The 283,957-nt window shown below is 51.8% G+C and overlaps 2 protein-coding genes across 5 annotated transcripts; one reads left to right on the top strand and one right to left on the bottom strand.

Annotated features, from left to right (window-relative positions):
* Nucleotides 1–153,917: 153,917 nt before the first annotated feature.
* Nucleotides 153,918–187,958, top strand: PSD2 (pleckstrin and Sec7 domain containing 2). The gene is made up of 14 exons (XM_056502699.1): nucleotides 153,918–154,684; nucleotides 158,197–158,685; nucleotides 159,733–159,927; nucleotides 163,969–164,049; nucleotides 164,462–164,574; nucleotides 165,201–165,259; nucleotides 170,442–170,531; nucleotides 171,603–171,646; nucleotides 174,475–174,665; nucleotides 175,754–175,824; nucleotides 182,294–182,451; nucleotides 183,423–183,567; nucleotides 184,575–184,718; nucleotides 186,250–187,958. Exons 1-14 carry the CDS (start codon nucleotides 153,918–153,920, stop codon nucleotides 186,454–186,456), a joined length of 2,754 nt encoding a protein of 917 aa, XP_056358674.1. The 3' UTR covers nucleotides 186,457–187,958.
* Nucleotides 187,959–193,203: 5,245 nt separating this feature from the next.
* Nucleotides 193,204–274,310, bottom strand: NRG2 (neuregulin 2). 4 transcript variants are annotated; one of them, XM_056502499.1, is made up of 11 exons: nucleotides 274,159–274,310; nucleotides 247,816–247,987; nucleotides 235,909–236,027; nucleotides 232,455–232,520; nucleotides 223,130–223,250; nucleotides 212,821–212,897; nucleotides 200,336–200,438; nucleotides 199,334–199,457; nucleotides 197,960–198,087; nucleotides 195,335–195,559; nucleotides 193,204–193,980 (listed from the first exon to the last, which is right to left on the bottom strand). In XM_056502499.1, exons 1-11 carry the CDS (start codon nucleotides 274,244–274,246, stop codon nucleotides 193,323–193,325), a joined length of 1,881 nt encoding a protein of 626 aa, XP_056358474.1. In that variant the 5' UTR covers nucleotides 274,247–274,310; the 3' UTR covers nucleotides 193,204–193,322. The 4 variants fall into 4 exon arrangements, with proteins under 4 accessions (XP_056358474.1, XP_056358476.1, XP_056358477.1 ...); XM_056502501.1 differs by lacking the exons at nucleotides 247,816–247,987; nucleotides 274,159–274,310 and adding exons at nucleotides 239,932–240,094; nucleotides 241,179–241,296; XM_056502502.1 differs by lacking the exons at nucleotides 247,816–247,987; nucleotides 274,159–274,310 and adding exons at nucleotides 239,932–240,091; nucleotides 241,179–241,296.
* Nucleotides 274,311–283,957: the final 9,647 nt, after the last annotated feature.

Genomic DNA, 283,957 nt, shown 5'->3' with positions numbered 1-283,957 from the left:
GAGGTGGGTGACCTGCACCTGGCTATGGTGACAGAACTGCTCACCTTGTCCCAAAATCTGTCCCAGGTGCCCTCCCCACTCTGCTGGATTCAGGTTTACCCCCTCCCTGCCCATGCTGAGATGCAGAGCCAGCCTCCTGTACATCAAAATATTAATCTGTAGGTTTCAGAGAGCTGAAGGAGCAGAGAGAGCCGCAGCGGGAGCGCTGGGAAGCAGACGGTGCTGCTGCATGGAAATCCATGCCCAAATGCTCCATATCATATCCTACAGCATATGTCTAGAGACAGGCCAACAAATTCAGACCTGAAAATGTGTATAATTGCCAGGCAGGACTTTGAGACTGAGAGAGCTTCAAAGAAAACACAGTTCCTCTGTGTTGAGAGCAGCGTGGGGCTCTCTGGGAGCTCAGTTTAGTGGGACAGACCTTCCCCTTGCACATTACTTCAGTCCTAGCAGAGCCTGAAGGTCAAACCTGGCTCACTCACTTGCACCACTCCAGTTTTTGCTGGTTTGGCACAAAACAGAGCTTGCTGGTCTTAGCACAATACACAATATCACAGAATCATGGAATATCCTGAGCTGGGAGGGACCCATAAGGACTATCGAGTCCATCTCCTGGTCCTGCACAGGACAGCCCATGAATCACACCATGATTCTCATATATTTCCATCTGTTTTTCCATACAGCTCTTTTTGCCTTTTCCTACTCTCTCTGCAGCTTAGTTTTCCCAGTCATTGCCCAGAAACTGCCCTGGAACAGTGGAAAATGCTGTTGCCGTCAGATTTTACCGTGGTCAATGGCACGTGGCCTGGAGCTTAAAGGGAGACCCCCAGTCACAGTGACAGATTCCCTGGAGTGCCAGTGCTCTGCCCTCCCTGGTTCCCAGCATGTCCCCAGGCAGCAGTGCCACCACCCTCTGCTGTCACCCTCTTGTCCCCATGGTGGGCAACACTTTGAGGGCAGCCAAGCCTGCGAGCAGCTTGGGGTGGCATTTGGTGGCCTGAATGGTTTGTCTGGGCTCCAGAAGTGACCTGAATGGTGGTGTGAGCTGCCCAGGGGGTGCCAGGCTGGGTGCTGTCCCTCTGGTAGCACAGGCGCCCTCCCAGGGCTCCTGCCAGCTCTGCTTGCTCCAGCAGCACAGCGATGCCTGGGCATGCCCCAGGCTGGGGGTCACGTCCCCTGTGGGAAGGTCAATCCCAGTGGGAGTAGGAAACCTCATCCCAGCTCCCCTCTGCTCCTCCCACCCCCTTTTCTCTGTGGGATCTCCTCTCACATCCCACCCTGAGCCCTGCTGGCAGTACCACCAGCCACACCCCTGCAGCATCAGCTCCCCAGTCGCAGTTCCCATCCCTCCCTCCCAGCACAGCAGGGAGCGTCGGGGCTCTCCCTTGCTCTCCTTCTCTTTCAGCAGCCAGGTGAAACCCAGTAGTGTTTAGGATCTGTGCTGGCAGAGAAGAGCGAGCAGATGGTGCCCTAAAATCCCCGCGCCCCGAAGAGTGAGCTGGTGATCATTTGTGAAGCTCTTGAGATCTATTTTTTCCCAGACCCTGCTGAGCCTGGCGAGGACTGTAATTGCAGCCTGGACTGGCTGGAGAGGGCAATACCCGCATGGGCTCCTCGCCTTTCAGGCTGTAATTGGGCCCTGGCAATACAAAGCACAAAGCTCCTTTCCTTCCTGTTTGCCGGGCTCCCTCCGTGAAACCTTCCCCTGCCTGTGCTGGAAAATATGTAAATACCAGGGCACGGGAGAATTGCTCCCTCGTGCCTGCGTCACGTCTGAAATACCCATTAAAAATATATGTTCCAAAAAGAGCACCTCTGCACCGAGCACAAACTCTCCTGGCAGTGGGGGGTGTTTGAAAGGAGAGGGAGGGAGCGGATCAAAGGGAGAAGGGACGGCGCGGCTGTCCCAGCTAAATTAGCAGCAGGGATGGGGTTTGGAGGCTCCACAGGATCAATAGGACTATCTGGAAATGCCTGGCAGTCACGCAGGAGGCTGGGATTCGGCAGCGGGGGCTGCAGCGCTGTGCTGCGGCTGTGCCAAGCCTGGGGAGGGATGCGGGGAGCCGGGGAAGGGGGGCGAGAGGAGGGGGAAAGGGGCTCGTGCAGCAATGAGCAGGGTTAATGAAGAGCCTTGAGGACATCCATGTGCCCCAGCACCAGCGGGATGGGGCTCTGGTGGCATCACCTCCCTGCCCCTGTCTGCCCGGTCCTGTCCCAGTTCAGGGTGTGGTGTGACCGCTGGGGAGAGCGGGAGTCCACACACATCCTCCTGCCTCCTCCTCTGCCTCATGGCCTTGGGCCTGGGAAGATAATTACTCATTAATTTTGTTGCAAAATCTCCCCTTCAGAGAGGCAGGGAACAATAATTTGTCCCAGAGACCCCATGTGATGAAGGAGCCAACGTGGCTTTTCTGGGCAGCCTGGCAGGGCTTGGAGGGTCTGGTGATGCCTCTAGTCCTGGTCTGCTCCAGGAACACCCCTAGGGATGAGCCTGGGGCTGGGGGAGCCACAGGGCTCTCAGGCTGGGCACTGGGATCTCTCACAGCTCCAGCCGGTGAGAAAGGGCAACCCACAGAGACATTTTCTTCTTCTTCAAAGGAATTCAGTGTTTGGCTGGAGCGTTCAAAGGAGATTTAAAAAGAGAAGATAAAAAAGAAAGTTAAAAGCTGCCCAGTGAGGGGTGGAAGAGAGAACGTGGGGAGAGATCAGGGGCAGCGCCGGCAGCAAAGCAATGGCAGGACAGCGAGAGAGGATGAGGAGAGCCTTCATCCCGCAGCTGCCTGGCCAGGGCACTGATTCCCATCCTCCAGCATCGACATCCGAGCAGGGTCTGGGCATTCCCAGAGCGGGAGGAGCGGGACTGGAGGCAGCGGGGCTGGGTGACCGCGGTGGGAGCAGGGAGCCGTGCCCGCGGCAGTGGGACCAGCGTGGGAAGGGTGGGATGGAGCAGGGATGCAGAGCAAGACACCGGGAGGGAAAATGTTAATCAACTGCAGTGCCTCCCTGAAAGGAGCCAAATGTAAATGAGATAATTAAGCTATTATTTAAAGCCGGGAGACGGTGGGGACAGGCCCGGGGTGGCCGGACTGCATTTTAATCAGCTGCCTGGCTGGGGCTGGGGAGCCCGTGTTGGTGCCCCTGCCTCTGCATCCCTGCCTCTGCATCCCTGCCTCTGATTCCCTGCCTCTGCATCCCTGCCTTGGCTGCCAGGCTCCTGGGTTATGAACAGCCCCTCTGTGAGCCACTGACAACCCCTGTCCCCACTGCCCAGCCACTGCCATCCCCAGCTGTCCTACCAGGTCAGGGGAAAGGGGTTCAAGTGTGGGGGGATCTAGGATCTACACCTGTGTTACCACTGCTCTGTGGGGTTTTGTTTAGGCGGCAGGAGCCCCTCTGGTGCCTCAGTTTACCTGCTTTCACTGTTTTGGATATTAAAAAGCTTGTAATGAGAATAAGCAGTGCTGGTGAAGATAAATCCACCCAAGGAAAAGCAGAATTTAAATGCCCCAGTGGTGCTGGCCAGACTGGCTTTTGGGAGCCTTTTTTGCTGTCTTGTGGGGAGTTAGCAGCTGACCAGAAGAAGTCCAAGCAATTGGCCTGTGGCTCAGTTTCCCCACCTCTGGAAGTAGTGCTGAGGTTCAGAGATGGTCTCAGCACAGCAGGGAGCTGCAAGGTCACTTGTGAACTGCAGCGAGCCAGCAAATGGGGCAGAACAGAATTTTCTTCCTGCATTTCTTTGTTTTGATCAGGGATGGAAAAGAAAACTATCTCCAAAGCCATCCACGACAAGGAGCATGAATTCATTTTGTTCCATGGCATCGGGACCATCCTTGCTGGTGGTGGAAGATCTGACTCCTGGAAGCAGAGACTTCTGAGCAGCAGGGGGAAAACGGGTGGTTGTTCACTCCTTTTCTCATATATCAGCTGGGATCTGGGTGAAACACGGTTAGTAGGGGCCAGGTTCAAAGGAAACCTGAGAAGATGTCTGTTCATGGAGCATCCTTAAGAAGAGCTCCGTGCTGCAGGGGGAGCGGGTGCTCCCACTTCGCACGGGAGGTGTGAGAGTTCAAAGACACGAGGGAAAAGCCCGTGGAGAGCCCTTAAGGAGAAAGGCAGCACCTCTCTAGCTCAGAAAACCCGGCTCCATGAATGTCTGGAGATCAGGGGAGCAAGCACATGTTACACATGCCAACCCCATTTGTAATCACTTTCCCAGGCACCTGGCACTGGCCCTGATGGAAAGGGGGACCAGGTTAGGCAGATGCCTCCTGCCTGTCTACAGCACAGCCCTTATCTTTCAAGAGGCTTTCTTACTGTATGGTTAAATGGTAAATTAAAAGCCTGATCCAGAGTGGCTTTCAAGTGCCTTGCTCTTATTTAGGTACCTCATTCCTACAATTTCCATTCCTTCACAGAGCCGGACCCTTAAATCCTGAAGACACTTCAGAAAACGCTATCCAGCATCCCATCTTAGCAAAAGATTATTCCAGCTAGTCCATGGACCTCTGAGCATCCTGCCAGTGATGGCAGCTGACCCCTGGGGATGTGTGGGCTGGTCCTGTGCCGTGTCCCTCCTGGGGCTGCCAGTGGTGGTGCTGAGATGCTGTGGAGAGGGTTGGGTTTCCCAAAGCACGCTGCTGGGGAGCACCACACTGACCCACCCGAGCACAAACCCAGCCTCCCACTGCTTTATTTGCCCAAAGCAGCAGGGTTTTTTCCCTTCTCTCCACCCAGGCAGCCAGGCTGCAGCTGCCTCCCCTCTCCTGGGCACGGGCAGGGACTTCAGGTGCTGTTGGACTATAAATTCTTGGCACCAGCAGCACTGCGGTGGTGCTGCAGTTTTATTAGTGCAGTCAGCATGTGCATGGGCAGGTATGGCCTTTGCTGACTGGGGAATGGTTTGCACCCTTGTGTCTCGATTTGCCTCCCCCCAGCTCTCAGGTGAGGGGAGTGCCACCAGCTCTGCCAGGGGGGTGTGCTCACCAAGGGTGTCCAGGGTGTGCAGGGCTCCGGTCGATCACCGAGTGTCTCCAGGGCTCACAGCTCAGTGGCCCTGGGCAAGATCACACTGGCTGAGCTTGGCAGCTGTGCTGGAAGTGCTTTATAGCTCCAAAATAATTTGAGGAATGAAGAAAGCAAATTCCCTGTGATATATTCAACCAATCCCAGTGTGATGAGGAGGAGTTTGGGGTCGCACACGGCACAGGGGTTGCAATGCTTCAGTCTGAACTGGCCATTGGATGATGTGAAAAGAGAATACAGGAGGTAAAATGTGCGGCTCTTGGGGGTTTATTTGCCACAGGAAACAATTTGCATTTCTGTTTCCTTCTGCCTGGTATTCACAGGCAAGACAAAATTAGCCAAACAACCTTTCCCTGAGCTCTGAGATTTACTGCCCTGTGACTCAACTTCCCCAACTGTGATCTAGGGAGAACAATCCTTTCTTTCCAGTCAGCAGTGTGGGAAGCTTTGTGCACCTTCTCCTTCAGGCAAAGCTCTGTCCAGAGCATCCAGATGGGAAGAAACCCTGCACCTGCCTGTCTTTAGTCCCAGTTCCAGGACTGTTTTGCAAACTGCTGGTGAGTGTGTCATAGGACCATGCAGTTGCAGGTGCTGGGGACAGGAGAACATGCTGATGGCACAGCCCCTCTGGAGAGCACAAACCCAGCCTAGTGCCTTCATTCCTTGGGGCCAGCAAGGGTCCAGGCAGTGAACTCATGGATTTGTTAAAGCTGGAAAAGCCCTCTAGGATCATCAAGTCCAACCATTCACCCAGCACTGCCAAGACCACCACCAAACCATGTCCCCAGGTGCTGCATCTATGCATTTTTTGGACATTTTCAGGGATTGGTGACCCCACCATTTCCCAGGTCAGCCTATCCCAGTGCCTGACAACACTCTCAGTGGATGCCAGAGTACGATGGGATGCTGAGGGACATGTTGCAGATCTCAGGGGAAGCTTGGCAGTGCCTTGGTCTCTCTGGCTGTGCAGGAGCAACCTGCATTTCTAGGGGTCCCTGTGCAGATATCTTGGGGTGGCAGAGGTGACTCCTCACCTTATTGTGCCTCTCCTGAAGCTCAGCACCATCCTGGAGAGCTTTTTCACATCATCTCCTCTGGGGTGGAAGTGTGGCTGTGAGGTGGCCAAGGCTGAGTGGGACTTGGTGGCATTGCCAGGCTGGATTCACGCCTGGAGGGGCAAAGCTTGGTGCCACAGCCTGCAGTGCTGGCACAGCTTAACAGGCTCCCAGCAAAGCTACTGGCACGAATGGCCCCTGGTCTGGGCAGTGTGCTGGGGGGCTGGGGGGGCTTTCACAGCCTGCACAGTGATTCCAGGCAAATCCGTCTCAGGATGAGACAAAATTAAATAAAAAACCGACTCAGTGCCCCAAGCACGTGTGAAGTTGTTTTCTCAAGGGTTTGTCCAAACGCCGAAGTTCCCATTCTCCCAGCAGGAAGAGGAGAGAAAAAAAGCCAGGCACAAAAGCCTCAGGAGCAGCCAGTGGCTGGTGTGGGTGGAAGGGGGCCAGCCTGGGCACCCTGCAGTGGCAGTAATTTTCCACACGCCGTGGATTAGGTGAGACTCTCGGTCAGGAGTGAATTCTGGTTTTTTTTCCCCCTTCTTCCCCACCTCCAGAGACCAGTGTTGGATGGGAGCCCGGGAGAGGCGAGATAAAGGTCTTCTCTATCAGACAGCTGTTGAAAGATCTCAAATGAAGAGGCAGGCATCGCTCAGGAGCCATTCAAGGCAGCAAATGTGAAGGGTAAACTGCATAACAGGTACTGTTTGTTGCCTCGAGAGGCCTTTGAAGATACATCCTCTCCCGGCTGGGCAGCTCCCCTGACCCCCATCTGCCTGGGGCTCTCCAAGGCTCGGTGAGCTGCTGCCCTGGCGGGTTGGCTCTGCAGCTGCCTTGCCAGCTAGGGCTGGGAGAGCATAATTTTGCATCCATCAGGAGGTAGGAAAGGCGTAATCATCTGCTGGGGTGACAAAATCTCCAGTTGTCCCTTCACCCGTCCTGCAGTCCTCAGGTAGGGATGGGGTTCCCTCCCCGGGGCGAGGGAACCTCGGACCCTCCCTCCGTCCCTCCTGCAGTCCCCAGGGCTGGTGGCTTTCCCGGGGGATGCACGGCAGAGCCCAGCTCATCACCCAAGCTCACAGGCAGCCAACCTGCCCTGTCCCGTGTCTCAGGCTGGGCACATCCCCGAGCACACCCTCCCGAGCTGCTCCCGCCCCTCCTGCTGTGCCCGGGTCGGGCGTGGGGCTCACACCGTGGTCCTGCCCGTGGTGCTGTTGCCACGCCGCGGTGTGTCACGAATCTAATCAGATCTCACGCTCCAGGGAGCAATTCCCGTCCCCATGGGAAAGCGGGAGACGCCGGTGCCAGCCTCGCACGTGGCTCCCGCCCGCAGCGCAGTGCCCAGCGGGGCTCCGAGGGCACGGCTGGGGCGCTGGGCAAGCGCCTGCCGGGCTGGGCTCTGCCCTCAGCCAGGAGGCACGGCTGGGCCATCCCAGGGTGGCCACAGGGACATGGCTCCCAGGAGGACTTCTTGTCTCCTTCATCTCATCCATGTCAGTGGTACATCCCATCCCATCCCATCCCATCCCATCCCATCCCATCCCATCCCATCCCATCCCATCCCATCCCATCCCATCCCATCCCATCCCATCCCATCCCATCCCATCCCCTCCTGGCCAGTCCCCCTCAGTCACCTGTTTCCTTTCCATCCCAACCCCTTTCCTGTTGGGTGCACATCCCGCTGTGCCAGCCATGCCAGAGGCAGGAGTGGCAGAGCAGAGCCAGGACACCACCCCTTGGCTGTCCCACAGCTCACACCCACTCTCATGCTGGGAATGAAGGCTGCCAGGATCCAATCTCTGCTCTCCTGGGACCTGGGGCAGGACCCAAGGGAACAGCTGGAGCTGTGTCTATGCAGTTTAGGTTGGATGCCAGGAAAAGGTTCTTTCCCCAGAGGATGATGGGGCACTGAACAGGCTCCCCTGGGAATGGTCACAGCTGCCAGAGCTCCAGAAGTCTTTGGACAATGCTTTCAGGCACAGGGTGGGATTGCTGTGTTGTCCTGTGCAGGGACAGGAATTGGACTGAATGATCATTGTGGTCCCTTCCAATTCAGGATATTCCATGTTTCTCTCTGGCATGAATCCCCCTTTTCTCTACAGCTCCTGTCCCATATGTTTGCCTCCTCCTTGGGTCATTTTGTGTGTACCCACCTCAAGTCATGGACAGATGTCCAGCAGAGGCTGATTTACCTCAAGTGAAGTGGCCAGGGTCTGATTGTGAACTGCTTGGAGTGCAGTCCCAGCCCTGGAGAAGTTGGGGATTGTGCCCTTGTAGGTGCTGGGCTACCTTTTTGCAGTAACTGAGGGAAATGATCCAGACCTGCCCTTGACTCAGCCATTTTATAGCATCTCCTGAGCTCAGTGAAGCTGGCACTAAACCTCGGTTGCTCTGATCATGACAAATAGGAGCTGGAGAGCCAAATTCAGTGCAGAGTCACTGCCTGCCTGTGGAGCTGCTGCTTTTCCTGGTTTTGGATGTTGATTTGGTGTGTGGCTGGTGGCTCTGCCACCCACACTGGCCAGGATGGTGCTCTGTGAAACCAGAGGTGCCTTGGGATGCTGGTAGGACTGGTCCTGCCCATGTCTTCACTCACCTCTGTGAAAGGAGCCAGCCTGGGGGATGCTGAGGATGTGTATGGGACTCCCCTCGTGTTAACTGATGACAGAGCTTGAGCTTTTCACTGATTGTGTTTCCTGGGCAGGAAGATACAGTGGGGTGGGTAATTGTGTGTGGAGGTCACAGAGTTGCTGTCCTGCTTTTGGTGGGTGGGCATGGGTGCCCAAGTCTCTGTGAGGGCACTGGTGGCCCAGGACATGCAGCTTCTGGCCTCCTCAGCTATGCCCGCCCCTGCAGGAGCTCAGCTGGCTTTGTGGCCGAGTGCAAGGCAGGGCACACTGCGTGGGGCTGGGAGCCACTGAAGAATGGCCCAGGTAGGTGTTTTCCAGCCCCTGGGCTGAAGGAACCATACCCGAGGGCATGGAGCTCTTCAGGCATCAGCATGAGGTCTGTAGGCCTTCTGGAAAGACAGAAAAGCTGGGATGTCTGCCTGGGGGGTGCTGGCAATTCTGGGATGGTGTGAGCCCTGTTCCTGCTGCATCAGCACAGCTGCATCCCCAAAGAGCCACCCTCGAGGGGGATATGAGAGCCCCGAGCCCCGCGGGGCTGCAGCGCACCCGGCACGGCGGTGCGGGCGGTGGGGTGGGGCGGGGGGAGGGAGCGGTGGGATGGAGGGGCGGGATGGAGGGGGGGGATGGAGGGGTGGGATGGAGGGGTGGGATGGAGGGGTGGGATGGAGCGGGGGGATGGAGGGGTAGGATGGAGCGGTGGGATGGAGGGGGGGGATGGAGCGGTGGGATGGAGGGGTGGGATGGAGCGGTGGGATGGAGGGGTGGGATGGAGGGGTGGGATGGAGGGGGGGGATGGAGGGGGGGGATGGAGGGGGGGGATGGAGGGGGGGGATGGAGGGGGGGGATGGAGGGGTGGGATGGAGGGGGGGGATGGAGGGGTGGGATGGAGCGGTGGGATGGAGGGGGGGGATGGAGGGGTGGGATGGAGCGGTGGGATGGGGCGGTGGGATGGAGCGGGGGGATGCGGCGGGGGGAGCAGCCATCCGCTCCCCGCTCCCTCTGTGCCTCGCTCTACTTGCCGCGCTCCCCAAGCTCCCTTCCCTTCCCCTCCGCTGCCTTTTATGCAGCTCGCCCAAGGCTCCAGGGCCTGGGGATCTTTCCAGGCTTCCCCAGCTGGGGTTTGGCAGCTCTAATTTTAGGCACTTCGCAGTTTTGCTTTCTCGCTGCTCGGTTGAGGAAAAGCGCTTGTGCAGGGAGGCGAGCCTGGCCCTTCCCCACCACTGCTGGCTTTTTCTTTGTCTCTCTTTCCGGCTTGCTCCCGCCTGGTGCCGGCTGCTCCGAGATGAGATGCCGGTGGACATTAATAAACCCCTTTTAAAAGCTGGAGCTCTTGCAGGGGTGCAGAGTGGGGATCCACGTTGAGTCAGGGCCCCTCCAGACCGGCTGCTGCCTGCAGTGATGGTCTCCAGACCGTGGTGTGACACCCCATTCCCCACAAAATCACTGGGAAAGGCTCTGGTCCAGGCTGGGAGGCTGCGGGCTCGGAGGAGAGCCCAGCCAAGGACATCAGACCGGCTACGGTCACCCAGCACCTTTCAGTCCTAATGAATCTCTGGGAAGGAGCTAAAGAATGCTTTGATGCAGGAAACCCCAAAACTAAACATGGATTAAAAACAAAAAAAAAAAAAAAAGTGATCAGATCAATCCATGCACAGAAAACCCAGCAAGAGCTAATCCAGCCCTCAGGTCCCTGTTGGCAGCCTGTTAGAGCTGCTGCAGGATGTGACCCTGGACCTGGTCAGCCTGGGGCTGAGGCAGGACAGCTGGTGAGTTCTAATTCCAAATCCAAGCTAAGGACAGCCCTGTGGGACACGGGATTTTACCCAAAGTCCTTGTTATGCAATTTAGGCACAAAAGTGGAACAAACCCCTCCTCACATCCTCAGGGATAGTATCTTCTGGGGAAGACAAGGAGAATTTTTTCCAAAGGAAGCAAAAATCAGGTGAGGAGGTGGGGGCAGCTGGGAGAGCAGGATGGCTTAGTGGGATGGATCCTTCCCACGCAGGGGACGCACTTGGATTTTGTCCATTGTACCCAATGAGCTTTCGTCCTCGGAAGGGGAATGACTGGGGCTGGAGCTGTCTAACTGGATTGTGAGCTGCCTACTCCTGAAAGGGCTCTGCATCCTATTATCCATAAACCTGTTCATGGCACATGGCTAATTCAGGCAATTTCCGACACGCTCATGCTGCCGACATTAGAACAACCCTTCGGCCTCAGCCGGGCCGGAGCCCCGTGCCATGGGCAGCGATTTGCAAATCCGGCTCCGGCCGGGGCTGCAGGACCGCGGAGGGCTCGGGGTGCCTGCGTGCCCCTCCTGCTTTCGGAGGTGGGCTGGCAGGGTCCCCAGGGCAGCACTGCCCCGCAGGTGATAGGAAGCTTAGCTCCCCCCCGGCACGCTGGCACCCCTCTTGTCACAGGTCTGCAGGACCCCAATCCAGCGTTATCGGAGGCCGCAGCGCCGGCGAGGGGCCGAGCTGGCTGCTCTGCGCTCCCATCGCTCACTGGAGCTGTGGGTGGACGCGGCTCTGGCTCCGCTCCGCTGCCAGACGATTTCTGGGCACGGCCGCAGCCGGACGCGGCAGGGAGTGCGGGCCGTGCCGGGGGTGCCGCGGGGGGCACCGTGCCGGCAGCTGCGGGCCGGGACCCTTCCCGCTGTGCCCTCCCCGCTGTGCCCTCCCCGCTGTGCCCTCCCTCCGTGCCGTCCCCACGGTGCCGTGCCTCGGCCGCCCGCTGCCACCGCCGTCCTCCCCCTCGCCGCCGGCTGTGAGCGCGGTGCGTCATCCGCCGCTCCGCTAATTCGGGGGCAACTATTTTGCGCCTGCCGCGGATCACGCCACGCAGCGCCGGGGCCCCCGCGCTCCCCGGCCCAGCTGCCCCCCTCCCACCTGGCCCGCTTCCCCCTGCTCCCGTATCCAGGGAGAGGGATCAGCGGCGGGCGGGGGCAGTGGGGCTCTGACGCAGGGCTCGCCCCGCCGCTAATCGCGGCTCCAGCCCCCCTCGCCCCGCCGGCACGGCCGCGCTGACCCCGCGCACGCAGGGTCAGGGACCCGCGGCTGATTCGGGGCTGAGCGCGGCTGTCACGCTCCCTCGGCAGACGCGGTGCAGCTGCCGCTCGCCGGGAGCCGCGGGGGCTGCTCGGGGGAGAAGCTGCTCCGCAGACACCCCGAAGCCGGCGGGCTCCTGGGGGGATGGCAGCCCGGCACAGCACGGGGTTTGTCCCGGGGGAAAGGGGGTGAAGGGCTGTGCTCCAGGGTCCCCTGTCCGTGTCCCACGCTAGGGCTGGGAGCATCTGTGGGGATGAAGCACGCACCCGGCAGGATTGACAGGGATGGCCGTGCTCAGATGAGCTGCGTGCGAGCTGGGAGGGGCGAGCCGGGCGCGCACCCGCGCCGGCTCCACGGCGGATCTGTGCATGCCCAGGCTGGATGCGCGGAGGGGTCCCGTGCCCTTTGGAGAAGGTGCCTGTGTGGGAGTTCGCCTCGGGGTGAGCTGTTCAAGCGGAGCTTTTCCTCCTCGAAACCCCCACGCTCTGCGCTCCCGACACGGCTGGCGAGCTGTCGGTGCCGGCAGGGCTGGCGCAAGGGCAGTGGCGGTGGGGGCATTGTCCCCAGGTGGACGCAGAGCTGCGTGTCCCCGGGCTTTGCGTGCGAGGCTGTGCTGGGCGCTGCAGCTCAGGGACACACACACTGAGCTGCAGCGAATCCCACCAGCACGCCTGTAAGCTGGGCTTGGTTTTCATAAACCTTCCTGAGCTCAGACTGGATCTGGAGTCGTCCTGCATGGATGGACATGGAAAAGCCAGCTCGTGTGGACAGGCACGCTTTGTGAGGTTATGTATCCCCAGCCTTCCTTCCAGCTGGGGGCAGGATCAGAGGAGACAGAAAGGAAGGAGCAGGCTTGGAGGCATTCCTATTCCTGGTGGGATCTCAAGAAATATCCCTAAAGCATGCACAGTCCCTGAGGATACAGGTGGGAGGATGCACATCCCCTTCCTCCAACACACTGGGGATGCAGCACCTTCTCCACGGTGTAAAATGGAGCAGGATGTGGAGGGAAGAAGGGCTTTGAACAGTCAATTTCCATCGCTGAGAGCTGACAAGTTTAAAACAGCTAATGTGCCCCGCAAGATGAGGCCTTGGGAGATTTACAGCTCTCCTCGGCTGACTGCTCCCATACGGTGTGTATGTCAGCCAGGGAGCCTTTCAAAGAACCAAGATAAAGCTGCAGCAGGGCCGCATTGCCCACCAAATGGATGGCAGAGAGAGAGGAGAGGAAGGAGAGAGGTTGCTCTGCATGTTTTTTTTCCCATCAGGCAGGTGCTGAGCTCATGTCCCCTTCTGCACCCACCACCATGAAGTTACTCCAGGTCAAGGTCGTGGCAGACCTCTTGGAGCAAACTTTGCCTAAACTGGTGCAGGAGGAGGTTTGTAAAATTCAGTAGGACCCATCAGGAGCCCATTGGGGTGGGTGTCAGCAGATGTGGAGGTCTCTCAGGGATCATTGTATGGTGTCCATGGACTGAGGAAGCCCTGGGGATGGGTAAGACCAGCCTGAGCCCTCTGTTGTGGGCTGGAGGCTGGTGCTGGGCTAGGATGGTGGGGAGCAGCCTCCGGGGTGGGTCAAGTGAGAATGCTGGGTTTTAGCAGGACCTCAGCTGGGGTCAGCATCCCTTGGAGAGCTCACACAACATTCAGGAGCTGTTGCAAAATCCCTGAGTGCTGCTGCCTGTCAGCTTTCTGTGCCACATCAAAGCCCAGCTGGGATGCTGGGTGCTCCCCAGGGCAGTTGGGTCCTCACTCTGACCTCTCTATCCCTCTGACTCCTGTGCTGCAGCCAGCAGCACTGTGTGCATGAGCAGACTCATGACCAGCATTGAGTTTGGTGGGGTGTCAGCTGGCCAGGGCTGTGGCCAGGGGACCTTGGGCACGTGGGGTGTCATGGGACCTGCTGCCCATCCCCGGCATACTTGTGGTGTCGGCAGCGTGGGAGCCGTGTCCCTCTGCCTGCTCTGCCTGGCTGAGACACAGCACAGGATGTCAGGAGGCAATTCACCTTCCTCCAGGTCACCAGGAGCACCAGGCTGGAGGCATCATGTTCTGAGAGCACCTCTGCCTCACACAGAGGCACAGCACTGCCTGGGATGGAGGTGCTGCTGGCAGGGGATGGCAGTGATCCCCATGTCCCAGACTGGGCAGGCTGCTGCTCTGGGACCCCCACATCTGCTGGACTAACAGTGCTTACACCAGCCCCTCTGTTCTCTACAGCCCAGCCTGGGCCTTCGTGTGTGGAGCAAAGCTGCAGCCACCTCAGCAGGCTGCTACTGTGCCTGAGGATGGTGAAGCTCAAGACAGAGGTCCTCAATCCACTAAACCCAGACCAAACCATCCAGGCAGACCTTTTTTTGCCTCCATTTGCTGCTCTGTCAGCCAGAAGGTCAGTCCTGCTGAGGGGACTGGGAATGGGGGAGCTGGCACACGATGCTTCCTGCAGACACCTCTGGGTACCTACCTGCAGGTACCCAGGATTGCTGCTGGGGCTGGAGGTTTGGGTAAGGAGACCTTCCCACAGCCTGAGGGTGATTTTCCTGTGTTCCCAGCTCCTCAAAAGCAGAGCTCACTTCCCTGCCTTGGCTGGATGGTGGACAAAGATCCAGTGTGACCTGGCCCTGTTTGGGCTGGAAAATGCCCTCCAGGCTGGTTTGGGGCTCAGTGGCAGCAGCAGGGGCTGCCAGCTGTGATACTCAGGTGCTGGAGTGGCAGAGCAGCTGTGGGAGATGCCAGCTGGGCTGGGGGTCAGCCTCCTCATCCCACTGAGGGGAAACAAGGGCAGAAGTGTCTCTTGCAGGGTGTTCAGCAATGGGGCATTAGGAGGTGCTCTCCATCATTTCTGCCTGTCCTGCTGCCCAGCTTTGCTACCCCAGAGGCCAGGTGACCCCCAGCTCCTCTGGAATAGGATTTTTCCATCTCAGCACCTAACTGATGCTGCTCCTGGCAGTGGTGCTGGGGTGTGAGGGCTGGTGGAAGCACCCTGCACCCTCAGTGCTGTGGTACTGCCTGGCCTGGATACACCAGAGAGAAGCAGCCCCACCCTGGCATCAGCACCTGGCACGTCTCTGGCTCCTGCAGTTCCTGATGCGGAGGAGTGGGATGAGGTGCATCCACTGGGGAGGACAAAGCTATCAGATCCCCTCGGAGCAGCAGCCCCAGTGGTGGACCCTGAAGAACACCCAGGCCAGTTGCCAATCCTGACACTGGGGAGAGGAAATATCCTCCCTGCTGTGCTATGTTTGAGTGCACCCCCTGCCCTCCTGGGAGCAGAGAGCCCTCTGCCCACCTGGGGGAAGAAGTAGCTGCTCTCTGGTCCGGGCTGACAGCCGTGCTGGAGGCTGGCAGCAGACCCAGTGCTGGGGATGGGGATGGCTCAGGGACACACATCCACTCCTGCCTGGCCCAGGGAGTGGCCCCACGGCTCCGCTCAGCGCCCTGCCGGGTTCCAGTGGCTGCCTGCTCTGCTGGTGAGGTGCCCAGCCCAGCTCCGGGGGCGGAGGGAGAAGCCTCCCCTTATCTCGTTCCCTTTGTGCAAACACACGAGCCCGCCTGGAGCCGCCGCGCGGTGCCGCCAGCCGGGAAGCCGCAAAGGCGGGGAGGTTGCCCAGCTTCTGTCTCCTTCCCAGCAGGTGTGGCTGGCCCTGCCAGGCAGATGGCTCCGCGCCTGGCAGCGACGGGCGCCGGCGCCAGGAGCAGCTGCCTCCATCCGCGCCGGGCCAGGAGCGGGGATGTGAGCAGCGCCGGGAGCTCCGGCAGCAAACCAGGCACTGACCTCCCCTGGCAGCATCAGGCTGGGCCGGCGCCTCTGGGCTCTGCACCCATGTGGGGTGTGCTGCCAGCTCCTGCCAGCTCCTGCCAGCTCCTGCATCCCGTGGGGACACAGGGAGAGGGGTTGGCAGGGATCAGCAGTGCCCTGGAAGGGATAGGTGCCTCTTGGGCACAGCCCCAAAGCCCAGGGCTGATGCAGGAACCTCCAGGACACCTTTGCTCCAGTGAGATCTGCCAGTCAGAGAGCTGCACCCCGGAGCAGCTGAGGCTTGGAGCTGAAGAACCCCAGGGTGGCCCCTGCTCTGAGCCATCAGCCCCCATCCCAGTTTTGCTCCTTGCTGCCTGGGCTAATGATCTGCTGGGCAATCAACAGACCAGTTGGAAACCCTGTTAGAGCCTGGCCAGGCACTACCTTGTTATTTCTATCCAGCCAAGTGGGGGAAGCAGCCCTTTTTCATCCACTGACAGTCACTGTGCTGTTGTGCAGCTCCTGGCACAGCAGGACAGGCTGAACCAACCCTCAAAAATCAGGACGGAGACAAGAGAATGCCACTCCCAGCCTCCAGGCTGCTCTCCACTGCAGAAGGGGAGCAGCCCATGGCTTTTTTCACGATGGCAGCAATAAGGGGACTGCAGAGGCTCTGGTGCTGTGCTGGCCAGCCGTGCCCATGAGGGATCAGCACAGCCGCCTCACGCTGCACAGCGCAGTCTCATTTTCTGTGCAGTTATTAATTCCTCTGTTTGCCTGGCTCTGAGTGGAGGCAGAGAGCAAAAGCAAATGAAACCCACCAGGACTGATGGCCCAGGAGCTCAGTGCAGGTCCTGAGCCTGGCATTAAGGGCTGGGAGGAGTTGTTCCTGGGATCTGGCTTCCCAAGGGGCAGAGGAGAGATGGAGGGGGGATGGTCCATGGGAGCAAAGCCTCTGGGCAGGCTGCTCCCATCATCCAGGCTCCTCCATCCTCATCCTGCAGCCGGCACTGGAAGTGGAAGTTTTGAACTCATGCACAGAGCTGTTTGCTTGGTATTTCCTGCCCCCGAGAACAGGAAGCAGCAGTGAAGCCCAGGAGGGAGCTGCTCTTGGGAGAATTCCAGCCTGACACTTTTTGATCCCTGCCTAGGGGAAAGGGAGAAAGCTCCACACTCTTTCCCTCACCCCTGTGCCCAGTGCTGGGAGATGATGTGTCCAGGTTGGATGTGGATTGCACAGAAACATGGCAGCTGGAATAATTTTCCATTTCCCTCTCCCTTGTACCACTCTGACCTGGACCTTGTTTGCTCATGCTCTAGGACAGCACAGAGATGCTGGAAATGTCTGCAGTGTCCACCCAGCTGTCCCACGGCTGTGCTGCTCTCCAGGGACTGTCCTCTTGGCCCCATTAGCTGCAGGTCCACTCTTATCTCCCCTCCCCTGCCAGATCTGGAGCAGCATCTCATCACCCTCACAAAACCCTTCCTGTTTCTGAGGACTGGGTCTGTGCTGGGAACCACCAGCCCTGCTCAGAGGCTCCCTCAGCCCATCAGGGCTTGAGTGCAAAGCCTGAGGCTGTCCCCTGCCCTGTATCACCTGGATCAGTGAGGCCCCTGCCCCAGGGCTGCTGGTCGTGGCCAGGGGAAGGGCATGTGGGGCTGGTGCCTGGTGACAGGCAGGAGTTGCTCCCATCAGGACTGCAGCGTCTGTTGCTGGCAGATCATGGCAGCAGTCTCCGAGGAACGTGAACAGCACATTATTAACAATCTTTTAAAGAGCTGCCAGTGTGTCCCAGGTCCCTGTTTATTTCTGCATATGGCCTGTCCCCTGCTGAATGCAGCATTCATGGGAGGTGTCATCTCAGCCTAAGGGGGTCTATTACTTACCCCAATCAAACTCCTGCAGTAGGTGATTCCTCCTCTGGCCAAGGACAAAATCCCACAGAAGGAGGGAATTTAACCTCCCTTTAAATCATCCCTGCCTTTGTTTTCTTCCTCCTGTGGGATGCATTTTTGCAGAGTGGATGCTGGATCAAGGGTGTCCAAGCTGGAACACATTGGTCTCTGGATCTGCTCCCAAATCACGATCTGCATGGATGCTGAGGCTGCTTCTGTGGCACCGCCCTGGCCGTGCCCTGCCATGGAGAAATCTGGGGATGCACTGGCTGAGAGGACATGGCTGGGGAGCAGGGACATGCCCAGAGAGAGGTGGCATTCAGGGCTGGCACAGAGAGGGCAGGTGAAGCTAGAGAAGCCTAGGGAAGAGGAGACTGAGGTCAGATCTCCCCAGGGGCTGCAGCTCCTCCTGAGGGCAGCTCTGATCTCTGCTCCCTGGGACCAGGGACAGGACCTGAGGGAATGGCTGGAGCTGTGCCAGGGGGATTTATTCTGGATATCAGGGAAAGGTTCTTACCCCAGAGGGTGGTCAGGTACTGCCCAGGCTCCCCAGGGAATGGTCCCAGCCCCAGGGCTACCAGAGCTCCAGGAGTGTTTGAGGCGGGATTGTTGGGGTGTCTGTGCAGCACCAGGAGTTCAGCTTGATGATCCTGATGGGTTCCTTGCAGCTCAGGATATTCCATGGTTCTAAGCTTCCATCCTCAGCTTAGCACAGGCCCACCCCAGAGGCTGTGCCCACCTGCAAGGGCACTCCAGACCCTGCCTGAAGGGTGTTGAGCTCACTGTGCAGACAGCAGTGATTCCATTCTGTGGTCACAGAGGCACCAGCTTTGGCACATACCAAGAGCTCAGGGTCTCCTTTCTCACTTTGCAATATCAACACCAGCCATGGGACAAAACAGCACAGAGCAGCTTTTCTCAGCAAGGGGAGGTTGCAGGGGTGTGTTTGGCCAGATCCTCCAAGACTGGGCTGTGTGGGTGTGTGATGTGTCTCAGAGGTGCTGGAGTCCCCAGCCCAGGGGTGCTGCTGACAGGACACAGGTTGTTTCTCTGGGCACACATGAACCAGCTGCTCTTTGGGGCTGCTCAGCTGCCAGGTGCTGCCCTGTGTCTGAACACAGCCAGGTGACATGTGACAGACCAGGCTGGGACAACCTGGGACACCTCTTTGGAGGATGCCTGCGTGGATTTTCACAGGATTCTGAATCCTTCTGCTCCTGCTGCTCCTCCAGGGTCTCTGCCTAGGAGTTTTCCTGACAGATCAACACTGAAGCAACAAGGAGTCCCTGACTGCTCTGGGCAGCATCATGCAGTGCCTGGCACAGACCCACAGCAGTGTCAGTGGAGGCAGCAGCACACTCTAGCCCTGATCAATCCATGGGAAGGGGGGCGGGTGGGTCAGGATTATTTATTATTATTATTATTATTATTATTATTATTATTATTATTATTGATTTTTTTTGGAAGTCGCAGATTCTCGGCACCTGCACCGGACAAGACCTGGGAGAGTGTGAACAGTGTCAGGTGCTGGGGTCACTGCTGGGGGTGTGAGCAGAGGGTTGTGGGCAGTGTGAACAGAGGGTTGGGGCAGTTTGAGCAGAGGGTTGGGGCAGTGTGAACAGAGGGTTGGGCAGTGTGAGCAGAGCGTTGGGGCAGTGTGAGCAGAGCGTTGGGGCAGTGTGAACAGAGGGGTTGGGGCAGTGTGAACAGTGTCAGGTGCTGGGGTCACTGCTGGGGGTGTGAGCAGAGGGTTTGGGCAGTGTGAACAGAGGGTTGGGGCAGTGTGAACAGAGGGTTTGGGCAGTGTGAGCAGAGGGTTGGGGCAGTGTGAGCAGAGGGTTTGGGGCAGTGTGAACAGAGGGTTGGGGCAGTGTGAGCAGAGGGTTGGGGCAGTGTGAACAGAGGGTTGGGGCAGTGTGAGCAGAGGGTTGGGGCAGTGCCAGCCCCCCAGGAGCGGGCAGGGGGCGCGGAGCCGCCGGGACCAGCAGCGCAGCCTTTCTGGCCATGCGCGCTTTTCCAGGAGCAGTCGCCTGGGCAACTGTGAGCGCCGAGCCAGACGAGCCATCAGGACAGGAGCCATTGTGCTCCTGCAGGGAATGGTTCCCAGCCCTTTCCCCGGGTCAGGGGGCTCCCTGGGTCGCCCCATTTTGCCAGCCCAGAGGTGGGCAGCTCATTTCCTTGCTCGGGGCTCCCTGAGTGTTCCAAATCACCCCTCCAGGGTGGAATGACGGGTGAGGGAGACCACAACCCTCCAACAAGGAAAAGCTGTCAAACGCCATATGAACTGGGAGTCAGGGTGGCAGCCCAAACCAGCACCAAGCACGGGGGATAAACCCAATCACCAAACCCTCACTCCTGACCCTACACAGAGAGCGGGCCAGGTTTCCCTCTGTGCTTCTTCTTGTAGTAGCCATGGGTGTGTGGGTACATGTAGGTGTGCATGTGCATGTCCAGAGCAGTGAAGGCTCCCCATCTCACTGCATTTCTGCCTCCTTGTCTCTGTTTTGCTGCTGTTGCTGCCTGCCTGACACCTGCGTGCCCTGGACGAGCTGCTGCCTTGCTAATGAGCTGCAGCATCTCGCTCAGGGTCGGGCTCACCGTCGGAGCACAGGGACTCTCCGGGCTCGTGTGTTTAGCTCAGCCCCACCATTTCAATCCCTGCCAGGAGAAATGGAAGAATCTGGTGCAGCCAGGCCTGGAAAAAACAGCAAGGACAGTCTCTGGTTAACCCTTCCCGTGCTGCTCCTCTCTCCTGCCTTCCCACGCACAGGGACCCCTCAGGCTTCACACCCCTCCTTCCCACACCCCGGTCCATCCGCGCTTCCCTACCTCTGGGGAAAAAGCAGCTTTTCTCGTGAGATTGCCCAGAATAAGCAAGGAGTGAGTATTCCCACGGCACTTGAATGCGTTCCCCCTTTGATGGTGGGAGGGCAAAGGGCAGAGATCTGGGAAAAGAAAAGAAAATAATTTAAAACAAAACAAAACAAAAAAAAAGAAAGGGAGCAAGAAGAGGAAAAAGAAATTAAAGCAATTCAAGCAGGAGCTTTCCTCAACCTCTATAAAATACAGTTCACGTTTCCTGCGAGCCTGGGGCGCAGATCACATTCGACGTGAGGTGCTTTCCCCAGCCCCGGTGTAAATTCCGGAGCCTCGCATCTGCATGGCGTGATGGGAAAAAGCTTAAGAGGGGCCCGGGGAGCTGCAGAGGAGGCGGCTGAGCCTATCTGGCTACCGCAGGGGCTGTGGATGCACAGACATTCCAAGGCTATTTGTGAAGGTGAAATGGTCTGTAAAGATTCCAGGACACCATGTGGCAGGATGGTTAGCAGGGCTTCTCCTCCGGTGTTTGCACAGCGCTGCCGGGCTGGAGGGAGGCTGTGTGCGCAGAATGCCTCGCGGTGATTAGAGCATCTGCAAATTTCAGCTTAATACGCGGCATAATGAGACACGGAATATTATTAGCCTGCAGCCATCCCCCCGCCCCAGCGGCGATCTGCAGCCCGGGCTGGTTTCACCTTCCCGGCTCATCTCGGGATGCTCGCCCCGAGCCCTCGGGCGTCTCCCTGGCCACCCGGGACCGGCAGGCACGGAGGGTTTGCACTTTGCCTTATGCAAAATGAGGCTGTGCCGTCCTCCCCGCTGGCTGTGCACGCCAGCCCCGGCTCCACGGGCTTCTTGTGCATGACCCCGAGCCACAGCCAGCACAGGGCTGCTCGTGGGGAGCAGCTTCAGCTCCCGTCCCAAAGCTTGGTTCACCTCCCCAGGCCGAGAGAGCCGATCTGGTGTGTGCCACCCACCGGGAAAAGAGGTGCTGGGAGGGCTCAGGCAGTGCCAGGCTGCACAGGGAGCTGTGGCAGCGCTGGGAACCACGAGCATGGTCTTGTTCAACAGGGAGTGACACACTCATGGGGTGACCCTTGGCGAGAAGGGGCGTGTGGGGATGCTGGGCCTGCTGGCAGTGGGTGTGCACACAGATCCATGCCAGCTCTGGGCTCTCCCCTCCATCCCACTGCCTGGCAGGACCCTGTAACCCCAGCTCACACAGATCCATGCCAGCTCTGGGCTCTCCCCTCCATCCCACTGCCTGGCAGGACCCTGTAACCCCAGCTCACACAGATCCATGCCAGCTCTGGGCTCTCCCCTCCATCCCACTGCCTGGCAGGACCCTGTAACCCCAGCTCACACAGATCCATGCCAGCTCTGGGCTCTCCCCTCCATCCCACTGCCTGGCAGGACCCTGTAACCCCAGCTCACACAGATCCATGCCAGCTCTGAGCTCTCCCCTCCATCCCACTGCCTGGCAGGACCCTGTAACCCCAGCTCACACAGTCCTGCTGCACTGCCTAATGGCTCTTGTTTTCTGGCAGCCACTGTGAGATGGACAGAGCTGCTGGGCAGTGGCAGAAGGCTGACATGGTGGGATTGGTGGGGTCCTGTGCTTGGTGAAAGCTCGGGGAAATCCCTAGTGTGAGTCTGCATTCAGACAGGAGCAGCCCAGTGACTGCCCAGGGTCTGGGGGCAGCACCAGCCTGGGGTGGTGGTGAGAAGAGTGGGGCTGTGGGGGGTGTGTGGGGAGCACAGGGTGGGCAATCCCTGTGCCTGGTGAGTGCATGCATGTGTGTGTGTGTGTTCACAGGCTGTGTGACAGTGATTGTGCCCACAGCAGGGACAGTGCATGGACCTGTGCAGGCTGCAGGCAGGTGTGACAGGATATCTGTGGGGTGTGTGTGTGTGTTCACAGGCTGTGTGACAGTAATTGTGCCCACGGCAGGGACAGTGCATGGACCTGTGCAGGCTGCAGGCAGGTGTGACAGGATATCTGTGGGGTCTCTGTGTGTGCTGAGGCTTGTACCACATGCAGACAGACACCAGGTCCAGCCCCTGCTCCATGGACTTGCTGGCACCAGGGACACGTGTGAGGGACAGGAGGTCACCTCCCTAGAGCTGCTTCCTTTTTCCTGTAAGTGACAGCACAGGACAGCACTGGCTCTGCCACCCTGGGGCTTCCTCCACCCTGCAGCCTCTCCCTCCACCTGTGCTGACCCTCAGGGCTGCATGACCTTGTCGCTGCCACTGAGTGGAACCTTCCCCAGTTTTGCCTGGGCTGTTTTTCAGTGACACCAGCTCCCCTGCCTGCTTCAAAGCTGGCATTTGCTGCCATAGGTATGACAGTGACGTCTATAGCTGGGGCCTTCCCCCTCTCTGAGATGCTTGGAGCTGCTTGAATCCCTGTCCCTCATGCTCAGCTCTTACCCTACTGTGGGTAGATTTTCATGAAGCAAAGTCCAGGGAAGGCATCACCACAGCAAAGCTGTTTTGGACATTGTTAAACTAACACTAACTGCCACCATGGTTAATCTGTACCAAGGTCGAATTCACAAATCGGCAGCTTCGGTTCCAGACTGAAATTAGATCATCAATTAATTAAATCATCACTTTGATACAGAAAGAAAACTGGAGAGGACCCAGTCTTCATAAATCCTGTGGAAGCCTCTGAGAAAGTGGCTCTGTATTTTATTTGGAAGAATTTGAATGAAGAAATTCAGATCCATAGTGTGATAGTGAGAACAACTTATCACCCACTGCCTAAGCCATAACCCCTGAGCTGAGCTGGGCACTGCTGTGCCCATTGTGCCCCCAGCAGATGTTACAGCTCAGCATTAACCTCTGCTTCAATAACCAGGGGTTTGAGGCTTCCCATATACCAGGATTGACTGATGACTATTTCAAGTTTCTTAGGACTTTGAAACCCAAACCCCACTTTAATTTTATGAGTAATTTTATGGGACAATCTTCAGGGCTGTGAAAGCTGGAAACTTCTCCTTCAGGTGCCTTGACCTTATGGCTGCTCATCTACCCATGCAGGAGCCCCTCTCCACTTTCATCTGATCACCCTTGAATTCAGAGCTGTAAAAAGGATTGGCTCTTTCCCAGCTAATAAAAATAGGAAAAAAAGGGAGAGGCAAAGCCAAAGATAAAGGTGCTGTGAGCCCTCCCCTCCTGCAGTCTTTGGAAAGTCCAAAGCAGGTGACAGGTGACTGAATCAGCAAGCAGATGGTGAAGTCCTCCAGGCATAGAGCTGCTCACTGCTGGCTGTCCAGGGCACAGAGCCTGCTCACTCCCAGGTGGGATGGCATGCAGAGCTTGCAGGGTGCTCCTGAGTCAGGGGCAGCTTAATAGGGTTTTCATCACTATGGGCTACGTGTGGGCTAAAGCAAGACCAGGCTCCCGGCCTGAGTAACCCCTGAATTCCCCAGCTCTAGCTGTGCTGGGATCCTGGGGTCTCCTCCCATGCAATTAAGAGTGTGAGTCCATGTGTTTCTCCATGCACCTACAAGCAAAGGATGCTGAACTGGGAGAAAATGCAGATATGCTGAAAATGGAAGCAAGGCAAGTCTTGGCTCCAGCCACAAGGGAGGTTTAATCTGTTTAATCTGTTTTTCATCTTCTAGAACTGATGTTCACACATGAGGGTGACTCAATTCGGTGCCAGGTGCAGCACTACAGAGTGGGGGCTTGTCCCCCTCTGGCAGTCATCAGGACCTGGCACAGACACTTCTGGGTCTTGCTTGCTCCCAGATAATCAGTTCCAGCATCATTTCCCCATCTCTGGCATCTCTGAGCAGACATGGACTGCATTCCTCAGTCTTTGCTCATCCTTTTCAGTTGACTCCAGCATTACATCCACTGACAAGTCACATCCAGCTTCTCCTCCACCTGCCCAAGAAGGAACCTAAAAATGCAAACACTCCACCCCAAATCTGCTCTCACAGAGGGGCCTGGCAACGTCTCTGACAACAACCAGCAACGTGTCATTTGTTTTTATTACTCTAGGAGGGCAAGCTGCTGTGCGTGACCAAGGAAACCGAGAGCGGGCTGCCCTTGTGAACCTGCCGAGTGCCTGATGGAGATGGGGAGGAGAAGAGAGCTGGGGGAGTAGGAAAAGCATTGCTTCTCTGCTGCTTGTTGGCTGAGGCAAGATTGATTGGCTGTACTGGTGATAGCATAGCAGGTGTCAAGGTAGGCACGGGATCGTGGTGAGCGCTAGAAAACCACCAGCTGTGGGGATGAACCTGATGTGAGGGAAGAAACATGGGGTGGGTGCAGGCTTTGTGTGGAGCTGGGGAGTGTGTGGCTCCCTGTGGCAGGGAAGGGAGAGGAGATGAGTCTGGCATGGAGCAGAGGTGTGTGATGGCACTGGCTGGTCTTGATAGAGCAGGGCTGGCCTCATTCTGCCTCCCTTTGATGTCTCCAGCATTTACAGCCAGTGCTAGAGAAAAAAGGACACTTCTAGGATGCAATTCACCTCCCCAAATCAGCCAAGAGGCGTGTCCAGAGGTTACTTCACAGGTGGAGGCTCTCTCCCTTGCCAGCTGAAGCCCTGCCCAGAAGAGAAGATGCTCCCAAGCAAAGGACAGGCCTAGGAAAGAGCCTGAAGAACAGGGGGTGGCTGGGGGGCACATTGGGGATGGTGATGGGAAATGGGAAAACACAGTAGTGGCTCAAGGCCTGAGCAAGTGGCTGAGGGTGGCCCACTAGCATGGTGCCATGCACACTCTGGAGGGATGGCAGAGGAAGAATCAAGGTAAGGGGCTGTGAAGAGAAGAGCTGGAGGTGTTTTATGGTAACATAAAGCTGGTTTGGTTACCAACAGTTCAGTTTTGCATGATGGTGATGGCTCCAGTGCTATTTCCCACTGACAGATATTCAAACCAGAGACATTTCCACAAAGAACATGGAAATTATTTTTTGGATAATTCTTTTCTTTAGAAAGCCTCAAAAATCTGCCTGGCAATTCACCCAAATTTGATGCTTTCAGCCTTCAATTTCCCAAAACTGAGGGAGAAAACGTTAAGTTTGAGGGGGAAGGTTAATGCAGCAGCATTTCCCTGCCGCTGACCTCCACCGCCTGAATTTCACCACATCCGAGACCGAGCGCACAGCAGGGCAGCGGCGCAGGAAGGAGCTGGGGTGTTAAGGAGGCCAAGGGCGCCTGGCTGGTGGAGGCCGGTCTGGGGGCTCCCTGCCGGGGCGAGCAGTGGCCGGGGACCCGCACGGCACAGCCGGTCCGGTCCCTCCGCCTGCCTGCGCGCTGCTGGCCCCGCAGCCTCCTCTGGCAACGCCTTGCGCAGGCTATTTTTATGCTGTGTGAAAAAGCGAGTCCTCCTGCGAGCGGAGGGAATGCGGCGTGGAGAGGGAAAGTGAATTAGTGAAGGTCACGGGCGGAATGTGGCTGTGCGCGCTGCTGGGGCAGAGCGCGGGGAGCTGGGGATGGAGGGCGGGCTGGGACACGCTGGGCTGGCTGCGGAATGGCTGTGGAGCAGCTCCACCGTCCACCTCTGCCTTCCCGGGAACATCCCGGCTCCGTGGCCCGGCCAGGAGCTGGCTGAGCGCTCCTGCGCTGCTCGGGGGTGCTGGTGGAGCATCACCCGCTCCACGGGCTGGAACCGGGCTTTACGTGCGGCATAAAAAGTAATGATCGCGCTCTCCCGCTAAATCACACGCAGCCAGGCTAGACGTGGAAGCCGCCCTGGTCCGCAGCGGCGAAAGGTTCGTACAAGAGGGAGCACAAATATCTATTTTTTCCTGCTGGAATCACGAGGGGAGCAGTGCCCAGCAGCACGGACCCGGGACATGGCCAAAAACCACAGCCATTTCTGCGGCATCCCTCTCGCCACGCTTTCCCCGCTCCCTCTAAAGCCGTGGTTTTCCTGAGAGCAGCAGGGAAAGGTGAACGCAGATGATGCCCTGCCTGCACATCCCTGCCGGCAAATGGGAATTCGGGATCTGGACCACGCTTGGGCTTTCCTCCCTCGGTTCAGCCAAGCGCAAAGTTGGCCGTGGCGCTCCTCCCCTTGGCGCGGGGCTCGGAGCGGGGATGGGAGCCCGGGAAGGGAGCGCGGCTCTCCCGCTCCGTCCCGCAGCGCGCCGCGGCAGGTACCGCGGGGAGCCGCAGCCTGCGCTCCCGCGGGACGCTGCAGGCACAGCTCCCATCACTTTCCCATCTCGGAGCAGATTTATGAGCCTCCCAAAAGCTCTCCTGCAGCCCTCCAGGAAGGCTGGGGCTGGGGGCTGGCGGGGGGGGGCTGTTTGCAGGGAATTGTGAATCTACTTTCTTACACGGCTGCGTACCACTGTGCAACGGTAATCCCCTGAGCAGGGTGAAACGGAGGCCTAGCTACCATGACCTCCTCTGTAGGTTTCCATGGATACCATGTACTATAAATAAAAAAAGGAATTTCAAACCAGTTTTCAATCCTGCTTAGTGGGAATAGGAAACCTCTTTTGAATTTAGTTTCCTATCTCACCTTACGGGGGTTATTTTGCAGCCTATTTGAAACAAATAATTACCCCTTCAGTCAGGAAATTACCACCAATCTTACCTATTTACTTCCAAACACTCGGCTAATTAGCACATTGGGGAGAGCCGCCTATTTGCACGCTGGAGATGGGAGGCTTAGTGTCTTTATTTTGGTGGTGCTGGGAGAAAGGACGCGGGGCCAAGGGTCAGCGAGGGGCGTCAGAGCCCTCCGAAAAAAAAATAATAAAGAGCGCAGGAGAGCTGTAAAACTCGAAACGCCGAGATGCCGTGTGAATTAGCGTGCGAGAAGCCCCGGCAAAAAAAGGGAATATTACATCTGCATCCTTTTGCAATGAATCAGAGTCATGCTGCAGATTTTGTCTGGCATACTGGGTCTCTGGAGGATAGAAAATAATTTGGTCGCAGCAGTGGGAGGTGTGTGTGCGTGGAGAAGGGAGTTGCTTTCCAACAGCCTGCTGTGGTGAGAACATGCCTGACACTTCATTCCTTTCCAGTTAATGCAGCGAGGCCGGGAGGAAACTTAACCCTCTAATTGCTAAAGTGTACGGGAGACTTGGGAAAGTCCTTGGGAAGCAAATGGGGCTCCCGAGGTTGGTGTCCCCTGGCCCGGCACTGCTGGCAGACAGCTGAGGGATTTGCCCAAATGGCCGGCGGTGGGGGCAGGGGAAATGCTAATTCGAAACAGGCGCTGGCGAGCGGGGCCGGAGGACAGAGGGGTTGTGTTTGTCAGACCTCTGGGCTGGCAGTGGGCCGGCCCTGTCCAGCCCGTCACAATGCTGGGTCTGAGCCAGCTGGACACGTGGTGCCTGCGGAGGGGTCTCACGGTCTGGAGTTCCCAAATGGTTCTGCTGCCCGAGCTCAGCGCCGTCGCTCCATGATCCCAGCCCTGAAAAACCCCATTTCCATTTTTTTCCATCACTACACCCGTGTTATGTCCCCTCAGCTCCCTACGTGGCTCCAGCTGCTGTGGCCACCCAGCAGAGCCCTCACGGCGTGGTCCTGGCAGGGTGACCCCCCACTCCCACAGGACGAGGGAGGGAGGATGCTGCAGGATCCGTGGGCACAGGGGGGGCAGTGCCATCTGCTGCAGCCCCGGCCATCCGAGGCTGCTGGGGCTCTGCCCCTCGCTGCTGTCCCTCAGTGGGCTCTGGGGCTGTTCCCAGCAGGCACAGCTCCCTGTGTGAACCAGCTACCAGCAGGGCCATGTGTCCCAAGGTGATCACCCTTGGTCACAAAGCGCTGGGACCGAGAGAGCATAAGCTCTCCACAGCTGGAAAGGAGGAGGAAGAGCAGGAGGAGGGATGCACAAAGCACCTGGGGCTCAGCCAGAGCCTCGTGTGCAATAGGGGTAAGTTCTACTCAAAGCTTGTCCATAATGTTTAATAGCACAGGATGATCACGGGCATCTGACTCAGAGCCTGTTCACTGCTGCCCTCCTAAAGCCTCTTATTAGCATTTCCAGGACATTGATGTTGTGCTCGGATATACGGGAAGGCACTCCTAAGTTACACAGCAGCAATAGATCAACGTTAGAGAAGGGCCCATTTAAGCTTCATATCAGACGCTGTGTTTTTCTGGAGTCAGGTGTCTCGTTCCCATTGAAATTCAACAGGAGTTGGAGTCTGCTCCCAGGGCTTCTCTGAAAGTCCCAGACTTAATTAGTATTTATCTTAATTAGGGGGATGTTACCTGCTCTGGGAACCTCATGCTATCTGCTGTATTCATCCCCACAGCATCCTGGGAAAGGGCTCCCAGCCCTTTTTGCAGTAGGGGACTGAGACACACGGTGCTGCTGCTGCCAGCCTGCCGCTCAGCAGGGAGCAGAAAACATCTTCTGGGGGGCTGAGAGGGTCACAGCACTGCCCCCCTCCCTTTCTGGGTCGTGTTCTCTCGGGAGATCAGGTGAGAACACGCAGGAGACCAGAGGGAGGTCGCTCGATGGGGTGCAGCAGGGGGATGCTGAGCCCCCTTCGCCTGCCTGGCCTCGGGGAGTGTTTTCAGGGTGACCTGGGTGGACACAGAGGTGGCCCGGCCCTGGCAGTGCTCTGGAGCACTGCTGCTCGTTCACCATCTTCAGGCCAGGCCACAAATCGCAGGGTGGAGGATGGGAGGGTGGGGAAAGGAGAAAATCAGTGCTTTTTTTTTTTTTTTTTTTTTTTTTTTTTTAAAAAAAAACCCGAAGTTACCGGCTTGGGAAGAGCATAGAAACCTGATCTGGTCCGAGCCATAAACAGCCAAGAAGGACAAGCCATGGGGCTCTCTTGGCAAGTAGAATCTCACCCACACCCTCCTGCAGAGGCGGGGAGAGGCAAACGAGTCCAAACAGCTCCGAGGTCCTCTTGGCATGGACTCCAAGGGCAGAGGAGCTGAAATCTGAGCCCCTGCTGCTCCGCGGTGCCGGGAAGGATGGGGTTCCCCACCGCGGTGTCCTGTCCTCCCCTCCTGCCTGGCATGAGGGATGGGGTTAGGATTCCCAGCTGGGCTGGCAGCTTCAGGGAGGGGGTTTGGAACAGGGACAAGCCAGCTGTCCCCTGGCAGAGCCATCAAACACAGTGACCTCCCCCGTGGTGCTGCAGTGGGTGGGATGTGAGCCCCGGGGGCTGGCACTGCCATGCAATGGGGACCTCCAGGGATGTCCTGGGGATGCTCAGGGGATGCAGATGCAGCATGACCCAGGGATTAGGGCAGAGGAAGAAAGAGAGGATGAACATCTCCCTCCTCCCACTGGGAAAGCTGCCTCCAGGCAGAGCTGTGAGCCTGGGCAGGCTGTGCTGGCAGATATCTCCAGAGGATCAGATTTGCCCACAGGGCTTTGGGCCAAGGGCTTTGTGGAGGAGATGGTGAAAGGCAGCAGGAAGCTCAAGGCTGGCCCACAGAGCATGCTGGGCATGGCACAGGCAGTGCTGATGTCTGGACAGAGGCAGGAGGACAGGGACTCCAGAGAAGGGCAGGGGTGGGATGAGCCACCTGCAAACATCCACCAACAGCGGCAGCAGGTCTGGTGGGAGCAGGGACAGCAGGAGCCTGAGAGCTGCCACATCTGCCACCAGAGCCAGGTGGGTCAGCCTGTAGCTGACCTTAGGGACATTTTTGGTGGTCTGGTGACTGGTGACTCTACCCATGGGTCAGGGAAGATGTCTGAGCTGGGCCTGACTGCTGTGGTGCTGAGCATTCAGCTGCTCATCAGGAGCTCAGGAAAAGGACAGGAGGGGACATCTGTTGCCCCACTGGACCTGTGGCCAGGTCTTTCTCCTGCTCTCCTCCATAAACTGCATATCCTGGAGAGCAGGAATGGTTTTCCACATTTTCTTGTGAACCATAGGGCTGGAGTTTGAGAAGGGGTTGGGGTGGAAAGGTCTTTTCAAGGAACCAAATTTGGCTTCATGATGAAGAGAAAGGAGGAATTAGTCACTGGGGGTGAATAGTCCCAAAATGCAAAATATTGCAGAAATTCCTTCATTGACCAATTGGTTCAAGATTTTGAATGGTCCTATCTCCACTCTTTTTTTTCACTCACCCTGGGAGAAAAATGGCAAAAGTTTCATAAGGAAAGGGAAACTCTCAGGAACTAAGGGTTGGTGTTGAATGGCCTGATGAAAATTCCTGGAAATGTTAACATAGCAGACCTGCAATTAGGAGCCATATCCTCACAATAAACATGGAAAGCTGGGTAAAGAGCATTCCTTCCAGGTCCTGGGGATACTGAATTTAATACAACCATTAAACAACCTCTTTTATTCAGCCAGGAGAGATGTGGTGGCTGGAAAGATGGACGACTCCAGCGTTTCATTCTGCTTCATGCAGAGCTACCATTACCTGGCTCGATATTTTATGGAAAGCTCGCCGGGCTGAGCCTGGAGGCTTCGAAATCATCGACAATGTGCTAATGTAAAGTTGCCTGAGCTTATGGAAGATTTTGAAGGCCTGGATTCCATGTGTTGAGACTGGCACCATATCAGAGGAACAGCTGAGTATATGGAGCAGGGAAGCTACGTGTAAGTTATCCAGCAAGGAGAGAATCTGCCTGGGGCTGCAATCCTGGGTGCTGTGATGGGGAGGGGAGGCAGCGGTCCCGGCTGGTCCTTCCTTACCATGCAGACAGGCTGGGGCTTTGCTCCACACAAGAGCAAGATTATCCTCTTGGTGGACACTGTCCTGGGCAGCTTTGTCCTGTTTATCCTCAGGCCAGGCAGCGGTGCAGAGCTGGGGCTGTGTGGAGGCTGGCATGGGATGTGAAGCAGGATTGTGTGTCTTCCCTCTGCTGTGGGACGGAGCTCTGGCTGCAGGTGCCAGCCTGCAGAAGTGAGACCATAGGGCAAGGGACAGGATATTTGGAAAATCTACTTTAAGCTTGGCAAGCATTTATCTCTCAAGGTCATCTCCTCTCTAGTGTGGCCAGCAGAGAGAAGCTCCTGCCTGGAGGAGCTGCCTGCCCTGCTCAGAGGGAAAGGCACCAGGCCAATGCCTTCAGCCACCACCTGGAAACCCCTTGGAGTGCTAAAAGGAGTTACCAGTTCCCAAACTGCTCTGACAAAGATCCCAGGAGCACCCAGGTGTGCAGCGAGGTCCTGCCCCACCACAAGAGATTTCATTCAACCGCGTGGAGCAGAAATAATTGTCCCCCAGCTGCACAGGCTCACTGCCTGCCCCATTGCAGGAGGCACTAAAGCAGGAGCAGCCAGGGCAGAGCCCAGAACAGCTGGATGGATCTTGGTGCTGTCTGGAAGGGTTGGAACAATCCAGGCTTCTGTCACGGGTGGTGCTGGATTACCAGGACAGGCAAGGAGCTCACCAGGATGGGCAAGGTGCTCACCATTTCTGAAGCCACAAATGAAGCAGTGGTGACTGGAGGATGCCTGGGAAGGGAGAAGTGGGTCTGCATGCAGGGGAAAAGCTTTTGTGACAATGAGTTGTGAACTCCTGCAAACACCACAAGCCCACCTGAACTGGTTTTCCTGGGAACTCTGTAAGATTCCACAGCATCCTGGCACCATGACCAGCACGAGGCTGCTGCTGAGGACAGGCTGAAGCCTTTGTCTTTCCTGGGTGAGTGAACAAGCTGAAGACTTTAGCTACAGCCACCAGCATCCTTCCTTCTGGACCAGGTCACCCCTGGCCACCAAGCCAGGCTGCTCCTTCCCCAGAGCAGTCTGAGCAGTGAATTTTCACACTGGCCCAACCCAAGCGGGCTAAAAGAGCTGCCTCACTCATCTGAGCTCTTTGGGAAGGCTCTTGGGCTGGGGCTTTTGCTGTCCTTAGAAGGGGCCACCAGGATGTGTGAGTGGAAGTGAGAAATGAGATTTCCTGGGAATAATCCTCCTACATGAAACTCAGTGGCATCTGTGAAAAGGCTCGTGTGCACCGAGGCGCGATCCACGTGAGGGAGATCGGGGGATGTCTGGAGTGACACCGTGTCCCATTAATTTGCTCAAATCTTGTGAGGGTCAGGTTGAGTGGGGTGATCAGAGAGAGGCACGGTGGGCCTGGATCACAGAGCTGAGCTCAGCACAGCACAGGGCAGATGGTGTCACACACAGAGGCAGAGCCCATCCTGAGCCCCTCCCTGCACTGGGAGCTCCTGAATTGGCTGCCACTCCCAGGAATGGGGATGTTTTGTGACAACCCAATGAGGACCTGTGCTCGAGGGCCCAGCAGTGACCAGAAAGGTGAATAAAAATGAGAGGGAGAGTTTGCAGAGAAGGATGTCAGAGCCTCCCAGAGGCGTTAGGCAGGCGGGATGTCACCGTGACCTCGCCTGGAGCGCTGTGGGCAGGGCTGCACATCCCACCTCGCAAATGACAGTCACAGGCACGGATCTGGAGGAGGGCTGGGAAAATAGCTCCAAGACTGGCACACCCTGGGGCTTTTACATGCACAAGCTTGGGCCCATTTGGCTTACAAAACTCCAGAAGTCCTAATTCCAGCTGGTAGTTTCTGGAGTGGCTGGAGCCAAAGGCTTGCTCCAGGGTTTGGGGAAGTCAGCTGGACTTTGTGTGAATGTTCTGACCTGCAGTGACATGGGCTGGTTAAAACCTGACAAGAGAAGCTCTGAAGTAGGAAACTCCTGCCTACATCAGACCAGGAAGGTGTTTCTGCCCCGTGCTGTGGGTCAGCATTGTGCTGTCTGTGTTTCCTCAGGCATTTGTTAACAAGCCACTGCTAAATAGTGCTAATCCTCCTGCTGCAAAAGCCCAGGTCTGAGTGTTTGCTGCAGCAGGATAATGTCCCCACTAAAGAGTGTGTTTGGAGCCCATGCAATGGCTCACTTAAATCCACGTGAGACTCGGGGGGTCTTGGCAAAGGAGCAACCTAAATCAAATTAGGAGGACAAGGGGACGTTCCCACGGGCCACTGCCTCGGAGTGAGCCCACAGGACTTGAAACAATGATGTTTCCTTTGCCATGGAACAGTAGAAACAGGTAATCCAGATTAGTTGCTAAGTGCCTCCAGGAGGTAGGATTAGTAAAAGGAAGGGTCTGCAGCACTCAGCTGGCAGAATCTCATCAGCTGAAGGGTATGGCCATAACTCTGCCTTTGCAAGTGTCTGGCTGGTCTTAGAGGGTGAATCATGGGAATGACCACGAGAAGCTCCCCAAGAAGCAATGCTCATGTGTGCAGGAGATGTCTGTGAGTCTGTGCCACCTTGGCTCTCACTCCAAACACCGTGATTAAAGCAGTGAGCTTACTAATTTTGGTGTTGTTTTGGCATAAAGCATTTGCTGCATCAGTAGATATTTGAATTCACACAGACAACACAAGTAATAAAATGTTATTTCGTATGTCAGGTTTGTTTTCTCCTCAGAGAACTGGTCAAAAATGGAAATTTCTGTTTGAAGACATTTGAATTCCCAGTTATTTGGGTTCTACATAAGTCAGAAATTCTGATGAGCTTTCAGAGGCAAAGTTTCTGTCCTTCATGGGAATATTGGTTCTGCACAACAAGAGTGTTCAGCAGCTCAGGGTACCTGTTTTGAGTCCATCCTTGGTTTAAATTGATATCTGACCGTACCTCGTTTCTTTTCTCTCCCTTGGGCTTCTTTGCTGTCTGCTCATCTGGAGAGTTCATTGAGACTGGGTGATGCCAGACCCAAAGAAGCACCAGCTAACCCCTAATCCTGGGTGAATGTGGCATCCCACTGTGGAAAACACCCCCTGGACATGGGAGCACTGTTAGGGACAAGACCTGTGCTCTTTTCTCCAAAAACACAAATCTCTGCAACATTGATCTGCTTGTACTGGAATCATTGTTGCTTTTGAAGTAGCTCTAGTGGAGGCAACATTTGTGCCTCCAGAGCCTCCAAAAACTAGAGGAGACAGCAAAAAAAAAAAAAAAATCAATGGGGTCTGGTGGAGGAGGTTTCTGAGCTGCCTTTCCCAGTGCTCCTGGCTGTTGATAGGAGTGTTTGGGGTGCCACATACCCTGGTGAGGTGTGAGCACTTTGCCTTGAAGGTGGTGAGAAACACCTGCAATACAGGGCTTGGGGAGCAGAAATAGAGACCACAAGGTGTGAGGGTCAGTTTTCCCTCACAGGAAGGAGGTGATGAGTCTGATTCCTTTAGGCAGAATAACCAAAAGGAGTGGGATCACTGTAGGTCAGCAGTGCTTGGATGGGAGCTGTGTGTTTTGGGGAACTGAGCAAATGGGGGAACCTCAGAATCAGGTGTCTTTGTTTGAAGATGCAGGTGTTGGAGCAACACACCCACCCAGGGCTGCACAGAGACCAACCCCCTGTCCTAATGTCCCTCCTTGTTGGCATCGAGTGGCCAGGGACTGCAAAGTGCTAGTCCAGCCCTTCCCAGAGGGATGAGCTGCTGCAGGATCCTCCCTGATCCATCCCTTCCCTGCTCCTTCCCTCCAGGCACAGCAGTGGTGAAGCCCACAGAGGCTGATGGAGAGCCAGAGCACGTGCAAACCTGCTCTGTGTCCTTCCCAGCCAGTGTGATTTGGACTGGGACCCAAGCCCAGCCATCATCTCTGCCTGGGATAAAGGGAGTTTGTTTCTGCCTGAGCTCATTGCAGTATCTCCTGCTGGCAGACTTTCCAATTAGGGAGCCGAGTGGGAGTCAGGAGAGACCCCAGGGTGGATTTCACACTCACTCTGTATTTATATGTAAACCTGGATGCAGGGCTGAGCTGCTGAGAGTGGGAGCAGGAGCACTGAGGGCGAGAGGCCAGCCTGGAGAACAGAGGTCTTTGCAGCTCTCATTTGCAGTGTGTGGGGGACAGAGCTGAGAAGGAGGCAAAGTCTGGCTTGTCTCTCCCACTGCTTCAGCTCATGGGTCCTTCCCAGACCCTGCTTGTGCCTCCCAGAATGGCACTTGAGCATCCTTGAATGACAGAGGTGGCAAATTCTCCCCTGGTGACAGATTTGAGCACCCCCAGGTGCTCCAGTGGAGCACACACAGCATGGAGGTGCATGGCCTGGCTCAGGTGGGTTATGGGGACTGGCCCTGCATGCTTCCACTCTTGTCTTTGGCATTCCAGTGCCCCAGAGCTGAGCTCCATGTGTCTCTGCTGTACCCTGACATGGATGGTGCTTCTGGCCCCACAGAGGGGCCAGCAGGAGCTGACCAGCAAGGGAAAGGTGGGCAGAGGAGGATGGCACAGCTGGAGGCACAGGCATGGGGCAGGGAGCAGTGGATGCTCCAGGCAAGGCTGGATCACCTTTCCTCCCAGCCTTCCCCACTCTCTCCTCCCTTCTGTTTCCATTGGGTGGGACCCTTTCAAACTGCCAAAACACACTGGCCTTCCTCTCTGTTAAAAAAAAAAAAAAATATATATATATATATATATATATATATATATTTAATGAAGGCAAACAGATGTGAAATTAAAACCTGGAGGGAGCAATTCTTCCCTGGCCAAAAAGGATCAAAGCGTTGCCCCTGTGGGCAGTACCCACCATTCAGGGGGGTGAGTGCCCCCAAAAAGGCAGTTCCACACTGAACTGTTCTGGTCACCAGGGCCTCTTTGCCAGGCTGTTTTCCAGGTGCTGCTGCTGTGCTTTAAGATGTGATTATGGCTGCACAAACAGTTCCACTGGCTCAGCTGCTCCCTCCCCTCCTTCCCTTTGTCTGGGAAAAGCGACGTCTCTCCAGCTGGTTTTTGCTGGATGACAACTCCTGGAGATCAAAACGCAGCCTTGGTGGGTTGGTCACTGTAATGATAAGATTTTGGTCAGCTGGCTGGGTGCTGAGTTAAGCTGGGTGCTTTGTTAAGCTTGGTTTTAGCTGGTTTGCTAAGCAAAGCACCTCTTGGGTGGGAACAAGGACATGCAGGCTCAGCACCTGGTTTCCAGCTCCTTGTTTTGCATCAGGGGAGTGTTTGCTACCTGGCCATGCTGTTCCTCACTGGAATAGGGGTAAAAGGATTTCTTAGCTTGGCAGGTGTGCTGGAAAGATAAATTCAGCAATATTTGGAGGGTATCACAAGACTCCAGCTTTACTGCGAGCCACAGCATTTCTCATCCACACCACTGAACTGCAGCTCTCATGAACAGGCAGAGCAGGAAGAGACACCTGGGGGGTGGCTGAGGAATCCAGGAAAAGATGAGCAGCATGGGGAATGTGAGCAGGGATTGCTCATTGTCCCTCCCAGCTGAGAAGCAGGGGCATGAGGCAAAGGCAGTGAGTTGAAGCAGATGGATGGAAGTAATTTTTCAAGGAACGTGCTGTGGAACTCCTTAATAAAGGGCATCAAAGCATTAGTGTGGATGCAAGATCATGGAAAAGGAGCCCATGGAAAAGCAGGCACTCTGCAGACAGCATCTGGATCAGGAAGACCAGAGAGAGACTGGGAAAGTGCTGTGGGAAGCACTGTGTGTTTGCCTTCATCTTATATCCCAGGGAAGGATGTGTAGGAGAGATCCTTCCCCTCCAGGGCAGGACAGGCCTTTGGCAGTGCCAGCATCCTGGTGCAAGGCAAACTGCAGAGCCTGAGGTGCTGCACCACTGAGAAAGAAGTGGAATCCCACGTGTCACTGTCATCCTGGGTCCTGCAGGGTGACACCCACACCAGGAAGGGCTGTTGTGTTACTGAGTGGGCAGGTCTGGAATGCAAAGCTGTGGTCAGCTCTCTGCCTTCATTTTGAGCTCTTGCAGGTCAAGAGAACACAGAACAGTTTAGGTTGGAATTCCAACCTCCTGCCATGGGCAGGGACACCTTCCACTATCCCAGATTGCTCCAACCCCATCCAACCTGGCCTTGGACACTGCCAGGGATCCAGGGGCTGCCACAGCTGGGTAAGAGAGATCAAGGGAGGGCCAGGAACAGCTACTCTGATGGATCCCTGCCATGCTCAGGTGAAGTGGGGCAGCTTTGGGGATGGACAGCACCTCAGTGAGGTTGCAAAATGAGGTAAATAAATGTGATGGTCAGAATAGGATTCACATGTATTTGGGTGCAGACCTGTCCCTTAAATCTTTGTCTCTACCTAAAATGGCCTCAAAACAATGTGGATCTATAAACCCATTGCTGATTTTCAGAGCCAAATCAAAGTCCCAGAGAGTCAGCAGGCATCCAGCAACCAAGCTGAGCCAGAAGGCACCTTTGGAGCCAAAACCCCAGGGCCCAAAAGGAGATGTTGCCATCTCCTGCAGGCTGAAGTGGCCCCCAGCTGGGCCATTGCATCCCCTCCAAGGGCCAGCAGAGCCAGCAGGCAGCCAGCCCCTGCAGCACTCACCCTGCACTACTGAAGGGCCTGGTGCAATTAGGGAGGCTCTGGAGAGCAGCCAGCAGGGACTGCAGGTGTTGGTGCCTCCCCAGGCACGGGCACTGCGAACAGCTGGGCTCCACCTTCCTGGCTTGCAGCTCTCAAGGGCACTCCCAAAAATAGGCTGCTGCAATCACCTTGGCCAGAGACCCTGCTGACACAAATCACCCTGGCAGAGCAGTGGGAGGAAGAACACGCTGTGATTTGCACAGGGGTGAGAACAGAGCCAACAGAAGGGTGATGGTCGTGACAACTTGCCTCTCCACAGACGTCTGGAGGGGTAGTTCTGGATCAGAGCATCATGGGTGTGGTCATCCTAACCCCACCAGTCTGTCTTATTCCCTCCTTTCCAGCTTTCCCCCACCACTCCTGGCCCTCCTGGATCCTGTTCTGCTGCCCTGTCTCACCCCAACCAAACCTGTTTTGTCGTACAGCCCCTGGCAGGAGCAGGGACCTGCCAGCAGCAGGTGCTGAATGCTGCTTTCCCACTGTAATTAGCAGGCTGAGCTCCTCTCCTCGGCTCTCTCATCTCTGTTTTCATTGCTCTCTGCAGCTCACGGGAAATGTGATAGGCAGTATCCAGGGTCTTGTGTCAGCAGCAGGCATTGCTAAGCTGAGCACCTTAGCAACAGGGACAGGATGAGGTGGGAACACTGCTGGCAGAGGTACAGGAGACACCTCTGGATACCTCACTGAAGGGACACCCCTGTTCCAGCTGCTGCAGAAGTTTCCAAGAGCGTTAATGACTCTCTGGAAGAAAAGGAAGGGTGTTCAGGATGCTCTTGCAAGAAGCAGCGGCTGTATCTGTGGCAGGCATTTCCCAGGGACCAGCGTGGTGGGGCTGGCTCAGGTGAGCCTGCCTCCTCCACAGCCACTAAAGCTGTCCCACAAGACTCTGCATCACTGTTTTTCTGCAGCAGGCACAGCCTGACTCATCTTTGGGAGGCATCCTCCAAAATGTCACTGTGAACAAACCTGCTTGGTTTCTGTCACTACCTGCCGAGGACTGAGCTGAGGGAGGAGATGCAGGCTGCAGGGAAGGCTTCCAGGCTAGCTCCCATCCCCACTGCTCTCCCAGGATGTCCCTAAATGCCTCCAGGGAGCTGGCTGCCTTCCCCAGTGTTGCTCTGCTGCTTCCCTGCCTGTGCCCTAAGGCTCTCTTGTGTCTGGAAGGGGAATTCTTTAGTTGTGACCAAAATCCGCTTGATCTGACCATGCCTGGGGGACTGGTGAGGATGGAAGACACCTTTCTTTGTGCTTCAAGTGGGGGATTTTGAAGCCCTGGACCTTCCAAATACAGAGGCAGAAGATAAGACATATAATCAAAAAGGGCTTTGTTCTCTCAAGAGCTCAAAACTGCCGCCACTGTCCCATTCACACAGGTCCCACAGCTGCCCTTAGGGGCTGTGACTCAGAAGCCAGAAGATCTCTAGTGGCCCAGAAGCCAACAGGACACTTGGCAGATGGCTGTTGGAGTGGGGTCTTCTCCCATCTTCTCTCGGAGATATCCCTACAAGGACACTCTTTCTCTGGTCCATCATCACATCTCTGAGCTCACTGTTACTCAGTAAATACCTTCAAAACTCAGGATGCCATCCACGGGTCAAACACTTTGGATTTTGTTTGAAAACAAGTCAGGAGAGCTCTTTTCACAGCTAGAGCCTGTGGTAAATGCAATAAATGTTCAGTATAATGTGAGCACCACAAAAGCCAGGACAGAGGCACCCCCAACCCCTCTCAGGACTGTTTGGAAGAGATGTGCTGACACACTGTGCTTCCAAAGGATAGCACAGGGTCACTGGACAGAACACTCTGGGACTGGAGGCAGTAGCAATGACACCAGAGAGAGTCACTCTGTCCCTGAGAAGAGGGAGAAAGACAGGCTGGGTCCAGATGAGGATAGGGAGGGCGCTGCAGGAGCACTGGACACGAATCCCAGAGCAGGAGGGGCAGGACCCCCAGGAGGCTCAGCAGGACCCCAGAGAAGCCAATGGCCCACCTGGCACTGTGTTGGGTGGACAGAGACATTTTGTGCTGAAGGCTTTGCCTTTCTCAGCCTCTCCTTAGGACATCACTTCTACCCCCAAGCCAGGCCCCTCGTGACAAAGTTGTGTCCCCCAACCCAGCTGGGGAGGGGGTGGCTGTGCACACCCGTGTGACACAGAAGGAAGGCTGGTCACGGCATGGCTGGAGAGCTGGGTGAGCCTGCTCCAAACAATTCCCAGTACAAAGACCTGAGCTGTGCTCAGAGCCCAGGCTGGAAGCCAGTCAGACCCACCTGGGCCACGGGCAGGTCCCAGGCTGGGCTGGAGAGGGAGAGCTGTGGGAGGAGAGGCAGGAATGGGCTGGGGGGTGTGGAGACCCTGGCTGGAGCATCTTTCACATTGCTGTGCTCTGCTGTATCTCAGTGCAGGCTCTGCCTTCATGCTCTGGGCACGTCCAGGGAGCAAAGTCCCTCAGATCCCCAGGGAGGCCTCAGGAATTTTGCACACATTAGCCCAGCTGGGGACTGAGTCCCTGCATGCCTGGGTCTTCACAGCAACCCAGAAACGGTGCCTTGTGTGCAATGCTCCCTCCCAAGCACTCAGCCCTCCTCTGCTGAGATTCACCGTGGGGAGGAGGAATTTGCTGGGTGTGAGGAAGTGACTTGAGCTGTGGCACAAAAACTCTCTGGGTGGGTGTCATGAGCACACGCTGGGGAGTATCCCGTGGGCCTGAGCTCAGAGCTGCATATGCTGCTCCTGTGCCAGCACCAAACACGGCACCTGGCATCTGCTCAGCTCAGACCCCACTGCTACAGACGGGCGGTAGGTGGAAAGTCCAAGCCCACAGCACAGCCATAAAGGTCGTGTTTTATTCTGGCTGATCTCCTTCGCTTGCCTCATCTCCTGGAGGAAAATGAAGTGATAAACAGCCAGCAGCACAGTTTTGTTAAAAACAAACCAGGGCAAACAAACAAGGCATAATTCTCTCTCCGGTTGGAGTGGAGAGTTCTGCTGAGCAGAGAGCAGAACAGACGAGGACAGACGTCACTCCAAGTCCTGCATGGCCAACAGACAGTGGCCAGCTCCTTGCTGGGACAGCATGGCTGGGCTCAGGGTCTTGCTTCCTGGCCAGTGTCCTGGGGAACATAAACAATTTTTCTACCTCTGCAGGATTCACAGTCCTGCATTCCTGCATTTTCCAGGCTCCTATTGAGTGGTTCCCAATCCCAGGTTTTGCTGAGCCTGACTGTGGTCTGTGCCCAGAGCAAGGGGCTCTCCTCAGGTGAAGAAATCTCAAGGACAAAAAGAAGGATTTGGGGACAATTTGCCTGAGCCCTTGCACAGAGCAGAGCAGGCAGGGAAGTAGAGAAGGGAAGCCTGGCAAAGGCAGGGATGGCTGCAGCATTCAGGGCCTTGGAGAAAAGGAAAACAGGACAGGGGAGAGCAGAGAAAGGGTCCTGGGAGGTGAAGATGTGCAGAGTGATCACACACACTTGATAATGTGCAGAGAGGAGGGGAAAGGACAGTGGTGGGCTGGGAGGTGCTGGAGGGCTCTGGGAGCCAGTCACTCCTCCTGTTGTAATTCCTACCTTCCTCCCCCAAGTTTCAGGATCTCCGAGTCTTTTACAGGGCTTTACGATCCCAGAACCTGGCAAACCGAGGCACCGAGAAGTTAAGTGAGGCCACCAGAGAAGATGAGAAGGGATTGTGTTACTCTTTTTTCCCCCTGAAACAAAGCAGAGCTGTCAGTTGACACTTCCCTCGCTGCCCCAGCTCCAGAGGGTTGCTGGGGCTGCTTCCAGCAGACCAGAGACGTCACGGAGGAGACGCGAGCCGTGGGGTGAGGCGTGGGATTCCTGCAGGGCAGGGTCCTGTGCAAAGCAGTGCCTGGAGCCCATGTCCTCCCACCAGAGCAGGGAGAGGCTGTTCTGCTGCCTGTGCCTCCTGCCAAGCTTGGGGCTGGGAAGTTTTGAGCCCTGGCAGCCTGGAGGTGTCCTGGGAACCTGGGTTTGGAGGCTGCCTGCGAGGAGAAGGGTTAGGAAACCGGGCTGGCTGCCACCAAAAGTCTGCCCAGCTTTTGGCAATAGTCTGCCTGAACGATAGAGCTCCCTGAAACATTTCAGCTTTGACAAATGTGTGGTTTTTTGTTTTGTGTGTGTGTGTGTGTGTTGTTTTTGTTTTAAAATGAAAAACCCAACTCTGGCGCATTGAAAACTTGCCTGACTGGTGGGAGGATGGTTCAGCCAGTCCGTAGGGGAGCGGGGCAGCAGGGCCTTCTCCTGCACACAGGATGCCTATTGTTCTCTGGGCAGAGCAAGAGGATGGCTGGCATTATCCACAGGAGTGGACAGGACCCCCTGTCTCATCACCTGCATGGGCAGACCCCTACCCTGTGTCTGTTTCAGCTGGGTCTGGCCAACCTCCACACCTCCAGACTGAAGGAGGGCTTCCCAACGCCTGGAGCAGACCCAGACAGGCAGGGAAAGGCTAAATCTGCCTGCTTGACCCATCAGCTGGCACTGCAGCACCAGTAAGATGTTGCTGTCCTTTACCCATCCTTGGGGGAATGGCAGTAAACTGACAGAGGACAGGGTTAGGCGAGATCTTGGGAAGATATCCTTCTCTGTGAGGCTGGTTATGCTGTGGCACAGGTTGCCCAGAGGAGCTGTGGCTGCCCCATCCCTGGAAATGCTCAGGTTGGACGAGATTTGGAGCAACATGAGCTTTAAGGCTGCCTTCCCACCCAAACCATTCTGTGATTCTTTGATTCCCACTTCCCTCTCTCTGCTGTGACACGGAGGGGCTGAGCCCCCTTTGCTGGGGATCCCATATGGTCTGCAACGGCTCTGGGCACCAAACCGAGCGTGGCGAGAGGGGTGAGGGGACCTGCCAAGCTGGCCACGTCTGGGTACAAATCCCACTGAGCTCCAGCCCCACAGCCCCCACTGCTGTCACCTTGGCTCCCCCAGCCCCTGTGCTGTCCTCCGCTGCTTCTCATCTGCTTGTTATTCATGGCAGGGGGCAAGGAGCCTCCCCCCGCCCCCCATTCACTGCAAGGACCATCCCCATAGCCCCAGAAGGTTGAATTTAATGCTGGGGGATTTGCAAGTCAAGAATTCCTGCGCCCACACAATGCGCAGCTGGGCTTTGAAAAGGCGTCAGGATTAAAATGCAACCGCAAACTTGACAAACCGGCGCAAGGGCCGCAGACAATGGGCTCGGCTCGCTGTTATCATTCACGGCGTGTGAAGGACCAGCTCGGCGGGTTACAAGTCATGCGCTGGAGATGCTGCTGGCCCGGACACCAGCAGGGAGGGCTCCTTTGTGCGGCTCTGGCAGCGGGGAGCGCCCCAAAGGCGGGCTGAGGCTGAGACCCTCCGCCACCGCCCCGGGGCTCTGAGCTCCCGATTCACCCGCCCCGGGGGCTCCGGGCTCACCGGGCTGCAAATTAAGGAGCTTTTCTTTGATTCTGTCCTGAAACCGTAACTGGGTTTCTGCAGGAAAAATGGAGCACGCGGAGATGCGGGGGACTGGGGCAAACAGGGATGCCAGGACGGGCACAGGGTTTCAGATGATGACGGATTAGATACAGGTCAACCGTGTAATGGTGAGGGACAATGCCACCTGGGGCTGGAATAATTAACACTGCGGAGCCAAGCCGGCAAAACAAGCGGCTGGATGTCCCCGTGGGCAGCAGCGAGACACCTTCCCAGCCCCCGGGGCAGCCCCGGCTGCTGCTGGTCCTGGGGCACACAGGGCAAGGGAAGCTCTGGCAAAGACAGACCTGGGCCTGGGCAGAGCCCTGGGAAGGAAGGAGCCACCCAGGAGGTGATGTGACAAGCATGGGAGCCCTGTGTGACTGTCATGGCTAGGATCAATTATTTTAATGAGCCCGTGGACAAAGGTCAGGGAGGAATGTAATGTGTAACGTCGGGCGGGTCCTCACGCTGGGTACGTGCTGGCTACTGCCAAGGCATTCCCATTCCCAGGCAGCAGCCATCCAAACCACTCTGCCTGGGGGTCTGGAGGACATGGGACTGAGTCTTCACGTGTCCACCATTCCATAAAATCCATACAATTGGATCAGGTGGTCAGCCTTTTCCCAGCTGCTTTCCCAGCATCTTCCCACGTGCATTTTCCGCACAGGAGCGTGCACAGCTTCCCTCTCTGTACCTTGGAACTTGGGGAGCAGCAGAGGCTGGGATTAGCAGGGAAGAGGATTTTCCTCCCTCCTTGGGCAAAGATGGGTGTGGGGTAACCCCTTCCCCCTCTTGGAGCCCAGAAGCCTGGGAGTTTTGAGTTTTCTGTGCTTTCTGGCACTGACCCCAGGAGAACACTGATTTTGATTGAGGCCTTGGAGAAGGCTTCCAAATTTGAGTGATGGAGTTGGGATTACTGGTGTGGAGTTAGAATAGAAGTGTGTAATTTCACATGGTTAAGCGTTTTTAATTTGGGGTTTTTAGAATATAGTAGTAGGTATGGGACAAGATGGACGTTCTTGGGCATTGTCTCTTTCTGTCTTCTTCCTTCTTCATGATTTCAGGTAGTAATTTTTGGTTGGATAGTTAGTGCTGCACTGCTGGTCACAGGAGTTTGGTTATTGGGTCAAAGCTATAAATAATACAGGTGTTAGTTCTTTATTAGACTGTTTAGCTTTAAAAGACCTTGTCACTAGCTAGATTCAGCTCCATTTTGCTCACTTTGAGCTGGTAGCTGGAAGTGTTGTTGAACTCTCTGTACTTTAGATAAGATTTAATAAACAATCACATCCAAACACAAGAAATGCGTCTCCTTCATGTTTTTAATCCTGACTCTGAGTGAAGACAGAAGAAAATGAAGACAAGTGGTGGTGCAGTTACCCCATTTACACCCCCCTTCCAACAGATACAACCATAGGTAAGCAAACTCCATCCTGGAAAGCTGGAACTGTGCATGAGCTACACCAGCCTCTCAAGGAGCACAGTCCTTGTGGTGGGCCAGGTCTGAAGGGACCAAAAAATCCCGGGGCAGTCCTCAACACCAAATGGCACCATGCCATTTAGGCTCCTCAGGAGGGTTTGGTTTGGTTTCTCTTCTTTACACAAAAAACTTGGTCCTTCACTCAAAATGGGATCTTTCAAAAATTATGCAGACCTGACACTGTTGGAACTTAAGGGAGTTTGTTGGAATCTGTAAAAATATTATTGGGTGGAGGATTGACATTTTTCCTATACTGAAGAGGAGTTTCACAGCATTTTTGAGGCTAGTTTAGATAGCTGTGCTGAAGAGCAGAACACATCTGGTTTTCAAGCTAGCACAGCTATTTCAGAGTCACAGGGAGACTGAGGCTTTTACCTGACTTTGCCCAAATCTTACATGTCAGGACATGAGCTTTAGCAAAGGGGCCCTGGCCTGACAGGGAAATCAGAGCTGTGGTGTGGAATCTGTCTTAGCACAGTTCTCTGTGTCACACACACAGAGCTTTTCAATCACCTAGAGAAAAAGCTCATAAGCATATTCTTGTCCCTACCCCCTGGGGCAGCACCAGCAGCTTTTCCCTGGTGGTCACTCTGTGCCCAGCTCTGAACTGCAGTTTGAAAAATTACATTAATGACCAAAAGCCTTTGCTGCCTGCAGTGGTGCCCTGCAAAAGGGTTTCTTGTCAATCTTGCAGCCTCCTCTCTGTCCCATGGAAGTGCTGGTGTCTGACATGGTGTCCACCCTGCAGGCCAGGGGTGCTGGTGCCCACTGGTGATGGCCACAACAGAGGCATGCTCATCCAGCATGGTGGGCAGAGGCTGCTCTGGAATGGGAGAATGCTGAGGCAGAAGGGCAGTAGCTCATGGGGCTGAAAGAGGAAATGATGCCAGGATTCTGGGGAGCTGCTGGGGCAGACTGGACCTGCCTGGAGAGTCCCCACATCCCACAGCAGGCTGGGCACCCACCCAGGCTCTCTCTGGGGCTGCATTTTAAAATTAAAATAACAACAGAGCAGCAAGAACTGTAACTAAAGGAGACTCCTGGCCCTTGTAATGGTAACAGTGTCTGGCCCCCAGGAATCAGGTCCTAAGATGCTGCTTCTGTGTGGAAACTGCTGCATCTGCTTCATCCCCCGAGCTCACATGGCCAAGAGGCACCCACACAGCTCTTCCCAAGGGACAAATGCCACCAGGCCACCTTCCTGCTGCCCGGCCCCAGCATGCCTGTGCACTGCAGAGCTGCCAGCTTGCCTTGCCTTGGGGTGGGAGGCGTGCCCTGCAGGGAATTTGGGTGGGTGCCCTATGGCCCTGGGGAGGGGCTGTGTGCAGGGCAGCCTGCTGGGCAGGCGTGTTCGGGATCCCGCATGCCCGGCAGGCAGATGCCTGGCTGGAGCTATATTTGGAAGGTGCCATTTGTTTCCCTCCCCGGATGCTGCAGCAAGCTGTCCCCAGAGCTGGCCCTGACGCTTGGTGTGCAGCTCCTGAGCACCAGCACCCCCTCCCCGGCCCCACACCGCACTCTGCTCCTTTTTTCCCCCCTGCTTTTCTTTCCTGCGGGCTGTGAAAAGGTGCAGTCTGCCTGTGACCGTTTCTCCTCCCTCCCTTCCCCCTTCCTGCTGGTCAAAACCGCCATCCTGGAACAGCCCGGCGGATTAGTGAAGGGATACCTTTGAAACCGATGCCAGGAAAGCTCCGTGGATCAGTTAACAGCAGAGTATAAAAAGCCGTGCCTGTGTCCCCCACGCTCCCCCCATCTCTCTTCCTCCGTGTCACTGGCCCTGGCTGCTGGCTCGCCCCTGGCTGGGGGCCTGCGATCCCAAACGTGCTCTCCAGGCTGGCTTGCCTCATTAATTAAAGAAGGCAGATTTTTAGCTTCTCTTTCCCTCCCTCCCTCTCTCTCTTCCTTTTTTTTTTTTTCCTTGGGCTCCTGCTGGGGAAAGTGGAGCCAGTCTTGTGGGGGCAGGAGGAGGACGAGGACGGGCGCCAGGGATTAGAGTGGTTGATGTGCTCTGCTCCCGGGGCTGGGACACCCGGAGCCTGCTTGGTGCCAGCCCAGGGGACACGAGGAGAGGCCACTCAGCTCCCACACCCAAATTCTGGCATTTACGGCAGCATTTGCATCTCCCCAGGAGCATTCCCTCATGGTTGGCTTCCACGGGCATCCTGCCTGTCCTCAGCACCCCCTCACTGACTCCTGGTCCTGCAGGACCGTGGCACAGCAGGGACTGTGGGCGCACCATGCATGGGGCTGGTGCAGAGAGCAGCATGTGGGTGTGCAGGGAGTGTGGTGCAGCTGTGCAGGGAGTGTGATAGAGCCATGCAGTGCATGTGGGGCAGCTGTGCAGGGAGTGCCATACAGCTGTGCAGTGAGAGTGACAGAGCTGTGCATAGGTGTGCAGTGAGTGTGGTACACCTCTGCAGTGGGTGGTGGGTGTGTACAGATGTTCACTGAGTGTGCCACAGCTGTGCAGGATGTGTGTACAGCCATGCAGGGTATGTGCACAACCATGCAGTGAGTGTGGCACAGCCATGCAGGGCGTGCAGCACAGCTCTGCAGTGGGTGATGGGTGTGTACAGCCATGCAGTGAGTGTGGCACAGCCATGCAGGGCGTGCAGCACAGCTCTGCAGTGGGTGATGGGTGTGTACAGCCATGCAGTGAGTGTGGCACAGCCATGCAGGGCGTGCAGCACAGCTCTGCAGTGGGTGATGGGTCTGTACAGATATTCTTTGAGTGTGGCACAGCTGTGCAGGATGTGTGCACAGCCTGCAGGGTGTGTACAGCCATGCAGTGAGTGTGGCACAGCCATGCAGGGCGTGCAGCACAGCTCTGCAGTGGGTGATGGGTGTGTACAGCCATGCAGTGAGTGTGGCACAGCCATGCAGGGCATGCAGCACAGCTCTGCAGTGGGTGATGGGTGTGTACAGCCATGCAGTGAGTGTGGCACAGCCATGCAGGGCATGCAGCACAGCTCTGCAGTGGGTGTTGGGTGTGTACAGCCATGCAGTGAGCGTGGCACAGCCATGCAGGGCATGCAGCACAGCTCTGCAGTGGGTGATGGGTGTGTACAGCCATGCAGTGAGTGTGGCACAGCCATGCAGGGCATGCAGCACAGCTCTGCAGTGGGTGATGGGTGTGTACAGCTATGTAGTGTGAATCCACACGTGGTGCAGTGTGTGCTCCTGCCCCAGGGATGGCTCACTCCACCAGAGCACTGTTACAATTCACTCCACCTGTGCCTGTGTTGGGGTAGCACAGCTCAGAGCCCATCCCCAGCACAGGCACAACCCTCCACATGAGCTCAGGCTGGGAGGCAGCCACCCCAGAACGCGGTGCACGAGGGCAGGAGAGCAAAGCAGGGACAACAGGAGCCCCAGGAGGGACCTGAGGGCTGTGCTGTGCTGGGAGCTGGCCCCTGACTCTTCCTGGCTGTGTTGTTCCTCCCCGAGGAGAAGGCCTAGCTGGTTCTTCTGGCTGAGTCATCCCCAGGTCTATCAGCCGGGCTGCAAAATTAAATTCAAAGCTCGTCTTTTTAACACGAAGATCACTTACATCCAGCTGCACGAGCCGCGGCCCCTTTAGGATTTAATAATAAAATGAATGCCCATGACCTGGCTGTTTGCTCACGCCTGGATCTTCCTTGATGGATGAACAGAAATTGCTCCCTGGCTCGGGTCACCCGCAGTAAAAATCGCCAGTCGATTGCTGGGCCCTCCCTGGGCTGCTCTGCGCTCCGGGCTCGCTGCCTGCGCTGGGTCCCGCCTCGGAACGGATAATCAATAACAATCAGGCTCGGCGCTGTGACGGCACCTTTGATCCGGGGATCTCGGAGCACTTTGCAGCAGATAATGAACGGAGCCCCTGCGTGAGGCAGGCAGGAGAGGCTGTGCTTTATGGGGGGAGCAGAGCCAAGGATGGGCTGACCCTGCTGCTCCGTCCTGCTCCCATCCCGCATGCGGACGCTCGACCGCTGGAACGTGAGAGAGCTGCTCCAGAAGGGGATGGTGCAAACCTCTGAGTGGCTCATTCCCCGGCAGCTTGTGGGTCTGCTTCCTTCGTGAGACAGCCTGGATTGCCCTGTTGACAAAGATATTTTTGGAAAAGTCGTGCTGGTTGAAGGCTCAGTGTAGCAGGGAACGCAGCAGCCCTGGGTGAGGTGTGTTCCACCAGGGATGAGTGATCTCAGGGCTCCTCCACCCCCAAACTGGGGCTCCCCCACCCCCAAACTGGGGCTCCCCGTGATGGGCTGCAGCACCTCTGTGGCACTGTGGTCCAGAGCTGGGGCTGAGGCTGGGGAGGAGTGTCACTGCCAAGCTACAACCATCCCCAGAGTGGGAAAAGATGCTGGCAACAAGAAGCAGAGCTGTGAGGTTCTGTGTCCAGCCATCCTGGAGAGCACTGTCACAGCTTTGCTTTCAGGGGTGGTTTGATGGTCCGAGCCCAGTGATGCCAGCCCTGCTGCTGCACACCAGCCACCTCTGGGTCCCCTCCGTGGGCCCACACTGCCCCCAGGATGGCAGCAGGGACCCCCTCACAGCGAGGAGCGCAGGGCTGGTGGCACAGACCTTGGCTGGGGCAGTGAGCCCTGCCTGAGCCAGTGCTGTGTCCCCCACGGGGGGACAGCCCTGGGGATGCCACCCCCATGTCTCCAGCCTGCACCCCTCAGCCAGGGTGACGTTCTGCTGTTGGAAGGGCTGTGTCCCCAATAGCTGGGCAGTGGGGACAGAGAGCATCCAGCTCTGGGGATGCCACCCTTCTACCTCAGCCTGCACCCCTCGGCCAAGATCGCATCCTGCCCTTGGAAAAGCGGGTCCCGCCGTGGCCAGCCAGGGGAGGGGCAGCTTTGGGGTTGTCACCCCAGTGTCCCCAGCCCGCACCCCACCAGGACAGGCTGCTCTGCCGGTGTCGCAGCGCCACCCCTTGCCTCCCGGGGAAAGTGCCCGCTGGCTTCATCTGCACTCTCCAGCAATTAAACCACTAATATATTAATTGTTTCTAATCTGCGCATCTCCAAGGTCACCTGCAAGACCTGGAAAGGGAAACAAACCTCCCCAGGCCATCCCTGTCACACACACCCAAGGGATGAGACTGCAGCGCAGGGGCTGCGCTATGGACCCCCAGACCCCAGACCCCAAATCCTCCCTGGGAGCGTGGCCATGGGGAGCAGCCCGCGGGATGGAGCGGGATGCTGGCTGGGGGATGCTGGCTGGGGGATGCTGTGCTCGCCTCCAGCGGGAAGCACACCCGTGTCGGGCTGAAAATCCAGTCAGGGCTGTCCGTGTGTCCGTCCAGCCGCTGCTCCGACCGCCCGCCTCCGCCTCTGCCTTTGTCTCCGGCGCTCAGCCGCGCTTCCAGTCTTCAAAGTGTTAAAACTTTTCAGTGTGTGCTGCAGATCCCTTGCCTGCAGCCTCCTGCCCTGAGTCAAATTAATCATGTACTGGGAAACACAGCAGGCATGTACTAGCCCTGGGCATGGTGTATCACGTACTTTCTGGAATCTGTCACATGGGGAGCTTTCTGTTTTAGGCTCAATTGATCCTTTCTCGGTTTGATACTGTGTTTAATTGTGAGATGGGGCTGTGTGTTTTTGCTTCAGCCGAACTTAAAGGGCCGCTCTTCCCAGCCTTGTTTTCAGATGTCCGCAAGAACAGACCGCCGCTGTCTCCTCACCCAAACAAAAAGTCTTTCTCTCCCCACACACAATATCCCCTCTGTATTGTCCACAACAAAGAGCAGGGCTAAATTAATTTTAGGTCCGGCTCTTTTAATGTAGGGCTGGGAGGGGAGGTGCTTTTATTGCTGCAGCTGACGGCTCAGACAGGAGAGGCGAGAGGTGGCCGGGCCAGCGGGCACTCCCCGGGCCGTGGGGATGGGGAGGGGGATGTCCCTGCCCAGGAACCCCCCGAGCCCCCTCAGCAGCAGTGCCCCGTGCAAGGTGAGGTGAGCTGCAGCACAGCACAGCCATGAGGATCACTGCAGCATCACCCCAGGTGGGTGAGAGCCTTCCTGGGCTCTCCCTGCACCCCCAAGGAAGGCTTTCCACCCTCCCTGCACTGGGAAGAGAGGCCCAAGGAGGCTGGGTGGGAGAGAAGGTCCCTGCACTCCAAAAGTGACGTCCCCTGGAGACTGGCATCTCCCTCTGGCTGGCCAGATAGCCATAGCAGGGCGATTTCTCATTCTGTCTCCACACAAAAGATTCCAAGAGACAAATAAAAAAAAACCAGAGCATCCCTTTGAAACTGGTTAAAAAGGGAGAAAAATACAGTTTTTTCCATGTGCTTTTCCTTCTGAAGAAGGTTTAGCTGGAGCAGGCACTGTGAGCTGCCGTGCACAGCAGGGTGGGATGGAGCTGTGTGTGCTGGGGCAGGGTCTCCTCAGGGTCCTCTCCCTGCCCTGGTGGGGACAGTCCTCTGGTGTGGCAGTGCCACCCACCTGCACCAATGGTTTGTGTGGCTCAGCTGCCACAGGGCCATGGCAGGAGGAGGGAAGGGCTGTGCAGCCACCAGGTTATATCTCCAGGGTGTGGGATGGGCAGAAAGGTGGGAAGGGGATCTGGGAAATGGTCAAAATTGAGACAAGGAGAGCTGAGGAGAGCAGGGTTTGGGGAGAGGAGGTGTCTGGTCAGGGAGGTGGGGATGCCGAGGGGAACAGAGGATGGGGACAAGGGACACTGCTTGGGAGAGTCCGGCTTTGGGAAGGGCTAGGGCAGCACAGGGATGTGGGAGGGATGACAGGAGAGGAAAGCAGAGGGGGGGACAAGGGATATTGGTTGGGAGAGTCCGGCTTTGGGAAGGGCTAGGGCAGCACAGGGATGTGGGAGGGATGACAGGAGAGGAAAGCAGAGGGGGGGACAAGGGATATTGGTTGGGAGAGTCAGGCTTTGGGAAGGGCTAGGGCAGCACAGGGGTGTGGGAGGGATGACAGGAGAGGGGAGGGAGGCTTGAGCTGGTGTGGTTTTCCACAAACTTTGGCAGAGATGTAAGATTGAAAGGGGAGCAAAGGTGTTGCAGACAGCTCAACTCTGGGTCCTCCTTGTTCTCTTCTTCTTCCCCTTCCCAAGCGGGTCCATAGGGCAGGTCCCTGCCTGGAGTGAGGGCAGGCCCTGGCCAGGTCACCGTGGCAAGCAGGGGCCATGAGCTGCTCTCTGCCCCCAGTTTCTCGGTGGCTGGGCAGAAACTTGCTGTTGGGTTTATAAATATTCAGCGCCAGCAAAGCCCATTAATGTTGCATTAGGGCTGTGAATCGGAAAGCCCCAAAGCCAGGCAGCTCCTGCTGCAGCTGCAGCACATCCTGGTCCTGCCCATCCCTCTCCAGCCTGGACAGCACATGGCTGCAGCCACGTGAAGGGCATGGCCTCAGCCCCCTCCCTGCAGCACACCTGGCACAGGTGGCATGGACTGCTACAGGTGGAAGAAAGCGAGGGTGAGGTGTGGAGCTCTCAGTCCCCAAATCTGCCACTCCAGGAAATGCAGGGAATGGAGCTGAGGGCTGGGTGGGTTTTTTTGAGTGGGATGTGCTGCGAGCCAGGCATGGGCCCCTGGGGTAGGAGATCTCCAGATCTGGCCAGCTCTTTGGGAGAACAATGGGAAGCCCCTTGGCTGCCGAGTCAAGCTGAGTCGGTGTGCGGGCTGCTCCCTCCACCCGGCGCTGAATTGCATCTCCAGGAATAGGCAGGAACACGCGTATTAAAACAGAAGCTGGAGAAAGGAGTTACATCTGTGCAAAGCAGCGATCCAAGTGTTACTATCGGGACCAAATTTTCTCACTTCCAGGAGAGCAGCTCTGAATGTGACAGTCTGCAGACTTGGGCATCAGTTCAGCCAGCTTCCTCATCTCAGCGGATCTGCAGATCCGCCCAGCAGCCGTGTCCCCTCCGCTCCAGCAGCGTGCCAGTGAGCCCGAGGGCACGGCAGGAGCAGGAGGGGTGGGAGAGGGGGAAAGCTTTGGGGTGCCAGTGTGGAGGGCACAAGGTGGAGAGACGGGCTGGGGAGGCCGGGCAGAGGTCAGGGAATCACTGCCAGAGGTTCATCCTGGAGGTTCAGCAGTGCCACTTGTAGTTTGTGCCACTGTGACGTGCTTGGGGCTGGCTCCCCAAAGCCAGGGGTGAGCTGGAAGGAGCTCGGTGTGCTCAGACCAGCCAGCGACAAAGCCACTGCTCGCTCCTGGTGACACCCCCCTGCCTCTGTCCCTGCTGCTGCTCTGCCTCTTCCCCACACTGTCCCTGCTGCTCCCTCCTGAGCCTGGCAGAGCCACAGGGGAGCACACCACACCCCTGCAGAGAGCCCCAGGTCCGGATATACATGCAAAGGATGTCAAGGTCTGGAGGAGAGGGGGGAGGGCTGAGTCCGTCTGGGCTGGAGCAAGGTTCAGTGGCTCTTCAGGATGCCTGCAGCCTCCCTCCCCGAGGGCTGGGCAGTGCAGGAAGCTGTCTTTGAGCTCCTGGAGAAGAAAAGGACTGAGACAAGAAACTACTCGAATTAATTTCTGTAGCTCACCTGAAATACTGACTTGAGAATAGCAAAAAATAAAAAAGGATGAGAAAAGGGGAGGTACATTTCATCAGAGATAAGAAATCCATTTTATGTCAACAAACGTTAGAGACAATGACAAGAAGTCACCTGTCCTGTATAGTTTAGATAGAGAACCACGATGAGATAGGGAAAGGTCATTTAGAAAAGCAGAGAGAATAGAGGCTTTGCCTTTTGAGAAATAAATTCTGGGAGGAGTATGTTTCCCCAGATTTAGAGACAGACAGGGAAAAACTGAGGATCTGAGGACTGGAGCATCTGTGGGTAGGCAGTGGGATCTTGGTGCTTCATAGCCAAGCAGGTAACTTTTTGTGGATGGAAATGGACTGCCAATCTTTAGGTAAAACTTTGAGAACAGAAAAATTGCAAGAAACTTCAGAGGAAGAAGAGAACCCAAAGCTGCCGTTTCCCCAGCTGAGCTGGGGTGGCACTTTGGGGTAAGTCACGCTGCAATCTGCCTTGTTGACTGCTACCCCAGCCAGAAAAAAAGGGTTTAAAACATCCCAAGGTCCATCCCTGCTGATTGTGAATAATTAAATTTTGTGTCTGAATATAATGACACTGCTATGTTCTGTTACACCCTGAGCTTTGGTGCCACTGCTGCTAAATTGCCTCAGCTTTTACCAAAGGGTGCTTCACCTTCTTCCTGCAACTCCTGGTCAAAATCAGGGATGGAGGATGCACATCAGCACAGTGGGTGCAACTGCCTTGAGCTGAGAACCCAGAGCTCACAGCATCACAGGAGAGTTTGATTCCACAGCAGTGGATCTGGAGCACTGCTGAGCACCAGCAGAACCTGGGCAGTGCCTGGGCCAGCCTGAGGCCTGCCACTGGCAGGGACACTCCCTGCTTTCCTGTCTTCTGAAACTGGCATGTTATGTATCAGAAATGGCTTTTTGATTAAAGAGGTGGAGGGGAGAGGAGAATCACATTTTGGAAGTTATTCCATAGAATCATAGAAGTATTTAGGCTGGGAAAGACTTCAGCAGTGCCCAGCACAGGGGGATAATCACTGCCCTGGTCCTGCTGGACACACTGTTTCTGGTACAGGCCAGCTGCCCTTGGCTTTTTTGGCCACTCAGAGGAGCTCACCTGGTGTCAGAGTGCCACTGGTGACATGGCAAGTCCTTCACTGTGGGACCCAGCATCAGCAGCAGCCAAATCTGGGCTGGGAGGCTCCTGCCTGGCCTGTACAGCAGATGGCATCCAGGAATTTGGGGTCTGCATTTGTGGTGGGGAAGATTTTCTTCAAGGGGACACAGCCTCAAGGTTCACCAGGGGAGGTTCAGGTTGGACATCAGGGAGAATTTCTTCACTGGAAGGGTGGCCAGGCATTGGAAGGGGCTGCCCAGGACGGTGGGGGAGTTCCCATCCCTGGAGGTGTTCAGGGAATGACTGGATGTGGCACTCAGTGCCCTGGGCTGGCTGACAGGATGCTGATCACTCAAAGGTTGGGCTTGATGATCTTGACCTTCTTCTTGGAAGTGATTTCTTGAGTACTTCCAGGAATGGTGACTCCACCAGCTCTCTGGGCAGCCTGTTCCAATGCCTGACCACCCTTCCAGTGTGGAAATCCTTCCTGATGTCCAGCCTGAACCTCCCCTGGTGAACCTTGAGGCTGTGTCCCCTTGAAGAAAATCTTCCCCACCACAAATGCAGACCCCAAATTTCTGGATACCATTCTTCCTCATGTCCCACCTGACCCTCTGCTAGTGCAGCTCGAGGCTGTTTCCTCTCATCCTGTCCCTGTTCCCTGGCAGCAGAGCCCGACCCTCCCTGGCTGTTCCCTCCTGTCAGGGAGTTGTGGAGAGAGAGAAGGTCCCCCCTGAGCCTCCTTTTCTCCAGGCTGAGCCCCTTTCCCAGCTCCCTCAGCTGCTCCTTGTGCTCCAGACCCTTCCCCAGCTCTGTTCCCTTCCATGGACACTCTCCAGCCTCTCAGTGACTTTCTGGAAGTGAGGAGACAAGAGGAGAGGAGTGAGGAGACAGCAGAACCCAAGGGAGAGGTTTCCAGAGGCTGAAGGAACCACCTCCAAACCCCAAGAAATCCCCTTGGGAATTACCCAGGGAACCCAGGGAATAAGCTGATCATCTGCGGGGGCAGGGAAGGAATGTGTCACCATCTGCCTCTTGTCTCTCTGCTGTGGGGAGTAATAAGCAAGTGAGGAAGGGAGGATTCAGCAGTGTTATTAGGTGGAGAACAGCATTATTCCCCCTGTCTGCACCGTATAAATGAGTGTGTATTTTTCATAATGGGGGAATACATGCAGGGAGAGAGAAAAAATGTTTTAAAAAAGAAAGAAGGAAAGGGGGGAGGGGGGAAATGAATCGATATAACAGAAGCATTAGGGCACTCAGGGGAGTGTTTTACTGGGGCCATTAATATACTTCTCAGGTGGTAAAAGCCACTTAGCCTTTAAAAATGATAATGAAATGTTAACTACCCAAAGCATTATTGCTGAGTCACGGAGAGCCAGGCAGCCCTTCAGCTCCCATCAGATGGAGGGGTGCTGGCAGGGCTCTCACCAGCCCTGGGGAGCAATGATCCAGCACATCCCGCCTCCCTGGCACAGGGGAGCCCAGCTCCAGGCAGTCCTGCTCTGCTGGCACCCCTGCCAGCGTGCCCCAGCTCCTCACCCAGCTGGCACTGGATCATCCACCCAGCCCCAGGTGATCCTGCAGCGCACAGGGGGACTCAGCCCTGGGAGGGCAGAGAGGAGTGAGAGGATCAGACCCCAATGCTGCAGCCACGCTGCTCCCCAGCCAAAGGGAGCAGCATTTACAGAGATCTCATGCACAAGGATGATTTGGAGTGGAAAGCTGCAGGTGCCATGGTGTCCTCTGGCTGCAGAGGATCCCATGCTGGGGAAGCTCAGGATCATGAGTGCCATGAGTGTGCAAGGGCATGAGATTCCCTCTTGGCTCTCAGGAGATGGCACAGAGCCACAGTGGAGGCCTCATGGGGTTTTAGTCTACAAACTCTTGGTGACTGCAGGTACCTGGCTGCTAACACCCTAAACCACTTTGACCTGCATGAGATCCTGGAGACCTCTTGATGCTGATGGAGACCCCCATGTTGATGAGCTTTGGAGGCACTGGGCATCCCCAAATTACTGACCAGCTCTGAAAACCACAGGGGTCAAATTCTGGCTGTGTTTTTTAAAATGAGAGAAGCAAAAGTTCATCTTGTAAGGGGGGGAGAAATTCTCATTGCTCATATTTTATGTATCTCTGACTCTTATTTGATTGCAAAGGGCCCAAACAGCCCCTCATGGTGTCACATGAGGAAATTCAACAGGCTGGCATGGTCCAGCGAGCTGCAGTGTGAGATGAAGGTCTTCTCCTAGGACGATTCAGTGCCCAAGCAGAAAATTAATTTGCTTCCATCCATCTGTATATGACCCAAAACCTTCCCTAGTCGTGGAGATTATGAAGTTTTTTCACGAATGTGGATTGAAAGTCAGAGGTAGCTGTGAAGGATGCTGGAGGAGGGCTGAGTCTCTGGGGGGACAGGAGCAGCTTGGCTCCTGGAGGCACACCATCATTCTCATCCACTGCACCCGCTTCAGGCACTACTGGAGACCTATTTCCCAGGAATTGTGTTACTTGGGTGAGTTTTCACCTCTATTAGGGAGGAAATGGCAATATCTAAAGCAACCAAACACCTCTCCTCCCCCTTTTAGCCCCACACAGACGTCACTGCATTTGCAGCAGTGGGATGTATTTGGGAATGCTGGCTGTGGCACAGATCCTGGTCGCTGCAGTGTACAGGGCAGAGCTAAGGATATTATAAAAGCATGGCTGGGACTCCTGCGCGGCACTGAGCAGGCTGTGAGTGTCCCCAGCCATCCTGGCTGGTCCGAGGCTGCATTTCCCCAGTAGCTTGTGGGGGAGGCTCCTGTTCACCAGCAGCTCCCTGGGAATGCAGCCCCAAGGTCAGTCTGCCCTGCACATGACGCCAGTCCTCTCGGAGCCCAGGGAAGCTGCAGCTCCGTACCTGGGAGGGGGAGATGGAGGAATACGAACACTGCCCTCCTCCCTGCCCTGCCTCACCTCCGCGCTCCATCCTCTCCAGGGATAAATCAGCAGGAGCGGCTCTGCTCTCTGCTGGGACCCACCCTGGCACAGCCTGGCTGTGCACGATGGAGGCAGGGTCGCCCCAAGGAGCCTCCAGCCCGGCGAGCCGGAGCTGGACAATCCCGTGCCCCTGCCCTAACCAAAGAGAACCGGGTTTGCTTTGTGCTCTGCAGCCAGCCTGCAGGTGCAGCATCAGGAGAGGGCATCTGAAGGGCATCTCCTTCCAGCGTGCCACTCTCGGAATTAAAGGACACCGAGGGCTTTGGCGTCTGCTGAGAGAAGCGCTTCTCAGCGAGCGGTCACGCCGTGCCTGGAGCCGTCGGGGAGCGCTAAATGGGTCACGCTGCTCTGCAGAGCCTGGCCACGGGCTGTGGCCGGAGCAGCCCCGCTGCTCGCCAGCCCCATGCCCAGGACAGCCCCCGAGCAGCCCCGGCCCCACGGCACCCGAAACCCGCTTTGGAGAGCAGCGCAGCCGCCTTGCGCGGGAGCGCTTTATCCCCAGCGCCCGCTGTGAGCAAAATTGCCTGGGATCAGGTGGTGCGAGCCAATTTTTCTCGCAGCAGGGGCTGCAGGTAAAGCACCTCGGTGCAGAGGAGCTTGTGCTGCTCTGAACTTTTCTGTTGCCCGCCTGAACTCGGGGAAGAGGAGAAGGGATATTGTGTGCACTCAAGCAGAAGCAGAGAAGATGCCAAGAGAGGAGAGAAGCAGATGGAAAAGGCAGAGAAAGCTCAAGATGAGGAGAGAGCAGGAAGGAAGGAGCAGAGGAAGGATAAAGCAAGAGGGAGGTGAGAAAAGAGCTGGAGCTGGGATGCCACAAAGCAGTGGCCAAGGCAGCAAGAGAGCTGCATCTTCTCTTTCTTGTCCTACAAACCAGACACAGACGTGGCAGCAGCTAATCTTCCTGGCTCGTGAACAAAAGGATTCTTTTCATGCCAGTAATCCAAGAGCTGCCATGCCACGGCTCTCCCAGCTCATCTGCTGTGAATGCACTTCTGTGGCGTCCAACTGAACGGGTTAGCAAAATAAAGACAGATGGCAATGGATTAGCTCTAACACTTCTTCTGTATCACAATGCAATCACTGCAGTCTTCTCCACTGCCTCCTCCCAGGACAGTTTGCTTGTGCTGCAGCTGTGCAGCCACCCCCAGTCACACACAAGTGTCCCAGCTCCAGAGCCACAACCCCTCAAGCAGGAAAGGTTTGCCATGGTTGTTGTCTTTGTTCCTTGGTAAACCCATCCTAGGGAGAGGCTGTGGTCAGAGCGAAGGGCCAAGGCAGCCACTTCTCCACTGGAATGGGATTTCTTCAGGGCAGGCTCTGAGGCACGTGGTAGTGAAGGAGATGCATTGATGAGCAGCAGTTTAACATCTAGACCTATCATCCCTGAGAGTGGGGCATGTGGTCCATTAAATGATAAGGCAAATACATCAAGAAACAGAAATGGGGGTTGAGGCCACCTTCTCACAAGTCAACAAGAAGACTTCTTGTCTTCTTCATTTAGTCCACTTTGCCCAAGTCAGCCTGGCTGCAGATGTAGAGCTTACAGTGAGCCCAGGCCCAGGTGATGTGACAGGAACGTGCATTTCTGCTGGACACAAAGTGTGCTGGGCACAGCCTGGCTTTGTTAAAACTGGGACATTTTTCCAATGGTTTTCCAGCCAGAAGCTATGTGGGAATTCCAGCATCAAATCTCATAAAGAACTGATCTTTACAACTTTGTTGGTAACTATCCTTTCCAACTGCACGAGTTGTTTGGGCTGAGCTGTCTCCTGCAGCAAGGGAAACTTCACTCTAACATCTCAGTGGAGCCTGTCTAAGCTCAGTTTTACAGGGTTTGGCATCTCTGGTGGTACTGGTAGCTTCAGGGATACCCAGGTTCCTCAGGGTGCACATGTTTCTGTGCTGATCTCATTCAGTCAGTTCAGGGGATGTCTTCACCTCTGACCCTGTGATTTGGGAAACCATCCCTTCTGAATATTCATCCAAAATCACCACATGAACCAGCTGTCCTGTTTCATCAAGAAGATGCATTTTCTCATGAAACTGAATATTTCTTAGAAGTCCTGCCAGGTACAATTCAACCCATTTTTCTGTCACTGGTCACCTAGAGATCATATAAAAAAAATTACCAAGAAACTTGAAACTCTTGCTTCCTGAAAAACACCAAGACTTGGTTAATGCTCTTGACAAGACAATATCTTGTCTCTGCACTGTCTTTGGAATTGTCCAAATTATTTACAACCTATAAGAAAGATAAGGCTCCAAGCAGCCTGATTTAGTCTTTAAATTAGCCCTGCTTTGAGCTGGAGAATGGAACAGATGACTGCTGAAGGTCCTTTTTCAACTCCCTGTGTGTAAGTGGGAGATCCCACTGGGATGCTCTAACCTTGCAGCCGAGTCCCACAGCTCAGAGCTGACCCTGCCTGATGCATGTTCTGAGTGCCCAGCCCTACCTGCCAGCCTGCTTAACCAATCTATGCTCCTGAGTGCCCAGGGATGTCCTTATGGATGTCCTTTGCTATTTTCTGTGGGTGTTTGGTCAGTAGTATTCCTGATAAGCTTAGTTATGCCTAAAAATATCAAGTTTGTTCCAGGATGCACTGGAATCATGTATTGGGTTCAGTTCTAGGCCCTTCACTGCAAAGCACACATGGAAGTGCTTGATCCTGTCCAGGGCAGGGAATGGACATGGGAAAGGCTCTGGAGCACAAGTCTGATGAGGAGGAGCTGAGGAAACTGGGGGGTTCAGATCCCAGAGCAGAGATGGAATGAGGAGTGAGGGAGCACCTCTGCCACCCATCACACCACTGGCCACAGGAAAACCCTGAGTGAGCAGCAAGCTGTGAGCCATGGGTGATATGAGGTGAAAGCTTTGGGAAAGGTAGGTGACCCCTGAAATGAGCTCTGGCAAAACCCTGGTGCTCTCTGCACTCAGCTGTGTCCATCCAAGATGAGAGGGAATGAGGCTGGCAGGAGCTTGGCCCGTGCTGGAGCTGCACATTGCTGGCAGGCTGAGCAGTTCTGCAGGAGTGGCTGCTTGAAGCTGGGCTGCCTGCAGTCCCCTGCACCCCTCCCCTGCAGGAAAGGCACTGGGAGAGCAGAGGCCAAGGTGTGGTCCAGGCAGAGAATGAGCATCACTGCAGCACCAGGGACCAGCCCACCTTGCCAGGCAGGGACAGTGCAGGCTGAGATCTTCACTGCGCTCCTGCTGATACTGGTATTTTTATCTCAAGGAGCCAGAAATCAGAATTACACATCCCAGAGCCCAGCCCAGAAGGGACAAACACTTCCATCACCATGACAGCATCAGAAGCTTGCCCTGAGCAGGGCCAGGACACCCACTGCAGACACTGGGGAAGCAAAACATCAAACAACCTTCCACAGCCTGAACTTCTTCAACACAGAGCAAGGCATGTTTCCCCTCAGAAAATGTAAGATTCATTCCTTTCCCACTGGCATTCTGAGCTCTGCCAAAGCCAGACTGAGCGGGCAGCCTGGATTTTGACACTTCCTGTCTTCAGGGCGCTTGAGGTTTTTTGCAGCCTCCTCTTTGTGTTTGCTTTTCTTTGTGCAAGGTGGAATTGGCCAGGCAGCCAAGCAGCAGGCACTGACAGCCTGCCAGGGCAGCCTGGGCTGCTCCAGGATGCTGACAACAGACAAGCCATTATCACCCCTCCCATGCCTAGGAAAGGTCTTGCCAGGGGTGATTGCAATCACAGCCCTCAGCACAGCTTTCCCTGCAAAGCACACACGGGTTTAGGGATGTGGTTTGACTCTGTGGCAACCAGCAACTGCTCCTTTTGCCACCTGACCTGCTCACAGGCTGCTTCCAGCTGCTCTGTCCCACCTTTCTGCTTCCCACAGCATTTCCTCTCCCCAGAACGATGCCCTTCCTTTCTGTGCTGCACTTCTGCCACTCTGGCCAAGGGTTCCTGGTGACCCAGCCAGGAAGGGCTGGCACTTTGGACAGTTGTGTCCTCCCAGGGAGCAGCTGCCAGTTTGCTTGGTTAGCAGAACAGCTCCCTTCCTCACAACCCTAAACAAAAGTCAGTTGCTGCTGTCCATGCTGCAGGTGGTTTTTTCAGCCCCTGCCCTGCCAAAGCCTCCCTGGAGACCCACACCTGGATCCTGCAGGTGGAACTCGAGCCTCCAGCACACAGCTCTGCTCCTGCTAATGGCCACAGTCAGTTTGTAATCAGCTTGGGAGCAGGTGGGGAAAGGGGAAAAAAAGGGCATTGATGTGGACAGAAATCTTGGAAGGTTCATCCACAGCAAAACCACAGAGCTGCAGCCAGCACAGGATCATCTCCTCCATAAACCTCCTCAGGCAGTGCTGCAATTTGCATCTGGATGCATTTCATTCCCTATCAATGTTCATTAGCAGCTGCCCAGCACTAAGCTGCCTGCTTGGGAATAATTAGTCCCTTCCTCTGAAGGTCATGGCAGTGCTAACATCATAACTTCCCTTCCTTTGAACGTGCAGACAGTTGGATGCTGCGAGCATCCTTCAAAGTGCTCCTGTGAGAGGTACCCAGAACACACAGGCAGTGGGGCAGCACAGCCAGCTGGGTGCTGCTGGGGTTTATTCTTACAGCAAATATCAAAGTTGCATGACAACTCTGCTGCTTGAGCTGGAGACAGAGGGGGAGGAATGGAATAAACCTGAGAGGAAGTGTTCTGTCTGAGATTTTGCTTCTATTGTAAGCTCAGGGCTCTTCATTCAGTCATTCACAGACAGAGCAGCGGCTCCAGGACAGGGTTTTTAGGTGGCTGGGTCACCATAACTCTTCCCTGCCCTCGAGCCTGTGGGCTTGAGCACTGAAAAGTAATTTTCAGTGACTCATGCATCAGTGTTAGCCAGCCAAGGGAGCCCCGGGGGCTGCGTCAGCTTTGAAGAGACTCTTCAGAGAACAGCCTGTGCAAGTGTGGCCATGGGAGCTGCTGCTTCACAGCACAGTGGCCTCTGCTGGGGTTTGTGGCCAGCTTGGGGAGGCTGCTCTCAGCCTCCCACGGGACAGGAATGCTCCACTTCCAGCTGTGGATCCAGCACTTTCCAGCCTTGGGCACAGAACCCCAGAGCTCAGCTGTCCCAGTCTGGTGGCAGTGCCTGTGGTCAGGGGGCAAAGGGGAGCTGGCAGGGTGTGTGGCAGCTCCTCTGAGGCCTGGCCACACTGCACAGCTCAGGACAGCTTCCACCTCTCGTGCCTGGGGAGCTTCTGGTCCCAGGCCACAGCAGACACCTGAAGGATGTGAACTTTGCCACCTCTGCAGGTGGCTCTGGCTGCCCTTGAGAATTCCTGTGCTGCAATGTCTCCTTGCTGGCTTGTGGCCACCACTCCTGGCTCCTCCAGCCCTGCCTGCTGTGGGTATTCCCTGTGTCCCAGAGGGCATCAGGTGTGCAGTGCAGGATGAGAGACTCTGGCTGATAAGGGCTTTAGCAAAGTCACTTTGGGCAGATCTCTGACTTCATCAGGGCACTCTGCTTTGTTCTCCATGAATTTCAAGCAAATTATCTTTAGGTCGTGGTACAAGGTGCATTAGTCCTCCTTCAGCCCAGGGTGCTGTTTCCATGGCCAAACCCAGCCCGATTTCATCAAGAAGAATTCCCAGCACAGACAAAAGCCAATATCCAGCTCTGAGGTCCAAGCACAGGAAAGAGCTGGGATTGTTCAGTCTGGAGAAGAAAAGCTTTGGGGTGACCTCATTGTGGCTTCTAGTTCCCAAAGCCAGCCTGCAAGAAAGATGGAAACACCATTTACAAGGGCCTGGAATGACTGGACAAGGAGAGATGGCTTCCCACTGAGAGACAGTGGGTTTAGAATAAATATTAGGAATAAATTCTTTCTGTGAAGGTGATGAGGCCCTGGCACAGGCTGCCCAGAGAGGTTGTGGATGCCCCATCCCCTGGAAGTGTCCAAGCCAGGTTGGACAGAGCTTGGAGAAACCTGGGATAGTGGAAGGTCATGGCAGAGGGTTGGAACAAGATGATCTTTAAGGTCCCTTCCCACCCAAACCATTCTATGGTGGTATGAATACGGCCTTTGTGTAAATATGACACAGCAAGTCTTTGTTACACTGGAGTAACCTGCTTTTTAAAACTTTAAATAAGGGAATAAAGTGTAACCTGGAGCCATTTCAAGCTCCCAGGCACACAGATAGCTGTTTTACTTGATTGAATCCATGCAGAGACAGTTTCTTACTGAATAGACAAGAGGTACTCTATCTATTAAAACCTTGCATGAAGGTGAAGCATGTTTTGGTGTCCCTGCAGAAGGCTGAATGCTCTGTTGAGACAGGGGCTGGCTGTATTTTGTGTTTTATGCAGCACCTAGGAAGGCTGGAGTATAAAATCCAACAGCTGCTCTCCCTGGTGTGGGATTGGCACAGCATCGTGTATCAGTGCAGCTGTGGGTCACTGTGGGATGGCTTGATGATGAGAGACTTGCATAGGAAATGAGAGAAAATAATCAGGCATTGAGTGCTGGCTGCTCCTTCCAGCCCTGCTCTGACCCCAGGTCAGTGCTGGCAGCTGAAGCACTGCTTGGGAGCTCGGGTCCAGCACCAGCTCTGGGGCTGCCCTGGCCTTCTGCACTGGTCTCTGTTTGCTTTATTCAGGTGGTGTGATGGGTACCAAATTAACAGGACACCACAGTCCACAGGATGCTCTGGGCTGGGCAGCTCCTCCCTGTCCAACTGCAGTTCCCTTTTCTGTGTGTGGGGTCAGGTCTCCAGTACTGCATCCTGTGTTCTCCTGTGGAATATCACCATCTCCCATGTCTCTGCTGGACTCTTTTGAACTGATCACTGACTAAAACTCCCATGTTGGTGGGGTGCTGGCAGATTCTCTGCACCCAGCTGCTCTGGCCCCCAAGAAAGGCACTGAGGTGCTGGAGTGAGTCCAGAGAAGGGCAGCAGAGCTGGTGAAGGGTCTAGCTGGACATTTCTTGTTCTTCATGCCCAGAGGTAGCTGTGCAGATCCTCCTGTGCTGCTCCTCACTCCCCAACCCTCCTGCATGTCCCAGCCTTTCCCTTCTTGCAGCTTCCCAGCTCAGGCATTCAGCATCACAGCTCCAGGATGGGTTGGAGAATTGTAGGGAAGTGCTGAGGCTGCTGAGCTGGCAGGATTTTTCATCAATCCATGAATAGCTTTTAAAGAAAAGCTATTTCATGTGGTTCCCCACATAAGAACCAGTGGAATAGTACAGAACATCATCCAACCCAATCCAGTCCATCTCAATTCCGTGTGCCACTGAGCCCCACTGAGAAAAACCCCTGAGCTTCTCACAAACCTTATCCCAACCAGCATTCCATATTCACTCATTTCTTCTATTCCCCCTTTCTTCTGAGGACTTGCTTTTTCCCTGTAGGGTTGTTTTTGTGTGTCTGGGTCTTTGTTGTAATTTCAACCAGCTCCTGGTTCTCAGGACAAACTCTCTAAATGCAAGGTGAGGCTCTCAGACCTGTGCTCTGTTCTGCATACACTTAAATAGGCCCAAAATTTTATTGCCAACTCATTCAACTCATTTTGCTTTTTCCCAGTCCCTACCATCCTGACCTCAGTGTCTCTTGGGTCCTTGCTATCCCCATGTCCTTCCTTCTCATGAAAACACAGTGGAGCAACAAATTCCTTCCTACATATTTAAACACCACTTGTCCATGACCAACTCATGGCAGCATTGACTTAGAAAGATTTATTTAAATTCACTGAAGGGTGAAGGCAGTGCCCACCAATCTGATAGCAGAGTTTGATTTTCATGGATGTGGGATCTGTGATTTAATAGGTTTTCCAGGCACCATGGTACAGCAGTTCTCCTTCAAATGCAACAGGACTGGGGAACTGACCTCATCTCCCTGCCTCTGAATGCTTCCCTCAGTTCCTGGGCTAGAAATACAGAGCCTGAATATTTCACCATTATTGGAAGATAGTTTAATCCTCTTTGTAACTTGGCACAGCAGATTAGAGTTTCTTCTATATTAAATTAGAGGCTTCTCTAAAGCATCCTAAAAAGAGCTCATTTCATTAGCATGCTGTTGATTTATTATTTATAATGACTGTTTACAAAACAGCCTGTGAAGATGACGAGGCTCCAGTCAGGTGACTGCAAATTTCTACAGGCACATCCAGCCCTCCAGAGCAACCTGCATGCCTGGGCTCTGCAAAAAAATAGCTGCTGATTAGAAGTGATTTGCAAGAAGAGTTTAACATGCTAATCCAGCCCTGGATGGAGGAATGTTGTTGTGATGAAGCTCATTGGGACCTTAACTGGGGGTTTTAGTGGTGTTTGCCATGGGCTGTCCACCTTTGCTTCTTTCTCAGGAGCATGGAATCCCAGAATGAGTTGGGTTGGAAGGATCTTAAAGCTCCTTCAATTCCACCCCCTGCCATAGGCAGGGATGCTTTCCACTATCCCAGGCTGCTCCAAGCCCCATCCAACCTGGCCTTGGACACTTCCAGGGATGGGGCAGCCACAGCTTCTCTGGGCACCCTGTGCCAGGGCCTCACCACATTCACAGGGAAGAATTTCTTCCTAATGACCTTGGTGAGGCAAGAGTTGGTGCAGTCCCATATTGCCCCTTCCTGGTCTCTTCCTCTGAGCACCATCCACTCAGTCCAGTCCACAAATGAAGCTGTGCCACCAGATCCTGTCCATCCCAGAGGCTTGTGAGATTTTAGCATCCTCAGCCTAAACTGCAGTTTTTGAGTCCTCTGGGGCTTGAAAGGAGCCTGGGGCAGTATTGTCCTTTCCCTCCCCTCCTGTGCTGGAGGGTCTCTGCAAGCCCAGTTTTCAGCAATTTGCATATATTGAGCTGATTAGCAAAATCCTGATGAGTGCTGGGCTTGATTCTCGTGGTTTGGGTGGTTCCTTTACCCTGCACAGAGCAGGAGGGGAGAGGAGAGTGCTGCACAGCATGGAGCATCCCTTCCTTCAGCATCAGTCACAGAGCCACCGCCCAGAGCAGTGGTTCCTGAGCCTGCAGGTACTGGGGAAATGGCCAGGGATGTGAGGCTGTGCTGAGGCCAGCAAGGGGAGGAGATGGATTGCTCTGCTGCCAGAGCTCTGCTGCAGTGATGCAGCCTGCGGGCTCCAGGCAGCAATGCCAACTTCAGCTGTTTGGCTGATGGTGCAGGTGCTTTTCTCTAAATGAATCAGGCTGGGCTGGGCTGCTTTTTTGGGAATCACCTTCTCTTCTCTTTGTTCTGCACCTCTGGAAACTTCTGTTTCAGAGAGTCACTCAAAAAGTCACACCCAGATAGCATCCCTTGGTCTTCAGGAGGAAAACACCTTTCCCAATCCTACACACAAAGGCAGAAATGTGACAGAGAGAAGACAGATCTCTGCTGAAGGCTGGGCTTTCAACACTCATCCTGCTGGCAGAAGGACCCAGCCCCTCCAGGAGGAGTGTGCAATCTCTGCAGGGCTCATGAAGCCACATCCTCTGCTGAGTGGAGGTAAAACAAGAAGTTGTGGCTGCTGCTAAATCACAAATCTTCCATGCAGGCTGGAGAAAATGCCTCCAAATAAGTATGGTTGGCTGCTGATTTTGTCAGGCTTATTTTTTTTCTTTTTATTCCTTTATTTTTTTTCTTCTTTTAGAGAAAAATGCATGGGATCAACACTGCTTTAGCACAGTATTCTCTACATCATTTTTCCTCCAGAGGATAAAGGAAATCTTCAGAGTGCATCTAGGTCACAGCACAAGAAGGACCAGCAGGAGTAGGGGCAGAGGAGGCCATGGAGATGTTCCCAGGGCTAGAGTCCTGCTCTGGAGTCAGGCTGGGAGAGCTGGGGGTGTGCACCTCGAGAGAAGGCTCCAAGGAGACCTTAGAGCCCCTCCAGTGCTCTGTGGATCAGAGGGCTCACTACCCCTGCCACCTGCACCTCTTTGTCCTGTGCACCCTTGGGGCAGCTTGTCAAATGACTCCATGCAGCTGGAGAAAGTTCCATCTCATTTAATCAACCTGCCTGCTGAAATCCCAGGTGGCTCCTGAAAAAGTGGCTGATTCCAGTCCTTTTTCCTGAAGTGTAATGTCTGAATTCAGCTTATTGGATGGATCTGCTCTGCTCCATCTTGGACCTCAAGTCCCTGTCTCTGTGCTGGGCTAGAAGACAATTTTGCTGCCTTCACACACACCTCCAGAACTGGCTGAAATTCTGGGATCACCACATCCTTGCTTTGCTCTCTTCTGAAATGAGGGTCTTAGCATGTTCAGAGGCATGTAACTGAGACATAAAGCACTTGGGTGGGAAATCAAGGGCAGCACTTTCCACACAGGTACCTATGGCTCTGTGAGCTTGAGACAGAACAGGCACTCAGGGCTTTTTGTGTCAGATGGATTCACGTTCCCAAGCCAACAACCCCTCTCCAACAGCGAGAGGCTTCATTTGATTTTCACACGGCCCTGGGGAAGGCACTGGGCTCTCCCACTGCTGCCTTTCAGATGTGCTGGGTCACCCTTGGGTCAGTTCTCCCACAGCCACTGTCTCTCGCTGTGACACGGCACCAGGGACACCACCTGCCACGGCAGTGCTGGCACTTCCCACCCTGGGTAGAGGCATCAGCAGCTGGGGATGCACAGCCCAGGAGTTTTGCCTCCTCTTTTTGAGTCACAAATTGTTTGTGAGCAGGTCCAGGCCTCATCCTTTCAAAGTGTTTCCTCCATCCTCCTGTCCATCCCCTCGTATTTCCACATCTGCTGAGTCCCTTGTTTTCTGGTCCCTGTGTGGGTTGTAGGGTAAAGCACCACCACTCAAACACCCTGTATCTGCATCTGATAAATTCTCAGGAGGTCACATCTGCTCTGGACTGACAGGAACACAGAAGATTTGACTCTTAAGTATCAACCTTGTCACTTCTGAGTTACTCAGGAACATTAACTGTCTCATCAACACATGGGTGATGCAGCCCTGCTCTTCCCAAAGATGCTCCCCCTTAGAAGAGTTGGAAGGTTTTTACAGGAGAAAAATCCCAAACTGCACAGACACACAATAAGTTCTTTTGTGACTCTTTATACATTGTTGATGCTAGTGTTGTTTTCCAAACCTGAAGGATGAGTGGTGCATCAGAGCGGCAGGAGATGACCATGCTGAATGGTAATAACCAGATTAAGAGATTCAGTAGCAGACTCTCACCTGTGCTGTTTATAATACAGATTAACGATTTAATCCACCTGCATCTCCAGATTCAACTCTTTTCCCCTTGTCTTGCATTCCCTGATGCCCTCCCCCACCCCCTCCAGTCCCCTGCTGCTCTGTGCCCTCCTCCTGGGGCAGTGACTCTGCCCCATCCCAGGGCTGGTTCTGCTCAGTTACTCCCTGGAAGTGTCCCCAGTGAGGGCAGTGAGCTGCTGCTGCTGCCTGGCCAATGAGCCCTGTGGCTGCTCAGTCTCCAGAGCCACTGGAATGGCCACAGTGCCGGGGATGATTAATCAGGAAATGGTAAAGAAAATGCTTATAATGAAACACTTGGATTCTGACTTTACTGGGGGGTGCAAATTCTCAAACAAGGTCATGGAAAAGAAATCCATTGAGGAATTGAGGATGACTAAATACAAGGACTTTAACTCTGGGTCAGGAAGTCTCTAAAGCACAACCTATTACAGACTGGAAGGATGCCATGGGGAAGTGTTTGACCATGGTCACACTGTCCTGTGCAGTGATCAGTGCTGGGGACAGGTGCTGAGCCTTTGGGTCACTGTGTCACACCACAGCCATGGCATCATTTACCAAATTGTGATGGTGGAGATGGAGAGTGGCCCTTGCCATGTGCCAAGAGACAGGGAGTAAAACACCAGGCTTGGTGTGTATGTCACCCACCCTCCTTTCTACTCACACTGGCCATGTCCTGGGGGAGCTACAGCTGTGCCCTTGGGGAAGCATCTCCAAGCCTGGACTCTCCTTCCTGCTCAACCACAGTGCAAAAGCAGGGCCCAGCACAGGGTGCAAACTCCTCTGTCTTCTGTGGAGAGTCTTGTCCAGTATTTAAAATTCCTCTGCCAGCTTGGTGTGGGACCAAGCAGGGCACCCTGAGTGCCAGGCTCGACTTGTAAACACAAAGTGGAGTGAGGCTGGCCTCAGGTCACAGGGGTGTGGGGGGTCCTGCTCTCTGCACTGACAGCACAGGCTTCACATCCTCTTCTCTCTGGAATTTTTCACTTTCTCATTTTTTTTGCCTTTGTTACTGAATCCACATAGATTATAGGAGTGTGAATGTATGTTTGTTAAAACCCCCAAATACATCCCTGAGATGCAAAGACTGTTTTCAGATCATGGGTTTTAAAGGGGCATGTGCCATGAAGGGCTGAGGGTGGTGAATACAGCACATTCCAGCCACTGGCTGAGAGGAATAAGCAGCATTGCTGATAAGCTCATTTGATAAAGCCTTTGCTGGGCACTGCAGATGCAGGCTAAGTCCAGCCTTTAATATCTGTCCTAACCCCACAGGCAGAGCTCTCAGGCAGGGCTGCCAGGAAATATTGCAACCCTGTCCACCTCTCCTGCAGCTTCCAGTGAGTCCTGACAAGTCCTGTGTGGTCTCACATGTCACAGCTGTCCCAAGGGAAGGCAAGTTGGCACCAAGGCTCACACACAGGCAGCACAGACCCTTTGTGCAGCTCTGTGGGGTTGTGGTGTCCTGTATGGCTGAAGCAATGATTAAATCCCACATAATGGTTCCAGCTGGTCACTTGACCATAGAAGATCTTTTCTGTTGGAAGCTGCTGATGTTGCCCCAAGAGATTCAGTGTTGGGGCTGGGTTATAACAGCCTGCATGTGCATGAGCTTGTCCCATCATGGGAAATAATGAATGGGAAGGAGCTGTTCAAGGAAAGGAAAATAGAGTGTATGTGTGGCCTCATCTGTGTGCTAGAAAAAGCACAGGATTGCTCTGTCCCCTGGTCCTCACACCAGAGAGGACTGGTTGAAGCACACTGGGTGCTGCTGACTGCCAGGCTGCTCTAACCCAGCTCCCAGCTGATGCCTCACCAGCTCTCATGGCACCCTGTCAGCTGAGGAATTGGGAGGGGAGGAGCTGGGCTCAGGGTGTTTTCAGGACATGCAAGACATGTGCCACTTGAAATGCGGCTCATCTCCCTTCTGAGCCTCAGCAGAGATGAGTTTAAGTCTGGGATCTGCACGGGGCTGGATCCCAGAGCCCGTGATTTGAAACCCATGGCTCACAGCTCATTTTATGTGCTGCACTGGAGGGAGAGGTGTTGGTAAGGTCATACACCCTGAGGGTCACCCCTGGGTTTATGGACATGGCCTCAAACCCGGGGAAGGAGTTCCTAGTGACTTCTCCATTTAACACCAGTTTCCCAGTCTACCCTAAGGCTGGGTTGAAAGATCCTGAAGGAAAAAAAAATTGCTTTTGAGCTCTGCACGGCTTGAATTCAGCAGGAATACTTGAGCCTCTGGTGTTGCACATGGACAGCAGGCTGTGTCTGAAGGAGCACAGGGGCATTCCCAGCCTTTCCATCGTGGTCCCTGCATGATCAGCACTTTCCTCCACACTGACCTGGAGGTGGCAGAACCTCGGGGCTCCTAAACGTGCTGCTGATCCAGAAGACATTAAACCGTTATCTCTGTGTCTCACTCCATCAACATTTTTTTCAGTCTGTATTAAAAATCCTACTATGGTTTTTTAGCACAAAAGGGGAAAGAAGAGAACCTTCTATGTTCAGGACATTTGGGACATCACTAGAATTTCATCCATCTGTGATTGGCCCTCAGACCGTCATACTCAATTTATTTCTCAGCCAAAGTTTTTCAGCCATCTGCTCAAGTGGAACAGCTTCCAGCATTTATTCCCAATAGTGCTCCTCTGAGGGAGCACATGGATTTTCTCCAGTACGACAGCATCACTATTTTCCAAAAAAACCCTCAGCCCAACCCCGCAGTGACTGGCGGGGAGCCCTCCCTGCTCTGCACCCCGACCTTGAATTTTAAGCAATTGATCAAGAAAACACAGAACAGTTTCTGTTCCACTCAGGACCACCGTGACTGATGTTTTTTCAAGGGCTCCTCTGCAGAGATGTTAATGAGGTCGCCTTGGATACTCGGCTAAAACGGTGTTGCTTCAGCTTCTTTTATGTCAGCAATCAACAACACCACCAAAAAACACACAACACCCCATCAGCAGGTCTGCTTGAGCAGGGGTGGGGGACTCCTGGCAGGTGACTGGAGCAGATAGCGATTCACAGTCCACCTGCTGCCAGCAGCTCAGTGCTGAGCCTCTCTGATTGTCTACTGGAGCATCAACACAATGATCTCCATAATGATTATCTCCTTAAATTGAAAAAAAAAAAAAAAAATAGAAACGCTTGATTTTTCCAGCTATCCTATTGAAAGTGCCCCAGGAAAGGACTTCAAATTGGGAGTAATCAGAGGTTCAGGGACAGTCAGGGAAATAAAAGCAGTTTTTCTGTGAGCAGAGGAGAGGCTGTGTGTTCTTAGGGAATTGTTTGCTGGGCTGAGACCCACTTACATTAGTCCTGCTTAATGACTTACCATCCATCAGCTGGGCTGTGAGAGTGGGCCATGTCCAGGTTTAAAAAGCAGAGGGAAAACCACCTGGGGCAGGAGCACCAGGCAGGTGCAGCCAATGTTTTGATGATCTACATAACACAGCACTCACCATGACTTCAAACAAGTTGCTTGGCTTCTCTGAACCTCAGTCTCCTGCCTGGTGAGCAAGGATAAATTCAGTGCCACATCTCACAGGTTTCAGTGCACTTCTAAAGGAAAATGGGAGCCACTGATGGAAAGGTATGAGCAAGTTCAAAGGAGTAGCTTTGGCAAACAACCTTTATGTATGAAGTGAGATCAGACTGATTCCTCAATTAGCAGTTAGATTAATTACTCTAGAAATGTTTATTATTGCTTTATTATACATTTACTACTCCACCAATCCAGTTTATAGGAATATGGGGGAGCTCTTTCTCTAACCTCACCAGCAGTGCCCAAACATGATAATAGAGAGCATCCTCCAACCCTCAAGTAAATTGGCATCATGGTGTGAGCACCTCTTTCCTTTGAGGAACTGCAGGTGTGCCTGGCACTCTGTCTGGGGTCTCAAAGCTCAGATTTAGACCACAGAACAACCCAGGCTGACTCTGCACCCCCAGGAGTTCTGCCTTTTCTATTCCTTCCTTCAGGGAGCTGCAGAAAGCAGTTTGATCCTCCTCCTACTCTCCTCCAGGATGAGCAAACACAGCTGGTTTTGCCTCTCCTCGTACCTCAACCATCCACCGGTGGCCTCTGCTGGACCTGCTCCAATCTGTCAATGCTGGTTTTGTTCTAGGAAGCCCCAAACTGGACCCAGCATTTCCAAACCAATCTCAGAAGGGCCAGACAAAGGGGATTCTGCCTCCCTTGATGTGCTGCCTTCCTCCTTGCTGACACAGCTGAGGGTGCAGCTCACCTCTGCTGAGACACAGCAGTGACCCCTGTCCAATCCCTGGCTCCTCAGCAATCCCATCTCCCTTTCCACAAAGCTGCTTCCTCCCAAGCTGCTTCCCAGCCCAGCTGTGCCCTGGCCTGTCCTGTTCCCTTGTGAGGTTATTCCATCAGGACTGTGCACTTGTCTGCCCATTTCTCCACTCCCTCTGAACAGCAGCTGCAGCCTCTTGGGTGTCAAGTGCTTCCCTGCCCACTGCTTCCTTTGGTGCCATCTGAAAACTTCCTGAGGGTGTGCCAATTATCCAGGCCATCAGTACCAGTCCCTCCAGGATCTCAGCAGCAATGAGCTGCCAGGTGGGCCCTGTACTGCTGAGCATCACTGTGAGTGAACCAGCCCAACCTATCCTCCAGATTCCTTCTTTCTTGTTTATTGGGCCCATATCTCCCCAGCCTGGATCTAGGGAGAGTAAGCATTGAAAGCTTTACTACAGGAAAACCACTCAATATTTCCCTTATTTTCCCCCAGTGTCCTCACAGCCAGTTTTCTTGCCTTTCTAGGTGGTTGGGTCCATCAGGTGTGATGTGACCTTTATTTTGCTGGGTCCAAACCAACCCATCCCTGATAGACATTCTCCTACCCAGGTCAACAGCTTCACTGCTGCACCTACTACTTCTGTAAAAGAGTCACAGAATCACAGAACTACAAAATTTTTCAGGTTGGAAAAGACCTCTGAGATTGCTGAGTCAAACCTGTGGCTGAAAACCATTTTGTCAGCTAGAGCAGTGTGCAATCCTTTCTTGAACACTCCCAGGGACAGTGACAACCCAATGTTGACAACCCTTTCTCTGAGAAATTGCTCCTGATGCCCAGCTTAACCTCCCTGGCACATTTCATCTGCAGGTTGTGTTGATCCTGCAGTAGGCATGGTCTGTGCATACAATCAGAGCTGCTCCTTCTTCCAGAGACTCTAGAGATCCTTGTCCAAACAGAGAGCATGGTAGGAAGACAAAGAAATGTAAGACCACCAGGGACCATTAGTTTGAAGTTAGATGTTGTGGTGGTTTAGTTAAACTGCACTTAGAAGAGTTGTGTGGGCAGTCCTACTCACAATAGGAAAAAAAAAAAAAAAAGCTGAGTTTCTTTTCTTTTCTTTTATTGTGGACATGAAGTAAACCAGGATGAGTGGAGGCTACTTGAATTCTGAACAGGAATGTCCACATAGACAGTTTAATGAAGTTTAGCTAATCCAATTTGCAAAGGTTAATTCAGATTCATTTTCCTGATTGTCTCTGTGTAGATAAGGCCAAGGTCACTTCCCCAAGGTGACTGGCTGAGCCAGGCACAGGATCCACACTTCCCCCATTACTTCCCCAGGCTGGTGTGTCCTATCCATGGACCTTATCCATACTCCCTGTACAGAAGAACACATTTCCTCCAGCAGCATCACTGATCCTTGCTGATCAAGATCACTGTAACCCTTTTCCTGGGTGAAGTGGAACAGGCCCCACTGCTCCTGGGGCCACAGCTCACACTGCAGCTTGGAGGTGAGCTACAGCACACATACAGGAATTGATGATGCTCAAATCCCTTCCAGGAATCCAGAGCAGCCCTAGGATCTTGCTGGCAGAGGTGGGCACTTCCAAGCACTCCAGCTGGCTGACAATGCAAATCTCCTAAATCATTCTCATGCTGTTTTTTCTGACTCTTCTGGGCTCTCATGTAGGTAACTACAGTTATGCAGAATCTCCCAGCCAAAGGAATAGAGACAGTTTAGGAAATGAACCTCCCCTTTGCAACCCTGCCAGGTGCAGCCTGTGATGGGACCTGATGTGCAGGGACATCTGTGCCACAGTTCTTGCAGCAGGGCTCTCACCTCTGCTTCTCAGCATCTGGTGCTGGCCCCTGCAATGCCCCAGTTGCTCATTAGGGTTGGAGACCCAAAGATATTTTAGAGTATTTGAAAAGATATAGACAACCTAACCAAAACTGAGGAGCTGCCTTAGCCATAACTGAAAACTTTCCCAAAGGAGTTACAACCCTGGAACAAGGAGCTTACATCTCCTGGTACATGATGAATGGGTGCAGGAGCTATTCTGAACAGCAGGCAATAGTGAATGGTTACATTTCCTTGGCCAAGATGAGGAAGCTTTAAGTAACTAATTAAAAAAAAATCAATAGAAAGTCTTTTCCCACGATCTTTTGCCATGAGTCCTTGGCAATAATTTCAGTACTCTCTTCAAAGAATTGAGGTCTCTTTTCTGGGCCATTTTCTACCATGGCAAAGGAGTTTACAAAGAGAAGTTGCTTGAGCCCAGTAGCTGGCTGTTAGCTTGCTGTTCTGTTTTAGGGAGGATTTGCAGTCCCCAGGTCCTTGTGATCAGGGTCTCTGCTTGGCTTGTCCTGTAACCATGACATGTGTCCACATCTCTGGCCTGTTGCCATAATTAGAAGATGCATTTCCTCTGGACTTCCTCAAGTGATCATTTCTGACATTTCCATACGTGGCTGTCCAGTTCTCATCCTCTTCCCCACCACTGCCTCTCTCTTAGACCTGAAATGCCCTGAGCTGTCCAGAGCTTGGTCCCTGCTGCAAGGACTTAAGTTGGGAAGTGAAGAACAAGACAAGGAGCAGAGGGGACAGAGAGCTGGGAGTGTGCAGGAAGCAAGGATAAGTTTTCTGCCTTAGTGGTGAGAAGGGCTTTCCATCTTGCACTGTCAGTCTAGCCTTTCCCTCCACAGTCATGGCACAGCTGGGACATCACCCAGCTGGACACAATCTTTACTTCCCACATCTGCAAAGCAGTTCCAAGAGGTCTGTCAAAAAGTGCTGAAGGTGTGATGGCCTCTCTGTCCAGGAGATCTGCCCACACCCTGCTACTGCATCTAATTCACTGAAGAGTTTGCCTCCTTTCAGCAGAATTTTAATTACTCTCAGTCAAGTGGGAATGTTCCTTCTTCTTGGTCTGGTTCAGCCACTCCAAGTTAAGGCAAAGCCCAGATCTACCCTACAGTTACTAAGAAGGGACCTGGCTGCTGCCTCTCCCCTTCCATCTGATCTGCTGCTGCATTTTGCTGCTCTCCTCCTCTTCAGGAAGAAACTTAGTGGAGGCAGCAGGACAGCAGAGCAGGTCTGCTGTGGGGTCTGTGTTGCATGTGTCACTAGGTGGGAGAGGCAGCATCCACAGCCAGCTCCCAGCATCCCTGTCTCATCCCAGCCTGATAACTTGGTAACAATTCTGAAACAGACTCTGAGCTCATACCCCAATATCTGCAGGGAAATCCTCACCACTGTTCTTCTCTCTGGCCCAAGAAACATTAAAGGCAACCTCCAACTCTTCTTCTCCCTCCCTCCCAGCAGTATATTCCTTTTAGTGTGTAGCCAGAACAAAAACCACAGAAAAAAGGGATTATACTACTTCCTACTATTTTTATTATTTCTACTACTCTTCTTTCGAAAAGCTTTTTGAGACAAAACAGACAACTGGAAATCAGATCCTCAAGGAGGTGAACTTGCCTTCACTGTGGAAAGATGGCTTTGAGCCACATCAGACCATTTCTGCTTGGTGAAGAGAGAGCCAGTCATTGCCCTAAGAGAATCACATATGATTTGTAGCATCATATTCTGGTCTAAGTTTCTCATGTTACCCCAATACAAAGCAGGATTTAATTTTTTCTTGTAGCCTTAAAAGGCTGTTACAAGGCAGTGGGGCTCTTCTGCAGCTGCAGAGCATCTGAAGAGCATGTACAGAAGAGTTCATATAGAAAATAAGTGTATTTTTTTACTTAATACAGGCTAAGGAGCATCACTAAAGACAACCCTTCATTAGTGTCTGAACTGCTGGTCCTTTCTGTTTTGAACTGAAGCATCAGATAATATTTAGGTTCCTAAAAGATTTTTTTTTTTTATGATGGGAGGTCTTATGGGTCTATTGGGTCAATCAGTTTTATTATGACTAATAGAAGATCCTATTTCCTGAGTATAGACTCAAAACCCAGGATGCAGTTTAGGAACCAGTGCTTCCCAGAACCTGTCCTGTGTGTTCAGTCTCTTCCCCATCACTGTAACCCTCAGCTCCTTCCCATGGCCATGAGACTGCCTCCTTTGCAGGTTTGTCTTGGTCACTTGCATTGACAGTTTTCCCTGACACAGTGTGATAGTCCTTGTGTTGCTGCTGAGCTCCCTGGGTGGGTTCCTCACAGTGCTGTCAGTCCTGCATGGAGGGCTCTGATGTCTTCTGTTGCTGCACAAAGGTGCTCCCTCCATTGATCTGGGACGGGCCAGGGAGGGTTTTAAACTGAAGCCTAGAAATAAATAATATGTTCTATGATAAAAATATCCTCTTCCAGGAGATTCCCATGCAATAGGGAATATCAATTCTTTGACTCCCATTGGGACAGCAACAATGTTCAAAGGATAGTGAGGAGTGAGCATCACTTCCCATTGCCCAAGGGAATGAAGTTGAATGAGCAGCCTGAAGCTCTGGGGTCTATTCTAGACCAAATGTGGCCTTTAAGAGGGCCGGGATTTTTCAAGAGCACTCATCACTGCTCCAGTTCTTGTGTGAATGGAACTTCCTCTGATCATAACCAAGGAACCACCCTGTGTGCTTCTGATTGCCACCTTTAAAATGGATCAGACTCTTCTGATTTGCCTCACAGGCCTGTGCTGCTCAGCCACAATATCAATCAGCCCCTCTGGAAAGCCCAGGTAGGAACTGCAGCTGTGCCTGACCTGAGCAGCTGGCAGGAGATCTCCAGAGGCTGAGTTCCAGTGCTTTGGAGATGCTGGAGCCAAGGGCAGCCACTTCCCAGCACACAGTTAAACTGTTAGGGCCAAGGAGTGGGGGTTTCTCCCACCCAAAGGAGGCCCTAGGGCCCACAGGTTCTGGGGGTGATTTTTTCTTCTGTAGGAACAGGAATGTCTGGGATGTCACCTGGGATCTCCTGTACCAGGGAGCTCTCTGGTTTCAGGGACTGGACACCCTCTCAGGGAAACTCCGGGCTCCCCAAGCTGAGGTTGTCCCAGTTTTCAGTTATCTTGCCAGTGCCAGACCTGTAAGAGGCTCACACTCCCAGGACACCTGAAACAGGTCTCTGGACTTATCTGGTGGCTTGAGGGAGGCGAGGCTGGGCTCAGTTCTACAGGAGAATTTAGATTTTTCCAGTTGCTCGCTGCTGTTCTCCCCTAGCAAATGGCTTGGGTCTGCTTGCTGCAGAACATTTGTGTGCTCTGTTCACTTGCTGCAGAACATTTTTGAGCTCTGTTCACTTGCTGCAGAACATTTGTGTGCTCTGTTCTCTTGCTGCATTGTCCTGCCCCAGAGCTGTGGGAGACCAAGTTCTCCCAGCGCCAGCTGCAGCCCTCAGTCCATGCACGCACCGCTCCCTGCCAGATTGCACTCAGAGCACAAAGGAGAAGAAAGAAACTGGCTCCTTGGCTGGTGTTTGTGTGGTTCACAAAGCCTCTTTTGCAGGGTTTCTGATCCCAGTTGGCCAGGGCTGCTGGGCTGTCCCAGCACTGCTCTGCTGCAGAGCCTGGGGAGAGAGGGGCAGAGGGAGGGCGAGCAGGGTCTGTCCCTGGGAGGAGGCTGGCACAGGATGGGGACACTGGCACCTCAGCACCCTCCCCAGGGAGTTCCTGTGCTGGAATCTGGCTGTCCAGCCAGGAATACATCTTTGCTGCCCTGGAAAGCCCTGTGAGGCACTAGGGGGAGGGAGATGTGCTGTGCTCTGTACCTGCCATGGGTGTAAAAGCTGAAGGAGACTCCCCTTCAAGTGTTGAAGTGGGCCAGACTGTACCCCTGTCCCCCACAGCCCCCTGTGCCCCCTGGGCATGGCCACAGCCACCCCTGCAGATGCCAGCACGCCTGGCAGCTCTCCAGAGGAGGGGCACAGCCGGGTCATGGGAATGATGGTTGTGCCTGTGTCTTTATTCCTCAGTTCTGCTTTTGGTCACCAGTGATGCAAAAGATGGTTTTCCATCATTTTTTGGGGTGCTGCTGCTGCACAGTGGTTTGCTTTGGGCTGCCACAGGTCATGGCTCATCCTCTGCCTGGTCCTTGTCTGGGGGTGAGGCTGTGAGCTCCTGGACGTGGGGACAGCCCTGGAGAGGGGCAGTGCTGTCACACCACGCTCATCCAGGGCACTGTGCTTGTATAAATGATCAGGATCACCTAGATCCTGGTGGGCTTTGAATTTTGACCTTGTTTGCTGTGGGGAGGGGACTGCTGGACTTTGTAGCGTAGATATCTCCTCAGAAGTGAATGTTGTTGGTCCCTGAGGGAAGAACAAAGGAAAATGCTTCTGATTCGAGGGGGAAAGGCCAGTGCTATTTATTTTACAGCTCTGAGGAGGTAAACAGGGCGGCAGAGTCCAGGACAATTAAAATATTGACTGAGCAAGGATGACATCTCAGAGATGGGTCTTTTTCTTTTAATTTTAAAGCCTGCAGACAGGGAGACAAGCTGCCATCATGTGAGATTTTAGAAATACAGCTGAGGAGAGGCCTCCCACATGGTGGCTCCAGTAGAAACCAAGGCAGGGCTGCCCAGTTTGGTCTCATGGCTGCTGAGGATGGTTGGCTTCCCTGCCAGAGGCTTGTGCTGTGCCCCCAAGCAGGCTGCTCAAGCAGAAATGCACAGCCTGCTCCTCTCTTCTGAGGACATAGCCCAGGCACCACTGGGTACCCAGGGAAGACACAGGCTCTGAAGGGAGGGGGACTGACCCCACGGACAGCTTGCTGAATCCCATCTCTGTCCTCCTTTGGGTTAAATACTGCTGTTGTTGTGCTCTGCAGCCACTGAATCACCGGGGGACGTGCTGTGGGGTTCAGCGTCAGGCTGTGCTCCTGAAGGGAGCCCATGAGGCAGGGGATGTGAGAGTGGAGGGCACGGCAGCGAGGTGGGGACAGCAGGAATGCAGATTTTGGGGCTCCGTGTCCCTCCGCTGCGAGGAACGCGGGGCACAGAGCCTGCCAGGCTGCGGGGACAGGAGCAGGAGGGGCTTGGGGACGATGATTCCCGCTGCTGGAGAGATCCCAGCGCCGAGCCCGAGAGCCCGAGCGGAGACGCAGACCCCGCGGGCTGTGTGCAGAGCCGGGAGGAGATCCCGGGGAGGGATGCTGCGGAGGGAGAGCCGCTCGGGCACCGCGCTGCCAGGGCCAAGCTGCGGGCAGGCAGCTGTCTGCGGGCGGCTGCAGCACTGCAGCATCCATTAACCTTTGGGGAGCCGTGCCGGCGCCGCTCCGGCGCTGGGGCTGCGCCTGCCGCTGCAGCCAGGCTGCAAACCCGGGCGGGACAGCCACCCGAGCGGGGACAGCCACCCGAGAGGGGACAGCCACCCGAGCCGGGACAGCCACCCGAGCGGGACAGCCACCCGAGCGGGGACAGCCACCCGAGCGGGACAGCCACCCGAGCCGGGACAGCCACCCGAGCGGGGACAGCCACCCGAGAGGGGACAGCCACCCGAGCCGGGACAGCCGCCCGGGCGGGACAGCCACCCGAGCCGGGACAGCCACCCGAGCGGGGACAGCCACCCGAGCCGGGACAGCCACCCGGGCCGGGACAGCCACCCGAGCGGGGACAGCCACCCGAGCCGGGACAGCCACCCGAGCCGGGACAGTCACCCGGGCGGGACAGCCACCCGAGCCGGGACAGCCGCCCGAGCCGGGACAGCCGCCCGAGCCGGGACAGCCGCCCGAGCCGAGCGCCTCCGCCTCGCTCGCCAGCCCCGCCAGGGGCTTTCACCTCCTCGCCTTGTGCTTACGAGCGTGGCTCTCTCCTCCTCGCCGTGGCAGGGCGGAATGGTAATGCAGCCGCCCTCCGCAGTCGATTTCCTGGGGCCAGGCCCCCGACCCCGCAGGGAGAGCGGGACCCCCGCCCTGCAGCCCTGCCCGACCCCTGCCCAGCTCCGTGGGGCAGTGCCAGAACAGTCATTCTGGCCAGCGGGAGGGGCCCAGGGGAGCTGAGCCCCTGCTGGCTCTGCGGCACAGATGCTCCCGCATCCTCCCAGCGCTGCTGAGAGCGGGACCTCGGCCCCCAGGCAGCGTGAGCTCATCCCACCAGCGCTGAGCTTTGTGTGCTCCTCAGGCATCTCTGGGAGCCCACACTGGGCGGCTAGTGGGCAAAATGAGAGGGGAAGAAATAGAAAATAACAGCGAGGTTTCAGAAGGAGCAGCAGTACCAGGGAGGTGTCCTACAGGGAGGAGTCTGGCCAGGCTCGTCCATAAATCATGTGTGCTCCTGCTCTTCTGGGCCACTGAGCTCTGCTCTTCAGCGAGCAACACGCTCCTTGGTCAGAGCCCTCTGAGGCAGTCAGGCATCCAATTCCTGGAAACGTGGGCTAAAAGCATGCACTTCATCCCAGCCTGATGTGGTGACTCTGCTGTCAGTACTTGGGGCACAAGGGCACAGCCAGGGGTAGCCCAGGCCCCTCTGGCACATGCTGCTGTCACTTTGGAAGCTGTGACAGGGATGTGCCATGCTTCCCCAGCCAAGTGAGATGCAGCAGGAGCCTTTCTCTTTCACCCTGAAAAAGATGGGCTCCTTCATGACCAGGGAATCAGGAGTTTGGGGCAGTGTGGCAGGATCCCCTGGATCTCTGGGCAGCCTGTCTGTGAGCTCAGCTCAGCGTTGCCAGCACTCTGTTTCCCTGTTCCCCTGCATGCAGCTTTCCCTCCACGCTCCAAGGGAGCCATTTCCGTGCTGCGGGGGAGCTGCAGGCAGTGGAGCCAGGAGGCAGCAGCAGCCCCTGGCTCCCTTCATGTGGCCAGCCTGGAGACACCCTGGCAGCTCCTGCCTGCACCCAGCTCCTGCCTGCACCCAGCCCCTGCCTGCACCCAACCCCTGCCTGCACCCACCCCCTGCCTGCACCCACCCCCTGCCTGCACCCACCCCCTGCCTGCACCCAGCCCCTGCCTGCACCCAGCTCCTGCCTGCACCCAGCCCCTGCCTGCACCCAGCCCCTGCCTGCACCCAGCCCCTGCCTGCACCCAGCTCCTGCCTGCACCCAGCCCCTGCCTGCACCCAGCTCCTGCCTGCACCCAGCCCCTGCCTGCACCCAGCCCCTGCCTGCACCCAGCTCCTGCCTGCACCCAGCCCCTGCCTGCACCCAGCTCCCACCTGCACCCAGCCCCTGCCTGCACCCAGCTCCTGCCTGCACCCAACCCCTGCCTGCACCCAGCCCCTGCCTGCACCCAGCCCCTGCTTGCACCCAGCTCCTGCCTGCAGCCCTGCAGGGAATATCTGCTTCCCAAGGCTCCTGGTGCTCGTATCACAGTGGGTGTCTGCCTTCAAGGAGGCACCTCTCAGACCTAGAGCTACCCTGAAACCTCACTTTACCAACCAGCAAAAACACTACAGGGGGAATTTCACCTTTAACTTTCAGATTTGTTGTCTTTAGGGAAAACCTACTGGTTTCCACCAAGTTTCAGGTCCAGTTGAAGGTGGGAGGTGAAGGACAAGAACAGGAAGATGCAGAAGTAGTGTAGTCTCAAACACAGCAAGAGAGCAGCTTGGTTGTCTTCTTCTGCTCTCTTCCTGTAAGGCATCTCATGGGGCTGTGCTTGGCCACGTTGGGTGTTTCTCTCTAGCTCCTGTTTTCATTTAATGCCAGGCAGTGATGCCTAGATCTTGTTGTGCTTGTTCCTCTCTGTCTGTGTTCTAAGCAATGGATAAAACCTCCTTGTCCAAAACCAGCCTGAGCATCTACCATTACTGCAGGGAAGTGCAATGCTTTTCCTGCATAGTGAAAAGTGCTGAAATCGCCCAAAATGTCTTTCTCCATCCTGGTGTTTCAGAGTGCTCTGGCAGCATTGTGGGTGTCTGGTCACATGGGGTCTGGCACAGCCATGGACAGAGCCTGTGTGCTGACTGATTTAAGCTCCTTTAGGATGATGTAGTATGAGATCATCATTATATCATACTGCTGTCACACAGGTTGGGCTTAATCTGAGCAGAAGCTGAATTCCCAGAGAGCAGTATATCTTTTAAAGTTAGGCTTAGCTAAATGCTTGTCATTGCAGGTTTATTAAGGCTGAATACAAGCAGTAATTGCTTCAGTTCCTCGTGAACTCACACAACTTTTTGTGTGTGGCTTTGCCTTTCAGCTTCTGCTTTTTAATCTGTATTCCACAGCTACACAGCAGCAGGTCCCCTCAGCCTCCCCTCTGGCATAACTAGATATTTGCAGTTTATCCCAGAAATTCACACATTCCATGGCTCTGGAAGTTTGCAGATGGTTCTTGTGCTGGACACTATGGTTGCATTTAGAAATATTTTGCCACAATGGACTGAGAGTTGAAAAGTCACCTTTAAAATCTGGAACTGCTTCTGAAAGCTCTGGAAAGTGATGTTTTAAGAACCTCCTCTTCTTAATCTGTGGTGTGTTGCAGATCTTCCACTTCTCTTCCCAGTTCTGACTGTCTAATGCTTGTATTTCAGAGATGCTCATGAGCACACAGACACAGGCAGGACTGCTTGGTGAGCATAAATTCAACTGCAGGAGCAGGTGAATGCTCCTGTCCGTGAAAAACAGAGCTGGCCCCACCCACAGGGATCACTGTGGTGTTACAGGAAAAATCTGAGAGGTGCATTTTTAGTCTTTGAAGGATTTCCATCGATGGCTCATTAGGTTTATCGAGGCAGCAGTGAATTGTCAAACATACTCTGCATGCCTACCCTGTTTTGCAAAGAACAAAACCATGGAACAACAAGTTAATGCACAGCCCAGTGGCTTTTTCATGACCAGTGGACATCAGTTTGGCCCTTTCCCTACCTAGATAGAGAGTCATAACTTTCTAGTTTTAAACTGAAGTGTCAAGAAGTGCCACTGCTACTCTGGGTCCAGATGCTGTCACAGCAGATGTCCTGGGCCTGGAGCTGTCACTTCTGTACTAAATGTCCCAGTGTCAGCTTTGCCACGTTACAGGGCACAATCCTTGAGATGTTGTGGTGACATGACACACTTTGACTGGTTTTAGCTATGACTCTGCTTTGCTTGGCTCTTTAAAGTTCTCCCTTACAACTTGCCAGCTATGGAAAGAGCTCTTTTTACTCTTGTTTTGACAGTGGAATTGATGCCAGTTTTGGGGAAACACTATAAATATCCCTGAGTCTGTGATCTCTGGTGTTAGTATTTCCTGGCAGAGCTTTCAAGAGTATTTGATTGATAAGCACTCAGCACAATGGTGAGTCCTGACACATCTTTAAGTGTTCACAGATGTGGCAGATAACCTTGTCCCATCATCTTTGGATGCCAGGTTGAGGGCTGGACATAGTTTATTGACTGCCACAACTCCATCAAGGTCCACTGTGACCAGTGAGTCACAGCTCAGCCAAGTGCTCATTTCCAAAACACTTTAAAAGTGTTCACAGCTTCATCTATTTATTATTTTTAAGATGGGCTGGAGGATGACAATGTTCTGGCTTCCTATAGTCACTTTCTAGATTCTTACAGATAATTAGGGAGCATAAAGCTGTTTGTTTTTATAGGCAACGTTACTTGGGTCTGGTGCAAGTGATCTTTTGGGATATCTGATGTGAAATGGCTTCTTAGGAAATTGTCCAGTTTGTCAGTTTACTCCATTTCATGAGCTTTTTAGTCACAAAATCACCATCATGTTTCTGCCTAATGCCTTCAATTATCATTACATTTTCTTCTGCTGTGGTGAGTGACCTGCAGACCCATGGATGTTCCTCAGGAACGTTAATGAAACCACTTCTCTGACAAACTTCTGCATTACCCCAGCTCCCTGGTGCTGAGTTGGTGGATTTCCCCCTCATGGAGCCTGTCTTCAGACAGAGCAGGATCTGCCCTTGGTGTCTGTATCTGAAACTTGATCAGAAATGCTCAGTCACCAACAGTCCCCTCCCCGTACTCTTCAGTGTGCTCCAGAGCATTGTAATGGCTTAAGATGATGAATACTATGCAGACAACACACCCAGCTGTCCAAGCAGACAGTCAGCAGAGAAATGAAGATATGCCTGCCTAAGTAAAAGTTTGATTAATTGCATTAATTAGGCCCTAAGGTATGGTTCATAAAATAAGAGTACAACTGGTGTATTGGATTGGGGAATTGACTATGTGACAGGGAACAAACAGTGGCACGAACGGAAGCTCGTCTCTGTCTGGAATGGCATGATAAATTATCAATTAAATAATGGAGAGTGACAAAGCTGCAGTCTGGGAGAGGAGACCTCCAGTCATGGCTGTGGCCAGCCCAGGTGGGTGACTCAGCCACCTCTGTCAGTCTGCAGTGCTTCCATAACCAGTTTGTTCTGCCATAGTCCCACCAGCACAGCACTGGGCTTGTGGCCCTGTCAGCACTGCAGGACACTGGAGCCTCATGGGGTGAGTGTGGGCTCAGCAGCCATGGGGCCACTGGGCTCCTGCAGGGACAGCCCCAGAGCATTCACCAGCTGCTGATCTCCTGCCATGGCAGCAGGACCACCTTCTGCTGGCCAGCGTGGTGAAGAGCTATTAATTCATCCCAAATGCACTGCTTTTGACCTTCCCATGTCACACATTCTCAGTGTGTCCCATCCTTTGGCATCACCATATTTGCTCACCAGGGTCCTGCCCCAGTGGGAGAGCCATGGGTCAGCTCGAGCACGAGGTCCAGTAAAATTTCTCCTCATGGATGCTGGGACTTTGTGTCAGGCTTTTGTGTGGCCACAGCTGGCCACAGATCCTCTTCTGTCCTTGCTGCTCTGAATGATGGACTCCTCGCTGCTCTTCACTCCTGCTGAGCTGCAAACCTGTGGGGATTAGCCTGCTGCACACAGTGTGTGTCCTCACCTGCACAGGCAGAGGTGAGTGCATGGTCTGTCTGTCTGTGTCTGTGTCTGTGTCTGTGTCTGTGTCTGTGTCTGTGTCTGTCTGTGTCTGTGTCTGTGTCTGTGTCTGTCTGTGTCTGTGTCTGTGCCTGTGTCTGTGCCTGTGTCTGTGTCTGTGTCTGTGTCTGTGTCTGTGTGTCTGTGTCTGTCTGTGTCTGTCTGTGCCTGTGTCTGTGTCTGTGTCTGTGTCTGTGTCTGTGTCTGTGTGTCTGTGTCTGTGTGTCTGTGTCTGTGTGTCTGTCTGTGTCTGTGTCTGTGCCTGTGTCTGTGCCTGTGTCTGTGTCTGTGCCTGTGTCTGTGTCTGTGTCTGTGTCTGTGTCTGTGTCTGTGTCTGTGTCTGTGTGTCTGTGTCTGTGTGTCTGTGTCTGTCTGTGTCTGTCTGTGTCTGTGCCTGTGCCTGTGCCTGTGCCTGTGCCTGTCTGTGCCTGTGTCTGTGTCTGTCTGTGTCTGTGTCTGTGTCTGTGCCTGTGTCTGTGTCTGTGCCTGTGTCTGTGTCTGTGTCTGTGTCTGTGTCTGTGTCTGTGTCTGTGTCTGTGTCTGTGTGTGCCTGTGCCTGTGTGTGTGTCTGTGTCTGTGTGTGTCTGTGTCTGTGTCTGTGCCTGTGTCTGTGTCTGTGTCTGTGTCTGTGTCTGTGTCTGTGTCTGTGTGTGTCTGTGTCTGTGTCTGTCTGTCTGTGTCTGTGTCTGTCTGTCTGTGTCTGTGTCTGTCTGTGCCTGTGTCTGTGTCTGTGTCTGTGTCTGTGTGTGTCTGTGTCTGTCTGTGTCTGTGTCTGTGCCTGTGTCTGTGTCTGTGTCTGTGTCTGTGTCTGTGTCTGTGTCTGTCTGTGTCTGTCTGTGCCTGTGTCTGTGTCTGTGTCTGTGTCTGTGTCTGTGTCTGTGTCTGTGTCTGTGTCTGTGTCTGTCTGTGTCTGTGTCTGTGTCTGTCTGTGTCTGTCTGTGCCTGTGTCTGTGTCTGTGTCTGTGTCTGTGTCTGTGTCTGTGTCTGTGTCTGTCTGTCTGTGTCTGTGTCTGTGTCTGTGTCTGTGTCTGTGTCTGTGCCTGTGTCTGTGTCTGTGTCTGTGTCTGTGTCTGTGTCTGTGTCTGTGTCTGTGTCTGTGTCTGTCTGTCTGTGTCTGTGTCTGTGTCTGTGTCTGTGGTGTGCTCCAGCACGTGCCTTTCCCATTTCCCTCCCAGTGATCAAAGAGCTGCTGGTGCTCAGGGTTGGACTGGCTGCTGCTCTGCTGCTGTCTGAGGCAGTGCTGCTGTGGGAGTGCTGCAGGCACAGCTGGGCAGGAGCAGCCTCTCCAGATTCCTGGTTACCCCTTGTTATTGATGACTCTGCAATTCCACGAAGCCAGTAGCAGGCTGGGACAGGTGTGCCACCCCTGCCCCAGGAAGCTGATGGGAGATGCTGCCTTCCCAGTGGCACCCCTTCAGTTTCTTCTGGGAGAAGATTCCTTCAGGATCATTTCCACCAGCTCTCACTTTGCACAGCATTTTCTCTCATTCTGCATTGTTTTCCTTTCCAGTATTTGTTCCATTATTGCTTTTAGTGTCACACAAAGGCCATGGCTGACATCTAGGCTGGATCTGACAAACAACAACACCTCTACAAAACGAGTGAGCAGGTCTGTCACCAGTGCAATTGGCATGTATGGTATGGGGAACCCCAGGGGAACTTCAGCACTGACAGTGAGAACTCAGGGGATGCTGTGGGCTGAATGATCCCCTCTCTTCCCCTGGGAATGGTCCCTGCAAGCAGAGGAGGGACTAAAGGCAGTGTGGGAGTGGAAACCCAGCAGGGGAACGATCAGAGTTCCACCCTGATGAATGGCTGAGTCAGGGAGATGTGCCTGGTCATTAGTTGTGTTGTGTCCATAGTGGGTGTCCAGACAATGTGAGATGATGTTTGAACATTTCTCTTGTCACATGGCCCTGGCAGGGTGGGATGCTGAGGAAGTGACAGCTCTCTGGTGCTTGGTGTCTTGTTCATTCTCAAACCATCACTGGGAACATTCCTCTCACCTCCTGTCTATCAGATGTATCTGCCATCCATCCTGTGCATTCACCCTGACCCTAGTTGTCAAACAGAAACCAGGGTACTTCAAAGATGGTTGAAATCCACACAGCCTGGTTTGTCTCTCTTCCTTCCCTCTCTCTTCCACAAGCCCAAGTGCCCGTGTTTCCTTGCCCTGGATGGAGCAAGGACAGTATCTTGGGGCAGAGCAAGCACATGCCTTAGTGTTTACTAGTGCATGCTGGGGAAGGACAGATTCCTCCCAAAACTAAAGAAAGAAATAATTCCTGGTCCATTAGTGCTTTTGGCTGCTATGCTGTAATGAGTGAAGCTCAGACCCAGGAGGAAAGCTAGAGAGGGACAAGAACTGCAGCTGTGGGATGTTCATTCAAAGGCACATCTCTGTGCTGAGGTACACACACCTCTATCAGGTGTTTTAATGACTGAGCAGCACTGGGGACCTCAGAGAGTTTTTGCTTCCCTGTTCTTTCTTTACCCTTTCTAAATGACTTTTGGAGTTACAAGTCGTGGATTACTCACCACCTTCTCTTCAGCTTCCTCTGAGTCCTTTGTGTGCCTTTCTCCCCAGCTAAGCAGGGCTATGTTATTCCTGGACAACTGTCTCCTGTCAGTGATGGTGACACAATCAGTGCTGTGTCTCTGCCTGTCTCTGACAGGATTTCAGTGGGCTGCTCTCTGTCCCCTGACAGGTTTGTGCAGCAGTGTCCCTATCCCTTTCAATATCAGTACATTTCTGGCATGTGAATTTAGAGATGGGTGGCTGCTCCATTAATTTCTCCCCTCATCTAGGTTTGCTTGTAATAGGTGTAGCACAGGTTGTAGTTGGGATAGTGCTCTCACAGGATAGATGGTGTTTCCATTTTGCTTTGAAGAACACCGAGTTCTTCACCTCTCATTCTGCAATTGTAAAGCCACAGTATCTGTGGGAGAGGCCATAGACACTTTGGGGAGATTGTTGTCCTTGTCTCATCAGATTCTTGCAGAACAGGGCACATCATCTCACCCCAATTTTCAGAGGTGATGCTCAGTGAGCTTGTAGTTGAGCTGAAGCCTGATTTTCCAGAAGATGCCCAGCCTGGAAATTTCAGATGAGTCTATTTCCAACCGCAGAACATCTGGTAGAGCATCCCTCTATTCAGAAAATGAGCTAAGCTTTGAGCTTGCTCTTGGAAGCATGGAAATCTACTGGCAACGGGCATGCTACAGCAAGCAAACCTATGGCTGATTCATCTGTCTCTCTGCTCCTGCCTTGGCTGCCCCTGGCGAGGCAACTGGATGGGAATCTGATTGGTGTCATCATGCAAAGTGGTTGAGGTTTAACAAAAAGCTGCATTTGGCTGCAGCCAGTGCATGTTCCCTTTCTCTGCCCCCTGACCCGTGGCCCTGCTGTTCCTGTGGTCCCACAGGGAGGCCAAGGTCCCAATGCCCTGGGACATCCCCAGAGACCTGAGGTGGTGCTGGTACCACTGCCCTGCAGAGCCTCCTGTCAGCTGAAGCCCTTTGGGGTGGCTCTTCTGATTGTCACAGGGAGCTGCAGGACCAGCAGCTGCCTCAGCTCTCCCTGCCACCAGGGTCTGTGCAGGCTGCTGGGAGCTCTGTGGTGATTGCAAACTGCTGGGTGTTGTGCTGGTTGTCTTGCACATCTTTTTCTTTGCCTCATTTGTTTGCATCTCTCAAACATGACTTGACGGCAGTCAGGGAGCCTCCTTCACCCTCCTCAAACCCCTCTGGGGACAACTGAAAGTTTTACAGTGTCCAAAGGTGGGATATGAGGATGGTGAAGGGCCCAGAGGAGCAGCTGAGGGCACTTGGCCTGTCCAAGCTGGACCAGAAGAGAATGAGAATGAGAATGGGGAATCTTACGATTTCCCCAGGGGCTGCAGCTCCTCCTGAGGGGCAGCTCTGATCTCTGCTCCCTGGGACCAGGGACAGGACCTGAGGGAGCTCCTGTCCTGGGGCTGTGTCAGGGGGGTTTAGGTTGGGCATTTGGAAAAGTTTTTTCCCCAGAGGGTGCTGGGCACTGAACAGGCTCCCCAGGGAATGGTCACAGCCCCAGGGCTGCCAGAGCTCCAGGAGTGCTTGGACAGAGCTCTCAGGCACAGGGTGGGATGGTTGGGATGCTCTGTGTAGGGACAGAAGTTGGACTGGATGGTCCCTGTGGGTCATTCCAGCTCAGGATATTCCATGATTTGATGGTAACTGCATAGTTACCCTTAACCAAGAAGTCCCCCCATCTACCCTTGTGCTGAGCTCCCAAAGCATCCCCAGTGCCTCCACAGAGCTGGTGGCAGGCGTGGGCTCTGGGGTCTGGCAGACAAAGCACATCTCCCAGGCTTATCAATACCTCACTGCTGATACCAGCCCCAGAGGGAGTTCCTGTGTCAGGGCACTTTTTGGGTGGCAGAACATATGAAGAAACCCCATGATCAAAAGCAGCAATCCCCACTCATCCCCTTGCCTCATCCATGGCAGCTGGCAAATTTGTTGTGAAATTCTATCCATTGTCCTGTTTATTCCAGATGAAAATCTCTTCTCCAGGGACTCTTTCCCCAGGACAAATTCTTCATTTGTGTAAGTACTTCAGAAGGGCAGACTCTGAAGCAGGTCTGAAACTAAACCCCTCTCTCTCATCAAGGCTGAGGAGTCCAGCTAAAGCAGCTACAGCACCCCTGCTTTACTTTCCAGGAGAAAAAGAGATCCTTCCCATGGCAGGGAGACAGCTCTGCCAATGTTTCCTTCTCATACCTAGCACTGGCAGTAATTTCAGCTGTGGCAAGATTCATCAAAGTTAATCATCTGACCCTCATCTACATGAGATAATTTTTCAGCGAGCAGGATTTGCCAGTAGCCTCAGCTGGCATCACGCAGACCAACATGAACAAATCACATCCTGTTCCAGGTCTGGCTTTCCAAATCCCAAGCAGGGAAAGAGAGCAGCGGGCGTCAGATCCTGAGGAAGACCTAGATTCAATTCAGCTCTTGGTGTTGGGCCATACGGCTGCCTCAGGTAGCTCTTCAGCGAAAATCTGACAGTCCCCAAAACTTCACGAACACTTCTGGCCCTGAGCGGCTGGCATCTTGCACAACCTTCTGATCTGACAAGTTTGCCAACATCCTGAATGGTGAACATCTCATGGGGTAGGCGGTTCTTGGGAGGCTTCCATGCATCTTCTGTCGTCTCTGAAAACCTGTCTGAAAGAAATCGGTCTCCTTCTGGCTTTGCGTTCAGCCCGGCACCAAACCTATGGAGGCAGGTTCAATTGGAAAGGTCCCATCTCTGCAGGGGTTGGAGCCAACCTTCTGATTTGATGTGAACAGTATGTACGAATGCCACTGAATGACATGTTTCCATGATAAAGAGTGTGGTGATGAAATTCTCCTGCGTGCCAAGGATGGAAACAAAAAAGTCAGTGGGCAGCTGCAACACATCACAAGAGCTAGAAAACAAAATCCTTTCTGATTCCCAGAGCAGTTCTTGAGGTGCTTGGAAACCTCAGATTCCTGTGCCCTGCAAGAGACGTGCTCATCCCCTGAACACATAAAGCACTGTCACTGTATTAAAGCTAAACAAATAGTCCACAGAGAATAGGGAGATATTGTTTGAGTGACAAAGGCTGATAAATCATTCTCTGGACGTTTTCCTCTTTACTTGGCTTCTTCCTGTTGATCCATAGGAAATTGGTGGCACTTTGCATGTGAAAATCCATAACCCAGAAGTCCATGCATTGATGACTTTGAGCAAGCTGAGTTCTCAGGTAGAACACACCACTTGCTTTTGGTTTTCATCAGCATTGTTCAGTGGGGAGGAGGGTAAAGAAGGCCCAGGGTGATTTTTGATGTGGGGACAACAGAGCTGATCCGTGTCCTCATGTCAAAGCAGCCCCCAGGCCCCTCTTGGAGAAATGCACACCATGCATGTGTCACCCGTCCCCAGTGCCACAGCTCAATAGTTCTCAGGCTCCTGGGAACTGAGGGAGGATGGATAAACACATGGTATTGATGCAAATGATTCCTTCATGGACAGCTGGAACGTGGTGGGCACCTGAGGCTCAAGAGTCCAGCAGAGACCTGAGGAGCTCAGCCTGTCTGCCCCACCTCAGATTCCACCCTGAGCTCCCCTTCCCTAAAAGAGGGCTGGCAGCTCTTGCGGTGGTCTTGGCACATCAGTCTGATTTTCAGCCTGAAGGCTGCATGTTTTAGGCTGTTGTGGTGGGTTGACCCTGGCCAGCAGCTGAGCACCCAGAGAGCTGCTCATTTGCTTCCTGCCCACAGCAGGATGGGGAAGAGACTCAGAAGAGCAAAAGTGAGAAAACTCATGGGTCGACGTAAAGAAACAAAGCTGTGTGCCTGCTGAGGGAAATAAGGAATTCATTCACTCCTTCCCCTCAGCAGGCACATGTCCAGCTGCTTCCTGCATTTCAGAGCTTCAGTACACATGATGGATACTTGGAGAGACAAACATCATAACCACGAACAGCCCTTCATCCTCCTTTCCCTGAGCTTTTATTGCTGCCATCATATGGTCTGGAATATCCCTCTGGTCAGTTGGGATCAGCTGTCCTGGCTCTGTATCTTCCCAATCTTATGCCTGGGGGTGGAATGGGGAACAGAGAAATCCTCAGCACAATGCAAGCACTGCTCAGCACTAACCAGAACACCAGTGTGTTATCAACACTGTTTTAGTCACCAATCCAAAACAAGGCACCATACGGGCTGCTGGGAGGAAAATGAGCTTCATCCCAGCCAGACCCAGTACACCCACAAAGCTGCAGCCCACAAAGCCTCCCTGTGCCTGGGGCAGCACTTTGTGTCTGCCATTGGTGGGAACTTCTCAGGGCTCTAAAATGGCACATACAGAAATAGGGCCAGCAGGATCATCTTCCCCTAAAAATCTTTTGATCCAAAGGAAGAGGCAGCCCGAGGGTGGAGGGAAGAGCAAGGGGCCTAGAGAGTGCTCCCTTCAGTGTAGGATTGGTAACAGGAGACCTTTGCTTCACTCAGATATCCTGAAGAAGGGCTGAGTCATTTACCTTTCTTGTGCCTCATTTTCCCAGTGCCCAGGGCAGAACTGGCAGCACTTGTGTCCCAGGGATTGGTGGTGTTGCAGGGGCATCAGGGAGGCTGATGGGCTGTGTAAAATCACTCTGCTGCACAGAGATTTTGCCACCCTTTCTCTGACCTTGTTTATCTCCGAGCTGTCTCTTGCACAAGATGTAACCTCCACCTGGATACGACCCATTTGGTTCAAGACTCATGGAAGTTTCCCTGCAGATCTGTGCCACAAGATGTGATCTGAACCTGCACAACATATGGCTGAGATCTCCTTATTTCATATAAAATGGGACTTAGCTTCGTAATCCTGAACTAAACAGAAAGAGATGCAAGCAGAGCCAGAAGGGAGCATCACTGCCACTCTCCTGCCAGTTTTCTGGGTCGGCACTGCCTCACACACATCTCTGCACAAGCCTTCAGCACTCAGCCGCTCTCACCCCCAAAACTCATTTCCAAGCATCCAGATGGGGCCTGAGTCAGGTTTCAGCTGAACCACTCCCAGGTGGTGCAGCAGGTAGCCCTGGGCAGGCATTGCCTTGCTCTGTGCTGGGTGACACTGCCATTCAGGTCTGTGCCAAGCAGGGTCCCTTCTTGGCCTGGGGGTCCTGAAAGAGCTCTGCAGTGGGTCACCAGTGGCACTACTGACCTTGTGCTGCAGAGGTGGGCTACAAGCCCCACTGTGTCCATCCACCAGTCTGGAATACAGAGCTGGATCATGGACTCTCCCATAAGGGTTTCTCAGTGTGGGGAACAGGCATGTGCCCAGGCAGGCAGGAGGGACTTTGCTGTCCTGTCCTCTGCCTGGCTGTGCCTCTTCCTGAGCCTCAGCCTTTCTGAGTTTGACCCCTGTTTTCATATTCTTTTTTCCTCTTCCTTGGCCGTAGTTATGCAATTTTTTCCCCTCCCAAGTTTAATTGCAGTGAGTAGCTCAGGAATCAGCTGTTTTTTGGTTGTTTGCTGTGTTTCCGTGCCTTCCTTTGTACCTGGATGCTTAGGATCATTTCTGTAAGCAGAAGTCAGCAGCCCTCCTCTCTGTCCCCCTTAACCCCTGGGATGTCCCCTCCTGGTTCTCCAAGGCCATAGGAGATGTCTCCCAAGCCCCTGCCTTCCTCTTGCCACTCTCCTGCCACTCAGAGCTGTGAACTCTCACAGCTGCTCTCACCCAAGGTGCCTCCCACTTCCAGTTTGCAAGGATCCTACATCAAATCCATGCAGCCTGAAGCTAACAGATGTTTTGCCATCCCATCAGCTCACTAAGAACTTGAGATTCTGATTTTTTTCCATTGCTTGTACCACTCATACCAAAGGTTCTCTGGGATAAAAGCTGACTTCACTGAACACCTGCTCAGCCCTTTGCTGCCCTGTGAGTCCTTCTGTAAAGGTCTAGTCATGCCATTTTCCTGCAGATGCTGTCTTAAGATGCAGAGTTGAAAATCAGTAACCCCAACAATCCTAGACATCATGAATTTGTCTGATTACAGGACTCCTGAGTCCTTCTCTAGGGCTCTTGGAGATGCTTCCCACTGAGAATGGGCTACCTGGCCACGCTTCCCCACAGTTTACTGCAGAGCTAGAGTTCCTCCTTATACCTTACCTCAGGCAGCTGGAAGGAACAGTCACGCTCACAAAGAACCACTGTTATTTTCCCAGAGGGGAGCCTGAGTTCTGTGCTGAGACCAATCCATGGTGATTATCCCTTACTGGCCATATAAGAGAGAGTAAAGCACAGAGAGAGTCTTTTGTGGCTACATGGCTGCACAAAGGCTGTGTGCAGCTCCAGGGCTGGAAAACCTTCCTCTTTCTCTAAAACCTCAAGAGTGGGACCTGCTGGGGAGCACACCCTGCCTTTGTGACCCACGTGCATCAGTTATCCAGGCAGGGCTGGTCCTTCCCAGGGTGTCCCAGCCCACATCCTCACTGCATGGATTTCTAGTCCTTGCTTCCCACCCCTGCCACCATTCCCCCATTTCCAGGATGGAAAGGATGGGTGTAGATGGGAAAAGAGCCAGTCTCTTTGCTGTGCCCACTGGAGCAGGCTGCTCCACAGCCTGTGCCAGGCTCTGCACGTGTGTTAGGGGTAGGATGCACTTTTTGACGATTCTGCAGAAAATGCATCCTGCTAGCTCCCTCCTCTGTAGCCAGCCCAGCTCTGCAGAGCTGTGACTCATGCCAGGCAGCACGATTTTATTCCTGTCATTACCACATCAGCTCAGGCTGCTGCACAGGGGAGCTGGTGGGCTGAGTAAGGAGGTGCCATTTTTACACGGTCGCTCTCCAGAAAAGCTGGACTTTTCTCACAGTATTTTTTTACAGTGTCTCAGCAAATAAAACTCTGAGCACAGAGGGTCAGGACATGCTGCATATCAATGAGGGGGATGTACAGCAGTCACTGTATTCTCTTATCTCCTGCTATCCCCTATGGAAAGCTGCACCTCAGCCCTGACATGTCTTGCTGAAGAGATCTCCAGAAAGACACACAAGTCAGCAGGGAGCAGGAGGAGTCCTTGAAGTGTCAGCAGAGGAAGTGGGACAGCACAAAGGGACTGTAGGATGGAAGGTGGATTTGGGAAGCTGTGCACGGCCGCCAGCCTTTGATGAGACACAACCAAAGCTCCCAAGGAAGCTGGGAGAAGTAAGGATCCACCACCTGCTTGTCCAAATCAGCAGAAAACAGCATGGCAAAAGAGAGATCCCACCCTGGTCTTACCTAACAGATGGGGCACCTTGTCTGCCCTGACAATGTGGATCTCCCTCCTGAGCTTATGAAACTACAAGTTTCTTGACTAAGTGATGACACTTAGTGACAACAGCTTTTTGTCAGAGTGATCTGATCTCCTTGGTAAGGAAGGGGGATCTCTCCTCAGAGACCAGTTTGTCCCAGCAGAAGGAACTGGACAGCTCCTTCTCTGGCTGTAAACAGAGCTCAGAATCCAAGCTGTGGGTGAGGTGAGGAGTCTGGGGTGTGAGAAGCCAGCTGGGGTAACTCCTGGTTCTGTGGAGCATGGGGCACACCAGTCCCCCTTTGCCCCATGCCATGTCTGTCCCTGACCCAGCTGTTTGGCCTCACTTCACTCAGAAGGGAAGGGGAAAAGAGTATCTGCTGAGCAAATCCAGTCTCTTACAGCTTCTCAAAGGGCCTCACCCATGCCCTTTGTTTCCACATCAAGTCTGGTGTGAGTTGAGGACCAGCCCATTTCTTGGGCCCAGTGTGAGAGGTTCTCACACACTTTCAAGCTGACTGAGAACAAGCCTAAATCAGTCACCCTGTGATCTATGTACATAACTTCTATATTTTGCACAAAGTCTCTAATGGGGCTGAAATCCAAGAGAGGACCAAGGCAAGGAGACAATAAAGGAAAAGGATGCACCAAAGCTGAACAAAAGGGAAACCAATGGCTCCTCCATCCACATCCATCAAAGACTCAAGGAAAGGTTGATGGGGAGTGACCTCTGAAGATTTCTAGTCCAATCTGCTCAGTGCTGGCCAGTGCTACACCAGATCAGCTGTGGCTTGTCCTAACTGCTTCTTGAGAGCCCCACTTCCCTGGTGACCTGTCCAGGGAAGAAACACCCACATGGATAAAAAATTTTTTAACCAGAATTTCTCATGCCCAACTTGTGGCCATGGTTCTTTTTTTTAAACTTTTCACTGACTGATCAGCTTCTCACCTCCATCACACAAGGATGGGAAGGAAGGTGTTGCTAAAGGTGTCACTCTGAGTGTGTCCCCATCAGAGAAGGGCTTCAGTGAGGTCCTTAGGAAGCTCTCAGAAAAAAGCCTGCACTGACAGCCTCACCCCTCGGGCAGCTGGGAGCTATGTCCTGACTGAAGAATTGGAAATGCACAAATGCTGAGTGGGAGAGGCTCCATCAGGCAGTGTGAGCAGATTGTTCCTGGCAGGACCTGGCCGTGTGGCACTGCCACTTGAGCCCTGTCCAGTCTGCCTCTATCTGGGAAGAAATTGTCAAAACCAAGTGAAGTCAGGAGGTTCTATGCTTGTGGATAGAGTTAATTAGTTTTTTTTTTTTAAACTGAGAGATTAAGATACCCCACTGCCTGGGGCTGGAGATGGCAGAAGTCCTTCCTTCATAACATTCAGTCCTCTCTTCAGAACTTTCTTCCACTCTCCAGGGCCAGGTGTGCATGTAAAGAAGTGACTCCAGACATATGCCCTCTGCCCTCTGATGTGCTGATGTGCACAACACATCAGCATTCCCCATCCTGCTGGGCCCCCTTGCCCATGGCAAGAGCTGGCAAGAAGCTGCTTTGTGCAGGATATTTTAAGCCAGGGGAAGGTGGTTATTTGGAGCTGGGGAGACTGAGGAAATGCAAACACTTCCTCACCTATTGGCAGGAACAAGATCATCTCTTTCCAGAGGCACTGAGTTGAACTGGAGGTATCTGAGTAATTAGAGAATGATGAATCACAGAATGGTTTGTGCTGGGACCTTAAAGATCATCCCACTCCACCCCTGCCATGGGCAGGAACACCTTCCACTAGCCCAGGTTGCTCCAAGCCCTGTCCAACCTTGCCTTGGACACTGCCAGGGATCCAAGGACAGCCACAATTTCTCTGGATGAGCTTTGCCAGGGCCTCACCACCCTCGCTGGGAAAAATTTCTTCCTAATATCTAATTTAAGCCTACTCTCAGTTTGAAGCAGTTCCTCTTTGTCCGAACAATAATGGTCACAAGGAGTCCAGTAGCTTCTTTAAATCAGCTTTCCTGAGTTGAAAAATGAATGCAATAATTGCCTGTGAACTCATCCAAGGTCTCCCTGGAAATTACAAGCCCCCTGATTTTTTTGTTTGCTAACATATTGTCTATTTTTACTGAAACCTTCTCCAAAACTGTTCAAAATTTGTCATCGACCAAAAGTATTCTGTTTAAATACAGTTTCTGAAAAAAGTGAATGCTCATAATTCTGCAGAATATGGCAAATGTCAAATTGAATTAATGCCAACTCCACTTATTTATTAAAAAGGGACAATCTTTTCATTTAAGTAAGTTCCTATCAAATATTTTGGCCAGCCTCCCTAACTGTGGCTTTAATTGTGATCCACTTATCCCTCTGGAGCCCATCAAACAAACAGAGGTGAGGACATGGAACAGAAATTGCTTGGGAGTGAAATCAAGGGCAGACGAGGAATTCCCTACCCCCATGACAGAAACCCACCCATTGCCAAGGAAAGCTCATTGCTCAGACTTCAAACACTACAGCTTGTGCTTAATTTGGATACCACGGCTCTCCTGCTAGGATGAAAAAGTGCCAGTCTTACTCCAGGCAGAAAAAAATTGGGGGCTCAGCAGAGCTGCCAGGCCCCATCTTTGCACAGGAGCAATGCCATGGTCTAGAGCAGAGGCAGCCAGCTTGGGTGGATGATGTGAGCTGGATTTGGGTGGGAGGAGGCCTTTCTTTGCACACTGGGCACTCACTCTGGCTTTCTTTCACCTTAAACAGGAAGTTTTCAGTCTAGAGCACAGCCCTGCGAGGTCTCAGCAGTGGTGGATGGGATAACAAGAGGTGATGGCTGCAGGTGGAATCTTCAGGCTGGATATTAGAAAAACATCCAACCCAAAGACTGGTGGGTAATGCAGCCCCAAGTTGGGTCACAGAGGTGTAGGAATATCAAGACTTGACCAAACAAAGCCACATCTGATTGCCAGCAGTCCTGCTCCAAGCAGCAGGATGGACCAGAGACCTCCCAAGAGATGGATTCTCTTTCCATGTTTTATTTCATGTCCCAGTCTGGCAGGCTGTTGTTGTTTGGATACTGCTGGGAGCCAAGAAAGCAGCCCTTTCTCAGGCTGCTCAAGGACAAGAAGTTATAGCAATGATTAAACACCTGCTGGACACATGCTGTTTTGCAGAAAGCATGTTTTCAAAGAGGTGTTGCCTTCTTGGACCAATGAGCCTTTTCTATTTTGTATTGCACCAACTATCCTACATATAAGTGTTTCTCTAAATAAAGCTCTCTTTTACTTCTCCATTACATGAGGCACTATGTTGCATTATCCTTTCTCCACTCCCATGGCCAAAATGCAGCAGACTGTGCCATTATCTGTTCCACAAAGCTCAGGTAGCATCCTCTGCAAAGAGCTCCTGTGGGCAGGCAGACCTTGCTGAAAACACAGAGCCATCTCTGTGCAATGACTTTTTGGGGGAGGTGAGCACATACAGGTGCAGGCAGCCTAAATGTTGGAAGCACTTCAGCCTACAGCCTCTGTCCTCATAAAGCTCTGGAGAAATACAAATATCTTTCTTCCCAGGTCAGCTGATGTTGACACAGCTGGATGGGCTTTTGATGAACCTTCTTGAGCTCAGGGCAGCTCAGGGCCAAGGAGTGAAGGTGGACCCCTCTTGGACCTCATCCCACACCCTTCTGAGGCCTCAGCCCTTCTCAAAACTCAGTCTTGACCTCTCTGGGACTCAGCTCCCACCCAGGCTCCCAGACTGGCTGGTTTGATTGTGCTCTATGTTCAAACAAGGACAAATGAGGCAGAATTCAGAGAAGAGCAACAGGAATGATTATGGGGGTGGAGGTAATGGCTGAGGAGGAAAGATTTTGAAATTTAAAGATGGATAGCCAGGCTACAAGCCTACATACAGAGACATTATCATCAGTCATTAAGCAACACAACACTTCAGAGCCAGGGCAGGCTCATGATTCAAGACAGCCCAGTCTCCAAAGTGCTGTAGCCCAGAGGAGCAGTGCAAGGCCAGGTGGAAGGAGCCTGCTCAGGCTTGTGAGCACGAGCATTTATTTTTATTTTCTTCTCTCATTGCAACATCTCACAGTATGAAGTGAAATTCTGTTTGGCACTGGGCAGTATCACAGGGACACCAGGGAAAAAGAATCTCCTAGCATAAGGGCTTGATGATCTTGGAGGTCTTTTCCAACCTTAGTGACTCTATAACTCTATAATTCTCTGATTCTGTGATTCTATGATTCTATGATTCTGGGATTCTGTGATTCTATGATTCTATGATTCTGTGATTCTGTGATTCTATGACTCTATGATTCTATAACTCTATGATTCTGTGACTCTATGATCCTATGACTCTGTGACTCTATGATTCTGTGGTTCTATGGTTCTTTGATTCCATGCTTGGGGAGAGCAATGAAGAAGTTGGAATTTTCCTGGCATGCCCCTGACTGGCCAGAGGAAGTGCCAGAGCCCCACTGCTCAGGATACTGAAGTGAGACTGGACAGAGCATCGGGCAGTAGCCAGTGGTGAATGGCCAGTGGCCAGCAGATGGACAGAGCAGTCAGAGCAAGGCTTTCCCAGCACAGATGGGCAGGAGAGGGCCAGCTTTGCCTCTGGGGTAACCCCCAGCCTCCCTGCGAGAGGTGGCCGAGCCCTCCCCACACCTTCACCCAGGGCAGAGCCGGGCTTTGATCACAAAACACTCCCACAAAGTTTGCAAACCACAAATACCAGGCAGGAGAGGGGAGGGAGCGAGGGAGGGGAGAAAGGGGAGCAATTAAAGTGCAGCTGGTGCAGGGCTGGGAGAAGGGAGGCGCCGATGAGCACCCGGAGTGGCGCTCTGTTAGCACAATGAGAGCTGAACCGAGGGCTGGAGGCAGGGCCCAGCAAACCAAACCGTGCAATGAGCCAGTGGGACCAGCAGCCAACAATGACAGCAGAGCCCACGGGCTGGGGACACGTGGCTGGCACAGAGAGGAGGAGGCCAGAGAGAAGCACAGATGAGCTCCACCGAGGGAATCACAGGCCTGCTGTTCCTGAGGCAGAGCAAGCAGCGAGCGAGCTCCTGCCACACATGGCACTGACAGCAGGGGCTGCACGGTCCTCCCTGTCCCTCCAGGAGCCAGGCTGCTCCCAGCCTCAGCATTCCATCCTCCCTGCTGCCTTCCCCAGGGACAGCTGCCTCAGTCACACCCTGCTGGGGAGAGCTCAGGGCTCTGCTCTTCCAAAGCCAGAGCTCCTCTCTCTTCTGGCATCCAAGCCCTTCCCATCACAAGGGAGGGAGGTAATCCTCTCCTCACCCATCATGGTTTGTGGGCTTGGTCACCCAGACCAACAGCTTGTGGCTTGCAGGTTGGCTTTGTGTGGTGGGGCTTGTGTGAAAACCTGAGAAGGGAAGGAAAGGTCCCCTCTGCTGAGGCCACCTGCCCCTTGCCCTGCTGGACATGGGGTTGTGGGTTAGCACAGCCACTGTCACCATGAGCCTGGTGACAATACTCCTGCTGAGAGATGATTTCGTAGCCAAGGACACAGAGCAGAAGCTCTCGTGTCACATCCACAACGTGCCAGTGTAGGACGTGTGAGCACATTAGAAATGGATAGTAAGTGCTTGAGATTCATATCAAACATCTGGGACAGCAGATTTGTGTGCCTGGCCAGGAGCATTTTGAGTTTGAACACCTCAGCCTACCTCCATGTACAGGTTTGCTAAGCAGAAGTTGAGCATCTCCACACTAACAAAATCTCTAGGAGCAGTAAAGCTGCCTTGAACAACTCAGGCCTTTTAAAGAAGGAAAAACCCCATAAATCCACCTGAACATTCCCTTTTGACTCCTGGCATCTCTTCCATTTTTTTGTGGCCTCCCTTGTGAAAGACAATAAAAGAAAAAAAGTGGGTAGGGTGGTGTATTTTTGAGACCCTTCTTGCTGCTCCCAATGCACAGCCCAATTTAGAGGAGTGTTGCTTCATCTCCCCAGCTCCTCACAGTTCACCTGTAGAGCAAGACAGGCTCTGCAGTGCTGTAACAACCCATTAGACAGCCAGTCAATCACACAGTGATCACTGTAATGCTGCACACACCAGCAGGTGCCTCCCCACCAGAGCTGGCACAGCAGGGCACCTGCCAGTCCCCCAGTGTCTGCCAGGGGATCAAAGGATGTTAAAGGGGTAAAAATAAAGCTCTCCAGCTGATCTCCTCTCCAGCTGCCTCTTGCTGCTGGTACAGATGCAGAGTCCTGAGGATGCCATGGCCGTGTCAGAGAGGGCCCCTCCAGCTGGGGCTCGGCTCTCTGGGCTCTCCTCTCATCAGCTCACCAGCACCCACTCCCCAGGAAGCCAAAATCAGACTGCAGGGTGTGCTGGAAGGAGGAATCTCTGTCCCTGCCCCTGCCCTTGGCCTTCTTAAGCCCTGTGATGCCTGATGCTGAGATCTGGTCCAGGAGCCTGGCTACACAGGACAAGCTGCTCTTCAGTGCTGTCCTGCTGCTCTCTCCTCTTCCATTTTGTTGTGTCCTGTCCTTACTGTGTGATGGATACAGGGAGCAACTCCAGAGTTACCTCTTGGTTCCAGAGAAGATGCACTCTGTGGCCAACCCCTCACAATCTAGGTGAGGACAGCTTTAGAAACTGCATCAGGAGATGTTTTTATTTCTTCTTCAGCCTGAAGCCCTCGAAAAGTGTCGCCCACAGGCTTAAGCTCTTCTCAGCAAGACACAAACTAACTAAAATATATCAAAGCAAGATTCTCATATACGCCCCCAAACCTTCCAAATATCCAAAGCCTTGCATTAAAGCTTAACCAGCAATCTCTTGATGCCCCAAAACAGAACATTTTTCTGGAAGAGAAACCTTGGGTTTCTTCAAATTACTGGACATGGAGCAGGAGTGAGTTGATAAGAGCCTCTGGACTATGCCACTCAAAATGATCTAATTGCTTCTTCTGGCCCTAAAAGTCATTTATCAAAACCACACCAACTCTGTACTGGACCAGCAAAGTCTCTGCTATAGATTTGGCAGCAAGATGCCCAGATCTACAGTGGCCATTGACACCATTGACACCACTGTGATGGATCTGCAGAAGAAAGCTTGGCTGAAGGAGGGACACGTGTATAACAAGGAATAAGGTACACACATAAACATGTGCAGACTCCAGTAAGCAATAAATCAGTTGAGAGCCCCTTCGTGTTTAGAGAAAACCAAGCTATGTTCTAGTCAATCAATCTGTTGCTGAAAATATTATTAATGCCTGGCACATAGATTTATGATGAAGGTTAGATGGATGCAAAAGAAACGTTTGTTAGTGGGAATTTTTGATGACTGTGCTGAAATATCATTCATTTGTGAACAGAAATCTAAATGCAATCATCATGGTTATTTATCAAGGAACAGAGTCATCTTCATCTCTTAGTTTCCACCTTAAAATTCAGGATATCTGCAGGATTGTCCTGTCTTTCTTTTTGTCTTAAATGCACACAAGTTAAAAATGGGCACCTGTAAACAGCATCGTGGAAGGAGCTGCACCATCATCACATCATTCCCAACACACAGGAGATGCTGGGCCTTGGTGGGTGCTCAGAACCTAATGGCACAAAGCCACCATGTGGGATGGCGATGTCTTCTGAATGCAGGGATGGACACATGAGGAGGGAAAAAGTCCCTTCTGTAGACTTGGGTAAGCACAGGGGTTATGAAGCTCAAAGGAATTATAACAGAATATCTAGAGAGGGCCAACAGAGAGAATAGCTTGTATCAGTATGAACATGTCTGGCACTGCTCGTGGGTTTCTGGATGGGTGCTGAACCAACAAAAGTGGTGTAAGTCCCAACTCCTTCTCATCCCAGCCCTGCTGACCATGTTTCCACCATGCCATCACCAGTTCCTGCCTTCCCCAAGAAGGTTCCTGAGCTGCTGGTCAAACCTGGTGTGGTCATTCCCCCTCAGCCAGCTGGGAGGTCCATGGTGATTCTTCCAGAATCAAGCTTTGACACTGTGGGATCTTCACCAGAAGTGCACAGGAGACTGCCAGATGGGACACTGGCTCCAGCCTTCCCTGGACATGCCTAAACACAGGCTTGGATGGAACCCTCAAGAGATGAGTTCCTGTGTCCTCAGCAGGAGGAGCAGGGGCACAACCCTTCACCACCCCCAGAAGAGCAGCTCAGGGACCAGTGCTCAAGCTGAGCTCTGCCCCTCCAGCTCTCTCAGCTCCCTCACTTCCCTTTACTGCTGTTTTTGTTTTCCCTCCACAGCTCGTTTTCTCGGTCATCCATGTCTCTGTGCATCATCTATCACGCCTATGTGTCCGGAGGAAAGAAAGATCCCCTCCAACCCAGCAGCCCTGTAACGGATGGACCTTCCCGATTCGCAGCGAGCTGACAGCTTGTGAGAACAACAGCTTGAATTACTGAAAGAACTTTTCCCACTGAGTTAATCTGCAATGGATGTAGGTGACCTTCTAAAGGCATCTATTAATCAAAAAACCAGTGCCCATTCACTGTGCTAGGCTGAGCCCTTTGGGGGAGGGGGAGATACTAATTTCCCTCTGAGATAAATCATAATTTGACAATAATCATCTGCCCTAATCACTCCGATTCTTCCCTTTAATTATTTGTACACACGGCTCTTCCTGCCTGAGAAACACAAAGGACAATATTAAACGTGGAAATGCTGAAGGCTCCAGCCATAGCCTTAAATCCCTGTGTGGAGCAGGGCACCAAAAGAGCTGAGCTGACAGGGTGCACCCTCCTTCCGAGGGCAGGGAGCAGCCTTTAGCACTGCTTCCATCGAGGAGAGGGCTGCTGGAGGGGACAGCAGAGAGCAGAGGGGTCTGGAGCTGTCCCAGCATCCTGGGTGACACCTCAGTGCTGCACCCACTGGTCCCCCACACAGCAGCCGTGCACTGCTCCCCCGGGAGGGCTGTGATAACAGGGAGGCTGTGGCGAGCACAGGGTTAATGCCACATCAGTGCCCCTCGGATGCTGGGAGGAAGGGCTGCGAGCTGGGAGCCAGCAGACCGTGGGAGGGAGGAAGGAGGGAGGAAGGAAGGGAGGGAGGGGTGGTTTGGGTGGCCTTGTGCTCTGCTGATGCATTGCCTTGGCTGGGGCTGGCAGGGGGTCTGTGCCCAGGGTGGGACCCCCACCCAGCTCTGCGAGGGTGGCTCTGGCAGACCAGCAGCCCCCTGCCCAGGGAAGCTCTCAGGTGGTGCCAGAGCGAGTGCAATGCCTGGGGGCTCCACTTGTTGGCATCCCCTGCCCCCTGGCCATGGAGCTGGGGGTGTGGAGCTGGATCCTCCAGCAGCTGGTACATTTCCTCAGCCACCTTGGAGCCCTGCATCCCCAGGGCATGCTCCAGGCAGCGCAATGCTGTGTCCTTGGGCACCCGTGAAAGCAGAGGGGACATTGATGGGGATCAGGTGACCATTTTGTAAAAATCTGCACCTGTGAGATAAGAATGTAAACGGCAGTTGTTGTGAGGATTTGCCTGTGCCTGAAGTGGGCAGGCAGGGGGGTGTCCCCATGGCAGCGGGTGTACAGTGGTCCTCTGCACGTGACTGACTGAAAACTGCCCAGCAAAACTCATTTTCAGTAGACTCGTGGGATGAGGCAAACAGTGCCTGCTGTCCCTGGGAAAATGGGACTCCTCCTTGTTCTCCTCGGAAAGAAATCCTCTAAAACTGGAAACAACCAGGAAATGCTGAACAGCAGCTCCTGGGAAGTGAGATTTCTCACTGCACCCATCTCCTCTCCCACTGGCCTGTGCCCATACATCTCCCTCTGTTCAGGCACAGGCTGGGGCGCTGCTCCTCAATTCCAGCCCCATGGGACCATGGAGCCCAGTGCCTGTAGCCAGGATGGGGTCCCAAGTGCAGCAGCATCACTTCAGAAACACACCAGCCACATGTCATCCTCTGCTTTGTAGAGTTTGGGACCAGGAGTTTTTAGGATTTAAACACCCCAAAAAACCAAGCAAAATAGAAGACAGCCTCTGCAAGCTTCCCCAGTGCTACTGGGATGGTTTCTAGCAATTCCCGGAGCCCAGGGCGCTGTGCTGTCTCACAAGCGATACCACGGACCTACAGCACCATTTGCTGGTCTGGCTTAGCATCTGCACAGCAGAGCCGGCGCTGAGCTGGCTGCGCTCCCCCGGCAGAGCGGAGCAGGGCGGAGCAGGGCGGAGCAGGGCGGAGCAGGGCGGAGCGGTCCCTGCTCTGCCCCGGGGGCTGCGGCCGTGCCGACGCACCGTTCCCTGCCGGGGGACAGGCGGTGATGGGTGGGGACACCCCAGAGAAGGAGCCAAGCCAGCCCCTGTGTGCCCCGTGGCCAGCAGAGCAGTGTCCCATCCCGCCCATCCCGCTGGTGTGAGCAGTGGGAGATGAAGCTCAGCTGTGGGTCTGGGCAGCCCTGTCCTCCCTGACCTGCTCCAGCCCCATCCTCCTCTGTGCTTTGTCCCTTGGGCACCAAAGCCCACCCTGTGGGAAAGGTCTGCTCCAGTTTCACCACTGCTGGGGGCACTGGTGCCCTCTCTCGGGACCCCAGAGCTGCCCCAGGGCCCCTGTGCAGACCCTGTGCCCCACTGCAAGCCCAGCTGAGGCCAGCTCTGCATCCTGCCCCACCAGCAGCTCTGACCTGCCAGGCTTGGCACAGCTCAGCTCATGATCCTCCCTCGGATGGGAGGGACAGAGTGACCTTGAGCAACTCTGGAAGTAACCACATTAACATTGAGCTGGGGAGGAGCAGGCTGCTTCCCGAAAGTCTAATCCATGGGACTCCCTGCCATGAGAGACTGGTGGTGCTGAGAGCCAAGGATACAGAATTAAAGATTTAATACAACTGCCGAGAACTGACTGCATCCCTGAGGAAACTGGCACAGTGCTACTCCGTGCCTGGTGCCTTTATCTCTTGGCTCTTGTCCCAGGACACCCTTTGGGCTGTCCAGCACTGACCAGTGAGCACTGAAGCTTGGATTACAGTGCTTAGGGATGTGATTTGGGGGTGGACCTGGTAGTGCTGGGTTAAAGGTTGGCCCAATGGTACTAGAAGGGTATTCCAGCCCCAGATTCTGTGCTTATCTCCAGGCCAGTGAGGCATCACTGAGCATGAGCTTTCTGTGCCCACTCTGCAGTGCTGTGGTGCTTCCTGAGCCATGGGGGACAGCTCAAAACCACACATTCCTCTGGAGAAGCTCTGGTGGCAGACCCTAAGAGTTTGGGACACTATGAGTGACACTTCACCTGTTTATGACCAAGTCCTGCCATGGGCATGAGAGATGGATGGCTCCTCATGGGGGAGAGAGAGCTCTAAAGTGCACAAGGTCCAAGCCAGAAACTACTGGAAGAAATCTGCCCCCATGTAATCAAAGGATGGTTTGGGTTCAAAGAGACCTTAAAGCTCATCTCACTCCAACCCCCTGCCCTGGGTAAGGCTACCACCCACTAGACCAGGTTGCTCAGAACTCTGTCCAACCTGGCCTTGGACACAAAGCCACCTTAGGTCCCTCCTGACCCCAAAACCTGTAGAGGCAGAGCTGGAGTTACCAGTGCCCATCCAGACATTGCATGAGCAGCAGGAGCTCATCACGTGCTCCATCTTTGCAAAGAAACCCACCCCACCATCCTAGCTCAGCCTCTCCTCCCTGTGGGATGTGCCACTAGTGAGATCATATGGAATGCCCAGCAAGCAGAGAGATGACCCTGCAGTCTCACAGAATCCACCATGCCCCTGTCACCCCTGGATCTGTTTGCCCACTACTCTGGGGCCTCAGTGGAGAGCCTGGGGAGAAATGGAAAGAGCCTTTGCCCCATGGTCCAAAGATGCAAGAAACCAAACAAAATGCAAGAGGTCAGCAAACACAATGCAGCAATTAGCACAGGCAGTGGGGAGGAGAGAGTGAGACAACACAATTTATGGAGCTCAGGAGAGGGAATTCTCTATGGGCACCAATCATGCACTATAAATACCTTCAAGGTAATGACAGCAATGGAGTGAATTATTCACCATCCCTGATGATGGGAGGGCAGGAGGCAGTGACCTGGATCTGAGGAAGGGAAGTCTGGGTGGGAGGAAGCCTGGGCAGCAGGAGCAGCCTGGTGTGGGATGTGCTCCCAGGGCAGCCCTGCTTTCTGTGCACAGTCCATCTAACATGTCCTTGGCTGAGCCCATGGCAATCCCAGTGCTAGAGGGACCAAGGGCAGCTCATGTGGGAGCTCCCAGCCTGCCTGGCACAGAGGGAGTCAGTGAAGTTTCCTGCATGTCATGGCTCTGGCCCATACACAGATTCTGCTGAGTTCCCAGAGCTGTGGCTGAGCAGACAAACATCTTCTTTGCTTGGGAGAGCCATCCACATCCACACAGGTCAGTTTGGCATTTGTGACAGCCTACAACCTGGGCAGATTACTAGGAAGCAGAGAGAAGATCTATGGCTTTGACTTGGAAAGAACAACAAGGGAAAATTGCCTCCAGCAAGATCTCAGCATCACAGACTGGCTGAGGGAACTCTGAAGGTCACCTGGCCCAGCCCCCAGCTCAAGCAGGACCACCCAGAGCCAGTTGCCCAGTCCCATGTCTAAACAGCTTTAAAATACCTCTGAGGATGGAGACTCCACAACTCCCTGAGCAACCTGTGCCAGTGCTTGGTCACTCTCAAAGGAAAAAATGTTTCCTGATGTTCAGAGGGATCTCCCTGTGTTTTCATTTGTGCCCATCACCTCTTGTTCTGTCACTGGACACCAGTGAGAAGAGCCTGGCCTCATCTTCTCTGCTCCCTCTCTTTAGGTTTTTATACACATGGATGACATCTCTCTTGAGCCTAAAAATGGAGATTTCATGTGCACAGATCAGAAACCTCCTGCCTGCTGCTGGAGTTGTTTGTCTGCACTCTACATGTGAGTGCCAGTGCTAAAGAGAAATAACCACACTGAGGATATGGGGAGGCCAGAAAGGTGCTGTGCTTCCACTGATTTTCTTGGAAAGGCTGTGGTTCAGCCCTGCCCCTGCTCCCCATTGCTTCAGAGCTACCCAGTGGGAGCTCTAACAGCTTTCCCAATCCCTGCTCTTTGTTCTCTCTGCTGCTGGATCACAGCCACCACAGGAGGAAGACAGAGGAGAGGTGGGAATAGCTCTGCTGTCCCCTCTGCTGTCCTGGTGACCTGTGGAGGCAGCAGTGCCTCCTGCATGCTCTGGCAGCCTGGAAATGTGAAATGATCAGTTATGGAGGAGGTTTGTTGCATCTGCTGGAGACCCAGGCTGATTTCTGGAGCTTTTTCTATCTCTCTGCAGATGGGTCTGTCCTTATCTGCATCTCCCCTGGGGAACACTCCAAGTGCTTTATCAGAGCACCAGGCCTGGAAAACAGCTTAGTGCCTCCCAGAAGTGTTTTGGAGGTCAGAGTGGCACTAGGGTACCCATCATCAGCCACTCACCAACCTTTCTCCTGGCAGGGGCAGATGCTGGAAATCCAGGGAGATGAGTAAGACAGCTTGGGTGGTTCCTGCAACCTCTCCAGGAAAAAGAAAGCAGTGCTCTGATGCCATGCTCAACAGGCAGAGTCACATCACGAGCCAGGACCCTGGGTGTGCTGTCTGAACTGTGTCAGACTCTGTGTTTCTCATCCATCACAGCCATGTGGAGAAGGTAGCATGGGCTGAAATGGCTTCTGGAGCAAAGAGTCTAAAGGACATTTGCTGGCTCTAAAATCCACAGAAACCACAGGAGATCCTGCTCCCTCTTAGCTGGACACTTGGCCACAGGCAGGGTGGTCAGCCCCAATGTTGGGGGAGAACAGAGAAAGAAAAATCCACACTGGAGGAACATCACAGCTTTGGCAGCCCTGTGCCAGCTGCCTGGTTTGTGTCTCCCATAGAGAAGGATTGCTAAATTCAGTTTCTGGACACTGCAGTGGCACAGAGCTGCATGACAAGAGCAGGAAAACAATGATCCCTTAGACCCAGTTCTGTCTGGCACTGGCAGAGACACAGGATCTGTCCCAGGCACCGATTCCATGTGCAGAGGACAAGGACATGGGTCTGCTCCAGCGTGGGACATGCAGCTTCATAACCCAGAGAAAAAGAAAGAGGAAGAGCAAAGAAAACTGCCTCCTAAATGTGAAATAAGTGGAGGCTGGCTCCAGACCCTCCAGACAAAGCTATAAATCTGCCCAGCCCTGCTGCGAAAGCATGAGACACCCTGCACCAGCCACACGGCGTCACAGCGTCCTTGATCTCTGTTTTCTCGGTCCCTCCCTTTCATCCCCGGCACCCCCGGGCACGTCCCGGCTCCTCCGGGTGACTCCGGCTCTCCCGTCCCGCTGCTGGTTCATGGCAGGCTCAGGTTCCTCGCCCGCCGCAGTCCCGGCTGAAGGACACGGCTGGCGGCAGGACAGGGCGGGGTAAGGGGCAGCAGGACAGGGAGCAGGATAGGGCAGCAGGATAAGGGGAGCAGCAGGATAAGGGGAGCAGCAGGACAAGGGGAGCAGCAGGATAAGGGGAGCAGCAGGATAAGGGGGCAGCAGGATAGGGGAGCAGCAGGACAGGGGGGCAGCAGGATAGGGGAGCAGCAGGACAGGGGAGCAGCAGGATAAGGGGGCAGCAGGACAGGGGAGCAGCAGGACAGGGAGCAGCAGGACAGGGGGAGCAGCAGGATAAGGGGAGCAGCAGGATAAGGGGAGCAGCAGGACAGGGGAGCAGCAGGATAAGGGGGCAGCAGGACAGGGGAGCAGCAGGACAGGGAGCAGGACAGGGGAGCAGGATAAGGGGAGCAGCAGGATAAGGGGAGCAGCAGGACAGGGAGCAGGACAGGGGGCAGCAGGACAGGGGGCAGCAGGACAAGGGGGCAGCAGGGAAGGCAGCCCGAGGATGCTGTGGGGCCGTGCAGTGACAGCCCCCATCACGGGTTCGAGCCATGGTGGCCCATGGCTGTGCTGGCTGTGCCCCCAGGCTGCCTGTGGGTCACAGGACAGCTCCTGACCCTCCTCTGTTTGCTGGGTGGAATTTTCCTGGTAGGCTGAGATGAAAGGAGGAATTCTCCGGCAATCACAGGAAGCCACACCGAGCAATGTTGCCAAAGCCCAGCAGGCACCGAGACATCCCAGTGCCACGGGCTAGCCCAGCTCCCTGAAGGCTGCTCTGTCTAGAAGCCACAGACGGCCTCTCCCACATGAGAGCGACTAGACAGCCTCAAAGGCCACCCAAACCACATCCAGCTCTCGCCTGTCCCTGTCTGACCACGGCCTGGGCATCCTCTGGAAGTGAGGAACAAAGCACAGAGGGCACAAAGCCATCGCCCTGCTCTCCCCCAGCTTGGCTCTGTGCAGCACAGGCAGGATCAGCACAGAAGCCATAAGTCTGTGCCACATTTGTCTCCTTTCTGTCCCTGGCCTTGAGCAGGGGGAAGAGAAATGTGTTCAGGCTGCAGCTAATGCCAGAGCCTAAGAAAAGGATCAATTCAGGCCCAGACGATTTGCAATGCAAAGGGAGCAGTCCCCTCTTGGTTTACTCCTCCCATGACCAAGCACATGCACAGCCCCTCTTTCCCACATCCCTGCCCTGGGGCAGAGCAGCTCCATCCCAGTGCAGGCAGGATCCCGAGCCCATCCACTCCCCCAGCTGGATTAAATCCCTGGCACTGGCACCCAGTTCATGCTCTGGCAGCAGAGAATCAGGAGAGGTGAGGATGAGGAGGGCACCCAGCACCTTGGCAGTGCTGCCTGTACACAGCTCAGCTCGCCCCGTCTCCAAAGGCTTCTCTCCCAAGCGTGCCTGACTAATTAGTAAACGGAGCCTAAACCTTTTGGTCTCCATCGATCTTATCTTTAAACCCTGCAGACAACAATTCCTCAATCGATACCTCATTTAATTGCTGCCACCAGGCTGACAGCTGGGCTCCTGGCTGCGCAAGCCTGCCTGTCACATGGCAGCCTGCCAGTGCCACCTTCTAATCCCAAACTGATTTATCCCCTTCCAGAGCCCCTGCTCTCCCTGCCCCCTCCCTTCTGGCCCTACTCCTGCCCCTCCTTCCCTGTGCAGGGGTGGAAAAAGCGAGATTGGCTGCATCATCCCACCCCTGTGATGGCTCCCCCCGAGCATGGTTGTGACCAAACTCACGTCGGTGAACATCTGAGCACATTGCTGAGACCTAATTAGCCCATTCCCAGGGGGACACCTGGATGTCACCTGTGGAGTGTCCCAGCCGGCCCACACTGGGGACAGGCAGACAGGCAGCTCCTGCCCTGCACATCCCAGTCCCAGACCTGCTCTCTGTGCATCCACAGCGAGGACCCAGCACGTGCTGGGCATGACCTGCTGCTCCTGGCCAGCCCCAGGAGCTGGATGTTTATGGATGTTCTTGGTCTCCTGAAGAGCAGGCTGTGCTATTTTGGGAGAAGCTGCCTTTGGAGTCAGGCACTGATTTCCCAGCTCAGCACTCTCTGCTCAGGGCTGGGGGAGGCATGGCAAGGGGATCAGGCTCCTCTGATGGAGCAATGGCCATGGGTGCTCTGTGTTTGCTCTGGCTCAGGTTTTAATGTTCATTTCATCATCCGGTTTTTTGTTGTAGTTTAATGATAATCATAGGTGACACACACATTTCTATCAGTGGCAGCATTAGGAAATAATTGCTGTAACCTGATCTTAGATCAGTTATATGTTTGCCATCTGCAGGCCTTGATGGTGTCTCTTGGTGGGGATGCTGATTGCCCCATCCTTGTAGCCTCAGGAAACATCAGTGTGTTATTTTGGAAGGAAATAGCACTTATAAATGAATACATCACCAGCAAAACCACCAAAATGAAACCTCAAGATTGGGATTGTGCCCCCCAGCACAAACCCTGAGCCTGTGGACTGTCCAGCAAGGGGCTGGGTGCCCTCTTCCACCAGTGACACTTGGAGTGTCACCTGTCCTTGCAGCTTTGAGTTGCTTTACTCTATGGTGACCCAGAGTTGGCCTTCTCCCAGCAAGAGGAGGTTCAGCTATGTAAAATAAATCACCACCTCTACTGTTGGCCTTTGCTGGAATCCTGATTTTGAGCCCAGTAGGAGGGACAAGGCTTTCACTGTGCAGGTGTTGAGGGGAGCCTTGAGCATCAGCCTGGGCCTGGGGGAACCCACACCTCACCAGTGCCCAGCAGGAATGTGGAAATCCTCTCCAAGGTACCATTTAAGGCCTTCACAGATCAGCCACGAGGAACCAATGCATGAGGAAAGGCAGGGGAAGCTGCCAGCAGCTTCTGGGAGCAAGCACAGCTCTGGGGAACGTGGATGCACTGTGGGAGCACCAGGCTGGCTCAGAGGAGCCCTGGCTGCTGCAGGGCACTGGTGTCTCCTCCAGCAAAGACAGGAGGATGTACCACAGCTCACACAGCTCCTCTTCCAGCGTGCTCTTGTCCTGCAACAGCTACAGCAAGGCAGGATGTGACCCTGGGCAGAAGCCAAAATCTGCTCCTGGTGCAGATGCTGAGGGTGGAGGACAGAGCAGAGGTCAGGCTGAATGTAAAGGTACCTGAATCCCAGGTTTCTGGGCCAGAAACCAATTCCAGAGCCTTTCAGCTCGGACAGAACCCAGCCCATATATCCATGGTCTTACCACAGGGCTCAAACAGCTTCTGAGCAAGGCTGGGCCATACCAGGGTGCTCCCTTGGCAGACAGTCTGTCCTGCTCTCATCTCCCAGGCCACAGCTTCTTCCCAGCCAGGGAGGGAGGGGAATGCTCAGCTGCTGCAGCAGTGAAGGTCAGGGAAGCTTGGAGAGAGAGGAGAGGATTCCTGCACTATCAGCAACAAGGAGCTGTTTCCACCAACAGCTTGGGCTGCAGGACCAAGAGCCAGACTCAACAATCCTTGTGCAGGGCCAGGAGCTGAGCTGGGTGACCCCTGTGGGTCCCTTCCAGCCCAGGACATTCCATGGTTCTGTGACTCTCATCTCTGCTGCTCTTCCACAGCCCGTTCCACTCAGGGCTGCTCTCTGCTGCTCCTGCCAGCTGCCCTGTGAGCCAGGCTGAGCAAAGGGGCCCAGGTGGGCAGTCCTGGTGGGAGAGGAGAGCTCCCTGTGCCAGCCAGGGCCCGGGATGTGGGAATGCCAGCCCTGCAGCCGTCCTTCAGGGTGTGTGACACATGGCACTGGAGCTCTGCCCTTGGCCCCGAGCGTGCCCCAGATGGTTTGATGCCAGGGTGTTTGCACACAGCTCTGCCATTTAATGGGGAGAGAAGGCAGAGCTGATCCCAGCTGAAGCCACACACCAAAATGCTGACAGACTGTTTGTCGAGACACAAACATTGGCAAATGGCCCCGCTTGCCATGCACTGAGAGTCGTGCAGGGAGGGAGGCACCGAGAGCAGGGATGGCTCTGGCAGGGACTGGGAGCCCTCAAAGTGCAGCTCAGAGTGTACAACTCAGAGAAGAGAGAAGCCACTTTCTGGGGAGATTGAAGGTTCAACAGACTATGGGAGGATTCCTGTGTTTTGGTGACAGACAGAGGTGCATCCCTCCACCAGCCACCAGCAGAGTCCTGCCCAGCTCCAGGCTGAAACCAGCCCAGACTGTGGCACCCACAGTCCCCAACCAGTAGCATCACCAAGGGATGTAAAGTGGGGATGTAAATGCCTGGGAGAGCCTGGTGAGCTGCCTGCTTGGAGCAGCCATCTCCTAATTTGCTTGGGCAGTGCAGCCCAGGACTTTAAACTTGATGTTTGCACCTGCATGAGGTGCTCAGCCAGAGAATGCCAAAGGTTGCAGAGCAGCATGGACAGTCTGTCTTGTTTTGTGCTTCCTTCTGCTCTCTCCTGGGCCTCCTTCGTGCTGCCAGCATCACAATATGTGATGTTTTTAAAATCTTAAATCACATGATAGGAAGGCTGGTCACCTAAAAAGCAAAGAAAGGTTTTAGCTTGTGTGAGTTATTGTGAAAAACATTAAAAGGACTTACAGAGAGGTGAAGAAATGCCTATTGTGGTACTGAGGAGCAGCTACTCTGCAAAATCACAGCATGTGTCAGGCAGGGACACTCCAGTGCCCCAGTCCAGGCTCTGGGACAGTTTTCCCTTAACTTGCACCAGGGAAATATCCCTAAATCTGTCTCCTATATCAGATCTGATAATTTTTCTCCCTGGCTTTCAGACCCCTCATGAATTCCTTGCCATATCAAAAGAGAGGAGACAAAAGGGTCCAAGTGAGTTTCTCAGCCCGATGTGAATGCCCCAGGCAGGGCAGCCCTGCACTGCCCGTGTCCCAGACACCCATCCTTGTCCTCAGAGTCCCCCTGCCCTCCCCTCTGCCTCCCCTCTTGCACATGTCAGCTGCTACCCAAGAGCCTCCATCTCACCTCAGGCTGCCCTCCCTGACCCCAAACCCTGCAGAGACTCTCTCCAGATTATCATCATCCTGCTGATGCCGAGCTCTTCCTCCTCCTGGCCGTGACCCTGTTGTCCCCGCTGCAGAGGTGTCCCGAGAGCTGCGGGGTTTCTCTCTCGGTGCCCTTTGTGCGGTGTCCCAGCTCAGCTGCCCTCGGCGCAGCATCCCGCGGGATCCCGTCTCTTGGCAACGCGGGAGATGCCGAGCGCGCGTCTGGCCCGTCGGTGCGGGGCTTCGTGCGCAGGGCAGGGAGGGATGCTGCCCGCAGGGAATGCAGCTCCCTGCACGCACTCCTGCTCTCCGCTGAGCCTGGGAAGGGGCTGAGCTTCAGGGTGCTGAGCACTGGGGTCAGCTCAGCCCGGTACCCCAGCCCTGCTCTCCAGCCCATCACGGAGCTTCCCAGAGCCACTCCCCGCACCAGCCACCTGCAAAACTGCCACCACCCTCCTGTCTGCTGCCACCCCTGTGGGGTTAGGGACCCTCCGGTGCTGTAGGCACCGACTTTGTCAGGTTATCTTCTTAAAATGAACAATGCAGCTAATAGTTGCTAAAAGGTTATTTATTGCAGAGGCACAGCAGTCTCAAAAGGCAAGCAGAAAAGCGATGGCAAAAAGCCTTGGCAAAAAGCACCAACTCTCCCCAATACATACTCTTATATAGAATCTTCCCAACAAGCTAAGACACAAACTCAGACCACCACTCCTTAACCTGCTAGAATTCTAGTTCTTCACACACCAGGTTATGTATAGACTATGCATACAACCTATCTTGTTCTATCTGAGAAATGTAAGCAATATTCTTACTGTAGCTCTATTATTTTACTTTTAAACACTGTCTACAACTGTGTTCCTGGAGCCTTCACTGAAAACATCAGTATGTTTTTCAGTCTTTACTAGAACTCACACTTCTGCTTTGGTATTTAAACTTTTTAGTTACTAAAAGCATTAGAGCTCATACTAAAACTTACTGACTTACTTACTTATCCTAAAACTTAAACTTACACCTCTACCTTATGTGTGAGCTGCTTAATATAATTCAATCCATTCACAGGCTTTAATTCAATCCCTGCATTCTGATTTCTCCCTTGAGAATTCAGAGACCCCCGACTCACTGACTCCAACATGCCACCACTCCCCCACCACCAGCAAGACCCTTGGAAGGCGCTCAGAGCTCAAACAGCCCCAAAACAGCCCCAAAACTGCCCCAAAACAGCCCCAAACAGCCCCAGAACAGCCCCCAAACTGCCCCAAACAGCCCCAGAGGAGCGGGCGGGCTGGAGGCGCATTCCCCGCTCGCGCCGCCAGGGGGCAGCAGGGGCCCGGCCGCGCTCTCTGCCGCCGCCCCGTGGCCGCTGCGGGCGCTGCAGGCGCGCCGGGCCGGGGCCGCTGTCCCGGGTTATTCCCGCGGCGTTCCGGAGCATTCCCAGGGCATTCCCGGATTATTCCCGCGGCATTCCCGGAGCATTCCCGGGGTATTCGCGGGGCCGCTTCCCCATGGCCGGGCGCGGGTCCCGCCCGGGCGGGTCCGCGGAGCAGGAGGCGCGCACGGCCGGGAGCAGCGCGGTGAGTGCGCGTCCCCCTCCCGCCGGGTGCAGCATCTCAGCCCCGGGGCAGCGCTGGGGCCGGGAGGGCGGCTCAGCTCCCGGGCTCCGTGTCGGGGGGATGGAGGTGCTGCCCCGGCGGAGATACCCGGGCTGTGCTGTCCCTCATGCCGGAGGGATGGGGATGCGCCCGAGGTTGTGTTATTCCCCGTGCTGGAGGGATTGAGGTGCCTCCAAAATTGTGTTATCCTCATGCCAGAGGCATAGGGGTACCCCGGGGTTGTGTAATGGCATGGAGGTACCCCCGAAATTGTGTTATCCTGCTGCCGGAGGGATGGGGCTACCCTCGGACTGTGCTATTCCACTGCCGGAGGGATGGGGGGACCCCGAAATTGTGTTATCCTGCTACCGGAGGGATGGGGGTGCTCCTGGGCTGTGTCACCCCGTACAGGAGGGATGGGGGTGCTCCTGGGGCTGTGTCAGTGCAGGAGGGATGGGGGTGCTCCTGGGGCTGTGTCACTCCGTACAGGAGGGATGGGGGTGCTCCTGGGGCTGTGTCACCCCGTGTAGGAGGGATGGGGTGCTCCTGGGGCTGTGTCACTCCGTACAGGAGGGGTGGGGTGCTCCTGGGCTGTGTCACTCCGTGCTGGGAGGATGGGGTGCTCCTGGGCTGTGTCACCCCATGCAGGAGGGATGGGGGTGCTCCTGGGGCTGTGTCACCCCGTGCTGGGAGGATGGGGTGCTCCTGGGCTGTGTCACCCCGTACAGGAGGGATGGGGGTGCTCCTGGGGCTGTGTCACCCCGTGCAGGAGGGATGGGGGTGCTCCTGGGCTGTGTCACTCCGTACAGGAGGGATGGGGGTGCTCCTGGGCTGTGTCACTCCGTACAGGAGGGATGGGGGTGCTCCTGGGGCTGTGTCACCCCGTACAGGAGGGATGGGGGTGCTCCTGGGGCTGTGTCACTCCGTACAGGAGGGATGGGGGTGCTCCTGGGGCTGTGCCATCCCCTGGATCAGCAGCAGGGTGCAGGACAGGCTGCTCAGGATGCTCTATGCCCACCCCTCTGCACACCCAGCAGTGCCTGAGGCTGCAGTGATCACCTCTGGGAACAGCATCCTTTTACAAGTGCTGCTGGGAGAAGTGACAGGAGCTGAGCTGGAAGGTGGCTGTTCTTCCCTGGGAGCTTCCAGGATGCACTACTGTGGGATTAAACTTGTCCTCGAGAGGTCTCATGCTATCTCAAAGCTGCAATTCTTCTCAGGCTGTTCAGGGAACGACTGGGTGCAGGGGTTTTGGAGGATTTGAGGCCTGACAGAGAGTTTGCTGCAAGGATTTTTCTGCACTCAGGTTCCTGGTCAGCTGCTTCCTTCCCCTTTCAGCCAGGGCTGTGTAAGACATGAGGAGCAGCATCCCTGTCATGGCCATTCCTGTGCTCAGATATGTGTTTGCTGTAGCTCCCTGGTGTAAAAGGATGCCTGAGAAGCAGGAACAGAAAGTTGTGATGTGGACAACCCCACTGAAGCTGACTTGCAGGACATCTTGGTCTGATGGACAGCAGTGCCCTGGGAAGGAGTGAGGCCTTTCTAGGCAAGGAAGGTTAGCAGAATGCTGGCAGATTTGCAGGGATGGGATGCTGTGTCTGAGGGATGGGCAGCTCCTGCTGTGAGGGGCAGTTTTTTGGTGCTGGGATGTCTTCAGCCTCAAATCCCCCTGGGTAGCTTTGGTCAGAGTGGAGCTCATCTGCTCCCACCTTTGCAGATATGCCTTGGGGGAGATAGAGGGCAGGCTGTGAATTGGAATGTTTGATAAATGAGGTTGCTTTTCTGAAATGTCTTTTTTAATTAAATGCAAATGTTGGTCACATCAGAATTAAGTTCTTCTCTGTGGGTTTGAGGTGGTTCCTCAGTCGAAATGTCTTTGGATGGGATGAAAGACAACCTGAGTTTAAAATTCATTGTCCCAGAGTGAGGACTTTTGCTTCTTTCTTCCTGGCAGCAGCGTGGCAGGACAATGATCACTGGATTGAGTGAGAGGGAGGTGGTGGTTCTGGGTCACTCCCTGGGCTGTGAGGGGGTGAGTGGCTGTGAGCAGCCAGGTTGTGTCCCTACAGAGAGCTCAGAGCCAGCTGTGCCTGCTCCTGCTGCTGGCAAACTGAATGTCACTGCTGGGAGCCCAAAGGCCCCATCCTGTCCCATCCCTGGCCCCACAGATGGCACCCTGGGCTGGAGGCTCTGCTCTCTTCTGTGTTTGTCCCTTCTGTCACCCCTGGGCTTCCTCCAGCCCCATCATCCTGTCCCACACTGGGGAAGGGCTCTGACATCTGCTCCAGCACAGGGCAAGGCAAACCATCCTCCTGCTCTGCTGCTGCCTGCACCTGCTCTGCCTGGTCCCTCCTTCTGCCCCCAAAGCCTTTTCTCCTCTGAAAGCCACTGTAACAGCCCTAGCAAAGGCTAAAGGAGCCTTTCTTCACCTCTCAGCTTTGTTCCAGGCTGGAGAGCAGACTCAGAGTGACGGGCTGAGCTCCTGAACTCAGTGCAGGGCAGGCTAAAGATCATTGTGGGTGACAGATTAAAAGGGATCTGACCTGGGGACACTGGCAAAATGATCTCTCTGGCTTTTCTCAGGGTGGGCTCAGCCATCAGCTTAGTCCAGAAACACTCACCTCACCTGAGGGGATGCCCTGGGTCACCCCTCACCTCAAGGCTGCCTCATATTGGTTTTGGCAAGTCTGAGTTTACCCCACCTGGCAGGGAGACCTTCCTCTAGAGGGGCTTAAAGCTTTCTGGAAAGGGACCTGGATGGTTTCCTGCTGCCTCCTTTGAGAGCAGGAGCAAGGAACAGGGCTCTGAATGGTGTCCTGAGACCTGATGCCCTGAGCTTCCGTTCCAGCACAGGGTCCTAAGCCAAGAAAACTGCCTGTCCTGCCAAGGCTGGGCAGGAAACTGGGCCTGGAGCAGTGATGTGCTGTTAACTCCTCTCTGCAAGGAGCACTGAGGCTCCTTGGATGAGCTGCTATCTGCAGAATTCACTTTATTGTTTCCTTCCAAAAGATTCATCCTGCCTGGCTTAGCTGCAGCCTGTGGAGCTCGTGAAGGTGCTAAAACAAGCTCAGTGATGAACCTTAATCTCCTCTTGCCCATGTCCTTTCTGAGCTGTGCCCTGCTAGGGAGCTGCCAGCCTGGCTGGGGGAAGGAGCTGGGGATCAAGGAGTCCAGCAGAGGTAGGTGGGCTGGAGCCAGGGAGGGATGGCTTTGGAGCAGCAAATGGGCTTGGGCATGCCAGCAGACTGGCACATGGGGAATCTCCTTCTGGCTTGTTTTTTTGGTGATCATTTCTTGCAAAATGTGTTTAGTAAATCAGGTGGAAGGGATCAGCTGTTAGTTTGGGCTGCTGGGGTGGGATGCTGCCCTGGGTGGGACAGGTAGGCTGAGGGGCAGCAGCAAGTCCAGAAGTCATCTCAGAGAGACTGAGAGCTGCCCTGCTTTGGCTGGGGACTGCAGCCCAGCTGTTTGCCTGAGCACACACATCTGCACTCGGGTGTCTCCACCAGGTGAGATGTGCGTGGACAAGCTGCCTGCTCTGCATTTGCTGCTCCTGCTGCAGTGACCAGATGTCCTACTCTTCAGAGATGTTGTCCTACTTTCAAGTAGGTTATTCTATTTTTGCCTGGCCCTGTCCTTTCTGTGACTTTGCCTTCCTCCGTGTCCCGTGCCCGGCTTTCCCCTGGCTCAGGCAGAAGTTCTGCAGGCTGTGGTCCCAGCAGCACAAGCAATTTCTCTTTGTGTGTTTCCTGGGGACCTTGCACGGCCCCCAGCCCTGCATGAGCTCAGGGACCCAGGGAAGATCAGGTGCTCATCCCTGAGGGTCAGATGCTGAAGGTGCTCAGGGGAAAGGGTCAGGCTTCCAGCCTGGCAGTCATGTGAAGGGGTTTGTTCTTGTTTGTACATCTCCTCTTCAAGCACCAGCACTCCCAGGATCTGGAAGGGAGGTTTGAGCAGAGAAGGAAAGGGCTGAGCTCGTTCTCAGGTTGAGAGTGAGGTGGGAAATGGGAATAGAGCCTTGTCCTGTAACTGCAAAGGTGGGCACTGCCAGCTCACAAGCCTTTCTTGGAAAACCCTCCCAGTCCCTGCCAGCCCTGATCTCTGACTCTGGCTCTTCCCAACCTCTTCTTCACTTATCCTTTGACCTCAGTCTGAAAGCTGCAGCTTCTTGTTCAAGCCAGCCATGGCATGCTGAGGTCAGCACCTCAGAGGCTCTCAGGGCCCCCAGGTGTCCTGGCATGGCTGTGAGGCCGTGGAGAAGGGCAGGGGAGCTGGGGTGCCCCGTTGGACTGTGCTGCAGAGGGCTGGGAGCTGAAGGTTGATGATCTTAGGACCAGTGCTGCAGTTTATTTATGGCCTGCTTAGCAATCTCAGGCAGACAGTGTGGGTTAAGGCATCTCCTGTCCTGGATTGACAGTACAGATCCAATTAGCCATGAAAGCCTCTAATTATTTGTCCTGAATTGCTCTGGTGGTAACCAAGGCTGTGCTATCTTCCCCTTTTGTCTGTGTCCCAGCTGGAAATGCCCCAGTGTCCCTGCATCTAGAGCAGCAAGTGTGATGTGCAAGCAGAGTCAGCACAATCTAATCAAGGCAGACAGGCCCTGGAGTTAATGAGGGGATGGACCTGCTTGGTTTACTTTGGAGAGTTCTCTAAGCCCTGTCCTGGGAGACAAAGGGCTGAGGCTGCACAGATAAGGCTCACAAGATGAACTGCTGCAGGAGAGGGGCTGCAGCCCCAGGGAGGGAATTGGGCTTGACAGCAGAGTCCCTTGTGTCTCAAAGGAAGCACCTCCCCTGAGAGGAAAGGCTGAGGGAATTGGGATTGCTCAGCCTGTTCAGCATGACCTTGTGGCCTTTTGGCCACCTGCTAGAGGAGAGCTGGAAAGGGACCTTGGACAAGGGCCTGGGGTGACAGGACAAGGAGGAATGGCTTCCCACTGACAGAGTAGGCTTAAATTAGGTATTAGGAAGAAATTCTTCCCTGTGAGGGTGGGGAGGCCCTGGCACAGGGTGCCCAGAGCAGCTGTGGCTGCCTCATCCCTGGAAGGGTCCAAGGCCAGGTTGGACGGGGCTTGGAGTGACCTGGGATAGTGGAAGGTGTCCCTGCCATGGAATGGGGTAGAACAAGATGATCTTTGAGGTCCCTTCCAACCCAAACCCTGCAGTGATTCCTCGACTGAGGCTGGCAGCTGGGAGCAGCAGCTGCAGGGAGCACAGACAGCTGGGGTTACACAGGCAGGACCCAAGCACTCCTCTTTTCCAGACATCACAGCTGGGCATTCTCAACTGCAAAACTGTTTTAAGGGGAACAAAGCTTTGCAGACAACTTATTGCATCCTTCTGCTTCTTCTGGGTTCTTCTTGTGCAGAAAAGGGGCCTGGGCTCTTTGCAGGAGAAAATGTGTCATTAATGTTCTCAGTAACCTTAGCTCTGAGCAGACATGACAGCAAATAGCTCTCAGACAAGACAAGACAAGCCTTGGCTTGAAAGCAAAATTTTGCACAAATAATATTCAGGTCCTGTATGAGGGGCCAGCTGAGTGCTTCACCATTGTTTCCAGGTCACAGGGTCCCCCAAAAATGGGTTTTACATCACTGTCTTGAGGTGCTGCCTGAAGGCAAGCCATGGCTTTGCTCACCAAGTGCACATTTTCTTTGTGTTGGATGGATGAGCAGCAGCCCTGCTGGTGCCATGGCTCTGCCCTGTGCAGAGAGGAGGATCAGCAAGGATCAGCCCCACCTGGGAGAAGCTGGGAGCTGTTCCCAGGCACCCTGGTGCAAAACAGGCTGCTGGATCCCAAAGGTGTCCCTGTGACCTCCGTCCAAGGCACCTTCAGACAGGACCAGCCCTGCCAGGGCCACTGCTAGCCCTGGGAGTGAGCTGGCACATCTCCCAAGCCTCTTGGTGTCCTTCCCATGCAGCCCAGAGCCTGCCAGGCTCAGCCAGAGAGCTCCCCCATCCAAATGGGGACGAGGGGGGCGGGCTGTGAGTGCACAAAAACTGCTTCTCTCCTGCCCACTTGGAAAGGGGAGCTGTGGAATTTTAAGCAGCAAAGACAAAACTCTGCTGAAGAGACCTCTTCTGTGCCTGCTGAAATCTCTGATGGCAGTGCTGGGGGGTCCAGGGACATGCCAGGCCTGCCCTTATTAATGGCTCTGTTGTTGTCTGCTCCAGTTTGTTGCTCTCTGCTCTGGGAGACCGTGTGCTGAAGCAGCAACTATTTTCCCTGGAGCAGCTTCCATGGGAGCTGTGCCCATGGTGGGGCTGTGCCCATTGTGGGGCTGTCCCCATGGTAGGGGCTGTCCCCATGGTGGGGCTGTCCCCATTGTAGGAGCTGTCCCTACTGTGGGATCTGTACCCATTGTAGGGGCTGTGCCCATGGTGGGGCTGTGCCCATTGTGGGATCTGTACCCATTGTGGGGCTGTCCCCATGCTGGAGCTGTCCCCATTGTGGGGCTGTCCAAATTGTAGGGGCTGTCCCCATGGTGGGGCTGTCCCCATGGTGGGTCTGTCCCCATTGTGGGATCTGTACCCATTGTGGGGCTGTCCCCATTGTAGGGGCTGTCCCCATGCTGGGGCTGTCCAAATTGTAGGGGCTGTCCCCATGGTGGGTCTGTCCCCTTTGTAGGGGCTGTCCCCATGGTAGGGTCTGTCCCCATTGTAGGGGCTGTCCCCATGCTGGGTCTGTCCCCATTGTAGGGGCTGTCCCCATGGTGGGGCTGTCCCCATTGTGGGATCTGTACCCATTGTGGGGCTGTCCCCATGGTGGAGCTGTCCCCATGCTGGGGCTGTCACTCTGCATGGCCAGGCTGCACAACATCAGCTCTCAGACCTGGCCAGAGTGTTCTGGGAATCTCCTTTATGGCCATAAAATCTGAACTGGCAGGTGGAGGACAGGCAGGTGAGAGGAGACACAGGATCTTTGGGACCTGGGACTTTTCCCTTCTGGATTTTAAGGGTGTTCAGCCTTGCAGCTCAGTAGTCCAAGTAAGTGCACCAGCTTCTCCCACCTTGGTCTCTGCTCTCTCCAGCAGCACCAGTTTGGTGGCTGGGGACACAGTGACAGCCTGACTGGTGTTTTCATGCATCACTTTGACCATCCAGCTGTGCAGCTGCTCTGCCCTGCACACCTCCTGTTTCCCACCCTGAGCTCAGAGCATCGGGTCTCTTACCTGCATTTTTCTCCTTGAACCACTTAGTTTTAAAATAGAGCAATTATCATCCTTCAGCAAGGAGCTTACCTTCTCCAATCTAGGGCAGTTTGGCAGAGCAGCAGCCTGCACAGCTCTCCCTGGGAGCATGGCTGTGTTCCCTGTGTCTCCCAGGGCTGGAGCCTCTCTGCTCTGGAGCCAGGAAAGAGCTGGGGGTGCTCAGCTGGAGAAGGGAAGGATATAGGGAGAGCTCAGAGCCCCTTCCAGGGACTAAAGGGGCTCCAGGAGAGCTGGAGAGGGACTGGGGACAAGGGATGGTGGGATGAAACAATGGAGGAAAGGCTTCCCACTGCCAGAATTAGGGTTAGATGGGGTGTTGGGGAGAAATTCTTCCCTGTGAGGGTGGTGGAGCCCTGGTACAGGGTGCCCAGAGAAGCTGAGGCTGCCCCATCCCTGGAAGTGTCCAAGGCCAGGTTGGATGGGGCTTGGGGCAACCTGGGATAGTGGAAGGTGTCCCTGCCCACAGCAGGGGTTGAACTTGCTGATTTTTAAGGTTCCTTCCAACACAAACCTGTCTGTAATTCTATGATTCCTGTCTGTGACTTGGGATGGTGGTTGGATCATTGCTTTGGGGTCTGAGGCATTACTGGGCTGAGCAGTTTGAGCCCTTGGTGCCAATCTTTTCTCTGTAACCACTCATGCTCCAGAGGGATGCAGGCTTGGCTCCCTGGGACATCCTGCCAGGGTTCACAGCCCTCCCCCCATCACCAGGGTCTGAGGGGTCTCTGGATGGGGAAATCTGCTCCTGAATCTGTGTGATAAGAAAATACAGACTTTTACTTACATATCTATCAACAAGTGCCAGATCTGCTCATGCCTGAAGATGGGACCAGCTCTTTTGCAGGTCACTGCCAGCAGAGGCTTCTCCAGCCTGCTCCTAAAATGCCTGTCTGTGACCTTTGTCAGTTTTACAGGATGGAGTGTTGGCTGTGATTCAGAGTATGTAATTGTTTCTGGGTTTAAGTGCTCAAAAGATAGCAAGGGTAGCAAAGGTAGCCTTTGCAGAAGCTTGTTGCAGTGAAGGGTTCAGCAGTGGAGCAGATTCTGCCAAGCTCAGCTCTCTGTGGTTAGAAGGGTTTACATCCTCACATGTGTAGATCACCTAATCTCCCCTGTCTTGGGATCCCTCTGCTGTCTCACAAGTCTACACCCAGCTGTTGTTCAATTAAAAAATAAACAGACAGGTATTCACAGGGAGAATTCAGCTGTTTTGTTCTTTATGTGTCCTTGATGCTCTCCTGGCATCTTATCTGGGGACAACAGCTCTAAGCCTTGAATTTGCATTTGTTTTTGTCTTAATAGGGAACAAAGCCGTGGAACAGTGAATGTGCCATGCACAGTGACCATGGTGTTAGAGGGGAATGGTGCCTTGGCTCCCCTCTGGGCTCAGGTTCAGGGGATGTGGCTGCAGCTCATGTTCAGCTCCATGTCATGGGTGACTGCTGAGGGCATTTGGCTGCTTCAGCCTGGAGCAGAGCAGGCTGAGGGGACACCTCAAGGCAGTCTGCAGCTTCCTCATGAGGGGAAGCACAGGGACAGCACCAGTGGCAGTGACAGCACCCAGGGAATGGCTGGAGCTGCACTGGGATGGTTAGGGTGGATATCAGGAAAAGGTTCTTCCTCCAGAGAGTGCTGGGCACCAAACAGGCTCCCCAGGGAATGGTCACAGCCCCAGGGCTGCCAGAGCTCCAGGGGTGTTTGGACAATGCTCCCAGGCACAGGGTTGGATTGTTGGGGTGTCTGTGCAGGGCTAGGGGTTGAAATGGGTGATCCTTGTGGGTCCCTTCCAATTCAGCACATTCCATAGCCCACATTGTGCTGTGAAGTATGGACAGGAGGGGCAGGAGAACCTGGGGAAGATCTGTGCAGAGCACCCAAGGTCATGAGGAAAGGCAGCATGAGCTACTGATGATTTCCAGTGTAGCAGAGGAGAGCCAGCTGACCAGAAGCTAAAGGTGGGAGTAAACCCTTTGTACCAGAGAGTGTTTGTCCATGGGCAGAGCACATGATCTGTCCTTTGGCTGAGCTTTGTGTCCTTCCAGTGAAGCTGGAGCTACAACTCACACCTAGAAGCTGGGACCTACAGATGTGAGCTCTCAGTACATCTGTCAGGGCTTGACAAATGCAGAGATGCCAAACAGGGGAGCAGGCTGGAGCTGTCTCCATATTCCCTGAGTCAGCAGAGCTCCTCCATCTGCTGGCTTTAGCTAAGAGACAGGGAAGAAGAAAGTTAAAAGGCTGATTTTCAAAGGCTGGAGGAGTTGAATCTCCTCGATTAGGGCACTGTAAAACACTGTGATCATCAAGCCCACCCTAAGCATTTGGCTTGGGCCAAGCCCAGGATCTCTTCTGAATGGGACCTGAGGCTGCTGGGTACATGAAGACCAAGCTCCATGGACACCCTCCCAGTGGATCAGCTGGGACAGAGTTCAGAGATGGCTGAAGGAGGGTTTCCTCCAGGGACAGACAAACCAGGACAGGACTTGTTTCCTTTGAACTTTTCCTGCAGGAGTGCCAAACTTTTACCCCAGATCACGGATCCCCCAAACACCCTCAGGGTCCCATCCCTAGCTGTGCACCCTAAACTACTCCATCCCTACAGAGCAAATGCAGTGGAGCAGACCCAGCCATGGCTCTGCCAATGCCTGGAGTCACATCAGTGTCACTTTTCCTTGGCATCTCCCACTCACAGCACCTCTGGCCACGGCAGTGCTCGTGGCCTGAGCTCCACTGCACTCCTACAGCAACACTGAGCAGTTCTCATCCTGGAAATTGGGACTTGCAGGGATGAAGTGAGTTGATGAAGGAAGTCAGAGCCGTGGGGAGGGGGAGAAAAAGAACCCAGGAAAGCTGTTAATCTGCCATTTTAATTTGCTGCATTGTACCCTGAGAACATCATCGTTGCTGAGCTGCCACCCAGGTGTTCATCCAATGGGAACTGCTGGAGATTTGCAAGTAGAAGAGCTTTAAACAAGAGACAGCACGGATTAAGCCTGACACCCCATCAGATTGGCCTTCTCTGGGTCCCTGATCTTCCAAGAGGCACCTTTCCCACTTTGCATATAATGTGAACTATTGTATAAATATTTAGTCTCTCTGTTGGGAGCATTAATTATAAATGGAGACACAGCTTTTGAAAGCTGCCTGTAGGTCTGGGCACCCAATTTCCATTAATTTTAATGAGAACCAGACATCCAAATCCCACTCTGTGGCTTTGAGCATCTCAGGCAGGAAGCTTCATGCGACACCCCCTCCTCCACTCTCCCCACTCTGCAATTTCAGAGTGAGATTTGCAAATACCTTACAAACCCTGCAGATGCCTGAGCTGCCCTTGTGCCATGCCATTGTTGTCTGCTGAGGATGGCTGGGTGGTAGCTTCAGAAGTGTTTCTAGTAAGTTCATTTAATCCATCCTGTTAGTTCTTTTCCTTTGCACCCCCCTCAGCACTTTGAAACAGCAATGCCTGAATGAGCCCCCAGCCTGCGTGGCTTTTTGACAGAGAAGCTTTGATGCTTGCAAATGACAGCTGTGCAGAGCAGGTTTGAAATGAATGATTGAATTATCTGACTGATTAAAAATGTGCTGTGGCTTGGAAGATCTGACAGCAAGTATTCACTTAGGCAGCTCACATGAAAGGGAGCACACATGCACGGAGGGTGTGTGTTTGTGTGTGCATTGGGAAAAACAGCCCGTGAGATGGGACAGACACACAGAGCAGCAGCTTCTTAAGCTCAGCGTCCTTTCCAAAGCTCCAAATCTGCTGTGAGATGCTCAGCAATGCTAAAACTCAGCGTGGTTGTGGAGATAATGATTATTTAGACAGACGTCAGCAGTGGTTTAGGAAATGGAAATTGAGCTAAAAAGTAGTGCAGGCTGGGGAACTATTTAACTGCATCTCAGTCCCTCCCAGCCTGGGGCTGGGGAGGGATAAACTCTGCTGAGACAGGGTCCCATCCTCTGTGCTGCAGGCACTTGCCAGGGTGAGGAGCAGCCCCAGGGGCTCCAGCTCCTTGGGAACAAATCCCGTGATCCAGAGCTGGAAACACTTGAGCCCTGCTGAGATCAGCTGTAAATGGCTGGAAGGATGGAGAAAGGAAGCTTGGTTATGGCTGTGCTCCTGATGCCATCGGTGATGGCAACAGCACATGTGCCTATGCAGCCTTTCCAGACCAACCTCATCTTCCCTCCCTGTCCCCACGTAGTAAATTCTCCCTTCCTGGTGCCTCAGAGAAACTCAGCTCAGCCAGAACAGAAGAAAAATATCTGGAAGTGAAATGAATGACAATAATTTTTTAAAAAGTGTTTTATTTCTCAAATGAAACATATTTTGTTGACTCAACAAGTTCACAGGTTCCTGCTGGAGTTCCATACCAGGAAAAAAAACTAATGTCATAGAAGTTGCAGTTGTGGCTCTTTATTGTGAATGGTCTTCTGATAGTTTGCTGAAATTGATTTTTTCCTAAATTGTCAGACTGCTTTTCATCTCCCTACTCACAGAAGATCACTCTCTCTCTCCCTGACCCCCAGCTCAAAAGAGGTGAAACACTGGGCTGTAACTAATTGCTTTATCTGAAATAGTTTTGGTTTGTTCTCTCAGCCCAAGCACTGAGTAATTTGCTCTTTGCCCCTTCCAGTGCCATTAGAGCTGCTGGGTGTCTGTAGCAGCCTCAGCCTCCCCTCCTGCTCCTGTCCCAGTTCCAGTGGTCGTTTGCACCCTGCTAAATGCTGCAATAGTCCTCGGGGCACACAGAGCTAATGGTAACTCATGGCATCTGTGTCATCTCTCCATCAACATCCCAAAATGTCCCTCGTATTGAACCCATTCTGGCAGCTCGGGAGCACTCAGAGCAGAGAAGGTGCTGGGATTAAAACCTCCTCATTGCTAATTGTCCCCCTGCAGCCCAGGTGTGGGAGCCTCAGGGCCCCTGTGTTTCTGTCCCACATTTCTCCCAGCCAGGACCTGCCTGCTGAGCTTAAATTAAACATCAGATCACTTGAATTCCCTTTTCCATCAACTGAAAATGACTGTTTATCGACTTTTAATTTTTTTTTTTATTTTATGGACAAGCTGTTGACACTCCATCCCTGGAAGTGTTCAAGGCCAGGTTGGACAGGGCTCTGAGCAACCTGGTCTAGTGGAAGGTGTCCCTGCCCATGGCAGGGAGTGCAACAAGAAAAGCTTTAAGATCCCCACCAAAAAGTATTGCAGTGAATTTGGTGTGATTCTGGATCAGGCCTCAGTTGGACAGATAAAGGTGAATTGATTACTGAACTCAGAATTAATGGTTGCTTAAATGCCCTAATTGCATTTGTTCTGAGCAGAATGTGATCCTAAATTGATAATATGCATGCAAGGCACTTGAAAGTGGTCAATTTTCCTGAGTTGGGAACAATTACAAATGAGAAATGATTGGAGGAAAAAATGAGAAAAAATAATATGTGTTCTAAATGAGGGTTGCTTAAGAAAACTTTGATAGATGCTGTCTCCTCCACAGCATGCACACAGTTCTGCAGTCATTGAAGATATTCTTAGCTAAGAATCTATCATTGCTAAGGAAGACAAAATCAAAAATAATAACAGTAATAAAAACCCCAACAGGAAAAGAAGAGATTTGGTAACAAAAGCAATGAATTAATTGTTACACAATGCAGAGACCTGGAAAGCTAATCTGGAAGAGCATTCAATGAAAATTTTGTTTGGTGGCATTAAGGACTATTAGGGAGTGTGCATGTGTGTGTGTTTATATGCATGTGTGTCAGGAAGAAAATAAATGCTGCATGTTGGTTGTAGATGAAGCTGGTAAAGACTCTGCTCTGATACTGCCAAGAAAAAAAAAAAAAAAAAAAAAAAAAAGGTGTCCAGTCAAAGATTCACAGCTCTAGAGAAAAGCAGCCTGATGGGTCTCTGTCCTACTGAGGGGGTGGAAAGATGCTCCAGCAGTAACCAGGCGGCACATTCAATGGCAACTGGTAAATTGAAATGTTTGTACATGTCTAGGACTGGAAAAACTACATTGAATGATTTCATGTGTGCCAGTACCTGGGTGTTGGGCAAGGGTGTACCCAGAGGAGCTGTGGCTGCCCCTGGATTCCTGCAGTGTCCAAGGCCAGGCTGGACACTTGGAGCAACCTGGGATAGGGGAAGATGTCCCTGCCCAAGGCAGGAGTGGTATCTGGATGGGCTTCAAGGTCCTTTCCAAGCCAGGCCATCTTATGATTCTATGAAGTTAGTCCAACAAAATAGGGTGGCATTTGTTTAAATGAGATGATGGATGGCAGAGAGGGGAGACTCCCAGCACTGGGGTATAATAAAAGATGGAAGAGATGCAGCAGACCCCCAGTCAGAACACCAGGCTCCCTGTGGGACCTCCAAGGACCTGCTCACTCACAGCAGCTGCTGAGGATACAGTTTTCATACTCTGAGTGTTACTGAAATTAGGACAAGTCAGGAGCTGTGAGTGGTCATGTCTGCTTGGGGAGCTGATTTTGTGTCAGGAATGGTCTCTCAGGAAGACAGGTGCAAATTCATACACCCTGTGGGCAGAGCAAAGATGGTGTTTTGGGGGACAGTGGCTCATTTGAAAGTTCCCATGAAGGAAGATGGAGGGTGAGCAGAGTGCTCATCCAGCACCATCAATCTTACCTTCTGCCAAAACCTGAAATGCCAGGAATGATGACCCCCATATTCCAGGCTGGGATTTCCCAGGCAGAAATGCCTGCACTGGGAAGGGAATCAAAAACCTCCATGGCACAAGGAGATTTCTTTAGTGTGAGTGAGGGAGGTGACTAATTCCTGCACAGGGGATTAGTGCAATGTTCTCTGGGGACTTCCAGAGGGCTCTGCTGGCTGTGCTGGCCAGGCTGGGACTCAACTCTGACTCCTGCCCCAGCAGCCAGAAAGTTATTGAGGAGCTCAGAGAACAAACTGGGGTGTAGAAAACCAGACCCCTATGGAGCCAATTTTCACTTGAATGTACATCCAGGAGGAGGTTACAAGGGAAACTGGTCACAGCCTGGGGAAAAGAAAAACTCCCAGGGGACATTCTTGAAGTCACTGGGCTTTTCTGTGTAGGAAGAGCCAATGGTGGCAGGGTGAGCCCAGACCCAGTGTTCAGGTGCAGGTGCTGGGATTGGAGTTGTTTCACCTGTTTCTTTGTCTCAGGGTGAGGTGGTTGGTGTAGCTCTCTGCCTTCTGCCTTCATCTGGATGCAGAAAATTCCAGGTGGATGCAGAAATTCCAGGTGTGGACTTTCTGACCACACCTTACCTGCAAGGACAGACATCACCCAGGACAAAGAACTGATCTTAAATGTAAGAGAAATGCAGACAAAGGCTCTCAAGGACTGGCCCTTATTCTTCAGAGGAGCTGTTATCCCCCTCCACATCCCCTGTCCACACCTCCTGCATGCAGCAGGGCTCTCACACAGATTTCTCCTAATTATGGCTTCTATCAAAGTGGCTTGTACTGAAAGTTAATGATTTCCAGCTGGGAAATCCAAGGGATTTCCTGAGAAAAGCAGCTGTGTGAGGGCATGGAAGCATGCTCATTCCTGGGTACAAAAGAACACTAGCCATGGTTTCATAACAAAACTGAGAAGGCTGAGCAGCACCCAGGAGTGTCCTTGTGTGCCACACCAAGCACCAAGAGCAGGGCATGGCTGCAAAACTCTTTGTGATGGGGATTCAGCACCTCGAGTAAAGTCATGAAGCTGCAGTTAAGGCACATTTTAAATGACAAGGGAAGTCAATAAACTCTGTGGAGCTGTAGGGTAAGTGGTCCTGTCTTCAGGTATGGTGGATCCCATGGGGCTACAGGAACATGAGCCCTCTCAGGACCACATGCTCCCATCGTTTTTCCAGGTGTCCCTCTCTGCTCTCAGCCTATCTGGAGCATTCCCGTGGTCTGGTGCAGGTGTTTGCAGTGTTAGCTTGTGGTGCCTGCAGTTCCCTGCTGCCTGGCAGGCTCACAGAGGGCTGCTCTGACTTGCCTGGGGGCTTGAGGTGTGGCTCCTCTGATGCTGGTGTAGAGGGAAGGTCCTTGCCTCAGGATCTGCCTCTTCCTCAAAGAGCTCATGTCACAGGTGCCAAAAAATCCAGACAGTTCAGCAGCACACACAGAATCTCTGGAGTTTAGGAGTTTTCTTAACTGGAAGAAAATATTATGACATATTAGAGGCACCTGACAGAGATGTACCAGGAGAAATCCCTGTACCCTGTTGCTGTGAGGAATGCCCAATCAACGACAGGGACAGGCTCACTCCCCTGCTGAAGGAGGAGAGGAGGTTTCTCCCTGGATCCAGCTGTTGATAAGCTCATTCCCAGGAGCAGAATGACTGATAACACAGTTATTTGGAACCCACTAGTGGATATATTCTTAGAAACTAGAACCTCGTTTTCTCATGCTGCAAAATGTCATTTGCTAGGACTGGCTGCACAGAAATTGGATTTTGTTCCTTGCATTCAGAACTGAACAGCACAACAGACTGATAAATATCGATTGTGCTTTTATATTTTAATTTATTTTTTGTTAAAGCACCCTAACCTGTTAATTGTTTGATTGCAAATACATTAGAGTAGATCAGAAAGAGCAGCAGGACAGACTTCTATGATGGTGTTAATCGAGCCTCTTTGGTGAAGGGATCCTGTGGGAGGCTAAAAGCCCCACACCTGGATTTGCCCATCTTGGCTGTGGCCACAAGATCCATTTTTGTGTCTCTCCAGCACAGTAACCTTCATTCACACTTGCATTTGTTGGAAAAGTCCTGAGTTAGCTGCAGGGTGGCTCATTACATGGCTCATTACTGATGCTATCCCTGGCAAACAACCCCGTGTGCTGTGCTGGGATATCCCTGCTGGAAGCATCTCTGGCTGAGTTCTGCTGAGCTGCTCCAGGACATGATCTCACCTGATGGCTGTGCTGCAGTGTTGGGATGTATGGCTGTACATTGTAATGCTGTTTTTAATTTGGGATGTTGGGGATTTGTCTGCTCATTCAGCGATGTGTGTCCCCTGGAGCAAGTTTTCCAACAGACAGAGGTCTAGGGAGAGGTTTTCTCTGTGGAATCAGGGGCAGACACCAAACCCTTCCTCCTCACCCAGAGGTTTGATGGGCCTTGGAGCAACCTGGTCTAGTGGAAGGTGGCCCTGCCCATGGCCTGGGCTGGAATAAGGTGGATTTCAGGTGCCTTCCAACCCTTCTGTGATTGTGTGACCCCACATCCCTGCACAGCAGTCAGGGTGCAATCCTGGCTCCTGTGTGTCACCCAGACATGGGTGATGCCAGCGCAGGGATGTGCCAGCTCTAGGTGATCCTTGTAGCTGGCACTATCCCAGCTGGCCCAGGCTAAGGGACCACTGACCTGTGCTGCAGCTGGGCAGCTTGGCCAGAGAGCACCAGCACCCCTCACCTGTGCACCCACAGAAACCCTCTCTGTGTTACAGCCACCAAAAGGCCAAGGGACAGTGTTTGCCCTAAGCCACTGCTCTGCTGGTCTGGTCAGAGGGCCCTAAAGCAGGACAAGCCTTGTGTCCCTGTGTCTCCTCCCCACACTGCATCCCAGCCCTGCTGGTGAGCCAGGCTCCTGGGTGAGCCATTGCCTCTGCATGAAGAGCTGCAGGATGGAGATGTGTCAGTGGGTGAACAGGCACCAGGTCCAGCCCACGGTGCTGGGGGAGGCTCTGGAGCCAGCTTGGCAGGCACATGGGCACTGCTGGAGCCTGGGATGGGATGGGATGGGATGGGATGGGATGGGATGGGATGGGATGGGATGGGATGGGATGGGATGGGATGGGATGGGATGGGATGGAGCTGCAGCAGGTGGGAGTGTCCAGAGGCACGGAGCAGCCCAACCTGCAGTGCTGGGGGCTGCACCAAGGTGGGTCCTGGAGGCATCTCCAGTGCCGCACGTCTGCGTTTGGAAGAGCATCCCTCGTTACAGACACTGAGAGCATTTGGCAGGATTTCAACCCGAACTTGGAGGCAGTGTCAGCTGGCGGGGAGGCGATTTGCTGGCAGGAGGCAGAGCGATCCCCCAGCGCTCTGCAGGTGCCCGCGGGGGACCAGCCCAGCGCCCCGGGACATCCCTGGCAGCTCCCGCGGTCTGCTCCTGCCGGGGCTGCCCAGCCGGAGCTCCATCCATCTTCCCCGGTCCATTCAGCCTGCCGCCTGCCTCCTCCCCCTCCGTGTCCCTCCCACCCGGCGGATCCCCGGCAGTCTCTTGACACCTCGGGGGAAGGCTGGGAGGTGCGACCATCGCCAGCGAGCGAGGCAGGCAGAAGGGAGAAGAAGCCAATAACAGGGAGGTCCAGGAAGGTGGTGGAGGGGGAGGGACGGGGCCACTCCTCCATCGGTGGGACTGCAGATTATTTTGCATGGATTGTTGAAGAGAAAAGGGAGCTGCATTTGTGAAGGGACCAAAAAATAAACAGCTCATTGCTCGGGTAAGTGCCAATGCGAGCTCCCCGGCTCTCATTGTCATGCTGTACATGGATCCCCGCTCCTATTTAGCTTAGTTAAACTGGGTTTGATTCTTATTAGGATTATTTGATGCATCAGCTGTGTGCTCAGCTGCTGGAGGCTGAGCCTCCCCGGTACGTGTGTGTGTCTGTGTGTGTGCATGCGTGCATGTGGGGAGATGCCCATTCTCTGGATGTACATTGACACGTTTCTCCAGCTCTCAGTGCGGTGTCTCGTTGGCAGTGTTACCCCAAAGCGTGCCTTACACACACACACCAATGGTGCTTGCTGCTCCTGCCTTTAAAATCCACTCACACGCGCAATTATTGAAGCTGAAAATTAAAGGGGGGGTGGGGGAGGGTGGGCTCTTAAATCACAGTCCTCAGTGGTGGGGGGCTACTTCTCTTTATCCTTAGCCTGTCATGTTCAGTATTATGTTTTATAGCAAAGCTACATTTAAAGATCAATTCGGCAGTGGTTATTGCATCCAAATTACATGGTTGTCATGGAGATGGTACAGAGAAGCTGAAGTGATATGACTGCATCTGGACTGGAGTGGGGCTTCTCTGCCGAGTGAGATCCTGCCTTGCCTCCTGTGTCTTTTTGTCTCTGCTGGGTTACAATTCCTTTCAATCTTGAATGAAGCGGTGCCATATGAGAGGATTTAGAGGTCGAGCTGCTGGGAAGGGTGTGTGTTACCCCCACTCAGCACTGGGTTATTATCATAATTGTTCTATTAACGTCTGCATCCCCCTGAATTTCTTCCACAAGTCTGGGAAGGAGGAAGGCGTGAGAAGGACAGATAGTTTTCTGCACACAGCTAGAGCTGGGAGTACTTTCTGAAAGGATACCTGCCATGCCCACACCTCCCTGCTGGCTCCCACACCTTGGGGGACAAAAGGGAAAGGATGCTCTGTTTTAGCCATGTTTATCTTCCATTTTGCTGCCTCAACTTTGAGGATTCAAGGAGCCCATCACCTGCTCGTTACAGGGGAATGGCTTTTTAAATTTGTATTTTTATTATTATATTTGTTGGCTTTGCAACTGGTAATATGGATGTGTTGGCAGTTGGGAAAGAAAATCCATAATTTATGAGAATGAAATTTTGCTGCCTAAGGCTAGCTAGCATACAAAGAGTGTATCTGTGGGAAGGGCATGTTATATGTTACAGATGTGTATTTCTCTAGTGGCTGGGAGTAAATCACACTATTGTGCTCATCTTCATTATTTTGGGTGTTAGGCTGGCTTTAGTCAATATTTAATCTAAGCTCATTGTATGCTCACACAATAAACGTGCAATTTGGAGCCTAACTTTACATCTCTTTGGGAATGCATGTGGCATTGTCTCCATAAATGCAATTTCACCCTTTTCTGTGAGACCAAGCCTATTGTGGGCATGTAAATATAGTAAAAGGCACTGGTGGAAGCAGGCCCATCAGAATGGCAGTGTTTCTCTAATTGTATCACTAAACATAAGACAGAATTAATTACTAGGATAAACAGAGCTTTGTAGCTCTTGGATCAGGATAATATTTGCACAGAGTTCCAGGCCTGCATTATAGTAGTTGGCATTATGGCTTAAATTCCCCCCATGCTAGTAGATAATGTTTTTAGCCAGGAGTGGAACATATTATCATTAGATATTTTTGCATTAAAAATATGTTAAATCCCCATATCCTTGTCAAATTGTCCATTGCAACTGTTCCAAAGTCTGTGATTCAACTAGGATTTTCCTTAATGTGATTTTTCCCTTACAAGTCCAAGCAAACAATGGATAAAGTCTGAAAGTGGGCGGCCAAGTCCAGAGGGGAAGTCGAGAGATGGCTGATTCACAAAATGGATGGTGCTCATTTTGTGCCTCTTTTCCCCCTAAAAGTTAGGCACAAGTGGAGTTGGAGTGGGCAGCTTTCCCTGGAGATCCCCTTGGGTGTGTGAGGCTGGAAGCCAAGTAGTTCTGCATTAATACTGAGTTCCCTCCTGTTCCAGCACCTTGTCACTCTTCAACCCACCCTAGGACATGGCTGGATTATTCTCTGGGGAAACTGAGGCTTGGTGTGGCTAAGTGCTTTGCCAAGGTGGCAGTGGCAGTGTTGGGCACACAGAAGCTCTGCCAGGAAGAAGCTCTGTGTGGGCACCAGGGCTGCTCAGTGTCCTGCTGGCACTGGGGAGGAGCTGATGGGAAGCAGAAACTCCAGTTCATGGAGGCCAGGAGGATGGGGTGAGGCTGTGTTTGCTGAGGCCACTCATGAGAGCTCCACAGAGGGTGGCAAGAGGGAGTCAAGCAGTTTCAGCCAGTTCCTCAGGTGCCCAAGATGAGGACTTGCTTAGGTGACCTCGGGGTGTCCTCCTTGCGTGGCCCAGCATGTGGCTCTTCACCTCACATGAAGCACTCACAGCTGTCTTGGCTGTCTGCTCTCCCCACTGGTGCTGCTCAGCCCTTACCTCTCTCCTGAAACACTCTGAATTGCTCTTCTGGACTTCAGCCCACAGAACCATCACTTCTCTGCTCTCCATCCCATCACCAACACCTTTTTGTCCTCTTCCTCCATGGGTTTTCCTACCAATGAAGTTCCCTCCATCCAGCAGTGCCACAAGCTTCCATGCCATGGGTTTGTGTGTTCTGGGTATCTCAGGCCACCATGTCAAAGCAACTGAAGTGAAAAGTCTCCTTGGAAATCTGGAGTTGCCCCATGAGGTGTCTGTGGTTCTGCACAAAGCTGGAGCTGGTTCTTGTTGCCAGAAGGAAATGGAATTCCCTGTTCAATGCACACACAGGCACCTGTGTGAGGCCCTGCTGACTGGCACAGGTTGGTAGGGGTGCCAGAAGGACGTTCCCTGGGCTGGGAGGGTGCTGTGGCCACTGACAGCGAAGTGCTGGCCATGGGCAGAGCAATTCCTGCTGAGGGAAAAGCTTCCTTGGAATGTGAGCATTCCCTGGAGTGGGTGATCCCCTGGTGGAAGTGGCCACAGCCCTTGTGGGTGCTGCTTGCCCTGCTACCTGCCAGTCTCTGCTGTGGACACACCTCTTTGCCAGATGTGCTGGAGGTGAAAACATCCTCCTCATCCTTTTGGCAGGAAAATGCCTTTCCCAGGGATGTGGTGGGACAGAATCCATGGGAGGCTCAGTGCATCCAGGCTCTCGGTGGCTGGATGGAGCATAGGAGTGGTACAGGGCTAATTCTGCACAGGAGGCTCTGGTGCTTCCCTGTGGGGCTGACAGTGTGAGAGGGACAGGGTCAGTTCTGGCTCCCTCCCTGCCTGCTGTGACCCTGGGGAGGGGGCTGGGCAGGCTGGGCTCACAGGGGAGAGGCACCTCTGCAACCTGGACAGTACCCACCTCTCCCTCCTCCTCACTGCTGTCCCTTTGTGCTCCTGCAGGAGCTCCAGGAGGGGCTGAGATGCTCAGGAAGGCCCTTCCCTGCAGTCCACAGCCCTGGGCAGCAGCTAGCTCTGCTCAGCTCCCAGGTGGGGACACTGGTGATGCCTTTGGAGCAAACACTTCCCATCACTGTGTCAGACCCAGTGCTCCCTCACCTGCACCAGGCAGGGCCAGACAGAGCAAGGAGCTGCAGGCAGCCTCAGCAGGGATTCTGCACTGAGCCCCAGCCCCTCCTTGTGCTCTCCATGCTTTTTTTGGGCTCTGGGCACACAGTTTGTCACCTGCCTCTTCACCACCACTGCTTTACATTTCCTCCACTCTTCCCTCTGCCTCCTTCTCATCACCTCACATACTCCCCTTGTGGTTTCTGAGCTCTTTGGTTTTGAAGGGCCTGGCTGTGGCTGTAGGAGAGGCAGGGCTGGCAGGTGGCTCAGATCTGCTGTTGGGTTATTTGAAGGAGCTGTCCCCATGTCCTGGCCAGGAGCTGTGCTCACGTCACACAGGGTCCCAAAAGAGGAGACCCCAGCTGAAGGGATCTTCCCAGCATCTGAGGGGTGCCATGGCAGATGGTCAGGGTCACCTCTGTGGTGCCACCAGCCTTGCCTCATTTTCTGCTGTGTCCTCCTCTTCTCTGAAGCATCCTGGGTGGCTGCCAGCAAAGGTGGTGCTGGTGGGATGCCCTGGCATTGGTGGCTGCTGTGACTCTCCTCACCAGGGGCAGGGAAGGGACAGTGCTTCCTTCCAGGCAGGATGAGCCCAGGATTCATCCCAGGATTTTCTGCCCTCCTCTACAACATGGGACATGGTCTGGTTCCAAGGACAATCTCCCAAAGCCCCAGTCTGGCAGGATCTTTGTGCACTGGTTTTGTCTCTCCAGCCCTGACACCTCCACACTGCAGAGGCTCTGGGAGCTTCCCATGTGCTGGGATTGTGGCAGGACCATGCTGGGGACAGGGCTGCTCTGTCACCTTCTGCATGGAGTGTTTTCTGGGCTGGATTTGGTGTCTGTGTGGTCACTGCCCATCCTTGTCTCTGCTCCAGGAGATGCAGCTGAGCTCCCCGTGTCCCTCTGGCCTTTCTGTACCTCTGGGATGGAGAACTGAGCTCCCCTCAAAAGACAAAACCTAGGAGAGCAAATCCCAAGGATGTCCCCTTTCTGGGGGTTAGAGCATTGCCTCTGGGCTCTCCTGATCCACATCAAGCAGGAAGACTGACATCAGACCCCAGTGACTGATACTCTTACACTTCACCAACCTTCCTGAAAAGCCCGGGGAAAATGATGTGAGCTCAGCCTCCCCTCTGGCTTCTCCTCCCCCATGTGCAGTTGTCTCTCTATTATTTTCTTGATATAGAAAAACAAATTTGACCCAAATATCTTTTTCTTTTAAATCTTTAAAAAATTGTAAGATAGTAGGGAAATGCTGTGATACCAAACTAAATTTTTTTTTGCAAAGTCAAGGCATAAATCTCAGTTCTTGCAACTTTTTTTTTTTTAATCCAGCTCTTCAGTGGTTTCAGCACAAGTGCATCACAACTCTAGGTAGGGCTTAGCTGACCTATAATTGCAATTTTCAGCAAGTGAACAATTTTTCCAAAAAATTTCACACAGTTCTGGGCAAAAGCCTCATAGAGGTGGAGAGGGAGCTCCCTGTGGTACCTTCCAGCCTTCCTCCAGCTGATCCAGAGCTGGGTGATCTGAGGCCAGCTCAGGGAAACATCCAGGTGCTGCCATACACAGAGCAGGACAGGCTGGCTGCACCCCAATCCACAGCAGGGCCTGGGCACACTCACAGAGATCTCTGCCCACTCTGTGCACCAGGAGGAGAGGATGGCCCTGGTCTAGTGGAAGGTGGCAGGGGTTTGGAATGAGGTGGTCTTTAAGGTCCTTTCCAACCAAACCATTTGGGAATGCTGTGGCACCTTCTCCAGTTCACCCTCAGCCCCTCCCTGTTGCATGTCCTCACTGCAGGTCCTGGAAGTTCAAGGAGTGTGTGGACAACACTCCCAGGCTGGGGTTCTGTCCAGTCCCACAGGGTGAGATTGCTGGGCTGGCCTGTGCAGGGCCAGGAGTTGGACTGGCTGGTCCTTGTGAGTCCCTTCCAAATCAGGTATTCCATGGGAGACAGACTTGGCTGAGTCCTGCCCTCAGTGTGGCACGAGGCACTGCTCCCACAGCTGAGCTCACCTCGTGGGGGCTGAGCCCCTTCCCAGGCTCTGCAGCTGTGCTCCTCAAACAGCCACTGGCGCCCAGACTGTGGGAGTGGGTGGAGGTGGACAGGTTCCCTGGAGCTTTGGCACCTCCCAGGAACAGAAGCAAGGCTGTGGATGCAGCCTGCCCAAGCAGGACACAGGCAGGGGGAACAGGAGGAGTTTCTGGCCAGAAGGGGATACACGATGCAGGGGGATTCTGCTAAATTAAAAATATATATTTGTCTTTACTGGTACAACAGAAGCTAGGGGAGCAGGCAAGAGGAAAGTGAGAAAGCTTTATTTAATTAGATTATAAGGCCCCAAAGGCTTCAGACTCATAAAAAAAATGAATTGATTTTTGTAATTGAGGATGGGGTTTGTGCCAAGTGCTGCCTTAATGAGTATTTAGGTTTTGCCTCCTAAGTTAGCAGCACCAGGCAAGGGCAGCTATTCAAGCCACTCCTCACCAGAGTCCTGAGCTTGGGCACAGGAGCTGCCTGCCTGCAGCTGGGAGTGCTAACCTGCCTTTCCTGGAAACGATACCAAGTGTCCTTTCAAGGCAGTTTATCCAGGTCTCTTGGTATTCTCTCAACATAAAAACCCTCCCTATTCCCCAGAACCCACAGGCAGCTTTCTCCATGCATGGATGTGGAAACTGAGGCAGCAGATAATCAGAGTTGTTTTTCCTTGCAGCAGAGGGAATTAATTTGCTGCAGCAGCTGAGGCAGTTTCCCTTGGTGGGACAGGCGTGTGGCACTGGGGCCACCTGTGCCACCCTGCCTGGGAGGTGCCTCTCCTGCAGCTGAGCCTTAGAGCTCAGCTCCTGAGCAGGGTGCATGCACAGCTGGGACCTGCCCTGCAGGAGCCACAGGACACCAGGGAGGGCATTATCCCTCATCCCAGCCCACAAGACTGTCTGGAAAGAGCCAGAGATTTTTGTCCCAGACTTTTGGACCTACCTCCTTCCACCCCTACAGGCTTCCTCCAGTCTTTTCATTTTTGCATGCAAGAATGGGGAGAGTTCAGTGTGCAGAGGTGGATTCAGGATTTCCTATGTGCCCCTGCTGTGAGAGCTGGGATAAGTCCAAGAGGAGGTGATTCCAAGGTGCCTGGTGGGAATGTTGGTGCAGAGCTGCCTGGGGCCCAGGAGCAGAGTAACCAGCCCAGGTGAAAGGCAGGAGGTTTGCATGTGCAGCATCACAGCAAGATCACAGCTTGATAGCAACACCTGAAGTGCAGATGTGTTACTATTACTGCCATCAGAGCAGGGGAGCAGAGCTACAAAACTCCAGCAGCTCCTGGTGGATGTAGGGAGTGGTCCTGTAGCAGAAGCCTGTGCTCTATGAGCTGGATGTTTTCTGAAAGCAGAAAAGCAGGAAATCCACTGCTCTCCAGATGACAGCAAGCTGCCAGCAGTGCACCTCGGGGGTCCTGGGACACTGTCCCTTTGATTTTGCACAGAGATTCCCAGGGTCAGGCTCAGGGCTCAGTTTGCACACTTGTCCCCTGCAGCAAGCCCAGCTGCCCCTGCTCATGTGCCACTGTGTCATTGGGTCACTGGCTGAGCCAGGCTGAGCAGTGCTCAGCCCCTCAACCTCTTTCATCTTCACAGAACACTTATTTCTGGCAGGCCCCTCTGGCCTCTCTGTGCTTCGGTAAAGCCTCAGTCCAGCATGGAATTCATCCCTTCACAAAGACATTGTCTGATGCACAAATGTAATGATGTCTAAGGAGCAGGAGAAGAGCCCTGGGAACACCTAAAAACTCTGCTGAGAGGCAGACTGCAGGCTGGTGTAGCAGCTCTGCTCTACCCTTGCCACAAAATCTAGTCAGGGCATCTCAGAGGTCAGGAGAGCCTTTTGGTCCCAGAGCAGGTGTGGTTAAAACACTGGTGCAATTACATCATCCTGATGTGCTTTTTGCTCTTTTTGTAATTCCCCTGAGGAGAAGCAGCATCCTTGTCCCTGTAAAGCAGCTTTACATCAATTTAGGAGTTCCTGTTAAGAGTCCCTCCTCGGGGAAATCCTTCTCCTCTCACCGTGGTTATCCAGCACATCCATTAAGGGCAGACCCAGCCTCTGCACAGGAACTGCAAAATGGCTCCACCAGGGTTTCACTTGCACTTTCTGGACAACTTGCTCTGTTTTCAAAACATTTCAGGCTGCTCAGAGGCATTCATGCTGAGGGAGGCCAGATCTGGCCATGTCACAGTGAGAGGTGGAAGCGTTTGCAGCCCAAACATGCTCAGCAGGGCTGGGCAGGAGCCCTGTGTTTTTCATGTGGGTGTTTGCAGCAGAAGCATCAGAGCTGGGGCTGCTGTCCCAGGCTGGGAGGCAGAGAGCAGCAGAGTGAATTCCTCTGCTTTAGCACAAACTTCTAATGCACATCAGACACAGCATTTCTGCTGGCTCTGACCCCTGGGGCTGAGCTCAGCTGGAGATGTCTACATTTGGGTGAGCTGAGTCTCACTCAAAGTGCTTTTCCATGTATTCAAGCCAGTTCTGGTATATCCAAGTTCTGAGCAGCAGCTCCTGTGCTGTGTTAATGATAACTCAGCAATCCTAACAGAGCAGCAAAATCCTGCTTCTCCTTTAGTGGTTCCATCCTGGTCTGTAAGTTCTGAGAATAAACATGCAATTATATTTTCTGCCATTTCTACACCCTGCTGACTGCACATCCATCACAGGTGTGATGGACCCACCAAAAATGTAGGTGTGCTCCAGACCACTTTTCCTGGAGTGAAGGATGCTGGAGAAAGGAGAGAGTGGTCATGCTGCCTGCAAACCAGATACCCTTTCCAGAGAACAGAATGAGTGTGACTCCTCCAGCATGGAAAAATGATGAACTGTTGGTGCCTCCTTGGTTTTCTACAGCTTCTGAAAACATGCAGTTTTCAGAATGAAACCTGTTTGCCTTTGAAAGATTTACATAGCCCTTCTTTTACAGGAATGTTTTCAAAAGGAAAAGTGGGAATTTTGGGCTATACCACATGAAAAATGACCTGCTGAAATGAGGTAATGAGCAGAGTATTCACTAGGAAAAGGGCTGATGTTCACATCCTACAGCATTGTCCTGTCTGTTCCCCTGTAGTGGCTTCCTCTCTCCACTTTGCCTCTCAGATATCTTGATTTGGTCCTGGTGATGTATTAAAGTCCCTTCATGTTAGATCTCATGTTCTCAGGCCATTCCTTGCAGGTCCTCTGGGCAGCTTTATGCCCAAATGGAGCTGCTGACTTCAGTGGAATTGCCACATTTCGTGCCCTAACACCCTCTGATTTCAGGCAGGGAAGTTTCAGCCCCGTTGGCTGTCAGCAAATCTCATCTGAGTCTGTGTTTTCAATCCAAATAAGTGCATCTCAGTGTGATTTGGGTGAGGGAAGCTGTTCTTCCTTCCCTTCACTGAGATGAAAATAGAAAGTCCCCACTGGTGTGACAGCTCCCCAGCTGTCCCTCTCACAGATGGATGACTTGCCTTAGGTCCAAAGTGGACACTGGTTGATCCTGTGTTCTGCTTTGCTTGCTGAAATCAGTCAGAGCAATTAGTCCTGTCTGGACTCTCCAACAGCCTTTTCTGGACTCAAACATCTTCATGGTGCCTTGTGCCATATTGTGCTGGAGCTGCAGGGCTGATATGGTGACACTCAGGAGCATCCAGGACTCTTGAAGCAAGTTGCAACAGTGGTGGGAGTTTTGCATCACTTCATTGTGGCTTGTCTTAGTTTTTTTGTTGTTGTTGTTGTTGGTTTTTTTTTGGTTTTTTTTTAGTTTTTTTTTTTTTAGAGTTAGGATTAAAAAATACACAAAGGAAATGGATTTTTTCATGTTTGGGCTTGGTTGTTTATTAAATTTTATTAAAAAGTACAGAATATTCAGCAGCACTTTTAGTTACTTGTCAGAAGCAAGTAAAATGGAGGAAGATTTAGTTGTAACAAGGTCTCTTAAATAGTTCAATAGAGAATTAACACTTATTTTTTTTAAACTAATAATTAACTTTTCGTGACCCTTAGTGTGGCACTAATTGACTAACAAGAAACTACTACTGGAAATTCATGAAGAAGAAGGAAGATGAGCATTGAAAGAGACACTACTTAAAATTTTCCATTTTGTCCCATACCTATTACTATACTGTAAAAACTTCAAATATAAAAGTTTTTACCCTGTCAAAGCACACACTTTTATTTAGCTACACACCTGTGATTTTAACTTCATCACTCAAATTTAGAAAGCTCAAACTCCCAGGTTGCTGGGATCTAACAGCAGGTGTTCATCTCGAGTCTGGAGGATGTGGGGACCATCATGATGTGCCCAGAGCTGTGCTGGCAGGCAGAAATTGTGCTGAAGTGATGGGCAGGGAGAGCCCTTTGGAGAGCAGGGCTGAGTCTCTGCTGGGCAAAACAAGAACCATTCCTCTGTGCCAAGGGAGCCTGGCCACCCTCCTCACAGGGACTGAGGTTATTCCTTTTTGCCTGGAGATAGTCCAGGGTGGAAATGCAGGCCTTTGAGATGTCTGTAGATGTATATAATGACATCCACAAGGCTTGCTCTTCTCTTTCTCAAAGGAGGATCCCCTCCTTCATCCTCCAGCTTCCTGTCTCATCACAGTGATGCCAGCAGGTTGTTCCTGGTAGTTCCCTGGGGATGAGGAGTGCTGTGTGCAGAGAATGGGAGATTTCACACTCTCACTCAAGAGTGGGGGGTTATCTGGTGTTGGAAGTTGCTGCACATCAGCTTTGGACACCATCAGCTGGCTCCAAACCATCTTTCTCTGATGTCAGCACCCACAAAAGTCTGTTTGCTGTCGTCCCCCTCTCCTGACAGGTTTGGGAGATGCTCAGGAAGGCTTTGCTCCCTGCCCTCTGGGTCACACTGAGCTCCCAAGGAGCCCAAGGCCATCTCTGCTCCATCTGGGCATCGTTCTGGGCTCACAGTGCTGCAGGTCCCCACATCCCTTGGGCTGGAGGCATCTGTCTGCACACATGGGCCACCAGCTTCTGTGCTCAGGGGATCTCCATGCACGTCTGATGTACCCTGGACCTCATCTCCGAGGTTTATGGGTGTGTTGGAGTGTGGAGGGGGTTTTCCTCCCTTCCAAAACTCCCTTTCATTCTGCAGCACTGGTCTCCATCCCTCTGGATGTTTCTCCCAGGGGACAAGCAGGATGGGCTCTCCTGCTGCCTCCTGGAATCCTGCAGCGAGGCGTTGCATGGGTTTAGTGTAGACAGACAGCATGGCAGGAATTTCCTTTTCTGGGGTCTGAGTCAGCTGCCAGCCTTGTTTTATTATTTTGGGTGCTGGGAGAATGTGGGGAAGGAGGATCAAGCAAAGGGAGGGAAAGAGAGGGGAAGAAGCTGTTTCCATTTATGGGTTATGAGAAGCAGTTGCAATGCTTGTGGATTTTTATGGAAGGTAACCCTGGCTGTGGGGAAAGCTGGGTTTTAATGAATGCAATTACGATGCTGCACAGAACTGAGTGGAAAGGCCCCATAAACAGCCTGGTTTTATATAAAAAGAGCCCCAACCCTATAAACAATCAGACTATAAAATCCCCCTCCAGAGAAGGCGAGCACCAGAGCAGTGAGCCACAGGTGAGGATGGAGCCAGCTCTGAGATGAGCCTAAAACCCCTGAAAACTCCTGTCTTGACTTGGACTCAACCCAACATGGACTGATTACAAGCCATTTGTACTGCACTAAGGCAAGGCTGGGAATCACCTGTTGCCCAGATCAGGCTCTCAAGCTCTTCTCTGAGCTCTGGGTGCTGCCTGAAGGTGAGGTGCCAGGGCACCTTTTCTCCACCTCTTCTGCCATGCCAGCAAAGAGCTGGCTGGGATCCTTTGGTGTCCCTGTGATCCCTTTACAGCTGCAGGCTTGAGATCTGCACCTTGGGCTCCTGCAGCAAGCATGGACCTTGGCCAGACCCACTTAGTGGGAGCACCATGTTGTAGAGGCAGGAACATCCTCTGGGAGCTGCCCTGCTCCTCCTTGCCCCAGGCTGCAGTAAAAACCTGCCCTCCTTTGCTGTTCCATCTCTGGATGCCCCTGGTTCTGTCTGAGCCACAGGAGGATTCCTGTGAATTGCAGTGGGTTTCTGCAGGAGTAACCACAGGGAGCCCTGCAGGGTCTCCAGGGGGGTCAGGATTTGCTTCTGCAGGAGGGAGGACTGAGGATCAGAGAGCCACTGACTGCAGCAGGATCTTGGTCCTCCCACAGTCAGGCTGAGATGGGGTTTGGAAGGAGCCTGTTCCAGGAAGATTACAGACCTGACACGCTGTCTGGAGCACAAGGACATTCAGATCCATGTTCATCCCCATCCTGCACCTTCTGCCTCAAGCCTCAACTCACACTTCTCCTGGCAGACCCAAAGGGTCATTGTCCCTGTGCTGTGGCCCATTTTTTGTGGAGGTTAAGTGACTCCTACCATGTCACCAAGATGTAAAGTGAGGGTGCAGTCACAGAGCCACAGAAACACAGAACCACAGAGCTACAGAAACACAGAACCACAGAGCCACAGAACCACAGAAACACAGAGCCGTCAGTACGAGGAAAGAAAACATGCAAAAAATACTGAACATATTCTTTTATTTTTTCCCTGTTTTAATAACTGCAAAAGAGTGCAAACAGCAAAGCTGTCAAGGATTTTAAGACTCAGTTTTATTGTTTTCTATAGGCAAAAAACTGCTGTTGTTTCCCCAGGATGAAGTGTGGCAGGAGTCATTTGGATCTCAATGTGTCCTGATTGCTCTGGGGACTCTAATAAAAATTCAAAATAAGGAGCTGTAAGGTTTGGTTTCAAGAAGAAAAAGTATGTTCCATGCACAGTGATTTCTGATTACCCAAAGGCTCTTTTTTTAGCATGTAGCTGGTTTATTTTAGTCTCTGGATATGTTTTATCCACAGCCTCTTTTCCACACTGGAAGTGAAGGATGTAGGACCTGCAGTTTGCACTGGCAGAGATGGATGGGAACCACTGGGACAGCATATTGCCCATGAGCAATGGCCATCAGTACTCCAGGAGCTCTGCAAAGTGTAATTCTGGCATCAGTGAGTGGCTGAGGGCTCAGCCCAGCCCTGCCCTCACAGCCTGAATGCTGCAGGTGACTTGAACTTGGTGTCATCAGGGAGGGGCTCCTGCACAGAGCAGGGGGTGTTGCACAGAGCAGTTTGGTGCTGCATCAATCTTGGGTGTGCCCACATCTTGAGTTCACTGTGCACTGCTGCCTTCCCTGTGTTCAGACTGTAACAGAGCAATAGAAGTAAATGAATTAGAGAAAATCCAGAAAAAGGTAGCCAAAGGGGGTGGAGAAGCTGTCTTCTGAGAACAGGCTAAGAAGGAAGGGTCTACAACCTGGAGAGGAGAGGCTGAGAATTGTATGATTGAGGTCTTCAAAATCATATTAAAAAGAAGTCCATGGGAGAAATAAATGGGGATTTTCACAATGGTAGAAAGAGAATGGTAGAAAGTTTTTATTTCGGCCATGTTGAAAGGGCAGAGGTCAAAGCAGAGACATAAGAAGGAAGAAATGTGCTTCAAAAAGAAGAGCCATGGCTGTGATCTCTCCATGTCTCTACAGGATTGTCTCCTCAAAGAGCCCTGACTATGCCCATGTGCAGGGTAATGTGTGACACCTGCCTTTTATAAATTCACTGGTAAGTCAGGGCATAAAAGCACTTCCATCCCTGTCCTGCTGCCTGCTGGGGATGGGATCTACAGCCTGCACATCAAATGGATGGGATCTACAGACTGGGCTTCAAATGGATGGGATCAAATGGATGGGATCAGAGGGATGGGATCTACAGCCTGCACATCAAATGGATGGGATCTACAGACTGGGCTTCAAATGGATGGGATCAAATGGATGGGATCACAGGGATGGGATCTACAGCCTGCACATCAAATGGATGGGATCTACAGACTGGGCTTCAAATGGATGGGATCAAATGGATGGGATCACAGGGATGGGATCTACAGCCTGCACATCAAATGGATGGGATCAAATGGATGGGATCTACAGCCTGGCATCAAAGGGATGGGATCTACAGCCTGACATCAAAGGGATGGGATCACAAGGATGGGACCTACAGCCTTCACATCAAATGGATGGGATCTACAGCCTGACATCAAATGGATGGGATCACAGGGATGGGATCTACAGCCTGCACAGCAGATGGCTGATGAGCACGTTCCAGTCCTGCTCACAGGGGACAGGAACTCGGAGCACATCCCAGCAAAGGATGTCATTTATCAGCATTTTAGCCCAAGAAGTTCAACATCTCTTGCAACCCAAACCATTCCATGATTCTGTCTTCACTAAGCCAGAGGGAATGGGATGCAGAGCAGTAAGGAAAAGCAAGGCTGCTGCAGGAAGCAGCCCAGCTCAGCATGAACTTGAGGAAAAGCTCATGCTTGACTAAGCAGCAGGATTCTTCTGCAAACCTTCCTGTGTCCCAGCAGCCAAGTGGTTACACAAAACTGAAGTGGGAGCCTTTCCAGTTCCTAACGCAGGGAAGAAAATTAAAAATAAATCATTTCCCACCAGCCATTCAGCTTCAACAAAAGCTGGGACACTTCCAGAGCCAGTCCCTGAAAGAGCTGCTGTGTGGTTTCCAACCTCTCACAAAATCAGGGCAAACTTTGCTGCATCCCTGCCCAGCCTCTTGGGGACCAGTGCTTCCCTGCAGTGGGTCCCAGCCTGGCTTCTCTGGCCCCCCTGCACATCCAGCATCATCCCAAAGCAGGTGATGGGGTATTTCTGCCCTCCTTCCCTCCCAGCCAGCCCTGCCTGTCTCCTCCTGGTCCAGGGGCTGTGCAGGACCCAGGGCAGAGCAGGGCTGGAGTGAGTGTCTGTCCTGAATTGCTATCCTGTGGCACTGGAAACTCACAGTGAGGAGCTGGTGCTGCTGGAATTCTGATAAATGAAGGTAACAGCTGTTGGCTTGCTGTGTCTGGCCTGCAAACCAGGGCAGCATGAGATGGCCTCAGGGATGGGGCCCTCAGCCCCTTCAGCCTCTGTCCCATCTCTCCCACCAGCCCCAGCTCTGGGAAGGAGATGGAAAGGCCATGGTTAGCCATGGATCATGGATGCCTTGGCTTCCCTTAGCCTCTCCTACAGCAATAATGTGCTCTTTCTACCATGAATCCTTGTTCTTCTACTTATGTGGGCCCTACAGAGCTGGTCTGCTCCAAATCCTGGAGCTCCTGTTTACCAAGTATCTACAGCCCAGCAGGGCCACATTATCTGCTCCTGTGACCAGTCCTGGCTGGGATGTGTGCCAGGTCATCCCCTTTTCTTGCCAGACCCTTTTTTGAATGCTCACCCCAGTTAAGTTTGCAGGAGGCTGGGAGCACTGGACAGGCAAGGGGTGCCCACCCTATTCCCAGGACCTAGGGAAGAGCAGTCATTGGGAGGGTGCCTGAGCCTGCAGAAGGGGCAAGACCTGTGAAAATCCACTGATGGAACCCACACACCACTTTTCAGCCCTTACCTGCCTCAGAGAGCACTTTGCAAAGCAGGAAAGGAAGGAAATGAGGAGGGACTTGGCAATGTCAGGCTGCAGTCCGAGGCAGCCAGGCTGTACAGCTTTGGGACAGTCAGGGCAGCCCCAGAGGGACCTCTGCACACCCCAATGTCCTTGTCCCAGTGCTGCAGTGTGTCCCCTCCCCACAGCCTGGCTGAAGCTGTGGCAGCTTCAGAGGCTGAGCTGCACTTTGGTGCTTTCCAGAGCAAACAGAACAGTGTTGAGAGTCTGGGTTTGGCCTTTTTCCAGAGCTGGTGACCTTTCAGCTGTCTGCTGGAGGCAGATGGGGACAGTTGCAAACAGCTGTTCCACCATTCTTTGTCTTCAGGTTTTCCAAGCTGTAGCATCACAGTCTGTCTGCTCCTCCTTTGCTCATCTCCCCTCCTCACAGAGCTGGGGAGGCAGCAGGTGATGGTGGGCTGTGGGGTGGGAGAGACCCTCTGCAGCTGCTGTGGGATGAGCTGGGAGTGTGGCAGAGCTGGCTGCATGACTCCAGTACAAGGCATCACCTTCATGGCAGCCTGTCACAATCCAATCCTGCCGTTCCTCTGGAGATTCTGGGAAGCCTCAGCCACTCATAACCCGTGTCTGCTTCTAGTGACTGTCACTGCAAGCAAAAATGAAGTAGTTGGTGACTTGTTGGGAGTTAGTCGTGGGTTGCTACACCCTCAGCTTGTCTGCAGACCTTGGGTGCACACCCAAGCAGGTGTGTGCAATGGAGAGGGATCCAATGGGAGACTTGTAAATGGGGTAACTGTACTACCTAATCAGTGACTTGTTTTAATTTTTTTTTGTCTTTACTTAGAGTTAGGATTAAAAACATGAAGGAGGTGAATTTTTTGTGTTCGGACTTGGTTGTTTATTAAATTTTATCTAAAGTACAGAGAGTTCAGCAACACTTCTGGCTACCAGCTCAAAGTGAGCAAAATGGAGCTGCATCTAGCTAGTGACAAGGTCTCTTAAAGCTAAACAGTCTAATAAAGAACTAACACTTATATTATTTATCCTTTTGACTCAATAACCAAACATCTGTGACCAGCACTGCAGCACAAACTATCCAACCAGAAACTACTGCCTGAAACTAGGAAGAAGAAGAAAGAAGAACTTCCAAGAACATCCATCTTGTCTCATGCCTACTACTATATTCTAAAAACCCCAAATTTAAAACCCTTCACCATATGAAATGACACACTCCTATTCTAACTCCACACCAGTGATCCCAACTCCATCACTCAAATTTGGAATCTTTCTCCAAGGCCTCAATCAAAAGCAGTGTTCTCCAGGGGTCAGGGCCAGAAAGCACAGAAAGCTCAAAATTCACAAGCTTCTGGGTTGCAGCAGAGACACACAAACCTCAAGGGTCAGGAGGCTGCAAGAGGCCTGGATTTCTCCTCCTGGCTGTGCTCAGCTCCCAGTTTTGCTGCACTGGAAGCTGATGGTCTTCCCAGCTCAGCCACAGTCTGTGCACACATCCTGCCTGGGCTTCCCTGCTGCCTCTTCTCCAGCAGAACACAGGCCAAGCAGGAACATGACTAAGGCTTTAACTATTGATTCCTCAGCACTCCTTCCAGACCACAGACATTCCACTGAGACTTCACAGAGGGTGAAATAGTAGTATAATGCTTAACAACTGTAGTAGTTTATATGTAATGAAAAATGGTTTGTTTTTGTTTTTGTTTTTTTAATATAAATAATGTAAGTTACTTAAAATTAGGAGGGATGGCTGGGACACCACACTTATTAAGGTTTGCCAACATTTCTTACTCAGGCTCATCTCCTAACTGCTTTTTATTTCCTGTCTTCTAGTTGCATACAGCTGTGCCAAGCTTGAACTATTGGACTGGAGTTCAGCTTGGGTGGTTCCTACTGGAGTTTTTGGATGGATGGCAGGGAGGTGGAGAACTTCAGCTCAAAGCCTTTTGGCTGTTTTTAAAAAAAACACTCAAAACCTTCACATTATTCATCTCATATTAAGAAAAAGGCCAGCAAAGTTTTGCTGGAAAGATTTCTCCAAAGATTTGGGCAGTGGCCTCAGTGTTGCATATTTTACATGTCTGTGTTATACCTTTACTTTGAGAAAGTCAAAATTTGGCCCATATTGGGTTTTTGGGATCACAGTGTGGTTATGCTCAGGAGAGTGTTGGTAGTTTTGCAAGTAAATTCCTGGAGGATGCTGCATTGGCTTGGCCCTGCTGCCAGTGCATGGGAACACCAAGTGCCTGGGACTGATTTTCTCTCCTGGATTTGGTGGCAAAGAGATTTACAGCTTTCCCCTCTTAATTTGGGATGGCAGATGAACAGGCTAGAGGAGATTTGGCCCACCTGTGTGAACCTGAGGACTGTCCCAGGGGCTTGTTCTGGGAGGGCTCAGCTCCTGCAGGTGGGATTCTGGGCTACAGGAGGCTGATGTGCTGGTGACCCAGGAAGTCTAGGCCAGCCTTTCTCTTGTCAGGCTAGTGGAGAATGAAGCTGAAGGCCTGCAAGGGCAAGCCCAAGAGAGGATATAAGCAGATCCTTCTGCAAGGACTTGACACAGACGTCTGCTGCCAGGCTGCTCCACGGGCTCTTTCCAGCCACTGGAAAGCAGGTGGCACATCTGGGGCCTGATCCACCCATCACCTCTAGCAGCACACAGGCAGGGGTGTCCTGTCTTTTTGTCTCTGTCAGCTCTGTGCAAGTCTGGCCTGTGAGCTCAGGCAGCTCTCTGTAGGACAACCATCTGTGGTGACCTGACATGTTCCCCAGCCTGGGGTCACCTCAGGGGGAAGCATCACTGTCCATCCCTGCGTTGTGCAAAACACTCTGCAAGAGAAATGTTGCTACATCAATCACTTTGATAGCTCAGATTTGCTTGCACTTAGCTCAAAGACCTTTAATGTTGTTTGTGTTTGTTGTTGGGACTGAGGAGGGGTTGTTGGAGGGATCAGTCCACAGCTCAGGTATCTCACTCTATGGATCTGACGGGTGAAACTGGACATTCTGTGGGCTCACATCAACAAGTTTCTCCTGAAAGCTGCAACCACAGAGTCCCTTTGCTCCACTTTAGCTGGTTGAGGGGGGCTTTGTAAGGAAGCCCTGTGTAATACTCCTGCACTGCCATGTCGGAAAGCCCCAGAGAACCAGAGCACGCTGAAGAAAAAGCACTGGCAGTGCCTGCCAAGGAGTCATGGGATGGGTCTGGGAAACAGGCAATGGAGAGCTGCAGCAGGGTGGTAGGAAACCATCAGGACTGTCCTGTCTGGCGTGGGTGTCATTTCTCTGCTCCCTTGTTGCAGGCAGGGGCCGAGCAGGGACCGGCTGCGCTAGGGGCGGCGATGCCGCGCGCGCTGTGACTGCCAGGGATGCTCACGGACACGCGTGGAGAGGAGGTAAAAACTGCCAGCCCTGCCTCCAGCAGGGACCTGCCCCACCCCAGCATGTGGCATGTGCAGCCCTCAAGGAGTGCCTCACCCCTTGCACTGAGCTCCCCAGCCCATCCAGCTGTGGGGAGCAGGGGCTGAGGTCCAGGATTGCAGGGCTGTGGGACAGGAGCAAAGTCAGGCAGGAATTGGGTTCCCCTTGAGATCTGTCCTGCTCAGCAGCAGCTCAGCATGTACCTATGTGGATCTGCCCTTACCCAGGCCACAGAGGGGTGTTTGGATCAAATCCCTCCCCTCCCCTACTCAGGTGCAGAGGAAGCTGCTGACACCTCCACAGGGTGAGAGGTGCTCTGTAAGAGCAGAGGCAGCTGCAGTTCTGCACCCCTAGTTAACAAGGGCTGGTAGAGCCCTGACCTGGCCAAGCAATTAGTGATTTTACTGCTAATGAAAGCTTCAGCTCAGCAAGTGAGAGCAAGTGAGTGTTGCTGAACCTGGGCACCCTCCTGGCTGCTCAAAGGTGATGAGAGGGAAACTGAGGCAGGGAATTTGAATGATCGGCTTCAGATGTGAGTTAGGAACTGAGTTAGGGGGAGAACCCCACAGTCCTGTCTGCCTGTTGGCACTGATTAGCCAGGCTTCCTGTGCAGGAGAATCACAATCACATCACCAAATGGTTTGGGTTGGAAGGGACATCAGCGATTATCCTCCAACCCCCTGCCATGAGCAGGGACACCTTCCACTATCCCAGGTTGCTCCAAGCCCGGTCCAACCTAGCCTTGGACACTTCCAGTGATAGAGAAGACACAATTTCTCTGGGCAAGCTGTGCCAGGGCCTCACCACCCTCACAGGGAAGAATTTCTTCCCAAGTCAGTGTGAAGCCATTTGCCCTTGTCCTGTCACTTAATCAAAGTCCCTCTCCAGCGCTCTTGGAGTTCCTTTAGGTTCTGGAAGGGGATCTAAAGTCTCCCTGGAGATTTCTCTTCTCCAGGCTGAACAGCTCTATGAAGACAGATATTATTTTAAAAATATCTGTGAAGACATATTGCTTAAAACCCAAATCAGCATTTACAATGGCTCAGCCTGGGTGCCATGCAGAATACTCCTGCTTCCAGAAGAGATCATTTCTGGTGGCAAATGACTGCAGCTGTGGGGGGTTATGATGGAGTAAAGCTTGCATAGCACTGATGGTGCTTGTAAGACCTTGCAGACTTTGCGCCAATGGGTCTATTTGCCAATAAAGTGCCTTTTTGTCAAAAAACTTGTTATATCAGTGCACAACAATGTCCTTCCCTTGCCCTACAGAGACAGCATCCCAGGGAATATTCAATCAGGACACTTTTGCCAGAGTTTTAGCTGGCAGGCTGTGACACCCTTCAGCAGTACTTGTGTGTTGGGAAAGGAGAAGTGGTGCTCTGGCAGGCGAGATGCTCTTCAGAAATGCTAAGTCAGCAGGGAGAATCACACAGGTTGGCACAACACAGCTGATTAGAATGGTTAGAAAACAATAAATCACGCTTATTGCCTGTTTCACCTATTTCTCCTATTTCTGGAAGGCAGGGAATAGCATCCCAGCAAGTCTGGGAAATGCAGCCATGCCTCGTTCCTGTCCCCAGCCCCGGGCACTAACAGCATGTGTGGGAGACGTCCCCTGCTCTGAGGTTCTCTGGGGTTCAGGCAGCAGCAGGAAAGGTGGGTGCCTATGCCCCGGTGGCTCAGCACCACAACCAAACACCAGAATAGTCCTGAGGATGGGAGGTGGGGTGGGGGCTTCAACCTGCCTTTCTGCCAGCCCTTCCCGATGTGTTTTCTTTTCCCTTTTTTCCTTTCTTTTCCCTTGTAGGTAGCCCCGAGGCTGAGCTGAGCGCGGGGAGAGATCCCGTGAGCGCTGGGGGACAAGCAGCGGACCATGAGCGACCCCAGCCCCTCTCCCCACGAGTGCGAGCCGCACTCCCCGGGCTCGCCGGCGTCCCCGCCGGCCCGCAGCGATGGGGACGAGCAGGCTGCGGAGCCCGGCAGCGGCAGAGCCAGCCCCCGGCACGGTGGGGACGAGCAGGCTGCGGAGCCTGGCGGCGGCAGAGCCAGCCCCCGGCACGGTGGGGACGAGCAGGCTGCGGAGCCCGGCAGCGGCAGAGCCAGCCCCCGGCACGATGCTCAGCCCTCCCGGCCGCAGGGGGAGCGCGGGGAGCGGCGCGACCAACATCTGGCAGCGGTGACAGAGCCGGGCGGGAGGCTCGGCCAGCAGGGACAGGGGACAGGCGCTGCCGGCCAGAGCGGCCGTGCGGACGGGGCCGTGCTGGCCAACGGGGTGGGCACTGCGCTGGACACTGAGCTGGACACTGCGCTGGACACTGCCTTGGACACTGAGCCGGATACTGCGCTAGGCACTGCGCTGAGCACTGAGCTGGACACTGAGCCGGACACTGCCTTGGACACTGCGCTGGGCACTGAGCTGGACACTGCGCCGGACACTGCCTTGGACACTGCGCTGGGCACTCTGCTGGACACTGAGCTGAGCACTGAGCTGGACGCCGCCGGCCCCGGCAGCCCCGATCTGGGGGACAGGGGCTCCCCCCGGCTGGAGGCAGCGAGCGGGGCGCTCAGCAGGCAGCGCTGGCACAGCGTGCTGGGCTCCTCGGAAGCTCTGAGCGCCGACGAGGCAGAGGAGCAGTTCGGGTGAGTGAGGTCGGCTCGGTCCTGCTCTGTGCGTGTTGTTTTGGAGGCTGCTCGGTTCGAGTTACTCGGCTCCGTGTGTAACTCGTCAGTTTAAGGAGCTGCAGCTGTTCTCATGGCTGACTGTGGCTTTCCGCTCCTGTTTCTCTTTGGGCTTCTCGCACATTTTTTCCCTGTTTGTAACGTTTTGCTCTGTTTTCTCTCTGGGCTTCTCACACAGCTTTTTCCTGTTACAAGAGCAGAAAGCTGTGTCTGCTCACAGAGTCACTAAAGTGAAGGGGACATTTGGGGATCTCGAGAGGAGCTGGGCGTGCTCACTTTGGGGGTGTCCCACTTGGAAATTACCTGAAGTCAACTTAGGGCAAGTACAACAGCCTGGGGATGCTGGAGAGCCAAGCTTGCCTAGGAGGCTGGTGTGCCCTGGAAGCCTCTGGCAGCATGGCTAGCACTGGCAGTCCCTGGGCTAGCAGGTGGCAGCTGTGTATCTGAAAGTGGGCACGGTGCTGAGATGCTCTCCACTGCACCTGCGGCAGGTGTTACCAGTGCCTGGGTGACAGGGACAGCAGTGTGAGACAAAAGGTACAAGAGTCACCCAATTCTCAAGTGCCTGAGACAAACCTGCCTGTGTGCAATGTCCCTCAGTCCCTGAGTCCTCTCTTCTGGTGGCCTTGATCACAGGAGAACTCTCCAGGCTGGGGAAAACACACTGATGTGGTGTCCACAGCTGATTTTATGCCTCTGCAGATTTCTAGACCTCAAAGGGATTCTGCAGGCTGGGGGCTTAGGGGGAGTGACAGGTCACTGGGATGAGGAGGGGTTCTTCCCATGTCATTCCTGCAGGAGGGATATGGATGCTTCCCTTTGCCACCAGAAATCAGCCAGGGCTCTGTGTTGTAGCCACCTGGGGTTGATGCCTGCTGTGAATTTTACAGTCCTCCCTGTGCACCTTCCCCATGGCAGGAGAGATGCTGCAAGCAGGAGGGGCCGAAGAAGAGCAGCAGGGGTTGTCCCAGAGGAGTGTGGCCTTCTGAAGAGGAGCTGTGAAGGGACAGGGTGGCCAAGGTGGCCTGGGGATCACCTCCTAGCCCTGGCCCCATGCAGGCTCCATGCTGAGCTGCACGTTCCGAGCACTGTCTGGAGCGTGGGCAGCAGAGGTGGGAGCCACACAGGGCTGACAGCAGGCATCCCTCCTGCTTTCATTCTCTGCTGTTGAACAGGCTTCTCTGTAAAAAGCTGGTGGTTTGTTTCACTCAAGAGCCCCAGCAAGCAGCAGCAGCACTGCTTCAAAAAGCACAACTGAAGGTGTGCAGAGGAGTGTCCAGGGCAGGCTGCTGCTGTCCAGAGGGCTCGGGGAGCCTGTCCCCAGGCAGGTCCCACGAGCCCCTGGGCTGTGCAGTCAGGTCTTGGATAGCTGCAAGTCTCTCAGGTTTCAGGGGAATCATATTTGCCTGGTAGGTGGCTCCCTGGCAGAGGCTGCGAGTTCAAGAGGAAACTAAGGGTGGTCAGAGAATGCTGCAGCAGTCACTGGAAGTGCAATTATTTTAAGGTACCAGGGCATGAATTGGTAGAAGTGGCAGGCTGAGGATTTGGAGATGATGCAACCTGACCGAGGTCTGCCTGCAGAGTCCGTGATCTCGTGCTCTAAACATATTCACTTGGATAGCAAATGAGTCTTTTGGGAGGCTGAATGCACAGGGGACAAGTCACACGCTATATTCAAAGCAGAAGGGTAGCTGGAAAACTTCTGGGACACAGCTGAAGTCTGGGTAAGCACTTAGTGCCTGCAGATCACTGTGTTGGAGCTCATCAGTGCTGTGATCACCTGTCTTTAGGGTAAATGGCAGGAACCTATGGCTGGGCCAAGCACAGCGTGGAGCTGCTCTGCCCTGGCCACATGGACTGTCCTGCTCTCCTGGGTCAGTGTGGGTCAGGAAGAACTGACAGATGGACCAAGGCACCAGAAAGTTGCTGTCATCCTGCATCACCTCTGAGTTTCCCCATTTTTTTCTTTACTCCCCTTTGTGGAATTGCTGTAGTGGCCCATTCTGGGTATAGGAGAACCTGGTCCAGTGTTTTACTAATGAGCAGTCAACTATTTGTTCCTCATGACAAATCATTTGTCATCACTTGCACGTTGCTGCTTGCATGATGCATTTTCTCCCTGAATTTTAAAGTACTTTACAAGAAGGTGTTGAGTCTTGCTCTTCCCACTGGAATGGAGAATTAAAGGGGAAAGTCATCCAAGGTCATCACTCCATGGCAGAGCTGGAGAAAGAACCCATGCTTGTCCTCCTGAAGGTAGGTTAGTGCATCTGTATGGCAACTGGCTGGTAAAAAAAAATCAGGGAAATAGAGCCAAAGTTTGGCTGTTTGTGTTGCAGTTTGCATTAACTGAATCCCCTTTTAAACCTTTCTGGTTTGTCCCATGGCATCTATTGTTTGCCAAAACCCCATTTTCCTTTCATTGTGGCTGTGTTGCCTGGAGTCTTTCACCTTCTCAGAAAACCCCAGCATTGGCCCTGCTGGTCTCAGGGAGGTCACAGCTCTGCAGTCCAGCTGAGAGATCCACAGGGAATGGTACTCTCTACTTTCAGGCCCATGAACTCATGGAAAAAGAACAAAAATTTTAACAGAGAAATCCCCACCTTTTACTTGCAGACACACTCAGCACCTGCAGTTTTGGGACTGCGGCTTTTGCCCACACATTTCCTCCCATGGCAACAAATAGCTGTCAAAAAATTCACATTCCATCAAATAAAACTTTGCAGAAAAACTTTGCAGAAAGACTGCAGTGCAGAGGCAAGAAAGTCCTGGTTCCCATCATGTCCTTCTCTGGCAGGGTCCGCCCTCCACCAGCACAGCAAACTTGTGATGGCAAATTGAACATGAGTCAGCAGTGCCCTGGAAGCTGGGAGGGACAACCATGTCCTGGGAGGCATCAAAAGAGATTTTCCCACTCTGCTCTGGGCTGGGGTGGCCTCACCTCGAGCCCTGGGGCAGATCTGGGCACCACAATATGAGAGAGATCTAAAGCTGTGAGGGAGTGTCCAAAGGAGGGACATGGGGATGGTGAAGGGCCAGCAGGGAACAAGCAGAGGGCTGGAACATACAAGGTTTGTGATGTGAGCAGCTAATAGAAATGATTCTGTAAAAGAGCACAGCTGTATTCCTTGGGATTATGGCAATGTGGGACCTGCTGAGTAATAACCAGGAGGTTATTCTGGCACTGGATCCAGTAGCAGTGTCATATGCAAAAATCTCCAGTTCAGAGATCTGGCTTTTTACTGGGACATGACCAAATTAATGCTGGCTGGGCCTCTGGGATTGCTCATCACAAAACTCTTTTTTCAGCTCTAGAATCATGTAACAAAATTGAGAATCAAGCAGATTATACCACAGAAAGATCCCAAGGGCCGTTATCACAGCAGCCATTTCTTCTCTTCCCTCCCAGCTCCAAGTGGAACAGGGCAAGAACTCCCTTGACAGTATTTTCTACATTTCTCCTTTCTGTCCAGGTTTGCTTCTGGAGATGCCAAGCTGAGCTGCAGCGATGATGACAGGGAGCATTTCCAATTCAAAGACATCAGGGATGGCTTCAGCTCGACCTTCGAGAAGATTGTTGAGTCTGACCTTATGAAGGGCACCTACTACAGCAGCCTGGACTCCTTGGACGTGCTGTCCCTCACAGACGAGACAGACAGCTGTGTCAGCTTTGAGGCACCCCTCACCCCCCTGATCCAGCAGAGGGCCAAGGAGAGCCCCGAGCTCCTGGAGCAGAAGCTGGCAGCCCAGCAGAGAGAAGCCCTTCACCACATGGCTGCTGATAAACCAGAGCTGGCAGCAGCCAAGCCTGCGGAGGGGGATTTTGGGAGCCCTCTCAGACACTCAATTACCAGCAGCAGGTCAGAGAATGTGCTGAGCCGGCTGTCCTTGAAGAGCATCCCAAATGGGTTCCACGTGGAGGGCTCAGAGGAAGATGCCACCAAGATCATTAACTCCATCAGGTAAGGCAGGGAGTTTTTTGGGCAGTGGCTCCTTTCCTTATGAGATCCCAGCCCAGGAGCAAGGCTCAGAGGACATGATTGAGTTGGAACTGCTCTTTCACCCCTTGTGCTTCCTCTCATGTGCTCTTGTGGCAGACAGGTCAAACACCAGCAGGAAAACTTTCACCTGCACCTGCAAAGCCCTTGGCAGGTTGGGGAGGGTCAGGTGCCCTCCCAAATGCCTCTGAGGTGCAGGGAAACCTCAGGGTTTCACTTAGGAGAGGGTACCCCTACTGAAGCCTCCCCAAAGGTTCTTCTGCAGGCAACGAGGAGATCAGCAGAGACTTCATCCTCTGGAGCAGCTCAGACTCAAACCATCACCCCTGAGAGGCAGCAGCTCAACCACTCATCCACAGGGCACTTCCCTGCATGAGGGAGCCAGGTGATGAGCAGCCAGGTCAGGGGAGAGCTGGAGCAAGGTCGAGGTTGCATGTCCAGCTGTCAGGCAGCAGTGAGTCACACTGCTCGAAATGTAGGAATTGGTGCTGAAAGTCGCCTTGGGCAGGACAATAAAGGGCTGTATCCACACCTATGTGGTGCCAGCAGGGCTGCTCAGAGCATTGTCTGTGGGCACAGCTGGCCACGGGGCCAGCAGGTCACCAGTAAAAGCTGGTCTGGTGCCAGTCCCATTGACAAAAGCAGTTTCTCATCCTGAAATAACCTGAACTGAAAAGTATAGCATCTATCCCTAAGATTTCCAGGATGTCCATGGCTTGGAAAGAGCTTGGGATGCCCGGTGGGGAGAGAGGAAGTTTAAAAGGTGTTGAGGCTGCTTCCTTCGATAGATCCTCATTTCTCAGGGGGAAGCCGCCCTCCCTCCGACCTCTTCTACCCATTTGGAATGACACTGCACTGCTTAATTTGAGCTGCAATGAAGGAGGGTTGGCTCAGCGTCCAGTTCACAGCCATACTGGTTTATTCAGTGAGTTTTTTCTTGTGAGAAATGCAGAGGTGGCGTGTCAGCGAGCCGAGCGGCGGCTCCCTGAGCGTGCCCTGTGTCCCCCACAGCGAGGCCAGCCTGAAGGACACGCTGTCGGACTCGGACTCGGACATGGGCAGCACGGAGCAGCTGGACCAGGGCAGCACGGACACGCTGGCCAACGGCTGCAGGGCGGACAGCGAGGCTGCCAAGAGGCTGGCCAAGCGCCTCTACAACCTCGAGGGCTTCAAGCGCTGCGACGTGGCCCGGCAGCTCGGGAAAAAGTACGTGGGAGCAGGGCTGGAGACACCCTGGGGGCTCTGGGAGGGCAGCAGGAGGCAGGAAGGGCCAAGCCTGTGCTGCGTGGAGTCAGGGATGCTGGAGATGCTCCCAGTTCAAGCTGGAAGCCCAGTGCCCTTAAAATATGAATGCTACAAGCTGCCTGTAGTATTTATTGGGTGTAAATGTGGTATCTGCACCACTTAATGAGTGGCTTGGCTTAACTTCCTTCTGTCTTCAGAGTCAGGATTGAAAACATGAAGGAAACAAAATTTTCTCATGTTTGGGCTTGGTTGTTTATTAAATCTTAACTAAAGTACAGAGAGTTCAGCAACACTTCTGGCTAAAAAAGTGAGCAAAATGGAGCTGAATCTAGCTAGTTACAAGGTCTTTTAAAGCTAATCAGTCCAATAGAGAAATAAAATCTAAATTATTTATACTTTTGACCCAATAACCAAACTCCTGTTACCCACAGTGCAGCACTATCTATCCAACCAAAAACTACTACCTGAAATCATGAAGAAGAAGGAAGAAGACAGAAACAAACAACAAAAATCCTCCATCTTGTCCCACAGCCATTACTATATTATAAACCCCCCAAATTTAAAACCCTTTACCATGTGAAATGACACACTTCTATTTAACCACACACCCTTGATTCCAACTCCATCACTCAAATTTAGAATCCTTCTCCAAGGCCTCAGGTCAAAAGCAGTATTCTCATGAGGGCAGTGCCAGAAAGCACAGAAACTCAAAAATCCCAGGGTTCCAACAATTGGGCAGTAAGTGTCACAAGCTGCTGCCCACCAGATCCATGAGCCTTTGGAAGAGCCCAGCAAGACTAAAGCAATTCCCAGGCTGAAGGGTTTGGGCTCCCTGCTGCTCCCCAGCTTTCTCATATCTGCACCCCAAAATGTTCTTGCTGCAGAGCCTCCCAGCCCAGGCTGTACGAGGGTAGGAAGGGTTTGCTGGAGAGCCAGCGACACACAGGGGAGTCCAGGCTCTCCAGCTGGCAGATTTGCCTGGGTAAGGCAGAAGGGAAATCAAAAAATACTCAAAAGTGGGAGAGTTACAGAGATTTCTAAAAGACAGAGTAACAGAAACAAGTGTAGCAGTGACAGATTATTTTAGGATGCCAGTGGGTGTGAAGGCACCAATCCCCATCATCCTTCCCCTGGATCAGATATAACCTGTGTTGCTGGGATTTCTTTTTTTTTATTTATTTTTTGGTCCTTGGAATGTCTCCCCCCTGCCCAGACCAGCAGAACACCCCTGTCCCTCAGCAAACACCCACACTTTCAGGACCAAGGCTTGCCTGTGATTCCCAGCTGAGTGCTGGGACAGAAGGAGCCCAGGAATTGTCTCCTAGAGAGGCTCTTTGCATCACCTGGCAACATCCTCACTCTCCTCCTTTGCTGAGGTTCTTGTAGCAGGTGCACTGCTGGTTGCTCCTGCCTCAGGTGTGTAACATCCTTCTTTCTTTCAGATTTGCCATGGCAGCTCACTGAGGGGGGAGTTTCAAGCACTGGCTTTTCCCCTAATTTGTCCTAAACCAGGACACTGAGTCTGTCCCTTTGCTATTTCTTGCAGTCCTCATGCCTTGGGAGGCTGTTTGGTGACCCACATCTGGGAATCCACCCAGCCTTTGAAATTAAAGCTTTGTTTTGATCATCTGGGTTTTGATATCTGAACCATTTCCTGGCATGAGACGTAAATAGAGCTGCAGACTCTTGGGTCATGCAAGTGGATTGGCAGAGCAGAAGAGCAAATAGGGTGAAGATAGGTATTTATGGGTATTAATATAGGTATTAAGTCAGTCTTGCTTGCTTAAAACAGTGTAAGACCAACCTATAGTGCTGGGAGCAGACTAAATTTAAGTGATGCTTTCAGGCCAGCTTTATGTAGGAGGGCTGTACAAAAAGTGAAATCTCACTTTACCACTTCTTTTTTCCTTTGTGATAATTGGCAATTTTCTAAAAAAAAAAGGAAAAAAAAAAAAAAAAAGGAAAGTAAACCAAAGCCAAAACTATTCATCATTTTCAAACAGGCAGAAAAGGTTTGACAGACAAGGAAATGCAGATTGGATATCTCCCCCAAAGTTTGTTTCCATCTGCCTCAATTCTGTGAAATTAACCTAAACCCCAGAAATTACCATTTTCCCACTGAAAGGCAGATATTCTCCATGGAATTTTCTTGTTCCAGCACAGATCTGTGGCCCTCTCAGCTCCACCAGTGCCCACAGTCACATCCTGTGCTGGGTGCAGGTTGAGCTGTCCCAGGCTGTGAAGGTGGCAGTGCCAGGCACTTCCCTGTAGGGTTTCCCAGAATTGTGCCCACCAAACCCCTGAGGCAGCAGCCCAGGGCAGTTCCAGCATGGCACAAGGCCTGTTTTATCCCTGTCTTGGTTTGAAAGACAGATGTCTGCTAAGAAAAGCAGGAGCCTCTCTTGAAATGGACAATGTAAACCCCCTCCCTCCAAATTATTATGATTTTGAAATTGAGGGCTCTCAGGCAAAGATATGGAAACAGGAATAACAGTTCTTTACTAGGAAAAATTAAAATAGAGATATGGTATTACAAAGAACAAACCCAAAACACTAACAGAGTCAGAATCCAACCTGACACCCTTTTGCTGTCCCAAATCTCAGTTTTTATCTGGGTAGGAAAGGCTTGGCTCCTGCCCCTGGCTGGAGCATCTCCCAGTGGGATGATGTAATTTTATCAGTCATACAGTGGGGTTCAATGGCCATTAACAGAAGATGTCTCCCAGGAGGGAGGATGGGTTGTGGAAAATATAAAGATCCCTGCCCCACCTGTTTTTAACAGATGGTGATAGAATACACACTCTTGGTCACATCCTGCGTTGCAACCCAAGACAATCCCCCTGAGATGAGATTTTGCTCACACAAGTTTCTTATGGATCTGAAGTGGCCCAGGTGATGCAAAAAGGAGCTCTGCTCTGCAGGGCAGTGGGATTTAGGCTGTAAAACAACAAATCTTTCCAGGCCCAGGCACATGGGAATGGACTGGGAGCAAAGCCCGGGCTCCTGTGTCCCCTGGGGTGGCTTGTGACTCAGCAGGTCAGTCAGAACTCTTGGTGCCTGCACCCTCCCCAGGCAGGCAGAGGGAGGGAGCATCAAACTGGGGTGTAAGGGGAGAGGAGGTCTGCAGAGGCTGAAAGGGCAGCAGCCAGAGGATGCCAAGCATGTCCCCACAGGAAATGCCTTGCAGGGCCACCAGCCAGAGCGTGGCAGGAATGTCCCCACGGGAAATGCCTTGCTGTCCTTGTAGGAATGTCTCTGTCATCATGGTGGAAGTGTCACCCATTCCTGCAGGAAGGGCTGGCACTGGCACAGAGACAGAGGAGGATAATTCCTGAGTGAGGAAACCAAAGCAAACAGAAAAGCCTGTCTTAGGCAAGACCCTGTCCACTGTTGTTATCCCATGACCTGGGGTGTGTTAACTGGCTCTGGAGCTCAGGGAGAAGAGTCCCATCTAGGAGTCCCTGGAGACACAGGAGTTTATTGTTTGCAGGGGTCTGTCTGCCCTCTGCTGCCTTGTGACACTTGGCAGAGCCAGCAGCCCCTGCTGCAGCTCGCTGAGCTCTCCTGCTCATCTCAGCAGCCACAGGAGCAAGGGGCTGTGGTGAGAGGGTGGGATGGGAGCCTGTGTGGCTGGAGCAGGAATATTTCAGTGGGAGGAGGGGGCACATCCAGCAGTGGGAGGGCAGCAGGTGCTGGAGGAGCACATGATATCCCTGTGCCTCCCCCTGGCTGGTTTGGGAGGGGGCTCTGCCTGGCTGGCAGCACAGCACAGGGGGGCAGCAGGGCCCTGTCTCATTCTCAGGGGGCTGGGGCTGGCTGTGGGTGCAGCAGGGAGGTTTTCCAGCAGCATTCCCAGCCAGGAGCAAGGCTCCCTGTGTCTGAGATCATGTCTGCAGTCTCCTGCTGGGATTGGGCTGGCCAAGAGGCAGCATCCTGCTGTCCCTCTTGTGGGCAGTGTCTTCTTCTCTGACCTAGGGCTGACCACTCCCTCTTTAATTACAGTAACGAATTTAGCAAGCTGGTAGCAGAGGAGTATCTCAGCTTCTTTGACTTCACTGGCCTGACCCTTGACAAAGCACTCAGGTGAGCTCTGGGTGGAGAGACTGGTGGGATTTTGGGGTTTCTTCCATGTGACAGCAGCAGGGACTGGGGTGAGATCCAGGCTGTCACTCAGTCCTTGGTGTCATATTTGGTGCAAGGTGCTGCCCCCAAAAGTGGCCTTCAACAGGAGGCCCAGAGCCTGCTTCCCAGGGTGGAGAGCAACTCTCCCAGCAATCCCATCCCATACAGAATCAGAGCAAGTGGGAGCAATTTTTTTCCTTGGGATGGGGACCCATCCTGGTGCCTGAGGTGATCAGATCCCAGCTGGCAGCACATCTCCCTGCACAGCTCCATGGGGCTGGGGGGAGGATAAATGACCCCTTCCCCTGTCCCACCTTAGCCAGGACACTGGCTAAGCAGCAGGATGTCTCTGAGCAGCCCTCTCTGTGTGCAGGACGTTCTTGAAAGCGTTCCCTCTGATGGGAGAGACGCAGGAGCGGGAGCGGGTGCTGATCCACTTCTCCCGGCGCTACTGCCAGTGCAACCCCGAGGAGAGCACCTCTGAAGGTACTGCCTCCATCCTCTGCCTCCTGGCACTCCACAGCCACCTGTCACACAGCTGGAGTGCAGAACCAGCCCCCACAGCCAGGTGGATGCAGCTGCAGATTCTGCCTGTGCCAGGATCCAGCCCTGGTCGTTATCCCTGCCCTGGGAGGGTGCTGGGTGCTGACAGACACCCCAAAAACAGCCAGAGCACGCCCAGCTCACAGCACTGGGATGCCAGCACATCCTGGCACATGCACTGGGCCTTGAAGGACCTCACAAAAGAGAGAGCACCAGGGAGGAGGCAGGGACTGGAATATTATTTTCACAAGCAGCTGCTTTGGGTTTAGAAATGGGAAGTTTGGTCTTTTAAAGGAAAATTGCTTTTCCAACACCAATTTTATGGTGGTTGTTTTAGGAAAAAGTAAAGTCTGAGGGAAAAGAGGAGTATTTGGGGGGTTTTTTTGTGTTGTTTGTTTTGGCTTTTTGTTAAGTCCTACACAGCTGAAGGGAGCAGATACTCTTTAAGGTCCTCAGACACAGCAGCCAGCCTTGGTTTTCCAATAGCTGGGCTGCCAAGACAGCCAACCCCAGAAATGCATAAGAAGGGGAGTAATCAGCCACAGCTGTGTGCCTGTTGTGTGTTGCAGATGGGATCCACACACTCACCTGTGCCCTGATGCTGCTGAACACAGACCTCCATGGCCATGTAAGTAGCCCGTGGAGGAGCATCCACCCTTTATTCCTTCCCAGGGCAGAGCTCTGTTCCCTGACTCTGACTCTGCTGCTGGACAATTGAGATGGGTTGGCAGAGAGTTCTCTGACCTGCTCCAGGTGGAATTTTGGGTGCCAGGCCCACACCTGAGTGTCACTGCACTCAGTTATCCTGGCAGGGACAGGCAGTGCTGCCTCCTCTCCTGCCCAGCTCAGCCCTGACCCAGCAGCTCTCTGTGAGTCCCTGTGGGGCTGCTCCTTCTTGCTCTCCAAAAACTGCTGCAAGGGGCCAGTGGGTTTGCACAGGTCTAGATTGGATCTTTCCTTCCCAAAACATGAAGTGAGTTCCAGCTGTTCCTTCTCCCCAAGGTTCTGGCTTCTGGCTGCCTGTTACACCCACTGGGGAGTTTCACAGCAGAGAGGTCTCTGCACAAAGAGCAGAGTGAGCAGTGCCCAAAAGAGTGGTTGGAAAATGGCAGAAGCTGTGAGAAGATCTCTCACCACCTTTGAGAGGCTCCCAGTAACCTGTCTCTGCACACAGTGGGGTACTGGTGGGATCAGTCTCACAGAGCACGCATCCTCCAGCCAAAATTGTTGGAGCCAAGGAATTATTTCCATCAAATCATTTCCTGCAACAGCAAAAGCAGCATTGTGGTAAAAGGCAAACTATGTGACTTCAATCCAAAATAATCTTATTTTGTCTAGTTTTTTAAGTTTAAGAAAAAAAATCCAAAATATGCCTCTGGGAAGACACATATAATTGAAGAGATGAAAAAACCAACCTAAACCTCAAAAACCTTACCATTTCTATTCTTCATTGACAAGCTGGCTCAGAGGCCTGGTAAGGAGAAATGTTCTCATGATATCTAGGCACAGAAAAAATAGCTTTCTTTTGACCAGGTGTGCAAATGCCTGAGCTTTTCTTTGAAAAATTTTCTCTTTACTTTTTCTGCATGTGTAACATTAATTTCTCCTTCTCCTTTTCCTCCTTTTTTTTTTTTTTTTTTTTTAATTTCCTTCTGCTCCTGGAACCTCTCTTTCTGCTCTTTAACCCTTTACCAGGTGGTAAGTGCAGTCCTTCTAGTGTTTTGCTTTAAAGCACTGGCATTTGACTTGTTTTGATTGTGTTAAAAACAGTAAGGAATTTTGTTTGTCTGGAATCCTAAGTGACTGTGCAGTGTTCTTCCCCTTAGTGAGCCATTAGCAGCTGATACCATCAGATGAAATTCTCCTGGTGTAAGGAGCCTCCATGAACTGTGGTGTCCCTGGGAATGTGTGACTCCATCCCCACCCCTCCCTGTTGGAGATGCTGCCGTGATATCCCACGCCACTTTTGGTTTTATTTTCCTTGTTGATGTTGTGTGTGTTGCAGTGTTTCACTGTGCATTGCTGGAGTGGGAAGCCCCTCGGTGAGGAAAGGGGGTGGATGTGTGTCTGGGGAGGGGCAGCTCCTCACAGCTCCTCTGGCAGGGTCTGGGCACCATCCCAGCCAAGACCTTGGAACAGGGGACTTGCACCTGGCCTTAGCACTGCTGATTTTCTACTCAGGTGCACTCAGACCCCATTTCCAAACCACACAGAAAACTTCAAAATGAGACATTCCCTATTCATGGAAGCACCTGGAGCTGGTGTTAAAAGCCAGTGGTCATTAAAAAACATTTCAAGTATTTCAAGTTTTCCAAGACTGATGCCTTGGAGTGGCTCCCTAGAACAGAGGCCAGACAAGGTTAAGAGAATAAAAGCAGATATTCATTGAAGGCCCTCAATAGGTACAGCTTGGGCAGTCAAAAGCCTCTAAGGGGATGCACCCAAGGTGGTCACGAGTTTTTCACACAATTAAAAGTTTGGTTCATTTGCATATCAGGGGTTAATTCTCCAATTACAGTTTCAGGTAATGAAGTCATTTACTCCAAGTTTGCTCTCCCCCAGTTCACTGTTGTTTACATCTCTCAGGGCCTGGGACAGTGAGGTGTCCTTGAGTTTCAGGCCTAGAGAGGAATTGTTTTGTGTGAATGAAGTGGGAGAACAGGAGTTGACAGGCTGTGGAGTTTTAGAGCTATACACTAAAGCAGTACAGGGTCTGAAAAGTACAAAAGCTAAATCCTAAGGCACCAAGACTATACATGTAGGATAATTCAAGCTGTTGCAGCTTTCTGCCTTGCTCTGCTGGTGCTGTTTGAGCTCCAGGAGATCTTATGGCAAAGCAAGCACTGCCCTGCTCTGTGTCTGCCCTGGGAGACAAAGCTTAGGGTTCTGTCCTTTCCACTGTCACTGTTAGCCCTCCTGGCCATGGGAGGATGGTGACAGATCTACACCTTTGCCTCACCAGCACTCAGGAGTGCATTCTGGTCCTTTAGGAAAAGCCACCTTCTGGAGTAATAATGGGATTTAAAAAAAAAAAAAGAGCAGAGCACTAAACAAAGCTTGAAATGGGAGCCTGGGCAGGTCCTAATTCCATTTGTCCATCGCTGTTAATCTTATAAATGCTGTGTTACCTGGAACAGAGACTAGACAGAGCAAAAGGAATAAAATAGGAATTTATTGAAAGGATTCATCTTGGGCAGTGCAAGAGCCTGGATGGGGCTACACCCAAATCAAATCCAAGATGGATCCTGGCCATGAGTTTTACACTTTTATAAGTTTTGGTTCATCTACATCTTGTGGTCAATTATCCAACCACAGCCCCAGGCTATGAAGTCTCAGCCCCCTTTCCCTCGCTGTTGTTTCTGCTTTTTGGGTGCCAGCTGTCCTTGATTCTCTAGCTAGAAAGGAATTGTTTTGTCCAACTACCCTGTGAACTTACTAACACCAAAATGAAGTTTCAGAGTTGCACACCAAGCAGCAGAGATTCTGAACAATGTAAAAGCTAAACCCCAAGGCATCACTGTGACAGTCCTTAAGCTGAGCTCAGGCTCAGCCAGCAGCAGTGCTGTTTAGCAGCACGAGGAGGGCTGGGGAGCTCTGAGGTGAGCAGCCCCTGGCATCACCTGCAGAGTGACACCAGTCTGCCCACAGCAGCTCTGGGTGGCCCAGGGCTCCCTGCTACCCAGAATTTGCAGGCTGGTTCCTTGCAAGGGTGTGATTTTGTTCCTGCAGCCTAGAACACATCCACAGATCAATTACTCAGCAATTAGCTGCTTTTCCACGGTGTGGCTGCTGCCCCAGGTGAGCTCAGAGATCTGAGAGGGAAAGAGAGATCACACAGCAAGAGGGAAGGCGTCCCTTGGGATGAATATGAGCCCCAGACACAAACATGATAAACCCAGAAAGGGCCTGTGAGACTGGTGATTTGTGTTATCTCACTGTATCCACTGCTTCCAAAAGTGCCTTGGCCTCTGCATTCAGTGCTGAATCACTCTTTGGGCACAGTGCTGTGTGCTCTGCATCCCTGGCTCAGGGCAGGGCTGGGAACAAGCACCAATTCCGTGCCTGCAGGTCTCAGGCAGCCCCTGCCTCACCTCCAGACTCCCTTCTGCAGGCTCCTTGCCCTCCTTCCTTTCTCACCCACGCTCTCTTGTGCTGCTGGATTTTTCCTTTCTCTTTTGTGTCTGAAATTTGCTGGCCAGCAGGCACACAGATCTCTCCCTGCTGACATCCCTGCATGTCTGCTCGTTCCCTGAGCCCTTCTGCAGCCCCTGTGCCCCCCGAGCCCTGGCTGGAGCTCTGGCTAATGGGGCTCCCCGGGAGAAAGCCACGAGGGCTGAGCTGTGTTGTGCCACTCCGGGTCCCCAGGCTCTGCAGATTTGTAACAGTGCTTTACTCCTCTTTCTCTTGATCTCTCAAGGGAGCCAGCTCATCTGGAGCTGGCACCAGCAGGAGGCATAATTAAGAGTATCAGACAGAGCTGCTCAAAGGCTGCGCTGGCTCCCTGTGCAGAGAGAGTGTTTGCACACACAGAAGGCAGGGGGTGCAGGGGGGCATGGTGAGCTAATCCCAAAGCCTTGCTTCTTCCTGATGCTTTCATCTGAGGAGAAACCTCCAGGTCATCTGCAGTGCACATTTGTGGGCAGAGGTTTCTGCTGTCATCTCTTTCAGGAGGTTATTTCCTTGCACAGAGGACACATCTCTCCCTGCAGGGTATCTCCTGCATCATCTGCTGCAGCTTCATCCCCTGCCAGCCCCACTGAAGCCCTTGCTCTTCCTCTCTGAGCCCTGGGCAGGGCTCTGACTGCTGTTCTGGGCCATCCTCCCACATCCTCCTGGGTGTCACCCTGCCCATGCCTTGATGTGGAGCCCAGCAAGGTCAGGGTGCTGTTGGCACCCTCAGGACACTAGTGGCAGCTCATGCTGTCCTCACTGGCTCCACTGCCCCCTCCAAGCGATGCCACCTGGGTCTGCCCCACACACTGAGCGTGTGAAGGACACAGCATGGCACTGGAGACACCCATCTTCCCTCTGTGACATCCAACTCCTTTTTCTGAATGCTGTAATTGCCACTGACTCCTCCACACCTCTGCTCCATCCCTTGGGAGAGGTGGGGTCGCAGGGGGGGCTGGGGAAGAGGCTGCCTGCCCTGACCCTTGCAGGGTGAGGAAGAGGAGGGTGGAAGGTTTGGGAAGACAGATGCACTGATGATGAAGCCATGATATCAGGGATGCCAGGTGTCCTGGAAGCATCAGTACCAAATATTGTTGGCATTAGCTGGTGCTGAGTGTGTTCCAGGCTGTGAGATTCTCCCAGTGTACATGTGTTGCCCTCTCCACAGTAGCAGTAGCTGGACCATTTCTTTTTGTAATGGCAATCAAACATAACAGCTTCCATCAAGGACCAACACTTCCCTGCCCAATGCTGGCTGTTCCAGGTGCTGGCACTGCAAGCTCACACAATTTCACTCACAGCAGGCTTGGAGCCCCATCCAAACATTGTCATTTCACCAGGCAGAGTGTTTCTCTTGAGTTTTGAGACACAGAGCCTGTACCCAGGACCACTCCAGCAGGAGCTGGAGAGGTTATTTTCAGGTGTCTTATTTCCACCATTAAAAAAGAGGTAATTTGAAACACTTGAATGCTGGCACAAGCAAATAAAGCAGAGAGCCCAACAGCAAATCAGATCAGAAGCCTTTTGAGCTCTTGGGACAAGCCCAGGCTTCAGCATTACATATAAAATTGTTCTTTGAAAGACACTGATTAAAGTCAAAACTCTCCACAAGTTTAATGAGCTGCTTCTTTGCCTTACAGAACATTGGCAAAAAGATGTCGTGCCAACAATTCATAGCGAACCTGGACGGGCTGAACGATGGGAAGGACTTTGCAAAGGATTTGCTGAAGGTAATGTGACATAAATAGACAGTGGGATACTGTCAGTATTATTGCAGTGCCACCTAGTCCTGGTGGGACACTCTGAGCCCTTTAATCAGAATTTTCCAGTTGTTTCAGGAGAAGAATTGTAACCCCCATGAGTGAGCCAAAATAAGTCTGTTCCCTGGTGGTGTTTTATCCAGATTTGTAGCATATCTGCCCTCAGAGCTTACCAGGAGCCATTTTCCCCCAGCAGCTCAGATAATGCCCAAAGCAAGGTATTCCCCACCCAAAACATGACCATCCAGCACCAGAACTTTTCTCTGCCTCCACTACCACATGATGAAATGGAAAGTTCCAACACAACCAGTGCAGTACCATGGGATATAGTTAAACATCCCAAAGGGAGTATTTTCCTCACATAGTGTAGCAGCACCACTGCTCTCTGCACCTGCAGCAGGCCCAGCAGCCTGACCTGAATTTCACTGTGTGGAACGAGAGGTGCCACATCAGGGGTGTCACATCATGTTTGGGGTGACATCCCTGTCTCCCAGCAGACCTCACCCTCTCCTGCCCCTCTGTATGGTCAGGAGCACCTCCACTTTCTGCTCTGCTAGCCCATTCCTGCTTCTTTTCCAGTGCCCCAGGGAAGCCACTGGAATTTTGCACAGAGGGAACTGGAAAAGCTGATTCCGAGGTCATTCATCCCTCCCCTGCTGCTCGGTTCAAGCCTCCCCTGTCATTTCACCTAGTTAAGACATTGAAGGTGTCATGGCATAATGGTCTTCTACCATTGTGTGTAGGCCAGGACTCACTCAGAGCGAGGTACAGCACCCAGAATGAGTCAAAACCATCATACTCAGGCTCCTGAGCAGGGCTGGCTGCCAGAGCCCTCTGCTGCTGCTGTGTCCTGTCCAGTACCCAGCCTGGCACACAGAAAGAAGGTCCAGCAGGACAGCAGCCATCCTGCTCACCAGGAAATGCTTCTCCAGGACAGTTCAGCAGGGGCAGCACCTCCAAGAGCACAGACAGGGTGTGCAGGAGGTGTCTCCACAAGCAGACAGGACTTCCATGAGAGCTAATTCCATGTTCTTTTTTCAGACTCTGTACAACTCCATCAAGAATGAGAAGCTAGAGTGGGCCATGTAAGTATATGCTAAGCATTAAAGGGATAGTGTGTCTTTCCAAGTAGCTGACAGGTCCTAAGTCATGTTTTCAATCCCAGAACATTTCCTGCCAAGCCCTTAAGTGCTGAAGTCCCTCTGCAGACAGATGGAGTTTATTTATGGCTTAGATACAAAGGCAGTTGGGAAGGTTGGTGGCAGTCTGTGGATCCATGACCTAAAGGAAGGGAATGCCCTCTTTGTTTACTATTACACTTAGAAAATGCTGGTTCCTCTCCAGGTGCTTCAGAAGTCTTTGCACAAGCTAAGGTCTGTGTTTATTTTGATCACTGAGGCTTTCCATGTCTCCCACGTGTTTTTTTCTGGAAATAGTGTCAGAGAATCACCTAAGAAGGAAGAGACCTTGTGGTATCTCTAGTTCAGTTTCCTCCTCAAAGTATGGTCAACACTGAATTCAGACCAGGATGCTCAGGGCTTTGTTCAGTTTGATCCTGAAACCTCCAAGGACGGGGAGCCCACAGCCCCTCTGGATCCACAAACCAGTGTTTTATTATTATGAGAGTGGCATTTTCTCTTGTCTCTGTTGTTTTGACTTCTGCCCACTCTCTCCTGTCCTTGTGCTATGCACCACAGTGAAGAGCCCAGCTTTGTCCTCTCATAACCCCTCAGATCAAGCTGCCATGAGGTCCCCCACCTCTTCTGTAGATTGAACAAGTCCACTTCTCTCAGCTGTTTCTTACATTGCAAGCACAGCATCCCCCAGGTTTCCTGGCCTCAGCTGAAGTCTCTCATCTTGCTGATGCCCTTCCTGTGCTGGGGGCACTGTGTGCTGTATCACAACATGATGCAGGGAGTGCAGAGCAGACGATCACTTCTCTTCTCCTCCTCACTGTGCCGCTGTTACACAGCCCAGGATGCTGCTGCCCTCTGCCCCTGCCAGGACTCACTGCCTGAGTGTATGCAGTACACACTGCCTGAGTGTGTGCTGATCCTGACAGACCTGAGGTCTTAAGATGACACAGAGGATCCTCTCCTCTCCTCTCCTCTCCTCTCCTCTCCTCTCCTCTCCTCTCCTCTCCTCTCCTCTCCTCTCCTCTCCTCTCCTCTCCTCTCCTCTCCTCTCCTCTCCTCTCCTCTCCTCTCCTCTCCTCTCCTCTCCTCTCCTCTCCTCTCCTCTCCTCTCCTCTCCTCTCCTCTCCTCTCCTCTCCTCTCCTCTCCTCTCCTCTCCTCTCCTCTCCTCTCCTCTCCTCTCCTCTCCTCTCCTCTCCTCTCCTCTCCTCTCCTCGGGTACAGATGCTCTCTGACACGGGCACTCCCTGGCACAGGGTACCTGGTTTTCTTTCATGGACCTGGCATTGAGTCAGAACCTTGCACAGCCAAGATCCTCTTCTCTGTGCTTGGCTCTGCCCTGTGTCCTTGTCCACCCCAGGGAAGGAGATGCCCTTGCCCACAGATCCCACCAGACAGGCAGGTGTGCAGCCAACAGCACGGAGCTCAGAGGGGTGCAGCCCAAACACCACTAACCCCCCACCCAGGAACAGACCCTGGGCTCTGCCTCAGCCCCAGGGCTCCTGGGGTGCTGAGGGCTAAGAAATCATCCTTCTCTACCAAGAGGTGGCTGATGCTTTGGCCATCTGCTTGCTGCAGGTGAGGAATTGTGTTTTACTGCTCACATCCCAGCCAGGGGGTTCACTGAGGGGCAGTCCTCAGCTGAGGTTTGGTCCCAACCTGAGGTGACCACTCATCCCATTTAGACACTGACATGTATCAGACAGGGCAGAAAAGCCCAGTTTGCTCTTTCTCCTTCATGTCCCAGGGACCCTGGGAACCATCACTTCCCATACAAGTTCTACTTCCTTTGTGCCAGAGTAGGTTCATCTCCCAAATGTCTGCAGGTCTTCTGTTCCTCAGAGATGCAGAGGACATTCCTAAAGGTATTTCACTGCCTAGGAGACCCCAGGCATTTCTCAGCAGCTGAGAAATGCTGGTAATACCTTGGTCTTCAGCAAAAATCCTCCTTAAGCTCTGGCTTTAGGGCACAGAATTGGAGACCTTTCCTGTGAAATATTTCTAGTTCTCAGCAACTAATAGTTGCTAAAAGATTATTTACTGCAGAAGCACATCAGTCTCAAAAGGCACAGTCACAGACATCAAAGTCCATGCTAAGGTTTGGTATAAAGTCCCAAACAGAAGTAGAAGCTGCTCTTGTCAAAGGTCCCAGGAAGCTGATGTTGCTGCAGCAGCTCATATCTTCTTCTTGGGTGTTGACTGATGATGGTGAGCAAAAGCAAAAAGAAAAGCAATGACAGGAAAAGCCTTGGCAAAAAGCACCAACTCTCCCCAATACATACTCTTATATAGAATCTTCCCAACAAGCTAAGACACAAACTCAGACCACCACTCCTTAACCTGCTAGAATTCTAGTTCTTCACACACCAGGTTATGTATAGACTATGCATACAACCTATCTTGTTCTATCTGAGAAATGTAAGCAATATTCTTACTGTAGCTCTATTATTTTACTTTTAAACACTGTCTACAGCTGTGTTCCTGGAGCCTTCACTGAAAACATCAATATGTTTTTCAGTCTTTACTAGAACTCACACTTCTGCTTTGGTATTTAAACTTTTTAGTTACTAAAAGCATTAGAGCTCATACTAAAACTTACTGACTTACTTACTTATCCTAAAACTTACACTTGCACCTCTACCTTATGTGTGAGCTGCTTAATATAATTCAATCCATTCACAGGCTTTAATTCAATCCCTGCACTCTGATTTCTCCCTAAAGAATTCAGAGACCCCTGACTCACTGACTCCATCATCTCCTCTCTGATTTCGTTTCCCAGTGACGAGGACGAGTTGAGGAAGTCGCTCTCGGAGCTGGTAGATGACAAATTCGGAGCCAGTGGGAAGAAGGTGACGAGGATTGTTGACAGCAGCAACCCGTTCCTGGACATCCCGCAGGCGCTGAACGCCGTCACCTACAAGCACGGCGTGCTGACGCGCAAAACCCACGCGGACATGGATGGCAAGAGAAGTACGGGACGGGGACAGGACAGGGACAGAGGGGCCCCAGGCAGCCCCAGAGCCTCGCCCTGGCTCTCCTGGTGGAGGCATTTCCTCACCACATCCCAGGCAGCACAGCACAGATCCCCAGAAGTGCTGGGACAGAAAAGGAGGGTGTTCTGAGGCATTTGTAGATATGAGTGTTTTCAGGAAGCCTCAGTCTTCTCACTGCCAAGGAATCTAACACAGACAGACCTGGTCTTCCATCCTGTTCATGGGTATAATCCCAAATCCCAGTCTCTGAGCAGTGGGGGAAGGCTGGTTCCTCAGCAGTTGTCCACTCCAGCCCTGACCTGGGGGACAGTCTGGCCTGCCAAGCCTTGTTCCTGTCCATATCCTGCCATGTGCTGGCTGGGCAACAGAACACCCCATAGCCTGCTGCCAGCATATGGCATCACAGGAAAGGTAAAGGTATTTGGGAACTGTTAATGAGCAGAGATTAATTAAACCTTGAGTAATTCCTTTTGCTAATTGATATGATTGGCCCAGTCACTGCTGATTAAAAAGTCTTGAGCAGAGATTGCCACCAAAGGCCTCCCTTGCTTCCAGCACCTTCCTAAAAGTCTGTGCTTGGAGGATCAGCTGTCTGGTGGTGATGTGGATGGCTCCCCTCACCTCCACCCCTCTCCAGCTCCTGCCAAGCTCTCTGTCCCCAAGCCCATCGAGGTGGAAATGCTCCCTCCTCAGGGGAGCAGAAACTGCCTTAACTGCTCAATTCCAAGCAGAGGAACTCAAGGAATGTCTCTGCCCTCCAAGCATTAGGTCCAAGGAACACCAGCCTGAGTTTGGAGGAGCAGAGATATCCTGCAGGTGCTCACTGTGCCCCTGTACCAGCTCATGTCTGGCTCTGACCTGCTTGTATTCCTGCTGGGAGGCTGCAGAGCCACTGTCCCTCCAGCACCTGTGCTGCTCACAAACCACTGGTGAGCAATAGCCTGGAGGTGTGGGAGCTCTGGGCACCAGTGAGTGCCTGTGCTGGGCCAGGAGAAGGGCTGGGTTTGCCTGGAAGGTCAAGCAGCACTGGCAGACATGTACAATTTAATATTATTTGTTTTTTAGCTCCCAGAGGAAGAAGAGGTTGGAAGAAATTTTATGCTGTGCTGAAAGGGACCGTCCTTTATTTACAAAAGGTAAATGGGGAACTCTCCCCTTTGCTGTCTCCTGCTGTCCCCAGATCTGTCACACACCCAGGCATGGACATGGACAGAGCTCCTCCAGAGACCAGAGCTGGAGGATGCTCTCACCTTTGGTGGTGGTGTTCATGTCAAGGGCACTATTCACAGCCCCAAAGGGAACCCCAAAGGAAAAAGCATGAAAGAGGAAACACAGATTTCTGCAGAAGGATCCCAGCAAGTAGGAGCTCTTGAGAGGATGAATGAACAGATGATATGGAATGGGTGAAATAGGATGTTGGTGAGAAATTAAATAGGAAGGGGAAGAGGTGGAGCATCTGACCAGTCTTATCCTGCCTATAGTTTTATTTGCTGGCATAGATCTGATTATGCACAACTTTATTGAGTCTGGTGTAGAAAGCCAGCTGTTGTAATCTTTTTGGGTTTCACTAAAGCTTTTGATACTGTCTCTCTCAGAATCCTTCTGGACAGAATGTCCAGCACACAGCTGATAAACACATCATGTGCTGGGTGAGCACTTGGCTTGGGCTGGGCACAAAGGGTGGCAGTGACTGGGGTGACATCAGACTGGTGACCTGTCACTGGTGGGGCTCCACAGGGCTCCATCCTCTGCCCTGTGCTCTTCAACATCTTCATAAAAGGCTTGGCCACAGGACTCAGGGGAATACTGAGTAAGTCTGCAGACAACACTAAACTGAGAGGAGCTGCTGAGTCCCTCAAAGGCAGAGGCCCTGCAGAGAGACCCTGACAAATGAGAGGCCCAGGCAGTCATCAACTGTATGAAGTTTAACAATGACAGTGCTGGATTCTGCACCTGGGATGGGCAATCCTGGATGCTCAGACAGGGAGGAATGAGAGCTGGAGAGCAGCTGTGGAAGAGGACCTGGGAGTCCTGGTGGATGGCCAGTTGAATGAGAGTCAGCAGTGCCCTGGCAGCCAGGAGGGACATCTGTGCCCTGGGGACATCAGGCCCAGCATTTGGATAAGGCTCTCAGGCACAGGGATTGTTGGGTGTCCTGTGCAGGGCCAGGGGTTGGAGTTGATGGTCTTTGTGGGTCCCTTCCAGCCAGAAGATTCTGTGATTCCGTGGTTCTCTGCTGAAAATTTATATTCTTCAGGACCTTGACGACCTGGGTCCTTCCGTGGGCTGTCAAGTGACACTTTGTGCCTCTCTTCCTTTCTGTTCATTGTGTGGCCACCTCCAGTCAACACAAGTGTAATTCCCAGCTCCTCCTGGGACACAAAGTCGCTGTGGAGCAGCTTCCCTGAATGCTCCAGCATTCAGCTCTCTGGCTCTTGGATGCTTGGAAGATTGGCTGGAAAGTCTTTTCTGAGGGAAAATCCGAGGAGACTGGATAGGGGCTCACTTGAGTGTCAGAGTGAGCCAGGATGCAAATGTCTGTTCATCACCAGCATAACCCACTGAACTAGGTCTGAACTACCTGAGCAGCACATTCTGTGCATAACCCATTGAACTCACCTTGCTGGAGCAGCACCCCCCGTGGGTAGATGCTCCTGAGCATTGTCTCCACAGCAATGAGAGCAAACAAACATTGGATTATATAAGAGAGGCAGAAAGATCCTCGGGGCAGCAGGGAGCTGTGACTCAGAGCTCCAGCACACCCCCATGGCTCTCGTGTTTCGCCAGGGCCTGTGGCACGTGTCAAAAGCCAGCAGAAATCTGGCAGCACTGGATCCCACCTCCAGTGTGGGCTGCTCTTAGCCCAGAGGTGTTTTTACAGCTGTGCCACTCTCCTGCAGCTTAGGGAAACTGCAGCACACAGGGGAGCCCACATCTCCTCCAGCCCTCTTAGTGTGGTGTTCTTCAAGCCAGCAGTGCTCTTCTCACTCCTCAGTCCTTGTCTCACCACAGATGTTCACATGGAGTCCACCAGAGTCCTCATGCTGACCCATACATGAGGATTTAACTTGTACAGAGTTACTGTCAACATTCAGTGTACCATCAACTTTTTGTGTGGGGAGAAAAAAAGAAAAGATTTTTCAACTATCACAGAACCATTTGGATCTAAATGAATTTTCCACCAAGGACTTCTCTTGGGATGAGTCTGGTGAGAGGGTATATATTGAGGATGGAATTTTCTTCCCTGGCAGCAGCAGGAGTCATGAAGCCAACACTGAGTGTCATTGCTCTGAGGCAGAGGGCTGGGGGTTCTTTGCTGTGCAAGGCTTGCAGCAGTTACCACTCATTAACAAAGTCCATTGTGTTTGTCTGAGGTGTTTAGGATTTGAAAAGACAGCAAGGATGAGGCTGATGTGGCAGTGAGGAGATCAATGCTCTTATCTCAATGACCTTGAGGATCAAATGGTTCAGAGACTGAGGGCTTTCTTTGTGGACAAGGACTGAAGGAGCAAAACACCCAAGATGTGGCTGCATTATGAGTGTCTGATAAATAAGAGCCATGACTGATGTGTAATTAGCAGGAGAGACCAGAGCTGCCAAGGGTGCCCCAAGGAACTAGCGTTTGGAACAACAACAAAAATAAACCGAAGGAATGTTTGGGCAAAGGATTTGGGGAAAGAGGGGTTTCTTACTGGTGAGTGCTGCCAGGCTGTTACAGTCCTCTCCAGGGAATTCCTTGGGCTTGGCTGCAGACAGTGTCTATCAGGCTTGCAGAGACAGGACAGGAGGATGAGAACAAAGTCCTTGCCCTGTCATCTGCAAACATTCCCAGCACCACAACAGAGAGTGGATAAACATCCACCTGCCCTGTGCATCCTTGGTGTCATTTCTTGCCTGTGGGGTGGTTTGCAGAACAAAGGAATTGCACAATACAGGAAGGAAGTGGTGTGCCAGCCTCCCAAGCTCTCAGCACAGGACAACTGCAGATAAACATAAGGTAGAACCTTGGCTGAGCATAAATCACTGGGGAAAGGTTTTCTGATGGAAGACACAGGAGAAAGTACCTGCTTCTGAACCACCTGCTGTCATGGAGCACAGGTTCAGCCTGGCCACTTTTCTGCTCAGACCAAATTGAGGATCTAGGCTTTCGTAATAAATTCACAGAAGTTGAACAGGGAACTGCATTTGGTTTTGAGGAGCAAGCTGAGTACAAATAAGACTGAGAGGTAGAGGGAAGTTGGGAGGAAGGAGGGGCTGGGCAGAAAGGAGGCATGGCCAGACACTGGGAGAGGTGGACATAACACAGGCAGAAGGGTGGGTGGACAGGCAGAAGTCAGTCTGACAGAAGCAGTTCAGGCAGCAACCATAAACCTGCTGGAGAGGAGATGTCACATGTCATTGACTCGCTGGTGTTAATTGCTGCATCAGCATGTTCCAGCACAGTCTGCTAAAGCAATTGCTTGATCCCCTAAAGGGATGCACCAGTCTGGAGGAAGAAATGCAGGCTTGGGAGCAGGGCATGCCTCTCCTGTGCACTAATCTGCTCTGGGCACTGACTCACTCCATGGCCTTTGGCAACTTACTTCACCTCTGTGAAATGGGGATAATAACCCTTAATCACCACACATAGAGGGGGTTAAGAAAAATGATGGAGAGCTATAAAGCAGGAGGTGCTTTTTACAGAAATGCTGGAAAGGGTGCAGGTCTCCCCACAGGTTGTGTCCCCAGCCAGGAGGGGGTTGCCAGCACAGCCCTGAGCCACAGGTGCTGTCCCATGCAGGCAGACCCTTGCCAAGAGCTCTGGGGAGAGCCAAGAGCTCACCTGGACTGAAAAGGGCACAGGGGTTCATTTATTAAATGGTGTGTTTAGGATGGTAGATGTGACGTGAGGAAAAGACAGAAGAGGAAAAGCCACTCTCAAGCCAGAGCAGGAGGAATATCTGTTGGTGCATGTCCATTTTCCCAGCACTGCCCAGGGCTGGCTCTGAGGCATGAGGAGAGGGCAGCAGAACTGGGCTCACCCCACCCAGGTGCCCTACAAAGGCAGGCATGAGAGCTAGATACCTTTTCTTGGCAAAACAAGCTTTGAGACTGGTGGTGGGTCTGCTCACAGGGGTAGGCAGCAGGGGACAGTGACCCAAAGGCACCAGGATCTCCCAAACCTGCCTCTGTGAGCAGCTGGCATTGGGATGAGCCTCCTGGAGGAGCCATCCCAAGCAGGAGCCTCCAGCACTCACTCCTGAGAAGGCAGAGCTAGAGAGAACCTGCTTCCTTCAACCTCACATTGATTTACTGGGGCTAGCATTAGAAAAAGAAGATTGGATTTTTTACAGCAACACTGATGCCTGAGAGCCTGAAATCCATGGAAGCAATACTTGATGATTCCATTCATGCTGAGGATCTGCATTAGTCAAAGCACTCAGCAGCTGTGGCAGTTTCCTTTTGTCACACACCACTAAGCTGGGCTATTTTGCACTGTATTTTCAGAAAGCTTATTTTGAAATAAGAGGTCATGGGCAGCACAGTCAGATTTATTCAAATCCAGAGAGCTTCAGCCTCGGAAAAATATCCCAGATTGAACTCTCCACAATACATAAGGCTAAAGCAGCAATATCTTCCTCAAGGAAATATTTCTCTTCCAGTGGGGTAACACATTAGGTCTTCACAAGGCAAAGCATTTGTTTTTCTTTGCACAAAAGGCTGATGGCCCATCCCTCTGGCTACTGAAATCACCACAATGGTGAAGCCATCTGTGCTGCCCACCTGAGTGTCTCCCCGAACACAAGATGACTGCAGCACCCAGCCCTCCTCTGCTGGGCTTTTCTTTGGGATTCACCATCCCCAGGAACCTGTGCCAGACATTTGTGGGTGGTCCCATGGATTTTTTTTTTTTTTTGTATCAGGCCAAGTTTCATATGATGATGAGCACAGTATGGTAACCAGTCTCCTGAAGGGGATGACTGCTTCAAAAAATGAGAGAAGAAAGACTTTAGAAGCTCATTTCCCATCAGCAGCAAGAGTTGGGTGAGCCACATCCATGGGCTGGGGAGTGCTGGTCCTTAGTGCTCTGAAGAGCAGCAGAGGGGAAACCTTTCTGAGCCTGCACCAGGGAACAGCCTCTCTGACCATCCCAGAAGCTGCAGCACAGCTTTCCCCTGAGCAGCTGCATTTGTACCACTGGGACATGGGAAACAGCAAACAATCTTTGTGCAAATCTGCAGAACAGTTCTGGCCTGGAAGCTAAGGAAGGCTTGGGATGTATTGGCCATCATCACCAGACAGGTGCCCTGGTGCTGACAGCCAAGGGCAGTCAAGGAAAGTAAAATATAGAGCACATTAATCCTGTAGCACTGTAATCACCAGGGCAAGGCAGGGCCTTCTGGGGACACCCTGTCCCGGCATGACTCCCAACATAGCTGGGGTGGTGGTTTGCTTTAGCCAGGGTCAGGTTCTCTCCACCAGGTTCTTTTTTCACCTGTCCATGCATCCATCTGTCCATCCTTGCCATCCCACCATCCGACTGGTTGAACTGCCAAGGGTGCAGAGTGGGAGGCAGGATATTGTGTTAAGTCACTGGGAAAGCAAAAGGGTAAACACAGAACTGACTGATCTTTTTTTCCTGAAAAGTGCTGTGCCAAGATCATCATTTCAGAATCCCATGTTCAGTATTTTCTACCATATTATAAAATAGAAACACACACAGTTACTGCTACATTCCCTCCTTGTGTGAAGTTGTCTTTCAGTGGAGAAAGTAAAGCAGGAATACAGGGAATGCTGCTGCAACCTGCAAGTGCCAGAATTCCTGAGGAGACCATGCCAGAGGAGCAGGTGTACTACAGGGAGACCAAACCTGGTTCAGAGGGGCCACACTCAGACTGGAAACTGCCCACCAGGCCCACACCTGTCCAGGGATGCACTGCTTACAGGGATGCTGCTGTTCCAGGGCTACCTTCCTCCACACAGAGCTCTAGGGATAGGACAAGGAGCAATGGGGTTAAACTGAAAGAGGGGAAATTCAGGTAGATATAAGGAAAAAATTCTTCCCTGTGAGGGTGGCACAGGTTGCTCAGAGGAGCTGTGGCTGCCCCATCCCTAGAAGTGCCCAAGGCCAGGCTGGAGCAACCTGGGCTAGTGGAAGGTGTCCCTGCCCATGGCAGGGGTTGGAATGAGATGAGCTCTGAGGTCCTTTCCAGCCCAAACCATTCCATGAGTGTGTGAGGCTGCAGCACCAGGGCAGGTGCTCGTTGATATCCTCTGTTGATTGGGAGTTGCATCCTGGTTTGAGCTCTGCACTGTGGGGAAAGCAATGCAGAAACCTGGCCCTGCCTTGTGCCTCCCCACAAAGCCTCAGGCATGTGCTATGTTAGAAATAACTATTGATAATTATGTTTAAAACTTTCATCTCCTTCTTTACATCTTCCAGTGAACTTAATGATGGAAGCAGTTGCCAGATGTTAATTATTATCATTATCAGCTCCTAGCATTTACTGTACAAAGCAATGCTTTTCCTGGTCTCGGCACTCTGTGATTATAGAAAGGCAGGTTCATTAAAGCAGCCCACAAATGTTAGTGTTGTCATTATCCAATTAACGTTCCTCTCCACAGGATGAATATAAACCTGACAAAGACCTCTCTGAAGTGGATCTGAAGAACGCCATCCGTGTGCACCACGCCTTAGCCACAAAAGCCTCAGACTACAGCAAGAAGTCCAACGTGCTCAAGCTGAAGACAGCTGACTGGAGAGTCTTCCTCTTCCAGGCCCCGTGAGTGCAGCCCTCCCTGCAGAGCCTGGATGGGCACCTGACCTGCAGCCACTGCCAGGCTCCCTCTGCCCTGGCCAGATCACTGGGGGCACACCTGGGGGCAGGAAGGGGCTGAGGGTCATTTCTGCAGGGCTGTGCAAAGGATTTGGTCACAGGGCAGAGTTTCTTGGTAGCTTTGTGACTTGAGGTCCTTCCCAGCTGTCAGCAAGCTAAGCAGGATGGGCTGGGATGTGCAGGGCTGAGTGAAAGGGCTCCTCTTGCTGACTTCTATTGGTGTATTCTGGAAGGGAGGACATCTCTGTGCTGCAGGTGATGATTCCCCATGTCAGCTTTTGATGGGGAAACTGTCTAAACCTCCTTAAAGCAGTCTCCCCAGCCAGTGTTTTATCTTAGTCCCTTGCTGAGGAATGGTATAGTGTTAATAAGTGTCAAGTGTGATGAAGTCATCTTCTGTCTCGCCTTCTGCTGAGAGATATGATGTTGTTTGTGGGTTGGGCTGGGGTGCTAAGGTCAAGCTAAAGCCCAACACCTGAATTTGTGCAGCAAACACCTACTTGAAGGCTTGGGGGAGCAGTGTCTGGACAGATTTGATGAAGGACCCTGGGCAGTGTGTCATAAATGACATAAATGACATAAATGACATAAATGATGTCCTGCTGTGTGGAACCTCTGCTGTGTGGCTCTCACTCTCCTAAGAGCAGCACATCCTGGGCCTCTCCACAGCTCCTGAGGAATACAGCCAGAGCTGATGAGGAAGGCAGGAGTGCCCAGACAGCAGCCCTGAAATCATCAGGGCACTGTAGAGGAGCCAGTCAGTGTTTACCTCTGTTCACAGCCTGGCAAATAAGTGGCATCAGAGCAAGGCCACCAATGGCCTGAGCATGGTGGCTCTAGAGCTGTTGTCAGCTGTTCTGATCCTGATTCAGGAGCATTTACAGACTGCCTTTCTCTTCTCTCCTCCTCCTTAACAGAAGTAAGGAAGAAATGCTCTCCTGGATCCTGAGGATCAACCTTGTTGCTGCCATTTTCTCTGCTCCAGCCTTCCCAGCTGCAATCTGCTCCATGAAGAAGTTCTGCCGCCCGCTCCTGCCTTCATCCATGACCAAGCTGTGCCAGGTAAAGTGTAGAGAAAGGGTGGTGGAGGGGTGTCCAGTGCTCTGCAAGCCCTTCAGCTCAGGGTGAGCCCATCTGCAGTCCCCCTGTCCCTGCCTGATGGACACACTCAGGTGCTCAGTGCAGGAACAGGGGACTGGAGTGGGCAGATGTGGAAAATCCTGGCATCTGCCCAGTGCTTCTTTTGCCATGGCTATAAACAGCCCTGTGCACATACCTGCCTGTTGGTTCTGCCTTGTTTATTGCTCTTTGCCCATCACATCCCAGCACCTTCCTGCTGTCAGGGTGGAAACAGCAGAACAGCTCCAGAGTTGATGCCACAGAGCCCAGCAGCCCAGGTTTGGTTTATATCATGGCACCCTCATGTTTTTGGAGCTCAAAAACCACAGACAAAAGGGATGGCTGAGTTCCATTCAGTAGGGAAGGGAAACAAGGGAGCACAGTGCACCGGGCTCTGCTACCCAAGAGCTGCTGCCATCCAAAGAGCAGCTTTTGTTTCCCTGTCCAGGGAAGGCCAAACATGCCTTTGCACTTCCAAAAAATAGGGACACTCTGCCACTGCCCCCCAGCAAAGGGGAGGACAGCCTGAAAGGTCAAGGCAGGGACACAGCTCCTGTCTGCTGAGACAGATGTGGTCACTTTTGTCAGAGCCCAGATGGGGAGGGTGCTTCTATCTCCAAAAAGGGCAGAGTGAGCAGCTCTTGGGACAGTGCTGCTTCTGCCTGGCTGGTACAGGATGCATGTTACAGGAGCATTTTGTGCTTATGATGCCAGAGATGCCTCAGTGCCAAAGCAATCCTCTCTTGGCACTGGAGATACCTGAGTTTTGCTCCTACTCCAGTACCTGTGTTTGAGCTGCTCCTTATCAGATGCATTTACAAGTGCACCCCACACCTCTGGCTCCAGCACAGCAGCTGAGAGCTGGCAGAGGAGTTCCCCCAGCCACAGGCAGGAGGAGCACTTGGGTGCTGCACTCCACCTTTTAATACCTGACACGCTTCTCTCGGCAGGAGGAACAGCTGAGGTCTCATGAAAATAAAATGAAGCAGATTGCAGACGAATTAGCAGAGCATAAATTACATCCTGTAGAGAAGAGCCTCAAGTCAAAAGAGGCTGAGGAATACAGACTCAAAGAACATTACCTAATATTTGAGGTAAAGGAGCTTTCATCTTTTCTGTGATAAATGGTACCGTGGCTGATTGAGGAGAACAGAACTCCAGAGTGGGTGCTGGAGTCTGGGAGAGAGTGAAAGGGGAGAGAAGGACAAGGGCTCCCAAGCTGGATGAGTGTCTTGGGCAGCAACAAGCCTCAGTGTTTTGCACTGAAGCTGGAAAAAAAAAAAAATGAGCCATTTCTTTCCCTCTGTGATTTCTAACCAGAGGAGGGGAAAAATGACAAGAGAAAGAAAGTCTTCCTTTACTGTGCCAAATTTTGACATTTCCTCAGGTCCCAAGTAAGAGAGTGGTTCAGTTCTCAGTGTGACTCAGTCTTTTTCAGCACCATTATTAAAAAGCAAAGGGAATCCCTGGGACAACTAATCCTGTTTTGCTGCAACTGTTTTTGTAAATAAATCCAAACCCAGTGTTAGAGCTGATTAAGACCCTTTGAGGATGCATGTAAATAACTCTCTGTAAAGTCTCAGAAGCATTTAATTGTGGGAGAAATGGACATTTTGTTCCAGTGAGAGTTGAGTAGAAGGTTCCTGCCACATGGGTGTCAGCGGGAAGGGACTGCTGGAGGCCTCTAGTCTTGCTTCCAGCAGGAACTTGGATTATTCCCAGTCTTAGCCCAGACTGAGTGTACCATTTAGTGCCCCAAAAATCACTAAGGATGGAAATATCCCACCTCCCTCATGCCAGGGCTGCACCGTCCTTTTGTGTAACACCCAGCCTGATTCTCCAAAGCCACAGCTCCCAGCTGCTGGTTCCCTTGTCTTTGTACCAACCTTTCTTGCTGCTGCCTCCCTTTCTCCAGCATCTGGTTTTGGATGCCTGCAGAGAAGTTTCTGTCTGAGCTTTTCTCTGGACTGCCTTTTCAGTCTTCAAGGAGAAGCTGGCACTTCCAAGGCATAATTCATCTCATCTGTCTTATGAGATGTGCTCCAGAAATGCTTGTTTCTTTGTGCTGACAAAGAAGCCAGCACAGGCTGCCTGTGAGATGTTAAGAGAAAGGATGAGTATTACACAAGTCCTCAAAAAGATCCCATCTAGCATTGGAACAAAGGATGCAGGCAGAGAGGATGCCTCCCTTTATGCTATGCTCTGTGAGGAGCATTGGGGGCACAACTTAGCAGCAATAACTGAACCACTGGATGGAAACAATGACAAGCAGAGGTATTTTAACCAACTGAGGTGAGCTCCTAAATCAGGAAGCAGCAGGTCTGTTGGTCTCATTTTGCCCCCAGTATCCTCCTTATACAATCACAGTGTCAGCCAAGACCTGTGAAAGCAACTGGAGTGTCCTACACACACACACTCACACACACCTTTCTCCTCAGGGCTTCCAACAGTCAGCCTTTGCACAGAGCAGGCATTGTGCTGGGGTTCAGTCTGTGGGGAGGGATTAGGGGGATGCTGATGGTATAGGATGGGTTTTCTGCAGCAGCTGATGGAGTTGTTCCTGTGTGCTGCACACACCACGGCCTGTCCCTGTTCCCAGGCTCTCCTTTCCCTCTTTCCCTGCAGAAGAGCCGCTATGAAACCTACATCAACCTGCTGTGCATGAAGATAAAAGTGGGGACAGATGACCTGGAGAGGATTGAGACCAGCTTCTTCAAGGTGGAGGCCGAGGACATCGCTCTGCGGAAGACGCATTCCAGCCCTTCCTTGAGCCAAGGGCACCTGTCCATCAGCTGCAAGGCAGAAAAGGACATTTTAGAGCAGAACACTTAACAAGGAACACGTGCACAGGGGGATGAACCAGTGATTCTCTGCGCTCCTGGACTTAGATTGATGAGCACAATTTTACTTAGGAAATTATATGAGCAAAACTGTAGACGTATGACGTGGGGATTGCTCTAGTGAAAGAAATCAAAGAAGCTTTAGTTGACACTCTCTGACAATACTCTGGCATTTCAGCATCATCTCTTCTTCATTCCCAACTGCACCAGTGGCTTTTCCTTCCCTCCTGCTGCAGCCTGCACAACAAAGGGATATGCTGGATCTCCAAGGGCTGGGTTTCTCTGTCCTCCCCCAGCCCTGTCTCTCCTCCTTCCCTCCCCGGAGTCCCCAGCGGTTCATGGTCACAGTGCCTGGCAGAGCAGGAAACTGAGCTGAGACCACGTGTGTGGCACCAGCAGCGCTGCCAGAGAAGGGCACAGGCTGGCAGGGGCACGTTCCTGCCCAGGAGGGGCACAGTGTGACAGGACAGGTCGTGAGCTGGTCAGCGGCCGGGCGAGAGGCATCTCAGCACGGCAACGTGGGAGCGTCACCTGCCCACAGCAGGACAGGCCTGAAGGGCCCTCTGTCTCCTCATCCTTTTTATATATATATATATACACATATGAATATATATAAATAGATATATATATATAAGGAAACTTTAACGTGGGTTTTTAACCTCAGTGTGCAAGTGAAGGCAAGCTGCCTGAGGAAGACACCAGGGACGTGGAGGGTCTGACCAGCCCACCAGGATGTTCTGAAAAAATGGAGTAGCTGTATATCTTTTTTCTTTTTTCTTTTCCTCCTTTTTTTACTCGAATGGAAATCCCACCTGGCTTTGCTGTGGAACATCGCTCTCCCATTCCTGCTTATTCAGACAAACTGCCCAAGTGGCTGCTGGTTTGGCAAGCATGGGATCCACACCCTGGGTTTGAGGCACAGCTGGAGCTGTGTGCAAGCTCCAGCAGAACCTTTGTGTGCAGGAGTGATCCCACCTGCCCGTCCCTGCTGTATTCCTCCATCCTGTGATGCACATGCTGTACTCTTTTAAGTGGGAACTGTGTTTCTGTTCCTTTTTTGCTGTCTGTGGTCCAATGATTTACTGTTGTGCTGAAGTGATTCCTCTGCATTTCAATGCCACGACTGTCCTCCCACACTTTATTTATTTCACTGTTTTGTTAGATTCTTTATCTCAGATTGCTTTTCTTTCCCCTAGGTGTGTTCACAGTAATCAAGTTCCAGTTTTGAAGGATCTTGTAGCTGCTAATTACAGTCATTTATTGTTTATATTTTGCAGCACTTTTTAAACAAACAAAATAAGATTTATTTGGACCTTCAATGTTTGAGAGCCTATGGACTACTGTTTTCCATGATGGTTCATGACACTAAAAACCTCTTCCCAACTTTATCTCCTCTTCTTTTATCTCTGTTCCTTTGTACAGTTTGATAGTTTATTTGAAATGATGCACTAAGAATCATGTAAAAAAAGAATAACAATAAAACCGAACCTGTTGGTAAAGAGAATTGGTTTGAAGCATCGTTCCACCATGTGCTGGATTGATCCTGGATTTCACAGCACCAGAAGGCCAGGCTGAAGCAGAAAAGCCAGGATCCTATGGACAGACAACACCAAAAACATCAATCCCTTTCAATAAGCAGGTACCAGCCCACCCATCCTCTTGGGTGGTTCTGGAGCAGGTGTGGATAGATGGGCTGCTTTGGGAACACAATCAAGTAACTCTTCTGGTGCATCCCAGATGTGTCTGTCCACGTTCAGCCTGGAGATTCACGGGAGCAGAAAGGTACCAAGCCCTGCATTAGTGACTGGAGATGCTCTCACAGCAGTTCCCAGAGGAGTCTGTGCCTGTTTCTCCAAAGCATCATCGCTTTCGTGGCAGGTGTTGTACAGACATTCCTTGCACCAACCAAGATGTCACATGAAGTGTCTGGTGCTGAGACTCTCACAGTGGAAGTCCAGGGGAAAGCTGGGCCTTGTCTCCAAAATCTCAGGTAATATTTTGCACCTCAGTCTTCCATTTCTGAACATCCCTTCCAGTAGGCAGTGGCATCTCCAGTGTTTGAGCTGGCACCAAGAGCATCTCAGCCTCCTGGTTGAAGGTGCCAGTCTGCCATCCTCAGCTGGGAATAACTTGCAGAGGAAAGCAAGATCTTGCAAAGTCTCCTCTGGGCAGCAGGAGAGAGAGTCAGAACTGTGAGACCGAATGCCCAATGGATGTGGGAAGAAGTGGCAGCTGATATCAGACAACATTTGGCAAGACAGCTCAGAGCATTAAACTTGCTCTTTCTGAGTACCTGCAGTTTGCCTCGTGCACAAGTCCTGATCTAGGTGCACAAGTCCTGATCTAGGTGCACAGCCATGTGAAAATACCTACATGAGGGCAGAGCCAAAATGCCTTGTTTGACCAGTCCACAGCCTCAGCTTGTGACTTAGAAGAAAATGGTTTTTTTCATCCCTTTTCTCCCTCCCTGGAGGTCAAGGACTCAGCCACCCACCACTGAGACAGAAGAGCAGCACCTCAGAGGAGTTAGGCAGCCCCATCCTTTTCTCCCCCTAGAGTTGCTCAGAGGCACTTTCTGCACATCCCCAGCCCCTCCTGCAGGCACATGACTGCTTCAGGTCTCACACAGCCTCACCTGACAGTGCTGGTTCTGTCTGACCTCCCTGCCAGGCCACTTGTCCTGGACACAACCACATTCATTTTAGAGGGGCTTCTTTGTGGGGGAGACTTTGTGACCCCAAAGCCAGGATCCAGCACTCCTTTGCAGCTTGTGTCACCAATCTGTGCTAGCAGAGTAACTCCTTCCCCTCTGGGAAGGGCATTAAAGGCACCAAACGTGCAGAGTAGAGCTGTCAGGAGGCTGTGGTGGCTCCCCCACCTGTGAAAATTGCTGTAAAATATTTACGGCAAAACCCTAGGAGCACACACGGCTGGAAATGAGGAGTCTAAAAATAAACCAGCCAGGGAAAAAAGAGAGATACAGGCTTCCTTCAGAGGCAATTGGAAAGAAAATTGAAGTAGCGTAACTGCCTCTAAATATAGAACACAATTATGGGAATCAAGGGCCTCAAAAAAATCATCACAAAGTATCCTGAGGCTGCCATGGCTCAGAGCTAGTGGTGTCTCAGCAGATGCAGAACATCACAGAGCCCTGCAAAGCATGGAGCAGGGAAATATCCCCTTGTGCAGGGCAAACCCACAGCTCCTCTCCAAGAGACCCAGAGAGATTCCTGATGGGGATCAGCTGCACTGAGCACAGCCTGAGGTGTGGCCACATGGTTGTTCTGCATGCCAGGGGGATCCCAGAGCTTCTTGTAATGCAGGTGCTGCTGTGCCAGCCCTGGGGGGACTTCTCCATGAGTGGAGCTCACAGATCCCCAAGAGAGTCAGGCAGGGTGATGGGGATGCTTTGGGAAGCCAAAGGCACCTGATCTCTCTCTTCCATGTGTCTGCTTTCCCCAAGGATCAGCCTTGGTGAAGGGAGTCAGGTGTCCTCTGCCCATTCCTGTCCATCTCACCTTGCTCTGGGAGCCACTGGAGGAGCTGAGATGGATCAAAGGCCATGGGGACCTGGGGCATATCCCAAGAGTAACAGGAGAGAGGAGACCTACACTTCACCCTGCAAGATTTGGGGCTGCACAGAGTGGGGCACGATGTGTCCAAAGGCAAATGTCACCCAAATCAGGACTTGACCCTACCTTTACCCCAGGTCTACTTGTCTAACACCTCCTTTGCACATTGGGCCCTGTGGCAGGAGGGCAGGATCCTTCAGCATTTAACCTTCTGGGAAATCAATGTTGGGATGTCTTCATCCAGGGGGTGGAGTGCTGAGCCCTCTGGTCTGTCTGGAGGACATGCAATGAATGTTTGGGGTGGCCTGTGACCCAGCTGGGTCAGCTCCAGGGCCATGGGCATCCTGGGGGGGTTGGAGCAGAAGAAGCCCAGGCTGTGGGTGTGCTCAGCCTGGCCTCCAGCACAGGCAGCATTGTGAGGGCTGGGGAGTTCTCTCACAGCCCTGGGCATTCATAGAATCATAGAATGATTTGGGTTGGAAGGGACATTAAAAATAATCTAGTTCCAACCAGCTCAGTTAGTTCCAACCTATCCATTTCACTAGGGCTGACTCACTGTAAAATATCCCTCTCCTTAAAGTGAGTTCAGCTGGGACTTTTGGATACCTGTTCATGTCACTGAGCAGGAGCAGGGGAGTGAGTTCTGAGCTGGATGGAGCTGTGGGTGCCACCTCAGGGGCTGTGCTCCTGTGACCACACCACACTGTCAGTGAGCCCTGCCTGGGGATGGCCAGAGACAGATTTCCTGTGGGGGAGCTGAATGAGGGACCTGTTTTGTGGGTGGGTCAGTGCTGCCTGGCAGTGCTGGCAGGGCTGGACCTAACACATCTCCACTCTCCAGAAGTGCCTGAAATAGGTACCTGGTCATAGCACATGCTAAACACCCTGACCTCCCTTGACACAACTGGAAATGTCTGTGGTTCAAGTGAAGGGAAATCTCCTGATCTGCAGTTGGAGGAGGAATGGAATCCCCCAGAGATGTGTGGGTAGCATTCACTCACCTCAGTGAGCCTCCACTCCTGAGCCCTGCAGGGAAATGTCCATGCCAGGTAGAAAAACACCTACCTATGGGTCTTTATGGGCATAAAGATATTTACTGAACCAGAGCATCTCTCGTATGAGGGAAGGATGAGGGAGCTGGAACTGTCCAGCCTGGAGAGGAGAAGGCTCAGGGGGGCCTTATCCATGTGTATAAATACCCAGTGGATGGAGTGAAAAAGAGGGAGCAGGACTTTTCTCAGCAGTGTTCAGGACACTAGGCAATGGGCCTAAAATAGTAAATGAGGCAAAGGGCCCAAATTAAAAATTAGTAAATCCAGTCAATACAAGAAGACAAATTTTTGGTTTGAGAGGGACCAAACACTGGCAGATGTTACCAAAAGAAGTTGTGGTACTACCATCCCTGAAGATACTCAAACCCTGACTGGGCATAGGCCTGGGCAGCTGACTCTGGGTGAGCTGGTGGAGCAGGAAATGTGGAAGAAGTCTTTTTTATCCTCAACTAGTTTGTGATTCTGTGTATGGTGCCTGTCACAGCTCCCCATTTGCCCCAAAAAGGGCCTGAGATTAATGCAGCCCACAGATTGTTATTTCTTATTTTATTTATAATATAAAAAATGTTCAAGTGTTAAACAGTCAAGAGTTCTGACATTCAGACAATCCAGAGCAAACTTTGACAATCATCTTATGACAAATTAGCAGAGTTTTCTATCTGACCCCATCATGGGTGAGGAATAGAGGGTTTAGTTACTTTATTGCTAAAAGTTAAATGAAATAATACACTGTCAATTGTTGTATTATCTTCTCAGTCACAGCTTCACCATGCATCCAATCTACAGTATCTGAAATGCAAAGGACATGCAGAAGTAAAAATATAAAAAGAAAAAAGTCAGGCTACAATGTAAACAGGTTTGCTGCAGAGAACTGAGGAGAGGGGGCACTTCCACGGGGGATGCTCTGCCGCCTGGACACGCAGGACTGTCTCTTTGCGCCACAGAGCCGATGGCCAGAGCTGCTCCGAGCTTGGGGACGCGACGTCCGTCATCGATGGCAGGACGTGACGGTGACAACTGTCTTTACAAGGCGTGGCACGGCCGTACGGGAGAATCCGCTGGCTGGGCTGGCCCTGCCCGCCCCAGGCAGGGCTGCGAGCGCCGCCAAAGCGCTCGGGGTGCGGCTGGCCCTGGGGACAGCCCGTCCGGGGTGACACCCTGGGGGTGTCCCGAGCACCCCGGCCGGGGGTGTCACGCAGGACACCGCAGCTCCAGCAGCCCCACAGCCCGTGGCCAGCGCCACACGGCCGGGGGTGGCCCTGCGGCCCCGGGCACCGCGGCCGAGCGGAGCGCAGCACCCGGGCTCCAGGTACGTGACAGCTGTGACCCGCCCTGGTGACAGCGGTGTCGCCTGGCTTCACTACAAACCTGTGCCACCCCCACTCCAGACCCACCGGTGAGATGGCCAAAGGTTGAGAGCTATATTGTAAGGGCTGCTGCTGCTGCTGCGTGATTTCATTTTCTCTTCCTACCTGTGTGGCAAAAGAAACGTTATTTCTGCATTTCAGCACAGTGCTGTTGGGTTTCTTTTCCTCCCGATTTAAGCGAAAATACAAGTAGTTTACAGGGCAAGACAGATCCTCGTTAGACATGATAATGGAAATGCTCCCACTCATGTCCTTAATGTGTGTTTAAACAATACTTTAAAGAATAAGATCATTAATAGCAGGGTACGGGACAAAGTGGCAAGGCTGATTTCTTCCAACAGAAGAGCGCCCTTGTGACAGGTTTTCTCCCAAACAAAAATCTATGACTTTAAAAATGCTACTGAAACAGAATCCTCGGCATGAATCCCAGCACTAGCATACAGCAAAAGGCACCACGATAGTTTTGTTTTCTATTTTTAAGTAGTCAAAAATTGGCCCACTTTTTTTTTAACTTTATTGTTTGTTTCCTTTTCTTCTTCTTTTTTTTTTTTTTAACTTTTTTTTTTTTTTTTCTCGGAAGCTGTAAATCAAGACATTACATATAAATAGAGATTCCCTATAAAAAAGTCATTGTCGTTAGCTATTATAAGACAACTTCGCTAAAATGAAAATAAAACATTTTTATTCGTTATATTTTTTTTTTTGTTTGGTTTTTTTTTCCCCCCTCTTTTATATAAAATAAAAATATTTATTTTTTTTTTCCGGTTTTGTTTTTTTTTTTTTTTTTTCTTCCGTTTCGTTTCGCTCCGCGTGGTTTTGCCCGCCTCGCCTCGGCCTCCTCCGTGCGGGTGGCGGCGCGGGGGGCGCCTAGAGAGGGTCGGGGTCCGCTTTGGGCGCCGCGTGCCCCAGGCTGCCGCGGCCGCCCTCGCCGTGCGCGCCGTGCCCGCGGCACGAGTAGTGAGTCCGGCCGTCGCCCGGCCGGTGCGGCGGCGGCGACTCGCCGTGCGCCGCCTCATTGTTCTGAGTGCTAAGGAACGGGGTGCTCTCGGCCACCAGCTCCTCGTCAGACTCGCTGTAAGAGGCGCTGCTCAAGGAGAAGGAGTCCCGGACGGCTCTGGCTCTGTGAGGGATGTGCCCGTTCAGTTTGGATTTTTTCCACCGCCTGTTGCTGCTGGCTGTTTTCTTTGGCTGCTCTAGCGCTGTGACGTACTCCTGCGTCGTCTCGTACTCGTCGTCCTCTGTGATGCGGAAGGGGCTGGAGGGCAGGCTCCCCATGCTGTCGTTTAGGTAGGTCTTCCTTTGGTAGTAGCTGTCGTACCTCTGCGTGTCCTGGAAGGGGAGCTGGTAGCGCCGCAGGAGGGGCTGCTGCTCCTCCACGCGGAAGCTGATGGGGGCCGCCGGCGGCAGGGACACGGCGTGCGCCGAGTTCGGGGAGGTGATCTCGAAGGTGGGCACCTGCGTGGTCATCGAGTAGTGGAAGTCAACGGGCGACAGGCGTGCTGGTGTGGTCAGGGCCGACACGTACCTGGAAAAGAACAGCTCTGTTTGGACACCGAGCGACCCCGAAAAACACCAGCTTTGCTGAACACCCAACCCAGGGACCCGTGAGGCCTCCAGTGAACCTGCTCGTGGGGGATCTCCTGAGGAATCAGGTGGAGGGACCTTTCCCTGCTGTGCCAAGGAGGATGAGCTGCTGGCTTCAATGGGCAGCACGTGCTGAGCATCCCCTAAACTGCTTCTCCCAAGGAACTTGGTGCACAATTCCTGCTCTGCATTGCTGCAAGCCCTGCAGCATCTCCCAGCAGGCTGAGTCACGGCTTCACTGCCTCTCATCTGCCTGACAGCTGCTTTCTGTTCCCTCTGGAGCTGCCAGGCTTGTCTCTGAGGAAGGTTCCTGGGATTCCCTCTCCCTGCTCAGGCCGCAGATAGGGAAACCCTGGGCATTGCTTTCTCTGATTTAGTGCAAATTTTGTGTCTCAAAAAACCATCTACCACTTTCATCTACTCTAGTGACAACATCAGGTCTGGTCTAGCCCCTTTCCAAACAGCCCTTCCTTCAGCACCACCTCTTTCTAAGGAGCAGATCTTATTTACTCTTGGTATTTTCAGTGGTGTCTCCATGCAATCCCATTTGCCCAGACTCTGTCACTCGTCCAGGGCCTTTTTACCCTTGTGTTTTGTGATGTATGAGATCTCTATAGGAGCTGGGTCAGTCTGCCTGAATGGACCAGGGACAGGAAAGAGAGCAGGAGATGCTGCTCTGTCCCATGGACAAGTACCACTGCCTTGAAGGGTAACAGCCCAAGAAGGGCCATGTGGTCACCAAGAGTCACTCATGGCTACCTGTAAATGGCTGGATCAAGGGTGGAGATGTGCCTCTGCTCCATGAGGAGCCAGACTGGGAAGAGGACAACTGCTGGTGTCTCAGCTCTGCAGCTGTGTTCCTTGAAGGCAGGTCCTACCGAGTCCTGTCCCTGTGCCCACATGCAGCACCCTCTCACCTGGCCATCCAGGACTGTGCTGAGCACAGACACCTTTCCCCCAAAGGTCACACCCTGAAGGTCACACGCTGCTTGGCAGCCACCAAGGTGCCCAAGGTGTTCTCCCAACCAGTTTTCTCCACCCCTTGCTGACTGCAGCCAGGCACATTCTGCTCCTGTCATCCCTGTGCCCCAAACCCACATTGCCACCAGGGTGCAGAGCTGGCTGCTGCCCTGACCAGAGTGGCCTCCTGGGGGAATTGGCATCCTCTGGCAGCACCAGGACTGCAGTTTCCCCAGTTCCACCACGGCACCGCCGCTCCAGGGCTGGCAAAGGCAAACACTTTTGGGCTTGGCACAGAGGCGTGGCTTGTGGCGGCACCGAGAGCAGGGTCTGACCTCTCGCTGTGGGGCGAGTCCCGCAGGGAATCCACGGAGTCGCGGTACTGCGTGGTGGGCCTGCGCTGCTCCTCGATGCAGAAGGTGGCCCCGCGCCGAGCCCGCGCCTCCACGCACGCGGGGCTGTTGCACTTGCTGGTTCCCACCGAGGACAGCATGATCCCAGACTGCGAGTCTGAAGTCAGGCTCTCTGTTCGCTCCAGGCTCCAGGTGTGGCTTTCGTGTCTGTGGAGCAAAGCCCGTGTGGGCAGTGAGCAAGGAATCCCCACCCAGCTCTTCCCCAAGGACACAGGCACGGCCCATGCTGGGCTCTGCACCTCTGCTCTGGTGTCCCCCTCCTCTCTCTCCCTCATTAAGATACATCAGGGATGTTCAGATTCCCAATTCTTTGATTTGCCTTTCTTTGGCTCCTTCTTGGAGATGCCATTAGAGGACAAAGAAAGCAAACCAGTGCAATAGCAGGTGTTTATCCCACCACGGAATAAATGGCTGGGAGCAGGATGGGACAGCCTCTGGAGGGAGGCCAGGGCAATTCTGCTTTGTGCTTGCAAAGTGTTCTGGGTGTGGAACAACACATTGGCTATGCCAAGGCAAGTCAGCCAAGTTCCTTCAAATGTGTCACCTGCGCTGCCAAGTGACAGCCCCTTTGGAATCGCTACCAGAGAGGAGCCAGGAGAAGCCACTCAAAATTAGCAGAGTGAAGTCTACCAAAGATTTTGGCAGCAAAACCCTTTCAGGGTGCTAGACAAAGACCATGTGCTGAGCAGCTGGAGCCCCACCAGCCCCAGTCTCGGTGCAAGGAGGACATCCCACAAGGACTCACCAGGGATGCACAGGGCCACCTGCACACTGGGGCCCCACCAGTGCCACAGCCACCACACTGACCCCCACCATTGCAGAAATCCATGAGAGCAACCCTCTGAACTCCCAGACTGCACCAGATGGAGCTGTGTGGGTGGAGGATTTTGGGTGGGAGTTTACAGAGGAGAGCAGCCCTCATTAAGATTTCCAAGAACTTGTTAATTATTGATGGCTCCAGGCACATGCTCATTTATAACTTCAAACAGCGTCCTCATTAGAGGCGCTGATGGAGTAAAATGGAGCCTGATTATGCCAGTAGTTTGCCTCTGGCATGACTTCAAGAAGCACCTGCTTACTGCACTTGACTCAGAGAAATGAGGTGGCAGGTAGCCAGGACCAGAGGCTACCTAAGGTAGGTTCCTCCCTACAGCTGCCATGAGCTAATGCTGCCCTCCAGACACATCTTTGTGTCTTCAGAAGGTGCCCAGGGTTGGCCCAGACCTTTGAAGAGAGCATGGAAGGCCAGGAAGGTGCAGCTCTGCAGGCACAGGAGCCACTGTGCACCTGGCTCAAGCTTGCACACACCTAGCCAGAGCTGGGCTGAAGAGTATGAATGCAAAAAAACCTGGGAAATGTATCCTCTAGCTCATGAGGAGTGGGATTTCCCTAGAAAAAGGAGTCATTCCCAGCCCAACAAGTCATTCCTGGCTCCCTCTCTACTTGCTGGAGGTATAGCCAGAGGAATCTGGGGAGGAATTCACCTGAAAATCCAATTTCAACATCTGAAGTTGATCTTGTCCATTGTAACTCAGAGTACTTGCTCAACCCTGAGGAATGCCTGGACACTAAGGAAACCTGCCTGGAGCCATCTGTGAACTTCAGCTGAAAACCAGCTGCATTCCTGGATGAATGGAGACAGCCCATCAGGCTAATGAAGGACATGAGGAAGTCAGGTACCAAAGATAAGTGATTTCCAAGGAAAACCCCTGTCACTGGAAGAAGCACAAGAGCTGTCTAAGAGGAGGAACTGGAACTCAAAACTTTCTTTAGAGCATTTGAAAGACTTTTCTGGACATCATAAAAATAGGGAGGTCCATGTGCAATTTAAATGTTCTCGAAAACCTTGAGAAGATTCAGTTTCCAAGCCATGGTGTTCTTCCCCCAATGGTTATTTTGAAATGGGAACAGAAAGTGTGTCTCATCCTTTGTCACAAAGCATTATTGGTACTTTCCTGCTAGACCAAGTTTCCCAGAAAGCTTTAGAATGACTTCCAGTGAAAGAGGAGCCACCACCTGAGGCTGAGGTTGATAAATTTCACAGGAACATTTTCCTTCTGATCAAAACCTGTGAGTGACTTCCGAGTCAGACCTTGACTCTGAGGAACCAGTCAAAACATTTGGGGATATTTTGTGTACCTTGTCTCCCACAAGGCAAATACATTCTAAATATGAAACACACAACGTGTGTGTGCTTAATGAATTATTTCAGATGTCCACTGTGGCTGCAAACAAAACCTTTCCTACACACATCCTCCCATCTGGGTCTGTGTACAGCATGGAAGCACAGGTTCATTTCCTCTTGTTTTCCAGCTGTGTCAGTGCTGCAGGATCCTGCTGGCACCTCCCTGCAGGTCAAGAACACACTTTTCCACACCTCTCACTAGCCAGCTGTGCCTGCAAAGTCCTGCAGTGTAGGCATGGCCCGTATGCCAGAGCCAAACATCAAGTGACAGCAGAAAGGGAGGTGAAAGGAAAATCCTAGAATCTCACAGCATCCTACAGCAAATAGCAGGAGAAAGGTCCAGAGAAAATGGTATACATCACCTCTGGCTGGATGTTGGAGTGGCTGTGGAGCAGTGGTGAGATGGGGAGCAGGAGTGACTTCCCGAAAAGGTTGTCTCTGTTTCCCTTCGGATCACGTGCTCGGTGGCAGAAACATTCTTAGAAATATACTGCAAGATAGGAAGAACCACACAGATCAGCCACCAGTCTGTGAATGCTGCCAAAGAAAAAATTAGCCTGATTATTTCTGGTGAAATCAGGTGAGGACTGAGTGAGCCCAGAAGCTCCCCACCCCATGGGAAGGGACAGGGAGGGTGGAGGCTTTTCTCTGCCCCTTCACAGGGATTGCAGAAGAGTTTGGAGAGCCAAGGGATTCCCCAGAGGACAGTGGTACCATATGTAGCTGCTGAGCAGAGACACATCTCTGCCCACAGCTGGTTACACCTGACCAAGTACCAGCAAAAAGAGAAATCTGTCAGAGATGTGGGTCCTACAGAAACACCAGATGTGATCCAAATATTCATGCTGAGATATTTCTTTCATCTGACAACCAGCCCTGCTTCTCATAGGGGCACTAAGTTCCCTGAGAGAATCAGTACTATCGGGCTGGGGGCTGTGCTTCTTAGAATTCCCTTTCCCCCTTCCTTCATGGCTGGGATCCAGCCTAGTTAAATTTTAATATCCTAAGGTTGACCCAACAGAGCTTTCAGCTGATTTACTGGACTCATTTCTAACAGTATTTTTTTTGGCTCTGCCTCCCTCTCCCTTTTTCTGACTCTTTTCAAGGCCTTGGTCCACAAAGGCACTTAAGCCCTTTGATGGCCCTATTGAGTTCATGGGGTTTGATGGGAATCTTGTGCCACTGAAGTCATGAGAGTGGCAGAACTTCCCTCTGGATACTGTCCTAAAGACACTTAGATTGTTCTCATTGGTGTGTCAGTGACATCCCACCAGGACTTGCCACCTGGCCCAGGAGAGAAGCCCAGGCATGGGCAGGTGGGCTGATGGACAGCTGAGCACATCACCATGACGTGCTTCACCACGGTGGCTCCGGCCATTGCTGCTCTGATCCCATCTGTCATCCTGCAAAGTGGGACTTGACAGCATAGATAATAAACAGGAAACATTGGGAACATCTCTCCTAGTGGAAATCAGGGTCACACTTGATTAATCAAAACAAATTTACTATCTCAAATGCCTGAATCTCATCCTGCACTTCAAAGTAAAATCACATTTCCCTTCAGATGTTGGTTTTGGAGATGTTTCCATGCAGAATCTTTCTTTTTGCTCAAGTTTGTTTGTGCTTTACTCCTCACGCACAAGCACACAGGTGTGTAAGGATACACATCCACGTCAAACCCCTGGCAGAAAACAGCCCCTCAGCAGCATGCAGGGAGATGAGGCAAAGGCTCTTACATCAGCCATCTGGATTTCCTCAGGATCCAAACGTGGATGGCTTGGCCCGTTCGCAAGGCTCCGGTTCTGATGAGCAGGACACATGTTCTGCCGCAAGTGGTTGTGCATCTGTTTTCTTTGTTTCCTTTAGAACAGAAAAAATCTGTTAGGAACACTTCTGTCTGCCCCCAGAGATTAAAGAGAAGGCAAGTCTTGGACATGTGAATGTTCCAGTGGTGTTTGCAGAAAGTTGCAAACAACACAAAATGAGGCATTAGACACTTAACGCCTCCTACTGCTTTTCCAAACAAAAGGTCAACTTTTCTCCTCATGGACAATTTGGGAAACTGGGTCCAGGGTCCCCTTTCCTAGACAAGGCCCATCACAATGTAGCAGAGCCAGCTGGCAGTGGAGGAGAAAAGTGGGGAGAAGAAAAAGGGGAAGGGAGTCCTGACTTGGCCGTGGTGACAAAGCCCTTGACCTGTCCTGCATGAAGGACCAAGGGGCAAAGCCATGGTGGGACATGTGCTCCACAAGACCCACTGAGTCTCAGAGGCACCCTCCACTGAGGTGCAGGCTGAGTAGGGAGAAAAGTGCTGTCCAGGCAGGGAAGGTTGACCATAAAAGAGGTTCCCAAGTCTCCTGTTCCATTAGGATTGCTCTGAAAGTGCCTGCAATGTGCATAGCTGAGCCCACAGCTCCTGCACAACAGCCCAGTGTGCTTCTGCTGGCAAAGCTGAGCTGCTGCCTTGGGGGCCAGCTTTTCCCTGTAACACAGCATCACCTGGCTGGGCAAAATGATGCTGTTCCAGGGGACGAGCAAATGGTGCCAGGAAAACATTCTATTCAGACACAGACTGGTATACAGCTTCACTGGCCTCCTGCAGGAGATCTTCCTGGGAGTACTACAGCACATCATCTCCCAAAAACAGCATTTGGGTGAAAAGCATGGAAGTGTGGAACGTGAACACTGCCACTCCCTAACCTGTGGCCAGTTGTTGCCTGTCAGCCCCCCATACTCACTTGGTTTTACAGTAAGCTACCACACAGACGATGCCCACCACGAGCAAGGCAACACAGATTCCCGTGATGGTTAAAACCCTCTTCTGGTAGAGCTCCTCTGCTTCTGCAAATGGAGAGAAAGGAACCAGTTACTGCTGGGCTCCAGCAGCAGGGCTGTGTCTGGCTGCACAGGAGCCAGCACTGCATGGGGGTGAGACAGAGGACAGGGCTCGGGCAGACCTACAATGCACTGCCTGCCTGAAGGCTGCCCCACACTGAGCCCAGCTTCCCAACCTTCCTCACCCCTCAAATGACTCTTTCTGTCTCCCTGCGCCTTTGCCCTCTCTCCCTCGGTGGCTCACCCCTTCTGCACTCACCCTTCTTTTCCCACAGTGACTAATAAAAAGCCCCACAACTCTCCTCTCCCTTCCAGCAGATGCTCCCTTTCTGGTGCCTAGATTACCTAGCACTGGAGCATCCCTCTCTGCCAGAGAACACACGCCCTGCATCCCTGATCCCAGGCTCTGCTCTGCCCCCTGCATCCCTGATCCCAGGCTCTGCTCTGCCCGGCTCAGGATGCCTCTGGCAGCACCTGCATGTCCTGGAGCAGGGTGGTGTGGGAGAACCCCCCAGCAACAAGCCCCAAAGCATGTAGGTGCTGAAAGGGACATCCTGGAACAGTCAAAAAGCAGCATGAGGATGGAGAAGTGATAGTGTGTCAGGCAAAGAAAAGGGAGTGGAGTGACTGAAGTACAGGAACCAGCTATGGATTTTTCATGAAACCCTGGGATTCATGCCATTGCACCAGGTAGCTCAGAGGCACACACCAAATGCAAGCAGCTTGCTGCTGCCTCTCTCAAATACCACCAAGTGTCACAGGCTGCCTTTCAAACCAGAAGAGCCAGTCATTTGCATCAAAACCCAGACCATGCTGGAAGTGAGGTGATTGATTCCCATCAATCAAAGCTCCCAGGAAATGCCTGGGTCTTGTCTGCACTGCACCTAGGCAGCAACAGCATGGCAAGGACACCTCTTCCTCTGGGGCTACACCAGAGCTGATGTGACATCCAGCAACCTCCACCAAGAGGCAATTTGGTTCTCCAGCTGGATGACTGAGAGAATTCACTGCAGAGCTGCATGAGTGTTTCAGTTCAGCAGCTATGAACAAAGTGCTCATGCCCCCACACTATGTGTTAGTATTAAAGTTATAGGGGTTTGTGCCTCCTTTAATATTCATTGAATTTATTTTTCCATCTAGATTAGGCAATAAAAGTCATGCCATGCTCAGTGTGCTTCAGCACACCACTCAAAATACCTTGAACAGACCATGTGACACCTCCTGTGCCATCAAACACTCAAACACAAAACCAGAAGGGAAAGAGGTCAGGTCCCAGAAACCCCTAGGACTAGACTTTAGCAAAAAAAAAGTGAGTGGGAAGCAATGAAATATTCCAGACAACTGGAACAGACAACAATTTCAGCTTGCCACTCTAAGTTGAAAAACGCATTTTTGGAGAAATTAAAAAAAAAAAGGTGCTAGGAAAACTGGATGTCTCTTTCTAAACTCTCAAAAATGGAATGGAGAAAGGTTTGGTAAACAAGGGCTGGCAAGAAAGACAACCCTGGCATGAAGATGCAAAATACAATAAACAAAGCCTTCTTGTGTTTTTTGGGGTTTTTTCCCTGCAAGGAACCAGGTGGAGCTGGAATGGGAGCAGAGCCCACTCTGGAGTGAAACTCCTTCAGTGACATGTTTCTTTCATATGGGTGTCTTATTCCAGGCATCAGCAACCATGGCAGACAGGTTTTCTTGCTCTTGCACATCTCTGGGACCTGGATTACAGATGTACAGCTCTCCTTCAGACAGGAGTTTCAGAGATTTTATACTAATTAGGAAAAAACAGCTGGGATAACATCCTGGTTATGGATGGCACTGGGCAAGAATTTTGCTGCTACCCAGCAAAAACTACTTTAACAACAACAAAAAGAAAAAGCTAGGAGGTCCAGTTTTCAGCATGGACTCATCCATCAATCCTATTTTTCCAAAAATTTTTCAATAGCAATGCTTTTTGCTACAAAAGACTTTTCTTCCCTAAGCAGAAATAATTCCCTTTGAATGAGGAGGAAGAAAGAGCAAAGGCATTAAAACTAGGCAGGAGATGGGGGGAGGTGTTTGCTTTTTGTTGTTTGTTTGGGGTTTTTTTTGTGTGTCTTTGGCTGGGTTTTTTACCCAGGACAAAATTCTTTGGCCAAGGCTCAAATGCCAGCCTTTGTTCTGGTGACCATGTCAGTATGGAACCCTGACTGATATGTCTGACTGTCCTGAACCTCCACCTGAACTGCATGGGGATGTTTCAGTTCATCAGAAATGCAGATTTGGCCTCTCTGTCTCGAGCTGACAGCTCTGCTACACGGAGCAGTGAAGTGTGAGGCCGTGCATCACTGCTGCAAACTAAAAATTGAATGATCTGCTGGTAGCAATTTAGCTTGGCTCCCACCATCTCGTTAAAGCTGATGCTCAGTAACATCTTCACGTTGCACAAAACCATCTCAACAACAACAACAACAACAACAACAACAAAAAGGAAATAAGAGAGTGCACGCTGCAATCTGCATTTGAACAGGTAAATCCCAGAGCAGGTCTGGTCCATTTGTGTCTCTACACTCTACAAACACCAAATCCTCATCAGCAGCATCACTTTTACAGCAGCAAACACTATGAACAAACCATGTGGTGCCACACAGAGCCACAGTCCAGCCATGGTGTCACAACAACACATGACAGGGACAGACAAATGACAGAGGAGAGACACTGCAGACTGGGAACAGGATGTGTGCTGTGATGACATTGAGAATGGATGAGGAAAAGGACAAAAGGTCAACAAAAAAGGGATGTCAAAAATCCTCAATTTTAAAGTTTGCTCAAGTGTATTTGCATTAGCAGCACTGCTTTCTCTGAAGCACCCTATTAAAATTAAAATGAATTTTATAAATAAACACATCTATTAAAATGCACATCTTTTCTGCATCAGGGGGATGCACACCAGTCCTGGGGATCAGGTATGCAAAAACTAGAGGAGATACATTTCTGCAGCTTCAGTTAGTGAATGCCCCTCCACCTCAGGGACCTCAGGAGACAATTTAGGATCCACAACTGAAAGACTGGTGTCCCCATACCTCCAGCAAAGGGAATTGAAGCATCTTCATGTGAAGATCTGCTCTGGTTGACACTGCCAGACCAATGCTTTTAAATTAAGTGGTCAGCCATAGAATCATCACAGAATCCTTGAATGGTTTGGGGTGGAAGGGACCTTAAAGCTCATCTTTCCATCCCCCCTGCCATGGGCAGGGGCACCTCCCACTATCCCAGGTTTCCCAATCTCTCTGCTCCCTCCTGACCAGCCCTCCCTGCTCTTGGCTTGTGCACTCCATGGAAAACTGGCCTCCAGGATTTGATTTCCCAAGCTTATTTAAGGGATAACTTGATTTATATCTAAAACCAGACTGAGGAGAATGGAAAGAAAATAATATAATTATGAGTAACTGGGCAGGAGCAGGTAAATGCCCAAAGGGGATATTTTATATTTAACTTACTGCAGTGTTTTCCCAAGCTTGCCACTGGGGTGCTCAGCATTACACCCTCCACTATTATGGGTAACCACTGACTGCCCTGGGATAGTTTTCTAGACTAACTTGTCTCGTGCCATCTTCCTTGGAACCATTTCATCCTCCTCAAGAACAAAAATGAGCTGCTAAATTTTGGGAGGAGGAATGGCAAAGCTCATCCTGACCCTTTGCAGGATCTGCTGGAGGTGAGAGTGCCTGGGATGGCAATTTCTGCAACAGCCCTGATATTTCTAGAACTTGTCTTCCCATTCCTGGAATGCCTGCCCATTCCCAAGCAGTGCCTGCTGGCCACCTTTTGGATGGACACAGGACTCCAGGTTTTCAGTTAAATACCCAAAAGCATGTTGAATGGAGATGTATGGCAATTGTAACATCCCAGTCATGCCACACACACCACACTGCTGCTTGGAACAAAGAAAAAAGTGCTGCTAAAAATACACGTGCATTTTTCTAGGTTTACAATTTGTGATTTGCTTTGTTTTGGTTGTTGCTTTGTTTTTAGTTTAGTTTAGTTTTGTTTTTTCAATCCAAACATCTATCTTGGTGCCAGGGAAGAGAACAGAACAGCTGATTTTTTAATCATCCCATTAAAGCCATAAATATAATGTTGGAAGCTCTTAATGGCTTCTGATTAATAAATGAATGGTTGTTCCATACCCTTTAATTCAAATCCAAGATGCTCTGCCAATGCAGAAAGAAGACAAGGAAGAGAAAGAGAAAAAGAAAAACAGGTCTGTCAGAGAACTCTAAAATACAAACACACACACTGTGCAGTTACAGCAGGTTAGCTTTTGGTAGGCTCAGCAGCACTCACACAGAGACACTGTATGCTTCAGAGCATTTCAAACCCCCACCACAGCTCACATGTTATGCAAAGAAAGACCCAAACAAATTGCAGTGGAAGTTAATTATGAATTCTTTCAGTTAATTATGAATTCTTTTGAGATGAGCCATGTTTGTTAGTACCTGATATGGAATTCACTGTTTAGGCAGGGGGAAAAAAAAAAAAAAAAAAAAGAAAAAAAGAAATAGGAAAGGTACACTTGTTCTGTAACAACTCCTGACAGGTCAAAACACATAGAGACTGCATGAGCCTGGTAAAAACCATTCATCCTCCTTGCACAGGGCACATCTGCCCTGGCTGGTGCCCACGCCCTGGTGTGCCTGGGGCTGTGCTCCAGAGGAGTGCTGGGCACAGGGCACAGGGCACAGGGCTCCTGCTGGGCCTGGGGCTTGCCCACAGCCCAGCCCTGGCCCAGGGGCACAGCAGCCCTGGCTCCCAGCCCTCCATCCCCTGCCTGCCAGCCCTGCCTCCCCACGGGCGCTACAGGGACAGGGGCCGGGCAAGGCAATGACCTGAAAGTGCCAACTGCACTGAAAGCTGCCCTGCAGCCTGTGGCCTTCCAAACTGCTCTCCTGCCATGGCTCTGCATTGCTTTAGTGTGCTGCAGACAGCCCAAAAGGGAGCTTGTGCTTCCAGATTCATATTCAGCACAAGTAAGATTGCAGCTCACCTTGCAGAGACAGTGCTAAGCACAGGAGTTTATCCAATGAATCAACAGTGCAAAACAGGTATCCTGAATTTTTGTAATTTTCCTGGTACAGACCTCACCTAAAGACAGCTTTTCTTACATAAACATGAAAGTTCTCCATACTTACCACCATACACAAAAGTGAGCTCTGCTGCTCCCAATCACCATACACACAAGATTATTTGCAGCTTGGAGATGTCCAGATTTATTTACTTATATATTTTCCATAGGAACTGCTTTTTGCTGCACAGAAATATTTGCTTTCTTTTGCAGTGCTGTGCAAACTTTAGGTGGGGGGGAATTAGTACTAATTGTCACAGAACATGGAAACACAAGTTCTAAAGCAGGTTCTTCTCTTCAAACCAGTGCTGATGTTTGGGGGGGGGGGGGATTGTAGGGGGAAATTGGGGTTTTTGAAAACTGTATAATTTAAAGACCACAAAACCTGGCTGCTCTCTGCTTCATTTCTCACATTTGTGTAAAAGGAGGAGCAAATTCTACAGAGCATTTCACAGTAATTTTGGACACGTGGCAGTGACATGGACATCGTGTGGTGGGCAGCAGAGAACTGGACATAATATATTCATCCTATATCCATCCACCTGGTTATCACACCCAGCCCTGACCTGTTCCTACCACTGCACACACCTGTTCCCCCTGACACTGACAAATGCATGTAGAGACACCTCAAATTTCATCCATAAATATAAATCTAAGCTCTTGGTCCATCTGCATACACACTTTTCTCCTTGTTCCAGGGTTTTCTGCAACATCTGCAGCCACAAATGGATGCAAATCAAAACATTCTCATTATTTTTTGCAAACTCAGAGATGCCTGTGAGAACAGAGGTGGTGGGCAGGACCTGAGGAGCTCAAGCCTTCCCACTGTCCCTCTCATGTCAGAAATGCTGCTTCTTTTGGCTCCTCAGCTGGCTGGGAAACCTGTGCCAGTGTCTCATGACCATCACAGGGAAGAATTCCTTGCTAATATCCAATCTAAACCTGCTCTCTGTCAGTTTGAAGCCATTCCCCCTTGTTCTGTCACCCCAAGCCCTCTAAATCTCTCCATCTTTCTTGTTCTTTCCAGCTTCAACAGGACAAGTACCATTGGAAGCAATTTATCCAGAGGTTACCACACAAATAAACTGGAGTGAGACAGCCCTGAGCTGTCAGCTGCAGGCTGAGGAAATGGGCACAGCACTTTTCTCATAACCTTCATCATCATCATCCTTCTGCACATCCTCCCTGGTCAGGGCAAGGTGCACCCCTGAACTGCTGAGGCACTCCCCAGACTAACTGAACTGGAGAAATTAGGTTTTTTTTTTTTGGAAAATCTCCTTCCAAATGTGCCTCCTGAATCTTTCTGAAAATGCTTTTTCCCAGCATCAGACAAAAGATGAAGTCCTGCCCTAACTTCATCTGCAGTGACTTGGTGACTATGATGTATTGTAGTTATTTTAAAAGATGAACAGACAAAAACATTTAATTTAAAGTGTTCCTATAGGGGTAACACCTCAAGCAAGATGACTCTCGCTGAACTGTAGATTTATAGGATGATTAAAAAGGATAAAAGCCTTAGCAAACAGCTGTGAAAACTGTAGCTGTGCTCACTTGGCCTTCAGACTGCCCAAGAACATCGATAAGATGTTTAGTTACTGCATATTATTCCCTAAAAATACTTTCTCTGGGATACAGAGCATGCTCCAAGGCAAGAAACAAAGTGGAGAATTGACATCTGAGGACTAGCAAGGTAATAAATTGATGATAGTTTTGTTGCAGATCAATTGTAGCAGCACTTGCAGGACTCTGACTCAGGTTTTTCCCAGGGTGTACAGGGAGCAATGCAAGACAGGGGTCACGATGGGGACAGAGGACACTGCCTGTGTAAAGAGCTGGGTGGCATGTGGGACCTCCAAGAACAGAAAGTTTGTAAATGTTCCACAAACTCCACAGGCATTCACCTCCTCCAGTACTGCAGCAATAAAACAAATTTGTCTGGCATCAAGAGTCCAAGCACATAACAGCAGAGTATTCAAAATCTGCTGTGGATGAGCATGCAATTAGCTTTAGGAGATGCCAAGGGTAACCTGTGCTGTGTCCTGGGGGAGGGATAACCCTGCCATGCCAAACCACAAACACCCTGTAATTACCCAGCCACACCAGAGCACGGGCAGCACCCTGCAATTCAGTGGTCAGCAGTTACCCTGTCACTCAATGGAAGCTGCAGAATGTCTGTGGAATTTAAAATGCTGCTAAATATTGGTTTGGGGGCCAGATGAGTGAGAGGTGGAAGAGGAAGCAGAAATTTACATAAAATAAAGAAGTAATCTTTCACTTATCATTTTTGTATTGCAGTCACAGCAGGTAGGAAGCCACTGCTGAAAAAGTGAGGTGAACAGAGAAGCTAAAATTCAGATCTAGACTCTCTCAGAAGAGCTTGAAGTGGAACATTTATCCCTCTGCTCACAAGGACACTTCACCTCAGCACAGGAGGCAGGTTCCTGAGGCCACCCACCAGAAGGGTCACTTCTGCCTGCCAGGGTGGTGACCAACACACCCCTGGCCACAGCCTGGAGGGTGCTGGGGAAAGGACCATCCTCCAGGAAAACAAGAAGCCTCTCACCCAATAAACCCACATTGCTCCACGATGGGAACAGGCTGAAGACAAAGCTGCTCTGCCAAGGGACACCTGAAAATCCTGCTCTCTTTCCAGTAGGAAGGCTCCAACTGCGAATTAAAATTCAATTTGTAAAGAAACCAAGAATTAAATATGGGGTAAAAATGGAGATTATGCTAGATGACATTGCATATGAATGTCAGCTCTGTTCTAGGGTGTTTACAGGCAGGCTACAGCCTGCAATTTTAATTTGATCACAAAGTAGAAAATGAAAATGTTTCACTAACCAAGATGAATAGTATGACATTTGTCCTCCAGATTGGTGATGATTATTTGTGGAGATGAATAAACAGCAAAGTTAAGATGAAGTTTCAGTTTCCACAGGCAAGAGGGAAGCATAAATATAAAATTTTATCCCAATTTTCTAAATTGTTCCATAAATCACAAGTGGAAAGAATCCAAATGTGCAGACTTAGAAAACATATAAATGTTCCTGCTGACCATGTTTAACTTCCAGGATCTCAGCTGTACCAGGACTGAAACAGCTGCCAACATGTTTTACAAAACCTTTACAACCAGCCAGCCCAAACTCTGGCAGTTATTAGTAAATCTCCAGGAGGATTTAACAAAGACCTGAAAAGTTGTTTGTAGAAGAGAGAAGACAGAGGTAGATCTTGATCCAGTGTAGAACTATGAAATGCAGGTGCCAGCACAGCTTTGAGAAAAGAGTTTCTTAGAAGAAAGGATGATTTTGGACTTGGTTCTGTCTTCTGGGAAGAGCTGCAAGCCTCAGCTGTGCCTGTGGAGCTGGACCAGGAGCTCTGCACTGGGTGAGCCTCCAGCACTCAGCAGGAGCTCTCAGAAAGAACTCCTGACCCTTTTGGATACTGCTGCACTCTTCACCCAGGTGCACCAGCAGAGAGGAACATCTGGCTGCAGATGAAGGCTAAACAGCCCATGGGTACCACTGCTGTGGATTCATTCTGGCTGTGGAGCCAGAGTTGGAGCTGTTCTGTTCTCACCTATGCAGGGACAGACACCTGTGACCTGTGCAGGTACCTGTGCCACAGGAGACACCTGACAGCAGCTGCCACCAGTTTGTCTGTGGAGACACAGAGTCATGAGCACCTTGATGTGAAAGATGTTTTAGTAAGAGGATTTCATGACTCATCAGCCATGGGAATAACTCTCTGTTCTCATCTGCCAGGGCATTCCTCAGTTTCACTCAGCAATTGCAATCACTGTCCCCTCTGTTCACTGCCACTCATTCTCTGCAGTTTAAATTTCAGCTCATTTAAATGTTGCTTTAATGTCCCTCTATAAGGTTTTCTTCTCAGGTTAGTTGAAGCCTAAACAAAATTATCTCCTAACCTTGATCCATCAGCCTTATGTGTGGACAGCTGGGACAGACTGGGGGATCTCTGAGCTACTCTACTAATACAATTCCTAGTGAGTTTCTCTGCACCAGTCTGATAGAAAACAACAACAGTGTGAGTGTGACATGGGAAAAAAACCCATCTGTAACATTTTCTCTTCATTTTCAAGCAGTGGTGCAAATTTCCAGAAGGGCTGGCAGTAGGGACCTGCTCATATGTTTGGAACAGCAACATAAAGAAATATCACAAAAAAAGAAAAAAGAAAAAAGAAAAAAGAAAAAAGAAAAAAGAAAAAAGAAAAAAGAAAAAAGAAAAAAGAAAAAAGAGGAAAAGCTACCTAAATACACCTCATTTTCATCTTAATGGCTGCAGTGGTCTAGCAGGTGTTTTGGGCAGTCAGAGAAAAGCAAATCTCCAGATCTCCCTGTCAAAGAGACAAAGACAGCCTGAACTCCTGGAGAACATGGGGAGCTTTGCCTGAGCAAAATGTGAATAAGGGTTTAAACCAGGTAGGAAGCTGCTCCCAAAAGGAGGACACACATCATCTGGCATGATGCTGGACCATCTCCATCTGTGGCCCAAATTCAGTAAAATATCTGTCATATCTTTTCAGAACAGCACCTTCAATTTATCTCACTTTGCAGAGACTCCCACTCAGCCCTGGGATATACCTACTAAAACTCATTGTCATATTTAATATTCATATTAAAGAATCAGGAGGATCCAATCTAGGCCTGAAAACCTGAAATACCCCAAATACATTCAAAACAACACCAATATAGGTGTCCTTATTTAAGTATCTGTCAAATGCTGGCAGTGTTCTCAAAACATGAATCAGGACAGAGTTATTTTATTTCTAGTGGAAATGCCTGAACCTCATTTTTAATCTGTTTCAGCTTTTGACCTGTCAGAGCCCATATGGGATGAAGCATTGAGTGAATTATGGAACATCAGCAACTTCTACTGTGCCCTAATTATTGATCAAAGTAGAAGGCAAGCATTTGCAGGGTCCACACTTGAGTGAAATGCTTCTCCTACTCAGAAAAACAGCAAGTTCAGTGCAAATTTTTCTTCAGTGCTGCTGCTATCTGTATTACCCAACTGTGACCTGAAAGTGAAAACAGCTCTAAACACATATGAATCATCTTCTTATATGAATTTTATCCAAGTTCAGACAGGTAGCCTGGATTGTTAATCTGTTTTTACCTTACTATGCTGTGGTTAAAGCAGACTTGAGGTAAGGAAATGTACATGTGTCAGTTTTCAAGTTGGCGTTGTTCCTCCAACACGTGAATAAAATTAAAACAAATCTCAGTCCCATAAAAAGCTGGATTCTGCAAGCTGGGGGAAAAAAACCACATGCCATTTACTCCTGCCATTAATGCTCTCAAAAAGGCATTTTCCTGACATAAAACTCATTTTCACCCCTGTTTTGGTTTTGGAGCATGGCAGCAATAATGTTTAAGCCTGTTGGACAGCACCTCATGAAACGTGCTTAAATCAGCTCCATGGGGTGAGCATCCCACTGCTGGCTGCAGCCAGGGCCCTGACACCCAGGGCTTCCAAGAGGGAAGGAAACCCTTCAGCATCAGGTGAGAGATCAAAATAGAACATTTTGGGTTGTCATTTTAAAAACAGCTTGCTTGGATATTTGAGTCTGGCAGGATAAATCAATGGAGGTTTCAACTTCAGAAGCCAATTTGGAACAAAAGGCAATGTAAAAACACTGAGCTGTCCCCAGGGCCCCACAAAGTCCATTTGCATCTTGTTCTGTATGCTCCATGCAAGGGAGTGTAATTCCAGCACTTGCCAGCCATTAGCACGTGCTAATGAGACTCCTGCAATTGCCAGTTCAGGATGAGGACTGCAGGATTCCTCACGGAGCAGTGGGAGAAGGGTTCTGGCAATCAAGGAGCCATCCTGAAGAGGAGTTTCTCCTCTGGTTACCACTAATTAAAGCCTCTTTCTTGGCTCTTTTCAAAAAGCCTCTTTTTAAACCCACCATTTGTGGTGGGTCCAAGCAGCCAGCCTGGAGGCAGGATGGGTTTCAGGGACAGTCACAGAAGGGTCACAGGGAGGGTCACTGTTTTCCTGCATCTCCTTTCAGGTCAGTCCTTACCCAGATCAGGATCCCACTGATGCTGGGGCACAGATTGAATAATGACTCAGAAAAATTATCCACCTTGACCACCATGAGCCAGTTATATCTGTAAGTGAGACCTGTAGGAACTGGAAACTAGAAACTGGGAAGCACTAAGTGCAAAGGCTTTAGGGTATTTATACCCACTTTGCTTTAAAGGATGGGTCACTGTAGGCTCAATCCCATAGGCTGTCCAACCACCTCGGAGGGACAGGAACAGCTCTGTGTCCAGGAGGGACATGCTCTGATGCCCATTTGGCAGATTTATCCTGTATCCTGCTCGGCAGTGAGGTGTGGAAGCCCTGAGGCAGTGGCAGCCACCAGTGTGACCTCTGTGCCACAACTGCAAAGTGATTTCATTACAGTCACACCCTGGCTGTGATCTCCACCTTTGATTCAAGGAGACTCACGTCTCCCTGGCAGGAGTGCTGGGAGAATACCCAAATCCTGCCCTGCACAGGGAAAATACCCAAATCCTGCCCTGCACAGCACAGGGAAGATGGACATCTCCTGCCCTGCACAGCACAGGGGAAATACCCAAATCCTGCCCTGCCCATCACAATCCATGCCAGCGTAGCACTGCTGGCAGCCCCAGCTCCACACACAGCACAGGCTCATCTCACACAGCACACCCACCACATAAACTCGGGCCTCGTTTGCATTTTGCCTGGAAAGAGCAAGCAGCACCCAGCTCAGTCAGAAATGAAAGCAGAGCCCATCCCAACAAACGGGGAGGTGAGAGCCCCAGTTCTGCTCTTGGACACATCACAGCTCCTCTTGGGACCAAGCAGAGCTGGGAGCGCACAAGATGGGAAGAGGGCTCTTGGAGAACAGAAGAACCTGCTTTAAGGACATGACACAGAGCTACAACAACAAGGAGAGAGAGAAGTAGAAAGAGACATACTGGAGAAGCTGACCATTGCGAAATGCTGACACCGGTCTCCTGTGAATTCGATCGGACACCTACCGGAAGAGAGAAAACCAGAAAGAGAGAAACAAGATAGCAAAATGACACCCGAACAGGCTGAAGTGAGGCCCCTGCTGATCCCTTCCACGGCTCCTGTCTGTCTGCTTTCAGCCTTCACCCTTACCTGCAGCCCTAAGCCCTGCCCAAAGCTGACACCAAGAGCCATCCCTGACTAGACCACTCTACATCCACCGCTGTGCCCGGGAGGTTTTAAGTAGTGTGGTGCATTTTTTGTCTTCAAACATACTTTGCCCAGGATCTGGCATGTACAATCGCAAAGGCAGTTTCTCCAAACATCTCTGTCCGAAGAATCCATTTGGACATCTGGAGGGGAAAAGGGGAGAAATCACAGAACATGTCTGGCACAGTTTTTGAGGCTAAGGTCAGAAATAAAAAGTGCATTGTGATGAATGGAAAAAATAAAGGCTTTACATGCGTATTTACTCTTTGCTTTAACCAGGCACCTGCAACATCAATGTTCCAGCTCTGGTTTAGGCCTGGGTCTTCAAGCAGGCAGCCAAACCCCTCCTGCTCTGTCCTGCTCTGCCTGCCTCCTTCCTTCTCACCTGCTAGTAGCAGCAGCTGGCAGGAAGACTGAGATGGGCTGGATGCTACTTTCAGAGACTCCATGGAGCTGCTCTGTAGATGGCAAGAGGCACCAAAAGCAGTGAGCAGCTGCTCGGGCGACAGCGAGCACTGGGTGTGGAAAGCATCCCCGCTCTGACCCCAGAAACACCCACGGGGTGATCACAGGCTGGTTAGAGAGAAAGCACGTGCAGAGTCTCTGTGTTAACAGAGGAAGGGACAGAGAAGAAGGCTGAGCAAAATGTGAGAAGGGGTCTCACATGCTGTCCAGGGTGAGGCTCTCTCAGGCTGTCCTGGCCTGGGTCACCTGTTGGGCTGAGATGTGCCAGCTCACGGGCACCAGCTGCACATTCACAGTGCTCGGGGGGCAGGGCAGTGCCCTGCAGTCAAGGCCACCAGGCACTGCCACCAGCCCATGAGCAGCTCCCCAGAGCACTCCCCAGCTGAGCCAGGCTTGGGGAGCACAGGGCTTTGGGCAGGGGTGCAGCAGCAGCTGCAGAAGCACCCAGGGCGAGTAGCACCTGCAGCCTCTGCACCGCAGCTGCAGGCGAGCCTGGGAAGAGATGGGAGCCCAGCCTGCCCTGGTCAGACACTTCTCCTCCCTCCTTCACTTCACAGCTTTTCTTCTGGATATTCCTTGGATAGTCTTGCACAGCATCCTAGTTTTCTTGAAGTCCCAGCTCTCACCTCCCTGTCCCACAACTCCTTCCCTTCTCAGCAGACCTCTCTTTCCTCTAAGCTTAAGAGGACTTTGTCTTTATAGCATTTTAACATCTGTTTTCCAACTTTTTGTGAGCAGAACTGCAGGCTCTGCACCTGGTACACATCAAATCTTCCTCACTCTCCGATGCCACCCACAAGATCTCACTGTCCCACAGTGATCTGCAAGTGGTCAACAAGGAAGGGACTGAAAGGCGCCTCAGTAAAACACAGATGAATCAGAGGCCAAGACCGATGTCGGTGGCTCAGTTCCTGGCCAGGCCACTGCAAAGGACAGCAAGAGGTCAGAGCAGCCACAGCACAGGGTCAGGTAAACTGCTGCCAACCTCTGCATCTGCTGGGGTGGGGTGGGGCAGCTCCAGGTCCAGGTCCAGGTCCAGGTCCAGGCTCCATGCAGAAAACCTTGACTTTAAGCAGCTGCTCTTCATCATGGACATACACTGATCTGGCTTTGGCACTTGATTTCTTGCTGGATTTCAGTGCAGTTTGTGTGAGCCTGGGCTGTGCAAAAAAACCTGCTGCACCCTCACTGCCCATCATCAAATGTGGGTCAGCACCTTGGTTTTTGGGACCTGGGCTCACATCTCTGAGTGGGATTGTGTTGGGCTTTTTGGGCACCCCAAACTGCTCATGGAGAACATTAGGGCATGGCTGTACATGAGGCTGCACTGAGCTCTCCAGTCATACACTTCAGTTTCTCAGTATCCAAGTCACGTCTGAAACTGAAAATTGAACTCCCTGGTGAGACAAATATCTTGGAAAAATTTTTCTCATTCTTGGATATTCTTCTTGGGGCACAGGAAAGGGAGATGTACCAGCCACACCAAGCCAGCTCCCAAGGAAAGCTCAGCCCAAGAGGTGATCATCACACCTGGGGCCTATTGAACTTCCCTGCAATGAAGCAGAGGCAGCTGGTGCTGGGAAGTGAAGAAAATGCCCCATTGTCAATCAAAAAGCACAAACCTGAGGCACTGGGTGGCACAGACTCACAAAGAGAGCCCCAGGGAAGTAGGACTGCAGAAATACTTCAGAGACTGCACTGGGGCTTGAGCAAGGAATCCAAAAGAGAAGGTTTCTTCCCAATCTTTTTTGAAGTTTATTCATCATCTCTGATAGAGTCAGGAACTTATTCACAGAATCTTCAAGGGAATCCAGCTTAGCTTGCAACGTGCCTCCCATCTGTCTGGGATCTGAGATTTCCTGGATGTTGTGAGCACACCAAAGGGCCTCAAGGGAGCTGCTGAATGAAGAAATTGTCCCATCCACCCCAAAAAGGGGTGTTTTGTCAGAAAGGAGCTAAAACTATCTCAGGTGCACATCTGCAAGAGGTCAGCCAAGGCTGGGACCCCAGTGTGACTGAGGTTGCATTGCCATCAAGGAAAGACTGGAAATAATGGGAGAACTGGGGGAAGGAAATAAAAGCCCAAAGAAAGGAATTGGTAAGAAGTGAAAACAAAAAGGTGTAAAGGAAGCTTTGATGCCATGACAGCTGCCACATAGCCCATCTTCAGATCTCTGCAGTCAGGCAAGCGTGGGTGGGGAGAAGAGCTCTCAAGACAGAAGGCAGCAGACAACTTCCTTCTCTGTGTCTAGGACAGCTCAGGCTTTTCATCTTTAGTTACTCCATGATTCAGCACTGGGAAAAGTGACAGAATAAAAGCTTCCCCTGAACAAGAGCACCTTCTGTCACCTCTCAAGCTTGTGTACCAGCTGTCAAGACAATGTGCCACCCCTGCATACCTGGCTTCTGCTTCCTCATAAGTTGGCTGCAGGCAGAAGCAGTGACCAGAAGGCCTCTGAGAGCATGCAGTGCTTTTTGTTCCTTTTTTTTTCAAAATCTGTCTCCAGCTTCTAGACTGCTGAAGATGATTTATTATTTATTACTGTGGCCCCAGATGTGACTTCAAAAAAAGAAATTTCCAGCGTGCTTGGCACATGGGTCTCCCGGTCTGGGCAGGAAGAGCAGTGGAGATCATCCCTGCTGCATTAAAATCTGCTGCCTGTGGTGAGGGCAGCTCTTCTGCAGTCAGGGATTCACCTGAAAGTAAAGGCTCACTGAAGCTGAGAGCTGTGAGCTGCTCTTTGATCATGGCATCCTTCTTCCTGCCCCTTTGACTCAAGAGGTCCTGGATGGCTGTCCCAGCAAAACCAAGTCTCTCCTGCTTTGGAAAACTCTTGCAGGGACTTCACAGATGGTGGCCTGTCCTGCAAGTGTCACCTTTGGACTCACAGAAGCACAATGGGTCTCTCCCCAAAGGCCAAGGGAAGGGGACAAGAGTAGGAATGGGGAAGGTCAATCTCTTGCAGACAGCACCTTGTCCCCTCTGTAGCCTGAGTGGAGATTCCCAAAACTGCCCTTGCTTAATTCCATCTCTCTGTGTCTAATTGCTACCTCTGAAAATTACTTGCAAATGCCATTGATAAAACCAGTCAGGGATTTTTCTGTCCAGATTCTGTTTTCTATTATTGCTGGAAAATATCCCATTATTTTAGTTTTGACCTAAAGACCTTTTTTTTTTTTTTTTTAACAACCCCATTTTGAAAACATCTGCAAAATTCTGCTCTTGGGTTCAGGATGAATTGAAGTGAGATATTTACATGGTAACAAAAATGCAGTAAGATGATCAGTCAAATAAAGCATCTCAAAAAGTACAAACCAAAATAGTTTGAATGACTCATTTCTATGATGTTTGCTGGGTACTTATTTTTGAAAGTTGAGGAATTTTGACATTTTGCCCTGTATCAGGACAGGGCAATAATTATTGTTAATTATTATTTGCTACTTTTAATTCATTGTCATAGTCTTCCTGCTGGAAGCAAAGCTTTTTCTGTCCAGCTGTTGCTCTAAATCTTGCAAGGGTAGGCACATTTCCTTTGCACCCCCAGATCTTAATTAAAATATGCCAAATTCGATAGGTCTCATAAATCAATCCATGCTACAGAAAAATGTGAATGAGCAGGTGCTTCAAAATGATGTGATAAAGACAAGCTGTAGCAGAAGGACACAATGCACTGAAGTAAGCAAATGGAAAAAAAAAAAAAATGTTTCAAGCACGCTGCTTTTTTGTAGGAAGGGCTGAAAAAGAAGACAGTTCTGTCATTGTCCCCTGACCAGTCCCAGATGATCAGGCTCTGCAGAGCAGCAAAAGGCTGGGCTCCACAAAATCACTGATGGGGAGAAGAGAAACCAACCAGAATAAACACAAAGGCCTTCTCCAGAGCAGCTAATCAAGGCATGTTTGCTGCAGAGGGGAGTCCAGAGCTCATAGACACCCAGGCGGGGCTCAGGGATGGCAGCAGTGTGGCTGCAGCTGCAGGACCTGCACTGATTCCTGCCCTGAGCTCTGCTGCCTGTACTGAGCTCTGCTGCCTGCCCTGAGCTCTGCTGCCTGTCATGAGCTCTGCTGCCTGCCCTGAGCTCTGCTGCCTGCACTGAGCTCTGCTGCCTGCCCTCAGCTCTGCTGCCTGCACTGAGCTCTGCTGCCTGCACCAAGCTCTGCTGCCTGCAATGAGCTCTGCTGCCTGCCCTGAGCTCTGCTGCCTGCGCTGAGCTCTGCTGCCTGCGCTGAGCTCTGCTACCTGTGCTGAGCTCTGCTGCCTGCGCTGAGCTCTGCTGCCTGCCATGAGCTCTGCTGCCTGCCCTGAGCTCTGCTGCCTGCCCTGAGCTCTGCTGCCTGTGCTGAGCTCTGCTGCCTGTGCTGAGCTCTGCTGCCTGCCCTGAGCTCTGCTGCCTGCCCTGAGCTCTGCTGCCTGCACTGAGCTCTGCTGCCTGTCATGAGCTCTGCTGCCTGCATTCAGCTCTGCTGCCTGCCCTGAGCTCTGCTGCCTGCCCTGAGCTCTGCTGCCTGCACCAAGCTCTGCTGCCTGTGCTGAGCTCTGCTGCCTGTGCTGAGCTCTGCTGCCTGTGCTGAGCTCTGCTGCCTGCGCTGAGCTCTGCTGCCTGCATTCAGCTCTGCTGCCTGCCCTGAGCTCTGCTGCCTGTGCTGAGCTCTGCTGCCTGTCATGAGCTCTGCTGCCTGCACCAAGCTCTGCTGCCTGTGCTGAGCTCTGCTGCCTGCCCTGAGCTCTGCTGCCTGCACTGAGCTCTGCTGCCTGCCCTGAGCTCTGCTGCCTGTGCTGAGCTCTGCTGCCTGCCCTGAGCTCTGCTGCCTGTGCTGAGCTCTGCTGCCTGTCATGAGCTCTGCTGCCTGCCCTGAGCTCTGCTGCCTGCCCTGAGCTCTGCTGCCTGCATTCAGCTCTGCTGCCTGCGCTGAGCTCTGCTGCCTGCACTGAGCTCTGCTGCCTGTGCTGAGCTCTGCTGCCTGCACCAAGCTCTGCTGCCTGTGCTGAGCTCTGCTGCCTGCCCTGAGCTCTGCTGCCTGCAATGAGCTCTGCTGCCTGCCCTGAGCTCTGCTGCCTGCACTGAGCTCTGCTGCCTGCCCTGAGCTCTGCTGCCTGCCCTGAGCTCTGCTGCCTGCACCAAGCTCTGCTGCCTGCCCTGAGCTCTGCTGCTGCAGGACCAGCTCCCCCTATCCGATGGCCCCAGGCTGTGACACAGTCACACAGCACCAAGAACGAGGCACAGACGGGCCAGTGGAACCTGAAGAGGTGCCCGATCTCATTGCCCAAGATAAACAGCATACAAAACCCATGGGGCGAGTCCTGGCTGGCTCAGGGGTTTTGGAACAGGATGTGGAGATTTTCACCCCTGGCTCTTCGTTTCCAAGGACGTTGCAACACCTCCCCACAGGACAGCTTGTACATTTGTGGCACAGGGACGTCCTTGTGCTGTGCACTGAGCAGCTGGTGCTGACCAAATGCCACTGGGAGGGTGGAACAGCTCCGGATGCCACAGGGCAGCTGAGCAAACAGTGCTGCCAGGAGCCACAGCCATTCAGGAGCCCATACAGGGATAGTCACACCTTTGGATGGTGCTCTGGGAAAGCACAGGGGAGCTGGCAGTGTGGCCAACCCTCCAGAATGATCTTTCTCCTTTCCTGGGAAAATCTGCAGGAAACAATGCACTTGGTGGAGGTGAACATGGGATTTTGAGAATTGGTGACTTGGATTCATCAATTAATTTTAAAATGATGTGATATTTTCTCCTTCTGCTTTGTTTTGTTTTTTATTCTCTCCTTGACTTTCACTTTTTGCCTGAGGTTCTCCAGGCCTCTGACTTGCCTCCCCCATGTCAGGTAGAGCTGTCATCCCAAACCCAGAGAGTCTGTTTATCTGTCAGCATTTGCAAATCCTTCAGCCCGGTTCTTGCCACAACTGGTCCAACATGATGTGGGGATGTTGTTTTGTAATGCTCTTCATATCTGCTGATCCCACACAAGATCCTGGCCCAGGGCAGATCACCCTGATCCCACTGACCACACAAGAGAGATGTGAAGAGCATTTTAGTGGGCAGAGAAGGCTCTGCAGTGATGAGACCTGACTTGCTTGCTTTGTTTGGCTGGGAAGACCCCAACTGTACCTAATGTGTGCCAAGATCTAATTGGGAAAAAGAGCATTTCTGCTCTTTGGATAGCACAACCCAATGGGGCACCCAGCAATAAAAGATTAGAGCAGCCTCCAAGTGCTCCAAGTTGTGCCAAGGACTCACTGGGCTCCAGGATGGAGGCAGATCCAAGAGCAGAGGCTGCCAGTCATCCCAACACTCTATTTAATGGGAGACAACAAACCAGGCACCCTTGTTGTGTGTCCCAGCCCAACTCAAGGCTTGGAGTTGGTATGCATCCTCTTGGTGGCACCTCAATGTGCTCTACTCAAACCTGTCACTGCCCTGGAGTGCAGATCCTAAGACCTCTCTGAGCAAAATGATCTGGAGAAGGGTCAAGAAATTCTTCCAGAGAAGAAGAGAAGATCCTGGGGCTTTTTAACTTACAAGGGCTGCTGAGTCAGTTCTGTCTGTGTGTGGCTCTGTTATTTCCCAGGTTTATTAGGAAAATTTGCAGAAGAGTTGAGGCAGGTCCCATTTCTCCCATCTAACCAGACCAGGTGGTCTGTTTGCAGAGTCAGGATAACAGCACAGATTGCTTTATGTTCAGCTTTCCTTTGACACCAGCATGTGTAGAATTTACTTCAGATTAAGGACAAAATTATGGAAGAACACAATCCAGAAAGACACAATTTCTGGAGCAGATCCAAGTCCATTCTGGGCTCTTCCTCAGTGAAGAAAATGCTTTGTCCAAGGTCTATCTGAAGTGTATTGAAAAGGGAGAGAGGAAGTGAGATTACAAGTAAATATTTTGTTCCTCAGGATTTAAAAGACCAGGAGGAGCATGTTTCTGGGAAGCCTGTTATAAAATAATAATAAAAGGCCAGCTGCCAATTTAGGAGATATTTGTTGCAAATCAAGCATGAACCACATCAGGAGAAGAAATTATTTGAGAACTCATCTGCTGTTTTTGGTCCAGACTGCCAGGGGGAACATCTACAGGAAGGATTTCCTGTGCTTCTGGACAGCTGCAGGAATAGAACCCACTCCAAGAAGCTGACCACAGGAGTGGCAGGCAGTGAGCAAGAACACTCCAAAATTCTGGTAGCTGGTATTGGAAAGGCTGGTAATTCCACATGGGTCTTGAGGGGTAGAATCCCCTGAGCATTCAGAGAGGGAGGGCTGCAAGCTGGCACAGGGTGATCCCCCCACGGCCCTGCTGGCTCTGGAAGAGTGACATGGAAACAGCACATGGACATGTGTTGTTCCTGGCTGGAGCTGCTCACATGGCTCTTGCTGATCTTCAAAGCATTTGAAGAGGTTGTGAGCAGAACCTGGTCATCTGTTCATGCTCCTGGCTTAGAGGCACAGTGGGGCTGGAGAGCCAAGGCTGCTGCTGCAGAGATCAGAAATGAACTTTGAAGCCTGTATATTTGCCTCTTCTCCTTTCTTTTCCTGCATCTTTCACAAACCACAGCAGCAGATCTTCTGTCTTGGTGCAGCATCTTCCATTCATCAACATCTTCCCCAAAAATCACCCTTGTCACTGGGAGAGCCATTTTATGGGAAACACTCTTCAGTTCAAATGCTTCTGCATCCCTGGATAACTATTATCCTCCAGAATCCAAAAACTCTAAAATTACACCACTTCAAAAGGCAGCTTTTCTTATCTTCAGTCAAGATTTAATGATAAAAATGAACATCCAGAGATCTGCTCAAGCAGTAAGATCAGAAATGACTGTGCTGTGTGGAAGGCACTTGGGTCCCCTGGGTTCCTGTGAACATGGAGCCACCTTTGCTGGCAGTGGAGCAGTGACAGTGCAGACCTCCCCAGCATCTCCTGGGTAACACTTTCCTGCCCTTCCACACACTCCTGTTCAGTTCCCATCTGGTTTCAGCAATTGGTACCTTGGAACTCATCAGAAAAGGATAACATTTTACCATCTGCAAAGTGAGGAATTCAGGCTTTCAAATGGCATGAAATAATTAGGTCTGTTTGGTGTGGCACATAAATCTTAATGGAATCCATCACTGAGCGTTCCCTCTGTTCATCAGCTGTCAGAGCAGCCTGGCTGTTTCTTCATGAGGCTGGAATTACTTTGGTTAAAACAGTCTGTCTGCTGAAGATGTTTGGCAACTACCACAGTATCCTTCATTAGGAAAAAGTGACTTTTATGTATGCTAGGAGTTTAGGTAACTCTTCTTGTGGTTAGAAATTGATCCCATTTGAATCTTGATCTGGATTTAAGTTCTTCCCAAAACAAATAGCCTTGAAATCTGTGCCACATTGCTTACAGATATTGATTCATACACTCCTCCAGACTTCCAGGGTGCAGCCCTTTCCAGAGTGGAAAGACTGGAATTTCTGGGGTATCCTGGGCTACAGCTACCCCAGAATGGTGGCTGTGACTTTACCCATCACTTGAGGCTTCCCCTGGTTTCCTGTTGGGAACACTGACAAGATGAGCCCATGGTGCCACCAAGAAGCCAATGGCAGTGACAACTCCACTGGAGCACAGGGCTGTGTGGACAAGGGCTGCTCCCACTCCACACACATGGGAAATGTGGAAGCCACAGCTTCTGGTTTCTGTCCTACCCAGCTCTTTCTGTGTCTAAGGGACAAGTCTGGGAGAACTGGGAGATGCTCCTTCCACCACAGCTGACCCTGCATTGGAAAGCAAGAGCACAAGAGCTCAGCAGGATGTGTTTCCATGCTTCCACATGGCCTTTTCTGCTGCTCCCTGCTGAAACAAAGGAGTACTGGGAGAAGGGAGGAGCTGTGCTCAGTGTGATCCAGTCCACAGGCTTCCCACGAGGGGCTCAGGTGGGTTCTTCAAGGCCTGAGGAGCTGAGGCACCTGAAGAGCATCACATCCTGCAGAGCTGCAGTGCTGACATCCACAGATGTAAACACCTTTGGCTGTGTGTCTCCACTGGGAGGTCTCTGGGTTCCCAAGGGAGACAATTGTCAGCTCTGGGCTTCTCCAAGCTGGGCAGTGATGCCTGGGTGGAGGATTCCATCTGCCCAGTGAGTGCACACTCAGGGCAGCACCTCCTGCTCGCTGTGCAGGAGCCCAGGGGCAGGCACAGGTGAGCCCTGGGTACCTCACCTCCAGCACTGGCAAGCAGACTGCTCAGCTTATCCACAGGCACTATCAGACTGGGGGTGAGGTGTGAGATGCTATTGGCATTTCTGGCCCTGAACCAGGAGTGAAAAAGTCTCACATCCCATTCCAATTCCCTCAGGCTGTGCAGCCCCACTTCAAACTCTTCAAAGCTCATTTTAAGGATAACTTAGTACACATCTCTGGTTTTTCTTGCAGGTTTGAAGGGGGAAACAAGCATCCCACAGTGGCCACAAAGCTGCACAGAGAGGGAAAGAGCTGGGGGTTAACCCTGGGCCATGAGATCCAGGAGAGGTCGGGGCAGGTCTCAGGGAGGGACCCCTCCAGCCAAGGGAGAGGAAGGAGGCTGTGCTCTGAAAGTTCCCCTGACTGGAGAACAGGACCTGTCAGCTCAGGGAGAGCAAATTCCCCTGAAGCTGCAGAGGAGAAAGGGGAGAAAGGGAAAAGAAACAGCCAGGACAAACATATTCTTGGAGGGAGAAAAGCCAGGAAAAGTGAACAGTGACACGCACACAAAAAAGGAAAATACGAGTTCTTGCCCCCTCCCCACCCCTGCCCCTCGAGTGCCCCTTTCTGAACCTGCACAGCTCAAACTGCAATTGCCAGGAGAATTTCAGAGCTCCCCCCCCTCTGGCAGTTGCACAAAGGTCTTCTCTCCCTCAGCCAAGAAATTTCCATATTGACACAAGAACTCCACTCACTTACTTGCACGACAGCTGATTAATCCCCTCGATGTAGTAGCACACCCCTCCATTGACACAATAGGACTTGGCTGTTTCGTTGCATTTTCTGGCGTGCCCGGACCAGGAGGAGAGAGTTGTGGTTACTGCAAGGGGAAACAAAAACACACACAAAAAGGATATATTGTTATTTCCTTTGTTGGGCAATGCTGCTTCCTTAGATGATTTTCTATGAGTTCATTTGCCAAAGTAAAACCCCCAGAGCTACAAACCTTAGCCTGTTCCTTCAGAGCCACCTTCAGGTCCCAGGGCTGCAGCTTGGCCCTTCCTTTCCCAGCAGAAGGGGCCAAGTGAGTGAGGAGTTCAAGACTCATCTTCCTCTAAGCTGCCAGCATGTGGCACAAGGTCATTTTTTTGGCAAGCTGTTGGGAAGTGCCCCTTTCCCACTGTCCTTGCCCCTCCCTCGTGCTCGGAATGCTGTGCCAGCAGGAGGTCAGGAAGGAGCTGCAGAGCCACAGTGATGTGCTGCCCCCAGAGCCAGAGGTGCTGCAGGTGACTTTGCATCGCTCCACACCTCTGCCAGAGTTCTCAGAGCAGGTCTGGCAAAACCAAGAGCAGCTCCATCTGTGCCTCCCCTATCCTGAACTTTCCTCTCTCCTGCCACAGCTGGGCTGCCCCACAGACCCAGCAGAAATGAAGTCAGCCAGCCCCAGCTCGTGCTTTGAGGGAGGCAGCCAGCATGACTCAAGTTTCTTGGGATACAGGTGCTTTTCCAAATCTAAACTTCTTTCTAGAGAAAAGCTTTCCAGTCCTGTAAGTGACAAGAAAACCTGAAGGGAGTCTGCAGAATTTCACTGTAATTCCTGCCTCTGGGAGACTCTGATAGGCTTACAGCCCAAAGCAGAATCTCCAAAGGTAAAACAAAGGCTTCTAGGAAAGAAAAAATCAGCTGTTAGAGCACTGATACAGGTTACAGAAGGTGAGCAGCTCTGGGCACTAAAAAGCATGGGTTTCTTACAACTGAATCTTAACCTCATTAAAAATAGTTCCCTTTCCTGGATTACCCACCTTGCTCAGACCCTATCACAGTTACACCCCCAGCAGTGTGGCTACTGACTACTTTACAGCACCTTTTATGCTGCAGTCAAGGCTCCTGAGGAGATGTTCTCCTCCATCCTGTTTTCCAAAGCATGGACAAGCCTCGTGAAGAGGTTAGTGACACCATCACTGAAACTCCTCACTGACACAGGATTCAGGGAAGAAAACTCGAACCAGAGGCAGGCAGGAGCCAGTCAGAGCCACGGGAGGAGCAGCAGGGCAATCCATGGCCTGTCCCAGAGGGAGCAGGGCTGCTCCCCCCCTCCTGGGCAGCCCCTGTGCTCATTCCAAACTTCGGGGGCTCCGAGGCTGCAGCCAGAGCCAAGGGCTGCATTCCCAGCTCCAGCTCCAGCCCAGCACTGCTGGGAACATCTGGGCTCCCCCAGGCCAAGCACCTTGTGAAGCCTCTCACTTGTGGGTGATGCTTGACACACGAGCAACAATGACAAGTCTGCTCTGGCTGTCACACTTTTGGGACTCTGTGCACGTCTGGGGTCCGTGCCTCTCTGCAGAGGAGATTCCCACTGGGCTGTGCCCAGCTGGAGAAGCCCTCCCTGTCACCTGTGCATGGCTCACTGCTCAGTTTGGTCAAATCCATGTGCTGTCCCACTGTCCTCCATCCCCAGAAGGAAGTGGATGCCTCCCTCTGACTGGCAGGCTGGGACTGTGCATAGAGCAGAGCTATTTCCATGCTTTGCCTTGAATAACCACTGCCTCTGGCTCTGGCTTTTCACAGTTATCCAGGGCACAGCAAGTTGTCCCAAAGTGCTCTGCTAACAAGACATGGAAAACACTCCAGCAGAGACCCAAAATGCTCCCAGCCCTGGCCAGCAGCTGCTCCCCAAGGGCACGTCCTGGCAGCCAGCTGGGAGCCAAATGTGGACAGCAGTGTGCACACACCGGGTGTTGGAGCAGAGGATGGCTTGGCCAAGCCTCCAGTGAAACTCTTTCAAAAATCTGAATCCCACACTTCTGCAGGAACATCAGCACACCCTCCCAGTTAAGATTAATGGTAACTAAAAGCCAAAGCCATTATGAGTCTGTGTAATTTATCTGGGGAATGCAGACTCATTATACAGACAAGACTTTATAATTTATACCTTTACAAGATAGCAGCACATTTCTGCTCAGGAAAGGAGAGCTGTGGGTCTCTGATAAGTGTGGATCTCTGTAAGTGAGATCAGGGAGCACTGAAACTCCATCAGCCAAAGAGCTGGTGCAAATTGAAGGGCAGGTGGATGAAGAACAAGCACAGGCTGCAGGGAGCTGTCACCCCTGCAACCATCAAATACACCGCTTGGTAGCCAGCAAAACAATCCATCTAGCAAGGTCTCACATCATAAACCCTACAAGGAATGATTTTGGGGCAAACCTTGCCACATCAAGAGAGGGGCAGAGAGGTTGAACTGAAAACAGAGCCCAGAAACCTCCCTGTGGGAAACACCCCAGATAAGAAGATACCCAACCCACCAAGACAGGTGGATGGGAAGGTGCAGTGCTGTGAGATGTGATAGCAGGGAGGGTTACAGTGCTCATCAGCCAGAGATTGCATGGTATTTCATCCCATAGAAACAGTTTTGTCCCTTTTAAACAGTAAAAAAGAGGCTGACAGGGTTGAGGCTTGGGCATGTTGGGCACTTCTAGGGGAGAGCTGTCAGTGGAGCTGTGCCTGTCAGGAGAACACGTGGTTGATCACCTCTACTAGAAGCACCTTGCTAATGTCATTATCCTTTAAACCCTGTTTCCTGCAAGTACCATGCCTTTCATCCCAAAGAAGCACAGTGTTTTAAAACTGAATCATGGAATCATATAGCTACAGTCCATTTGTCAGCACAGAGATGTGGCAAAGCACAGAGAGAGGCAGTTCTCTTCTTGAGAAGAGAGCATCAGGAAATGAGGCCATTCCAGACTATAAGACTGGTCAAGCCAAAGCCCTGCCTTGACCCCAGCAGTAGAAAAACTTAAAAAAGATCAGCATGAGCACACAATGATAATCTTCCTTAGGCCACCCAGGCTGGCCAGCTCAGAAACAACCCAAGGCAGCCACAGTGATGTCACATTTAGTGGCTTTTGTTGGATTCTTCCACCAACATGTTTAGCTGTTGTTTGAACAAATCTAATCTTGTGACAAGGGCTCCAGTGCTATGCACACAGCATGTAAGGCCACATCTCCATTTGATACTTTTTACCTGCTCTTTCCTGGCTCTTGCATTATAAAAAACCAGTAATTACCCCCACATGTTTCCCCCGTGCTACCTGTGACATTACAGGCACAACCAGCACCTCCTCCCCTAGCTGGAAACCAATGATCTTTTATTCTTTTTTGGATCATCCCTGGTTCTGGCTTTTTTTTTTTTGTTTGTTTTTTTTTTTTTTGGAAATAGATAGACCATACTGCAGACATATTGTTTATGTGATATTTATTCCAGTCATAGGAATTCCTAATATTTTTTTTTGAGGTCTGATGTACTGAATACAGATTTTTCTGTCTTATAACCCTGAAATCTCACTGCTGTGTGGCAATCTAGAGCCTTCCAAAGTGCCTGATCACCCTGGGATGTTGCTGCAGATGGGGCTTCACATTCATGAGAGCAACTATTTAGGGAGCAAGGATGGAGAGACCTGCCAAGCTTTAGTGGGAGGACAAAGGGAAGCAAAATGTCTCACTTAGAAAATGTTAATTGTGCCTGGGCTGTAGCATGGCCTCTGACACCATGTGGCTGCAGATCACACACATAGGCACCTCAAAGCATGATTCCAAGGGAGATTTCAGTGGGTTTCCACCACGTTAGTGGGATAATTCCCAGGTTCACAAGTTACTTTTTGTTCATCTCTATTCCCCATCAGCCTGGGTCACTGCAAATACTTGAACAAGTGCATGCCTGGTCCAGAGTCACCTGTGATGCTGGGTGTTGGTAAAGTGAATCTCACACACAGTTTATTTACAGCCCTGCAGGTACTTTCATCTCTGTGCCAAACACTACACAGCTGTGCCTGGTGATCCAGAAATTACTTCCCACAGCTATTTCACATTAACTGCTGTACAACACCAGGCAGATTTTACCCCCCATTGGCTGGTGCGGCAGAATAAGTCCTTCATTCAGCCTCCAACACAACTCCATCTATCCCAAATGACTTGGAAAGTTGTAAAATTGCTGAGATGAGTGGAGAACTAAATAAGCAAGGGAGCAGTTTTGGGTGGTAGCAGAGTGGAACAGGACTCATGAAGGCGGTGGGATGTGATGAGGGGGCTGTGCAGTAACACCACTCATGCACCAAGAACCTCTCCAGGTACTTAAATAAAAAGCAGAAAACCAGGAGTGAGCATGAGGGAAGCAAGTGGTGACATTTCCTTTTGAGCAGTGGGAATAAAGGAGGTGCCCCTGAGACACACAGTGGCAAAGTGGCCAGAAAGCCCCTGCAGGGTGAGAGGAGGGCTGGAGCTCCTCACCCATCAGCAGGTCAGACCTCCAGCTGGTCTGCAGCCCCAGGACTGAGAACACAGCAGGAGGGAGGAGTGAGGACAAAGAGAGGGGAATAAGGAGGTGAAGAGAAGAGGGGAGTAAGGAGGTGAGGAAAGGGAAAAGAGGGCTGCCTCCTGATGATGTGCTTGTGAATGATATGCAGCCACCTTCTATTATTGCTGCCCCAGCCAGTGAGGACAGAGCAGCATAAACACAAGAGATTCAGAGCTCTGGAGTCATTCAGAGAGTCTGTTTTCCACCACATGCCTCAGTTATTCTGGACTATCATCAATGACAGGGCAACAGAGAGGAGAGCCAGGGCAGTGACTGTGCCAGGTGGACTTCCCTCCACACGAGCCATCTGCGCAGAAAGGCCATTAATGATTGTGCAGGGATTCTTACACAATTCCTGCCATCCACGTCATTTAACCTTTGCAGGCAGCTCACCACCCTGTTCTCAGAAGTCTGGTGAAATACTCCCCCTGCAAAGAGTTAATTAATGCAGCTTGGACTATAAATTATAGTTAATTTTTCACGACCTACAGCTACTGTCGAGGAGAGCAGGGAGACAGTGATGGTTTCGCCGCTCCTTTTCTTCTTTATAAATAACTTTGGCTGGTGGGTTCATAGAGTACAGACACTTTATTCTCTCAATATTTAGACATTCAGTTAGACAGATGAACTCAGCTGGTTGGGGAGTGTATACAGATTGCCTGCTCTGTATATGCCTCATGTACTTACTGATAAAACACAGAATGGCTGAGGTTCCTCTCAACAGAGTTCATCCAACTGCTTGTTAGAAGAACATGGATGAGAAGGTGTCTGGCCAAGATTTTCCTTGGTTGGAGCGCTGTAATCCTGGTGTGAGCCACACTAAAGCCATGATTTACACTGATTAATGCATGGAGGGCCTGGTGATCCTCACCATTCCCTCTGTGGCAGATTTCTGTGTGTCTGTACCACACCTCCTCTCACAATAAACCTGAGCAGAGCCTGGATGCTCCCCACTGGTATTTGTCCATAACATCAGAAGGGCCTGTGCACACTGGGGCTTGCCTGATGAGCAGACTGGGGACTCTGAAGCTCATAAAAATTCTGCTCCTGTGTGTTTATTCATTTGGAAATGACCAAATATTTACCCCTGCATTTTATTGAAATAGATCCTGCTGGAATCATGTTTCCAGTTCCCGAGGGGATCATTAGGATCAATTGCTGCAGACTAGGAGTTCATCCCAAGATACAAATACCAGATTGCAAGGCACTCATCTTGGAGCATCAGATGCTGCTGATCAAAACAGCACAGGTTGCATTCCCCACCTCTCCCATCTGCACTGCTCAGGGGCTTCACTAAGAAACAAACTGAAAGGTTTCTGAGCACTCAGGGGCTGCCTGTTTCCATGGGACAGGCAGTTATTGCAGGGGCAAAGTCCTGTGTTATTGCCAAGCTTCTAGCTGCTCCTCTGGAATGATCTCTGCAGCTTTACGAGGGAGCCCTTCCTATGCTCTTCTCTACCACAGGGGTCTGAAAATGCACATGACAGCAGCGCAGCATTTCATTTTCCCAAATCCCCATCATCAATTGTAATAGCAGCAATATGATACTTCAATGAGGGGATTTGTTCAGCAACCTAAAAATCCTTTCACAGAGCCAATGCCAGCGTGAAAGCTTCGTGGGCAGGGCAGCTGAAGCCCAAGAAGTGAAGCAACACACCAGGATCCCAGGATGGAGCCAGAAGAGCAGATCCCCTGGTCCAGAGCCCAGTTCTGAAGGCTGGGCTCAGCCTCAGTGCTCCCAGGGGACATCAGCTCCCACCCCACTTCATCCTGGCCCTCTCTGCCTTCAGAGTCACTGCCTGTCTCCACACCACACCTCGAGTGGCAGCTGGGTGACTACTTAAAAAACACACAGTGTGCAGAACGAGCAAGGAGCAGGATGTGGCAGCACACAGCTCTCTGCAGACTGGCAGTGAGATCACCACGTTCACCTCAGGGTTCCGTGCCTGTTCCGTGCAGGTTCCGCTCAATTACAGCCACACCTCCAGCAGTGGGGTCTGAATTAGCTGAGCAGAGACCACGCCAGGACTTATTTTTAGTCTAATATTGAAAACTGCTCTGTTCACAGGGCTGGTTTTCTGTCTGCTCTGCCCATGCTCTGGGCTGGCTGGACACCCTTCAGCCCCAGCCCCAGAGCACTGTGCTCAGATCTGCAGCTCTGGGAGCTCCAGGAGTGGCCTCAGGCTGGAGGGGCCAGGGACTGAGCAGCCCACTCACAGGCAGGTCACCCAGAAAAGGCCATGCCAGACTGGGTTTGAGAGCAGGTTTGGGGGGTTGGTTGAACTGATGCCTTGGGGTTTAGCTTTTATATTTTTCAGCATCTCTGCTGCTTGGTGTGTAACTCTGAAAGTTCATATTAGTTGTTTGTAGGTTCTCTTCACAGGGTGGTTGGACAAAACAGTCCCTTCACAGAGAATCAAGGACAACTGATACCCAAAAAAGCAGAAACAAAAGCAAAGGGAAAGGGGGCTGAGACTTCATAGCCTGGGGCTGTGGTTGGATAATTGACCCCAATATGTAGATGAACCAAAACTTATAAAAGTGTAAAACTCATGACCAGGATCCATCTTGGATTTGATTTGGGGGCAGCCCTGGCCAGGCTCTTGCACTGCCCAAGGTGGATCCTTTCAATAAATTCCTATTTTATTCCTTTTGGCTTTTGAGAGGGTTTTACTATCTTTTTCTAGTAGAAACCTTCCATTTCAGAATGCTCTCCAGATTGCTTCTTCCATTTCTGCCTCCATCAGAATTCTTCTAAATGCTGACACTGGTTCCTATCCTGTTTACCCAATATGTCCATAGCCACAGACTCCTGAACCTTGTTTAGCTCCCCACGCTGCACCACGGCAGGATCACATTACCACTCTGATTTTCTGGATGTTGAAATAAAGGACCTTTCTCTCTGCAGCAGGGCACACGATCAAGTTACCACATCCCTGCAAGTTCCTGCCTGTGAGCTGAGCCTCTGTGACCACCCAACTGCACAACCTCAGCCCCTGACAAGCACAAAACAAAGTGTCTTATTTAACACATTTTCACCATGAATGAGGCTACTGCACCACGTGGAACCTCATGCTATTCACATACCAAGTACTGGGGCATCAGTGTTTAAAATCCAGCAAGTGATTGACAAGATTTCAGTGAAACAATGAAATTGGAACAACCTACAGGTGACTCTGAATGCACATATTGAAAAGAAATGCAAGACTTTTACAAGAATGAGATACTTGTCTGCTCTCCAGATCATCCCACCTCACATCTTCATCACCTCCCCATATGCTGCACACAATTCTATGATACCACATCAATCACCACAAAAATCAGAGAGATTCTGAGCTATTCAGATAACACTTGGGAGATATTGCAAAAAAGGAATGTGAAGGAAAAAGTGAGTTACAGCTTTAACAACTCTGGGGACTTTGGCATCTCTTCCCGTCATTAGAACAAAACAGTGATGACCCACAGAGGAAAGTTTTCCAAAAGGGGAAATTTCTGTGTTTCCTTTCTGAGATTTGGCTTTTAAGAAAATAGCATTTACCTAATGTGATGCAAATAAGTAGCATGGATCTCTTCTGGTGAAAACAAAGGAAAAATCCTGGGGAAGGATGGTGTGGCCATGGCATTAATGATGCTGTATCTCAGTTTGGTGTCTCTAGTGCAGTGCAAGGCTAAGCACTACACAAGAGCACATTTTAAATGCAGTTTTCTAATCAGAAAAGCTTTTAAAGAATACCTGGCCAGTGCCTGCTGTGGCTGCAATCAGATTTCTTTTAAAAACATAAAAGACAGAGCTTTCAAAGGAGGAAACATCCCCATAAAATCTGCAGAGCAGAATTGCCAACAGTGAGGCACAGCCAGCTGTGCTCTCAGCTCTGGGCATCTGCAGCTGGGATGGAAACACAGCACAGATCCCAAAATCCCTGCCTGGTGCTGGCTTCCCAGGGGTTTTGCCAGGATCTCCCACTGGGGAGAGACCCCCTGACACAGACATAACCCCCTCCACCACAAATTGCTGAGCCAGTGTTCAGGCACCAGGATTCTAATCTACACTTGTATCCCTTCCTTGATTTTTATTGCTCTGTGCCCATTTTCTACTGCTTTGGGGACAACTGAATAGGAGGGAATGCTAAAAAGAATTTCAACCACATTAAATCAAATTAGGCATTTGGGGAAATCTGTTCTTGCTTTCTGGAGACTCAGAAAAAATGGGATGGCAGGGCATGGATGGATTTTCTGCAATTTTCTTATAGTGCACTTAGAAGACTCATGCCTTTTTCCTTGTCCTTCCTACATACTGTTTTGGCTTTATAAACTATCCTCAAAAAAAAAACACAAAAAAACAGCAAACAAAAAACCCAAACACAAAAACGATAAAAGAAAACCCTGTTAAATCAAAGGCCATAACAAGTACATCTTGCAAGTATCAATAATTCCATGTACTGAAAGAGCTGGGAATGCTTAAACTTCAATTGCAATTTTAAGTAGCATGTTCTTCAAGCTGCCATTGCAATAGTTATCAAATTCTCCCTCTCCAAGATAGACACCAGCAATACAAATCAGATTTCTTTTAAAGATCTAGGGAAAGAAAGATCAGTGGCTTTGGGAAAAATCAGACAGAAGGAGTAATTAAAGAAGATTCCAGGAGGCAATAAAGCATTTATGCAAAATGTCTCATAATAACAAACAAATTAGGGGAAAGCAGCTGTATGGGGGGAGTGGGGGAGAGGTACTTACACTCTTCTTCCATAACAACTATTTTAGTTTCTGAGGCTGGTAAGACTTGTGGTGCTTTCGTTGTTCCTGGGGAAATTAAGGTAAGAAAGTAGTGAACAAAATATCTCTTTTGAGCAGAGCAGGGTGGGCTTAGCTACTGTGGGGAGGAGCAGAGGGGCAGGTGCTGCTGGGGGCACAGGCTGGGGGATGAGAAGGTGTTAGTGCTGGCTTAGGGCAGGGCATTGGGGTGACAGAGGCAGGACAGGGAATGTCCCTGCAGGGATGGCACAGGGCACGGTGTCCCTCGTGTCACCACAAAGAGGCAGGACAGGGAGTGTCCCTGCAGGGATGGCACAGGGCACGGTGTCCCTCGTGTCACCACAAAGAGGCAGGACAGGGAGTGTCCCTGCAGGGATGGCACAGGGCACGGTGTCCCTCGTGTCACCACAAAGAGGCAGGAATGGCTCAGGGCTCGCCTGGCAGGAGATGAGCAAAACTGTGAGAGGTTTTCTGAGCCCTGATGGCCACCAGAGTGCCAAGATGGGATGGCAGGACATGATAGTGGGGAAAATGTGGAGTTTAAGAAAAGGTGGGATTTTCTGGAGAGCCTCCATCCCACGGGTACCTGAAGTTCTGCAGCACAAATTAATGCTCATACAAGAGGAGGAAGAACATGAAACAGATGAAGGCCAGGACCCCAGGCAGCAGGGGAGACAAGCAGAGGTAGTGATTTCCTCTTTTTTAACCAGGATACTGGGAACCCCAATGCCACCAGCTCTACTCAACCCCACTGGCAGCACCAGCACCTTTGGAGATGTCCCTCACACCCTCTGGATGCACAAAGAAGAAAACACCAGGAGCCTGCCTGCCAGACACAGGGCTGGGACCACCACAAAAAACTAGAAGCAGAAGGAATTTTTTGTACAACTTGATTTCTTTTTCTGCAGTGTTTAGTAAGGGGCTGGAAGTAGAGAAGATGCCTAGAAATCTTCTGAGGAAAAAGAAGAATCTGAAACAGTCACATCTCACCTGTGCCCTCATGGCCATGTGATATCAACATTAGACTATTCAATAATTAGATCTGGGTAAAGAGACATTTTTCTAAGAAAGAATCTAATTTACTTCAAAGTCATAAAAATCTGCAATACAACCAAAGCACAGTATATTTGTACTAAGTCCAGAAGCTTTTCCTCAGAAATAAACACCCTCACAAAGTTTCTCAATGCAAAAGCATTTATTTCTGAGCTGGGAGTTTTGTGGAAATACTGGAATTGTAGAGGAGGGATGAGGTGGGGGTTTGGCTGATGGGCATTTTCTAATGCCTGTCTCTGCTCTGCAGCCACTCTCTCTCTCTCTAAAGATGTGGTGGTTTTGGTGACTTGCAACAGATCTGCATGGCTGAAAAGCTGCTTTTCTGAAACTGAAAAGTGGTATTGGAACAGAGCAAAGAGTACTTAGCAATGGAAGCCACAAGAGGATGAGTGCTAAGGAGCCTGGGGAAGAAGAAACAGGGGGCAACACACGTGTGGATTCAGATGCCCTGAGGAGTTTTCTACTGAAAATATCACAGAGGAAGGGAGCTTGCAGAAATGAGGAAAGCTCACAAGACCCCAAGAAGGCCCAGCAGTAAGGGGGGAGGACAGCTCCTCCATACTGGGAAAGGCTGCTTAACTCTGGGTAGCTCCAGAGGAAAGAGGAAAAAAGTGCAGAGGGGTAACAGGGCCAAAGAAACCTCCAGAGATCACCATGACCTTGGCTTTGCAGGGGGCTGGCCCTGCTGTCCTGGCAGGTCTCTGCAAACAGCAGCAAGGTGTGCCTGCAGCTGAGCAGTGAGCCAGGCAGCTGAGAACACGGATTCAGCCAGGCAGGGAATCCACCAGATGCACAGCGTGATCTCTGAGTGTCTTTCATGGTTTTTTGGGTCTTAGCACATTTCTGGGCAGCTCAGGTGCAAACCCATCCCTGCTGTGAGTGGTCCTTGCCACACAGTGTGGCTTCCTGCAGGTTGCAATCCCCCAAATGTGCATTTACTTGGCACATCCCCTAGCCTCCTTTACCTCTCAATTTCCTGCTTTATTTTGATAATATTTCCTATTATTACAATTTACACCAAAATTCATGAGGGAATTAATTGGAGTTGAAAGGAGTAGCACTGACTATAAAAAGTTACTGCAATTAATAATGTCTGAGAAGTTGACCTACAAGAAAAAGATGCAAAAGCTAGCAGAAAAAAACTAAATTACCAGCTTTAAGTGTTAGCCTGTTTCTATTGAACACTTTGTGTTGGTGGATTTAAATACCCAGTTGTTTGGCAGTCGTGGTGAGCAGGTCAGAGCCTCTCAGCAGGCACTGCTCAAGCAGTGAGGAGTGCTGGGGGTGGGGAAGGGGCAGCAGAGGGGGCAGACAGGGCTCTGATGGCTGCACACAGGGAAGGGAGGTTGCACATGCAGCTCCCATCAAACAGGAGCAGTTTATGGGTGTGGGACTGCCAGAGCGTGAGCCAGGGGAAAGAAAGGAGAGCACTGCCCCAGCTCCTTCTCAGGACACCTTTCCTATCAACTGGAAACAAACCCAGCAGAGCAGCAGGGCTGAGTCCACAGGCATGGAGGATGGAGGCAGGGAGGGGTGAGCATGGGTGGCCTTCCTCCAACTCTGCCAGCACTGGGACTGCACAGGCAGGATAACCTGTGGGGAGGCTGTGTGACGCTGCAGCTTCACGGAACAAAAGACTCAGGATGGCAAACACGCCGAGGTTAAGAGAGAAAATACTGCCAGAAAGCAGCAGGAGAAAGCTACCTTCCCTCACACTGGGATGAGGCTGGTGAGAGAAGAAAAAATTGCATCCCAGCAAAGCCCAGAGCCCAGTGCTCCAAGCCCAGGCTGCCACAGTGCCCCTTGTGAATGGCAGGAGGAAGAGCTTGGGAAATACAGCCACCCCTCCCTAGTTGTGCCCTCCCAGCTTCTGGCAGCCACTGTAGGGACTTTCTGAGCCGGAGGGTGCATCCAAACCATCGTGTTAAGCAATATAATTATTATGACCAAGATAATAATAAAACCACCTAACCTCAGACTCCATCCGCTGAGCTCTAAGAGATGGAGCACACATTCTAGGATGAAAACCAGAAGCAACTTCACTCATCACAAAGCTATGGTCTAATTACTTGTCTTCTGGTGAGCTTTGCTTCTCAGAAATTCTTTAAAAAATGAAAACATCAAGCCCACCAGCTTTCTTTCCTCCTTACCCCTTTTAAAAAAAAATACATAGACTGTAAGTTTATTTAAAATGTAAATTAACCACATTGCCAGTGACAGATAACAAAGATAAACATTTATGCTAAGCTGCATTTTTCTTATCTCCCAAGATAGTTTTACTCGATATCCTGAAACCATGAAACAAAATTCAAGACAGACCGTGTGCAGAGCCTTTCTGTGGAATGGCAGACAGCTCAAGACATTTGCTGGCTTCTTCACTTACCACTTTTCACATTCAGGCTGCCTTTTGCGGTGTCTTTCCCTAAAACGTTCTCGGCTTCGCAGCTGTACTCCCCAGCATCTTCCAGCTTCACCTTGTTGAACTGCAGTCTGGAAATCTTTCTGTTGAAAAGTACAGCAGACATTTCTTACTCCATTGCTGACCAACCTCATGAAGTGACAACCATTCCTGGGCCCTGGAGGGTCACCCCTGCTTACCAGGATGGGCTGCCTGAGCTTGCAGGCTGAATAGGCTGGAGAGGATTGGGACAAGTCCCTTCCCAGGATTTGCTAGTTGAACATCTCCCTCTGATCCCACTGCTCTGAGCGTGTTGTGTGCCTTGGTCTGACACCTGCTCTCATTCACACAGAATGTCTCATGAGGAGTTGATGCCCCAGCACCCCAGCACAAGCTTTCCACACTGGAAAAAAGCCAGTGGGATCTGCCTGCCAGATGGAGATGTGGAGAGGAGATGCCTGTTCTGCACCTTCCTCAGCAGGGATGCTGAGCAGTCAGTGCTTCCCTGTGCACACTCAGCACAAACACCCAGGGGGACTCACCCCTCTCCATCCTGCACATCCAACCCTTGGGGTATATCACTGGCAGCTTCATCTGCACCCAAAAAAAGGGCAAGCCCCTTGTTTCCCCTAAATACACACTCCAGTGGACTACAGATGTGTGGCTGAGCTGCACACACCCATCTCACCAGCCAGAGGTGCCTTGAAAGAGCAGGAGAGGGTGGGTGTGATGACTGCCCGTGTCACCTCCCAGCTGTGTCACCTCCCAGCTGTGTCACCTCCCAGCTGTGTCACCTCCCAGCCTGTGCCACCTCCCCGCAGCTGTGCCACCTCCCAGCTGTGTCACCTCCCAGCTGTGTCACCTCCCAACCTGTGCTACCTCCCCGTAGCTGTGTCACCTCCCAGCTGTGTCACTTCCCAGCCTGTGCCACCTCCCAGCCTGTGCCACCTCCCCCCAGCTGTGCCACCTCGCAGCCTGTGTCACCTCGCAGCTGTGTCACCTCGCAGCTGTGCTGCTCCTCCATGGAGAGGCAGCAGCTCTGCGGCAGAGCTCTGCAGCGCTGCGGGAAGGAGCATCGCCTTTCCCACTGGCTATGACTCATTCTCTGGGATGGCTCTGACTAACAGGCAAAACCTTTTGTTGCCCAGTTTAACAGGGATCTATAGGAGCCTTCAACACACACTGAGTGCCACTCATGAGACCGCAGTGGGACTCCCACATGAGACCCTCTGGTTTACTACATTTTCTTCCATTTTAGCCATCTTATCCAAACCCATCCTGTCCGTTTTTCTCATGAGGACATCTCCATCTGCTTTCTACCCCAAAAGTTTTACCTCAGGTCTGTGTCACGTTATTTAGAGACTTGGAAGCGCTGCCAGCTTTAGAGAGAGGTCCCAGTGGCCGATGTTGCTGAAGGCAAATATAATTCCATTTATGTGGAAAATAATCATTAGCCTTGGACATAGTTGCAATGTTACATGTGTCATCCGAGAAGGACTTTTCTTTGGGCTGTGCAAATCATTGTCCATAGGAAGCCCTTCACAGAAGCTCACTGGCATCTTTTTAACACCCTGACAAGCTGTTCTCCTGGGAGGCACGGCGCAAGGACACAGCAGGAACATCTCACTAGTTATATTAGTAAATTAAAAGCACTTGGAGATGACTTGGTAGAGCTCCCAGGAAACAGGCGCTGCCTTTTTTTACAGGATGCGGTCAAGTGTTCAATTGCATGAGCTGGGGCCACATGTGGAGCAATTTTTAAATGAATGTTGACAGTATGCAAAGACCTCTTGAATCCCTCTAACTGCAGGTCTCCCCTAACCCATTTGTGCAATGGCTTGGGCCAACACATTCCAGCATGGGAGCCTAAATAAGAGGGCTGGTTATGCCTTGACTGCCCTTCTCTGCATATTCTCAAGTCTCTCAGCACAGCCTATGGCAGCCCTGGGCATCGTGTCCCTCACTGCTGTGCTGCCTCAGCAGTCAGGTAATGCACAAGAGAGAGGCATTTAAGGACATTTAAGGTCATCCAGTGCCTGTTGCTGCCCCGTGGCTGTTGGTTCCTGCACCTTGCTGGGAGGGACAATGGGTGCCTGATGGAGGCAGCACCTTGTTCAGGAGCATGTTCCCCACTCCCTCCAGAGAGGAAGGTGTGGAAATGCTCATCAAAAGGGCGAGATGGCTCCAGAATGCAACTCCAAGACTGCTCCCAGCCCAGCCATTACTTTCTGCCAGCTGTCTCAACCCTCTCTGCCAGAATACACCATTTGTTTTACAAAGCAGCTCTCGGACAGGCTGCATTGCAGGCAGCACATGCTGAAAGCAGCTTGGAAGAGCGAGGCTCTAACTCAGAGCCCATAGAAAACACCATGCTGGCACATCAGCACGCTGGGGCTCTCTGCCAGGGCAGAGCTGAGAGCATCAATGGACACGCTGCCTTCAGCTGCCACAGCACAGATGTTCTAATGACAATTGGCTGCAGGGCAATCTCAATCCACAGCACATTTCACCAGATGGAGCAACTGGAAAAATCTACTACTGCATTAGAATATCACCTAGGTATGTGATCTTTTACAGATAAGGGGGTGTAATTCCCAAAGATATGAACTAGAGAGTTACTAGAGGCACAAAAAGACTCAGCTCCAACAACAAAGTGAGAGACATTTTACCTGCAACTGGAGAAGAATGTGACCAGAATAAAGAGTGATGGTGGCATTTGGAGCATAGCAACATTTTGTCATCACAATTTGTTGAAATTATCCTGGACTGTAAGATCCCCTTGAAAAATTAAGAGCTTTTTCTTGCTTTTCATAGCCCAGGCCAACGGTGGGACCCCTCTTGGTCTCCACACTGTGCTGCATAATCAGCTGGTGACAGACTCAGAGGAAAGGAGATGAAGGTTGGAGATATGGATCAGCTTTCATTTGGAGCATAAATGCAAAGAGAATTTCCCTATTCCAAGAAGCATTGAAACAGCCAGAGATACCTTGCTTCACAGCATTAACCATGGGCCTTTTAATCAACATGGATAATGTCTGTGCACTGGAAGAACTGAGCTGAAGGATGTCAAAGGGACAAGTCCTCACCTGCTCTGTGTGTGCCAAAGGTGACCAGTCTTGTTTTGTTCTATTTTACTATCTCCTGAAATACCACAAAACTCCTTTGCAAGTCGACTTTCCAAAGCTATGCTCTTCCCCCTGCTGTCCCCAGGGGCAGGTACTTTGCTCTCCTGTGGGTTGATTTTACAGGCACACCAAGGAGTGGGCTCCAAGGAGTTAGAGCTGGGGCTGGAGGCTCCTGGGCAGTGTCTCCTGGGGACAGCAGGGCTGGCAGAGCCCTGTGTGCGCCTTCACAAGGGTGCCTGGCTGCCAGACCATGCCATTCTTCTGGAGGAAGGCTCTGCCCCGGGCTGTTTGCTCAGTGAAAGGGCCAGGGTCACTGACAGATCCCATCATTTCGCTGCAGTGCAACTCTGTTGACATCTCTTTACTCCGGGGGAAATCTGCCTCATTGTCTTCCCTGACCCTCAGCACATATGACTTAGCCACGCACTAATTATCTCCTGTAGTGCCAGTGGAGGGATGAGCCACGGGGAATATGCTGTCTGCAAGCTCTGAGGGATAGGATTCACAAGGAGACCTTCAGCCTGGCCAAAAGAAGATCCCCCAAAATACCTTTCTGGCCAAGAGAAAAGAGTCCCCCAGAGGGCAGTTTGGAGGGATGAGTAAATCACCCTCTTCAGTGCCAATCTCCAGACTACAATGGGAAACAGGGAGATCAGCCCTTGGCCAGGACCTACACAAAGATCCTGGCAAATTCTGGCTGGGAAGGGTGTCCTCATCGGCTGTAATTTAGACATCTAAATGTGAGCTCAGGCCCTGAGGCCTCCAGTGCAGTGAGAGGAGAAGAAACAGGCCCTGCATCTGAGCCAAGGAGGAACTTCTCATGACAGCAGTCATGTTCCCACCAGCACTTTGGTCAAGCTTGAATCATTTTTCCCCCTCTTACCTACTGCCAAGTGGAAATGGGGCCATCTTCCCAGGTCATCTCCTCACCAAACCATTCATGCCAGAGCATGGGATGGGGAGAGCAGCTGCCATGAGCTGTCTCTGGGACACCTACACTGAGCAGTCCAGGTTTCCTGCGTGAGTTCAGCCACTTCTGCATCCTTCTGGACAAGAATAGCTCTATGATTACTACTGTTGTAGCATTCTATTAGTCTTCTAAAAATAGGGTAACTAAAATATAAGTAACAAAGAAGTCAAGGAATAAGCTGATGAAGAGAACTTGGAGACTACCCCATACGAGGCCCCAAAACTGTCAATGAAGAGCACTGCACATAGTAAACACACCTGAAATCCTAGGAAAAGGAAATTCCCAAACATGACCCTTGCAAAGGACACCCTGGATGCCCTGCTGTGGTCACCCATTAACTCCCTTCCCCTCTGTTTGCAGGAAGCACACTGGCACTGCTGAGAGCAGGAGTGCCAGCAATTGCTGTAACGTGCACTGCTCACATCCTGCCAGAGATTTAATTGGTGCCTGCGTGCTGCCCTGGCACTCTCACCGAGCTGCTTTTGCCCTGAAAGAGCAGGTTAATGATTGGCAAGAAGATTCAGGATATCCAGCTTACAAACCATGAGTGCTGTCCAGCAGCCATCAAGCACTGGGCTGGGGCAGGGGCTCTGGGGGACACGTGCATTGTCCCCAGCACTCAGTGGGATGAATTCAGGGAGAGGGCATCACTGCAATGCAAGGGTAGTGTGGGGATGGCTATGGCAAAGCCCCTTTTTCTGGCAGGGCAGGAACAGCCAGGAACAGCCCCCCTGATCTCTTCCCTGCCTTCCAGCTGCGCTCAGCAGAGCACAGCAGAGCTGGGCAGGATGGCTGTGCTTGCAGTGCTTGAGGAAAACCAGTGTCCTATGGATGCTCTGTGCTCCAGAGCATCATCTGGCCAGCTCAGTATCAGCTACAGAAAGAACAAACGGGAGAAGGGACAGAAATGCCCTCAAGCAAAGCAATCAAATAAGAGGGGTAAGGACAGGAAGGTTTGGAGTTTTCAGCTTGGCCATCATCCCTTCTCTATCTCCCTTCCTCCCCTCACACCATCATCTGACCCGCTCTGTGCTTGACCTGCTGGGATGGTGGGAGGCAGGTAATGTCCTTGCAGTGCCCAGACAGGACCAGCCAATCCCTGACCCCCTCTACCTGCTCTCTCCTGCCCCTGTTCCCCAACATTAAAGCGCTGTTCTAACCTGAAAAGCAGCTTTGCCCCTTCTCTGCTCAGCAGTGCTGTGGTCTCTCTGTGCCCAGGCTTGGGACAGGCTGAATTTAAGAGGAAGACTCGCCCAGTCCTCACTCTGCAGAGCTGACACTGACACTGCTCTCAGAGTGAGGGCCAGTCACTTCTGGATTGGACAGTGTCAACAAACGGGGAGAAGATCAATAAGTACACTCCAAAGAGCAGGGTCACTTGTGCAACCCCTCCAGGCTCAGATGCAGCCAGGCTGTTCTGGCAGTGGGAAGAGGTGTGGGGCAGCAGAGGCAGTGACACACAACCACGCCAGGGCCTGGAGTGGACTTTGTGGCTGCTGTGCTGAGAGGCAAATCCCTGTGCTGCTGCTGCTCTCTGTGCCAGGCCAGGCTGTGGCACCTGCCAGGGTGTGACATCAATACATGAGTAAAAGCTTAGTTTTGGGCTGTGGCTGATGTACAGACACAATGTCATTGCAGAGTCCTTTGTATTACTTCTGGAATTCAAAGTAATTGATCCCTCCTAGGAATGTTTCCTCCAAACCCAATGCCAGGATTTTAATTTCTTTGAGAAAATGTAGGTCCTAGAGCAGTACTCTGAGGCCAGCTCCCAGCAGGTTCTTTCCCTGCTTCCTGTGATCTCATACAGGAGAAGTGTCCCAAGAGCCAGGGACTTCCCAGCACCAAATGTGGAACAGATATTTCTCTATGCCAAAGAGTGTGTGACCTCAATACAGAGACAAGGAGTGCCCAGGTCTCACCACCTCAGCAACCAAACCCTGAGCTGGTTCTGTGGCAGGGAGGGAAAAGAGCCCAGTGCTGCTGAGGAGAAGGCACAGAGGTCCTAGTTTGGAAGTGTATCACCTATTAGGTGGTGGTTGATATGCTGGGCAAATCAGAGCAGGACCAAAACATCAGGGGTGGCCAAAAGTGGGGAGGAAGGCCTGAGAGGACCTCTAAAGCAAAGCACATTAGTTATAAAGAACCAAGGAGGAGAGGGAGGTGCCACAGCAAGAGCAGCTGTCTTGGGGACAGCCCTGGGCAGGGCCCAGCAATGGAGATGAGCAGAGCCAGGCTGCAAATACTGATACCAGGAAAAAGCATTTTGGGGAGCAGAGATCATGAGAAAGGGATGGCACCTTCACATGGGCAGGGAACTACTGCTCAAAACCTCTGTGAAACACCACCATGGTCACACACAGGGTGTGCAAGAGATCTAGATAAAATTTTGGGTCCCCCCATGTCATTCTTTCCTCCCCAGGCCATTTTTTCTGCAGCTGGTACATGTCACAGATCCTCAGCAGTGGCTGCTGCATGGCAAATTCATGCCTGCAGGTCTGTGATGTGCTGTGCTGGGTGAGCTGCCAGCAGCCTCAGCCCTCACCCCAGCCCTCCTCCCCAAAGGTAAAACATTTAAACTGAAACAGGATGAATGGGATTTCAGCTCAGGTCTCAGTGAGGACCTCGACCTGATCTGTGACATTTTGCAACCGCAGTGGGCGAAGGTCTGCAAAGAGAGATTTTTATTTTGTTTTTGTAAGCAGCCAGCATGGCTGGAGAAACCACACAAAATTTCAGGCACATAAAGCTCCTTCCACCTCTAAGTTTGCAGAGCCCGTCAGCTGAAGCAGCCCAGCAGCTGACCGTGACTTGTTAGCAACTATAATGCAGTCAAGTTTGATTAAATGTCCATTCCCTGACTCTCTCAGGAGCCCCAACTTGCAAAGTTTGTGGATTGTCTGAGCTCAAGACCCAACTGCTTCTCCTTTCAGTTCTCAAATTCCCTGGTTCAGTCCCAGGTGCATTGGCCAAGATGATGTCCATCATCTCCTCTAAAACAACAAGCAAACAAACAAAGGAGATGCTCTCCTTCACACCCCCCTCCAATAAAGTGCCTTCAGCAGCTAAAACCAGATCCCAAATATCGGAGACTTATAATGACATCGTGAGAGTTAGCAAGGCAGCAGCTCCCCTGGAGATTATAACAACACCGGTGCTTGAGAAGAGGCTTCGCTTCAAGGCATCTGGAATTGCTCTTGCAAGATCCATTGTCAAATGAGCTTTTTCCTTTGTTTAAAAATGTCAGCCCGAAGACCCCTGCCAGAGTGGTGGTATAGCCTGCTTGAGTTCACTCTGGCTCCCACAAGGCTTCAACAGTCCTCTTTGCCCCTCCTTGTCTCCAGGCTTAATTAGGAAATCATTTATCTTTATTGGCACTCTCTTTCCCCTGCTGCTTTGGCATTATTTTTTTTTTTTTTTTGCCTTCATTCCAGTGCAGTGAGCTGTACAGGGAAGACCACAGCCCCATTCATTGTGGGTGGGGAATAATCTACAACTGGGAGCCCTACAAGGAAGACCCCAGCAATGAATCTGCTCAAGTGGCATCGCCTGAGGGACTACTGTACAGAAACAGGAGAGGAGGGTATCCCCTGGCTCCACTTACAGGCTAACAATAGGGATTCCTGGTGATACTGAAAGTAGGACACTACTCCCAAGGGATGTCATATGGTCAGCCTGTCCCAAACTGAACTGCCAGCCCTCTCCAGTCTAATGATACGCCTACTTCATCACCCCAGCAGTGTCCCTTGGCAGCAGAGCACACAAAGGGAAAGGGCTGCGAGGACTACCGGGCTCCTGGGCTCCAGATGAGCATATGCACGTCCCAGGCTGAGCCCTGAGCATTGACACTTCGAGAGGGGAAGGTTCTCTACACCTCCACAAGCAAAAACTCCCTTGGCTTCCTCCACAGCTCCATTTGCCAGGGTAGCTAGAAAGTTAAAACCCAACCTGAACTTCTTGGGAGCCAGCAGCCTCAACCAGACCTCAGACACACTCAGCCAAAAATGGCATTGCTTTGGCAGCTTGGGGGGAGAGCCATTCACTAGGCTGTACTTCCACTACCACAGGCAATTCTTTCTGGGTGATTTCTCTGGGTTCCCCATCAACTGTGTTTTATTCAAATGGAGATGGAGATAAAATCCCAGCCAATAATTTCTTCCACCTTAAAGAGGTTTCCCCTTTGTGCAAGCCAGGCTTGCCCCAGCCTGTTGCTAATTACAGATGGAACATGAAGTTCAGAAAGGAGGAATCAGAATTGTTCCCCTCCCTCCAGCAAATATCCATTGAAAAAAGCCTGACTCCTTTGCCTGATGGCACCAGAAGTTTTGCCAGTAAGTTTAAAAAGAAGAGGGAAAATGATTGATGGCAAAGCTGAAGAGCTGACATGCAGTTAAGTGCTCCTCTCCTCCTTACAACATACACATCCCTTATTTTGAAAGAGATTCCCCTGCTCTAGAGATCAGACGAAAATCTGATCACAGAAAAAAAAAAAGTGCTTCAGTCATACTTTCTAGTTAGAGACCTCAAGGCACTTTAAACACACAGGGAGGAAAGCCAGGAATGAATCACAGAGGGCAACCAGGTTCTTGTCTCCCACCCTAACCCTCTGCATGCTAAAGATCTCAGAGCTGAGAGATTTCAGCTCTGCCAGGGCTCACAGGGCCAGGGAAACACTATGGACACCCCTTTGCTGGAGGGCTCCTTTTGCCTGGCTCCAGCAGAAAACTCTATAAGGTCTTTGGATTACACTTGTAAAGAAATGATCCTGTGCACCTGGCCAGGTCCTGCACAGCCTGAGAGTTTTTGCCTTGTGTGCTTTCCCTGTGAAGGTCCCTCCCCAGTGCTCCATTTCTGGCCCTCTGAAATCCCCACTCTGAACTGAAAGGAAGAGCAGAGGATTATCTGGAGACCAGTGTTATCTCTAAGTGGAGCCAGATGTATAAATCCCATTATTCTTAAAATAATCATTATAGAGTAAGATCTCTTTTCAGAGATTTACAGTTTGGGATGCTTATCCTTCCCTGGAGTCCCCTCCCAGCATGCTGGAAGTGATGTTCTACACCCATATCACATGTCCCTCCACTAAACTTGGCCCCACCAGCTGCACAATGAAGACATCAAAGTCATGAGGGCTCCCTCAGCCCTCAGCCTGCTCTGAGCAGTTTTTTGGTGTTTGTTCCATCCAGTCAGGACCAGAGAGAGGCAGGTCCAGTGCCAGTGGATGCTCTTCCTCGAGGCTGTCAGCTCTGGGGTGCAGCAAACCCAGTGCAGGGGACAGAGGTGGGAGTGCCAGAGTGGCTGTGACACCCAGACCCTCTCAGAGAAATGTCCTGCACTGCTAAACAAGGGGAAATGCTCACTGAGGGGGAATTATCCCAGAACTGTCCCACAGAATGACAGAATCCTTTAGGTTGGAAAAGCCCTCTGAGATCACCGAGTCCAGCCATTCCCCCAGCACTGCCAGGGCACCAATAAACCTTGCCCCAAGTGACACATTTCACGTTTTTGAACATTTCCAGCACTTCCCTGGGCAGCCTGTTCCAATGCCTGACCACCATTTCAGTGAAGATATTTTCCCTAAAATCTAAACCCCCCTTGGCACAGCTTGAGTCCATCTCCTTTTGTTCCTGCTCAACATCTGCTCGAGTCCAGTCTCCACAGCCTGGTCCCAGCACAGGACAGCACTGGAGCAGAAGCTGGGATGGGAGGCAATTCTGGGGATGCTCTGGGCTCACACCTTTGCTGCTGAGGGAGTCTCAGACACTGGAGGAAGCAGGTGCTCAGCTGTCCTTAAAATGTTTATCCTTGGGCTTATTTTGCCAGCAGGAAGCCCTTCCAGCACCACACATCTTTGGCCTCTCACTGGAGAGGCAAGGTGTTGCCATGGAAACTGGTAAATGCAAAATTCTGACTTGACAGCAGTGTCCTGAGGAAAGGGGACCAACCTCCTTCCATTTGTTTCTGTACCTGGCCCAAGGACTGTGTGTGCCCCTGCATGGCTGGGGGTGGGAGGCCATCCTGTCATGCTGGACACGGGGTGCCAGGAGGCCAGGCTGGACTGGGATAACTGGGAGCACAGCAGGGAGTGCTGTGGGAGGATGCCAAGCTGGGTGTCTGCTCTGGGGCTGGCTGCTCTCTGTCTCTGAGGGAATTTGCTCCCCAACATCCCCATCAGCCCACAGGGCTGCACAGGCAGGACTGCCACACCTGGCTGCAGAGCTGCTGCAGACACTTCTCCAGGGCATCCCAGCCCAGCACCCACAGCCAAGGGCCAGGACAAACAATGAGGGCAGCAGAGGAGTGAGGCAGGACAGCTCTGCCCTGTCCCTGCTGCCTGCCAGCCCACCCTGCCCTTCCTGAGCACCCATTTATCCTGCCCCACTGACCACCTCACTGCCTCATCCCAAAACAGCCACAAGTCCTGGAATTATCACAAAGGAGGTCAGCCATCCTGGGTGTGACTCTGGAACCAAACCCAACAGGACTGAAATAAAATTGGAGCAATTGGCAACGCCCCATTCAAGTCCTGACTGATTTTTCTAACTGATTTGTAGTGGCTTTTAATTTTAAAAGCTACTTTATCAAGTCCATAATGAGCTTTAATTCACACACACAGAAGGTATGTTAGCAAAGAATTAGTATCAAATTTTCCAAGAGGTCAGGCAGTTGCAAGCTGACTGTTGCTGTCTAAGTCAGGATGTGTAAATGGAAGCAGAGTCATGATTGTGGAATAATTTTAAGATATATCATATATAAATATTGGGCCTTGAGAAATATCAGCATGGATTCATTTAAATCCAGCCCAGTGAGGACCCCTTAGCTTGGTCACTGGGGCTTTTCTCCAGGTGTTTTAGCACTGCCTGAATGAGGTGACAGTCACTGAGAGCCACCTCAGAGCTTTGCCGGGTGGGGACTTGGGGACAGATGAGAGGGAGCTTGCCCTGGGTGGACAGATGAAAGGATTTGCACAAGACAAGGTCTGTGCAGGTGACTGTGACCCCTGATCAGTGTTGTGATCCTGCATCTCAGCCCTGCTCCAGAGAAGAGAAGATTGAGAAGTGATCTCAACTATGCATATAAATATCTCCAAGGGGTGTCAGAGGATGGTGCCAGACTCTTTCAGTGGTGTCCAGAGACAGGACAAGGAGCAATGGCCACAAAGGAAAACACAACAAATTCCAGCTCAACATGAGGAAGAACTTCTTTACACTGAGGGTGGCAGAACACTGCACAGCTGCCCAGGGAGGGTGTGGAGTCTCCCTCTCTGGAGACATTCCAACCCCACCTGGACAGGTTCCTGTGTCACCTGCTCCAGGTGACCCTGCCTTGGCAGGGGGGTTGGACTGGATGATCTCCAGAGGTCCCTTCCAGCCCTAATTTGTCATTCTGTGATTTTTCAGTGGCCTTAGATGCTTCTGTGCCCACCCAAATTCAGGAGGGAAAAAACCATTTCCTCCCACAGCCCTGCTGCTGAGTGATGGGGCCACAGCTGGGTTTGGGGACCTTCTGCATCCACCCCCTAATCACAGAGCAGGAGCCACCCCAGGCAAGCTGGGGGAAAGCCTTGTCTGCCCACACCACACACGCCTGTCTCAGGTACCCAACCCCTCCCTGACCCCAGGGCAGCCCATCTACCAACCCAGCATCCTCCCTGTGCATGCCCTGCTCCTCTGCCCACTCCTCTCTGGGCACACTGGGGATCTTGGGGAGCTCTCAGTGATTTGGGGGGCACAGCAGCACCTCCAGCCAGGGGTCCCCATCACAGGGGGAGCAGAGGCAGAGCACCTGTGCCATACTTACTTCCCATTCCCATACTTGATCCGGATGTCTTTGCTCTTCTTCAGCTCTTTCCCATCTTTAAACCACTTGTAGGATGGCTGAGGGTTTCCAGCAGTCGCCTCACATTTCAGGGAAATCTTCTCACCCACATGAACATTTGGGCTTTTCAGTTTCTTCAGTTTGGGAGGAACAGCTATGGAAAGAGAAAGGGGACACTGTGAAACCTCTGAAACCCCTTTCAGAGCCGTGCAGGAGCCCCCCAAGCCCCCTTCCCTGGGCCAAGCTCCTGCTCTCATGCCTGCTCCACTGCTATGATGGAGAGGGAAAACAGCACACAGGGAAAGAGCATGGAGTCAGAAATGGAGTCAGAAACATCCACATGGGGAACAGAGGGAGCCCCTGGCAGGCAGGACCCCTGTGTCTCCTGTCCCTGCAGAGGTTTGCTGAGCTCTCCAGGCTCTCCACCACAGGAGCTCAGTCTCTTCAGACACTATTTCTGCCCTGCTCCTTGCCATGGCTGTGCAGATCACCAACACCTACATGACCTCTGTGGCTGCACGGGCGTGCTGCCAATCCCACAGCCCCAGTAGCCCCAGCAGGATGTTCTCCTGCAGGTGGAGCAGAGGGGAGCAGGGAGCAGGACCCTGTGCCCCAGAGGCTCCATCTCTGCTGCACAGACCTTGTTCAGCTCAACATCAGCAGAGCAGCAGCCACTGAGAGGGGCTGCAAGAAAAATCTGCGTGTGTAAGGGGTGAGAAGGGGAGGGACAGCCCCTCTTCAGGCTGAAGAAGTGAAAGAATAGGTATTTCAGATGGTTTTATGCCAGCAGTGTCAGGCTGGCCAGCAGCCTCTCCAGCCTGGAGCCTGGCTCTGCATGTGGGTGTTTCAGAGAGGTGATTTTTACCATGCACCTGGAACATCAGACAGAGAGGGAGACACTTCTTATCAATCTCTGCCAGGCTTCATATTAAACCTGACAAGAAAGGATTAGCAGGCTTGCAATTTTTCTTTCAGCTGACAGCTCTGTACTCTTGTAGCTCCCTTTTTCTTTCTCAGTGTTAACCTTAAAAAAGGAAAAGCAACTTGCTGGTTTTGCCTTAAGAATATTGGTACCAATGGTTTCCCCTTGTCTGAGATGTGTTACAGAGAGGGAATTTCCTCTTTCTAACATGCACAAACCACCTAATTGCTTTCTTGTGAAATGGCAGAGCACTCAAAGGCAGAGAGACTGGATGGGTTTCATCACTGTTTTACAGACCTTTGTATGTCTCTTCTAGTTCTTCATGCCAGGCTAAGTTAGTGTAGGTTGATAGTATTTAAAGACCTTTCTCACCAAAAGGGATCCTACATGAAATAATAAAAAGCACAGCAATCATCAGGAGATGCTTCTGTGGCAGGAAGCTCTCAGGACTCTCATATTCCCCATGGGAATGAGAAGCCAAATTGTCCTTAATCAAAAGGATCCCAGCATGGGCAGAAACGGGGCAGTTCAGAGTAACAGGAATTAGCCAAACAAAACTCACAGTGACTGAAAGGCAAGCCCAGGACTGTGGCAGGGCTGGTCCCAGGCACATCAGACCTTGCAAAGCTTTCCCAGAGCATGTGGCTGTCCCTGGATCCCTGGAAGTGTCCAAGGCCAGGTTGGATGAGGCTTGGAGCACCCTGGGATAGTGGAAGGTGTCCCTGCCCATGGCAGGGGGTGAGGATTAGATCAGCTTTAAAGTTTTTTAAGGTTGATTCAACCCAAACCATTCCATGATTCTAAAAGGACAGGGGTCACTGTGCTTTGGCACAAACAGAGACTTTTGACCAGAAATGATCTCAGCTTTCACCAAATTTTAGGACTTCTGTGAAAATTCTAGATGTCATGGGTTTTGGAAGCCCATATCCCTGATCCTTGCCTGGAAATGGGTTGCCCAGAAGAGCTGGAAGGCAGGGAAGGGAGAAGAGAGCTGGTCTCTTCTCAGAACACTGCATGGAGAGCCAGGAAGGTAAACAGGACCTTGCTTTTATAGGGGTCATTTTGGGGAATAGAGAAATAGACTCTCAAATATTTATTCTGTCTGGATGTGTGTGTCAGTTAGCTCCTATTGTACCCCGAGGTCACCCTGTCCCATGCCAACATCATCCATACACCTTAAATACAGGGAAGGTCCTGACCTTGGCATGGCTGCATCTGCTTCATTTTATTTCCAGCCTGGTGGTCTGCAGAATTATGAAGCAGGCAGAATATGGGTTAATTCGGACTGAAATACCAGTCACTGAAAGGACAACTCTTGTCTCATTTCAGAGAAGCCACAGGCGTGAAGAATTCGGATATTTTTTAAGCTAGAACCAGTAGTAAGATGTAAACTGGTGTTAAAACTGATATAACAACTGAGTCCTGGAGAGTGAAAGAATGTTCTCTTCTTGTCTCCCTTCCATAGTTCTATGTACTACCCTCACCCTGAGTGGAAGAGAAACTGCAAACTGCTGGGAGAAAGGGGTGTCAGCCCTGCCCCTCTCCACCAAAAAACCCCAGAAACATGCAGCCTGTGGAAGAAGAGGGACAAGAACAAGCAAGGAACCTTCCATGATCTCCCCACCTACACGGGTCATGTCTCACCTAAAACTCTGCACATGCCACCAGTGATGATTACAGGACTAAGCAGGCAGATCCAAAAAACCAAAGAGCTGGCACACACACACAGCATCCCACCCCTCCAGCAGAGAGTTCTGCCCAGAAAAAGGGAGGAGAACATCTTTCCATCCCAGTCTACATGTTTTTGGTGTCTCACTACAGGAGGGAAAGAGACAGCTTATTCAGCTGCAGGCCACACTTCATGGGCTCCATGGACTGCAATTCCCCAGCTGAATCAGACAGAGCAGTGAAAGGGAATCCAAACCCAAAATATTCTGGACTGTGTCTGGGAAAAGGGCTGTGCACAAAGAGGCAGAGCTGTGCTCCCTGACACATCTGTGCCCTTTCTGCTGCACTGCAGCAGGGCTTGTGCTTGGACAGCAGCGTGGGAAGAGCAGGCAGAGCCCCAAGCCTTGGAAACAGCATCCAGAGCCTTGCTCTGGGCAAAAGAGAAGCCTGGCCTTGGTCTCTGGGAAGGGCTCCTCTGGGCTGGAAAGCCTCACTTCATAATTCCTGCAGCTTTCAGAAAAACACAGAAATCTTCATTTAGAGCCATTCACTGCTGATGACTCTGCTTAATTCCAGACAAAGACTTTCCTCTGGCTTTTACTCATAAAAAGTTTAAACTGCAGCTCTTATTCATAGTCTGAACTTCTCTAACTTTGGCTTCTAGCCAAGAGATCTCTGCCTTTCTCTGGTAAATTTGAATCCCATCTAGCAACCAGAAACCCCTTCCCTTTTTAGGTACTTTTAAACTATGACTGAATCACCTTTCAACCTTCTCCAGCAGTAAACTAAAGTAGCTTGAGAGACCAGAGCAGCACACAGAGTGCTAATACTGGAATATGTCAAAGTTTCACATTTAGGTATGTTTTCAGTTTTTGACCCATTTCCCATCTCTGCCCTGTCCAAATCACAGGAAACCATGACTTTAGTTCAAAATGATCAGAGGATGGATTTAAGTGCCCCCTCTCTTAGTGCTCTGAGAATTTGGGGTCATTTTAATCTCCTCCTTGTTTGATACTTTTTCCAGCATTCTGGAGAAACAAACTCACTAGCTTCACACATATCAAAATAGCTGGGCAATATGTGGCCCAAGTCACCCATCACCCTGGAGCAGGCTGAGCTGGTTCCCATGGAGCAGCCCTGCCAGCTGTGCTCTCCTCCACAGCTGGACTGGCAACACCCCCAGCTCAGCCCCCACTGCAGCCAAGTTCACCAAAACAGAGAAGGGTTTGGGCTCTGCTTGTCAGACTGAAGCAGCAGCTTAGGATCTGTATGGCTGGTCACCTTGCCATTCTGTCAACCCCTCCTCCCTCCAAATTTGTGTCTCCTTTCCGTGGGGTGAAGCAGCACCAGCCTCACAATGCCTGAGGTGATGGACAGAATAGCCAGATGTATTTCCAGGCAATTTTTCTGAGCAACAACCATGTCAAGGGTATGTCGTGCTGCAAAGATGAAGTTTAATCCTGGTAGAGCAGAGACCAACAATAAATACAAATTTTCTGTAGATTTTTGCTCACTCCAAGGTCAGATGAAACCCAAGCAACCATTAGATCCCATCCTACACTCGTTGTTAGAGCTGTAAAAATTAACCCTGAAAAAGCCTTGACAAATGCACACAATTTCCTAACTTGTTTTAAGAGCCATGTTTGACCTTTGCAGGAGAGGTTTGTCCTGTGAGAGCAGCCCTGGCATCTGCTGCCTTCTCACAGAGAGGAGAGGGTTACAAAAGTCTGAAACGCTGAGCTCCAAACTACACGGTATGAATTGTTTGAACATCCTCCATAAAAGGACTTACATGTACACATTGCTTTAATTAATTCACTTCTGATTACACTTGATATAACACTGAAGTACCTTGATGATAACAACACCTCTTTTACTTCTGGTACCTGCAGTATGCCTGCAAGCACCTCAGAGCCTCAACTCAAAACATCATTAATCATCCTCGGGCAGAGTGCCCAAACAGAGTCCAACAATGGAGTGGTGACAAAACCACATCCCACCCACAGAGCATCCTACATAAACAACCCCTGGGCAGCAAAAAGCAGGAGCAGTCACCGTGGGAAAGGTGCTCCATGACTCTGGAAAAGCCAGCAATACCAGCCACAGGCACTGCTCCCTGAGCTGTGGAGATGCTCCACACAGACACATCTGGGATCTCCAGACACATCTGGGGTCTCTGGGGAACTGGTGTCACCAGGAGATGGGACTTCTCATCCTGGCCTGCTCCCAGGGCTCCAGGTGAGCCATGGAGCTCCCCCACACTGCCTGGCACGTGAAGGTGCAAAGTGTTTAGGTAGGTGGATCTGGAGACCTGGGAGGATGGGATCCTTCTGTCTGTGAGCAGCTGAGGAAGAAGGCAACTGAGCTGGAATTCCCTTGGGCACAGAAAAGGGAAGCTGAAAAATGCTTTCTCATAGGAATGGATGAGATGCAAGGAGAATTAAGACCTACAAACCCACAGGTGATCCTGTGACATATCCCTTGACATATCCTAGGGATGGCTTTCCAGAGACGGCCCCCACCCAGATGTCCTCAGGTCAGGACACCCCTCCTGTGCCACAGCGGGGAGGGAAGGAAGGTGCACAGGTGATCTCTTGGGAAGGAGCTGTGTTTGTGAGCCTGCCCAAGCCACTGGGCTCAGGACAGCCTTTCCACACTGGTGCCAGGGCTTCCACTGGTTGTGCTGGGCTGGAGAAGCTGCAGACCCAGCAGTGTCTCCGTGGGTCTGAGCTCCCAGCTCTCCCCACACACCCAAAGGATGCTCCAGGCACAGTCCTTGAGGCTTCCTCACTGGAGGACAAGATCTGCAGGCATGATACCTGCCCCAGCCAGGTCTCAAAGGCTGCTGCTCCCTCAGCCCCTTCTGGAGAGTCCCCACCACACTGCTGTTCAAAATCCCACTGCCTGCACAGACCATCCCTCTTACATAGAGTGCCTCAGACAGGAGTATTTCAATATTCTCTGACATGGAAAATTACAGTATTCATCTTTCCATAGGAATTGTTTTGCAGCCTCGACTTGCTCCAAATACAATCACAAGCATTTTCCAAGGTAGCAGCTCCTAACTGAAAGGAATTTTTCCCATTTCTGTCACCTCTACTGCAAACTAAGAACATGTGTTCATGGCACATCACCATGCAGGTTGGGACACCAGACATCTCTTGGGGGTCAGCACACTCCCCACTGTGATACAACTCACTTCTTGCCTGATGCAGTCCCACAGGCTCCACTGTTTTAACCAGAGGTGATGCTCCTTGGCCTTGGGTTTAATTTGGCCTATGGTTGATGAGGAGACAAACCTGAAGCTCAGCAGCAGCAGCAGCTCCTGATCCCCTGGACTTTGTTTAATGCTGGCTTCAAATGCCAACCTGCCAAAGAAGGGGACCTACTCTGAGGAAATCTGCCTCCTGCCAGAAGGAATGGAAACATGGGATGTGCTGGAGAAGAGCCTCACAGCACGCTGGGTGTTTGTCCTTTTGTCGAGGTTTTTATGGAGAGGGCAAAGGGCAGTCCTGCTGTGCCCCCAGCAGGCTGTTCAGTGCTGAGGGGACTCAGCTCCCCGGGGCGGTGTCAGGGCTCCTGGCAGTCTGTGACCCTCCAACACCCCTGGAGGTACCAGGGCTGGATTTGAGTGAAGCTCTAGAACAGCCCTGGCTTTGTTGCCTGGGTGGACACAACGTCCAGAGACCACACACAGCCCAGAGCCTGCGGAGAGAACCTCGGTGTGACACTGACCCGTCCCCCACAGCCCCAGTGGGTAACTACAGGCTCCAAACCAGAGTGTTAAACATAATATAACATCTTTAATGTGCTTTGTACTTCAGGCAACTTATGTTTCAGTTTATGCCAAAGCATGGTCAGACATTCCCAAGGCAGTCTTTGTGGCCACTGTCTCAGATCCTGGTGTGCTGAGCAGGGGTACATGGCAGGTAAACAACAGTGACAAATTAGAATGTCCAAGGGACAGAATTTTGCTGTAACCACTGTTTGACCCTTTAATTAACATAAAGCCGTGTTCCTCCATGAGCAGAGATCATGGAATCATGGAACCATGGCATGGCTTGGGTTGGGAGGGACCTTGGAGACCATCTCATTCCAACCCCCAGGAAGGGCAGGGACACCTTCCACTGTCCCAGGTGGCTTCAAGCCCCATCCAACCTGGCCTTGGACACTTCCAGGGATCCAGGAACAGCCACAGCTTTTCTGACAGCCTGTGCCAGGGTCTCACCACCCTCAGAGGGCAGGGACTCCAGGTGGGAGCCAGCCCTAGACCATGTGGCTCACCTGGGACATTTACACCTCACCTGCACTGTCCGAGGGTCTGCCTGTGGAACTGCAGAGAACAGCAAGGGTTAATAACCCAAAGCTCTCCAAGGACATGGGAGATGTCCTGGCTGCCTCTCCCACAGCTATGCCAGCGGGAGTCAGAGGCTCATCTCTGTTCCTGGGAGAGGTCCCACTCTGGCACTGGGGACCCAGGTGTGCCAAGGCAGGAGCCACTCCTTCCTCCAGGCCCTGGAGGGTCTGCTGAGGACACCCACCCAGAACAGACACTAATGGGAAGGACACAGATGTGTGAAGATGCTGAAAAGCATCTGAGATCTGTGGATATGGGGTTGGAATGAAGCATGGAAAGCACTTTGCTGAAAACAGAATAAATGCATTATTCCTCCCTACATGTCCCATACCTTCCCTAACACACAAGTTTCTTTTCCATTAACTAAGTTCCTGTAGCCTTCTGTCTTTTCCAGCCTTAATGATTCTATGATTCTATGAAGAAGTGCTACTAAGCCAGAAATTTCACTCTCCTCTTAAAAATCCTGGCTCTACTTATATTTAAGAGCAACTGATAAATTCCTCCTCCTCTGTCTTTCCCACACTTAAAAATCCCGTTATTCTTCTTTCCAGTGAAAGTTTTGAAATTGGTGTATGATTTGGTCCAGAGCCCGAGGCTGAAATCTCAGCTCCATTGAATCAATGAGCATCTGGCCACTGGGCAAGGATGTTTTCCCAATACCCAAACTGTTCAGACAACTGGGCTGTGCTTTTGTCACAACGCTGCCCATGCATGTGGCTACACAAACACTCACCTGAAGAGCACAACAGCTCCAAGAAATGCACATGCAAATATCCAATATTAAGAACCAGGGGCTGAAGTGCTTGGATTTGCCAAACCTAGTACTCTATGAACACTAGCTGGTTTGCAAACAATGTAATTGGAGTAGAATTGCTATTGTGTTTGTTTGTTTTGAATATTTTTGGCCAGGAAGTTGTCCTGGAGGTATAGTTGAGCATAAGTGGTCTGGTGGAAAAATGTCATTCATTCTGTTCCTATTAAGACCAAAAACAATAGCCACACAAAGACAGCAGCGACAATTTCTGCTCTTCATGCCTCTAACAATGTGTTTTCAACCCTAAAGGCAACATCTTGTTTGTACCCAATTGATTCTGGGATCATATTTTATATAATCAAATATATCTTTGAACAAAGATATGTTTTATGAACTGCTCAATTTCCAGATGACCTTGGAAACAGCAATTCATAAAATATAGCTTTATCTCTATCTTCACAATCAGCTAGAAAAACTGCCCACCCATGCTCTGTGGACTGCCAGCCCAGACCCAGTCAACAAAGAAATTACCCCAAGCATCCAAAACTTTAAAATACATTAATCCTTTGTTCCAGTCACTGAGCACTAAGCACAAATTACTTGCCCTAGAACCCTGGTAAAGACCCGGGTGGCATCCATCATCTTTCAATCACCAAAGGAAAGTGATTGAAAAACTCACCCCAGGAGACAAAACAATCTAGGTTTGAAGAAAAAACCTTTGTTTCATTAAATGTTTATTATGAAATCTGTACATGAAACCATATATAGACCCCTTATGTCACTGCAAAGCTAAAGGCTAAAAGCTTTCAGATTACAGAGAAGAATTTGCAGATGCAAATGACTATTAGTGGAATGTCATTGGTTCTAGAAAGGGATGAAAAGAAAAAAACCCTACTGGATGTTTTACAGCTTTATGAATCACAGGACTGTTGTTTTAAAATAATAGGGGAGAACAGCACAGTTAGAGGGGAGCTGAAATTCCTCTAATAGGGACTGCCTGCACCACCTGGGCTCTCCCAAGGATGGGAGGACAGCAGATAGAACATCATGGGCTGGTGGAGCATTGCAGGGAGAAATTCTTCCCTGTGAGGGTGGTGAGGCTCTGGCACAGGTTTCCCAGAGAAGCTGTGGCTGTCCCTGCATCCCTAGAAGTGTCCAAGGCCAGTTGGATGGGGCTTGGAGCATCCTGGGACAGTGTAAGGTGTCCCTGCCCATGGCAGGGGTTGGAATGAGATGAGCTTTAAGGTCCCTTCCAACCCAAACTATTCTATGGTTCTGTGATGATTCTATGACTCAGGAAAACCTGCAAAAACAGGACCCACTGCAATGTGTGGGTACAGCACAGCCCCAAACACACCAAGTGTTTCAGGTAAATCAGGACATGGTCCACTGCAGACAGTGACCATGCTCAGATCTCTCAAATTTTCCACACAAACCTGTCCCTCCCTGCCCAGCCCTGTGCCCATCACAGCCAGTGCACAAGGCAGGGACCAGGCAGCACTCAGGCAGCACTGCACTCCTGGAGATCCCTCCCTCCCCTCTCAATACATCATATTCACACAGAATGAGGACTCCAGAGGGGGTTAACTAATGAGGTGTGAGATCTGAGGTCAGGAAGGGCAGAACCACAGAACACCTCAGTGCAGAGGGACCCGTCACCCCAGCCCACACCAGCCCCATCCCAGCAGAGAATCCCCCTCCTTCCCTGCCCCAGCAGACTTCCCTGTGAGAGGCAGCTTTAAGGAGTGTTGTTAAACATGCTTAACTTCAGCAAGCAGGGAAAAACAAGAGAAACTTAGGATCGGTTACAAGATGTTAATCCAGGGCAGGCAGAGGTCAAGTGAAGGTCAGATGCGACAGCCCAGGTGGCAAAATTTTTTTTGCTATTTCGACTTCCCAGGAAGTTTTGGGCCAAAGAACACCCTGATGTTTCACACACAACCAGGTGAAACACCACACAAAGCAGGGATTCACAGAAGAAAGCACTTTAATATCTGGGTAAATAAATTCAGTAAGAAGCCTCTAACACTGAGGTGGAGATGTTTAATTTTTAACCTATAAAATAATATTCTCTAGAATTCCGTGACAAAAGCCAACCACTTGCAGTCTTAATTACAATATTTTTTCCCATGTCTCTGCCTACTTTGAAAGTTCACCATTGTCTCTGGTGAGAGACAAATCCACCAGAGGGTATTTCCAAAACAGAAAGCCCTGTTTTTATCGGGATCTCCCCACAAGAGACCCCAGGGCTTGCATTAGAGACTTGTTTGTTCTCTGTAATGTTATATTAGAAAGATTAAAAGTTTTGCTGTTGGTTGAAGAAAGGCTTTAAAGCACTGGTACCAGAAGTGACCGCAGGTCTGGTTTTCATCCAAGCACAGGAAAGAAACTAAAGATCATCCCTGAGACAGCTTTTCCATGAGCCCAAGCCCCACCGAGCGTGGATGGAATTACCAGAATGTGCTATAACATGTTCACCCTGGGTTTGTGCCACTGCTGCATCTGATCCCAGCCCAGAGGCTGAGCCCTGTGCAGGCAGAGATCCCCCAGCCCAGCCGAGGGAGAAGGGCCACCCTCGTCCCTGGGCTGCAGGCAGGCACAAACGGAGCTGTAAATTCTGACTGGGACTCTGGGCACTGCCCAGTGGAGACACTAACACAGCGTGTCTCCTGCCTTGTCCAGAGTGCGGCTTCCCAGCATTGTTCTGAGCAGCTCCAGACCCCCACTGGAGCACAGCGATGGGTGGCTTCCACTGAAATGTCCCCCAACCAAGCTGATTTACAGCTGCCAGGAGTCTCCAGGATGTCAGCTCTTCCTGATTAATTTTTTTATCCTTATTTTCCCTCGTTTTTATATTTGAATATTGCTTATTGCGATATTCTTCAGAACTATTCTCTGGAAAGCCATCCTGGCTAATTTTTGGCTTGTAAATTGCTCATGAACAGTTTGCGGCTTGTGTTTGAAAAAAAAAAAGAAATCAAGAAACTCTGGCTCATTTTGGTTGGATGAAGAGATTTTGTGGCCTGCATCAATTCTAGTCCCTGACAGCAATGACAGAGCTCTTATTATCACAAACATACAGTTGCAATTTTAAAATTTGCTTCCTGTGACTCTTTGTTAAAATTTAATCAACAGTTTCTGTTTCCACAAACATTTCTCTGGCAGAAAGATCACTTTATAGAATATTCATAGGCAACAAATGAGAAGGAAGGTAAAGCAAATTTGACTTTGTGATGAGAGCCAACCCTTGCTGACTGTCCAGCTACTTCACGGAGGGATTTAGGGAAGAGCAGCACAGGAAGGTGTAATTTCCTAGGAGCTATTGCAGAACACAAGTGACTAAAAACAAGGACCAACGATGCAGCAGCAAAATGTGGGCAAAGAGGAGACAACAGGCAGCATGGTGATGGCCCAAGCAGGGAAATTATTCCGAGTTCAAACTGGACATGAGTTTATTGACCTGCTTCATGTCCAGCTTTAGGTCACAAAATGGGAAATTTCGCCAAACTGGGCAGCAGATCCTGCACAACACAAACAACTTAAGGTGAAAACCAGAGTTCTGAACAAAAGATGGTTGTTGAGCAAAAAGCTATTAATAGTGCTGGGTTTTATCCCAGAAATGTTGCGTAAAGTGGGACAATTCACATCCCTTCTCTGTGCTTCCATTTCCTCTCTCAAAGATCCCACTCAATATATTTGGGGCAGGGACTGGCTCTTGTGACTCTGTGCTGTGAATAGCACAAGGAGAACAATGCTGCAGCCAGGACCTCTGGATGCCACCACAAATGCCAGTCCTGAGAAGCAGTGACAAAAGCAGAAGGAGTTTGGGATCCAAGGAAGACCTGGGAAGAGACATGGCACAGTGCAGGTTTCATCCTGTGCTGTAAGCTGGGGTGATTCTCATCTCCCTGCAGGAGTGACAAAGGAGAAGTGAGGCAGTGGAGCTGGAGAGGTAAGAAGGATCTCACTCAGACCCTTTGCTAAAGAGAAATTCCTGCAGAGCTGCTCCTTCACTTCTGCACTCCCACTACTCCCCTGTGCACATCTCCCCAAGCCACCCTTGAGCAGCTCCATGCAGAGGAATGCAACCACCGAGAATCAAAAAAGGAATTTACAGAGGCCTGAGAACATGATGAAAACCTGATGGAAGGAGTGGGATCTCCTCTTCTGAAGAACATTTTTGTAGGAAATGCTCAGTCTGAGTACCCCATGCATGTGACTTTGTTTCTGATGGATCTGTAGAAGGTACAGTAGTGCCAACAAGCTGCCCTGGAAAAGCCTGGAGAGACCTTTGGGTCTACAGAACTAACCTAGAAAGGCCCAAAGACAGGGTTCAGGGGGACAACAAATCACAGGATGACAAGAATAACCTTGGAAGAACATCTCAGAAATTGAGCAGATCACATCCCTGCCCCAGGGGGGGTCTGCAACATCCATCCAACTGACCAGGATCCAGAACAGCCAAGCTGTACTGCACATCCACACTGCATCCCACAGGGTGCCCCAGGACCTGGATGGCTTCTAGGACACAGCTGAGCCCCACCTCACAATCCCAACCACGGGCAGCAGGGGATTCCCTCTGGAAACAGGCCCAGGGTCCCTGGCAGAAAGGTCAATACAGGGCCCTGCTCAGCAGGTGATGGGGAGCCCAGTCACACTGGCAGCTTCTGAGAGCTGTGAGGCTCTTCTGGTCTCCAGGAGCAAAAGAGATGTTCCATCATTCCAAAGATGTAATCCATCTCTCCTTCTGTCCTGTCCTTTACACTACCCCTTCTTTCTGTTCCCTTCTCCTTGCCCATGCCACCAGCCACAGATAACCAAAATCACTCCTCTTTGTCCTTCCTTTGATGATTTTTTTTTCTTTTCTTTCACAAAATCCATTATCTTGAAAGCCTTGACTATCACTCCAAGGCCCCAGTCTCATCCTCCTTTCATTTCTGGAGATGCTGAGTACCTCCCACATCACTGAAGAGCTCCCAGCAGCCTTGTCTCCGTGAAATCCAGAGAGCCTGAATCACCTCTCAGGCAGACACCGGAACACTGGCGCTGCTTTTCTCATTTTCTGCCTGTTTGGGATGGAGCATTGGGAGCTCCACTGTCCACACAGCTCAGAGACACTTCAGTGCTGCTTTGGGCTCATCTTGCCTCTGGCTGCAGGATGTAGAAGCTGAGCTTCCACTCACACCCCACGACGGTGACTGCTGGTCATCCTCCTGCCCTGCTCATCCCTGCTAATGGTCAAGCCTGAAACACCATGGGAAGAAATCCTTTCTGCTCACCTAAACAATGCTGTTTGTAGTTGCAGGACCTCTGTACACGTACAGAGGAAGAATTCATCCCAGATTTTGCAGTTACAGGACCCCTGCACACATAGAGGAAGGATCCATCCCAGATCTGCTTTTCTAATGGTGCTTTTCAGCAAGGACCCACACCAGCAATTACCCAAGTCTCACCCTAAGCCAGGGGATCATGAAGATGGAACATCACAGTCGAGCACAGCCTACCCCATTATGCTTCTCACCTCATTTTTCAAGTTGTGCCCCTCCCTTTGTAATTTGGTGGTAAATAAATGCCTGGACAAAATATCAGCTAATTAACTGGGAGCGTCTTTGTGAGCACGAACAAAAGCTGAATGGACACCTCAGACAAGATCACACCCTTGAAGGACATTCTGAAAAAACATTCCCAGGTAACTCACAATGGATAGATCCCAGTTCATAAGAGCCCTCAGGGACTCCCTGGGCTTGCTGCAGTTCCCAAGGAGACCTTCCAGAGGTTAACTCTGTGCAGTCACCACGGAGGGCAGCGCCTGGCACGGCTGAGCTCCCAAGGCTGCGCTCTCCTTCACCCCCCTGACAATTCGACACACTGCTGTTTATCCTAATCCATTGTTCATGGTCCTCCCCACCCAGTCCTCAGCCCATGTGATGCTCTCCTGTCCTCACCAACTGGAATTAATTTGGGGTGCTAGGGCTCTATCAAGACACTTCACTGAAATCTAAATTTGGCAAAGGATTACCTGCTGTCATAGGGTATTTTGGGATTTTATCAGATATTCGGAGTAAACACGCAAGTCATCTCATTTTTTCTGGGGCAGCTGGTTTGTAATTCCCAGTGATCCTCTGAATAACCACACAACTCTGAGAGGGAGATCCTGGTCAGCAAGGATTGTTTATCAACATAAACTTTATTCCCCCAGAATTCCCCTCTACTGGCGTGTTATGTAAAGCTGATGCTGCTAAAACATTCAGCTGAACTTAGGTCAAGAGAAGATGGCTTTTGAAAGCCTTCCAATGGTTCGTTTGCAATAAATGGCTGAGAAACAAATCATTTCAGCCCTGATGAGTCCTCAAGCAGCCAACTCTGTTAGCAGGGCAGCTCCAACAGTGAGGAGCAGGGGGAGGCCCAGTGACACATGGGGCCTCGTGACAGGCACAGAAAGCAGCCAGGGAGGACCACCAGGCTGAGATGCTGGGTCTGACCACGCTCCTTGCAAGACAAGAACCCCACTTAATGCAGCAAGTATCACTTACTGCTCCTGAATTCTTCCCAGTGGGGAAGTCTTCTGCATTCTCTCATGGACAGGGTTGGTTCCCTGCCCTGATGCCCAGAGGCACAAAACCCCTGCGTGCATTTTTCCCGAGTTTATCCAGATGACAGCGTGCCTGTGCCTCATGTAAATGCCTGCCTTTCTGCCAGCCCTGCTATGCTCTTGCCTTCAGTGACTGCAGTGACAACAGCTTCCAGGGGATGTGAATGAAACGGGCCAGGAGCAGCCAGGGATGTCTGGGCTCCCCACTTTGGCCTCAGAGAGACACAGGGAATGCTGCATTTGTACTGTCACGGTGTCCCTTCTCCTTTCAGGGACCTCAGGTTTCCGTCCTGTGGGGTGCAAGGTGTTTCAGGGTTCTTTCCTGCTCTCCCGACGGCAAAGGACTTTAATTCACAGCCAGGAGTTGGGATGTGAGACCTTAGCTCAGCAGGCACAATCCACCCACAGATCCCCTCCAGCTCCCCAAAACATCATTTCCCAGGGCATCTCACACAGATCACCTCCAGCTCCCTAAAGAATCATTTCCCAGGGCATCTCACACAGATCCCCTCCAGCTCCCCAAAACAACATTTCCCAGGGACATCTCACACAGATCACCTCCAGCTCCCCAAAACATCATTTCCCAGGGGCATCTCAGGTGTGGCATGGTGGGACTGAGTGCTGGAGGGTTGGATTTGAGAAGAAAGCTTCAGGAAGCTTCCTGCTCTGGCATGAGTGGGGCACAGATGACAGCTGGGTACCAGTACAACAGCTCAGTGAGGACCAAGCAAAACACCCTCCCAGAGGCACCTGCAGCACCCAGCCAGCTCTGCAGGGCTGCTCCTTCAGGACAGCTCATTGAGCTGAGCCCCAGGCTGCTCCAACAGGTTTGGACTTGAGCAATTAATCCATCCCATGCTGAGGAAGGGGGACTGTCAGCTCAGTCTGTTCAGCCTGGCTTCTCCAGAGGGTACCAGGAGCCCTGGGGCAGGCTCTGCTGTGAAGTGCTGCCCTGTTCTGGGTACACAGAACCGCCTCCTCTGCCAAGCCCTCACCTCCTGTGCAGTGCTAACCCAAGGCCAGCTCAGAGCAGAGCTGCCACAAGAGCCCCAGGCTGGCTGCAGCCATCCCACCAAGCCCAGCCAGTTAAAAACAGCAGAGTTTTCTGCAGGATAAGAGGGTTTAAGGCAGGACTCTGGTGCAGAACAGTTCTTTCCCTTTAAATTCACACCCTAGGCCAAGCAAGTTTTGCAAGAGGCTCCCTGTGCAGACAAGCCCTGAGGCTCCAGTGCAGAAAAACGCTGCTGCTGGGGGAAGCACCCAAACCCTTCTGAGGCAGGGCATGGCAGAGGCAGCTGCTGAGCCTGCATGGGGCAGAGGAGATGGCACAGGCCAGAGAAATGGGCTCTCCATCACCAGAGGAGACACCCAGTGTCCCTTCTGACCTGCAAAAAAGACCAGGAAGAAAATAAAGGGAAAAGGAGGAGAGGAGGGAACAGACAGACACCACACACAGAGCTCTGCCCATTTGGAAATCATGAACTGCCCTTCTTCTCCCTCTTGAAAATGGTGATATTGAACTAAGCAGGAGATTTCCACCTAGAGATGTGTTTGGGGTTTGCCATTACATTCGATGCTGTGAATGTTTAGGGCCCAGACAGGACATGCTGTTTGTCTCTTCCCTGTGGTGAAAAAGGGTAAGAGAGATTGGAGAGTCCCAGAAAACAGAGCAAGTACAGCACCTGGGGCTTTACGGGAAATACCAGATTATCACAGCTCTGGCAATAAAACCAGAACTGCTGGCAGTGCTTCAGATCACAACTGCTCCTTTCTTCCCTTCTAAGCCCCCAAAATGAACAAGACACCTACCTAACCCCACAAGAAAACCAGAGCTGTGACTCACAGAATCTCCCTCAAAACATTACCAACACAAAAATATTACAACACACAAAATGAGCAATGGCCCTGCCAACACAAGGCTGCTTCTTAAAATTGCATGGCCTGCCCACATTTTCTAAATATAGGATAGACAAGGAAACCTCTCCAGAAGTCCTAATAATCCAAAAAACCAACCAAATATATGCTACGTGGACAAGAGGGGGTTTTGAAAGCTTTTATCAACATATTTTCATTGCACTACAATTTCTGCCACTCCTGCTTTCTTTTCTGCCCAGCAGCTTCAGGTAGGATGGACAAATTGACCACCAAAAGGAATAATTGCCTGAATTGCAGCTTAGGAAAGTCCCAAGCAACAAGAACAGCATCACAACTGCTCGTCTGCAGATTCAGGAGGGCAGTCTGGGAGCGTGCCAGGAGAACTGCTAGAAGTATTCTTGAAAAGAATTAAAGCTTGGGAGGTGTGTGGAAACCAAGGTCACTTGGCATGGGCAGGGTCTGCAGCACCTACCATCACCAGCAGGGCAGCACCCTCCTCAGGAAATGAGTGAGAGAGGAGCCCTGAAGAGCCAGAAGGGCTCTGGGCTGTGCCTTTACTGCTGCTGTGCCAGTGCTGGTACCCAACCAAAACCCCTTCCTGTAGCACTGCCCCTTCCCTCATTCCCACAACACAGAGCCAGGATCCTCTGCCCACAGCATTTTTCACTTGACAGCTTTTCTTTGGCTACCAACAAACCTTTTCACCCTCGAGCCTGGAAGTGCAGAGCCATGAATGAGGAGAGCTGAGTCAGTGACTGGTGAGGATCTGGCTGCTGCAGCACTGCCTGAGTGTCACCACAGCATGGGGGGGTGGCACTGCCCTCCTCCCCCAGTTCCCACAGGAAATCCCACTGCTCATTTCACCATCATCTGCAACCGTTCCTACAGAATTTTAGCATTTTCTCCCCCAGCTGCTGCCATATTCGCCAAGATATTTGATAGGACAAGGGAAAATGGATTTAAGCTGAAAGAAAGTAGGTTTAGATTGGGTGTTAGGAAAGAAGAAAACCATCTCTGTGAGGGTGGGGAGGCCATGGCATAGGTTCCCCAGAGAAGCTGTGGCTGCTCCATCCCTGGAAGTGTCCAAGGCCAGGTTGGACAAGGCTTGGAGCAACCTGGGATAGTGGAAGGTGTCCCTGCTCATGGCAGGGGTGGAATGAGATGAGTTTTAATATCCCTTCCAACCCAAACACTTCCAACCCAAACCAGTCTGTGATTCTAAGATTCTGTGATTCAAGGTGACCCTCCTGAAATCCATCCATGTTTCTTCATGGATTTTAAACCTTGATAGCCAGGACTCTGCCTTGATCCACGTGTGTCTGCTTCTGACAGCAGAGAGGTTCCCTTATTCCTGCAGGGTCCCACTGGCCCTGCTGGACAGCATGGGGGGAGTCAGGACTCACCAGGGTGGGCACTGGGAAGGACACCCAGGAACAGGCAACTCGTGCTGCCTCCCATCTTCCTGAGATTATCTTTTTAGGATAAAAGGTTCAGGTTCTGGAGAAAGAGTATTCATATCTGGAAGAACTGGGGGAGTAACCCAGGGCTGAGTTGGAAATGTTGTTTCAAGCAGAGAAGCAGCAGGATCATTATCACACACACGCTGCTTTTGGTACCGAGTCATCATTCCATGAAAGATCCAGGGCAGTTTTAGGTTTGGGCTGACTCGTTTTTGCTTGGTCATATAACTGGCATCTCTGCAATGTCAGGATCTCTCCTGAGATGCAAGTTTTAGCTGTGTTTGTTACCCCACAGCTATCCAGAGAGTTTATTTTAGCATTCATTAAACGTGCCTCTCACGCAGCCTCTCAGCACAAATACAGAAACCTAATCTCATTTATTGACAAATGTGAAGCAAAATATACTTCCATGCCAAGAAGTTCATTGCATTCTTTGTCCTTGCCCTTCAGGCAAATGCCTGAATGAGCAGATGAAACACGAAAGATCTCTGCAAGGGAAATGAACTGTGCCTGGGGCAGTGGTCAGGGAGACTCCAGGCCTTTGAAAAACATTCTGCCCTGCTCCAGCACCTCCACCCCTGGATCCTGTGAGCAAGGGACCTGTGAGCAAGGCTCTGGACATGAACATTTTAACACTCAGCCCTTTTCAGGCATCACATTCATGGCACAAGACCTGCAGCTCGTTCTGCTGGTGGCAGCAGTGCAGGGACCTGCTGTGATGTGGAGCTGGTGCTGCTGTGCCCACCGTGATGGCATCACAGAGCAGGGCAGGCTGGGGGAGCCCTGCCTTGCCCTGCCAGCTGTTTACCCCAAATGGAGCAATGTGCCCCCAGCTGTGGGCATTGGGCTGCCCCCCAAGCCTTCCCCACCAGTATTCCTCTTGCCTCCAAGCTCTGCAGTGGAAATCAGGCAGGTGGGGATTTTGCTCTGCAAAAACTGCTGAGGTTTGTCTCCTGCAGAGAGCAGCAGGTTTGCAGGGTTACCCTGTGTGCACAAAGGCTGTGCTGGCAGCTGAAAGACCCTCCTTCCCTCCAGCCAGCCCAAACTCCACATTCCTCTCTGCCAGCCCTGCCCCACTCCCCTGAGCTGGGAACTGGGCACAGGAGACAGGCACCTGAGCAGCCATGGCCAGGTTCAGGGAGCACCTTTGCCTCAGTTCCTGGCCCATTGTCCCCCAGGAGCACCCACACCCAGCTCCTGCTGGCACTCAGTTCCTTGGCTGAGCTGCCTTCTCACACCAGGAATGGCCAACACCAGGTGCCCTCCACAAAAACCACATCTGCACTGCTGGAGTAAGACCAGCCTGCCCCCAGAACAAGGAGATTTCTCTCCAGGAGCCAAGAGGTGGGAAAGAGCTGGGACACAAGGAGATCTTTTGGTGTGCTTTGAACCAGAGATGGAGATGCTGAGCATGGGAGTTTTGTCAGTGGTTTGACTGAAGAAAGAGATATACAAGAGACACAGAAGGAGCATGAGGTCAGTACAGGCTCTGCCAGAGTAGTGTGCTAGCCAAAATTACATCTCCACACCCCCAGAGGGCTGGAGCACATCAGAAACCAGGGAATTCTTGCAAAGCCCTATGGACTTCAAAGTGGAAGAAAAAAACTCATGTGAGCACAAACATATGCACACACACAGAGAGTTTTGGAGGGGAATAAAGTGCCAGCCTTCAAATCAAAAACTGCTGAAAGCCAGAGGGTTGGATGTTCAGCTGCTACATATCACACATCCACCAACAAAGCCAGAGGAGACAGGTCAGAGAAACATCTGCTGAGAACCTGCTGGATGGATTTCAACCTGATTTTACCCTCAAATTAAGCAAATGTGCAAATCCTGACACCAAAAAGAGGTTTCTCTGAAGGGCTTCCAAACATTGGTCAATGATGTAGGAAATCTGGTTCAAATTTTGGAGGTGTCTATTTTTAAAAATAAACCAACTAAACACTAAAGCACCTGACTTTAGTGTAGTCTTAAGGTAAATTAAGGTTTCACTGCTTGCCTAAACAACACTTTTTCTGTCCATCTCACACGTTTGTAGCTGTCTTTCTTTTTCTGATCTGACAGCCACCAAATATCAGACTTGGAGAGTAAATATGGTTCCCTTCCCTTCCTCATCCTCACCATGGATGAAAATTCAGCAAGAAAAACTGGGCTCTGACTTCTATTTGTAGTCAAAAGTCTAAGGGGATAGTAGGGATGGAGCACATTGTGGAGGAGCTCCAGGACCACCAGCCTCCTCAGAAGTTTGATCACACCATGCTGCACCATTGTGTGGCTCATTGATCTCCTCTGCAAAGGAGGAGCTCTTGCCTTCCAGACATGCCTGAACTAAAATCCATTGTAAGAACTGATGACTGAGTCTGTCCAGCCTAATTACCAGAGTTATTAATTACCTAAAATGTTTAATTTTTACCATTATCTCTTGTATTTGTTGTTACAATTTGAAACATCTCAAAAATGTGACAAGGGAGAGCTGCCCTGGTTGGAGGGGAGACCATCCCAAGGTCACATTGGTTCAAACACCAATTTTTCTGGGCACAGCAGCAGGGCCAAGACTCAGCCTGGTCCCACAGGTCTCTCCCTGCCCTGGACACTGGGATGTGGAGGGAAGTGGCAGCTCTGCCCCAGTCAGTCCCCTGTGGGTGCAGTGAGAGCTTCCCCTTGGGCAGAGTGCCCTTCCCCAGCCATGTGATTGTGCTGTGCTGCCCCAGACAGGAGGTCAGCACAGCAGGTGATGCATGTCCGAGCTCCAGCCCTGCTGGAGAGCCCTTCGCCCTCCCAAAGTGCCCTCCCAAAGTGCCTCCCTGCCAGCAGGTCCCTGAGCAGCCCCAGCCCAGCACAGGCTGACAGGAGCCAGGGCGAGGACTCCACACAGCACCGAGGGAGTCTGTGAGCCTGGACTGCTGGAAGCTCCCAGCCAGCTTTCCACAGCCTCATCCTCAGTGCCACAGGAGCAGCTCTCCCAAAGGAAAGCTCCAGGTTATCTCACAGCCCCTGCTCTGAGCACTGCTGCTAGCACAGACATCCAGCCCTCGCTGGGATTTCAGAGCCTTGTGACTTCTGAACCAAAGGAAACAGGATTTAGGATCCTAGGCATGAGTTACATCTCTCAAGCTCCTCTTGAACTTGATTCCTTCAAGCTCTCTTCAAGAGATAACATGCTTTTTGTGGAGCTTTGCTGCCAGAAGGAAGCACGGGGACCCAAGCAGGAGGGGTGTTACCCAAAGCTCCACTCGTTGCATATTCCAAGAGCTGTCACAGAGTCAGGGTCATACAGCCCCGTGCTGAACATCCCCCCTCCTGCACCTGAATCACTCATTGGCATCTGAGGGGAAAGGAGAAGGGGTCAGAGGAACAGGAGGCTCCTCTCCCCTCATTTCACTGCCTCAGTTGTGCCACAGCACAACCTGCCATACCTCATCCCTTCCCCGAGCAGTTTTCAGCTGCAGCTCCATTAGAGCTCAGCACTGCGCTGAGCCTAGGGCTGAGGGCAGCACTCAGAGCAGGACTGTGGCAGCCCAGAGGCAGCAGGAAGGATGTCAGAGCCAGGCATGGCAGCACAGCTTTCCTCCAGCCAGGTTGCAGCTGGAGCCCATCACATTAATGAGGCAGGAGAATGAGCTGAGCACATGACCCCCAAGGTCGGCAGCCAGGCTGTGCTCAGCCCCTCTCCAGATGTTCCTCCTCTTTCCAGAGACTGCCTTTCCCAGGTTACTTACACCTCCAAAAAGGGATTGAAAATGGAATGCCCAGGGCTCTGACTCACCAGCCTTTGGATCCATAGTGGGATTACTTACTAATGTACTGTTCTGCTGCATCCTGCCCTTCTGCCAGGCACTCCTAGCCCTGTAGTGTGCCTGAGTGGAGAGATGGGAAATTCCTCAACCCTGCTGGATCCCTCTCCCCTAACTCCTGTTGGTATTAACACCTGAGATTATGAGCCATGGACAGTGAAGGAACAGAGCTGCATGCTGTGCTCAATCCCTCCTTCAGCAGAGCTCCAGGGAAGACCAGAAAGGAGCTGGGATTTACCTCTTCCTTTACCCCAGCATGAATCACTGGAGCTTGTGAGTCAGACCCCCTGCATTCCCAAAGCTGAGCAAGTCCCTGCATGTTCCCCAGTGCCTGGGAACTGTCCCCATGTGTGCTCAGAGCCACATGGAACACCAGCCATGGGTTGAGCCAGTGGAAACATGCATGTGGACAGATCCTGGAGCACACATCTGGCACCTTGTGTGCCTGAGTGTTTATAGGAAACAGAGCTGCTTCTGTAGGATATCTGCTGTGGGTTATTCCTCTTGTAAACAAACCTTTCTGGCTAATATTTCTACGGGCTCCTTAGAACTGGAGTCTTTCCTGAGAACAAATCAGGAGCATGTTCACCCTGCAGCGTGGACACAGCCCACACAGAGGTGCCTTGGCTGGCAGGGAAGGAGCTGCTGTGGTTGTGCTGCTCTGGCTGAGTATCTCTGAGGCCACGAGCTTCACCACACAGCCTGCACTCAGCAATGCAAGGGGCTTCCACATCCCTCCCCAAACTGTGGCAGCACCCTAAAGCAGCCACTCACAGACCTGGCAGTGTGCACCTGCTTCTGCTGCAGCCCCACTGCTGGCTCGTGCCCAGGGGCACCTTCCCCTGCAGCTGGGGGAGTTTCAATTGCAATACCCTTCTGCACAACCTTTCTACCAATTCCTGACTCATCTGGGAGCTGAGGTCAAGCCAGTTCCTACTGAAACATGAGATACTCTCTGCAGAGACTCTTCACCTGCTCTCTGAGTAGTTTTCCAGCATTAGCAATTGCCATGGGCAGATCAAGGGAAAGCACAGTGCCTGTGCTGCCAGCTTATTAGCACTGACAAACAACAAAAAGCTGAAGCACACGCAATGTTTTCCTCAACACCAAATAAAAATAAGAGAAAATGCCTGGAATTGCTGGAGAATTTAACCAACCAAATGCTTTACATTTCTCTGGTCTTTTCTCCCCAAGTGACCTCACGAAAGTACAGATGAAATGCAGACCCTTTTCAGCTTTCTCCTTGCCTATCCCTGGCAAGGCTTCCTCCAGCCCTTTTTTCTTCTCATCCCAATCCCCTGCCTCAGCTCTGGCTCTGCTCATCTCTGCTGTGAGCACTGGCATTGGTCTTGGTCCATTTATCCAACTTCACCCCAAAGTTTACCCCAAATCTTTCAGGATGTGCCAGGGCAGCTGCTTTTGCACTCACAGTCTTGTCTCAGTGTCATGCCTTTGATTGCCCCATGCCATGCACAGTACATGATAAAATGCATCTTCTCTTGCAGCATTCTTTGCTTGAGAGAGGAAGTTCTCTCCCAGACTGAAGTCTGTGGGAGCATTTCCCATTAATTTGTGGGTCTGTTCCTACACCCCACAGCTCACGTAGTCCCTGCAGGGTGTGCCTTCCACGTGTGCTGGGTGGGACTCAGCCTGTCTATTTTTCAATGCCTGTCACAAACGTCTAAAAGAGGGATGGTTTGTTTTCATAGGTGGACACCATCTCCCTCTGGAGGCCTTCACAGGCTCTTCCACTGGCTAAAGCTGTAGCCAAGGCACTCACTTTAGGACAGCTGCATCTCTAGAGGCATGGAAATGTGAGTTTAGGTTAAAGACAGTCCTTGTCCTCAGAACAAAGATAGCACTTCACATGAGATCAGCAATCCTCTTTTACACATTCACAGAAGCTAAAACAATTGTGTTAAAAGTCACAGGGGAAGACAAATCCTCTCCTCCCCTGAGTTTTAGAGACCTCAGGGGAAATCTAGCACACCCCGTGGCACATGGATGCTCTTTCCTGAAACTACTGTTTCAGCCCTCTCCTCTTTCCAGAGGTGATGCTGCTGCTCTGGTTCAGTGGCAGAATTACCTGGGCCAATTCCCCCAGAGCAGCTGGCAGGGCTGGGACATCACCTCTGGCAGTCCAGGAGAGTCTTGGCCGTGCCAGAGCTGTCCTGGGGCTCTACAGGACCCCCAAGGGGTGTCTGAGGGGCATCTTCCATGCAGACACCGAGGAGCACAGGGTGGATAAAGGCTGTCAGAATGTCCTGGGGATCTGGCCCTCAGCAGAGGCTGCTCAGGGATGCAGTGTCAAGTTTGAAGGCTTTGCACACTGCCATTGCTCCCTGCACAGACAATCAAAGGAGTCCTCCTGTCCTGATACCTGTAGAGACTGCATGAGGTTTTTGTAGATTCCTCTTCTGCCTCCTAATTTCAGGGGGATCAGCATCCCATTTGCAGGGAAATTCTACAGGCTGGAAAAACAGAGCATACAAATCCCCCTGACAGTGCCCAGCCAGTGGTCAGGGCTGGTTTTCTATGTCTGCCTGGGCATGCTGGAGAGCAGTCTGAGGTCTAGCCCTCAAGCTGATAAAATGGTCCACAGGATGATCAGCTGCCCAGAGTGAGGGTCTGTGTGCCTGGACTGGGGCATCCACTCAGAAGTGGCTGGAGGAGGAACTCCTCACCTCTAAAGGCTCTTTTGGGGAACCATTGCTATGGTGTCCCTTAGACCACACAGCAAAGGTGACCCATGATGTGAAAAAGTGTTCTCAGGTTCCACTGGACCCAACCAGCCCAACCCAACATGGGGCTTGATTCAGGGACATCACAGACAACCAAGTGTCTTCTAAAGGACCCACAGAGCAAAGAGAGGGCAACCTCTGTAGCAATGCAGGGCAAATAAGTGACCAGGATCTGAACAATCCAGGTAACATGGAATGCAAAGAAAAGGATGCTGTGCAAGCCAAATACAGAACCTTTCAGTTCTCTGAGGTACAGACAGGGTGACAGAATCATAGACTCATACAATCATTTAGGTTGGAAAAGACCTCTATGATCAACAAGTCCCACCTTTGACCAATCACCACCTTTTCAACCAGACCAGAGCACTGAGTGCCACATCCAGTAATTTCTTGAATACCTCCAGGGACGGTGACTCCACCACCTGATCAATGCAATCATCCCCAATTCTACTCTGGATCCATTAGGAGGAAGAAAGGGGGTTTGCACTCCAGCCAAGGTGCCAGTTGAGAGATTTAGATGAGATAAAACAGCCTGACAATGCATCTCAGCAGAAGATTTGGTTGTTTGGTATAGACAGGTAGAGGGTCTTTCATTTTTCTCTCCAGGGCAGTGAACTACTGCAGGGCTTTGATGTGGCACTACAGAACTGAGCCTCAGCTCACACCTGGCCCTTCTCCAAGCAGGTTGCTGCTCCCTGGGCAGTCCCAGTGTGCCTCATGTCCCCTGTGTGCCTGAGCCAGTTCCTCCAAGTGCACCAGCCCCTCCTGCTGCAGCAAAGCAGATGCCCACGATGCAGGCACTGCCCTGTGCCCTCTGCACATTTTGGAGCCAGGGGCAGGGTGATGCTGGTGGTGACTCAGACAGCCCCCAACCCCTGCACCTTCCTGAGCCCCCAGGGCAAAGCCTGTCATCTTCAAGCAGCTGCTGCTTCTGCCTGATGATTCCAAGCTCTCTGTCTTGAAGCTTTCCCAAAAGCCTCCTCCCAGATCCCACAGCAGCATCAGCTCTGTTCTGATGTCACCAGCCTGCCACAGCATCAGCACCCACTGCCACCCCAGCAGCTCGGGGCACAGCAGGGTCTCCACGCTCAGGAGAAAGAGATGGAAAAGGGAAGGGGCAAATCCTGCCACCAGTGATGCCAGTGAGAAGCCAGAACAAACCTGCTCAGGTCAAGAGTGGTCACTCGTGTCCCTGAGCAGGACCAGGAGCAGAACTGCAGCCAGGAGAGCGCGGAGCTGAACTGACGGGCTCAGGACAGGAGCCGGTCCGGCTTGTAGCCTCCCTTAACACTTATAAAACACAAAGCCTGACACAGTTCCTGCTCTCTCCAAATGCATTGCCAGATAAACCACAGATAAGGAAGAGCCCAGAATAATCCCTCCCTGATACCATGAGAGAGAAAGGAATTACACTGGGCTGCATTACCACCAGATCTCCTGTATCTTTCCAAGACAGTTCTTGCACTACCCATGTACTCAGGAATTGAACTGTATCCCTTAAAATGTTTAATCCTGGCAATATCATAAATATTGCCTTACTCAGTCAGCCAGGAGCAGTCAGATTCTGAAGAACAGCCTGATTTCAGGAATATCAGCAAATCAGCAAAGAGCCCACGTGTCTTTCACTACAGGTCATTGCAGTTACCTCCAAAACGGAGGCTATAACTAAAATCTGATCTCTGAGAGTTGGTCTGTCTCAAGGAGCAGTACCTGTGATCCTCCAAAATTATGGCTTTTGATATTTAGCTCAGGAAGAAGCAATAAAACAACCAACTAAACAGCAAATCACCACACAGCAGAGCCCCCAGAGAATCAGCACAAACCCCCTCAATTCCCCTATCACCATGACAGGAGCTGAGTACTGCTGTTCATGAAAGAGCATATCGCCCTGAAGTCTTGGGGCTTTAGGTATTTAACAAGAAAAAAAAAAAAAAAAAAAAAGGAAAGAGAAAAAGAGAGAAGATGAAGAAGAAAGCATACCTGTAACAAAAGCAGACCTATAACAGCATGAAATATGAATGAGGTGCAGAGATTTGCACACTCGCCTGGCAAACAGTCCCTGGCATTTGCACCCTCATTGCACCCTCATGCAACCCACAAGTACTTTCCTGCTGGCTTGTCTCTTCTTCCTTTAAGTAAAATTTGTTAAAAATGGGAAGTACCTTTTCCTGGGTCAGGTTCTCTTTCCCCTTTTTTCCCTTCTTTGTTCTTTTTGCTCTTTCCTTTCCCTTTTTTCTTGCTCTCGGACATTCTGCACAAGTGTTTACAGTCTCAGGAAAAGACAGTCCACACCAGATCTATATGCCCCACGACTGCTACTCCAAATGTTACTTGCCAGCTGCAACTTCCGACTGTTCTTATATTGTTTCTGACACAGACAACACCCACCACTGGGTGGAGAAGCAAAACTTTAACCGTTTGCTCACTGCTCCCAGTTGGCTGAAGAGATGCCCTGGGTTGCAGTGGGAGGGTGAGGGAAGCAGGGCTACAGGACAGGAGAAGCTCACCCAGGAGTGTCTTGGACACAGGAAGTCCACAGGTGGTTTTCCACTTGCTGATTCTGTCTCTGACTGAAACTAAGTTCTGAGCAGCTTCTGGAGCATCACAGAAATGAGTGTTTTAGGGTATGCTGAGGTTCAGACAGCGATATGAGAGAGGCAGTGGAGACTAAAGAGAAGGGCAGAGGTTTGCCAACCAATGTAATTTTGCTTTGATCCTGCAGAGGGGTTAAGCTGGCCTTTCTCTTCCTATTGTTGTTCCTACCATAAATCAGAGTGACTTCACCTGCTTTTCCACCCAGCTCTTTGCTGTCCCAGGAAGTCTTTCCAAAAGTTAGGAATAGCTGGAGAGCCCTTACCTGCACTTCTTGTCTCAGTCCTCCATCTCTGGGAGCTCTAGGTGGCTGGTTAAGCCCACATCTCACCTGCTTGGGGGTTAATCAAGCCCTTTCCACAATCCAACATGTGATGAGTGACTCAGCCCGCTCCCCTTCTGCAGGGCTGCCCATGCTGACATCGCCTCAAAAATCCATCAGGATCCCCGCTGGAAAGCCCCAGAGAACTGCCAAACCACTCAAGAAGCAGCTAAGGGCTTCCAAGGCCCAGAGGGGGCAGGAGTTGTAGGGCACTGGGTAGCACATTTGATCCAGTTATCCACGGATCAGATGCAGCTCCGCACTGGTGAGCAAAGCGTGTCCTCCAGAGACGCGCTCCCGCCTGGGGTGTGGGCATCAAGAACTGAACCAGCTATCAGCCCCCTTGGGATCCTCTCCCAGTGGTTAATCACCCTCATTGTTAGCAATGTCTGCCTGCTCTGAAGTGAAGTATCTGGCTTCACTGTCCAGCCATTGTTTCTTACTCTTGTTTTCTCCCCTAGATTAAAAAGCCCTTCAGCAACTGGTATTTTCTCCCATGGAAGTACTTACACTCTGTAATCAAGTTATCCCTCAATTTTCTTTTTTGATAAGCTAAACAGATTGAGTTTTTGTTGTTGTTTCTTTTTTTCCTCCATTTCTTGCTGTATGGCATTTTCTCCAGCTCAGGATCATATCTGTGGCTATCCCATTTTGCAATATCCTACTTAAACTACGAACACAAAAACCAGGCACTATTCCATTGTCTCTTGTGGACAGAGGAAAATACAGAGGCAAAATCCCTACTGCCACCCATTCCCAGCCTTTTAACTCCCAAGTGCTCTCTCAGGCACTGGGCTTCACATGAAAAATCTGTCCCTCTGTTTCTACTGCAGATCCTATCAAGTCCCTGCTCTGCCAGACAGAGTCACCAAGAGGAATTATTTTGCTTTTTCACAGCCTCAGTCTCTGTGGTGAAGCTTCATTTTGTTTCCAAGGGGCCAGTGTGCCAAGCCACGCCGAGTACCCTCTCTAGCATCTTCCCAGTGACCCTTGAAACCTCCCCAGTCTCTGTCTCTCTTGCTGATTTTATGAGCATTTTCACCTCCAGGTTGCTGGTGATGATGATCTCACAGAAACACTTCATGGAGCAGTGACCTCCTGCCAGCACTGTTTTTCTGGTGTGTGTTATTCAAGCACTCCTTCACCTGTATGTGAGGGGCAAAGGAGACCTTCCAACACTCCCCTTGCACTTAGAGCACAGGACATCATCACACTGGGCATTGGGGCACAGCCTAATGAGAAGCTGAGATGGGAACACCAGGCAGCACCTGAGCAAACCTGCTCTGAGCTATGACATAAAAGCTCCCTGCCTGGCTGATTTGGAGCTGGAGCCTGATATACATTGTTTTTGCCATAGAATGGTTGTGGGTGGAAAGGACCTTGAAGGTCTTGTCATTCCACCCCTGCCATGGGCAGGGACCTTCCACTATCCCAGGTTGCTCCAAGCCCTGTCCAGCCTGGCCTTGGGACACTTCCAGAGATGGAGCAGTCACAGCTTCTCTGGGCATCCTGTGCCTGGGCCTGACCACCCTCCCAGGGAAGAATTCCTTCCTAATCTCTAATCTAAACCTACCCTGTTCCAGCTTATGGCCATTCCCCTTATCCTCTCACTCTGTGCCCTTGTGGAAAGTCCCTCTCCAGCTCTCCTGTAAGCACCTTTAGGTACCTCAAGGCTGCCATAAGGTCTCCCTGAAGCCTCCTCCAGATCCCCATGTTTCCTTGTCACAGGACAGCAGTAGTCCATTATACTCTTTCTTTTCCAAAAGCAAGGTAATAGGGGTTACTGGCCATTTAGTGTCTTCTAGGTCATTATGAATGATGATTCCCACAGGATTACTCCACTTTTTGGCTCATTACCAAATTTATATTTATTTTTATATTTATACCATATTTCTCTTAGCTAATATGTTTGTAAAGTCCTGTAATTCTGAACTCGAGCTCTACTTGATAGGTGATTTCCCTCCAGATGTCTTTAAGCTTGTTGTCTACACAAAATAATTCCAGCTGTACATGGATTGCTACCTATTTTCCTCTTCACTAAATTTGTTTATCTTCCTATTGCTTCCAGTTTTGGCTTTCAGTTCTACCAAGATAGGACATCTGTGGGCTAAACCTTGTCCATATTTGTGACTCTGAAATCTCAGCTTTCTTGGCCTCTGCTCAAAGAGCTCCCAGTTCTACTCATTTTGTTGAGAATGTTTTAACACCCAACCCAGTTTTCCTCAGCCTTGGGAAAACAGTACCTTGGGATCCTGAGGAGTGTTTTATACCTGTATGATTAGAGCTCCCATCTTTTATCTTGTGTGAATGGAAACCCACCATGGGCACTGTCCCCAGGCCAACCACGAGGGATTAACAGAGCCACCCAAATCCATAAACACAGCATTTACCAGACATAATGAGGCCCAAACCCAGTTATCTTGGTTTTGGTGTTAAATCTGTCAGATTTTGAGGCACTTGGATGTTTTGCTCCTAGGGATAACTGCCTTGCCGTCACATGCATTCTGGATGGATATGTGTCATAAAAAACACATTTTCCTGCCCCCTTTCTTTTCTTTTGCAATTATATTTTCATCCTGAAATAGCTTTTCCCAAAAATTTCTTCACATGAGGACCTTATTTTTAAGGTCCCCACCATTTCTGAAGATAAACTATAGCTCTTCCTCCACTCCAGCAAATTTGCCCCATTCCTGTTAAAGACACAAAATCTGTGTGTTCTTGGAATCATCTTTCCAAAGTCCTTGTGTTTAATAGAGGTAATAAGTGCAGCTAAGATGATGCCCTACCTTTTCTTCCCCCTCTTTTTCCAAATGTATGAATAATCAAAGATTCCCTACTGCTGAAGAGTGCTCAGAGGGTGAAGCTGTGCACAGCTCAGCTTCAGCATCAGAAAATGAAAATCTAAGTCTAAGAAGAAGTGGCAGCGCTTGGCTTGGCCCCACCATCCCAAGCAGCTTGGGATTTGTGATGGGAAGAAACAGCACCAGCAACACCCAGTGTGGCTATTTTTGTACCTTGGCTCAGTCCCAGTCTCACCTGTGACAGGTGAGGAATATTACATGCAGATTAAATGCTACCTTGGCAGGTGAACATCTTGTACATCTTGATACCTTATCCAGAGGGCTGGCCCCTGTCCCAGGGTAGGGACCTGCCCCTCCAGATCCAGATTTATCATGGATTGTGTGGAATAGGCTCTCTCCCAACAATCCCAACACCCCCTCACTCACAGGAGCCACATTCAGCTTACTACTTCAGTCCTCCTGTGGCTGCACTGACACAATTAAACCTTCCAATGGCAAGTGGATTCCAGCTTGGTGTCCCAGGTGCCTCATCTGGTGGTCAGAGCATATTTTAACGACTGTGCTCTCACAAGTCACTTAATATTTCATTCTAAAACAGCTTTTAATGTTTATGGCTTTAAACAGCCTCATGGAGAGTTATAACCTAAACCACCATCAACACATGGGTTTTTCAGACTTTACAATTCCTGTACAGCTTTAGGCTTGAAGGAGAGGAAGGAGGGATGTAATTATGTAAGAGGCTGAGCCATACCTTAAGTACAGATAATTCTTGCACGAAATCCAGCATTGTGAGCAGCAGGGTGAGTTTGCCAGGCAGAGAATCCTTACCCTTGCCTATATGCAAACCCAACAAGTTGGGACCTTTTATAATCCCCTGGAAATCAGAACAGAGATCAGGCAAAAGAGAACCTCCCTACCTCATCCCCTACATAGTATCCATCAGCTGGTGTGGAATTGCTTCTTCAAGTGAAGATGCCAGATGAGCTGGGTGGAGAATGGGGTCGGTGGAGAAGAGCGAGGCTCTGCTCCGCGCTCTGGTTTCTGCTCCGGGAGGACGGGAGGCGCCGCTCCCGGGCTCTCCAGGGAAAACAGCCAGCTTTGCATCTGGAAAGAAATTAATGCAACACCTCCCGGCCTGGTGGGGATCAATAAAGGACTCTGAGCCATCTCTGCTCCTTGATTTAGCTGAAAGGCAGACAGCAAGCCCTGCAGCTCCTGCAGATCCCAGTTTCAGGAGCGGAGTCAGGCGCGCACGCTCCACACACGTCTGAGGCTGCACTACAGCAGCAATCCTTGGAGCACAATGACCCATTTCAAACCGTGGCATTCTCACAGCCTTCCACTGTTGGCTTAACTCTGCCTTCACTGGCATCACCAGGAGGTGGCCACCAGCTTCTGGGGAACCTCTGTGTCACATTCCATGGATTCTCCTGGAGCTGCCAGCTCCTACTGAAAGGTGGAGTCAACCCGAAATTGGAGGTAGCCAGAAATACTTGCACATTATTTCTGGAGATGTGGAATAAAGGAAGGCCCAATAGGACTGTACCTGTCAGCATCCCTTTGGCTTATCAGTGCATTCTGCTGGACACCATTTCTCTAGGACCCTGTTCCTACAAGGCACAGCAGACTTGGCAAAAAGACATCGTGAAAGCAGCAAAGCTGAGGCTCCTGACAAGCAGAGTCCGACCTGCAGTTTTCTGAAGCAAACCCACAGCAAAGCCCTCGTGCCACTGCTTGAGACCCTGGGGGTTATCCCTTCACAAGTATCTCCTGCCAGAAGACAAGGTACTGGCACTTGCTGGACCACCAGCCCAACACAAGCTGTGCAGTAGCTTTGTCTGCTGGCTCTGACAAGCTGAGAAAGGTACTTTTAAGCTAAAAATACCATTCTTCTCTTTGCAGCTCTTGCTGCCACATCCCTTTTGTTACCATGAAGGAAAAGAGAAAGACCACTCAGCAAGTACAGCTATTTATCTGTCCAAGAAGGACAATTAAGTTCCACTTGAGCATTGCCTGATATCCCTGAATTGCACAAATGGTGTTTTTGCCATTCTGTTTCCCATCTGCATTTTCCCAAATCCAGCCTCACACCCACTGCACGTGCACACACAGCTCTGAAAGGGGACAAGTCTTGTGGATGCTTGATAGAGACCTGACACAGCTAGCCCAAGTAGGATAGTTCACATAGCATCTCCCTTTCCTTTTCATCCTTAAGGAATCAAATCCTCATCCTGACAAGATTTATCACAGAGCAGTTATGTCTTGCAACCATACATGGTTTAGCTCACAAAAGTAAACACCTTTTACCAAATCTTACTGAAGTCCAGCTGAATTTAATTCTGAAAGCAGGCAGAAAGACAGGGAAGCATCTCCTGAAGGTGTCTCAACCCACTGCTGACACATTCAGCAAGCCCATCTCTTGGACTGTGATGTCAGCAGAGCCAGCCAGCTTAGAGAAATCCCAGCCCCTCTTTGCAGCTGTTCCATGGGGGTGAGGAGTGGGCTACACCACTGCTGGAGAAGATGGGCACTGTGGGATGCCCTTTTGTCACACAGGTGCCCTTTGATGCCTGGGTGCCTCCCACAGCTGCCAGGCCAGTCACTCCTCGTGGCTGTGGGGACTCCTGGCCAGTCACTGTGACACACAGTCCATGCTGAGCTCCATCCTTGCTTTGGAAGGGCAGCACCCAGGGCTTGTGTGTGAGCAGGCTCAGCTGATGGGTTTCAGTGATGGGCTTTAAATTACAGATCTGCCCTTTCCATCTCACAAACTGAGCTTCTGAGGCTGCTCAGAAGGGCCCTGATGTGAAGTGGCACAAACTCACTCATCACTCTGTGACAGCTCCAGTTAAGTTACTGTGTCTGTGCCATGAGCCAGCCCAGACACCTTAGAAGCAGAATTCAGCTCCTTGCTGACCCCTCCACTGCAGCCCTCAGCACCTCTGAAATCCTCGTGGATGTTTAACATCCTAGCAAGAGACATCTGCCATTTCCTCTAACAATTCCTCTTTATTTCCTCCTCTTGCCCCTGCAAACAACAGCAATTTCCACATGAAATCAATGAACAGGGCATCCTCCATTCACACCTCCATCCTAAGCCTCTCAACTAGGTCGGGCCAGAAAAGGCTACGAAGTTTTGTGGGAAATTCCATGAATTCTTATGATCTCTTTTTCTTTAGAGGCAACTCTGCTAAAGTGCTGAAGGCCCCAGCAGGTTATAGCCTCCCACAAAGAAATGGGAAAGTTGCTTTTAGGAATGTTTATATTTAAAGGATAGCATGAAGCCTCTCCAGCTCAGCCCTTTGCCTGCTGGCAGGGTCAGTCTGGAGCTGGAGGAGTGGGAGTGGAGGCTGAGCCCGTGTGAGGGGCACTGTGACACCTCAGCTGCTTATCTGAGTGGGTCAAAGAGAGATCCCTGGCTGAGCACTGTGCCAGACCCGTGCATAGCCTGGAGAGCTCCGGAGGAGGTTCTGCTTCCCTGCAACCACTCTGAGCCAGCACCACCCTCCCTGCCCCACTCATCCATCAGTTCCTCACACCCACACACAGGGGCTGCTGCCCAGCCCCACGGGATGTCTGCAAGACCAAATGCATCCAAAACCACAGCCACACAGCCAAGGACAGAAAAGACACATCTTTTGTGTTAGTTTCCCCGTTCAGAAAATAATTTGGACAGGAAAAAGGTTGGACAGGAGGAACTGAGACCACACAGAGCAAAAATGGTCAGAAGCTGCTCTTGGGGTTTCCAGAGATCTGAACTTGGGCAAAAGGCTGCATGTAAGAGATCCCAGATGTGTAAGATCTGTGAAGGTCCATAAAGGAAGGGCTCACCTCACCGTGGGTCCAGCTTGCTCCTGGTTCTGTGCAAGCCTCAGAGAGTGCAGCTGCAAGGTCCTACCAGTGACACACCAGCATCGTGGAAACCCTCTGCAGAACACCTGAGCTCTGCCTTAGAGAAATGCTTAAAAAAACAATTAGAGATTTTATCTCTACACAAATGAAGGTTCTTTCCCAGAAACCTCTTCCAGGACCATAAAAGACCAAGAAAAGCAGATACAGCATCACTCACTGCAATGCCGTGGGTGGAGAGCACGATCAGATGGACAAGTACATTATGCAGGGCACGTGTTGTTCTGTGTTGTGTTTGCCTGGTGAAAATGTGCCTGAAGCAGCAGAGTAATTGGATGTGCTGCATTTGAATCCATGGAGGAGATGCTGTGGGTTAACCCCAGTGGGCAGCTAAGCATCACAGAGATGCTGGCTCACTCCTTTCCACCGCCAGTGGGATGAACTAAGAGAAAAGGAAGAATAAAAGCAAGAAAATTGGGGGTCAGGATAAAAATAACAACAATAACAACAGTTTTATAAGTGAAGGATGAGTAGAAGAGAAGAAAACAAAACAAAACAAAAAAAGTGATGCAAAGGCAATCACTTATCCCCTTCCATGAGCACAGGATGCCCAGCCAGCTCCCAAGCAGATGGTTAACCCATTTACTGCCAAGCAGGATGTTGCATGGTGTGGAATATCTCTGTTGTCAGGTCATCTGCATGGCCCCAAATCTACTCTAACAAAAATTAGAATCTCAGTGTGTCATTGGTGTTGTTTTGATCAAAAAGCTGAAACATGGCAACTGTGAGCCACTGAGAAGAAAATTAACTTTATCCTTTCCAGGTACAGAGCATGAGACATCCAAGGCCCTGTTCAGGGAAGGTGTTCTCATCACCTCCCCATCAGCACTGGGGACTGTGCTCCCCCCAGACAGGTTCTGCTGGCACTGACACCCCGGTTGTCTGTGACACTCCTTGCTTTGGGCGGCCAGGGGACAGCAGCAGAGCAGGACCACAGCTTCCAGCCCTGCTCCTCATGCTCCAGGGAGAGCCATGGGCAGGGAAAAGCATCTGCTGCTGTCTCTGCCCATGGGAGAAGGGAAAGGGGGAGCTCAGGCAGCCGTGGGAACAGACACATTCTCTCCCTGGGTAGGAACTGGGGAAGCCAGGTGATGTCAGCACAGAAAACAAACTGCACAGGGAATTCCTCCAGCATGTGTGGGGAAGGAGGTGGAGAGGGGAGTCCCTGGTGATTCCCAGAAATAATTCAGTAAGGAAAAGCCTGAATTGACAGCACCAGCTACTCAGGCAGGCAAGATCAGCCTGCATGGATCCCAGGCAGCCTCTGTCCCACCAGGAGTGGGGGGGCCAAACCTGTGCCTTGCTCCAGGCTGCCTTAGGATCAGGGCAGTGCAGAAAGCACTTTCTTTGCATAACTCCTCTAATCCAGAGATAGAACAGCCCGGGGGAACAATTCTGACTTTGCAGTAGGGAAGAAGCAGCAGCAAATCCACCTTGTTGTTATTTTTGTCCTCCCCAACATGCTGCCTCTTGTGCAGGTGTGAGGAGCACAAGAGGAGCCGTCTCCAGGCTTTGATTCCCTCCCTCTCCTCACAGCCACCCCATGTACTTGGCTCCTCCAGGATGAAGGAAGGCCTCCCACCCTTCACCATTGTCTTTTTGGGTCACTGCCAATTTACCTCTGCCTTGTTCACTGTGGCACAGCTGAGGCCACAGCTGGCCCAGGGAGATGCCACCAAGTGTCACCTCTGCCCAGGGGTGCCTGGAGTGCAGAGCTCAGCACCACTGAGCTCTTGTGATCTGCTCACACAGCCAGGGCTCTCCCCAAATTACTGCTTCCCAAACAGCTCCTTCTCATTACATAATTCTGCCTATAATTGCTGTTGCCCAAAGGTATGAGCTGTGTTCTTGTGGACTATTACCAAAATCATCCTTTCCTGCTCGCTGTCAAGACCCTCCCTGCTGACATTTATTCCTTCTCTCTCCCCACACTTGCACTGCACCTTTTGAGAGCCCAGCGCGGGGGCTTCCCACACCTGTCCCTGTTACCCCTACCCTGCTCCACAGCAGGGGCAGTGCCCATTCTGCCCGGGCAGCTCTCCCCTCTCTCTGAGCGCTCTCAGGCTGCTCCTCCCTCCATCCAGCCTTCCCACATTTTGTGAGCTGCTCCAGCTAATTGGTGCTCCAGTCTCCAGCACGGTCTGCGCCGCACCACAGCACACTGCGAAGGGTTATCCGCTGTCTTCCCCAGTCCACTAATTGTGTAATTATGCAGAAATGGCCTGTCTGGTACAATCTATTTCTCATAGTCCCCTGTGGTGCTTGTTGCTTACAATGCTCATTATTCCTCTAAGTATTTGCAGACCTTCACCCTCCATCATATTTCCACAAATTGCA

The sequence above is a fragment of the Oenanthe melanoleuca genome, chromosome 13, assembly GCF_029582105.1.
Source record: "Oenanthe melanoleuca isolate GR-GAL-2019-014 chromosome 13, OMel1.0, whole genome shotgun sequence".
NCBI classification, from domain to species: Eukaryota; Metazoa; Chordata; class Aves; order Passeriformes; family Muscicapidae; genus Oenanthe; species Oenanthe melanoleuca.
The sequence above is the reverse complement of the archived record's forward strand: the minus strand, read 5'-3'. Positions and strand labels throughout refer to the sequence as shown.

Bases quoted from the DNA above. Each gene is read 5' to 3' on its own strand.
- PSD2 (XM_056502699.1), top strand. From the start codon at position 153,918: ATGAGCGACCCCAGCCCCTCTCCCCACGAGTGCGAGCCGCACTCCCCG. The intron at 165,260-170,441 runs GTAAGTAGCCCG...TTTGCCTTACAG, and splicing joins ACACAGACCTCCATGGCCAT to AACATTGGCAAAAAGATGTC. The intron at 184,719-186,249 runs GTAAAGGAGCTT...CTTTCCCTGCAG, and splicing joins AACATTACCTAATATTTGAG to AAGAGCCGCTATGAAACCTA.
- NRG2 (XM_056502499.1), bottom strand. From the start codon at position 274,246: ATGTCCGAGAGCAAGAAAAAAGGGAAAGGAAAGAGCAAAAAGAACAAA. The intron at 223,251-232,454 runs GTAAGTACCTCT...TTCCCCTTGCAG, and splicing joins AGTTGTTATGGAAGAAGAGT to TAACCACAACTCTCTCCTCC. The intron at 198,088-199,333 runs GTAAGAGCCTTT...CCTATCTTGCAG, and splicing joins AGGAAATCCAGATGGCTGAT to TATATTTCTAAGAATGTTTC.